Source organism: Chanodichthys erythropterus, chromosome 21, assembly GCF_024489055.1.
Source record: "Chanodichthys erythropterus isolate Z2021 chromosome 21, ASM2448905v1, whole genome shotgun sequence".
NCBI classification, from domain to species: domain Eukaryota; kingdom Metazoa; phylum Chordata; class Actinopteri; order Cypriniformes; family Xenocyprididae; genus Chanodichthys; species Chanodichthys erythropterus.
In genome coordinates this window covers 35,415,449-35,703,806 of record NC_090241.1, presented here as the reverse complement: position 1 = coordinate 35,703,806, position 288,358 = coordinate 35,415,449, and the positions used below count along the sequence as shown (strand labels likewise).

Here is a 288,358-nt window from a genome sequence, read left to right as displayed (position 1 = left end):
TGGCACACTGATAGAGGAGAGTTAAGCACTCCAATTTTGGATCTCCAATGCCTCTCCTCCTGGGCCGTTGTTTTCCGATTTTCACGAAAATTGAACTAGATCATCTTCAGACCATGTCGACAAAAAGTCGTGGAATTCAAGTTGATTTGTCAAACCGTTTTTTGAAAAATGTGTAAGCAAATTTTACATAGCACAACAGTTTGTTAAAAAATCATAGTGTTTTCTTAGATTTGGGGCATCATGCCAAGTCGAATTATATCCAAGTTTCCCATATCGACCATTTTGTGCTTCGGCCAATTTTGTAGTAAAATGCAGTATTTTATGAATGCATGGATGTATCATTACGAGACTTGGTATGGGTCAATGGCATGATGCCCTGAAGGAGTCTGAGAAGTTTCGGACCAGTGCCACCTAGTGGTGAAATTATTTACATCCTTAAATCTTTGGATGTGGTTGACTTATTTTCACAGGAGTCATCTCCTTGGATTCCTAAATCCAAAGTCCAAAGATACCAAACATGTTAGGTTTTGCCTTATGGCTCGTGCAAAGTTGTAATTTAGCAATCAAACAACATTTGCAAATATCTTAGAAATATAAATATAAGTCGTTGACCATAAACTAATGGCCAAATGTCAAAATTCTGATCGTGATTGCATTTTTTGCAGCTTACTATCAGAATTTTCACATTATCTCATTTCGTTTAGGAGTGATAGACATTTATATGTATGAACACATTAAAAAAAATTACCCGTTCATACATATAAATGTCTATCACTCCTAAACGAAATGAGATATTTTCACCAAATTTGACACGCTTATGTATGGGGCACTCTGAGGACACACAAAAAAGCGGTGGGTCTGAACCACTTGGTGGTGCTATAATTGAACAAAACATGAAATTGACTCTAACTACAGTACTGTTGGTCTGATGGACTTCAAAATTGGCATGCAGCATCTCAGTTGCTTTCATAGTCCATTATGACATTGTAGGTCTGCTGCTAGCTTCCTTGTATGCTTCTATTGGGTTTGGCCCCTTAATTGCTGCTTGCAGCTATATTTATTTATTATAATTAGCATGATATTTTATTTTATCTTATTATTTCCTAAATTTGTAATTTTTATGACAATCCCATGGTGCTATTTTAGTGTTTACCACATTTATTTACATGAGCTTTGTAGAGAATGACTGAACACAGCTGAACTGAAATATAAAACATCCTAACTTTGTTAAAGTCACTTTCCAGTCACCTCTAAAATACATCAGATAAAGACTACCATCTGAACCCCCATCACACATATAGATGGATTTCGGATTTAATTTTTCCCTTTGGTTACAGCAATCAACCCAAACGATTCCTACTCCAAATGAAAATGACATTTGAGAGAGACACATACGAGCCTCCCGTAATTGGTTCAGGCGGCTATTTTACAAGGCGCAGATTTAAATGACATAATTCTCCGTGTGATGATAAGAGCTGTGGGTTTAATTATGGCTTTATCTTACGAGGTACAGTGTCACGTCATCGCCTAGGTTTGTTTACTGCTGGTGATTTACTACTAAAGGTGGCCTGTTACGCGCTGATAAACCACTCATTACACACAAGGTCTCAAACATGGATGAACGATAACAACACCTGGAGTGGAAAAGGCGGCATCTTACTCAGCCTTTCAGCTCGGATCCGTCAGACGCTTATGGTTACGCAGCAATTTGTCTTTACTTAATTATTTATCCCTTGCATTTCTTTGCTTGGATTTTTGCAGACTTGTAGATGAAAGGCTCGCATACAAAGCTTGTGTTGTGACGTGTGGTGTCTGGAAACTCGAGCAGTATTGCGATTAGTTTCTGTTTGTTCTTGTCATGCTGATTGTTGTGATGTTGCTGAGATGCATGGGGTGGATGATCTCTGAAACAAATAAAAATGATGTTCTGAGGGGAACAGTCATTTAATTTAATTATTTAATCGTGGGGCGTGTAATGTCCCACTTATCATGGTGGGTCAACAGTCTTTCATGTTGAATGGACCGTCAGATGACGTTCTCTCTCTCGACCCTGAGCAGTGTTGGCGTTTAACTAACTAAGTAACTGACAGTGGCGCTACTAGCTGACATGAACAAAACAAAACATTCCAAACCTTCATGGTGAAGCTGCATTTTATAACTTTGTTATGGTATTTCTGTTTGTATTAGTTGTATTTATTGTTATTAGTTTAATGTTTATATATATATATATATATATATATATATATATATATATATATACACTATCATTCAAAAGTTTAGGGTTGGTATGATTTTTTTGTGTTTTTGAAAGAAGCCTTTTTGAAAGAAGCCTCATCTACTCACTGAGGCTACATTTATTTGATCAAGAACACAGAAAAATTGTGAAATATTATTACAATTTAAAATGGCTACAATTTTAAATATTTACATGTTAAAATGTAATTTATTTTGCTGCTCAAGAAACATTTATGATTATTATCAATGTTGAAAACAGCTTCATATTTTTGTGAAAACTGTGAATACATTTTATTTGAAATATAAATCTTTTGTAATATTGTAAATGTGTTTACTGTCAATTTAATATCTCCTTAATGAATAAAATAATTAATTTCTTTAAAAAAAAAACAAAACTTGACCTTAAACAAAAAAAAAAAAAAAAAAACACCGCCCCTCCCATTCATGTTATTGACTGTAATATAACTTGTGAGTACTGTAATATAAATTGTCAGTACCTTGTAATCCATGTATTTTCCCAACACTGCTTGGGGAATATTATATACCGGGCTGGATGTGGACATACCCTCCTGTCACCGGCCGTCATCCAGCCTCACAACAGGAGTGTGTGTCCAACAGGAGCACATGATAACACTGCTGGCAGCCCATGAGGAGCCGCACCTGGTGCGTATTGCATCTCGTCTGCGCTGCCATAAATCCACTATTGCGTCACTCCAGCGCTGAATCCGTTTCCCTAGTGCTGCACGAATCGTCCGTGTGCTCCTGGAACGCTACAACACTGCCAAACCGCCACGTAATTGATTTGAATCTGGCCTCATGCCTGTGGACACACCATGTCTTTGGTGACCACCAAAACCATTCATTGTTTCATTTGTATTTTCTTGTGCATAAAAGCTTCTCTGATACACTTCACTATTAATCCCACTGTTTCTGTTTGATTTCCTCTAGATTAAGACCTCTGACATCTAAAGGCAATAAAAAACCCACAGGTGTCTCCAGAAAAAGGTGTTTCTGAATAACATTTTCTTGATTCAACATGATGTTGATGTTGTTTTTACAAAATAATATGGACAGCTGTGGTTGCTAGAGTAATTCTGTAAAAAATACAGTAAAAATGCAAATATATTTACAGAACAACCTGTACATTTTACAATTTAAACTGTAATTAACAGAATAATAAATATATATAAATAAATAAACCAGTAAATCCAACAAACCTTTTCTGCTGAATTACAGAATTGCCTTTTGTCAAGTAATACATTATTAAAATATAATTTTTGTAAAATACACAGAATATATATATATATATATATATATATATATATATATATATATACACAGTCATGCTCAAAATTATTCATATCCTTAAACATAAATATGACCAAAGAAAGCTGTGAAAATAAATCTGCATCGTTAATACTTTTGATCTTTTACTTAAAAAATCTACAAAAATCCAATCCTTTCATTGGAGAATAATAATTTTAAATGGGGGGGAAATCTCCTGGATATCTTGTTCAGATACATGGCATCATGGATTCTATCAAATACCAACAGAAAAAAAATCAAAACCTGACTGTCCCTGTTAGAAGTCATATAATGGGCCGTGGTTGGATCTTCCATCAGGACAATGATCCAAAACAAACATCGAAACCAAACTTCTGCCATGGCCGTCCCAGTCCCCTGACCTGAACCCTAAAGAAAATGAGTGGAGTGAACTGAAGAGTAGAAGCACCAACATGGAGCTGGAATCTGAAGGATCTGGAGAGGTTCTGCATGAAGGAATGATCTCTGATCTCTTGTCAGGTGTTCTCCAAACTCATCAGGCATTATAGGAAAAGACTCAGAGCTGTTATCTTGGCAAAAGGAGGTTGCAAAAAATATTGAATAAAAGGATTAATTGTGAGCAGTGTGTATTAGAGAAAAACATTTCTCTCATAATGAGATTTTCCCCCCATTTAAAATTATTATCCTCCAATGAAAGGTTGGATTTTTGTAGATTTTTTTAAATAAAAGATCAAAAGTATTAACGATGCAGATTTATTTTCACAGCCTCCTTTGGTCATATTTACCAAGGGTATGAATAATTTTTACAGCACGACTATATATATATATATATATATATATATATATATATATATATATATATATATATATTTTTTTTTTTTTTTTTTTTTTTTTATTTATTTATTTATTACTAGTGGGTTCAGGACACTATAGTTCATTTATGTAAGTGAGGATAGCAAAATAAAGTAAACTGTGACATTATACTCAAAAATTATTCAAACAGTGTACTATTAGTAATTTTGATAAATATTTGGTACCAAAAATTATTCAGACACTTTGACCTGACCATGTTTTGCTTAAGTGTTATCTGACATAATTAAGATGATTTTTTTTTCCTGACACAGTTTAACTCTGAGATCTTGTCATATTTAATTACCATTTTTTTTAACTATAGTGAATAAACTGTATTAATGAATTAAATGTTCTAGGTGTCTGATTACATTTTGGTTTGACTGTGTGTGTATATATTATATTATATATATATTATAAACATTAAAATATAAATTATAAATTATTAAGAATGAATATTCTGTTAAATTATAAATTATTAAAAAATACATTTATATATAAATTAATTATATATATATATATATATATATATATATATATATATATATATATATATATATATATATATATATATATATATATATATATATATATATATATATATATATATATATTTTTTTTTTTTTTTTTTTTAAATATATTTTTACATTTTAATAGCCTAATTCAAATTTAAGAATATTCATTATTTTTTAGACACACACAATATATGCACACAAAATATTCTTAAATAAACCTGTTTAAGATGATATTTGGTGATTATAAAGAGTATAATTTTTGCAGTCTGCTGTTGCTCTCAGTAAATCTGTGTCCAGCTCGTTTTGGCGTCATTTGCAGCATGTTTTATTGATACCAATTTGTCACTGTGAAGGTGTTAAACAACCCACCTGCCCGTCTGGACTCGTCTAACTGCTCACTGTCTGCGCTTTACAGAGGGACCTTGTTTTGAGTACATTTTGAGACAGTCTTAGATCCCACGGATACCCGTAACACAAGAACAAAAGTACTGTGATCCGGCAAACCTTTATGACACATTCTGCTGTTAAACTGCTTGTAGTTTCATGTGCAGCAAATTACAAACCCCATGACATCAGAATTGGAGTTTTTTTGGCTTTAGCTTTGAGCTATATTCTGCAAGTGTGCTCCTAAACTTTGAGAACATAGCAAGTAGAAAATCATGGCTTTGGTTATGCTATTGCTCATACTTTATTTCCTTTCTCAAGCATCAATTGATTGAAGAGTGACTACAGTATATTTTATAAGTGTGTGTATTTTTTCCGTAGTACAAGCTGGCATGTGTGACATGTTTTGAAAGGTGTTCAATAGCCATTTCTATAGCAAATGCATCAACGCAGGAAAGGAAACTGTGTTCGTCAAGCTGATTCATGTTAGAGGAGTGAGGGAAGCTTTCATAGAATGTATTGTATAGTTTTTCTTATTGCAAAAGCATGAAATACTCTCAATGGGTTTGTTATGCCACTGCATTAATATTTTTAGCATAATTGCTGCCGCGGTTGGTCTGAGCAGGTTTTCTGAAGTCATACGGCCAATAGCGTTGTATATCTGAAGAGGTATTATTTCTTCATAAAGCAGAGAAAGAATGAAGTTTGGATATCACACCGCCTTAGGAGCGGATAAAACACAATCCCACTAATAAACTCTTAGAGCGCATCAATAATAAACAGACTAAAACTAGAGTGAAATGAGAGAAACAGAGCTGAATAAAGCTATTCAGTCAACATGAACACTTGAAAAACAAGCAATTTCTTAAAGCGTAATTGTTAACGTTTTGAGTTTTTCAATCTCATCAATAGTCTTGCAGTCCACAAGTTGCAAATGAAAAGACACTTGTTTTTCACAGGTTGCTTTTTCATAGTTTAGGAGTTCTCAGTTGTACTTTGTCTCAAATGTCTCATTTTGTGATTTTACTTCCCTTCTGGTTTGTATAAGAAAATAGATAAACTTCAGCTTCCATCATGCATGTGCTAAAGCAGATGCAGTTCTCTCCCTGATAAAGACGACAGTAATTCAAAAATATGTCGCTCCCAAATATCACTTTTGTACAAATGTTTTAACTCATCATTATTTGCTCTGAAATCCGCAGCAGAAGTGAGCAAATGAGCAGTGAGCTTTATAAGTCTTCTGAAAGTCTGGGAGTGCTGCCATGCGCCTGTGGATGTAAACTTGCTGCACATCCAGAACGCGTCCTCTTTTTTTTTTTCCCCAAACCGTTCCCTTGCTGCATCCTAAATGAATTCAGTGTCGGCGAGCGATAGCGTCTTCCTCTATGGCTCCTGTGAGAGCGGGGCATGGAGGAACTGCTAACAAGGACGGTCTGACCACAAAGAGCGCCACACTCATCACAGAGATCTCTGTGTGCTGGAGAAAGAGAGGCTTTGTTGTGCTGCTTTACACAGATAGGCGCCGTATTATAACTTGGGAAGCACACAATGCCACGGCTCGCTTCACTCTTTTTCTAGGGACTTTCCTGTTGGTGTTGTGTGTCATGGAATTTTCCACAGAGTATAATGAAATTTGTGTTATTTATTGTGTTCATCTATCTATCTATCTATCTATCTATCTATCTATCTATCTATCTATCTATCTATCTATCTATCTATCTATCTATCTATCTATCTATCTATCTATCTATCTATCTATCTATCTATCTATCTATCTATCTATCTATCTATCTATCTATCTATCTATCTATCTATCTATCCAAGTTTTGAATTGTATTATTCAGACAAATATCTATCTATCAATCATCTATCAATATCTATCAATCATCTATCAATCTATCAATCTATCTATCTATCAATCTATCTATCTATCTATCTATCTATCTATCTATCTATCTATCTATCTATCTATCTATCTATCTATCTATCTATCTATCTATCTATCTATCTATCTATCTATCTATCTATCTATCTATCTATCTATCTATCTATCTATCTATCTATCTATCTATCTATCTATCTATCTATCTATCTATCTAAAGTTTTCAAAATAAGTCTCTTATGCTCACCCAGTAAAAATGGTAATATTGTGAAATGTTACAATTTAAAATAACTGTTTTCTACTTTAATATATTTTAAAAATGTATTTTTTCCCATTTGATTCTCATCAAAGGATTCTTTGATGAATAGAAAGTTCAAACGAACAACATTTATTTAAAATAGAAATCTTTACTGTCACTTTTGATCAATTTAATGAATTCTTGCCAAATAAAAGTATTCATTTCTTAAAAAAAAACAACCTCAAACTTTTGAATGATTATATAGTCAATATCCTGCAAATAATGACTCAACTAATGACTTAATTTCCAGTAAACATTTCTTAAAAGAAGATACATTTACCAGAGAAGCAAGTCTTGTTTTCTTGTTTTTGCCAGTACAGTAAAATCATTTTAAAGATACTTTCTCTGACAGTAGTCTCAATTCTTGTTGCTTCTCAAGTAAATTGATTGTGTTCCAAGAATTTTTAGATATTTTAACTGGAAAATTAGACAAAAATGCTAAGATTTTCTGAAGTGTATCTGCTGTAGATGACAACAGACAGTCTTTTGTCAATGGAAATACAACATGATACGCCACCCCGCCGCTGATCTGGGCATTTGTGCATTTTTGCGAGGTTCTTACTAGTCTAAATAGCCTAGCCAGACTACTATTGGCTTCAAAGCCTTCTTTTGGCGGTCTGGTGCAACCGCTGGTGCTTGAAGTGCTGATCAAAGACGTCCCAAGGAAAGAAGCGCAGACACATTCAACTCCACCTGTTTTCACCCAGTAGTCTATTTGAACCAATTACACTGAAAGTTTTTATCCTGAACTGCCTGATGAGACACAATAGACACTTTTGAAGCCATCAAAACGTCTCCTCCGGTTTCTGTCTCTTTACCATCCACTCAGACCTTTGTCTCTGCTGAAAACAACCTGAATGCATGGGATGTTCTGTCTTAGTATGCAATTTCAGCCCAGTTAGCTAATGGCGTTTCCTGTCGAGTCGGCCAGCTCTATGAATCAGAGGCTGTTAATAGCCCATCGGTAATGCGGCTCACGCTGAGCTGGGCTGCGCTGGTCCCCGGGGGCTCCGGCTCTATGGCAGATCCATTATTCATGGTTCAACCTGGGCTGCTGGGAGCCAGTGACACCTGAAGCAGCACAATCACTCAGGGGTTTGAGGGAGATGCCCCTGCCAGTGCTGGAGGGCTGGAGGGCTGGAGGTCAATCCACCCCGAAGACCCGCAAACCACAGGTTGTGCCAAAGCTATTCCCACGACTCGATAGACAGGTAAGGGAACATGAAAGCGCAGATGCCCTGTGAGTTTGGGGGCAGGGCATGTGTTTATATACTGCTCAAATACCGACAGTGTTTAGGGTTCAGGCGCGTAGCAATCACTGTATTTACATTTCTACATTTGCCCTATTACTTCAGTTTTGCAGTTACAATATATATATTAAATGCTGGGCAAATGATTAATCGCAATTAATTGCATCCAAAATAAAATTTTGTGTTTACATAATATCTGTGTGTGTGCTTATTTTGTATATAAATATAACAAATATAATTTCTTAAATATACATAATATATATAAATAATAAACACACACACACACACACACACACACACACACACACACACACACACACACACACACACACACACACACACACACACACACACACACACACACACACACACACACACACAGGTGCAGGTCATATAATTAGAATATCATCAAAAAGTTGATTTATTTCACTAATTCCATTCAAAAAGTGAAACTTGTATATTATATTCATTCATTATACACAGAATGATATATGTCACATGTTTATTTCTTTTAATTTTGATGATTATAACTGAAAACTAAGGAAAATCCCAAATCTCAGAAAATTAGAATATTGTGAAAAGGTTCAATATTGGTGCCACACTCTAATCAGCAAATTAACTCAAAACACCTGCAAAGGCCTTTAAATGGTCTCTCAGTCTAGTTCTGTAGGCTACACAATCATGGGGAAGACTGCTGACTTGACAGTTGTCCAAAAGACGACCATTGACACCTTGCACAAGGAGGGCAAGACACAAAAGGTCATTGCAAAAGAGGCTGGCTGTTCACAGAGCTCTGTGTCTAAGCACATAATAGAGAGGCGAAGGGAAGGAAAAGATCTGGTAGAAAAAAGTGTACAAGCAATAGGGATAACTGCACCCTGGAGAGGATTGTGAAACAAAACTTCAGGGAGATTCACAAAGAGTGGACTGCAGCTGGAGTCAGTGCTTCAAAAACCACTACGCATAGACATATGCAAAACGTGGGTTTCAGCTGTCGCATTCCTTGTGTCAAGCCAGTCTTGAACAACAGACAGCATCAGAAGCGTCTAAAGACAAAAAGGACTGGACTGCTGCTGAGTGGTCCTAAGTTATGTTCTCTGATGAAAGTAAATGTTGCATTTCCTTTGGAAATCAGGGTCCCAGAGTCTGGAGGAAGAGAGGAGAGGCACACAATCCACGTTGCTTGAGGTCCAGTGTAAAGTTCCCACAGTCAGTGATGGTTTGGGGTGCCATGTCATCTGCTGGTTTTGGTCCACTGTGTTTTCTGAGGTCCAAGGTCAACGCAGCCGTATACCAGGAAGTTTTAGAGCACTTCATGCTTCCTGCTGCTGACCAACTTTATGGAGATGCAGATTTCATTTTCCAACAGGACTTGGCACCTGCACACAGTGCCAAAGCTTCCAGTTCCTGGTTTAAGGACCATGGTATCCCTGTTTTTAATTGGCCAGCAAACTCGCCTGACTTTAACCCCATAGAAAATCTATGGGGTATTGTGAAGAGGAAGATGCGATATGCCAGAGCCAACAATGCAGAAGAGCTGAAGGTCACTATCAGAGCAACCTGGGCTCTCATAACACCTGAGCAGTGCCACAGACTGATCGACTCCATGCCACGCCGCATTGCTGCAGTAATTCAGGCAAAAGGAGCCCCAACTAAGTATTGAGTGCTGTACATGCTCATACTTTTCATGTTCATACTTTTCAGTTGGCCAAGATTTCCAAAAATCCTTTCTTTGTATTGGTCTTAAGTAATATTCTAATTTTCTGAGATACTGAATTTGGGATTTTCCTTAGTTGTCAGTTATAATTATCAAAATTAAAAGAAATAAACATTTGAAATATATCAGTCTGTGTGTAATGAATGAATATAATATACAAGTTTCACTTCTTGAATGGAATTAGTGAAATAAATCAACTTTTTGATGATATTCTAATTATATGACCAGCACCTGTATATACATATATACATATTTTACCTGTGATGGGGTATTTGCAGATTTTCATCTTACGTGAATCACTATTAAATGTTGATTTCTAATATGCTGATTTGCTGCTCAAGGATCATAATCAGTGTTGATAAAAGATATGCTGCTTCATATTGTTGTGGAAAATGATACTTTTTATTTTTCAGGATTCTTTCAGTTTTAATTAATTGAATGTGTTCTTGCTGAATAATAGTATTATATATAAGCTATATAAGTATTATTGTATTACACGTGTACGTGAAACACCATTAAAAGTTGATTTGATCTGGTTTATTTGGCTGCAGTTTCTTCGGCCCACAGCGAGAGGTTATTATAGGACCCCTCATTTGTCACCACGATGCTGGAATTTGGGGCTGAATTTAATTTCTTTTAAGAGCTACATTTGTCAGCAAGGATGTTATTCATTAACAGCATCTGCAAGTTTCAAATTGGAGTACAATTATGTTGAAAGCATGCAAGACTTATGTGTAAGTGTTCCTTAAGGTATTTAATGAGTTTTGGCCAGGTCTTCACTCATGTAAATCTTAGTCTCACAGAGGAAAGGTTATTCTTTCTTAGCTCAGGAGACTTAATGGTGTTCTCGGTTATTTGTATTTGAAGTATTGACTTTGTCTCATGTGTTTAGACTAAAAATAAACTCAAATAAGTCAATGGTTGTCATACAGCAAGACTATTGAAAATGAATGTGCATAGCAGCTCAGATTATTTGATGTTAGAAGAACACGATGAGAAATGTTTGAGTTTATATTTGAGATCTCTGACTTTTGCAAGTTGTTGCAAGTCTGAGCACAGTTTGAGACTTTTTTGAGATTCTTTCTGAAACTCAGGTGAGACTGAGAAAATCTGAGATGCTCCATTCAATCTCTCTGCTAGTAGGAATAATAGATATTAGTGTGGGTTTAGGTGTGGATGTAATTTGGGATTTGAAATCATTCAGTTATACCTGCATTAAGAATCAATAAAACTCTTGAATTTGTGCTAACTAAACCAGAAATACAAGTCATGACACCAAATCAACATGATCATTGCATTTTTATCTCTACCCTGCTGACAAATCCAGCATAAACCAGCATGGATTCCATGCTGAGATATGAAAACCAAGAAAAATGCCTAATAAAAGCATAATCATAAGCACTGTGTTCAATAACAGGGGTTATGAGAAGATCTCAGTTAATAACTTGATAATGAAAGTTCAAAAATGAAAGTTGCTGTTTTTCAAGACTTTCGTACTTATTTGGGAATTCACAAAATCCAGCTGTCAGTCTCTGTTTCCAAAGATTGCACATAGTAAAAGGTCATTGTAGTCAGGAGCATGAAATATTGTTGACAATATTGATAGCGTGCACTTTCAACAGTTGCTGAAAGAGAATGAATTCAACCAAAGTCAATGGCCAAGTGAACACCGATCACCATAATAGTGACTTCAAACAGTCTTTAACAACATTTTGTACATGTACCATATGAAAAATGAAGCCAAACTGGTAAGCCAATATGGAAATGCAGTTTTTGGAGTTGTTTAATCATCCTCTGGAGAGATATTTTATTTGCTGTTGATTTCATCTAAGACTGTGTGGCTGTAAGTCAGTTGTAGCTCTTGTGTTTCTGCTCATCTTTTCTCTTTTTTCTGTTCTTGTTGTTCCTCTTATCTTCAGTGATTCTGCTTGTTAACGGCAGGTGTCATCACTAAAGCTTAATGATCACTTGTAGAGTGGATGTACTTTATTTCACTAACACTGTTTCAGTGTTACTTTTACTCTCTATAGATTGGGGCCATATAAAAACTGAGCAGTATTTGTTTAACACTGATAATTTTACTGTGTACCACTAAACATATAACCGGCAACATGCATTTTTCTATATGAAATAATTTATTAAATTAATTTGGAAAATTGTCATGGTCTGTAACAACGAACACACTAAGAAATGTGATATGTAACACAGAAACGCAAGTTTTGCTGTGGTCTTGCTGGCAAAACATACCTTATGCTGGTGACCAGCAATGCAGGATTTTTCTGCAGTGTTCTCATAATTAATTTGTTCTTTCCTGTCTGGAAGGCTTGCGTCATTTAATTTTCGCCTCTGCCTCCGTGACGTTAACAGCGCTAGCTGCAAGTATGTAATGGTTAATAATAGCAGCCCTTACAATTTTTCGTCTGGCATTGTATATTCAACAGGTTCTTCTGGGTTTTGCCGTATATAGATCCATGCATATTTCCCGGCTCCCACATTATTAATGCATCTCCAAGTGAAGTCATAACAAATAATAAATCACACTAGGGACCAACACCTTTCACATTAAGTTCATGTTCTGTTTCACTGAGCTGGAAAGAAGGCAAACGAAAGAAGAGAGAAATACACGAACAAACGTTCTCATATCTCTGAGATCAATCCGCTGCGGTGACTTTCACCCATCCTAGTCATTATCCTATTTATGGATATAATGGGCTGAGTAAGTGTGATTATTTTTGTGTGCGACCTTCCCGACACCAGCATCTTAACAAGCTTTTTTACACCCGCAGTATTCAAATGGGCGTCTGCAGTAAATGCTAGTTGTGTAAATGCAAATCTCTCTCCGTCTCCTGCTATTTCCCCTGTTATTGTTTTTTGGTTATTAATTCGTAAGAATGAGAATGCAAGATATGTGTGTTTGACAGTGTATTTAAGAACACCCCAGGGTTTGATTTAATGGCTGCTGTCTGACAACCAGAAAAGTTTGGGGTCGCTACGATTTTTTGTTTTTTAATGATTTTGAAAGAAGTTTCTTATGTTCGCCAAGGATTTTTTTGATCAAAAATACTGTAAAAAATGTGAAATATAATTACAATTTAAAATAGCTGTTTTCTATATGAATATATAGTAAAATGTAATTTATTCCTGTGATCAAAGCTGAATTTTCAGCATCATTACTCCAGTCTTCAGTGTCACATTATCCTTCAGAAATCATTCTAATATGCTGATTTGCTGCTCAAGAAACATTTCTTAGTACGTATTGAACTTCAGCACGATTTGAGCAATCATAGAGAATCACCCTGGCAACCATGCACAGGTCACAGGCCTTTGTTACATATTACATACTGACTATACTTGAATTTGAACATATTCTACATTGTTTAGTTGCATGGAATGGAGAAAATAATTAGCACATGCTCCATTTAGTACTGTATGCATATATAGTACAGGCCTAGCTAAGAAAAATATGTTCTAAAAAACATTTTGCTAACATTCCCATTAAGCTATAAAAAACATTATTTTTGAATGTTCTAAGCAGGTTCAAAACATTCAAGTTCAAGGGAACATTCCATTTTAGCATTTTGCAAACATTATTGGAATGTTACATTTGAATGTGCTCTAAACATTCTGAAACAAACAGTAACGTTTAAAAAACGTTAGACAAACGTCCAACTAAAACATTTCAGAAAAAAGTTGCATGAGCAATGTACAAATAATATTTTTGTGCAAAAGTTTTGAAAACATTTTTAAAGACATTTTTTATGTTTTATGGGGATTTTTATGATAAATCATAAACCTAGCATCACAGAAAACTTCCTGCATATTTACATTTTCAAAACATAATTTAGTATGATTTATATGCTGTTTTCCTTATGGTGACAAAAATGTCCCCACAAGGTATTACTATTCTTTTGGGGACCGTAACTTCTTTCCAGGACCACACACACACACACACACACACACACACACACACACGTATAACAATATTTTTCTGAGATCTTTATAAGCAAAGCCAGCAGACTATGAAATATCTCCAAGGAAACAGAAGTTGCATAAGATCATCAAAAGTTCATCAAATGGCACATTTGAAAACCCTGTTGTAAAACATCAGGGTTCATAGCCTACAGAAAACCACAGAGAAATCTTACACACCTGATCTGCTCATCTCGCTATCTTCATCTCAACGCTCTGCATTCCCATCTTCTTTGTTGTGTCAGTCTGCCAGCAAATTGCTCTGAGACTATTTGAGGGAGTTTTTTACTTGATGCTGTAAATTGCTTTAATAGCAGAAGCTGACATGCATAATTTGTTATTTTCCTCCCTTAATTCTTGGCAAAATGGAGTCTATCAGCATTAGACCCCGGAGACGCTGGATTCCTCACCCTTTCAGGCGAAATTAAGCTGAGAAGATATTGCTATATTTCTGCATACATTGAGATTAAGTTACAGCTCTGTATGTTTATAGAGAACAGCTCCATACGTCTAAGCGTCGCCACATGGATGTAGCTTTAATAGCAGGACTCAAATTGTAAAAGATGCGATGCTTGTGCCTTTTCTCATTTGTGCTTTATTAAAGCTTAAAATAGTGCTTTTTCCCATAGATTCCCAAAGCATTTCTCTGCCTGATGCCCTCGTTGCATAATGTTCGATTCTATGCATAAAATGTGTTAAAATGCATATCTTGGGAAGAGCTAAGTTCAGTGGCAGCTGCGATGGTGTCAGCGCTGAATAAAATGCCAGAACTAATATTAGTTAAGGACTAGTTCTGTGCGTTCAAAGTCGGAGGTGGCTGAATAAATGCTACTGTTTGCTTATGCAATGCTAGCATTTGTTCTGCAGGTGCATGAACATTTAACCATTTTGCTGAACATGTTCTTTTTTCATGCAATAAAGGAACATTGACTTATTGATGCAGTATGTGCTTAAAAGTGTCTTTTTTAATGTTAAAAGTGTCTAATGTGAGTTTGAATATCATTTTGTGTGTCTTTTATAGCTGTACTGAAAGCAACAGTGGACAATTCACCTCAGATTTTCAAAACAAATGAAAGGAAACAAGAATGTTCATTGTGAACAGACTGTACATAGGCATTAATTTTATATTTCAAGCATGTTGTTTGTGCACTTAATGTAATAAACATCATACAATAGTGAAATAGGTTAAAATTACTCAAGACATCATGATGACAACTTTTGATCAGGCATGACCGCCTGGGTCCTAAAGGAGACCCGTATTCCTGGGTGGACTCGATTTCTCACCGGGAGATTGCATGCGCTCTTCTGATTGGCTGTTATTTTTTATTGACACTATCACATCTCAAATTCCCGTTGCGTCCGGTGTGGACATACCAATTGTTTGTCGCTGGAATCTTATCACATGCCGTCTGGTTAGGACACGTGTAAAGCTGTGCAGCGATTGCACATTTCCATGAAGGAAATTCTGAAATGAAAATCCATGGTAGTTCAAGCTGGGCAGTGCTGCTTTGTTATAGGCTTTGGAGCTTGTTGACTAAGGCAATCTTGCTGGTTGAGCTAATTAAGAAGCTTGAAGGGGATGCTAGTATGGTGCTCAGCTATGTTAGTCTTTTCACGAGAGACGGCAAAAGAAGCCCAATTTGTTCCAAGCGAACTCTAACAAGTCGCTAAATAAGAACACAGTCCCAGGTTTATTTCTGCTTTAGTTCTCATTAATAATGCCTCATTACTGTGTTAGCTGGAGTTAGAGATGGTATGCATTCACTTAATTGCAGAGAGAAGTCTATAGTTTAGGGACGTGGGCTAATTTGTGTTAGATGACGCTGCCGGTTAAACGGCTTGTCGCTCATGAGCTTGTGGTGCACATCAATCAAGATAAAGGCTGCTTTGTTTGACCGACAAAATCACTTCTTGGCTATATTGTGTTCTTATATCACCTTCAACTTGTGCACTTGCTACTACTCTCGCCACAGATTAATGTGTTTGACAAGCCACTGAGCAAGAAAATGCATTAATTGCTACTCAAAGCAGAGAGCTATCTTGGGAGCTCTTGTTCAGAAAATTAAGCTTTTTTCCTTTTCTTTTTTTCCCCTCGAAGACACCATGTGCTGCTGAACACAGCCAGGGTTGGCAGTGCTGGATCAGAAAGCACGGTTTTTGGGGGGACTTTGCGGATCGGCGCACATGGCCTCTGCTCAGAAAGCAACAGCGATTTGATGAAGGCCTAATCAGCGAAATGGCATTGATGATTCAGCTTGCTGTGGCAGCCGTACAAAGCCGCTCTGCCTAAATCTGAAGTCTTGTTCCACATGATGAGCGTTCGCATTCGTTTTTATCCTCATTGCATTATGATCCTGGTGGTCTGGACTCATGTCGTTTACAATTTGCTTTCCAAGTTAAACAGGAAATCCTGATGTCTACAAAGAACAAGGGCTATTTTTTACAACGTGTAAATGTTGCAGCTCTTGATCCTGCATTGATTTGAGTCGACAGAACTGTTAAGAAAAACTCAATGAACCTTTTGATCTGCACTGTACTTCGCTCGTCGTGTAAATACCTGCTGCATACTCTCTGGGGAGCTTGAAGTTTTATGAAATTGCATTCATTTCTTTTATTGTTCTCCCTCTAAGTTAATGCAAAAGCTAGAAAGAAAGACAGACTTACTTAAATTCCAAGAAACATACTTCATGCAAAGCACCTGAATGCAAATGCTACTTGCTACGCTGGCTGAGTGTAGTTCATCATTGCATTATGAAATGTGTCAGAGCATAATTTCTAATGCAAACAAAAGTATGCATATCATTTTCAGCGCTGCCACTCTTTTTACGATCACTTTAATATTTCAGATAAATATGTCATAATTGAGAAACAGGATATCAGACGGTAATATTGGTACCATTATGTCATCATGGTAAATATGCAAAATATATGGTATTACAAAAATACATGTTGGTATTTTTGTTTTAGTGTGCCAATATTTTGGTTTTACTGTAACTGGTCATTTATTTTGGCTATTTAAAACTTAATTTAAAACATGAGCATGGCTTGCCCATCGAATAATTACATTATTGAGACATAGGTATTGATTATCAGTACCCAATACCAGCTTTAAATGTAGTTAAAGAGATAAACAGTACATCAAATGAAAGTCTCCTTGACGTTTCATTGTCATTTCTGCCTTTCAAAGTCTTTCTGAAGATGCATATCCATTTGGCCATGAGGGCAAATATCAATCTCTGAGTGTAATTACAAGGGGCAGAACCAATAGAGAAGGGGATTATGGGAGATGAATGGAAGAAGTCTATGATATTAACTCTACTTTGAGTTTGCCGTGCCAGGTAGGGGACATGCAATTTCTGCTTTTCTGATTGATAATTTAAAAAGCGGGCTCAAAGTAAACAGGCACAGTGATGGCGTCTGCCCTCCGTTCGTAGGTGTCGGGGGGGTGGCGGTGTTAATGAATGCATGGTCAGGTCTGGTTGTGTTAATTGCTGAGTGATGGGAAAGAGAGAGAGTCTATGGAGAGCGCGATCGATACGAACGAGGCCTGTTGTTACTGGTCTGTCAAGAGTGGATAACTGGGCAATTTCTCCGGCATGTTTAGGGAGAGTGTGTGTATGTGTGTGTTTGTGCAGGTGGGCACGTGCACTGCATGGACATTCCCTCGGTGGAAGTCAGTGTGCATACTGATCCATGTGTGCAGGAGAAAATGCACACAAGTGTCCGTCTATGTGCATAGAGTAAGATGTCTAAAGTACCTCTACTTTGGGACCAAGCTGATGCTCTGTTAATACTAAAAAAAAGATAGTAATGAGTACTGATTTGATTTTATAACCAAAAATATTGGTGCACGTTTGTGTGATAATCTCCAAGAAGCTCAAGAAGAGGCTGTTGACCGACAGATCTTGTATTCCAAACCTGTATAAATTTCTTTGTTCTGCTGAACACAAAGGAATATATTTTGAAGAATATTGGTAACCAAATAATTGACTTCCATTGTATTTCCCCGCCATACTATGGAAGTTAATGGGGTCCATCAACTGTTTGGTTACACACATTCTTCAAAATATCTTCCTTTGTGTTCAACAGAAGAAAGAAATGTATACAGGTTTGGAACAACATGAGGGTGAGTAAATGATGACAGAACTATCCCTTTAAAGCCTTTATCAAAGGTATTTATAATGTGCATTATAATGCATTATATATTTTAAAGTTAAAATGCATTATAATAATTGCAAATTCCTTGTTACATCTAAAATTGGTTGTTTGTCATGTGTACTTTCTAAAGGTGTATTTAATTAATAGATAAGTATTATAGTGCATTATAACTGTAGTTTTAATTATTCATGCATTATAAGTGGCATTGCAAGGCATAATTAATGCATTAAAATACTTTTATATTGCATTATATATAAAGGTTGCCTTTTTTCACTAGCATGTTAGTTTATTTTTTGATATTGTTATTGCTATTGTGAATGGAGAGATTTCAGCAGTATTGTTATCGACAGCCTCTTTTGCATCTGTTGTCTTCATGACGGGAGAGTTCAGGGTGGAGGCGAGATGACAGTACTTGAAAGGTGATTGCGTGTCGTGGTTTAAAGTGTGTATGTGATATGACGAGTGTGTGTTTGTTTGTATGTATGAACCCAAGACAGGTTGCAGCTGACAGCTAAAAACAAAACAGGTCACCTCTCACGGGAAACAAATCCTCCGTGGAGACACTTCAGCCCTGCGGTGTGCGAAACACGCTTTAATGAATTCATTCAAAATGTTTATAGTGAAACATCTGACGCCGTAAACTAGATCTCATTTCAGCCCGAAACAAACCAGTTTTGTCTGGGCTAACTTTCTAACGCTACTGCAATGAAAACACATCTCAGAGATCTAATTACTTTAAGAAATAACCTTTATTAATTCATCTCTTGTGCATTTGCCACGTTTCTCTTATATTGTACCATTTTAAAGTGGCAAAAGGCCACACGAATAACAGGCTAAAAATGTCATAGTGTCCTTGTAGATTTTCTTTACGATATCAGGTCGTGTCGCCATCTAACTCTGATGGATTGCTTTAGTAAATGCTGAAACCTGTGTGCACCTTATGTTTCCAAAAAGTGTTCAAAAGTATGATGTTATCATATATGTGCCACAGCCACATTGACAAAATGTAATGTTTATCATGATTAGATCTAAACTTAGTCTGTTTGCACGCTGCAGTGAATTCTGGCCAAGAACCACCGTCTGACCGCCATGTAAAGCCACCGTTACGTTGTTTTTCTTCATTCAAAGATTTGAAATGAACCTGGATAACTTTGTCAAGTGAAGTCACCTTTATTTTTGTAGTGCTTAACCCTCTGGAGTCTGAGGCTGATTTGGGGCCTGGAGAAGTTTTGACATGCCCTGACATTTGTGCTTTTTTCAGTTGTTCATGAACATATTAATGACAAAAGTGTCATTACACTGTATTCAGCACAAACTAGGCTACCATAATATGTGAGCAACATGTATGTACATGTTTTTGTTTTTGAAGGAATAATGTTTATGCATGTTTATTGAAAAAAAAAAAAAAAAAAAACTTAAGTCACTGAATTCCAAAAAAGGTATATTAAATCTGTATTGACAGGACTTCTGGGTATTGGAGGTTGTAGACTAGAGTTTTTGCTTCAGAATTATGTAAAAAATTACGTTGCCTACTCCTTCATATAAAACAATATATTGATTTAGTTTTTGTAAGACACTTTTTGTCAAGAAACACAGTATGCGTGGAGGCATGAATCATCATGAATAACGGGTCATTTACAACTGAGAAGACAAAAGAATTGCATAATAATGACCTGAAATGACTTGCATATTAATGAGGCCTTCCAGTCAGGTAGGCTGTGAAAAAAACCCTCTGTAATCATGTCTCAGCTCAATGTAAAATAATGGTATTTTATTATAATACCATGTATTTCTGTGATGCAAAGTGTCTGAACAATTATGTTAACTCTATGGCATTTCAAATAGGCTTTTAGCTTAAAATCATGCACATTTGGAAAAATATTGATGGATTCTTATATATTTATGTCAATTTTCTATACTGACGAGTAATATTTATTCTCATCACTATGAGTACTGTGTTTTCAATTCATACTTGCAAGCCAGAGGGCGCTCTCTGTACACCTTCAGGCCACAAATTCATATAAAGAAGAAAAGGAACCAGGAACTAATGGCATGTCTTCTAGAGATCGCTAACCATGGCTTTAACATCCAGATAAACACTTTTCAGGACAATAAATACACGATTGAGACAATGCATACAATTATTGCCTCTGAATTTGCGTCTGGCTCCGTGGGCGTGGCCGCATTAGCGGATAATGAGCTGAATCACGGACTTCTGACATGGCTCTCTTTTCATACAGATTACATAAACACAGAATGTTTGTTTTCGATTTGACTTACACGATTTAAAACCTGACATTTCAATGTTTCTCTAGACATAAGTGTAATTTTTTTTGTCATTAGTATTCATAAGTTACAGTTCATTTTCTGAGAACTATCAGATTGGACTTCGTTCAAAGGGAGATGAGAGATCACGCTTCATGTTAGTTTTCTTTATTTTACTAAAAAGACAACATAGTGTTTTTACTCTGAGTGTACACAAATAAAAGAAGATATTCTGTCGTTTCAATTGATATATTACTTTTTTCTCTATGACAAGAAATGACAGAGTATTTAAAGTCTGTTTTGCTGCAATGTGAAAAAAACCCCTGCAAAACGCGCTGACGCGTTAACAGACTCCAGAGAGTTAATATAACAAGTCAAATCAAGTCACTTTTAAAAAAGTCACACATCTTAATGATATGTCCCAAGTGAAAAGCAATGGTCCTAGTACTGAGCCTTGTTGTACTCCATACTGAATTTGTAACTATGATTTAAACTATGCCAATGCACTATCATCCGATAGCGTCAGTGCTGACAAATGAATGATATTACTTAGTAACTATATAATATGTCTCAGTAACTAGTTATTCCTCAGAAGAAGTGTTAATTTTTTTCAGTCCTTTGAGTTCTAAGCATTTTTTTCCAGCTGTACTAGAGGCCGAGGCGCAGTATTCAATGTAAAAACCAATAAGTCTCAGTCCTGCTGAGTTTTAGATCTTCACACTCTAGCCTAGAAACTTTCCATCTTGAAAGTTTGCTTTCAAGATCCAACATTTCTCCTCAACAGCGGTCGGCTAAATGGACAAAACCTGTCACCATCCCGGATTTCTTGTTTTTATAGATCTCGGAGTCTCATCTCGGCTAATGGCTGCTGTCGTCCGTTGCGTCTTAGTATGTACGATCGAATGACTCTTAAAAGGATCTAAAATAAATATATGTCCTGTTGATTTGTTGAAAGGCAAGAGACCCCCTTGATCTGGTGCCGTTTGTCTGTCAGGAGATGTTGAAGCACAGAAATGATGTCCTTGGATTGATTTGGGAGATAGAGTCAAAATATGTACAACGCAATCGAATTGATCTTTATAACAGGGTTTTAGAAAGTGGTGACTGCTGTCATTAGCTGAAAATGGATCCTGTGGCGTGCGGGGGTTTGCGACTCTGGCAGGTTGTAATTTGTGCGCATTTTCATATTCATTTTATTTTACTGTCATTTCCTGTTAAAATGCAGGAGTAAATAGATACAAGGTTGAAAGTTCTTGCATGAGGCATTGCAAAAAAACAAAAAACAAACACACCCCATATTCTAGGCGATGGAATAAAAATGTCACTTTCGAAAAGGCAAAATGAATCAAATGATCTCACCACACACCACCGACTGTCATCCGTAGCTTTTATTGGCTGCCGTCTCTGAAAAGCAAGTGGTAAACACTCCATCAGAGGAAGTGCACAATGAGAGGAGTGAAACATGATTAACAAATATCTCTCTCAACACTTGCTGCTGCAAAGAGAGATTTTGTCTCATAAGCCCTTCAATCATTTCCTAAAAAAAAGAATAATATTTGTTTCTCTCTTCGGCTGATTTCACCACTGTGCATAAGATGGAAAGAGCTTGTAATATTAGTGGCAGCAACCTCTCAGAGGAAACATTTCATTGCATAGAGTTTATTCTTTCATACCTCAGTAGACGTAATGTACCGTAGTTCTCAGTGATGCTTCATTTAAAACAAATCAACTTGTTTCTCTTAAAAGTCCACTGGAGGGGAGTTTTCAGCATGCTAATCAATAGTGATAAGCTCTTGCATGTTCATTTAGGTTTTTGTCATAACTAGCCAAGAATGAGCAATGAACATCAGGACATTTAGTTGGTCACTTAATTTCTTATTATATTGCGGTCACCTCATCACTATTGATGCACTTTCCAAAATGATCTGATTATAAGCCTTTCAAAATACGCACAAATGCATTTGATGTTGTTTTCTCTTACTTTTAAATGGTTTTTGAGGGTGAATGCATTCACTCGAATTTGGCTATTTCTGTCAAAATATACAGCATAAAACAGCTGAATAGGGTTTGAGGGTTTTTGAGGGTTTGTTTGGATGCACAACATCAGTATCAGTAAAAAAAAAAAATATATAGTAAGTGTTTTCTTCCTCTGAAAATATGATATTTATTTAGCTATTCTAGCTCACTCAAAAATAAAGGTTCTTTATTGGCATCGATGATTTCATGAAGAACCTTTAAAGGCCAATTCACACCGCACAGACAAACAAGTTTTCACCCGAGTGAACATGTTCAATCAACGTTTGTCTGAGTCTGTTAGGGCATTGTGAACATGAAAGTGATTTTTCATAAAATTCTAAATCCAACGGCCAATTTGTTTGTTGGTGTTTGTTGCCGTTTATCTGTGTGGTGTGAACTGGCCTTAAAGGGTTAGTTCACCCAAAAATGAAAATTCTGTCATTAATGACTCACCCTCATGTCGTTTCAAACCCGTAAGACCTCTGTTCATCTTCGGAACACAGTTTAAGATATTTTAGATTCAGTCCGAGAGATTTCTGTCCCTTCATTGAAAATGTGTGTACGGTATACTGTCCATGTCCAGAAAGGTAATAAAAACATCATCAAAGTAGTCCATGTGACATCAGTGGGTTAGTTAGAGTTTGTTGAAGCATCGAAAATACATTTTGGTCCAAAAATGACAAAAACTACGACTTTATTCAGCATTGTCTTCTCTTCCGGAATCCTTTCCATTGAATTGATTCCATTGAATTGATTCCACTAAATCCTTTCATCTGTCGGCGTTGGTAATGCACTTTTACATCGCCGTGGTTGTTTTTGGCGTTAGGACATCCACAACATTTTGAAACATCAAAAATACATTTTGGTCCAAAAAATAATAAAAACTACGACTTTATTCAGCATTGTATTTTCTTCCGGGTCTGTTGACAATGCGCGTTCACGACTCCGCTTCTTCTTCTTCTTCTTCTTCTTTCCTGTTTTACGGTGGTTGGCATCCAGCTTATTGGTGCATTACTGCCCCCTTCTGCTCCGGAGTGTGGTTCACGACTCCACAGTGACGCTGCTGACGTGTTATCCGGTGCGCCCGAGCTTCGTTTACAGTCTGAGGGAGACACACGCTGTATTCAAGCTATTCTACATTGTTTGTATTTTGGTATTGCTATATTTTTTAAAATGGTGTGTAAGTGTGCATGTTGCGGATGTCCTAATCACCAAAATCAACCACGGTGACGTAAAAGTGCATTACCAACGGCGACAGATGAAAGGATTCAATGGAATCAATTCAATGGAATCAATTCAATGGAAAGGATTCTGGAAGAGAAGACAATGCTGAATAAAGTCATAGTTTTTGTTATTTTCGATGCTTCAACAAACTCTAACTAACCCTCTGATGTCACATGGACTACTTTGATGATGTTTTTATTACCTTTCTGGACATGGACAGTATACCGTACACACATTTTCAATGGAGGGATAGAAAGCTCTCGGACTAAATCTAAAATATCTTAAAGGGTTAGTCCACCCAAAAATGAAAATTCTGTCATTTATTACTTACCCTCATGTCGTTTCACACCCGTAAGACCTTCGTTAATCTTCGGAATACAAATTAAGATATTTTAGTTGAAATGCGATGGCTCAGTGAGGCCTCCATAGGAAGCAATGTCACTTCCTCTGTCAAGATCCATAAAGGTACTAAAAACATATTTAAATCAGTTCATGTGAGTACAGTGGCTCAATATTAATTTTATAAAGCGACGAGAATACTTTTGGTGTGGCAAAAAAACAAAATAATGACTTATTTAGTGATGGCCGATTTCAAAACTCTGCTTCAGGAAGCATCGGAGCATTGTGAATCTGTGTGTTGAATCTGCAGTTCAGAGCGCCAAAGTCACGTGATTCCAGCAGTTTGACCCTCGATCAGATTCATGATTCGATACACTGATTCATTTATGCTCCGAATCATCCTGAAGCAGTGATTTGAAATCGGCCATCACTAAATAAGTCATTATTTTGTTTTTTTGCCACACCAAAAGTATTCTCGTCGCTTTATAAAATTAATATTGAGCCACTGTACTCACATGAACTGATTTAAATATGTTTTTAGTACCTTTATGGATCTTGAGAGAGGAAGTGACATTGCTTCCTATGGAGGCCTCACGGAGCCATCGCATTTCAACTAAAATATCTTAATTTGTATTCCGAAGATTAACAAAGGTCTTACGGGTGTGAAACGACATGAGGGTAAGTAATAAATGACAGAATTTTCATTTTGGGTGAACTAACCCTTTAAACTGTGTTCTGAAGATGAACGGATGTTTTACGGGTTTGGAACGACAGGAGGGTCATGATTTTTGGGTGAACTAACCCTTTAACATCCATTGCTGAACCAAAAATGGCTGTTCTATGGCATCACTGCTGCAAAAACCCTTTTGGAACCTTTATTTTTAAAGGCACAATATGTAATTTTCACCACTAGAGGTCGCTTATTCAAAAAGCCATTACTGAAAGCCGTTAGAGCAGAACGTGGCTGCTGAAGTGATTAATAATAAGAGATGAGCGTGACACATGTCTCGAGAGCAGCAGAACTTTTATTATTCCACAAACGAGCGCTTCCACTTCAAGCATATGTGGGGTAACGTTGCGCTGTTTATCATATTAGATACATTTGTGTGTTAAAATTTGTTATAACGTTACTCTTTGCGTTCGCTCAGCAGCGGCTATGAGACATTCGTTGCACGCTGCAGTAAACTAAATCGATATTAGGCATGGTAAAACATGGTACTCGCAGTAAATCAAGAAAACTAGATTTAAACAATAAGACTTACTGTGTTGAAATGATTTAGTTTTCTGTAAAAATGATTTAGTTTTCTGTCGATGAATGTATCCAAACATTTTCTCACTTGTTTAATAAAACACATAATATATTAAAGCATCTTTGTTGCTTTCATGGTTTCTACAAAATAAAACTGGAAATCAAGGGTAACGATGTAATTGAAAATAGCTTATTTCTCTGGATTTAAACATTCTTGGAAACATTTGGCATAATGTAAATTCACAAGTCAACAAAATAGATAACATTGTTCTAGTGGTTTTTGGATATTTTAATCCACAAATCTTACATACTGTAGTGTGCGTTTAAGTGTATGCATGATGATATAGTTAGTTTTTTATTTGTTTGTTTTTGTTTTTTCCCTGCATAAATGCATAGATGTGCATAATGTAAATGATCTCTGTGACTTGTCTAAATAGATTTGCGTCCTGTTCATTTTTGGGTTGTGACCCACTTGTTTAAAGGAAACATGTTAGAGACTGCTGGGGTATTTTGAGAAACATCTTAGATATTAAAGAGAGACTGCATCTGTGATTTTTCTTTCCTACAGAGTCTCGACTTCCTCAATGTTTTAAAAAAACTGCACTCAAAGCCTCGCTGATCAGGTCAGAGAGAACTCATGGTGTAATACAGAGAGCAGCTCTGTGAAACCTTCAGCTAGTGATGCAATGCAACTGTGGCGCTCTGTGTTAACTAGCACTGTGTGTTTGAGACAGAACAGGTAACTTATTGGCTATATTAGTTTATGCATTAATTAATTGTGATAATTAGTTTAAAAATAACACAATTAAACTGTATGCAATTATTCATGCCCACTGACAAGCACGTAGATAGGGAATTTTCCTAGAATGCAGTGAATTATTCAGTTATAGTTGTATAATTCAGTTTGGTGATGCTAGTGATGCAAAAAACATGTTTAAACATATTTAATTAAAGGGTAGTTCACCCAAATATGAAAATTCATGTTGTTTCAAACACGTTTATGTTGCGCAAAGGTGAATAAATGATGACAGAATTTTCATTTTTGGGTGAACTATCTCATTCATTTCACAAGTTAACTTCCACAGTTGTACATAAGACAAAGTATTATTTTCTCAATTGCATAAACCATCATATTTTCATTAAATAAGCAGCACAAACCAGAAAGCATACAAACACAGACGTCTGCTGTGAATCTGTGCACCAACCTTTATGCGCCATTGCTTTTTCCCATAATGACCAAATAGTCCACAAAGCACAGAAGAGCCTCACCAAATGAGAAATCAATAATGTCAATAAGAACGCATTAAGATGGGCAGCCGCTCTTGAGTGTCCAATCCTAGCCGTGGTCATTCCTCCATTTCTTATCCCAAAATGTTTTTTTAAAAATATGTCTGCACCATTAGTGCTATTTCTAGGGAGTGACTCTTGATGATTCCGTGTCAGGATCTCATCAAACATCGCTGCGATCTCTCAACAGCTCCGGCGTGTTTGTGCTGCAAACGTGGACGTCGAGCCTTTGTTGTGTTCTGCCTCATTTATTGCAGACCAGTGACAAAGATTCCCCATATCTGTGATCCACTTCAGCACAACACACACTAATAAACACAAACACACTGTTATTTTAGATCTAGCTATTGTTTCTGGAAAGATTAGTATGACCTAAGGGTTAGTTCATCCCAAAAAATGAAGGTTTTGTCATCATTTTCACATAATTTAATGTTACAATTGACTACGATTCACATTTTTGAACAGTGCAAAAGTAGTTAACGTACAATTTTCCAAGTCTTCAGACGTTTTTGTGTTAGGAACGGACCCGAATTTAAGTTAAGTTATGCTAAACAATCTCCTGTAGCCCTTAAATGTCAGTTATTTGTCCCTCACACAAATCTACAGTATAACTTCAGAAGACTTTTATGAAACTTTTATAGTGATATTTTGTTATTTTTTGAAGCTTGACAGCTCCTGGATGGATAGTATCCGTAAAATATGGATGGCCGGCACATCTATTATTAAGTTGACTTGTGTATGTGATATACAATATAAAAAATAAAAACAGTAAAAATAAGGAAAAACTGTAATATTGTGAAATATTATTACAATTTAAATTAGATGTTTTCTATGGAAGCTTGTTTACACCATGGAATAAAAAAAATCTAATCTCACAATTCTTAATTTTTTCTCAGAATTGCATGATATAAAGTCAGAATTGAGAGAAATAGTCAGAATTCTGCCATTTTTTTCTCGTAATTCTGACTTTATAACTCACAATTGTGAGAAAAAAATCTAAATTTTTGTCAGGAAAAAAAGTCAGAATTCAGACTGTTTTTTGCAATTGCGAGTTTATATCCCACAGTTCTGACTTTTTTTTATTGCAATTTGGACTTTATCTTGCAACACACACTAACAACACAAACACACTGTTGTTTTAGATCGAGCTATTGCTTCTGGAAAGATTAGTATGACCTAAGGGTTAGTTCATCCCCAAAAATGAAGTTTTTGTCATCATTTACCCATTGCTTAATGTTAATATTGACCGTGAATCATATTTTTGAACAGTGCAAAAGCAGTTATAATGACCAATTTTCCAAGTCTTCAGAAGTCACATGATGTCTTTGTGTTAGGAACGGACACAAATTTAAGTTGTTCTTAATTGCTAAAAATCTCCTGTAGCTCTTAAATGTCATTTATACCTCATATCCCTCACACAAATCTACTGTATAACTTCAGAAGACTTGGAATATAACACGGGTCGACTACTTTTATGAAACTTTTATTTTGCTATTTTGTTATTTTTGAAGCTTGACAGCTCCTGGATGGATAGTATCCATAAAATATGGATGGCCGGCACATCTATTAGTAAGTTGACTTGTGTATGTGATATACAATATATAAAAAAACAGTAAAAATAAGGAAAAACTGTAATATTATGAAATATTATGACAATTTAAATTAGATGTTTTCTATGGAAGCTTGTTTCCACCATGGAATAAAAAAAATCTAATCTCACAATTCTTAATTTTTTCTTAGAATTGCATGATATAAAGTCAGAATTGAGAGAACTAGTCAGAATTCTGCCATTTTTTCCTCGTAATTCTGACTTTATAACTCACAATTGTGAGAAAAATAATCTACATTTTGCGAGGGGAAAAAAAAGGTTAGAATTCAGACTATTTCTCGCAATTGCGAGTTTATATCCCACAATTCTGACTTTTTTTTTTATTGCAATTTGGACTTTATATCTTGCAACACACACTAACAAACACAAACACACTGTTGTTTTAGATCTAGCTATTGCTTCTGGAAAGATTAGTATGACCTAAGGGTTAGTTCATCCCAAAAAATGATCATGACAATGTCATCAAATTTAAGTTGTTCTTTGCTAAAAAAAAATCTCTTGTAGCTCTTAAATGTCATTTTTGCCTCATATCCCTCACACAAATCTACTGTATAACTTCAGAAGACTTGGAATATAACATGGGTCGACTACTTTTATGAAACTTTTATTTTGCTATTTTGTTATTTTTGAAGCTTGACAGCTCCTGGATGGATAGTATCCATAAAATAGGGATGGTCGGCACATCTATTAGTAAGTCGACTTCTCAAGTTTATGTGATGTGCAATACCGTCCGGTAAGATGATTTTGAAAGAAGCCTCTTCTGCTCACCAAAGCTGCATTTATTTTTAAATCCAATCCAGTAAAAATTGTGATATTGTGAAATATCATTACAATTTGAACAGGATGCATCAAAACTAACCTTCTTTTATGCTTCCATCTGTCCTTTTGTGCATGGAGTACATCAGAACCTGTATACTGTATCAGTGTAGACAGCATCAGTGATTATAATGGCTTCTGTTTGCTTTTGACACGATGCTCACAAATGTCAGCTGTTACACGACTAAACGCCAATGTGCGAAGCCTATGATGTGTAACTATTCGTCGAGGGAGGCATATGCACATGTATTTGCCCGTGTGACATCACAGATCCTGCAATATCCAAACGACCCATTTCTGGAGCTTGATTGAATAAAATCTGTTTATAATGAGTAGGATGTTTTAAGCTCTGAAACTTGAAGGTTGTTTTAATGGTACAAAAACAAGGCAAATATGATTTCTCATGCCATGATCCCTTTAAACACTAAACAAAAAAATTATGTGAAGACATGTTATGCAAAGAAAACAGTGAGTATATGAAGACCTTATCATCTCTTACTGAACTATTCCTTTCAATCTACATGTCGAACAAGCCTATTGGTTGTGGGAAACCAACATAAACACTGCCTGCACAAACTTTGCACTACTATAAGCTTTGTGAGAACTTGGGTGATAAATATTACCAACCAAACAGCATCTAATCAACTTAAACAAGTCTAAGTGAGCCTCGCAGCAGATATAAATTGCCAGGAGATGCGATGTTGAAAACACGCAGCGCAATTCACCGTCAATATGTGCCAAATTGTCAGCTTACTGATGTTTTCTGTGTGTAACAATATTCTACACACTCCTGCAGCCGCTATAACAGCTGTGTGATGGCATAAGACCTTGAGCTGTAAAAGCAAACTCAGCCAGCCCAGCTCAGAAATTCATTTGCAAATTTCACTGACAGTATGAAAGGGCGAGTCTTTTCAGTCTGACAAGGCAGGGAAAACGGCTGTAAAGAAGCGTGTCGTGTGTTCCGTTCGTGCAAACCAAACTTTTATTGACAAACCGGACAGCGTGCTATAGGTTTAACGAGTGCACTGGCAGACTCGGAGGAAAAAACTGATATCCACCCGAGGCCATTCAAAGGTCCAGGCGCTTTCGCACCAACAAAGTGAGATTGACGAATTTAATCGCTGACGCCAGAATGAGCCTTTCTAGTCACAAGACCTGCCTCTTATCATGAGACGGGACGCTGAGACATTTCTGCACCACTCGTGAGGCGTCACCAGACAACAATTAGCCTATTGGGGCTAAAGCTGGCTGCTGTTCTAGCGCTATTAGCATCAGCATGCATGGCTTGCCTCCTGGGATTGAAGCGTAAAAAAACACATATCCATAATCACATCTGCATAACTGCATCATTTATTCTGCTTGTGCTCGAACATTTCTGACTTATGGTTTCATGCATTTAAACAGAGTTTGAGTGAATTACCCAAGACAAGAGCATTAGCAAGTGTGTGTGTGCACAGAAGGTGTTCAATTAGCTGAAATGCTTAATGCAATGCCAACATTGCAGGTTTTATTCTTTTTCCTATCGAAAAAGCACCAGAAACTGCAGCTGTGAATGATATACATGAGATTTCAGACATTTACAGTGTAACAAATGCTGTTCTTTTGAACTGTCTGTTCATCAAAGAATCCTGAAACAAAATGTATTTCGGTTTCCACATCTGTTTTCAACATTGATAAAAATTAGAAATGTTTCCCGAACAGCAAATCATCACATTAGAATGATTTCTAAAGGATCATGTGACACTGAAGACTGGAGTAATGATGCTGAAAATTGAGCTTTGCATCACAGGAATAAATTACACTTTACTATATATTCACATAGAAAACAGTTATTTTAAATTGTAATAATATTTCACAATTTATACTGTATTTTTTGATCAAATAAATGCAGCTTTGGTAAGCAGAAGAGACTTCTGTCAAAAACAAAAAATCTAACCGACTCCAAGCGGTTGAAATATACTGTATATGAAAACACCTCTCATGCACAAAGAAAAGGACTGGCTTCTTTCAGCTCATCATTTTTGGGCATTTCGAAATTCATGAGAGAAGAGACAGAGTGAAGCAGTTTGTCATGGCAACCAGAGACATTGCAGCTACAATAAAAGTATCAGCAAATCTCTCAATAAAAAAGAATCTGGTTTCAGTCCAGCAAACCATAGCAGAGATGCAAACTAGAAGAGACGGACAATATTTAATTTCATTTGAATGGCATTGGGAAGGGGGTTGTACCTCTTGAGTGGATATTAACCCTGTAAAACCCAAATATAGAAAAAAAGAGCAAAACATTTTTTGACCACTCAGATATTGTTTTATGATGTAGAAATTAAAGATTTTTCTTTCTTTTTTTTTTTTTACTTTTTAGTAAGTTTTTAGGTAAACGTAATATTGCAACGTTGGGCCTAGTTAGGAGCAGAATTTCTGTATTTGTGCTAACTTTGTCTGAACAGATACACAGAGCATTTAAGTATTCATTTGCAGGGTTGATTGCTTACATAGCCCCATAACAGTATATATCATGAGTAATAATCACACAACAATCATATTTTTTATGAATAAGCATTTATTAATAAAAATATTGGAAAAAAAAATATTTATAAAACTTTTTCTTCTATCACTTTCAGTGTGGTTTGAATGAAGTCTATGTTTTGCATTTTTTAGTCCCTAATACAGTTATTTTCATCTGAGAAGCACATGCGAACATTGCACTTGCTACACAGTGTATTTGTGTATCCATTATTGCAGTGTCTACAGCGTCCTCTCTTCATCTTTACTGTGAAATGTGCAATCATGTATTTGCATACATCCAGTGGATTGTGGTCCGATGACATCTTGGCATTCTGAAATGGAAAAAGTAAAAAAATAAATAAGTGAATAATACATATGGGTCTTATATTGTAGATAAACTGAAAGAATAGAGAGGGTGGTAGATCATGTGTCGAGGGTAGAGATTTAAGTATTATCCATCAAAGTATTATAATTTCAATGCAAATGCTAATCAAAATTACACTACTACATTCAAACAATACTGTTTGGCTGGCCTATTATGCTCTCTACTTATCGTACTAAAGGAACACATACACCCCCCCAGAGCACTTACAGGTTCATGTTCAAGACCATTCACACCTGTCTCTAAACAATGCAACAGGTATCCCCCCAAAACATTCAGAGCTCCTAATGCTATAATCTATTACTACGGTAACACTCATAAAAAAATCTCAGGATCATTTAGAAGTTAAAAAACAAATAAACTACATAGATACAGGGAGTTTCAGATACTTCTCTGGATGATGGAGTTTCAAACCCCACATACAGTTTATTCCTGTGTTTAATTATGGTATAAGCTAAACTAAGTACACATTTAACAGAAAAGCACATTTAGAACTTAGTTACAATGAATCTAACAATTTAAATTTCAATTTGTGACCATGTGAGAAGTGCAGTGTCCTTATATAATGTGTAGGAGCACAGGCTGTTTTGACTACCACTCTGGCCCAACGTTGTAGAATTACAATATGGACTTAACAATCTCCAAAACAAATTTGATTAATGTTTTCCAAAATAACTAAATATATATGTGTTATAGACATTGTAATAAACACACAAACACACACACACAACAAAAAAAAAAAAATGTGTAATGAATTTTACTTACTTGAATCTTGACACATCCAGTCATGTAAAAAAAGGAAATGAGCTTGACACGAAGTTTGCAGGTAGAGTAACTTCATGGCCAGATGACCGGACCTATAAACAATTTTTATATCCAATAGCATTGTCAGGACAAACAATAGAACCCGTAACTATGTAAATGTGGTCTTGAGAGAAAAAAAAACAAAACATTTGCAAGCCTTTTTTTTTTAAATTGTTGAAAGTGATGTTGTAATTCTGCAACAGTGGGCTTTACAGGGTTAAGTGCCATTTTATGTATTTTAACCCGTAAGTTGGACCTCTGACATACTTTCAGTACGATCTGAATTTCTGCATTTTGAATTTGAAACACGGAATTTGAATTAAAACCCAATTTATGCATTTTGAATTTTAGAATATTGAATTTGATGTTTCGAATTTGTTCTTTTTTTGAAAACTTAAAGCTGTATTTTTAATGAGTGGATATTTGCAGTCTAAGAATCTAGAACAACAACAACAAAAAAGACACTGTTTGAAAATACATAAATTATGCCATGAAATGTTCAGTTTTGTTCAATATCAAATGACCAAGATTCAAGTAAAAAAAAAAAAAACCCCATATAAAATGGCACTTATTATTCAATTCAGGTAAATTACACTTTGTATTTCAAATGTACACAGTTCAAATTCAAATAGTTTTGTCATATTCCTAGCTCCATACAAATGCCATTGGTTCTCACATATGTGACAGTCCTAAAAATGTGTTGCAGGAATTAGAGATGAGATTTGTGAGCCAGTCACGTAGGCTTTTTAGTGAATAACAACTCGTATTCATAAACGTAAACATCTGTGCATTAGGCCTTGTGGTGTAAAAGCAACAAATACTATCAGCTCTCATCTCACGAATAATACGTAAACATTTGAAAGCTTTTTTAGCCTAGTTCATGTGATGCCGAGGCATCTGAGGACTAGGAAACTGTGTCAGCTCTCCAACGCAAAAGTGGCTCATCCAGCAATAGCCTTTCTTCACAACCATCCGGGTGCTATTGTCATGCTGGTGAAATATAACTTAAATCAAACCCTCAGAGAACACCTTTCATGTTTTTGCAGTAATGCCGGGCGATATCTCTTGTGACTCTAGTCACGTGTGGAAATACAACAGGCTTTCCTCAGACCAAAATGTTTTTGACACGAATGCAGTTTAGCTTGGCAAATGATAATTGCTCAGTACATAACCTTAGGGCCATTGATCGCTTTGGCTCATTATATCTAACGTTCTCAGAATAGTAAGTGCACCTCCTGTGCTCTGCTGCGCCTTTACGCTGCAGTATTGAATCATTTCATTAGTTTGGGAGGTAACAGTATGGAATTCTACCTCAACCGCTTGCCTAACAAATTAGATTTAATGAACAAATGTTCTGAAAAGAGCTCCTCAGAGAGTCCAGGCAAAGACTATCGCAGAATTCGCTGATTTTCATAAACTGCAAAATCACCATTGTATTAAGAAATGGTGTTATGCTGAGAGTCACAGAGGTTACACTTTATTTTGATGGTCCACTTCAGACATTCTACTAACTATAAGCAACTTTGCACCTACAGTACATGTCAACTAGCAGTCATTAGATTATTAGTAGACTAGTTGCAAAGTTACTTATGGTCAGTAGAATGTTTGTTGATGGAGCATCAAAATAAAGTGTTAGCAGATTATTAGTCTACAAATACTCTAATGCTGCGTTCACACCGAACGTGTCTGGGGCGTCAAATTCGCGCCAGACGCGTCTAGTTGGACGCTTGAACATTTTGAAGTCAGACGCTTCAGACGTGCGTAAAATTCGCTCAATTCGCGCGTCTAAACAAAGTGTGTTCAGACGCGAATTCGCGTCATGGGAGGGCTTTCATCTCTTTCTGCACAGATCCTCTGAATAAACACATAAGTCTAAAATCATGCAAAAAGTTTTACAACTAACCATATTGCCCGATTTCTTCGCTTATTCTCTTCTAGGCAAGGTCCTTTTTATTCCTGTCTCGATAAAAAATAAAATGACACATCATAGAGCTCAGGGTGGCCACACACAGCGACATCTTTGTTCTGGTCTCCGGCATCACTGATCACATCATAAACATGTTACTACTAAAGCAGAGTCCCTGATTGGTTAACGCGCCGCGAATTTACGCCAAAGTTCAGATTTTTCAACTCGGGCGTTTGGGCGTCAGACGCTCAATTCGCGTGTCAGCCGCGTGAACGCTCAATTCGCGCCGCGCCATTCGCGCGTCAACGGCCGATTCGCGCCGCGCTAGACGCATGATTCGCGCCGCAGGACCTCTAGACGCGCGTTTGCATTGACTTAACATGTAAAGGCCGGAACACACCAAGCCGACGGTCGGCCGTCGGGCAGTTTTTCTTCGTCGGCCGACTAAGTTTCCTCGGTGTGTTCTGCACCGTCGGCTGAAGTTGGTCCTCGTCGGCTTTGTTTCGGCCGATTCGAAATGTTGAATCGGCGTTGGACCTCGTCGGGCCGTCGGGCCATATGATCATTCTGATTGGCTGTTCAGCTAGCGAACCAGTGCATGAGAAAAGAAAAACGGAAGTGACGAAGCAAGTAAACGACGAAGTCAAGAGGGAACACACATTGTTTACCTTAGGTACGTGAAAGACATGGCTATCTGGAACGAGGCAAGTGAAGACGAATTGATCAACATGATCCAGGAAAGGCCGGGTTTGTATGACATTACGGAAAAATGTTATGTCAACCGTGTGCTGAAAGCTGAACTGTGGCGTGAGATCGAAAATAAACTCGTCATATCAGGTAAGATTTCCTTTTTGGCAATTGAGAAAGCTTGTTTGTAATTGTTCAATAGTCCATAGTAAAACTAATATAACCATTTTAGTGTTTTGTGTGTACCAAACTAAGTTTGTTTATGGAAACAGACAGTAATTAATATGTGCTGTGCTAGCATCTCATATTTCATAATAATATTAAAGTTAATCAAATTGTTAATAATATAATTAACAATACAGCAAAAAGTAACATTTGTTGGCATAACAAATACTCATTAAAGTGACAAAATAAGCAGCCATAACACTTAATGCTTACAAAATTTTACTTTGTCCCTCAGAAAAAGAGCTCAAGAAGCGGTGGGATTCATTGCGAACCCAATACATGCGTTATAAGAAACAAGGACCCTCAGGAAGTTCTGGAGCTCAGAAGACTGGCAGGCAGCAATGGATCCTGAACCGCCTGCAGTTTCTAGAGCCTCACACAAAAAGGAAGGAGAGCACTTCAAATCTAATGATCATGGTAAATAAACAAATATATTTATATTTATTTATTTATTGTTTAATTTCAGAATAAAATAAACATTTTGCTTTTTGTAAGATGGCAAGTGCTTCTTTAAAAGAGTCTATTCACAAGTAACTCCGCATATTAAGTCAAGCCATTACATTAACTTGTCACATTTGTATCTTATGTTTTTTAAGGAACCTGCGGCTGATAGTGATTCCTGTTCACCCTCAGATGGTACCAACAGTGACACCTGGACTGGCACCCATGAAGACCCCAGCTTCAGTGATGCTGACCTACGGTCAAGTACACCCTTGGCTGAATCCACCATCTGTGGAACTGAGTCCACAGCCATGAGAAAGGACCATTTGCAAAGCTCCAACATAAAACCAAAGCCTCCAGGGAAGCGCAGGAAGATGCAAGACGAATCCTCCAGCGAGGAATCCACAAACTTGATGCGCACCATCGGCAAAACTCTGGAAAAGTTGGCATCACAGGAAAACACCAATGATGCCATCTCAGCTTACTGCAAAAATCTTGAACACAGAATGCGGAATTTGCCACCACATCTACTGCCACATTTCCAGCATGAGGTTGATAATTGCATTTTCAAATATTCAGTGGGCCACAACCATGCACTGGATGCATCTTCCAATCAGTATACACACTTGTAATTTTTTATGTAGCAAAATTGTAAACAGATATTGTAGCATTTAGTAAATATGTCACGCTTAGTTGTACGTTATATTAGAGTACTTATGCAAAGTTTATATTTCTGTACATTTTATTTATTTTAAATACCAACTGTTGATATTTTTCTGTAAATTACCTTAATGCTATTTTTGCACATTTGAAAATAAAACACTGACTTTGTGTAAAAGGTACTTCACTGTTCTTTATGTAAAAAAAAAATCACAAAACACAATGATGTAAAAATATAAACTTTATTTTGCAAATTCACACCATTGTTATAAAACATAAACCAAGGTCAAGGGGGAAAGAAACAAGTTTGCTACATGCTTATATTTTGCCCCACTGAAAGGGCACTGCACCGGTGTCCGAATTAAAGTACTGGCACAGTTTATCCCTGAGCTGTTTGGCGTGTGTTGTACTGTTGGTTGTGCGTGGCAGAGAGGCCTGCTGTAGGCCAGGGTCTTCTCTCCATCTTCCAGGGACAGTGTCATGATCTTGTTCTTCCTGGTCGATTCCTGCCATGTACACTTCACAGCACTCTTTGCGCAGAAAGTTGTGCAGAGCACAGCAAGACAAAACAATGTCCTCCACTTTGGCAGTGCTTTGAATATTAATGGTGGTTAGTAGGACGCGAAAACGATTTGCCAGGATGCCAAATGCATTTTCAACCACCCTTCGAGCTCGCGAAAGTCTGTAATTGAATATGCGTTGCTCTACAGACAGCTTGCGGTTCGGGTATGGCTTCATGAGGTATTCCTTTAAGGGGAATGCCTCATCAGCCACAATGCAGTAAGGGGCCAGCTGGTCTGATTCAGGAAGTGGTGCAGGTGCAGGAATGTTGGATGTTCTTTTCTCCAAGGCATCCTGCAATGAGCATCCCCCAAACACTCCACCATCTGAAATGCGCCCGTTGCAGCCCACATCAACATACAGAAATCTGTAGTTGCTGTCTACCAGTGCCATAAGCACTATTGAGAATGTATGCTTGTAGTTGAAGAATTTAGATCCAGATCCTGGAGGGGGACGAATGTTAATGTGCTTTCCATCCAGAGCACCCAGGCAATTTGGGAAATGCCACTGATTCTGGAATCCAACGGCTACTTGCTGCCACTCTTCCACTGTGTCTGGGCACTAAAAAACAATATAATTAAAAGAAATTAGTTTAACTCGTCAGACCATTAATAACTCAGTGATTTTGACATTCTTGAATTAACCCTGCAAAGCCCACTTCTGCAGAATTACAACATCACTTTCAAAAATTTAAAAAAAAATGCCTGCAAATGTTTTTTTCTCTCAAGATCACATTTACATAGTTAATGGGTTCTATTGTTCGTCCTCACAATGCTATTGGGTTGAAGAAGTGTTTATAGGTCAGCATTAGGCTCTTTATGTTTTGGATTTTGGGGGGAGATGCCTGTTGCATTGTTCAGGGACAGGTATGAATGGTCTTGAATATGAACCTGTAAGTGCTCTGGGGGGATGAATGTGTTCTTTTAGTATGATAAGTAGAGAGCATAATAGGCCAGCCAGACTGTATTGTTTGAATGTAGTAGTGGAATTTTATTTGCATTGAAATTATAATTTGATGGATAATACTTAGATCTCTGCCCTCGACACATGGTCTACCATCCTGTCTATTCTTTCAGTTTATCTACTACAATATAAGACCCTAAAATTACCCTTATTAAAATGTAAAAAAACTGAAAAATCTTTAATTTCTACATCAGAGGCCTCCTAAAACAATATCTGAGAGATCAAAAAAATTGCTCATTTTTGGGCTAAAACAAAAAACATTAAACAGATACATGTATACCTTTAGGTATTTCTCTTTTAAGACTTGGTAGATTGCTGCACAGGTTTCAGGAACAAATTGCTGAATTGTGGACATTCCCACCCGGAATTGGTAAGAAAGGCTCTTGAAGCTTTCTCCTGCAAAGATTACAAACACATAACTCCACTATTAATTTTCCACACCTTTTACAGAGTCAAATCTAACACTTTTAATGCATTTGTACTACACTACATTAAAGCAAATATTTTTTTTATCAGTTATTAAAGACATTGTGCTACAAACAACCATAATAATGTTTTATACATTGTGTCTTTTTAAAGTAGGCTACAACTGGATACAAAATAATAAAATTCTTTTCACTTTTATAATGCTTCATAATACACCAAAATAAACACAACTGAAAAGGTGTTTTATTGAAATGTTCAAACAACGAATAACCTTACCTGTTGCCAAGAACCGTAGTGTAATCATCAGACGTTCCCCCACGGAGATACAATCCCGGTAGTTCGTGTTTGTTCTCTGTATGATTGGACTAATAAGTTCTTTTAACATGTGAAATTGAGTGGGAAAAAGCCGAGCGAAATTTTTAAAACCACAAGTTTCCTGTAACTCGAGCTCTCGACACAGGTTCGGGAAAGCACCTTGGGCCTGTCTCTGGAGTATCCATGGTTTCACCCATTTAGTGCGCTTTCTCCGTATTTTTCTCATCCGCTTCTTCTTTTCCTCTTCCACAAGCAAAAGACCAAGGGCTGACAAAGCCAGTGCCATTTGCAACGTGTCGGACATTTTTGAAATAACACGAATCCGTATGTGATGAGCGAGAACTGGTTTTTCATGCACCTTTGTTTATGTTTTGTATCCCTGTAGCTCTTCCGGTCTCCCTAGCAACGAACCATAGCAACGAACACAAACTACTGCCACCTGCTGGCATGGAAAGGCATTTCATCTCACGCAGGCGCAGAACGGACGTGCTATTTGGCCGTCGGCTGTCGAACGTCGGCTTGGTGTGTCAGGGCAACTTTGGACCCAGACGCTGCCGACGCCAGCCGACGCCAGCCGACCCCGCAGTCTGCTTTCGTCGCCACTAGTTCGTCGCCGTCGGCTTGGTGTGTTCCGGCCTTAAATCAGACGCCTCAGACGCCCCAGACACGTTCGGTGTGAACGCAGCATAATGACTGCTAGTTGACATGTAGCAAAGTTACTTAGTAGAATGTCTAAAGTGGACCAAGTGTTACTGTTACACTGTTTCTGAATGATCTATAAATTTAAGGTGGTGAAACACAGAAAAAGAGACAAAGCTACAGTTCTTTAAACAGGGATAATTTAAAGACTCAATGGTTGTATTGTGCAAATTGTCTCACAGCACCATCAGAATACACTGTGAGCAGGCTAATTAAAGTTTCCCCACTAAAATACAAAACTAAATAGTTAGGAATTTTTAGAAAATAAAAAAAAAATTGTTAGAAAATAAATTATTACTTTTATTCAGCAAAAATGTATTAGATTGATCAAAAGTGACAGCAGACATTTAAAATTTAAAATGTTGTTCAAATAAATGCTGATCACAGGAATACAAAATTCTTTTTACTAAATTTACTAAAGAAACGCAAAGGCGAAGACAGGGTTGCTTTTGCGGCTGAACTTATTGCATATGCATTTGTGGAGTTTCCCTGTCAGATGCAAAATTTATGAGATGATTTAAAAGAATCATGCAACGTGATTTTGGGCTCGTGAATTTACTGGTATTTGCGGCATTATTTGCCGCCCAAAACAAGCTCGTTTTAAAGGGATCCTTGATTATGATTTAACTTTTTTAACTTTAGATAGTGTCTAAAGCATCCCAACATGGCCCCGCCCCCTTTGTTGTGTGTTCTCGGGGGTGGGGCCATGTTGGGCTGCTTTAGAGAAGAGGAAGAGTTGTTGTAGTCAAGTGTTGTTGTCATGCCTTCATTTTACACCGGACTGCTTCACAAACGAGGATCAATTCAACACAAAAGATGAACATGACGGCACATGCTAGTGGATGAGTTGAATCAACTCCACAGCAACTACATCAATTTATCCACTAACCATTCAGAAACGTCTAAAAGTTGTAACTTCTTCCTGGGTCTCTCCATCAGTGTCGACTCCGGTTTGAACAATGTAAGGCTGAACACTTTCGTCATTTTGGCTGCGTAAGATTCTCCAGCTTTGTTGTTGTTGAGCTGTTAAAGCTCCGCCCTTTTCTGGAAAGGGGGCGGGAGCAGCAGCTCATTTGCATTTAAAGGGACACACATTGACAAGCTATAATAAATGATCTGTGGGGTATTTTGAGCTGAAACTTCACAGACACATTCTGGAGACACCAGAGACTTACATTACATCAGATAATTATATGTTTGTTCGGAGCATTTAACTGCAGATTGTTTTATTAGATTTAATGATGTATTTATTTAGTTATTTATCAATTCTTGTTTAATGCAATGCATGCATTTTTTCATTTAGCAGATGCTTTTATTCAAAGTGACTTAGAACATCAGGGGAACTTAGGGGAACATCACAAGCAGTTTACTATAAGAGTGAACAATATTTCTAATACACAGTGAATCAGTGAACTTGTTCGGCACATTTACAGCATATGGCTTTGAAAAGATATGAAGGAGAGTTTATTTCTTTATTTTTTTGGTGAACTATTCCTTTAATATGCAAAGCAGATATCTGATATAAAATATTACTTTGCACGTGAGCTGAAACATCCTTATTGCAGGTCCAAACTAGTAGAGAAAGATATTTTAAGAAAGATCTTCAAATCAGGCTTTCTCATTTAAATTTCATTTCTCCCCCTTGTTCCATGAGCTCCTATCTTCAAACCAATCTCCTTATGTAAATTGGATCTGATCTAATATATATAAAAAGAGAGACCAGCAGAGTACAGTACCCTCTCATTTATTGTTATTCTTACGGCACGGCTCTTCTCTGGAACGTTCTCTCTATGTCCATGTAGCCGCATTCATCTTTTACCCTTTGTCGTCTTTCTGCTCTTGCTCGATCCGCCGCCGCCACCTTCTTCTGAAAGGTATTCGGGGAATTTGTTTTCTTTTTACCCCACGTTTACCATTGCATTTCTTTCTTTTGGTAAATAATGCTATTTCATCCCGCCGACTGTATGAAAGCACTTCATAATAATCACACTATGTTTGAAGTTGGAAAGTTTGGATTCTCTTGGCCTTTCAGATCTCTTTGGTATTCTCTGCTAATATAGCGCACGCAAAATGTGTTTTTGCTGCTCGGGTTTCACGCTACAACACTCTGTGTGTTTTTGTAGTGTATTTCGCCTAAAGTGACATTGTGAAAGGACATGTATTGCTAAGTAAGAGCACTGAATAAAAGCTGATTGATAGGCTTTAGTTTTCAAAGCTGACTTTTGAAGTGCCATACACTGGAGAATGAATTTCTGGGGGTTTGAAGAAAAAGTATGGAGGTCTTTGTTGAAGGACTTCTGTGGAAGTCTCAGAAACATATCTATATATTTAATATTTTCTATTAAAGCTCTCAAAGTTAGAGGAGCTACTGTAATGTGCATTCAGTAGTCTTAATTTGACCAGCCTGTATGTTCAATTAAGACACTTAAATGTTATATAAAACTGCAACTGTTTAGGGAAAGGGATACTTAAATTAAAATATTCATGAATTAAACTTAAAGAGCCTGAAGAACAAACTCTCTAAGATTACTGTGATAAAGTAGATATTCCCCGCTGGGCACGCACGCACACACACACACGCACCTAAATACATACCCCATTCACGCTCCATTTCCCTCTCCTTACCTGCTGTTTCTGCCGTCGGCAAAGCGGGTGCACACGCCGGGCCGATGGCCCATGGACATTCCTCCACATCACATTTCCCTTTAACGCAGTTTCATGCCCGATCCTTATACACACACACATCGTCTTTGTCTTGTGTTTTGTCTTCATTCAATTGTTTGTTTGTCTGGGTTTAGTCTTTCGGTGGGTAAACGCTGTGTCGGCCAAACAGAGCACACGGAGGGCGCCTGTTTATGACGTAACGGATGGTCGCGCCGGCGCAGCGCAACCGGAAGCCGGCTAAACCATTGTCTTGTGTGGGGTAGGGAGATTATGTGTAAAATATGTGTTGAAAGATTACGTGTTTTTGTGTTATTGAGGACAATGAATATATTTATTTGAATTGCCCGTGAGAATTATTGTTTAAGGTTGATTTAGTGAGTCTTATGAAAGATTTAAAATGTCCAATGTATAATACTTACCCTTTTAATGAATTATGCCAAAAGGGGGTGGAGTCTGTCATATAAAAGGGGAGGCTAGACTCACATTCATCACTTGTTAACCAAGTTGGCGAGAGTGTTGTGGTGGAACCTCAAGCAAAACCCCAAAACCATTGTATATTGTGGATACAGTTTTCGTCTTTATTTTTTTTGTTTTATTGTTTTGGTACTTTTGGGTTTTTGTGTGCACCTGTACATAGACTTCACTGTGGACTGCTTTATTTCTGGCACTGTAAATAAAGTACACCCTGCACGGAAGTGCTGTGCGAGTAAGCCATCATTTATTTTTATTTTTTTATTTTTTTTATTTTTTTTTCCTCTCACGGACTCCCGTTACTTTTCCCCTCCCCCAAAGCGAGTATTGGCACTCGCTTCACTACATTTGGTGGCAGCGGTGGGATGGCTACTCGCAAAACAGCGCCAAAAGGCAAGAAACCCAGGGCTGGGTTGCGGTCACAGGTGAAGAAGGCGACGATGGAGGATGAGGCTTGGGATTCGGCGGAGACTACAGAGGAAGAGGAAGTGATGGCAGGGCTTCCTGGTACCTCGAGAAAGTCTAGCTCACCACAGACTGAGCCAGTCACTCCAGTCGCTGCAGCTGGTGAGGGAATGGTTTCCCTGATGCGTCAGTTCCTAGACGCACAGCAGGAGAGAGAGGAGAGATATCTGCAGGAGCTCCGGGGTCTACGTGAGTCCATCTTGCAGTCGACTCAACCTGCTGGGACTTTGTCTGACGGTGAGAGCCCGCGAATGGAGCTTCCAACACCAGCTACGCAGAGGATATCCACACAACGCAGAACAGCACACGACAGAGACTCCCCAAGTGTTCCTGTGCTCAGAGGGCCAATCCAGCGAGCTGAACCAAAGATGCCGATCTTCCAGCAGGGGGAGGATATAGAGAATTATCTGCGGCGGTTTGAGCGTCTGGCTAGGAGCTGGAGGTGGCCTGAGGAGGAATGGAGCTATCATCTGGTTCCTTTACTGACGGGGCAAGCGTTGGAAGCATACCTGGCGATGGATGAGGAACAGGCAGAGGTGTACGATGATCTGAAGGAGGCGTTGCTGGAAAAATTCAACATCTCGCCAGAAACCTACCGGCAAAGGTTCCGATCACCTACTGTTCCAGCTGGAGAATCACCATCTGAGACATACCATCGCCTAAAGAACCTGTATCAGCGATGGGTACGGCCAAGGGAGCACTCCAAGGAGGAGATAGGCGAGGCCATCATCCTTGAACAGTTACTACGGGTGCTTCCGTATGATGCTCGCACCTGGGTAAGGGAGCATGAGCCAACGTCTGGACTGGCGGCGGCTAAGCTGGCTCAGCAATACCAGAATGCTCATCGCGGAGGTCCACGCACTCAACCATCTAAAGGTACTGTTCGTACTCACTTTGGGACTGAGAGGGGTCGGGCTGAGCTGTCAGACAATACACAAAGCCCCAAGTCAACAGGGGGAAAAGAACTGATATGCTTTTACTGTCAGCAGCCGGGGCACAAAGCCGCAGTATGTCCTGCTCGTAAAGCTAAGCTGACAGGATTTTGTTATGTCCCTAGGGAAGAGGACAAAGATACTGACTTTAGAGGGGAGAGTCAAGTTTTGTGTGATGTAACTATTGATGGACATTTTGTGAAAGCACTGTTGGACACCGGTAGTTCCCTGTCCCTCCTAAAGCCATGTTATGTGTCAAATGTTGACTATGCCAGCACCGCAACTGTCCAGTGTGTGCATGGGGATGTGAGGCAGTACCCCAGAGCTGAAGTAGTTGTGTGTGCACAAGAACAGTCATTTCTGATGAATGTTGTTATAGTTGATGATCTGCCTGCTGATATGATTTTAGGAAGAGACTTACCCATACTTTATGAACTGCTACAAGCCTCCATGAACTCTGAGACTGTTGTTACTTCTGCCATTGTTTCTAAATCATGTCCTGCTCTTACCCGGGCTCAAGTTAGAGCAGGTTTGCAGCCACTGCCAGACTTGCACAGTAGTCTGTTGCAGGGCGGGACCAAGGGCCCAAGAAAAACACGTCGACAACGTCGGCTCGGAAAGTACCTGGGTTCTCCAGTCCCTGAGACCTCTGTGGAGGGCCTCAAAGCTGATGACTGGAGGATCCCAGAGAACATTGGGGAACTTCAAAGAAAGGATGAGTCGCTTAAGTCACTGTTTGAAAAAGCTGCCAGGGGGGAAAATTCAAACCTGTGTGATGAAAAGTATGTGATTTTGAATGATGTGTTGTACCTGCAAACTAATGATGTTACTCGTTTAATTGTTCCTAAATGTTGTAGACCACTTGTCTTGCACCTCGCACACACCATTCCATGGGCTGGTCACTTGGGACAGCAGAAAACATATACTCGCATCAGTTCACGTTTTCATTGGCCGTCACTTTACACTGACGTACAGACATACTGTAACACATGTGCAACATGTCAAAAGACCAGTGCTGTGTCACAGCGGGGCCGAGCACCTTTGTACCCTCTCCCTGTTATCTCTACTCCATTCAGGCGCATCGCCATGGATATTGTGGGGCCACTTGAGAGGAGCAGTGCGGGACACCAATACATCCTGGTGATATGTGACTACGCAACCAGATACCCTGAGGTCTTCCCACTCCGTTCCATTACCACCTCAAAGATCATTCAAGCCCTTGTACAGTTGTTCTCCAGGGTAGGAATCCCTGAGGAGATTCTGACAGACCAAGGGACAAACTTCACATCGCGGCTAATGGGGCAGCTTCACCGCCAGTTGGGCATCACAGCCATAAGGACCAGTGCCTATCATCCACAGACAGATGGCTTGGTGGAGCGGTTTAATCAGACGTTGAAAAATATGCTGCGGAAGTTTGTGTCAGACACGGGACGTGACTGGGATAAATGGCTTCCATTTCTACTGTTTGCTTATCGAGAGGTACCTCAAGCTTCAACCGGTTACTCCCCTTTCGAGCTGCTATACGGCTGGCAAGTTCAAGGACCCCTGGACCTGATACGGAAGAGCTGGGAAGATCCTGCTTGCAGAGAAGGGGAGAAGGGTGTTGTTCAGTATGTGTTGGAAATGAGGGACCGACTTGAGCGTTATCAAGAACAGGCAAGAGAGAACCTGAAAGAAGCACAAAGAGCTCAGAAAACGTGGTACGATCAGAACGCGAGACAGAGACAGTTACAGCCGGGGCAGAAGGTACTACTACTGTTACCAACCACAACCAACAAGCTGCTGGCCAGATGGCAAGGGCCATACACCGTGGTGAGGAAGATGGGACCGGTGACCTATGAAATACACCATCCCGATAAGGGGAAAGCCAAGCAGACGTATCACATCAACCTGCTCAAAGAATGGAAAGAGCCATCTGTGAAGCAAGGGACCGCAATGATGGTGAGAGAAGTGACTGAAGTGATGGATGAGGAACCAGAGCCAGAAGCCAGGGCACAGAGAGAACCAGCTGAGGTAAAATTGGAGCACGTGCAGGACCCCAACAGAGCTCAGCTGCAAAGCCTCCTGGAACAGTTCCCCACTTTGTTCTGCCAGCGGCCGGGGAGGACCAAGTTAATCCACCACACAATCCACCTCACTGACCCAACACCATCAAGACAGCGACCCTACAGAGTGCCCGAAAGGTTGGTGGGACCCTTGAAAGAGGAAGTGAAAACAATGTTGGAAATGGGAGTGATTGAGCCATCCAGAAGTGAGTGGAGCAGTCCTATAGTCATTGTTCCGAAGAAAGACGGAACCCTACGAGTCTGCATAGACTTCCGTAAGCTAAACGCACAGTCCCGTTTCGATGCTTACCCCATGCCGCGAATAGATGACTTGCTGGAGAGAATTGGAAAGGCCCGATTCATTACCACCCTGGACCTGTGCAAGGGGTATTGGCAGGTGCCCCTTGACAATGACTCCAGACAGTACACGGCCTTCAGGACACCGATTGGGCTGTACCATTTTACAGTTCTTCCCTTTGGCCTGCATGGGGCACCTGCCACATTTCAACGACTGATGGACCAAGTGCTTCAGGGATGTGAGGGGTGGGCAGCTGCCTACTTGGATGATGTGGTGATCTTCAGTAACTCCTGGGAGGAACATCTGAGACATTTAAAAGATACCCTAAGACGAATCCAGGAGGCAGGACTCACCCTCAACGTCGGGAAATGTGAGTGGGCAAGGCAGGAGACCAGTTACCTGGGTTATCACCTGGGCAATGGCAAACTGAGACCCCAAGTGGACAAAGTCGAAGCCATCCAAAGAAGCCCACGGCCTAAAACGAAGAAGGAGATGAGATCCTTTCTAGGCCTGGTGGGTTGGTATAGGAGATTCATTCCTGACTTTGCCACCATCGCTACGCCGCTTACTAACCTGCTGGCAAAAACGGCAAAGAGCCCGATTGAGTGGACCGAGGACTGTGAGCTAGCTTTTGGAACTCTCAAAGAGAGAATGTGTTCCAGTCCGGTCCTGCAAAGCCCTGACTTCAACCAGAGATTCCTGGTCCAGGTAGATGCCTCAGCCACAGGAGTTGGGGCTGTCCTGGCCCAGGGGGAGGTGGGAGCAGAAAAGCCAGTGGTCTACATCAGCAGGAAGCTGTTGCCCAGGGAGACCAGGTACTCGACTGTGGAGAAGGAATGTCTCGCTATCAAGTGGTCCCTTGAAAGTCTAAGATATTATCTCCTGGGGAGGGAGTTTGATCTGGTCACAGACCACAGAGCACTGACGTGGATTCAGACAATGAAAGACCACAACTCCAGAGTAATGAGGTGGTACCTAAGCCTCCAACCCTACAAATTCAGTGTGCGGCACAGACCAGGACGACAAAATGTGGTTGCCGACTACCTGTCGCGGTACCCTGGACAGTACGCGGCCGAGAGAAGGGGGAGGTGATGTGATAAAGTAGATATTCCCCGCTGGGCACGCACGCACACACACACACGCACCTAAATACATACCCCATTCACGCTCCATTTCCCTCTCCTTACCTGCTGTTTCTGCCGTCGGCAAAGCGGGTGCACACGCCGGGCCGATGGCCCATGGACATTCCTCCACATCACATTTCCCTTCAACGCAGTTTCATGCCCGATCCTTATACACACACACATCGTCTTTGTCTTGTGTTTTGTCTTCATTCAATTGTTTGTTTGTCTGGGTTTAGTCTTTCGGTGGGTAAACGCTGTGTCGGCCAAACAGAGCACACGGAGGGCGCCTGTTTATGACGTAACGGATGGTCGCGCCGGCGCAGCGCAACCGGAAGCCGGCTAAACCATTGTCTTGTGTGGGGTAGGGAGATTATGTGTAAAATATGTGTTGAAAGATTACGTGTTTTTGTGTTATTGAGGACAATGAATATATTTATTTGAATTGCCCGTGAGAATTATTGTTTAAGGTTGATTTAGTGAGTCTTATGAAAGATTTAAAATGTCCAATGTATAATACTTACCCTTTTAATGAATTATGCCAAAAGGGGGTGGAGTCTGTCATATAAAAGGGGAGGCTAGACTCACATTCATCACTTGTTAACCAAGTTGGCGAGAGTGTTGTGGTGGAACCTCAAGCAAAACCCCAAAACCATTGTATATTGTGGATACAGTTTTCGTCTTTATTTTTTTTGTTTTATTGTTTTGGTACTTTTGGGTTTTTGTGTGCACCTGTACATAGACTTCACTGTGGACTGCTTTATTTCTGGCACTGTAAATAAAGTACACCCTGCACGGAAGTGCTGTGCGAGTAAGCCATCATTTATTTTTATTTTTTTATTTTTTTTATTTTTTTTTCCTCTCACGGACTCCCGTTACTTTTCCCCTCCCCCAAAGCGAGTATTGGCACTCGCTTCACTACAATTACAAAACCATTATAAACATAAATTGAAACCCAAGTTCAATTGCCCAAATAAATTGGTTGTTTTGGAGGCGTTCGCAACGTTCTGTCTCTAAACAATTTAGCCTGTAATCTAAAACTGATTCGTTTTATCAGCAGCTTTTGCAGTATTGTGAATGTTTCTGTATCACTGGCACTATCAGACAAAACTAAAGAACGATACGTCACGAGAGCTGTATTTTACACTGATTTTACTGTACAAAAAGAATTGTTGGATTAACTTAAAAAAGGAAGTTACCTGGTTGCCTTAAAATTTTGAATTCATTTAAATTAAAAATTTGAGTTAATACAATGAAGGCGATTGGTTTAATCAACAAAAACTCAAAATATTATGTTATCTGAAACGTATTAATTATTGAAGTTGATTTGACAGTAGAAAAAATGTTGTGATAACAAATCATGAAAATACATTTTACAGTGTGACGCTTATCTTAGTGTCTCATTTATACATAAGAAAGTTAGTATATGCGTAATATTCTGTATAATATGCATGTGACTTATTATCTGCATTACTTTGCTAGAAGATTTATTTATTTAGAAATAATACTAATAATACTACTAATAATAAATTAAAATAATACTGCAATTCTTATATTTTCTTATTTTTTATACACATGCATATGGTTAATGAGCTGCATAACTTTGGCACAAGTTTGTTTGTCTGTTTATTTAATAATAATAATAATAATAATAATAGTAATAATGTTGATGACAATGATGATAATATCTAATTAATTATAATAATACTACAATTCTTATTTTTTTCTGTGTATACACATGCATATGCTTAATGATCTGCAAAACTTTGAAATTTTGTTTTTATTTATTATTATTAATAATAATAATAATAATATGCAATTCATATTCTTTTCTTATTTTTATACACATGCATATAATTAAGTTTATTTGTTTTTATATGAAATATAAATGATGATAGATAATTAATAATATTATTAATAATTAGCTATTATTAATTAATGATCTGCGTAACTTTGGCACATGTTTATTTATAATAATAATAATAATAATAATAACAATCATTAACAATCATCAATACATTTGACTTGACTTGAATCATTAATAATCATTAATAATCATTAATAATAATAATTTATTTTTTTAGACATGCAAATGGTTAATGGTCTGTATTACTTTGGCACAAATGTAGTTTAGTTTTTATTTATTTATTTAATAATAATAATAATAATAATAATAATTTATTTTTAAATATTTAAAAATAATTTAATTAAAACATTTTTTTATTTATAATAATTGTATTTTCTATTTTTTTTAATATATATATATATATATATATATATATATATATATATATATATATATATATATATATATATATATATATATATATATAATATATATATATATATAATGAACTGCTTTATTTTATAATCAATTTAAAAATAAGAATTTAAACTTTGTTGAACATTGGTCATTTAGCATATTTCTGTCATATTATTATGGTAAATCTGTGATAAAATCACTGTCTGTTTGTAAGGCCATGTTAATAGTTAAAGTCCAAAACAACTGAAGCGGCAAAACCATAGAGGCAACCAGAAAATAAGAACAAGGAATATTCAGGAGTCAGTTGCCATGAGCGACCCCTCCACCAGCCTTCAGAGACACAGACAGACTGAATGTGAAATGCAGGGACGATGGACGGCTAAAAAGAAGAGTCTTTGAGACGTAGAGAAGGGACTGGGAGTATTGTTGGGGTGTGTGTGTGTGAGTAAAGCTCAAGATGGCCTCGGCCGAAGGGCTGGATGGTGAGTGTTTATCCCTCGCTGCAGCCGCTTTCTGAAGCATCACCTCAGGAAGAGACATTAAAGCACTGCAACTCCACGCTGATCTCCTAATGCACATGCGCACACACACTCACACATGCACACACACCGCGGGGTCGGTGCACGGATGCTATCGTCTACGAGCAGACAATCCTGCCCTCCGGTTCTTCAGTTACAGCTCTGATTAAGAGATTAAATCACTTCTAAATCTGTGCTTTATTGTGCCAGAGCACATCTTTTTCAACCTCTCTAACGGTTGGCCAGGAGTTTGCCCTCTTTTCCTGAGCCGCCCTGATTTCTGCAGCTTTGCATAGAAAATCTGTTTACATGGTGCTGCTACACCACTTTTCTTTAATTTTGTCTGAGAATCAAAAAAGTTTGGTCTAAAAATTCTGGTATTCCAGATGCTGTCAGTTTGAATGATATAATAATGATGAAGCTCTGAAAACTACATCTGAAGCCATTAGATCCAAAGTACTGGGCGTCACATAGCTCTCAAATGTCATTCACAATCCTGGTATGATTCATTTGAAGAGGAAGGACCTGTAAATAATTAAAATATTATTTTCTGCATGGAGGCATAAGAAGTTAGAAGTAAATCCTTAGGCTCTTTGTGCGTCTGTACGCGTCTGTTAAACAGTCAGATGCTGCACTCTAAAAAATGCTGGGTTAAAACAACCCAAGTTGGGTTGAAAATGGACAAACCCAGCGGTTGGGTTAAATGTTTGCACAACGTACTGGTCAGTGTTATTTAACTCAACTATTGTTTAAAAATGACTATATGGCTGACTTAAAATGAACTCAAAATTAAAAATCAGACACATAATTACTAGAGGAAACAATAATAATCAAAAGGTGAACATTTATTAATAAGCAATTTAATAAATGTTTATTGTTTATTATTCAATAAACTTGTTCATAAATGTTCAGTTATTAAATATTAATAAATGTTAATTTCCAACAGACTTTGGGTTCATTTTAAGCAAGAAATAAAGTCATTTTTAAACAATAGCAAAAATTTAACATAACCGCTGGGTTAAAACAACCCAATTTCTGGGTTAAAACAACCCAATTTCTGGGTTAAAACAACCTGTTAGCTATGTTAAAGCAAACCATTCGCTATGTTAAAACAACCCAATTTCTGGGTTAACAACAACCCAATTGCTGTGTTAAAACAACCCATTAGCTGGGTTAAAACAACCTGTTAGCTATGTTAAAACAACCCAATTTCTGGGTTAAAGCAACCCATTCGCTGGGTTAAAACAACCTGTTAGCTATGTTAAAGCAACCCAATTTCTGGGTTAAAACAGCCCATTCACTATGTTAAAACAATGCAATTTCTGGGTTAAATACAACCCAATCGCTGAGTTAAAACAACCCATTAGCTGGGTTATAACAACCCATTAGCTGGGTTAAAACAACCTGTTAGCTATGTTAAAGCAACCCAATTTCTGGGTTAAAACAACCCATTCACTATGTTAAAACAACCTAATTTCTGGGTTAAAACAACCCATTCGCTGCGTTAAAACAACCTGTTAGCTATGTTAAAGCAACCCAATTTCTGGGTTAAAACAACCCATTCACTATGTTAAAACAACCTAATTTCTGGGTTATAACAACCCATTCGCTGCGTTAAAACAACCTGTTAGCTATGTTAAAGCAACCCAATTTCTGGGTTAAAACAACCCATTCACTATGTTAAAACAACCCAATTTCTGGTTTAAAAACAACCCAATCGCTGAGTTAAAACAACCCAATTTCTGGGTTAAAACAACCTGTTAGCTATGTTAAAGCAAACCATTCGCTATGTTAAAACAACCCAATTTCTGGGTTAACAACAACCCAATTGCTGTGTTAAAACAACCCATTAGCTGGGTTAAAACAACCTGTTAGCTATGTTAAAACAACCCAATTTCTGGGTTAAAGCAACCCATTCGCTGGGTTAAAACAACCTGTTAGCTATGTTAAAGCAACCCAATTTCTGGGTTAAAACAGCCCATTCACTATGTTAAAACAATGCAATTTCTGGGTTAAATACAACCCAATCGCTGAGTTAAAACAACCCAATTGCTGTGTTAAAACAACCCATTAGCTGGGTTAAAACAACCCGTTAGCTATGTTAAAGCAACCCAATTTCTGGGTTAAAAACAACCCAATCGCTGAGTTAAAACAACCCAATTGCTGTGTTAAAACAACCCATTAGCTGGGTTATAACAACCCATTAGCTGGGTTAAAACAACCTGTTAGCTATGTTAAAGCAACCCAATTTCTGGGTTAAAACAGCCCATTCACTATGTTAAAACAATGCAATTTCTGGGTTAAATACAACCCAATCGCTGGGTTAAAACAACCCAATTGCTGTGTTAAAACAACCCATTAGCTGGGTTAAAACAACCCGTTAGCTATGTTAAAGCAACCCAATTTCTGGGTTAAAAACAACCCAATCGCTGAGTTAAAACAACCCAATTGCTGTGTTAAAACAACCCATTAGCTGGGTTATAACAACCCATTAGCTGGGTTAAAACAACCTGTTAGCTATGTTAAAGCAACCCAATTTCTGGGTTAAAACAACCCATTCACTATGTTAAAACAACCTAATTTCTGGGTTAAAACAACCCATTAGCTGGGTTAAAGCAACCCAATTTCTGGGTTAAAACAACCCATTCACTATGTTAAAACAACCCAATTTCTGGGTTAAAACAACCCATTCGCAGGGTTAAAACAACCCGTTAGCTATGTTAAAGCAACCCAATTTCTGGGTTAAAAACAACCCACTCGCTGAGTTAAAACAACCCAATTGCTGTGTTAAAACAACCCATTAGCTGGGTTATAACAACCCATTAGCTGGGTTAAAACAACCTGTTAGCTATGTTAAAGCAACCCAATTTCTGGGTTAAAACAACCCATTCACTATGTTAAAACAACCCAATTTCTGGGTTAAAACAACCCGTTTGCTATGTTAAAGCAACCCAATTTCTGGGTTAAAAACAACCCAATCGCTGAGTTAAAACAACCCAATTGCTGTGTTAAAACAACCCATTAGCTGGGTTATAACAACCCATTAGCTGGGTTAAAACAACCTGTTAGCTATGTTAAAGCAACCCAATTTCTGGGTTAAAACAACCCATTCACTATGTTAAAACAACCTAATTTCTGGGTTAAAACAACCCATTCGCTGCGTTAAAACAACCTGTTAGCTATGTTAAAGCAACCCAATTTCTGGGTTAAAACAACCCATTCACTATGTTAAAACAACCCAATTTCTGGTTTAAAAACAACCCAATCGCTGAGTTAAAACAACCCAATTGCTGTGTTAAAACAACCCATTAGCTGGGTTAAAACAACCCAATGTCTGGGTTAAAACAACCCATTCGCTGGGTTAAAACAACCTGTTAGCTGGGTTAAAACAACCCATTAGCTGGGTTAAAACAACCCAATTTCTGGGTTAAAACAACCCATTAGCTGGGTTAAAACAACCCATTAGTTGGGTTAAAACAACCCAATCACTGGGTTAAGACAACCCATTAGCTGGGTTAAAACAATCCATCAGCTGGGTTAAAACTACCCATTAGTTGGGTTAAACAACCCATTAGCTGGGTTAAAACAACCCAATTTCTGGGTTATTTTTAACCCAGTATTTTTTACAGTATCTGAATGCTCGCACTTTTGCCTACGAAGTAGATGCTTTTATCAAAAGAAACTCAATGCTGCCTCCAAGCATCCATGTTAAAACACTTTCTAACACACGTTTGCTGAGGTTTTTTACCTCCTCATTAAATCCACCACATAAAGTTGTTCACTGATCACAATCCAAGCTATAATGTGTAAAAAATGCATTAAATGTGCTTCATACTTTTGGTTTGCTGCAAACCAAACCCACTGCCTTTACTTGTGTACACTGGAAAGTTACGTAAAACTACTCTGTTTTATTTGGTGCTTATTAGAATAAGTAACAGCACAGATATGAAACTCTCTCATTCTCTAATGCTGAGCGTTTTGGGAAAATCTCTAGTGAATCTTGTCTGTAGTCTGTTACTGATGTCTCTGAAATGGAACGGGATGCTAAGTCAGCAAAGAGGAGGCTTGCAGCACAATACTTACTGACACTTACCTGTAGAAAAGCTTGCAAATCACTTTCAAAGCACACAGACACACATTTGTATGATCTGTGTCCATTTGGATAAGAACAAACTGTGTGAAACAGCCCTAGAAACTCATTTCACCTCCATAAATGTGATGCATTTGTAGAGTGAAATGAGTAATAATATTAGGCAAGACTTTATTATAATCATTGGAAATTGATTTGAAAGTGAAAATTGGCCGTTCTACTTCAAAATAGAGACCTGAATGTTATTTGCTGTTTGGCTATTGCTTGTTATTGTGCAATGGACCGAATAAAGGTCTAGGTTATGTCAGGGGAAAAGGAAAGAGGTAGAGCATGTTATTTATATCTTAAAGAAACATTATTAACACATTTCATTTTCTTTATAATAGCATGCAGTGATGAATCATTCACAATAAGAGCAGAAATGCACTTTTGAAGTAAATAGGGTCATTAATGATTTCATGTTGACTCGCTGACAGTGAATGTTGTTCCTCACTTTTTTATTGTCTTTGTCATTTCACAAGTGTGTCCTTTTCACAGATTTCTGGTTTCTTCACTCCAGTGACGTGTTGCTCATGTAAATAGCTGGCATTACATGCATCAGAAGGTTATTTGTTTCCCTTTCTGAATGCCAGATATATGCATGGAATTGAGAAACTCACGCACGGCACAGAATGCTGATTCCTTTCTTTCCCAAATAATCAGACCTCATAAGTGATGCACATTTCCTTTTCTGTAGCTCTTTAAACGACTCACAGCTTACAAAACATGCAATAACTAATATTAAATGCCCCTTTTATGCTTTTTTGTGAATGTAAAAGGTCTGCAAAATAGTGCAGTGTAGAGTACACCAATCACAACAGACTGGGCCATCTGACAAATCAGAGCAGAGCAGGCTCTCAGAAAGGCGGGGTTTAGAGCAACATGTTCTCCAACCAATACGCCTATATAGGTCGTTTCCCTGAAATACGACCCATAGGAGCGTTTACTAAAGTGGCGCCCCATTTTAATGCATTGTTCCCTTTTATCTGCATCACATTTCAGGTTTTGCGTAGCTCAACTGACAGAGCATTGCAATAACAACATGCAATCATGTGATCATGCGATCGTGGGTTCGATCCCAGGGAACACATGTGCTCATAAAGTGCAAATGCACTATAAATCACTAAGATTAGGTGTAGGGGTGGGGTGGGTGTAGTCGTTAATAAAAAAATTAGTTTTGCTAAATGGAAATAGATGAAATGGTATAAAAAGTCCACACATTTTGGCATTTTGATTGGTAACGACAGTCATACTTCATTTTATGACGACGGATGTAACACGACACTGTCATTATTTTTACGCCCACTAGAGGGCGCATGACTTCAAAACGTAAATATAGGTCGTAATAAGGGGCTTGAAAAACGACCTATAGGGTTGTTTTTTTTTTGGGTCTTGTTAAGTATACTAAATCCTTGATTGATCTGTGTCAGACACTGAGAGAAAAGAGATGATGCTGAAATGTAAATTATGATAAAATTGAAGTGTTTTCGCCTGTAAACATACTGTAGGAGACTCCAAAACAAATTAATGAGCCTTTAACTCCCTGAGGTCCGAAAACGCGCCGGTGCGTTTTGCAGGATTTTTTTCACATTGCAGCAAAGCAGACTTAAATTACTCCGTCATTTATTGTCATAGAGACATAAGTAATATATCAATTGAAACTATTGAATGTCTTTTTTTATTTGTGTACACTCAGAGTAAAAACACAATGTTGTGCTTTTTGTAAAATAAAGAAAACTAACATGATGCGTGATCTCTCGTCTCCCTCTGAACGAAGTTCAATCTGATAGTTCTCAGAAAATGAACTGTAACTTAGTGAATACTAATGACAAAAAAAATGACACTTATGTCTAAAGAAACGTTGAAATGTCTGTTGTTGAAAAACAAATTCTGTGTTTATGTAATCTGTATGAAAAGAGAGCCATGTCAGAAGTCTGTGATTCAGCTCATTATCCGCTAATGCGGCCACGCCCACGGAGCCAGCGCTATTCAGACGCAAATTCTGAGGCAATACATGCATTCATCGTCTCAATCATGTATTTATTGTCTTGAAAAGTGTTTATTTGGATGTAAAAGTCATGGTTAGCGATCTCTAGAAGATATACCGTTAGTTCCTAGTTCCTTTTCTTCTTTATATGAATTTGTGGCCTAAAGGTGTACAGAGCGCCCTCCGGCTGCAAGTATGAATTAAAAACACAGTATCCAGCACTCATAGTGATGACAATAAATATTACTTCTCAGTATAGAAAATTGACATAAATATATAAGAATCCATCAATATTTCTCCAAATGTGCATGCTTTTAAGCTAAAAGCCTATATGAAATGCCACAGAGGTAACATAATTGTTCAGACACTTTGCATCACAGAAATACATTATATTTTAAAGAATATAATAGAATACCATTATTTTAAATTGTAATAATATTTTACAGTATTGCTGTTTATGATGAGCTGAGACATGATTACAGAGGGGTTTTTTTCACAGCCTACCTGACTGAAAGGCCTCATTAATATGCAAGTCATTTCAGGTCATTATTATGTGATTCTTTTGTCTTTTCAGGGAGAATCACCCATTATTCATGGTGATTCACACCTCCACGCATACTGTGTTTCTTGACAAAAAGTGTCTTACAAAAACTAAATCAATATATTGTTTTATATGAAGGAGTAGGCAGCATAATTTTTACATAATTCTGAAGCAAAAACTCTTTAAAAAAAAGATTTAATATACTTTTTTGGCCTTATTTCAGAGACTTAAGTTTTTTGTTTTTTCAATAACCACGCATAAACATTATTCCTTCAAAAACACAAAAATGTACATACATGTTCCTCACATATTATTGTAGCCTAGTTTGTGCTGAATACAGTGTAATGACACTTTTGTCATTTATATGTTTATGAACAACTGAAAAAAGCACAAATGTCAGGGCATGTCAAAACTACTCCAAGCCCCAAATCAGCCTCAGACTCCAGAGGGTTAAAACAGCATAATAGGGGCACTTTAGCTAACAGTATTTTGTTACAGTATTTATTAATCATTGTTAACATTAATGAATGAAAATACAACTGCTCATTGTGTATCATTGTGCATGGTAAATGTTGGAATTAACATCAACTGAGATTGATAAATGATAAAAGTATTGTTAGCTCATACTTAACTAATGACACATTACTATAAAGTATTGTACACAACCTGTTGTAATTCTAGTAGTATTTCTATAAAAAGCATAAATATACATCCCAGTCAGAAGTATCTGTTTCATACAAGTGCAAGTGCAAATTAATTTCAGGTAGTTGCAAATCTCATCTGACTTGCAAACTTGACTGGGTTTGCTCGTTTGCTGCACAACTGCACAAAATGGTAGTTCCGTTACAGTTTTACAGTGACACGAGTTCACACAAAGTTAGATGTAATGGGAGAAATGTGTGGGAGAGGCCGTATCTCTGGGCTTTTTCTCAGACTTTACTGGCTCTCGGTATTTTAGCAGAGCGCCGGCACCTCTGTCTCCATGACGACTTTGCGGAAGGCACTTGCTGGATCTGGCCTTGCTATTACAGCTAACACAATAGCCCATTAGAGAGCGACTGATCGTGTGTGTGTGTGTGTGTGTGTGTGACTGCTCTAGCAGCAGGGATCGCTGATATTTATTCAGGATGGATAGCAGGTTGGGCGTGGCTATTTTCATAAATGCTTTGTTAGTTAAATACCAGCTGGAACTAGATTTGCATTTCTTGTAGGAAGTAGCAGTGCATTCAAGGCAACAAAAGGAAAGTTTTAGGTAAGTCGAGGCTTTACATCAGACTCCTGATCTTTTTACGTCGATTATTGATGAATAATTGCTTAGATTTCAGTCTCACACAAGCCTTGGAATATAGTGCAAAACAAAAGTTATGATACTTTATGGTTATTTGTTTTTATATTTTTCAACCTTGGTTACTAAATCCTTGTTGTTCAGAAAATATCAGCGAGAACATTGTTCTGTGTTTGATAGAAGAAAGTAAGTCATACAGGTTTAGAGTGACATGAGGGGAGTAAATGACGACAATACGTTTGAATAGAGTCTGTTTGTACAGAATATTCAGTTGTTCAGGCAGAAACTTCTGCAGAAGAAGAATAGAATATTTGGATAGCAGCTTTATTTGCTGCTTCTGGTGTTTGTTTAGGTATTACAGCATCTGTATAGTGTTTCCTCCATATCACTTACACTGTTACTGTGAACTTAATAGTTGTTGTTGATGTGTAAATGTGGGCGGACTTATGTTAATTTGCTCACCTAGGATTGTCATATTTTACTTACCACTTTGTGGTTGGTAAAATGTTTAAAGGGGACCTATAATGCCCTTTTTTCTAGATGTTATATAGGTCTCTGGTGTCTCCAAAATGTGTGTGTGAAGTTTCAGCTCAAAATACCTCACAGATCATTTATTATAGCTTGTCAAATTTGCCACTATTTGGGTGTGAGCAAAAACACGCCGATTTAAATGCAAATGAGCTGGTGCTCCCGCCCCCTTTCCAGAAGTGGGCGGAGCTTTAACAGCTCAACAACAACAAAGCTGGAGAATCTCATACAGCCAAAATGAGGATTGTCAGTGTTGGTGTCCAGCCTTACATTGTTCAAACCGGAGTCGACACTGATGGAGAGACTCAGGAAGAAGTTACAACTTTTAGAATGAAACTGGACGTTTCTGAATGGTTAGTGGATAAATTGATGTAGTTGCTGTGGAGTTGATTCAACTCATCCACTAGCATGTGCCGTCATGTTCATCTTTTGTGTTGAATTGATCCTCGTTTGTGAAGAAAACGTAAAATGACGGCATGGCAACTCTTCCTCTTCTCTAAAGCAGCCCAACATGGCCCTGCCCTCTTTGTTGCATGTTCTCAGGATCGGGGTTTATGTAAATTTTAGGGTTTGTGATGTCACCAGCCCAGGAAGAAGCTCATTGTAGCCCCAACCAGCCATTTGTTTTTGTCCTTAAAAAACCTTATTTGATCAAAAATACAGTAAAAATGAATTTTTTTACAGTAAAGCTGAATTTTCCAGTCTTCAGTGTCACATGATCCTTCAGATATTATTCTAATATGCTTATCAATGTTGAAAACAGTTGTGCTGCTTCGTATTTTAGTGGAAAACGTGACAGATTTTATTTTTCAGGATTCTATGATGATTAGAAAAGCTCAAAAGAACAGCATTTATTACTTTTGGTCAATTTAATGCCATGTACAAGATTTAATTTCTTTTCACTGAGCCCAAATCTTTGGTATGGTAAAGCATGTTATTGAGCAAACTCATTAATTGAAAAAGTTCAATTTTCATTAATTAAACATGGCCTTTTTTCATGGCCTATTTCTCAATGAGTAAACATCGCTTCAGGTTTTTAAAATAATTAAGTAAAGAATTACTCCCAAAGAACAACTAAACAGATTAAAAGCAGTGAGTGATTTTCTCTTTTGTTTGGCACTATTGTTGTTTAAGCACATAATAGACAGCATCACGCTGTTGACATCACAGTGACATCACAAAGATTTCAGAATGATTCTTAGTATGTTTTCGTAGTACATCAATCTCTTGTGTTTCAGAAGGCTATGGAAAATGAGCTTGTTCATGATGTCAGTGACTCCTCTAGCTGCGCTGGTTTATATATTCAGGACGGTTAAGAGGTTGGGCGGGGGATATTTTTGTAAGTGCTTCGTCAGGACAAAGTTAGCGTGATTAGGCTGTAGTTAAAACATAATTAAAAGCGCTTAAACAGAGGCAGAACGGTCCCAGAGGAGGCGGAGAGGACCTCAGGGGGAACAGCGAGATAGTGATTAAATGAAGTCTGTGGGTTATCGAATCCGCCGGGGTGAACAAAGCGATACAGCTTCTCTTCTAGTCTGTCTCTCTCTCGCTCTTTGCTTCGCTCTGACAGCAAAATATATGTAATGACTGTGTTTTTTTAACCCACTTTAGTTCCCCCCGATTCTCTTCAAAAGACTGACATGGGTGTGCGAGGAGATTTCTGTCATTTATCAGTGTGAGGGAGTGAGCGAGAGAGGCCAGCCTGCCATTTTCTCTCCCTTCCATTAACAAATTACCTCCCCTCCCTACGCTGCGATTAGATGTACATCCCGAAAATTAATTTGCCTCTTAGTAAGAAAACAATTAAGTAGACTCTATTGTGAGACCCTGAATGTGTGTGTGTGTGTGTGTGTGTGTGTGTGTTTTCCAGGGCCTTAGAGGATGAGAAATAGGAGTGAGTCACTCTGGAGTCTGATGAATGTAGGATGTGTTTGCTTGTGAAGGAAGTAAGAAGAATGGCCTTTCGCACGGATAACGCATGTAGTGCATGTGAATGATCTTATACGACAGAGCGGCGAGAACGACACTCATTTCACAGCTAATTAGGCCCATTTTGGTACATATGTATGAAAATGTAGATGCGTTATTCTTGTATTGTGATAACGCTTATCATGTATCATGCTAACTGAACGAATACCTGTATTTTGTTTCGGGGTGGATATTTTTGGCTCTAAAAATCAGATTGAAGCTGCTTTAAACAGTGTTGGGTGACTTTGAGATACTTTTAAACTTTACAGTTTTTTTGCTACTCATAATTTATATAATCATTTGATTGAATCAGTGAATCGGATGATTGAATTGGTGAATCAGATGATTGAATCAACGAATTAGATGATTTAATTGGTGAATCAAATGATTGAATCAATGAATCATTTAATCGTTAGAATCTAATTATTTGGCTCTAAATTATTTGCTTAAATTAATTTAACTTTTTAACTCATCCATTGACAGTATATGTTTTTTTTTTCAGAGAGTTGTCAATTAGTTTAATTAACTAATTAAACTAATTTACTAACTGAAACTAAATCATAAAAATATATATTTAAAAAAATATTTAAAAAATATAAAAAATATAAAAAAAAATCTATATAGACTTCATACAAAAAATCATACAAAATGACAAAACACAACAAAATTGCTAAAGCTGTAACTAAAATTAACAGAAAAATTTAAATAAAAATATAATAATAGTAAAAAAACCTAATATTTATAAGCATCTTAACTAAAATAAAATTGGTACTACACAAGTCTGTTTTGGTGTACATTTGCATCCACAACACACAAAAAACAGCAACATAGCTGGTTTATAAATAGCTGAATTTTTGTCAGCGGGTAGTAAAGTGCTGCTGCTTGGAATTAATTCCTCCCCAATTGCTTGTAAAATAGAAAATGATGATCAAATAATGTGTAAAAGTGTTATGTTTAGGCATATATCCAGATGTGTGCTGTATTCAGGTGTCTGGATTGCAGGGAAAGTCTTCAGATCGTAGTTCATAAGCGACCTGCAGGGATTTGGACGGGGAATTGCGCTGTGCGAATTACATGTAGGACAGATTGTGTGAGTGAATTTGTGCCATCGTTTTATTTCCATAATTCCTTTAGCGATTGGGGTGGTAAAACAACACACTGCGCGTGCAAATAAACTGCACTATCGACGAACTCAATCCCTCCTCAAGTGGGCAGCTGCTATTCAGAGGTGGATTGTGGGGGAAGGAGAAGATTACCGCTCCGAAATCCCATCGCCGGTGCCAAATGAAGTCAAGGGTTTGCCACACAGCAAATTTTGCTGACTCTTAGGGATTACAGACTTTAGCAGGTCCTAATGCGTCTGCTGGTGAGACGCGGCCCACCCAACGCTCGCAGGCGATGTGTGTGTTCATTTGCTTTCACCATCTGTCAGTTTGTTGTAATTGATGGGCAATCATAATCTGATGCATGAAAGGTATTTATCTAACGTTTATTAATTTGTGCTCAGCTAATGTAACCTAATCAGGTGGTGCAGGACGGCACGTACATGATGAGGAAAGTATGTTGGTGTGGGAATGAAGTGGATGTATTCAGCTTTTTATTTATAGGCCATTGGTGTATCAAACATGTTACTTACAGTGATTTCTCAGACCTGGATCAGCGTTCTTATCAGATATTAGGGTTAAGCTTCTGGCTGAGGTTGGGAGCTTAAAAAACGTTGTTATCATTACTCTTTGATTTTAAGAGTAGTAAGTGATTAGGAATTGATTGCAATGGTTAGATTTATGGTTCTTTGACAGTTGTTGTTATAAGTGATTTTGGTAAGTTGTCTTAGTTCACTTCAGAATTCAAATTTCCTGATAATTTACTCACCCCCATGCCATCCAAGATGTTTATGTCTTTCTTTCTTCAGTCGAAAAGAAATGAAGGTTTTTGAGGAAAAAAGGTTTTTTTCTCCATATAGTGGACTTCACTGGGGTTCAACGGGTTGAAGGTCCAAATGTCAGTTTCAGTGCAGCTTCAAAGAGCTCTACATGATCCCAGACGAGGAATAAGAGTCTTATCTAGAGAAACCATCGGCCATTTATTAAAAAAAAATATATACTTTTTAACCACAAATGCTCGTCTTGCACTGCGATAGGTAATCATGTCGGAAAGGTCTATGTCATGCGAGACCTTTCCAACGTGATTATGTAATGCGTGGAGCATCACAGAGCAGTGCAAGACGAGCATTTGTTGTTAAAAAGTATATACATTTTACATTTTTTTAAAGAAAATGAGCGATGGTTTCTCTAGATAAGACTCTTATTCCTCGTCTGGGATCGTGTAGCGCTCTTTGAAGCTGCACTGAAACTGACATTTGGACCTTCAACCTGTTTAACCCCAGTGAATTTGACAGTTTTCACAGTCAGATTTGAAACTTTCCATGCATGCACCATGCAGGTCTAACAAAAGTCTTTGCATCATACTTTCATTTATAGTTGGCTAGTTATTGAATGGACAGTGCATTCGGATTCTGCAATCGGATTTAATTTAATTCGAACAGCTAGAGCTGCACAAACATACAGGTTAGAGATCCATGTGCTTCCATGCAATATGCAAATAGAGAAGTTCATTTAAAAGGAACAAGTGAGATTTATTTGTGAAAGTAATCTTTTATCAATTAATTGAATAAGAAAATAAAATGTATTCCTAAGTAATTGCAAAGACACTTTAAACACAACAGCACTTTAAACACAATTCAGAATGTCTGAATGCAATCAAAGTTGTTACTACAGTATGTCTCACTGTTAATTAAATGCACACAAACTCATAATATACATTCTGTTTTTTTAGTTTTTCTCGGGGTTCTGCTACACTTCCTTCTCTGCATGTGATTATGGTGAACATACCCGCTTGATTTCGGCTTGACATGCAAATTGCATGTAAATTTCTTTGTTGTAATCATCATGCAGTGGAATTGAAAAACATGCAGTACTCTGTTCATTCCCTGCTTCTGTATTCCAAACATGTACGTCTATGCTCTATAGAATTAGAATGCTGTCAAAGTCTATTAACTCATGTGTAATTGTACCTTTAGGCCTCACAAAAATACCTTTTACATTAATGGGAGATTTCGTCCACACAGCAATCTTTTTCTTGTACTGTGGAGCCCACGGGTTTCAACAGCATTGCTATTTTTACCACAGTCTCAGTGGTGTGTGTTATTGTTTGTATATGTTTAATTATATAAAGATTCCCTCATTTATTGGCTTATAACGATTTAGCAATTCAAAAGTAGCATGAGAGTGAGTTAAAGGATACAAGATTTGTTGCATCAGCAAAAACTCATCAGTGATGCCAAAAGTAACTTAAATAACACTTAAAAATGAATGAAATGTCTAAAATGTCATTGCATCAGATGATAAAATATGTCATTTCTGGTAAAGAATCCACTAAAAATCACCACTTGATTGATGACATTGAGCAAAAATGCTAAAGAAAAGCAAAGCTCGCAGAGATAAAAAATCCTGCAGCGTTTGTTTGATATTCTGTTATCGAATTCAATGACATTCATACATTTTTAAGTGTGTCTTAAGTGTCCAAGTGCATTTGGGGCTGCTGTACCTCATATGATGAACATTTGTAAGCAGGAACTATGTTGGTAAACTTAAGTTCAGCCTAGAAGCTAAGTGGCTTTTAGTTTGATACTTATAGAGAGTCTTTAGTGTGTTACGTGTTGCGGTTGCTGATTTAGATCTTTTCACATCAGCAATGGAATTTACCACTATAATTACACCATCTAAAGCTTTTTGACAAGATGCCCAGAAATAAAAATCTGCACAGTGCAATAAAACAAGAAGTGTGCAGTAGTTTCCCATTCAAGCATGATTTTTAAGGAGGAGTCCTGACAACTGAAGGACCCCTATATAGTCCACTCGAGAATCCAATCGCAGGGCTAACTGGGGCAGAATGCTTGTAAAGTGGTTTTGAAAAACTGCCGCTCAGTGCCTGTCGTACAAAGAAAAACAATGCAGAGATTCTGGATTCAATATTAGATATATAACAGAGTGATTTGTAATATGAAAGTCACATATTCTGCATCAAATCAGGTTTGATTACAGTAGTTAGTTGTACCTTTTTTCATGTAATGTGAAACATTGCATTTTAAAGTCCCCCTGCAGTCAATAATTTTATCCCTTAAAACTCATCTTTGATAATCAAAATGGCATATTACAATCTTTATTTTTTCCTGTGAAAATAATTTCTTCATGCCTTAAAATAGCTTGAATGTAATTTGACACCCTTACTTCATTTAGCATATGCGATACCATGGATATGCAAATTAGTCCCCGCCTCCACTCAATCACACCAGCTCGGATTACCTGATCCACTCACTCAACTGTAGTAAATGCCACACAATGGCCTTCTTTTTTTCCTTCCTTCCTTCCTTCCTTCCTTCCTTCCTTCCTTCCTTCCTTCCTTCCTTCCTTCCTTCCTTCCTTCCTTCCTTCCTTCCTTCCTTCCTTCCTTCCTTCCTTCCTTCCTTCCTTCCATTGAATAAAAAGAAGGTAATTGCAACTTTTTATCTCAATTCTGACGTTTTTCACACAATTGAGACTTTACATCTCGCAATTCTGACTTTTTTCTCAGAATTGCATGAAATAAACAAAATTTTGAGTTATAAATTCAGAATTGTGTGATAAAAACTAACAATTGCGTGTTATAAAGTCAGAATTGTGATAAATAAAATCACAAATGCGTTATGAAAAGTCAGAATTGTGTGATATAAAGTCGGAATCGTGTGATATAAAGTCACAATTGCGTTATGAAGTCGGAATCGTGTGATATAAAGTCACAATTGCGTTATAAAATCAGAATTGCGTGAAATAAAGTCGCAATTGCGTTATAAAGTCAGAATTGCGTTATAAAGTCAGAATTGTGTGATATAGTTGCAATTGCGTTATAAAGTCAGAATTGTGTGAAATAAAGTTGCTATTGTGTTATAAAGTCAGAATTGCATGAAATAAAGTCACACTTGCGTTATAAAGTCAGAATTGCATGAAATAAAGTCGCAAATGCGTTATGAAGTCGGAATTGTGTGATAAAGTTAAAATTGCGTTACAAAGTCAGAATTGTGTGAAATAAAGTTGCTATTGTGTTATAAAGTCAGAATTGCATGAAATAAAGTCACACTTGCGTTATAAAGTCAGAATTGTGTGATATAAAGTTGCAATTGCGTTATAAAGTCAGAATTGTGTAATATAAAGTCAGAATTGTCTGATATAAATTCACAATTGCGTTATAAAGTCAGAATTGTGTGATATAAAGTCAGAATTGTGTGATATAAAGTCAGAATTGCGTGAAATAAAGTCACACTTGCGTTATAAAGTCAGAATTGTGTGATATAAAGTTGCAATTGCGTTATAAAGTCAGAATTGTCTGATATAAATTCACAATTGGGTTATAAAGTCAGAATTGCGTGAAATAAAGTCACACTTGCGTTATAAAGTCAGAATTGTGTGATATAAAGTTGCAATTGCGTTATAAAGTCAGAATTGTGTAATATAAAGTTGCAATTGCGTTATAAAATCAGAATTGTGTAATATAAAGTCAGAATTGTCTGATATAAATTCACAATTGCATTATAAAGTCAGAATTGTGTCATATAAAGTCAGAATTGCGTGAAATAAAGTCACACTTGCGTTATAAATTCAGAATTGTGTGATATAAAGTTGCAATTGTGTTATAAAGTCAGAATTGTGTGATATAAAGTCAGAATTGTCTGATATAAATTCACAATTAAAGTCAGAATTGCAAGTTATAAAGTCAGAATTGCGAGTTAAAAAGTCAGAATTGTGCGATGTAAATTCAAAATTGCGTGTAATGAAGTCAGAATTGTGAGTTAAATTCAAAACTTGATTTTCACCACAGGGGGACTTTAAAGTATCTTAATGTAGCCACATTTTTCAAACTCCACAAAAAATCTGTATTAATCATGTGCTATTTTTAAGTATACTATAATCTTCAGAAGACTTTGAAATATAGTGCACAAGTCATTTATGTACCACTTTTACTATGTATAATTCTATAGTGTTTTTTTCTTATTTCTGTTTTTGTTTTCTTTTTTAAGATTGACTGTAAACCATCATTGTATGGAGAAGAGCTGCATGAAGATTCTGCAACGTTCTACTGAAAAACAGCCTGAGGGTGAGTAAATACTGATAGAATTACAGTTATGTTCAAAATAATAGCAGTGTTTAAAAAAACTGAGTAAAGCTCAAAATCCATATAATAACCTTTATTTCAACACACACAAATGCATTGGGAACACTGCACATTATATTCTAAATCAAAACATGAAGAAAAAAATTATCAAATTTGTTATTACTTTTCAGAAAGTGAAGGAAAAGGAATATTAGGCTGTTCAAAAAAATAGCAGTGTCTGCATTTTTCTTTACAAAGTCACATATTTACTGTATAAACTGAAAAATGCTTAAAGATTTTGCTTTCTTGTGAATCACTGAACTAATATTTAGTTGTATAACCACGGTTTCTGAGAACTGCTTCACATCTGTGTTGCATGGAGTCGACCAACTTCTGGCACCTGTGAACAGGTATTCCAGCCCAGGACGATTGCACTACACACCACAATTCCTCTGCATTTCTTGGTTTTGCCTCAGAAACAGCATTTTTGATGTCACCCCACAAGTTTTCTATTGGATTAAGGTCTGGGGATTGGGCTGGCCACTCCATAACGTTAATCTTGTTGGTCTGGAACCAAGATGCTGCTCGTTTACTGGTGTGTTTGGGGTCGTTGTCTTGTTGAAACACCCATTTTAAGGGCATTTCCTCTTCGGCATAAGGCAACATGACCTCTTCAAGTATTTTGATGTACTCAAACTGATCCATGATCCCTGGAATCCGATAAATAGGCCCAACACCATAGTACGAGAAACATCCCCATATCATGATGCTTGCGCCACCATGCTTCACTGTCTTGACAGTGTACTGTGGCTTGAATTCAGTGTTTGGGGGTCGCCTGACAAACTGTCTGCGGCCCCTAGACCCAAAAAGAACAATCTTGCTTTCATCAGTCCACAAAATATTGCGCCATTTCTCTTTAGGCCAGTCAATGTGTTCTTTGGCAAACTGTAACCTCTTCAGCACGTGTCGTTTTTTCAACAATGGGACTTTGCGAGGGCTTCTTGCTGATAGCTTGGCTTCACATAGGCGTCTTCTAATTGTTACAGTACTCACAGGTAATTTTAGACTTTCTTTGATCTCCCTGGAGCTGATCATTGGCTGAGTCTTTGCCATTTTGGCTATTCTGCGGTCCATTCGAATGGTAGTTTTCCGTTTTCTTCCACGTCTTTCTGATTTTAGTTGCCATTTTAAAGCATTAGATATCATTTTAGCTGAGCAGCCTATCATTTTCTGCACTTCTTTATATGTTTTCCCCTCTCTAATCAACTTTTTAATCAAAGTACGTTGTTCTTCTGAACAATGTCTGGAACGACCCATTTTACTCCGATTTTCAGAGAGAAATGCACAGTACAACATTTGCTGCCTTCATCCTTAAATAAGGACCATTTGTTTGACATCAGTTTTTACACAGAATTAATTGAAATTGATTAATCTCTAATTGAACTCTACACTGCTATTATTTTGAACACACCCATTTCAATTAATGATTCAATTACACATAATCAGCAGCATGCATGTCATGACTATTGTGTCTGTTGGTTTTCTATTACTCTACTACATCTATTAGTAAAATATTTGCCATGTAGAAATATAATTTCTATCAAAAACAATGATTGATCTGGTTAGTGATGTTGGACTGCTATTATTTTGAACACAACTGTACATTACAATACCTTTCGCATTGGCAGATTCATAAAGGGGGCAGCAGATTGAGATGCTGTTTGTGAATGTGCCAGTGTGGGAGTTTGTTTGTCTTTGTAGCTGCATTGAGACTTCTGTCTTAGTAAAAAGACACCGCAAGGTGAGAAGCTCTATAGATCGCCTTGATGTGAGTTGCAGTGCGCAGTGGAAGCCTTGTCACTCTTTTTCCCACCATGAATACTTTGTTTTGCACGCCCTCTAACTCGAGGACATCAGCACGAGTGTGACTCTCATGCGCTCTGAGAGTGATTGCAGCGTTGTTGCAATGTTTATATACTTAATTTTCCTCATGGAGCATATAATGTTCCACATTCACATTTTACAAACAAATACTCTACACAGTATGTCATTGAACAGTGTTGTCAGTCCATACGGATAATGTAATTTCATTTATAGTCCTGAAGCCTGCCTTCCTTCCTTCAAACGTGGAAAGACATCAGTACACACCATTTTTCAAGTTCAAGTCCACCGAGGTTAATCTTCTAACTCCTGACTGCTTTGTCGGAAAAAATGGCGGATTCCGCATTATGATTGGTTAGATCGAACAATTGAGTTATTAAGTCAGAATTGTGTGATATAAAGTCGCAATCGCATTATAAAGTCAAAATTGTGTGATATGAAGTTGCAATTGAGTTATAAAGTCATAATTGTGTGATATAAAGTCGCAATTGCTTGTTACAAAGTCAGAATTATGTGTTGTAAAGTCAGAATTGCGTTATAAAATCAGAATTGTGTGATATAAAGTCACAATTGCGGTATAAAGTCACAATTGCGGTATGAAGTCACAATTGCGTTATAAAGTCAGAATTGTGTGATATAAAGTCGCAATTGCGTTATGAAGTCACAATTGTGGAGTAAAGTAAGAATTGCATTATAAAGTCAGAATTGTGTAATATAAAGTCTCAATTGCGGTATAAAGTCAGAATTGCATTATAAAGTCAGAATTGTGTGATATAAAGTTGCAATTGCGTTATGAAGTCACAATTGTGGTATAAAATCACAATTGCAGTATAAAGTCACAATTGCGGTATAAAGTCAGACTTGTGTGATATAAAGTTGCAATTGCGGTATAAAGTCTCAATTGCGGTATAAAGTCAGAATTGTGTGATATAAAGTTGCAATTGCGTTATGAAGTCACAATTGTGGTATAAAATCACAATTGCAGTATAAAGTCACAATTGCGGTATAAAGTCAGACTTGTGTGATATAAAGTTGCAATTGCGGTATAAAGTCTCAATTGCGTTATGAAGTCAGAATTGCGGTATAAAGTCAGAATTGCGTTATAAAGTCAGAATTGTGTAATATAAAGTCGCAATTGCGGTATAAAGTCTCAATTGCGGTATAAAGTCAGAATTGCAGTATAAAGTCAGAATTGCGTTATAAAGTCGAAATTGTGTGATATAAAGTCGCAATTGCGTTATGAAGTCACAATTGCGGTATAAAGTCACAATTGCGGTATAAAGTCAGAATTGCGTTGTAAAGTCAGAATTGTGTGATATAAAGTCGCAATTGCGTTATGAAGTCAGAATTGTGTGATATAAAGTTAAAATTGTGGTATAAAGTCAGAATTGCGTTATAAAGTCAGAATTGAAATTGAAATAAAGATGCAGTTAAATGTTATAAAGTCAGAACTCACAATTCTGACTTCATAACTCACAATTGTGTGCGACTAAATAAAAAATAAATCTCAATTCTGATGATAAAAAGTTGCAATTACCTTTTTTAATTTTTTATTTAGTGATGGAAACAAGCTTCCATACACATCTCATGTTGTAAACAGTGAGAAATATTAGTTAAGAATAAAAAAAAAAAACATAATTATTCTAATATATTTTTATCACTCTAAACTATGGTTAATGGTGTATAAAGGCCTTTTCATAGTTTCTATAACTACTGGCGGAAGACCCCGCTTTTTGGCACCACAGGAACTGGGAGCAGTTTTAGCTATAGGTCCACCTTTTGAGGGAACTAAATCAGCTCTTCAGAGTAGGGTCTAAACCAGAACATTAGGAACTACCAGTGATGTAAGTGTACATTAACTGGCCGAATGCATGCCGTATACGAAACACCTGCACCCGCCATGTTTAAAAAGCCTTTTAAACACACAGTTTACATATACTTACTCCACAATCTAAGTCCACACATATAGAAAACAGCGATAGATGGGCCGAAGTCTAGGCACTTCTCAAACCTTTACACTGCAGAGTTATTGACTTTGTTGAATGCCAGGAAATGCAACCAGGAAAATGGCTCTAGTTCCTATAAACTACCAGATCCAAAGGCCCCTATAGTTTGCTTTTGGAGGATTCAAAGGAACATTTTGACTGAATCCCAGTTGGCATTACCCACATGACTCGGTTATCTGTTCTTACAGTATGTGAGATTAGGATTAGTCTGTCCCAAATCTGAGCATGTTGAAGATGCCTGGACTAGTGGATTTTTGAGGTAAAATCCATGCAAGCTTTTTGGGTTACTTTTGCAATTACCCACAATGCTTTGTGCTACAGAATAGGGGTAGTTTGTGTTGGTTTATAGCTATATCAAATAAAAGGGGTTGCTTATACAGTAGATACAGTTTTATGATGGAATATGCAATACCTTACTGTTGTACATACCCAAACAATGTGCTTTCCCATCATCAGTAAAGTATGTATTTTTTAGTGCATAGTAAAATGGATGATTTCAGGACATATTTTCCATTGAATCCATCATGATGTAATATCTGGCTCTGGAAGCCGCTCTGCTCTTGAGTATTGATTTTCTAACACATTCACAGTCTTTTGTTTTCTCTCACCTTTCTGATATTGATGGCCGTGGCTGTGTCTATATTTCAAGAGGTTTCAAATGGCCACGTGAGAAAATGCTGAAAAAAACAAACATTTTTGCAGGATTTATTTGCCAGTGTTTGGAGAGAAATACAGACGTCCGATTTGGGAAAACCTCAAGGTGAAAGTAAGTTAGCGTTCATGATTACTCTGCACTTGTTTATGAGTGCTGGAAAACACTGTTGCTGTGGAGTATTTCCCAGCCGATTTCCTTTCAAGCCGCTTTGTCTTGCCCAGTTGCAGCTGTGAATTACATTTCAGACAGTGTTAATTCTTGCAGTCACCTTTTCAGAGCATTGAAATTTGCCAGGGATCTGGAGACAGCAAAGGGACTTTTAATGAACAGCTTTTATTGATCAGTGGACAAAACAGATGTTAATTACACCAGAGCAGGCGATTCATTGCCGCTATGAAATAGGGCCATCATGTGCCTGTCTAATACCTTCTGAAAAATGGAGCAGGGTTGATGGAGTTTTTGAGAATTGGCTTTGAATTCCAAGATTTGGAATTTGAATTGAATTGCCGGTCAGGATGTTGAGATGGAATGAAGGAAGGTCAGTTAAATCAGCAGTTTTCAGACAAGTTTGCTTTCAAGGTTTTGCTTTCAAGTTTTCAAGTTTGCTCTATCTATCTATCTATCTATCTATCTATCTATCTATCTATCTATCTATCTATCTATCTATCTATCTATCTATCTATCTATCTATCTATCTATCTATCTATCTATCTATCTATCTATCTATCTATCTATCTATCTATCTATCTATCTATCTATCTATCTATCTATCTATCTATCTAATATGGCTGTCAAGCGATTAAAAATTTTACATGATGTGGTGATTAATTAGTCTAATTTATCACAAATTAATTGCACATTAAATTTGGCTGAGAAATTACTCCCAAAAGATAGTCAATATTGTGTAAAGCATCAAATAGCATCAAATCAAACTTTTTTTATATTTATTTAATTATTGTATTATGAAACATACATTAAAATACATATAAATTAAATATACATTTGTGTACACCAAAAAAAACAACAACAAATATTTCTTAATTGGTATCTAATTTTGTCTTGTTTTCCAGTAAAATATCATAAAAAGCCTTAAAACAAAATAAATTACTGTATTTAAGAATTCTTAGAATATATAGAATATAATATATCTTTAAGAATAGAATATATCTCTAATAGAAATTAATAAAAAGAAAAACTGAATAAAAAAGTTTTGTGAGATTCATTCTTAAAATAATAATAAAAAAATGTATAAAAGTTTGAATACCCAGTTTTAATGCTTGAGTAAAAACTGTATATGTTGTTTTGAAGATGTTTAGATTTATTAATTTTTTTTTAACTGAAAAACAAGAATATTAAAATCATCTACATTTTTTTAGCACAATACCGCATTCGCATATGCCTTGCATTTGATAAAGTTTATGAGTTATTTATACTGAAAATAAAATGTAGTACGTGTAACTAGTTACAGCAGCTCTACATGACTTCTTTTTCAATCCAGTTGAATTCTACTTCCTTAAATGTAAATATCTGCTTCCTGTTTTCTATTTCAATTCAAATTCAGGAACTGAACTAGAATTTAGAAGAACTGAATGGAGCGTAACTCTTTGTCTTCTATTTCCCGTGTTGCTTCCTCATTTTCTTTTTTCCTGTCTTTTTTTCGTGTGACTTGTTGGTTTTGTGACACATCATGTGACACAAGGCGATGAATGTTGCTAACGAGCCGCGGGTCTGGCGGAACACACTGACCGCAGCAGGGGGTCTGCGGCACATCTGGAGACGCAGCGCTCTGATTTATGTTATCTGGTGTTTGCCTTTAATTTGTGATTGTCATTCATCTGTCTGCGGAGCGGCTTACGGCCTCCACAGCTGACTCAGTGGGGATGAATCTGTCTCTCTCACACGCCAGCAGACAGACAGGCATTTCTCTTTATTTACTTTTGATGCTTCACACTTCCAGACCGTCAGTGCGCCGCAGTTGAGAGGACGATAACAGTGATTAAATGTAATCAAAATGGCACTTGAATGCTGAGTCGGTTCCTTTCGGACATCTGTAAACTCACAGGGATCTTGATGGAAGTGCAAGGATGATTTGAAGCTTGAACTGCCGGCCGTATTAATCTCACATGCACGAGAATGATGGAAACAGCCAATATGCAATATGCGCTGCGTCATCTGCCGTGCAGCTAAAATTTATATTCATCCCAAACTCGCCTGTTCTGAAAAGTCTCTAGCGTTTGTTGCGTAACGGATCAAACCCTACTGAGTGTTAATGGCCCGGAAGATTATTGGTTTTTACACTTTTATGCGGCGCGTCAAGCGAATTGTACATCACTGTGCTGAAATTTATATCAACAATAAAGAGGAGATGTGTGCCTAACAAATGATAGAAGCCACTCTTGAGGAGATTTGTGTGAAATGCCTCAGGGCAGCTGTCGTCTCCAAATGGAGCAAAGTTCTTTAGACGTGATATGTGATGAACATCTCAGATCTAGTCATTTTACTGATTTATGGAGGGCATAATCGTCTGTTTTGTGTGATTTTGTAGATGCATTTATTTAGTTTTGTATGATTTGATCATATCACTGTCACAGTGGAAGGATGAATCTATCAAAACTGATGTGAAAGTGATTTGAGATCATAATCATATTCTCATGTCTATGCAGGCTAATCAGGAAAAATCATTCTGGAAAATCATTTTCCCATGCACCTTATACTGTACGTTGATCCTTCACAGTAGTATCCAAGGATAACCAAGGTTTTGTGAAAACTATAAGCAAAAATCAACCAATTATTGTTGGTGGTGCCCTGGACAACAGCACTATGGTGAAGATTTTGAGATCTCTGATGGATAGTGTTGGCACTGTTTTCAAGCAAGGACTAAAGTAAGGCAGAGGCTATTTGCAGTAGGTGAAAATAGCAGTATTTTCTTTGTACTAAGTATAAATAGTTGTTAGATGCTATTTATGCTTGGTGCAAATAGTGGCATACTATTTGCCAGGTATTATTTACTCCTCAGTGTGTTGTAGTATAAAACAGTATGCAACAACAACAACAACATATTGAGTGTAAATGATTAGAACTATATTTATTAAAATCAGTAAATGGATGGTGCCTTAATAAAGCTATCCCTACACCTACTCCTAACACCACTGGCTGGCTTAAAATGAACCTAAAATAGGTTGGAAATTAAAAGTCAGACACATAATTCCTAGAGGCAACAATAATAATCAAAAGGTGAACATTTATTAATAATCAATTTAATAAATGTTTATATTTTATTATTATTTAAGCAAACATTTAAAAATAAACATATCAATACATGTTAATTTCCAAAATATTTTGAGATTGTTTTAAGCAAGCAATACAGTAATTTTTAAAGGTACCCAAGAATGCTTTTTCACAAGATGTAATATAAGTCTAAGGTGTCTCCTGAATGTGTCTGTGAAGTTTCAGCTTAAAATACCCCATAGATTTTTTTAAATAAATTTTTTTAACTGCTTATTTTGGGGCATCATTAACTATATACTGATTTTGGCAGCGCGCCGCCCCTTTAATTCGCCTGCTCCCTGCCATAAGAGCTCTCGACTATATTACAGTGCATTTACAAAGTTCACACAGCTAATATAACCCTCAAATGGATCTTTACAAGATGTTTGTCATGCATGCTGTATGCATGCTTCGAATTATGTGAGTAAAGTATTTATTTTGATGTTTACGTTTGATTCTGTATGAGTTTGAGGCTATGCTCTGTGGCTAACGGCTAATGCTACACTGTTGGAGAGAGATTTATAAAGAATGAAGTTGTGTTTATGAATTATACAGACTGCAAGTGTTTAAAAATGAAAATAGAAATGATGGTAACTTTAACCACATTTAACAGTACATTAGCAACATGCTAACGAAACATTTATAAAGACAATTTACAAATATAACTAAAATATCATGCTATCATGGATCATGTCAGTTATTATTGCTCCATCTGCCATTTTTCACGGTTGTTCTTGCTAGCTTACCTAGTCTGTGCACAGATCCAGACGTTAATACTGCCTTTCCTTGTCTAATGCCTTGAACATGGGCTGGCATATGCAAATATTGGGGTCATACATATTAATGATTCCGACTGTTGCGTAACAGTCAGTGTTATGTTGAGATCCGCGTGTTTTCCGGAAATCTTTTAAACAAATGAGATTTATATAAGAAGGAGGAAACAATGGAGTTTGAAACTAAATGTATGTCTTTTCCATGTACTGAACTCTTATTATTCAACAATGCCAATATAAATAAAATTTCTAGGGCACCTTTAAACAAATAGTTGGGTTAAATAAAACTACCCAGCAGATTGGGCAAACATTTAAACTGACTACTGGGTCAAATCAACCCAATCACTGGTTTTGTCCATTTTCAACCCAACTTGGGTTGTTTTTAACCCAGCTTTTTTTAGAGTGTACTATTAACTCTTTCCCCACCATTGATAGAATTTTCCAGCAATCCATGTTTTCACTGTTATGTGGTAGGGGGCGCTATTATGCATCTTCTGAAAATACTATAGAATCTCCGGATGAAAAAAACAAACAAAAAAAACAAGCAGAAACATATGCACTTGCAACACAATCATCAGACATTTAACAGCATATAAATCAAAACAGAATTACAGAATGAAATGGTGAGGACTGTGAATCTACTCTGTTTTAATCATTGTTCTGAATACGATCTAAATGTAGTCTTTTATGTTGCTTTTTTATGAAACTTACTTACATTCAAGTGTTGATAAAAAAGAATGCATGAAGCTAGAATAAATAGAGGCTCTGTTCTTTCTTTTGATATATTGCATGTTCAGATATTCATTCAACAATACATTCTGGGGGCTATGAAAGTTTTGTGAAAATGATCAAAAATGCTGCCGCTGGCAACTTTCCGTGGAGGTGAAAGAGTTAAATAAATGTTAGACACTTTATTTCCACTTTTTTCATATATTTTCTTCCTTTTTATTTACAATAAACGCCTTTCCGATCTGATATGCGTTGGGAAATGCGAGAAGAATTAGTTGGGAAAAGGGTGGATTCAAACTCGGGTTGATCGCATCAAAAGTAACCGCACCTGCCTCACTTTCCATATCACTGTTCCTGTTATCAGTGGGATTTCTTTAGTAATTTTGTCTGGTCGAATCAGACATTGACAACCTCTTAAATAGTGTAAATATCCTTTGTCAACAAAGCAGCCTAATTGCACTTATAGTGTAAATAGACATGCTGATAAAGTTACTAAGCTAGTTTACATCATATTATCCCAGTTGCTTTTTTAAACAAGAAATGTGCTCTTTTCTATTTATTTATTTGCTAACCAGTGCAACTAATATATGCATGTGTGTAAAGTCCACAAGCATTACAGGAGTTGTAGTATGTGTAGACCTTGTGTGCGCATGAGAATTAAATGCAAATCTATGGCTAGATTCATATTACATTCAGTCAGTGTTGACTTATCTGACATTCCAGTCATTGCATCACACGTGTTAGCTTTCTTACAATGATAAAATGCATGTTGCATTATGTATGTTAGAGAGTAAAGTACGAGTGCGCTGAGTAAACAGCAATCAAGCAAGCCGCTTCTGTATTCTGCATCTTTCAAACACATGATAACATCCGCAATAACTGAGGAGTTTTGCAGTGCTCAGAAATGAGTTTAAAAAGCCCACTGAGACGCTTTATATTTTATTGGTGCACTGAAAAATGTTGCTAGTGTGGCGTTTCCCAACATGCTCCTTCATCAAACGACACAGCAACAGTAATATAGTCAAGACAGCGTTTGTCTAATGCTTTTGTCAATTACACGATTTCATCCTGGAAAGCTTGTTCTTCTGACTGTGCACTAATGAAAATAATCTGTCAAGCTTTCCTCCTAAAGGTTAGATTTGGGACTAACCCCAGGTGCTGCGGCTAAAATGATCCCAATTCTTCATCCTGTGTTACTATCTAATCTGAGGAAGGCCTCATTAGCCGCCTCATGTTTACCCTCACATTTCAGGAATCAGAAGACATTAGCAGAGACAGTCCCTGTGCTAAGAGTAATTACCAGGCCTATAACACACACCTGTAATTCCTGTCATCTGCTGCCAAGTGCCTTTTGTGTATTCACATCACATCTCTTACAATCTGCCAGACTCGCCTTCGCAGCAGAAATATGCCAGGACTAAACTGTATCCATTTAAAATGTACCAGAACTATCGTGCTGCTTTAGCCTGAGGGATTATTCTAGGACTTTCTAAGCAACACACCAGAGAAGGGGACAGAATAGGGTCTGTTTTTCCTTTCAGCATGTGATCAGAGGAAGGACGTGCTTAACCTTCAGAAAAAATCTGGAGGTCAAGTTGGAAACCGTATGAACAGTTTTATTTTACATGTATGTTATCCACCTTATTTTTAATTCTTTCCCCACTAGCATTTAAAACAAATTGTAAGCCAGTACCAGTATTTTTGATAATTTTCACCAAATTTTCATGGCCCCATTATTTTATTTTATTTTATTTTATTTTATTTTATTTTATTTTATTTTATTTTATTTTATTTTATTTTATTTTATCTTATCTTATCTTATCTTATCTTATCTTATCTTATCTTATCTTATCTTATCTTATCATCTTATCTTATCTTATTTTATTTTATTTTATTTTATTTTATTTTATTTTATTTTATTTTATTTTATTCAAGCTTCATGCATTATTTTTTATATTGAACAAAAAGCTGAGAAAATCGTTTTTTGTCAATTTGTGATTGACAAAAAACGATTATTATGATTTGATTCAGAACGATGGTCAAAACATAGACCGTGTGGAACGATTCCATCAACACCCCCAAAGTTTCATGAAGGCGTCACCTTCATATGTTTTACGATGTTTAATGATTGCATTAACTAACATTTGCATAAGCAATGCTTCTATCGCTTCTATCATTGTTTCTGCTTCTTCACCTTCTTTTGGATCTACAGATTCTGTACTTTTTCAGAAGATGCTTAATAGCGCCCCCTACTGTCCCCTTCAGAAGATATGTGATAGTGCCCCCTACATCCCCTTCAGTAGATGCGTAATAGCGCCCCCTACAATCCCCTTCAGAAGATGCATAATATCGCCCCCTACTGTCCCCTTCAGAAGATGCTTAATAGCACCCCCTACCACCCCCTTCAGAAGATATGTGATAGTGCCCCCTACATCCCCTTCAGTAGATGCGTAATAGTGCCCCCCTACAATCCCCTTCAGAAGATGTGTAATAGCGCCCCTACTGTCCCCTTCAGAAGATGTGTAATAGCGCCCCCTACCGCCCCCTTCAGAAGATATGTGAAAGCGCCCCCTACATCCCCTTACAGAAGATGTGTAACAGCGCTCCTACATCCCTTTCAGAAGATGCGTAATAGCGCTCCCTACTGCCCCCTTCAGAAGATATGTGATAGTGCCCCCTACATCCCCTTCAGTAGATGCATAATAGCGCCCCCTACAATCCCCTTCAGAAGATGCGTAATAGCGCTCCCTACCGCCCCCTTCAGAAGATATGTGATAGTGCCCCCTACATCCCCTTCAGTAGATGCATAATAGCGCCCCCTACAATCCCCTTCAGAAGATGCGTAATAGCGCTCCCTACCGCCCCCTTCAGAAGATATGTGATAGTGCCCCCTACATCCCCTTCAGTAGATGCATAATAGCGCCCCCTACAATCCCTTTCAGAAGATGCGTAATAGCGCCCCTACCGTCCCCTTCAGAAGATACATGATAGTGCCCCTACGTCCCCTTACAGAAGATACGTAATAGCGCCCCCTATTGTCCCCTTCAGAAGATGCGTAATAGCGCCCCTACTGTCCCCTTCAGAAGATGCTTAATAGCACCCCCTACCACCCCCTTCAGAAGATATGTGATAGTGCCCCCTACATCCCCTTCAGTAGATGCGTAATAGCGCCCCCTACAATCCCCTTCAGCAGATGCATAATAGCGCCCCTACTGTCCCCTTCAGAAGATGCTTAATAGCACACCCTACCACCCCCTTCAGAAGATATGTGATAGTGCCCCCTACATCCCCTTCAGTAGATGCATAATAGCGCCCCCTACAATCCCTTTCAGAAGATGTGTAATAGCGCCCCCTACCGCCCCCTTCAGAAGATACGTGAAAGCGCCCCTACCGTCCCCTTCAGAAGATACATGATAGTGCCCCTACGTCCCCTTACAGAAGATACGTAATAGCGCCCCCTATTGTCCCCTTCAGAAGATACGTAATAGCGCCCCTACTGTCCACTTCCGAAAATGCATAATAGCCCTCCCTACCATTCCCTTACAGAAGATGCGTAATAGCGCCCCTATTGTCCCCTTCCGAAGATGCATAATAGCGCCCCCTACCATCCCCTTCAGAAGATACGTGATAGCGCCCCCTACAATCCCCTTCAGAAGATACGTGATAGCGCCCCCTACAATCCCCTTCAGAAGATGCGCAATGCGTGATTGAATACATGTTAAGACCCTGAATTGTGGTATTTTATTTTGTAACAGTAGACTTAAAAATAAGAATAAAAACTGAGAAACAAAATTCATCAAATTAAAAAATAAGTACGGGTTTGTAGAATAAGTTGACATGTAGTTGCAAAATTACTTAGTTTGTTGAATGTCTCAAGTGGACCATATATATATATATATATATATATATATATATATATATATATATATATATATAAAGTGTTACTTCATTAATTTATTTAACAAACAAACAAATTAATTTAAAAAATCATTAAGTATGTAATGGGACATTTCTATTTCTCTCTCACAGAAACATAAAAATTCAGTTTAGGTAAATTACAGTTACAGCTATGAAAGAAAAAAAGAAACATTTAAGTGATACTGTTTTGAGAAAGGTGTTTAGGTCATGTTAATTTGACCTGCAGTAAGAGCATTTTAATAATGTGCCAGGTAAAACACTAGATAAACTCTATGAGAGGCATAATGTCATTTTACACAACAAAACATTTAGACTCTCACCTAAAACAAAAAATAGCTAAAATGTGGAGTTGGTATTATTGTGAGAGCACTTGTGAATTCCCCCTTAAAGCATGTTTGAGCTGTAAAGCTATTTGAGCTGTAAAGGTGTTTGGAAGTACTGTAGGTGGATGAACTGCTGGTTAAATGTCATTCCTGCAGGTGGATTTTTCTGCATGCAGAAAGCAGTTCTCTTGTATTCTAATGCATATTATGCAAAAGTTACAGTGTTTATTGCCTTTCCATGGTCACGACAGGAGTTCAAGTACTGAAAGTTGCACAGACAAGGTCAGTAAATGACTTATAATACTAGTCTCACCTTAACATCTAAAAGTCATTGTGTATCATAATGTTTATATTTCTTTCATAATGTTAATATTTGATTAACAGCCGTCAATGTCAAAATGATGGCCAATCAGATCAAAGAAGGCGGGGCTTACTATTCACTGAAGATGAGTGTAAATTCCAATGCGACTCTTTTAATTTTTACAGTGAACGAGTGTGCGCGTGGTAAAATATAAGTAGCTAAACATTTAATATTTGACAAATGTCTTATGATGGATATGTTTTATGACCCACAGTAACATAAAATGATGCAAACTACTCAAATTTTTTTATCATTTAAATGGTCAAGATACAAGAGGCATTTTTTTTTTTTACATTTTTGATATATTAGACATACAAACAAGAGTGAATGTGTGCATATTTTAAATAAAATGTGATTTGCAAAGAGTTTAAATTGACTACCTCACAACTATAGGCTATAATTGGACATCATGCATATTACTAGACTATTGGCTGTTTATTAGTACTTATAAAGCACATATTAATGCCTTATTTTGCATGGCCTTTTCTACATCCCTTAATCCGACCAATACCTAAACTTAACAACTACCTTACTAACTATTAATAAGCAGTAAATTTGAGGAAAAAGTCATAGTTAAAAGTGAATACATGTTCCCTATACTAAAGTCTTACCACTTGATTTGTGTTCAACACAGAAGAAAGTTTTTGGAACGACATGAGGATGAGTAAATGATAACAGAACAATCTTCTTTGGAAAAGTTATTCTTTTAAAAAGAGATGTTGTTTGCAGCCTAGCTAAAGGGATTTTTAACACACTTTAAAGCATGTGGCCATTATAAATAAGACATGAAAAGAGGGACTTTTTTAATTTAAAGGACTAAGGAAGTCTTGTTTGCTTTGGTGTGTAAGTTCAGTGGCGCTCGGGCAGGCGCTCTAATGAGAGCAGCAGTCGAGAACACACTGCTCTCATTGCGGCATGATAAATGGTCAGCGCTGCAGTGCTGTGTATGTGAGCGCATGTAAACCAATATCCTCCTCTCTCTCTCTCTGCCTCCCCAGTGGGGACTCTGCTGCAGGTTTGGACACATCATTACAAACAATGATTTGTTTTATTTTGCAGCGTGTGATCTAGTGCTGCCTTGCATCTGGCGCCGTGTGTATCCACATCGGCATGCTCAGATCTATGGAATATTCACTCTGGAACAAACAGGAGCCACAGAACTGGGCAATATTGCACTATTATTGCTAGCGACAGCACCGCATGACACTATTATTTGAGCATATAACATAAACATTTTATGTTACAATGCAGAAATCATCAGTGCTTCTCAACTGGGTTTGCTTCAACACAGTGCCAAAAGTATTTACTTAAGTAAACAATAACATCCTTAAAATCTGAATATTACTTTTTTTTTTATTATTATTGTTGTTTATGAATTACAGTGAAGTTCCTTTGGACACCATTGACATCAACTACTAAAGATATGGCTCAGTATGTGTTTTCCTTCAGTAAAACTTTAGTTTAGGGTCCAATTCTCACTATTAACTAGTTGCTTATTAGCATGCATATACTAGAATATTGGCTGTTTATTAGTAATTATAAAGCACATATTAATGCCTTATTCTGCATGACCATATTCTACATCCCTTAATCCTAAACTTAACAACTACCTTATTAACTATTAATAAGCAATAATTAGGAGTTTATTGAGGCAAAAGTAGAGTTAATATTTAGTTAATAATGAAAATTGGACCCTAAAGTGTGACCATGTTTCTTTTTTTTTTGCTATATTAACTATGCATAATTATTTGATTAGTTGCATTCATTGTTATTTTAGTATTACTTAATAGTATTATTAACATTTAAATGAGTGTTTATTTTATATTTCCAGTTTTAATTTTCATTTTAGAATAAGGTTTAATAATTAATAATTTTTGATGTGCTTTTGTGTTATTTATTTGTTTGTTTATTTATTTATTTATGGTTTAGTATGGAGTGCTTTTGTGTAAAATTTGTGTTTTTCCAGTTAATTTTCAAAGCAACATTTATTTAGTTTTCAATTTTTAGTTTTTTTTTTTCTCCTTTAAATTTTTATCATATATATATATATATATATATATATATATATATAGTTTAGTATGTAAAATAATGCATTAAATGCAATATTGCAATTCATAAAAGCAATTTTTAACTTTTAGTGCATTTAACTTTGGATCACAACCCACTAGTTGAGCAGTTGAGAACAATGACTATAAATGACATAAATCATTAAAGCTGCAGGTTTACATGAACATAACGGCTGCTTTGTTGACAAGACTAAAGTGTTTCCCAGAGTCTGTAGTCATGTCGGGTTGGGTTATTGGTAGGGTTGATTTTGTGTTGTTAAGATATTCAAACTTGACAAGAAGCAATTCCCTGCTGAAACATCCCGTGTATGATGATAGCTGAGTTTTGGATCATGTTAAGTTGGGTCGGGCTACTAGATGATCTTGATCTACTAGTTCTGTTACTGTTTTGGAATATAAAATGGCCATGAGAAGCTAGTATGTTCCAAAAACCAATTTGACCGCCTTAAGCACAAAAGTTACTGTTTCAAGATGGTCTAACAAGCTGGATTTTCCAGTAGGGATCATATTCTAGTCTTTCATCTGGTGTTGTGTTGCTATTCTGCTAAAATATTCAAGGCACAGCGGCGTTATCATGAATCAACGTCTTATGTTTTCTTAAAGCCAAGAATGAGATATGAAAAGAGACTTTCAATCTTTGAACCTGTAGTTTTTATTAACCGTGATTTCTAGCTGGGGAAATAGAACTATTAGCATTCATGAAATGATAAGAAATGAAATAACCATGCTGCATAAAAGTAACGCTGAATGCATAGACATGTCCACTTGCATTATTTCAGCATCATTCAAAGTTTATGCACAGATTTCCTCAGCGGTTGTTAAACAAAACTGACGTCCGTGCAGAAGAAAAGGTGAGTGTAGACATTGCTAATCTGTAGCTTTTAGTGCCCACCACGTTATCTTTAAGGCCCTGTTAATTGTTTGTGCTCGGCAATCTAACACACTCGTTAATGCGATCAGATGCGAGATTGTAATACGCTGCTGAGCGCTTGTCGGTACGTGCCCGTGAAAGCGCGGTGAGACCGGCCAGCGTAAATTAAATTAGGCCCCTTGCGAAATTTCCGAGCGTGCTCATTGGCCGTGGCTTTTGTTGTGTTGTGTCTGACCTTGACCTAGCGAAGATTAATGTAACAAGACAGGGTGACGGTAACAGCGGCTTGTTCTCATGCGGCACACAGACTGTGTACACACACAAATCAGTGTGTAATGGACAAGGCAGAGGCGTCATAGCTGTGGAAAAGCACCAATCGGCCGGCTGTTAGTGCATGTGGGGTTTATGGGCCTTGACTAGCCATTGAAACTAGTCAATGGCTAGTGGACCAACACATATACAGCCAAACAGTAAAGCTTTATAGCTTAAAGCTTTGCTGATTTTGGCCATATGCTTTAGAGTCTTGAAACTTTGAGGGCTGGTAGTACTTACACCATCTACAACGTCACCAATGCTTGCCACGATCGGCCTGAATATTTCCGGGGATTTTTTGAAGAATGTACTTTTGCAAACTAGCCCTAGGTTTTTGGCCCGATTGGAACCACACCAGTGCAGAGAGATTATCTGGTGTCTGATTGTCAATAATTATTTTAAAAAAGTTGAAATTTTGATTCATGGTCTCTAAGGGTACTAATAAACCAATGTTCGATGTGGGTGGAGCCACTTTTAATAAAATGGCTATAACTCGTGAACGGAATGAGATATTTTCACTAAACTTGGCACACTTGTGTAAGAGCTCATTCTGTGGTCGTGTGAAAAAGGACGCAACGACTGGCCACTTGGTGGCGCTATAACAGGGAAAAAAAACATGAAAATTGCTCAAACTACTTTACCGTTAGTCTGATCGACTTGAAAATTGGCATGCAGTGTCTTCGTCCGAAGTGCCATATGACTGTCTATGAGGACATTGATGTATCTAAACAAACATGTCCTCTGTCGGCCAATGAATTTTGAGCAGCTATCAGACAAGGTTAACGGAGGCTGATCGGAACAAAACTTGCTGGGCCTGTTTGACTCACGGCCCTAGAGACCTGTGAGAAATTCAAAAGAAACCAGACACTGGGGGGCGCCTTCACGTATTTCATGTGTGTAATGGATTGTCTATCATGTGATTTTTCGCGCACACCAATGACATTCATTTCACATGGTAGAACTCCCCATTCTGAGCAACTTTGCCTCTAGGACCGCCGCCATCAAATTGTTCATTAAATATTGGAGATTATTTAAAAAAACAACTTACAAAACTAGTTTTTGCCTCAACCTTGATAACTTTTTTATTGTTATTGTCTTAATGGTCTTAATTCTTTGGTTTGAGGATGAAATATGTCCCTAAAATTCTCTCTTTATATTTTTTAGTTTTATATTTTATTTTTACAATAAATAACTTAACTTTCTTTCTTTCTTTCTTTCTTTCTTTCTTTCTTTCTTTCTTTCTTTCTTTCTTTCTTTCTTTCTTTCTTTCTTTCTTTCTTTCTTTCTTTCTTTCTTTCTTTCTTTCTTTCTTTCTTTCTTTCTTTCTTTCTTTCTTTCTTTCTTTCTTTCGAATGGTTTGAATGGTCCTTTAAATATAATCCAATATGACCTGGTCATGTTTTGATGGGTTTTGTGACATTCATGTGTTTTTAAACTGGTTTAAAGCAGCTAATAAAAAAAAAAAAAAAAGGGGGGGGGGGGGGGGTGTGTAATGCTATTTCATGCATTCTGACTTATTTACACTGTTAAAGAGTTGGATTCTCATGCTAAACATGGCCAAAGTTTCAAAATATGAGATGGACGTATGACAGAGTATTTCTGTGCCAAAAATACTGTTCTAAATCCTCACGGACTTTGGGGGCTTTTTTTGAGTATGTGCCTGTGTGACATCAGAATGTTCAGAATTCCTTGTACGGGCATTTCTCCCGGAAGAGCGGGCGCGCACATGTCGACCAGATGAGAGAGCAAGAGCATGCCCGTCAACACACTTCGTTCGGCTTTATGAAAGTCATCATCAACGCTGCACAGGACTAATTTGTCACTATGTTTTTTAGACCACAAAATCAACAATGTCACCAAAGAAGTGTGTTTTTGGTTGTAAGGGAAAGATAACCTTGCTTCCCAAAGAACCCAGTGGATCTGAGAGTTTTGTGTTCATGCATTACATTGATGCACTCTCGATATTTGTTATTAAAGGTGCCCTAGAATCAAAAATTGAATTTACCTTGGCATAGTTGAATAAGTACAAGTACATGGAAAAGACATACATTGAGTTTCAAACTCCATTGCTTCCTCCTTCTTATGTAAATCTCATTTGTTTAAAAGACCTCCGAAAAACAGGCGAATCTCAACATAACACCGATTGTTACGTAACAGTCGGGATCATTAATATGTATGACCCCAATATTTGCATATGCCAGCCCATGTTCAAGGCATTAGACAAGGAAAAGCAGTATTAACGTCTGGATCTGTGCACAGCTGAATCATCAGACTAGGTAAGCAAGCAAGAACAACAGCGAAAAATGGCAGATGGAGCAATAATAACTGACATGATCCATGATATCATGATATTTTTAGTGATATTTGTGAATTGTCTTTATAAATGTTTCGTTAGCATGTTGCTACTGTTAAATGTAGTTAAAGTTACCATTGTTTATTGCTGTATTCACGGAGACAAGAGCCGTTGCTATTTTCATTATTAAACACTTGCAGTCTGTATAATTCATAAACACAACTTCACTCTTTATAAATCTCTCCAACAGTGTAGCATTAGCCGTTAGCCACAGAGCATAGCCTCAAACTCATACAGAATCAAACGTAAACATCCAAATAAATACTATACTTACATGATCCGAAGCATGCATACAGCATGCATGACGAGCATCTTGTAAAGATCCATTTGAGGGTTATATTAGCTGTGTGAACTTTGTAAATGCACTGTATTATAGTCGAGAGCTCGGGGGTAGACAGGGAGCTCGAGATTTAAAGGGGCCGCAGCCTGAATCGGTGCATAGTTAATGATACCCCAAAATAGGCAGTTAAAAAAATTAATAATAAAAAAAAAATCTATGGGGTATTTTGAGCTGAAACTTCACAGACACATTCAGGAGACACCTTAGACTTATATTACATCTTGTCAAAACTGGTTCTAGGGCACCTTTAAAATAACTACAAACTGATAGTTTCAATCACTTTTTTATTGGTTAAAATGAATGTAGAATATCTTGTGTTTTCTGTGGCTGTTCGAGCCCTCAGTATTGTCGCTTATGGTTTTATAAACAAGGCCCAGTTCCACACTTGATTTACAGATCATTTGAAACTAAAAGATGGAGCGGTTACAGCGGGAATGATCCCGGTCATGAGTCGGAACCGCAGGTGCTTCAAATGTCTGTTTTGCTGGCAATAGGTGCCTAAGTGCATATAATGTAAACAACACGAACGTAGTGAATTCATAAATTCATTATTCATCATTCACTATACGCTATATTCATTATAGTGATTCAAAAGTTATCCAGGGATAATGCGATGGTCTAGTGTGTGTGTTTAAATACAATTGTTCAGCTGACTATTGATAGCTTGCAGCTGATCTCTACCCAAAAGCTGCGCATGCTCGTCATGCTCCGCTCACACGGCACGTCTCCAGGCGCTCGGCTGTTTTCGGAAAGACTCGGTACAGCATATGTATCTTTTATAAATGTGATAGAACTAAAGACTTTTCGGCGATATGAAGGATGCTATACTACTCTATAGGTACCTAAGATTAACATGAGATTGGCAGAAACTGTGTGTGACCCCCCCCCCCCCCCCCCTTTAAAGAGTTCTGTCTGAATGCGAGAGAGTTTGCTTGTCAATCATGAATCAGTTTCTATCCATTACAAAAAGTACTGTGCCTCTGTCATATTTGCATGGGTATATATTTGGTATTTGTTAGTTGCCATTATGAAAGCAGCTTTGCTTTGCTGAGACATCTTGATAAGCCTTTTCTTCATCTAACAATAAGTGTTTGAATAGCAGTGGTACAGTAGCTTTCATGGCTTTTCCAGTCTTATTTTTATTTTCCATTGTCTCTATTTCAACCTCTCCTGAGTTACAATTACAGCATCTGCTCTAGTTCCAGTTTTGCCTGATGCTTCTCCCCAAACTTGGGGAGGATGAGGCTTTCTCAGTTATTTCCATGGCATCCTGTAAGGGCCCTTCATAGCCTGTCCTTTCCTTCAGCCCTCCAGTGACCCCCATCAGTTCCCTGCTTTCTCATATTCGTGCTTCTAGACTCTGCCGGTTTGATTGACGTCTATACAAGCCCAGATGGAAAGACAGTTGCTTAGTTGGGAGAAATTTGAAGATTTTTGGACAGTTGTGAGCAAACGAAGCAGGTAGTAAATGGTGGTTTAAAAGGTGGTCGTGTACAGTTTATTAAACTGTTGTGTGTCAGGCTAGTCTGCTTGAGTCTACTTGAGTCTACTAGTCTATTTGTCTACTTTTCTATTTTTGTCGACTTACATTGCATTTAAGAAATGCATTTTATCAGTTCATGCATTCCCTGGGAATCAAAACCATGACCTTGTCTTTGGTAATGCCATGCTTTTTGAGCTATTGTCATTATATTGTCCCTTGCGCTCTAGATCACTACAATGCCAATTGATTTTGCAGTAAAATCAGAGAATGAGATCAAATCAGGAAGTTTATTTTGTTGTTGGTAGGAATTCCCTCTCTCTGCATTCAGGCTTCAGTCTCAGTCTTGCTCTTTCCAGTCTCTCTGTAGGTCTACTACACACTCTCTCTGGAAATAATTTGTTATATTTTCACAGCTGCTATATCCCTCCATCTTCTCTCTGACATCACTAACTGCTCAACAAAGGACCTAATGAAGCAGAGGAGAAGGAATATTCGCCTAGTAATTAAGAAGAATGAAAAGAGGCGACACGGAGGTTGTCACGTGCCCTATAATTGTCCTTTACTCTATGAGGTCCACTTTAAAGTTCTTTTCTCCTTTTCACCCACTTCTTGCCCCATTACTTCATGCATGTAATTAATGTGAGCCTCAGGGACGAGCGCTGCTGTGAATGCCGAGTCGCTGCTGTGGCCACTCTTTTTGCTGTCAAAGATAAGAGTGTTTGTTAGCACTTTTCGTAAACGCCTTTCCACAGGCTTTGCAACAAACTACAATAGCTGCCATTTTAAAGGAATTTGTTGCATGTTTGTTTGGGTTGAGCGACAGATGAAAGGTTCACTAGTGACAAAGGGACGTGTGGCCCTTCGTATTAAATTAATTATTTTTAGAAGAGCCTATTCAGAGTGTGATTCCATCAGATAGCTGTTGAGATGTTGAGAAATATCGCTCTATTCAAATGGCAACGAATTACTTTGTTTTGGACAACAATGCCCTGTATTTTTTTTTTTCCCAAAAGAGAAGCTGTTTTTAATGGTTTCCAAAGAAAGGCAAGCCTTTGTGGGCTTGTGATCATTATTTGCTTTCGGTCTCCAAAAAATTTCTTTTTCATGCTTTCAGTTTGTACATCCAAATGTCAGCATGAAATTGACCCTTTTAATGTTCCTTTTGGTGTGTCATTGTTATTCCAAATTAAAAAGGTATTTTTGTCTTAATAATCTTTCATCAATAATTAATAATTGCTTCTGCCTCTGAAACTATTGTTCTTTCTAAGTTGTGGTAGTTCTGGTATGTACATCAATTCCTGATTGATAAAATCAAGCAATACATGATTTTTTCATTTAATATCATGTTCTCTTTTGGAAAAACGTAAAATGTGCTTCAAATATTGATTCAGATTGACTTTAATTAATAGTTACTATTTACAGACACATCCACACCAGTGTTATTTTAGTATCATTGAGATTCTATTATTTTTAATTTGTTTTTATTTGTTTGCTATGTTTAAAATAGTTAACGTTTTAGTAAGTTGTATACTATTGTGGAAGTTAGAGATCCATGTGTGTTAGATATAAATATATATATAATGTAAAAATGATTGGAGAAACATTAATGCATTTAAGGGTTAAAACAATGAAAATACCTTATTAATGTACTAACATGAACAAACAATGAACATTTGCAATTTTATTAACTAACATTAACAAATGTGAATTGTACAAATGTATTGGTCATAGTTAGTTCATGTTAACTAATGCATTAACTAGTTTTAACAACGAGAACTTATTGTAAAGTGTTCCCAAAATACTAAATAATTCTATGAACCTTTTAGAATGACTCAAATGAATCAGACAGCTTGAACTGATTCATAGAAATGATTCAAACTCTAACATGATTTTTTCAACTGAAGTTTAAATCTGAAACTCAAACTTTACTTTTGAAAGACTCAGAAGTAATCTCATTACATGCTCTAAAGGAAAATTATTGGCCAAATTATAAATACAAATAGTTTTAAACTCATTGCAGTACTGATGGCTAAAATCATATAATCTGTCAGCAAAATCATCACAGATATATTGTGAATATTGTTGATGTATCACTCTTTCCCGTTCATTCTAGCAAAGCAAGTCTCTTGTGACCTCTGAAAGCGAACAGGATCCAATGCTCTGCAGAATCACAAACACAGACACATGAACGCATCTCATGCGGCAGCACTCCATCTCAGCATGTAGTTCACACACACACACAGCGACACACAAACTGCACTACACACTTCAGCTCTCCAAATCACAGTCCTGAACATTGAGAGCCACACGACCCGCTGCTACAATGACAGAGTAATCTCCGCACACAGTAGCACCTCCGCGTCGAGTGCGCTGGGCTGCTATTACTTTGACCACTGTCATTAGACCTTTACGGTACTATTATTACCTTCATAAACAGCATTAAAGCCACACAGGCATCATTAGGCCACCCTCTGTGCGCTCGAATGGCCCCTCCAGAGCAGAAGATTTGAATTCTGCCAGAGCCTGATATAGTGAGCGATGTGCTGTTGGGAAATCACGTTAGCGGCTTGCGTCGGGTCGCGATGTGCTTTCATTTGCAAGAAAATGACAATGAAATGAAATGCATGTTGCTCACTACATTACTGAAACGCTGGATACTGTGTCACGTTTGCATCGTGCTTGGTTGTTCTGATCCGGGATCAACTGATAAACTTATGTTAAGAAATGCAACTTTTAGTGATGTATTAGTAAATGTACAAATTAACATTCACCAAGATTAATAAATGCTGTAGAAGTATTGTTCATAGATCACGATAACTAATGAAACCTTACCTTTTTTATTATTATTTTCAAATATACAGCTCATTATTAAAGTTGTGATTAAACTGATCGTTTCTTCCATACCATGGCAAACATCAAAGTGAAATGGATTATCGGAAAAAATAAAATAAATAAATAAATAAAGGGCGGGGGTTTGCAACAGATTTGCATAATGCCAGCCTAAGGTTTTCGTTGGCTGCCCGTGGACAACTACTACTATCTACTTTGCCCCGCCCTCAAACACTGAAATTGTAGCTGGTTCATGTTTTCGTCAAGATGCTGTTTTTGGTAAATTGCTGTTTTTGTTGATATGGTAAATCACATTCCTAACACTGTGTATAAGTGCTGAGGAAGCTCCGGAGCTGAAATTAAGATATGGTAATGGACATTTTGTTTTCCGACATGCGCTGTATGTGTGCATGCTGCTCGTGCATTTTGTTGGTCAATGGCGCTGTCATTTTCAGTTGCCTCAAAATAGCAACACGCCAACAATGCACCTGCCCACACCTTGTTTTCAGACCAGCACGCCCATGGGTGAATAGATGGCCGCGAGTGCGTTTGCTATTTAAACAAAGTGGCGCTGGATGTGAAAATAAACTACGTCAGGTTAAAATTAGCAAAAAACACTTAGTCGCATTGCGCCGGGTGTATGATAGGGTCCTTTATCTTCAAACGAATTGTTTTCAGACACTGAGAAATGAGCTCATGCTGCAATGCATATTATGAGAAAATGAGTGTTTTTTGACCTTGGACACATCAAATCTTATTGTAGGAGACCTGCAAAATAAGATTAGAAACCTTTAAAATAGCATAATAAGGCACTTTAAGATCTATAACATGCATTTTTTAAAATATAAAAAGTAGTAAAAATGCGCCATTGAAAATGCAACTTGAATGTCAAATGGTAAATTGTAGGTAAATAGGTAAGATAAATATGTGTGCATATGAATTAAATCAGTTTTTATATACATTTAGTGCAAATTGTGTTTTTTTTTCTTTTACTCTATTTTATATATTGCATTAATCTAATTGGCATTAATCATGTTGCTTTTACTTCCATCCACTTTGGTGGTGTAAACGTTGCTATTGTGACGGATCTCTTGTGAGATGGTTGCAGATGTTGCCGGTCTGTCTTTATGTGTTTGGTGGGCACACGGGTCAATAAGACATCTAGTCTGTTCTTCTTCACTGGTGTTGCAGGTCAGATGGGACGGCCGCCCGGTAATGGTAGATTTCTCCTCTCGCCGTAATCTACACAGCAGGGACCATGAGCTTAACAGAGTCTCACTCTCCCATCCTATATTTCAATTCAGCTGCCGTATTTCACAGTGTTATTCACATGAACAAATATTGCCATGCCAAGTGTTCGGCGATGTCAGATACCTCACATGTACAAGATCGCAGGATCTGCATGTTATGTTACGTTTCTATGCATATGTAATGCATTAAATGAATATCTGATCGCTATACCCTGGTACTAGTGACTAGTTTAAAGTTTCCAAAAACAAAGCTCCTAAAGCAACCGGATAGTGTGACATTAGCATTCTGTGTGGACGAGGTTTTAGTTCTTCTGGGTAGAATAGAGCGAGGACTCATTGTGTATTCAGGACAGAGTTAGTCTTTTATAGTGCTGTAGAATATGCTGAAATTTGCCCCATATTTTCTGTTTGTTGGGGGTGTTTTTGAATGGGTGGTTTTGCTCGTAAATTTGCTTTAGAGATATTTATCAGCTCCGCTCCTAATTTATGGGATTGTTTGCGCAGTCATAGCCTGCTGAGAAAGTCAGCAAGGATAAAAAGGCGGCTGTGTGTGTTATTTAGACGAATAGATTGTGTATCTAGAGCAAGACACACATAGAAATCACATTCATTTGTATTCAAAACTGAAAAACGACCATCAATTATTCGTTATGCATAATGTATTGTAGTGCATTTGTTGTGTTGTCGAGCACGATGCGATGGTCTTGCCTATCTGTTGTGTTTTCTGTTATTTTATGCCACCCAGTTTTTCTCTCTTATCATAATTTCTTTTGCCGCGGTGCTGTTGTTAAATAGTTGACGAAAAATACCTTTGGGAAGTTGACATCCTGCTGTTTGACATCTTTAAACAGCATTTTGCTAGTGCTTTTATAATTATTATGCATGCAACTCATTTTACAGTAAATAAAAAGCTGCATGGAACATTTCCGAAATTCATTTCTCACACCACAGGACCATTTAAAATGAGTGTGAAGGCAAAAGGGTGATTAAAGAAAAGATGATTTTATGCATTCAACCTTAAATCTTGCTGTTGATAAAATAAATGTCCATGAGTGTATTATGCATCAACTAGATTTAGTTGTAGTGCAGCATGATGTGTTGTCAGAATATTTGATTCGTATTTCAGTTAAGATGCAGATGTTTGCACAACTGTGTCATCATTCAGTTGCACTATTTTCATTAATAAGCATACGCAGCCCCATCAAACAGGCTGTTTGCACATTATGCATGAACAATTTTATGAAAAATAAATAAGGGAATGTTGCTTGTCTTTTGATGATGGGTCAAGGGGTCTTGCTCTTACAGCAATTTCCACAAGCTCTCAAATAGGACCCCAAACGCAAATTTTCCCCCTTCTCCGGCCGATGTCCTTGTTACATATTTATTAATTTTTCTCTGTCAATAGGCTACATATTTCGCACCTGGGGCGAAGAAAACCTCTGACTAGATTTATTAGCCAATATTGTAATGACGACAAGAGTAATGGGCATGTCAGTCATCGCCGGAGAATAAAGTGCTTTTCATTCAGACGAAATATTCAGGCTACATGTGAGCGGATATGACGTTTAGAGGTCAGTTAGTCAGTAGAGGATCACAAACAAAACCAAAAACTCAAAAAACATGTCTGTCACATTTCACTCACAAATAGAAAATGTGTATGTATTAATCAGCATAAATGACAGACAGTAACAAATGTATATATTAATTGGTTTGAGTAGAGTAAACTTAAATAAATTAGTTCAATCAAATTAACTTTCTATTACATTTGACTTTACAAAACTGTCATATTTTAAGTCATCTTAACTGTTTCATTGTTTTAAGTTGTATGAACTTGTTTATTTTAATTTAGACAAACTTAAATTTCACTGGAACAGGGCTGAGATTTCTATTTCCCAGCATGCTTTGTCATGACACTTGAAAGGGAGAGTAAATGTGTTATATAATGTGTGTGTGTGTGTGTGTGTGTGTGTGTGTGTGTGTGTGTGCAAGATTAATGTTACGTGGAGATTAATAGTGTTTAATGTTTTGCTATGCTAATTTAAAAGAGTTTCTGTTATGTGGATTATTTTTGTGCCAAATTTCCATTACTAAACAAATATTTAAGTTGAGATTACGATATTTTAAGTAAAATGTATGAACTCAAATATTTCAAGTTACAAAAATACAAAATTACAAAAATAATGTATGAGCCAGTTCTGCTATATATAATATAAAATATATACAATATATATATATATTATATATATATATATATATATATATATATATATATATATATATATATATATATATATATATATATATATATATATATATATATATATATATATATATATATATATATATATATATATATATATAATATTGTGAAATTGCTGTGATTACTATAATTTAAAATAAATGTTTTCTATGTGAAAATATAGTAAAATGTAATTTATTCTTGTGAATGTTCAGCATCATTACTCCAGTTTTCAGTGTCACATGATCAAGTCATTCTAATATTCTGATTTGCTTTTCATTTCCTATTATTATCAATGTTGAAAACATTGATATTTTTTTTTTTTTTAAACCATGATACATTGTGTTCAGGATTATTTAATGAATAGAAGAACAGCATTTATTTGAAATCGAAATCTTTTGTAACATTATTAATGTCTTTACTATCACTTTTGATCATTTTAATGCATCCTTGTTGAATAAAAGTATTCATTTTTCTAAAAAAAAATAAAATCTTGCTGACCCTAAACTTTTGAATGGGTAGTGTTTGAATATTGTATTATGGTAATGAGAATAGGCTCGGGATGTGCTTAACAATCATGCAATAAATGTCACAATGTCAAAAATCTCCTTAATATGATCCTTAATATAGGCTTTTTACTTTGCAGTGAAGTATGACTGGCATATTAGTTTTCAAGAGATTCACCCAAGCACACCACGGCCATGTTTTAGATTTGTCATCGCATTGAAAGGTCATGAAAATGACAAATGCACAATTGGCCAGATGTTTGGCGTGCACTCGAATGATGCTGCCTTTTATAGTGTAGAAGATGCGTTTGGCTCCCCTGCCATCTGCACTGTTTTTTTTCCAATTTCAGCAGGCAGCCCTGGAGACGTGGAAGCTAAAGACTCCAATCTACATGATGTTTCCCATTACTCTGCGGCGCTAAAAGTCAGAGTAGGCTGACATTGTGCCCTGAGTGCTTGCTTGAGATGAAGGTGTGATAATGACTTTTCTGAGATTTTTGGACTAGTATAATATAATATCTGAACATTTTTTGCTGCTCTCCTGTTCCTCAAGGGATTGTGTTGGGTTTCAGAGGTTGCCACTTATCTCTGTGTATTCCCAGAAGCCTTGTGAGAGATGGGCCTGGCATGTCAAAATATGTTTAGTGTCTGATAGTGTTTGATGGGAACTAAATATCACCTAGGGACTCTTTAGGGCTCACTAGCTGTTGATTTGTATAACGACAAGTGTGGTGAACAGAGAGAAATGCTTTGGAGAGACTGTCATGTGACTTTTCAGGAGGGGAGTGGTTCATAATAATAGCAACTTTTCACTATTCAGTCAAGTCCAGATGCATTAAATCATGTCCCGCCTGATTCAATATATTTATATCTCTGACACTGTTAACTATCAAACAGAAAGACTTTTTTGTTTGAACACACATATTTCAGAAGCTTTTGTGTTCGTCACTGTATTGTTGCCCAGGGTTGTGCATCATTCAGAATTATCTGAGAAAATGTTCATTTTTGTATTTGAATTGAATTTGAATTAAGGTAACTTAGCTTATTTTGACTAGATAACAACTTAAAAGTTTGTTTAAGCTTAGGTTTATATGTATAGCATACAGTATGTCCCAATTACTGAAAACTGAACAATACATCTTCCTATGTGCCGATTTTGTTTACGTTTTCTAAGTTTAAAACATAAGCATCATTATTCCAGTCTTCAGTGTCCTTCAGAAATCATTCTAATATGATGATCTGCTGCTCAAGAAACATTTAATGTGTACAATTGAACAAAATATTTGTGTACAATATTTTTTTTCAGGATTCTTTGATGAATAGAAAGTTCAAAAGAACAGTATTTATCTGAAATCTAATCTTTTGTAACATTATAAATGTCTTTACTGCCACTTTTGATTGATTTAATGCATCCTTGCTGAATAAAAGTATTCATTTCTTTAATTTCTTTTAAAAAAAATAAAAATAAAAATTCTTACTGACCCCAAACTTTTGAACGGTAGGGTATAATGCTACAGAAGCTTTGTATTTCAGATAAATGCTGTTCTTTTGAACTTTCTATTCATCAAGGAATCCTGAAAAAAAAAGTACACAACTGTTTCAACATTGATAATAATCATAAATGTTTATTGAGCAGCAAATCATCATATTAGAATGATTTCTGAAGGATCATGTGACACTGAAGACTGGAGGAACGATGCTGAAAATGCAGCTTTAATCACGGGAATAAATTACTTTGTCAAATATATTTAAATAGTACACAGTTATTTTAAATTGTAATAATATTTCACAATATTACTGTTTTTTACTGTATTTCTAATTAAATAAATGTAGCCTTGGTGAGCAGACCAAACTTCTTTTAAAAACATTAAAAATCTTAGTGTTTTCAAACTTTTGGACTGTTATGTGTGTGTATATATATATATATATATATATATATATATATATATATATATATAGTTTTTGTCTTAAATAAAAAAAAAAAACAATACATTTGCATGCATGTTTGAAAATGTTGGAAAATTTTATTTGAATATGTCTGTTCCAGCGCAAGAAGACATGAAAGAGAGCTCAATACATTATTGCATGCTATCTGAATACGTGGATTTTTTGGGCATTCGAAAGTTTGCGCACAGAAAACTTCCTAGTAATGTATCGAGTTCCCTTAGTGTGTTCATTTTAGGCCTTATATATATATATATATATATAAAAATATATATATATATATAAATATATATATATATATATGCACAAAACCTTGTCGATGGCAATACTTTACAGTCCTTATCCAGATGATCTTTTCATTTTTTTTTTTTTTTTAACTGGCCACATCAGTCGTCATGCATGCAGCTCTTGAAGTCACAGGGCAGTGGATTTCCACTGTTTGCCGGGGCATTTCTTTGCCTGTCTGACTTATTTTCCCCAGTGTGTGGAAAACAAGTCAACCTGCATCCCTGAGCCCCTAATTTAAGCCAGGTGCGTTTGTCCGGTCCGAGGCTATTTTCCCCCTACCTGGCCCAGATGCAGTCAGTTGATCAGCTAAAGGTGAGTGGAGTCAGACTAAGAGCTCAGGCCTCGCTGACCGCAGCTTGGCCTAATGGGAATCTTATGGCTGGCTGCTCCTCTCAGCAGGGATACACAGGTCCACAATGAGATGTTCCAGCTGTGCGGCTGACATGTAGAAAATGAACTGCATTGTGGAAGAGATGCGGTCTCGCCCTCTCCAAAGACTGGCACATGGAGATTGATGATGAAGTGGTCAAATAAGGTGTCGCATTCCCTCTCTCCTCAGCGTCGCGTGTGTTGACAGTAGCTCACGACTGGATTGTTTATGCACAATGCAGCCTGTGCATTTTGAATAGCTCAGATTTAGCCGCTGTAAAGGATCAACACAATAGGCTTTCGCTGGCTTATTTTTCCGCTACAAAAGGTCCTGTTTCGCTGAATAAGTTTCTGCTTTATCAAGCCTGCAGTTTTCATTTGGACACTTTCGGGACACTATACATCACAGCGAAATCTCATTCAGCGCTGCAACTTTGGAATTCAATCAATACTCGAAACGCGCTGATTTGAGCATGCAATTCTCTTTAGGGTTTGAAATTTTAACGCATTAACAAAGTCCTAAACTTTGTGGCATTCATGCTGATGCATCAACATGACAACAGCGTCTTAACGATTCCCTAGAAGTGTGCTAGTCAATCTAAATTTTGCATTTTCCTTCAGTCAATATTCAAGTCAATCACTAGACATGCTTCACATTTGTTCTGAGTGTATTGGGAACAGCTGGAGATGTATATGAAGTGGCTGAGTGTGTTTCAAACCAAATTAAATTGCATTCTTCTTGTCTGTGCGCTCTTATCAGATTTTCTTTTGATATGTCAGAGACACGCGGTTAAGCGTTCCAAAACAAGCTGACAGTAAAGCACAGAGGGGACGGAAACACCCTGTCAAGGGCAGAGTGAGATCCTAGCACTAACTGTGAATGCTAGCATTGACACTGTGATCTGTTGGTGGACATCTCGTCTGATGGTATAAGCCCCTTTTTTCATTTGAAATGTCCTTTAAATTTAGTTAATATTTCACCATCTCATATATTCTTTCATTTATTTGTTTTATCTTTCACCTTTTTGTTTTTAAATTGGTGCCTTTGCCTTGATTTCCAGGTAAAATATCTTAAGAAAGAAAGAAAGAAAAAAAAAAAAAAACGAAACAAGATAAATTTAAATTGCAAAGCCAACACTGCATAAGATATTTGGAGGTTTTTGCATAGATTCTGTCTTTAAAGTTGGAGGAAGTACATTTTCAAAAACACTGTTTGGAAGTTAGTCGGCCGACACCAACAACAAACGTGTAACCAATCAGCATTAGGTCGAGGAGAGGGAACGAGCAAGCGGGAGATTTGAAGAAAAACTGCAGGAAGAGAGATGAGACACAATACAAAAGAGCTTAAAAGAATATCACTGGAATGAAGGTTTATGACTGGGCAAGCGCTTTAGGACCCACGTTAATATCACAAAAGCTTTCCAACGCTGGAGAGAGCTAAGCGGGAAGGCCTGAAAACAGATGTGGAGGCTGCTTTGATTCTGCTTAATATGTGAGTAACACTAGATTTTGATTGACAGTAAAAATGAACACTTTGTATTTACTCTTGTGTACTGTATGTTCATTTTTTGTGCTTCCTTGTCATTCATTCATCAACTGCGATTTATTTTTCATTAAGCATTTTGTTGCGCGTCAGCCGTGATACAGTAAACAGACATCCACTCGCATTGCGTGTGTAACAGTGACCAGATACTGAGAGTTATGCAAACCACTGCGCACTGACGGCCGCTAGAAAATGCGGTGTTTAACATCATCGAGATTGATTCGTAGCAGGATGGTTAGGAAAAGGTTGGAGTGTGAGTTTTGCAGATGGATAAATGAAGAGAGGGGTGTGTTTGTTTGGGTTGATTTCAAATATCAACAATGTTTAATAGCATTTTTGAAAATGTACTTATCCCACCTTTAATGCAAGTGCATTTGTTCATACTGGTAGCTGTTTAAGTGAAATTTAAGTCAAAACAAGCCATAAAAATTCTGTCCATTAAAACAAAATGCACTTATAGTAAAGGTACAGTCTGTAAAAGTCTTAATATATTATGCATCGTTGCTGTCCAACTCCTCAAAGATATTTTAACTGGAAAGCAAGACAGAAATACTCATGAAGGATACAATTCTTTGCAGTGTGAGAACCAGAGCTCGTGAAATAATGACATATAATGAGTACTTTATGCTGAAGTATTTTATGTTTATGTTAAGATTAATTTCAGTATTTCAGCATGTGTTTGAGTTAGCAAAAGCAAAGAGATTTAGTTTAGGTCTTTCAGCTCATATTATGGTATATTATAAACTTATTTTTCTTCCTTTGAAAACATTTTCAGTACATTGTTATATCATGCAATGCTACTTTTTTCTTGTTGCTTTTTCCTTCAACAGTGTTTTTTAGTTAAAACATTTTTTCAATACAATGCATACGTGTTTTCCTCTTGTCTCTGTTGTCATTGACAAAATTAAAAAAAGTGCTTATTTAGTAATTTTGTTGATATTATCACCGGTTGCATGTGATTTCGGGTGCCACTGAGATGAATGTCATCGCATTGTATAGCGCTTTTCACAATGCACATTTTTTTCAAAGCAGCTATACAGAATAGTAATGTTAATTATTATAATATCTTAATATCTTCATGCCTTATAGTCATATTTAGAAGATCTGGTAATATAGTTTACATTTTGCATTGATACAAACAATCAAGGAGTTGAGATTTGCTAAACTGCATGCATGCGGATAACGTTGGATATAATATATATTCAACTTTATATACGGAGCTTTGCAATAATAACATTTACATTTTGCCATGATAGGATATTTTCCGACCCGACTGGCAGATATATTGTTCTTGTTTTTAAGTATTAACTCAATATTTTTTCTGTGATATAACAATCAAGCAGTTGAGATTTGCTACATATATTGCTCTGCAAGTATTCTAGACATCCTTCTTCTGAGCAACATGTGATCTGGTGTAGTTACGTCATGTTAACTGCTGAAGGAGTTAACTGCTGAAGCCAACCAACCAAACTCTGACCCTTGTTTGGCACTTGCAAAGCCGAGGCCCCTGCCCCCGGTGAGGGCCCCATGGAGCTGGTGGACTGCTGTCAGCTGGCTGACAACCTCCTCATGCCTTTGCCAGAGGCTTCCATTTCGTCCTCTCTCTGCCCACCCTCCACCGATGATCATTGGTCAGCGCCAGGGCTTCCACTCCTGCCAGTCACCCGTGAGACGAGCGACTGAGTAATTGTGCAGCTGGCAGGGTGAAAAGCCTGCAGAGAGAGACGGACAGACATGGAGAAAATAATAGGGTGAAAGAGATGCAGACAGAATAGAAGAATCTAAATTGAGTACACTCTTAACAAAAGGTTCCAAAATGGAGTTTTCACAGCAATTTCGTATAAAGGCCCATTCACACCAAGGATGATAACTAAGGATAACTATAAAGTTTTAATATTCATATTAATTCTATGAGAACAGGGAAGTCCAAACTACAGTTATAAAGACAACTGATGAACGATGAAAACATTGACAGCCAATCAGAATCTACCTGACTTTAGAAAAGTTGAGCATTTAAAGGGGTTGTTGATTATGATTTAAATTTTTTGACTTTAGTTAGTGTGTAATGTTGCTGTTTGAGCATAAACAACATCTGCAAAGTTATGTCGCTCAAAGTTCAATGCAAAGGAAGATATTTACTTTTACAGAAATTGCTTTTTAAGGACTACAACAAACAGCTGGTAGGGACTACAACGAGCTTCTTCCCAGGTTGGTGACATCACAAAACCCAAAATGTACATAATACCCACCCCCGAAGACACACAACAAAGGGGGCGGGGCTGTGTTGGGCTGCTTTAGAGAAGAGGAAGAGTTGTTGTAGTCGAGTGTTGTTGCCTCATTTTACGCCGGACTGCTTCACAAACGAGGATCAATTCAACACTGGATTTGCACAAAAGATGAACATGACGGCACATGCTAGTGGATGAGTTGAATCAACTCCACAGCAACTACATCAATTTATCCACTAACCATTCAGAAACATCCAGTTTCATTCTAAAAGTTAACTTCTTCCTGAGTCTCTCCATCAGTGTCGACTCCGGTTTGAACAATGTAAGGCTGAACACTTTTGTAATTTTGGCTGCGTGAGATTCTCCAGCTTTGTTGTTGTTGAGCTGTTAAAGCTCCGCCCTCTTCTGGAGCAGCAGCTCATTTGCATTTAAAGGGACACACACAAAAACAGCATGTTTTTGCTCACAGCCAAATTGGGGCAAATTTAACAAGCTATAATAAATGATCTGTGGGGTATTTTGAGCTGAAACTTCACACACACATTCTGGAGACACCAGAGACTTATATTACATCTTGTGAAAAGGGAAGTAAAAGGTCCCCTTTAAGAACCATTAGGAAATCTTTCAGTAAACAGTTCTTAAAAGAACCCTTTTTTCTTAGGGTACAATCTACAACAATCCAGATACATTTGAAAATGATGTTTTTATCTCACAATGTTCTCCATCCACACTACTGCTCTTAAGCATTCTCCAAAAGTTTCTCGTCCACACAGATACGCCGGAAAGCATTTAAATCATCGCACAGTGCACATGTAAAACATAAAAAAGCTCACTGAGATGATATCGAGAGACCATGCATAATACATTTCTCACAGTATTCTTCAGGCATGATAATTTTATTAGCAAAATATCTCACCACTTACTGGATTTAATGGCCTCAAATGCAATTTCCATCATGTTTTGTGCACAACATCAATTTTAGGTCATCTTTGCAGGAATGTAATATGAAGATTTTAAAAAGTAACATTTATTTTAACAACACTAAAAGGGGGCACAACAATGCTGGTCTAACAATAGATACAGTATGCGTCACAAAGCTAAACATGCATCATCATTTACAAATACCTAGTTTTCACAATACAAATTTATCCACTTGGGAGAATGTCTTCAAAAAGCTCTATTATTGTAGAATTCAGCCATCACAACATTTTTGGTTCCCCAAAATAACTTTTTAGTAAATTATAATCTAAAGAACCTTTTGTGCAATGGACAGGTTCCATGAATGTTCTTCATGTAACTATAGATGTCAATAAAGAACCTTTATTTTGTTTATAGAGTGTAAGAACCAATTTTGGTTCCCCAAATAAATTTTCAGTAAACAGTTCTTAAAATAAAGTAGTTTCATGAACATTTTAATAATCTTTTCCACCACAAAGAACCTGGAATGGTTTCATGGGCGTTAAAGGTTGTTCATGTGGACGAACCAGTCAAATGAATCATTCAGATGATTCTTTCAAAACATAATTCTAATTCAGAATTGAGGTTCCGGCTCCTTCCCATCTGCAGATGAAGCCAGGCTGATTACTTTTACGACACATGCTTCCTGATAGCAGAAGCGACATACCAAAGGGTCACCCTAGAAGACAAAGTTTCTTTGATCATCAGAGCAAAGAAACAGAGAGACAATGCAGACCCTTTTGTTTCCTTACTTCACAGGAAAGCCAAAGAGACTGTTGAACAAATAAAACTGCTTCAAAATTGTTCCAACAATTTTAATGGACTTATCAAACATCTTTTAACTACATACATTTTGCATTATGTGTCCACAAGTACTACCTGTAAACAGTTAGGCTTTAGAACACTCACAATTCATGTAAATGTGTTAACTCTTGACTGAGGGTGTTTTCACACCTATGGATCGCTTGTTTTGTTCCGAAACAGGGACTAAATTTGTTACAATGTTGCTTTTTTTTCTTGGTTCGGTTCGCTTTCACATGGCAAAATTTCAAAGCGTACCAAAATGCGTTAAGGTAAGTCACATGGGAGTAAAACTGTCCTCTTATTGGTCAGAATTTTCTCTGCGTCATCCATCAAAATAATGATTGACAAGTTCGCTTCATGAGTTTATTGTGGCTTTATTTGTAACTGTCGAGACACACACTAACACTTTATAAATGTAGCCGTCTCTCCCGCAGTTAATTCATATTTGCTGCGGCAAATTCAAACCCGCGCTCTTTCTCTCTCTCTCTCCATCTCTGGATGTCCAGCGCTGTCTAGTAGGCGACCTGTTGTCCGTGTGTCTGTCGAGAGAGACCTTTTGAATTTTATAATGAAGCAGAGCGGGAATTGAGACTTCGTCGGGACAGCATTCTCGCACGGAGAAGTGTAATTACACACCAGAGGCGATCGTCGGCTTTCAGATATTGTAAATAATGTGCTCACTCACAGAATCAGACATTACTGATTTTTATATCATATTTTCCGTCATGAAAATGATATAATTTGGTTCGTTGGTCCGTTAACTGGGTCGATTGCTTTCACATCTCAAGCGAACCGCTCCAGAGTTCGTTTGAAAGCGTACCGAGACCACCTCTTCAAGCAGGTTTTAGCATGCCTTATTTGGACTTAATTTGATTCTTTCCCCCTTTCCTATATCCTGACTTGAATTAAATCTGTTTAAAATGTATTGTATTCCATTTAATAGAAATTATGTTAAAATGGCACTCTCTACTGAAGCAGAAACAGGATGTAACACTTATCTTTTATTGGGAGCAGAGGAAGGCCCTCTTGAAACAGGACAATGTCTGATTGGCCAAGACTCCTCAGAGGTGTGACAAACAACTAAGTTAAAACGATCATAGTGCAAGATAGTGAACTAGGAGTTGGTTAGTAAACGAGGAAGGAGTTGGTTAGTTCTGGTCAAGGAAAACAGAGCAACAGAAGAAAGAACCGGTCAGCCATGACCAGAGTACCAAGAACAATGAAGTAACAAGAAGAACAGACCAGCCGCTCATTCAAGCCATCCAACCTTCACTCACTTTTCTTTTCTTTTACTTAATTCTCCTTTACCGCTGAAAGTCTCATGTTCTAAGTTTCGCCGCAAAGTTCAACCAACGACTTTTACCGCTTCAACTCCAGCGACAAAGAGACTTCCCTTTAATTTTTCAGCAAACTCAAACGTGACTGGGTTCTACCGAACACAACACGGACCTTGAATACCCTGCGACAACTCATCGACTTGGAAAACTCTTCTCTACACGCCAACGAGGGATATTCACATTCAAAGTCGACGCAAGCAAGTACCTCCAGATTAAAACTGAACTGGTGCATTTAATGATTAATGGTTCGTTCAGGTCAGATCTTCTGAAAAGCATAACTTTGCTAGGAATTCATCATATCTCTCTCTCTCTCTCTCTCCTAAACTCTTCCTTTCTTACTTCCTGTCTTACTGCAACGCGTATGAATGAATGTATGTATGTGTGTGTGTTCATGGTAGATTAGCTTGTGTTAGAATAAATAAAATCTCTTGTAGATTTTAAAAGAAAGTGTCTTCTATTATGTGCTTTATGATTTAATGTCTTAAACTGTGATCAAGCTACCTGCGCTTTAGTCAGGGTTTTCACGATTGTTGGATATTTATATCCGTTACCAGAGCTTAATTACGGCTTGAGCAAATGAACGCTGGACGAATCAGTTGCTCGGTCGTAATCTAAACAACTCTTTATAATTCCCTATAAATATTTCATTTGAGCTAATTTTACTTCCTAGGGTGTTTTCCCTACAATGGAACCACTGATGCCAATAAAGCATCTTTATTTTTATGAGTTTGTGAAGAGTCTGTAGGTAATAGTTGTACAGGGAGGGAGGGAAATAAAGATGATGTGGGAGGAGGCAGAAACTACAATTAATGTAATTAGCCATGTGGCTTTTCTAAGGCTGTGACAATATATGTCTCCTCTCATTACTTCCTGTAAGCAAACGCGCTTAATGAGAGGCAGCATACGGTACGGCACCATTTACTCTTGATGCTCAATCCATTACAACTGCCGTGGTCTGCCAATCGAGTCCACTTTCACCCCCTCCGCTCCGGCCCTCGAACACGCTCCACTCCACTTTGCCAAGAAAACCGCGTGTCTTGGACAGGGCTACTTCTAACCGGATCTCCATTCCAGGGCATAATAGCTGGTCTCTAGAGCTCAGAGTCACAGCCAAATGGAAGAGTGAAGCGACACTAGAGGTATTGAGGCTTGTCCAGGTGTTTGTGAGTGCTGCTAATTGATGCCGCATTCCCAAATATTTGGGTTTATGTGCGTTGCATGATTAACTCACATGCGCCGCTAATACCGAGTCATTTTTTGGGAACACTGGGAATTTATGTATACATCTTTTAATGTAAACATACAGTACATAATCATTTATATACATAGCTGCCAGCCTTCATGTTAGTTGCCATGTTTTGTTGTTGTTGTTTAACAGGTCATTAAAACTAATCATGTTTAATTTACGAACAAATACCCTGTGCAATATTTTGTAATTATTTAAAATGTATTAAATTATTCTTAATTTTAATTTAATTTGGTGTAACTATTTAGCAAAATAGCATGTTTAATGATATGGTAAGTGACTTTATAATAAATTATACTTTATCATTTGAATTGTAATTTATAATAATATAATATAATATAATATAATATAATATAATATAATATAATATAATATAATATAATATAATATAATATAATATAATATAATATAATATAATATAATATAATATAATTAATTCATATATACATACACACACAAGTATAATTATATAAAATAGTATAATAATAATACTTATTATTAAACTATTGTATATAATTATATTGGTTTAAATATTATAAATATATATTCAACTAATTATAGTATTAAATAATTATTACAATTATTTAACTTAAAATAGTGAAAAACTGTGGTGTAAATGTATATATAAAGCATGTTTAATTCTGATGAATGCATTATTATTATTTTTTTACTGTTGTTAACAACAACATCAATACTAATAATACTTATTTAGCGCAATAAAATAATTTTGTTAAAAATTCTAAAAATAATAATATTTATTTGAATTGATAAACTTTAACTTTAAGTTTCATAAAGAGTAATAAACTGTTGTGCAAATATTAGTTCACTCCAAAATAATGTTTAATGCTGAGTGAACGTATGACAAACCATCTGAGCAAGTGCTGGTCATGCGTTAATGTTAACCAAAAGTCGAATATCTCTATTTACTCATTGTTATAGGATGTTGTTGATGGCGATTTTAAAGGGCACCTATTATGCAAAATTCACTTTTACATGGTGTTTGACCATAAATGTGTGTTGGCAGTGTGTGAGCAAAACCACTCTAGAATGAGAAAAATCCACCCAGTGTTTTTTTTTTACAATCTCAATAATTCATAAGCACTGTCTCAGAACGCCCTGTTCTAAGATTGCTCTCACTGTGACGTAGAATTGCGCTAAGCCCCACCCACGTGGTTTGATTGACAATCTGGTTTTGGCATAGACCCCGCCGTTGGTGATCTGTCAACCATCCTCCATTGTTTCAACGACAGCCGGTAATGTCTCCTAAGAAACATAAGTGTTCTGTTGTGGGATGCAATAATGAACATAGTAGTTTTCACTTACTTCCGACATCAGAGCCACTGAAAACGCAGTGGATGGATTTTATTTACGAAGGAAAGGCGCCACTCAAAATCTCAAAATACATTTATGTTTGCGCGAATAATTTTTTGACTGACTGTTTTGAGAACGAGGGTCAATTCAAAGCAGGTCTTGCTTCAAAGTTAATCCTCAAGTGTGGATCGTTGCCTACTGTTTGCGATCCAACGTCACCTCCAGAAGAAGTAAGTGTATTTAATGTTTTTTGAGCAAATAGTCATTTCAGTCGATGTCAGCCAATTCAATAACAAATGCGTCTAAAGTTGTTGTCGTCGTCGTAGAATGTCTGTGTATATAATTTAAACCTTGTTTGTATAGTGTGTATCTAACATACTTAGCAAACGTTATCACAGTATTTGTGTTTGTAGTTTCAAAAAATTGCGCAAACGTTATCACAGTGTGTGTGTGTGTGTTGCACATCCATAATTGCAAAGGGGACGCGATTAAAACTCTATAAGTACATAAATGTATCAAATAACCATTCAGAGACGTCCTGCTCCATTCTCAATTGTGTTTCTTCTGCCGGAGTCTCTTCATCATCTGGGTCTGATTCCGGTTCAAACATGTACGGCTGAATGCCATACAAAACAGCGGGTCTCTCATTCTCAGCCATTCTGCTTCTACCGACTGTTTATTGCCATAGGTATGCAAGTTACGGCCTCATCCAAAGGCAGGGCGGGGATATGCAGCTCATTTATATTTAAGGTGGTACACACCAAAACAGCTCTTTTTAAAACAGGCCCCAAAAATGACATTTTCAAATGGCTATTATAAATTAACTGTGGGGTATTTTGTGCTGAAACTTCACAAATACATTCTGGGGACACCCAAGACCAATATTACATCTTGTAAAAAGGGGCATAATAGGTGCCCTGTAAAATCATGTCACTACGTAGCTCTGTTTTACTTAGAAGCACATCATATTACTGAAGTGTAGTACTGAATGCCAATTTGTTGTTGACTTTAAAGCCTGTGATTTTAAAGCCCGTCATTATTATATGTCAAATATATGTCATTTCTACATGATTTTCAGTGAGTAAATGTCGGATTGCAATAGTCAAGGTGTGGGGATTTGACTCCGGCTGCTGGGTTCATTTAAATGACCACAGTCATTAGAAGTCCATGTGGTTTGGCTTTGATGAGAGCTTTCATGCATTGATACATGCTTGGGGGAGTGCTTGGCAAACGTATAATCGGATGACACATCAAAACATCGCACAGCCGGAGAAGAGGGCCAGCTCAGCTTATTAACCCCAGGCTATTAGTTTCCAAATACTGTTTTTCTTTTTAAAATCCTCCCAGATTTTAATCAGTCTGATGTTTTGGATCTTTTCTCATTTGAACCGTTTTGACAAAGACGGTCCAAAGATGGAAGCAAAACATATATAAGAGTGCCTTTAACCCCTCTCCTCACAAGCGCTGTGGTTGTTTGTGCAGGAGTGGCTAATAGGCAGTCAGCAACTCCCATTAAAGGGATGGATGTCGTGCAGGTGAAAAGGAGATTGTCGGAAGAGCGAGGGAGAGCGTCTTTTTCTTGCGCTCTGGCCTGAAGCCCATCACTCGGCGGTGATCGGTCTCCTCTCTGGCTCCGGTTGCCGGCTGTCACGACCTCTGCTCTCTGGTTGGCGTCTGATGAGAAGTAGCAGCCATGTTTTATAATCAATCCATGACCTAATAGGTCACGAATGAGCGCGCCCGGCTTGCCAATAGCGTTTTGGGTGGTAGTGGAGGCATTACGACTGTATCAGAAAGGCCTGTTTTGCTGGGCTTTGCACAACCAGCCTTTCCACAGAAACTTGCTAATTGACATTTTTCTACTTAGCCAAGAGAATGGCCGACCCCAAAGAGCCAGATCCTTTTAGTCAATTCATTTATGCTCCATACCACATCTTAATAAGGGCCAAATCATCATGAAAATTTCAAGAGTGCGCAATGAGTGGCTAACTAGGATGGTTTGAGGGAAAATTTAACTAGCTTTTGCTTTTTTCCCCGCTGTTAACTGCCAAAGGGTTGAGCAAAACTACTTCAGAGGAGTGCATGCACCCAGAGAAAATATTTGATACAAATGGTTTATAATTTATCATATGTACTTGGTTCGGGCCTTTCTGCAGGAAACTCTAGATAGACAAAAATGAACTAATCTTGACTTGCCCTAAATAGTTTTTCTTTGAGGCAAAAGGAAATAAACAACATTACTTTGAAGTTTCCTCTTAAGAACATTTCACACTAATTTGAAACAAACAAAAAAAAATAATATTGCATTTGATCAATGCAATGTAAAAGCAGGCTGTTTGATGCTTTTGATTGACTGGTTCTTTTGATTGGCATATTTGTGGGCTTGTGGTTTGAAGTCATAATAATAGAGTTTTTTTAGGGGCTTTCTGATGTTTTCTATTTCTAATCAGCCAAACATGCTCAAAACAGTGTACATATTTTAAGGATCAGTTGTTTTTACTGAACTTCATTTTTCTTCATCCTGTGCGTTTAGATGCAAAGTGTGACCCGAATCAACGCTTGACCTGAGATGCTAGTTGAAGCGTAGCTAAATGTCACACATGTCACAGCCCCTTAGCATCAAAAAAAAAAAAAAAAAAAAAAAAAAAACTAACAGTAAGTGCAGAAAACCTTTGTCAACTCTTGCTTTGGTAAATAAATATATCCTCATTAAAAAAGCTAAATTGCATAAGCTAAAAAATCAAGCATGAGTCCGTACTGCAGGTGGCTAATCAGCTCAGTAAGCTACCCTGGTGAAAACGGCCTGTGTTTATCTTTAGGAAATGCATCAAAGCAAAAGTCTGGGGTTTTACTATTTACCATCTGCTAAAATGCTAGTGTGGGTACTGTGCAATGAGATTGCAATAGTTTGGATCCTATTACCGTGTAAATTGCACATGGTATTTTTAGAGTAATAAATGGTTTCTGGACATGGTCTCTGTCAATACTCTCGGTTTGCACTAAAAGAAGATCACCAGGCCTAACTGTCTTCCTAAAGGCTGATAATGAGGTGATTTTATCACTCATAAAAACATACAGCATGTGCTTATTTTAGCAGGTTCTCAAGACATCTTTGTGTTTATGTCCTGTTTTTCACCATTTATGTTCAAAGTGTTAATGCATGTTGCATGCAAATCTTTGTTCAAACTGCGTGTTTATCATTTAGGAAATGCACCAGGTATGATTAAAGCAAAAGTCGGGGTTTCACTATTTACCATCTGCTAAAATGCTGCTGTAGGTACTGTGCAACAAAATTACAATAGGTTACTTTGTCCTATTACTGTGTAAATTGCACATGGTATTTTTAGCGTAATAAATGGTTTCTGGAAATTCTCCGCTTTGCCTGTCTCTCTCGATACTTTTGGTTTGCACTAACAAAAAGATCACCAGGCCTAAAGGCTGATAATTTGGTGATTTTATCACTCAGGCATAAAAACATACAGTATGTGATACTTTTATGAGGTTCTCAAGACAACTTAGGGCCCTATTTTAATGATCTAAGCTCATGGTCTGAAGCTCATGGTGCACTTAGGGCTGAATCCACTTTAACGATGGAAAAAATGGTTGGCGCGCCAGGTGCATGGTCCAAAAGGGTTGAGTCATGGGTGTGTTTTGGGCGTAACGTGCAATAAACCAATCAGAGTGTCATCTCCCATTCCTTTTAAAAGCCAGGTGCGCTTGCAACATGGTGGATTGCTTTTTACATGGAGGAATATAGACACATTCAACCTGACGAATCAGTTTAAAAACATGTGTGTATTGCCACGATTGGTCAAATAATTAGCCAATTTCATTCATCATTACTGCACATACGTAATTCTGATACATGCAATGACTAGCCATTATGACAAGTAGCATGTTTGTCTTCATGTACACAATAATAATACATACATTGTAATCCTTTTATTTTTAATATTTGGCATGTTTGTGTGCTGCTGTGCATCCCTGTGAGTGTAACAAGAGTGTGCGTGCGTTGTACACCCGCCTATAGGCATATATAACTAACGTGCCCTTTAAAAAACAAAAAATAAATAAATAAACAAATAAAATAATGCACCATTGACTTTAGAGCAGGTTTTTGTTGGTCAATGGCACAGTCGTTTTCAGCTGTCTCAAAATAGCAACATGCCAACAATGCATCTAAACACACCTCGTTTTTAGAAAAGCACGCCCATGGGCGAACAGATGGGCGCGAGTGCATTTGCTATTTAAACAACATAGGTGCTGGATGTGAAAATTATAACTGCGTCGTATGATAGAGTCCTAAGTCCTGTTTTTCACCATTTATAATCACAGTGTTAATGCATGGTGTCAGTTGTTCATGCAAAGCTTTATTCAAACCTGTGTTTATCTTTAGGAAATGCACTAGGCATGATCAAAGCAAAAGTCGAGGTTTCACTATTTACCATCTGCTAAAATGCTGGTGTGGGCACTGTGCAATAAGATTGCAATAGATTGGATCCTATTAGTGTGAAAGTTGCATGTGGTGTTTTTAGCATGATAATGAAGGCATTCAAATGGTTTGTGGACATTCACGCTTTGCTTGTCTCTCTCGATACTCTCGGTTTGCACTAAAAGAAGATCACCAGGCCTAACTGTCTTCCTAAAGGCTGAAAATGAGGTGATTGTATCACTCAGACATAAAAAAAAAATGCTGTACAGTACATGTACTAATTTTAGCAGGTTCTCAAGACATCTTTGTGTTTATGTCCTGTTTTTTTATCATTTAAGTTCTCAGTGTTAATGCATATTGCTGTCAGTTTTTTCTTGCAATTCCTAATTCCCTTTTCCTGACCGCTAGTGTTTAATTTTTCACCCTCTTTAGAAGGTCGTTTCTGTTTCAAGATGTTTCACTAAGGATGTCTTAGCTAGACGACGCAAACTGCACGTTGGCCTTCCTCCAGACGTGAACCAGCGGCAACCGTCTGCCAAAGGTTAAACTACCAATATCCTGAAGGGCCTTTCTTGGCCCACGCTCGTCCGCAGGAGTTGTAATCTTTTAGCCTTGAGGTTGTGACATTTCAGCCATGCTAAATGTTGTTGTTTTTCTCTTATTCTGAAAGCCTCGAAGACCATTAATCATTTCCTCTGCCCAACGGCGTTTTGGCTGATGCACAAAAGGGCCATAGCTTATCTTCACCTTCCTGACCAGTGTTTGTTTTAAGCATTAGGGTTGCCGCTCTAATGGATTGAATTAATTGATTAATACTTTTATCCAATTAGTGCTCCCTCATGCAATTAATCAGATAGCCCCCAGTGTAAGCCGCCTGCCATGGGCCGCAACTCGGCAGACAGATGCTTTGAGCTCAAGTTCATGATATATAAACCTCCCTTTTTCCTTTTCCAACCACACCTGGCTCTCTAACACAGAAGACATTGCTCTTGGGCTTAACACATTATCTGGATTCTTGCTGAGTACAAAGTTTCTGCTTTCAGAAATGCTTTTCAGGTAGATCACCTAAATGAAGGTCTGTTTTCTTGCTGCAGTTGTATGGAATCCGATAGAAAGTCAAAGAGTTTAGATGTGCAACCACTTTAAAGTCATTTTGTGTGTCAGAGAGGACTGCAAATTCACTGTGGCATGTATTGAATTATGTATTTGTTTAACAAGAATGAGAACGCCATAACAAGGAGCCAAGAATCGATACAGTTTGTTTCACTATTGATTATTGCAACTGGGAAAAGCTGTATAGCCATTTAAATGTGCTTTTTTGCTTCTCTAATCATTTATCTTTGCTCTGTTACAGGTGATCAGTTGCTGAGGTCGACATGAATGCATCAATGTCAGACTCTCAAACCTGCGACCCCTGGATCTTGGCATCTAGGTTGTGATAATAATGCCTTCGACTTTGAGTAACGTCTTGCACCATGACATTTGAGGATTGCTTTTTTGTCTTTTTTGGATGTGAAGTGTTCATACATGGAAATGAAAAGGTATAGAGGTAATTGTTGGATTACACCCTTTTTGTTAATGCCACTAGCCTGGAGTGTTAATTAATTTCTGGACTCACAATGGGATTGCCAAGACTGAACCAGAGAATCTTTTTTTTTGACATGCCCATATTGATGTTTGCAGTTTTGACCTGTAGCTGTTCAGCTGTTCAACAGAAATAAGACTTCAATGGCTTTGTGATTGGTATCCCGTCATTGAGAAACCCAACACAGATTTCGAATCGGAGGAGCTATAGCTGTGTATCACTGAGACTGCCTCATCTTCTCAAGAAAGAGTCCTCTTAAATGCCCTCTCTGGGACCTAGTGGCCTCTCCGATTGGAAAAAAATGACCAAAAACCTATTGGATTTATAGTTTCACTGAGCAGCGGCGAACTCTCGTTTACCTTCCTCAACTCCAGAGTCAAGGAGCTTTTCTCAAGCAATCAGGCAGTTGAGAAGAAAAGAACGATTTTCTAACTTTTGCCCCATGTAGAGACAAGAACGTTTTCAAGCATGGCTCCCCACTGGAGAGGAGGAGCTCAGGTTTTGGCAGTGACTCTGGGAATTTTGCAGTGCTGTGGATGGCTGTCCGGTCAGACTGTAAGGACTAGTGTTGGGATGATGGAAAGAGGTTCTGATCAATGGTCGATGTCTCATGAAAGGGTGAAGAGGGGATGGGTTTGGAATCAGTTCTTCGTTGTGGAGGAATACACCGGGACGGAGCCACTTTATGTCGGAAAGGTAGGACTGCCGTATGTTTGTCACGTACATGTTTTTGTTTGCTCTCTTCCTGCTTATTTTTCTATGCAAGGGAAAATCTATTGCAAGCCAAGAGAGATGCATGCACTGTGCATTTAAATGTGGCAATTCACAAATGCTTTAAGTGTGCGGATAGCGTCAGGCTAGTTGACTAGGACAGATCAAGCACAAGTTTGGCTGTAAAGCTTGAATTTCTTATAGATCTATGTGGGCCAAACTAAAACAGGTTCTCTTAAGATCTTATTATCAGCTCGGTGGAATACGCCTGTGATAGAAATGCTTAATAGGAATCTCTAACAACAACGAAAAAGTTGTTTGGTGTGCAAATTTTTTGGGAGTTTCTTTTTTGAAGTGGTGCACGGCTGGGCAATATATATTATACACAATATATTTGTATTAATTAACATGTTTTATCTGATAATGATTAGTTTTGTAATAGCTTGAGAGTGTCAAGATGCAAACTTCAGTAGCAAAAAATGCAGTCCTTTGAAGTGAATCAATAACGTTGCAAATTCATCACTTGAAAATGTTGACTGCATTCTCTGTGTACCATTTTTTATATTAAGATAATTAAAAATGGATTGGTAAGTTAGTGTGTGTGTATATATATATATATATATATATATATATATATATATATATATATATATATATATATATATATATATATATATATATATATATATATATATATATATATATATACAGGTGCTGGTCATATAATTAGAATATCATCAAAAAGTTGATTTATTTCACTAATTCCATTCAAAAAGTGAAACTTTTCTATTATATATTTATTCATTACACACAGACTGATATATTTCAAATGTTTATTTCTTTTAATTTTGATGATTATAACTGACAACTAAGGAAAAATCCAAATTCAGTATCTCAGAAAATTAGAATATTGTGAAAAGGTTCAATATTGGTGCCACACTCTAATCAGCTAATTAACTCAAAACACCTGCAAAGGCCTTTAAATGGTCTCTCAGTCTAGTTCTGTAGGCTACACAATCATGGGGAAGACTGCTGACTTAACATTTGTCCAAAAGACGACCATTGACACCTTGCACAAGGAGGGCAAGACACAAAAGGTCATTGCAAAAGAGGCTGGCTGTTCACAGAGCTCTGTGTCCAAGCACATTAATAGAGAGGCGAAGGGAAGGAAAAGATCTGGTAGAAAAAAGTGTAAAAGCAATGGGGATAACCGCACCCTGGAGAGGATTGTGAAACAAAACCTATTCAAAAATGTGGGGGAGATTCACAAAGAGTGGACTGCAGCTGGGGTCAGTGCTTCAAGAACCACTACGCACAGACGTTTCAGCTGTCGCATTCCTTGTGTCAAGCCACTCTTGAACAACGTACTGCATCAGAAGCGTCTCGCCTGGGTTAAAGACAAAAAGGACTGGACTGCTGCTGAGTGGTCCTAAGTTATGTTCTCTGATGAAAGTAAATGTTGCATTTCCTTTGGAAATCAGGGTCCCAGAGTCTGGAGGAAGAGAGGAGAGGCACACAATCCACGTTGCTTGAGGTCCAGTGTAAAGTTTCCACAGTCAGTGATGGTTTGGGGTGCCATGTCATAAGCCAAAGCTAATAGTAACTGGTTTAAGGACCATGGTATCCCTGTTTTTAATTGGCCAGCAAACTCGCCTGACCTTAACCCCATGGAAAATCTATGGGGTATTGTGAAGAGGAAGATGTGATATGCCAGACCCAACAATGCAGAAGAGCTGAAGGCCACTATCAGAGCAACTTGGGCTCTCATTGGCCAAGATTTCTAAAAATCCTTTCTTTGTATTGGTCTTAAGTAATATTCTAATTTTCTGAGATTTGGAATTTGGGATTTTCCTTAGTTGTCAGTTATAATCATCAAAATTAAAAGAAATAAACCTTTGAAATATATCAGTCTGTGTGTAATGAATGAATATAATATACAAGTTTCACTTCTTGAATGGAATGAGTGAAATAAATCAACTTTTTGATGACATTCTAATTATATGACCAGCACACACACACACACACACACACACACACACACCTACACACACACACACACACACACACACACACACACACACACACACACACACACACACACACACACACACACACACACACACACACATATATATATATTAGCTGTATTGCCATCCCATAGTGTGGTGTAGAGATATAGGCGACTTGTGCAGCAGTAATTAAGAGATTGTGAGTGTGTGCCAGGAAAAGAGGAGCTGATGTCTAAATGGGAGCCATAAAGGATGATATGGGAAATGGAAGGGGTATTCTGGAGAGAGATGATTTTATTAATAAAATTACCCAGAGTTACTGCTCCCTGTGAAGTCAGGCCATGAGCCGAGGCTATTAATAGGGGCTGCTGGTGTTGTCTGTCTATTGCTCACCGTATCAAAGACTTTAATTAGGGTGATATAGAATTAAATATGACCAATGTGCCTTTTATCGTAACGGTCATTTAAAACAATCCCTTTCGCACTGCCCTATGATTAATCTGCTAATGATCATTTTTTTAAATTTTTGGCCCCTGCATTGGCAGCTCTCTTCAATACATTTTTAAATTGTAAAATTATGTGTCTGTGGCAAAACTGCAAATATCTGTATGCCACATAATGTGCGTTGAGTCTGCAGTCTAATAACATTTAATGAACTGTGGTGTGAAAAAATCTTCGCTACAAATCTTTTGAACAATACTGCACATTCATATGGACCTATTCACATTTTTTCCCATTGTGTAGTGTAATTGGCACATCACACACAAAAACTCACTTGGAAATGTCACATTATGGGTTTCCGTTTCATGTTGAACATCGTCAAAAAGTTTGAACATTAGTGACTTTTTGAAAATGAGTCCTGCCAAAGTGACCTGTTAGATGAATAGAGATATTTTTCCTCAATATCTTTGTCTTTTATCACATGTATTTTTCATAAGGTGCTAAACCTTTGTTCCTGCTAAAGTGGATTTGGAATGACTTTCATTCTTTTAATTCAATAACATTAATTGCAGCCATTAACTTTAAGCCCAATAATGCTTCATTATGACGCCAGTCTTTTCTTCAGCAGATGTCTTGTGTTTTATTGTAAGAATGTCTTCAGAAGTGTTCCAGGAATACTGCACTTGAATTCACAAAAGCCTCCGGTGACCTTATGCTATTTACATTAGAATTTCAAACCGCATTGACTCAAAAGGCCTGTCGGAGAAACACGAACATTGTGAAGGTTAATTCTACGCATCAGTCCCTTTTCTGCAAAGAGCTCTAAGAGAGAGTGAAAGTTGCAATATTTCGTGTCGAAAAGGCCACTGCACCATTTCCCCCCTCCAATGCTAAGCCCTGAAGTCCAGACGTATGTAAACCTCGAGTCGATAAATATTAGAAGTCTCTTTGCAGGAAAAGGCAGCAGGGCAGCAAAAATGAACAGTGGAAAGAGAGTTTTTACACGGCGAACGCCGACAAGAACATCCCGCCATATGGGCAGCGCAGCAAAGTGGAAAGATTTCCACTGCGCTTTGAAAGTCTGCCAGCCTCTTCCTTCAGACAAGCGGCGAACATTGATTGATAGGATTTGAACGTGTAGCACTGAGACTCTGAACAGACGGCGGCGTTCGTAACGTGCATGCCAAGGATGTCTGAACGTGTTCAAATAATTTCCTGCAGGCTTGAGCGAACCGTTCAAACCTTCATGCAGGATTGCTTTTTGTCTTTTGAGTTTGAAAGGAAGGTGGAATGTATTTATTTAAAAACAATTAACAATTAAGTTTGGGAATCGGTTTATTTCAGCATTGAATTTTCCCTCCACTTTAAAGTTCAATTTAAAGTTCATTCCATGCATCGCTTATTGAATGAGAATATCAGGTTAAAGCTGCGTCCTACTTTGAATGTTTTATTTTTGTAGTCTCCATTTCATATCCTTTCTTCCTCTTATTAGTTCACTTCACAATTAAAATTTCCTGATCATTTACTCACCCCATGTCATCCAAGATGTTTATGTCTTTCTTTCTTCAGTCAAAAAGAAATGAATATTTTGGAGGAAAACATTCCAGGACATTTAAAATAAATAAATAAATAAATAAAATAATAATATAGTCTTTTTTTTTTTTTTTACCACAAATGCTCTTCTTGCACTGCTCTGTGATGCGCCACGCATTACGTAATCAGGCTGGAAAGTTCATTTTATATGTATTATTATATATTATATGGAACCACTAAGATTTTTAATGTTTTTAAAAGAAGTTTTGTCTGCTCACCAAGGCTACATTTATTTAATTAAAAATACAGTAAAAAACAGTAATATTATTACAAATTAAAATAACTGTGTACTATTTAAATATATTTGACAAAGTAATTTATTCCTGTGATGCAAAGCTGAATTTTCAGCATCGTTACTCCAGTCTTCAGTGTCACATGATCCTTCAGAAATCATTCTAATATGCTGATTTGCTGCTCAAGAAACATTTATGATTATTTTCAATGTTGAAAACAGTTGTGTACTTTTTTTTTTTTTTTTCAGGATTCCTTGATGAATAGAAAGTTCAAAAGAACAGCATTTATCTGAAATTCAAAGCTTCTGTAGCATTATACACTACCGTTCAAAAGTTTGGGGTCAGTAAGAATTTTTATTTTTATTTTTTTTGAAAAGAAATTAAAGAAATTAATACTTTTATTCAGCAAGGATGCATTAAATCAATCAAAAGTGGCAGTAAAGACATTTATAATGTTACAAAAGATTAGATTTCAGATAAACACTGTTCTTTTGAACTTTCTATTCATCAAATAATCCTGAAAAAAAATATTGTACACAAATATTTTGTACAATTGTACACATTAAATGTTTCTTGAGCAGCAGATCAGCATATTAGAATGATTTCTGAAGGATCATGTGACACTGAAGACTGGAGTAACGATGCTGAAAATTCAGCTTTGATCACAGGAAAAAATTACTTTGTCTAATATATTTAAATAGTACACAGTTATTTTAAATTGTAATAATATTTCACAATATTACTGTTGTAACTGTATTTTTAATTAAATAAATGTAGCCTTGGTGAGCAGACGAAACTTCTTTTAAAAACATTAAAAATCTCCGTGGTTCCAAACTTTTGGACTGTACTATATATATATATATATATATATATATATATATATATATATATATATATATATATAGTACAGTCCAAAAGTACTATATATATATAAAAATATATATATAAAAAAATATATAAAAAAGTGTATATATATATATATATATATATATATATATATATATATATATATATATATATATATATATATATATATATATATATATATACACTTTTTTTTTTTTTTAATGACCAATGGTTTCTCTAGATAAGACACTTATTCCTTGTCTGGGATCATGTAGAGCTCTTTGAAGCTGCAATAAAACTGACATTTGGACCTTCAACCCGTTGAACCCCAGTGAAGTCCACTATATGGAGAAAAATCCTGGAATGTTTTCCTCAAAAACCTTCATTTCTTTTCAACTGAAGAAAGAAAGACATGAACATCTTGGATGACATGGGGGTGACTGAATTATCAGGAAAGTTTAATTCTGAAGTGAACTAATCCTTTAAGCGTCTCTGTCTGACAGGCCCAAACTCCTGTATCACAATGTTCATGCAAAATCTCTTTATCAGTGAAACGTAATAGTTTAAATGTCAGGGATGTTCGCAGAATGTGCATGTTGATTGTAGACTGAAGCTTTATGAATCCATTATTAATGTTTTGATCTTTTGCTTGAGAATGAGTGTGGTGTAGCTAATGAATTTCAACAATACAAAGGGCCTGTGTTTGCTGATGAGGTTTGTGCTGTCTTGACCCAATGTGCAGATGTCTAGGCTGAAGTCTCCGTTGAGAGTGTCACATGGTTTTGTTTTGCGTTTCAAGCTGAAATGAAAATTGTCAAATTATCCAGCACTTAAACAAATACATTCATCAAAAGCTGCATTGGAAGTTCTCAGTGATTGGTATAAAAATGCGGCATTGATAACATAGTCACTTCTTTCCACAAATAAAATGTGTAGAGCTCATTGCAACCCAGGATGCATTAAAAACATATTTCAGCGCAATAATAGTCCTAGTTTGACTTTCTGACCCATGTGCCTCATTTATTCACACTTCTGGCGTGTCGCTTTTGTCACAATCCGTGTGCACTGCAGTAGTTTTTCTTGCCTCGGCGCTCATCAGAGGTGAGATATTTGGAGTGTCGGCTAGCCTCCTTCACTGCAACTAGCAGCTAACAGGTTTTCTTTGTTAGTGTTCTGACCCGAGAGGTGGCAGGTCGCCATAGCCTGGAGCTCAACTGCTCCGTCAGCCACTTCATGGAAGTGACACCACTAAAATACCAATTCAGTCTCTTAGCTGTTTGTCCATGGTAGTCTTTTAGATGGATGTTTTTTTTTTCAGTCTTTTCCCGGTCTAAATTCTTTACCCAGTTCAAATTGCCAGTGTCTTATTGGTGGTTATTGGTGGCGCAAAGCAAAGCCAGGCGCGTCATAAGTGTTTTTTGCTAGTTTCAGCCCGACGCAGTTATCATTTTCACGTCCAGCGCCCTATAGGCGGCTGCACAACATGCGTACACTCTGCTTGTTACACACAGCAGCACACAAACCTGCCAGATATTAAAAATAAAAGTATTACAGTGTAAAAGATTATTATTGTGTACATAAAGATAAAAATACTTACTTGTCATAATGGATAATCATTGCATGTTTCAGAATTACCTATTTGGAGTAATGATGAATGAAATTGGCTAATTAGTTGACCAATCATGGCAATGCACACATGTATTTAAACTGACTTGTCAGATTGAATGTGTCTATATTTTGCCATGTAAATAGCGAATTTTAAAGGGAATGGGAGATGAGACTCTGGTTGGTTTCTTGCACGTTATACCCAAAACACAACCATGACTCATTAAGAGACTAGGTACAACCCTTGTGGACCATGCGCCTGGTGCGCTCAGACTGTCCTCAAAAAAAAAAAAAAACAACAACAACAACAAAAATATATATATATTTTGCAATATATTGCAATTCTCTGCCAATTGAGCTACGCGAAACCCGAAATATGACGCAGATAAAAGGGAACAATGCATTAAAATGAAAGTGTCCCGTTGTCGATAGGGGTGCAACTTCAGTAAACGCTTGGGTCGTATTTCAGGGAAGTGACAAACAACCTATATAGCAGTGGCAAGCGGTGACTTTTTTAACCGGGTATGCTGTGTGGTGCGTCATGTAAATAAATGTGGCCAATGCAGTTATGTTGAATGGGTTTATAGCTAATATGCGAGACGCTCACGTTCTCTCTAGACATTGTTAGTTAACTCATTTGCTTGCTCATGACAAATAGCAACACAGCAAAAAGTATTTCTAATATGTTGGAACTTTTATTGAGAGTAGTCCATATTTACCTGTTGAGACGTAACTTCACAAGCACCTGTGACGTTTGAGTCGACGGAGGCGCAACATGCGAAAGGTGTTTGCAAAATATGCTGTATTTTTGTAATCCGCTAGGTGCCGCTAGTGTCACAGAAATGACATACTTCTATCAGTTTAGGACGGATCTAAATCAGACACGACAAATAAAAAACACCATGGCGTCAATTTTAATGTATGCCAGAAGTACCTTTTAAATTAATAATTAAAAAAAAAAGTATAACAATTAGTATTAGCAGCCAATTATAAATACAAAAATAAATAAAATGTAATTATAATAAATATAAGTAGGCTATAATAAATAAAAATATTAGTAGGCTATTCTTTAAAAAAAGTTGAAATTATGCAAACACAAAAATGATATCGATTAACATCCTTAAACTATTTATACGTTTTCATAAAGAAAATGAAATACTATGAAAATAGTTTTAGTTATGATTGTTTTCCCCCATTTGGCTAGTCTAGTTAGTTTTGTATCAAATACATGTGATTTTCGGTTATCGAGATCTGGCAGCAGCTATTTTTTCCTCTTGGGCGAGTGGTCCGCTCATAGCTTATCCTGCCCATGTAAACTAGCATAGACCAGCAAACCAATGAGAACGCGCGACAGTGATGACGTTCCATAACAAAAGCGCGACGGCGCAAAAGCTGCTGCAGATCAGCTTACCCGGAAGTCTCTGTAACTGGCAGATTTAGGGAAAATTACCGTCGTTTGGCAAATAAATTAATTACGGACAGTTACATATGCATTACCAATCATGTAGGCTTTATGGTACACATCAAACAAGGGATTTAATAGTAATTTATCATGTTAATATTAGTTGCCGAGTCCACGAATGGCTTGGGTATGCAGAGCATTCGCAGCTTATATGAACCGCACGCCACTACTATATAGGCGTATCGGTTGGAGAACATGTTGGGCGCGCTGACCATTTTTTCCATCATTAAACTAGCAAAAATGGATTTGGACATGCCCTAAGTGCACCTGTGGCATGCAGACCATTAGCTTAGATCATTAAAATAGGGTCGTTAAAAGGGTTGGTTCACCCAAAAATGAAATCTCTATCATTAATTACTCACTCTTGTGTCATTCCACACCTGTAAGACCTTCTTTTTTTTTACAAAATCCGAGAGGTTTCTGTCCCTCCATAGAGATCCAACACAACTACTACTTTCAAGGTCCAGAAAGGTAGTTTAGGTAGTTTGACTCCAGTGGTTTAACCTCAATTTTATAAAGTGACGTGAATGCTTTGTTTGCGCATAAAACTTAATTTACCACTTTATTTACAAAATAATGTTATCCAAAGCATGTTCATGCAACATTGTCAGCACTCACATGAACATGCATTGCAGATCAGTATTTTCATAAAAATAAATTGTGGTAAATTATGTTTTTTTTTGTGCAAACAAAGCACTGGACCACTGGAGTCACATGGAGTACTTTAATGATGTCTTTCTGGATCTTGAAAGTGTTAGTTGCTTTGGACAGAAACTTCTCAGATTTCAGAAATGTCTTAATTTGTGTTCTGAAGATGAACAAAGGTCTTATAGATGTGGAACGACATGAGTGTGAGTAATTAATGACAGAAGTTTCATTTTTGGGTGAACTAACCCTTTAAGCCTACTGTATCATATTTAATACACAAGTTTCTAAGGCCTCTGAAAGATCGACATGATCAAAACTGCTGCAAAACCTGTTGCACACAATCTACTACAGTCCTTCTCTTGATAGTTTTGACTTTTTTTAATATAATTGTACAAACGTCCACCTTCAGCTCGTGCTTCACATGTCTTTTTGCTGTCAAATCTTTACTGATTTTAAAAAAGTAAATGCAATTATATTGTTAGTAATATTTTAAGATGAAGATTTACTGGTCTGAATCAACTTAGGTTTATTTAACCATCCAAACATAATTATTTTGGATAAATCATGTTTAAATGTTAGTCTCAAATATGATCACCAGGCTTTTTAGGAAGGATCTCTCAATCATCATCATCATATGTTTTAAAACTACAGAGCTTTGATCATAAAAACGAAGCATTTAAATATAATTTAAGCAAGACATTATTGGAAGATGTAGAGCGACGACTGATATTAAAATGCAATTTATGTACAGTAAGTACTCTTGTAAAGATCATTGAATTACAATACAAGCTTACAAGCTCAGAATTTAATACTTTTTGTCTCTATATAATATCATTTGCACCAAATTGCATATTTTCTGCTCAGTTTGTGCCTTTGAATAAAATTGAGCTGATTTTCCTCCTCAAGTTATTCTATCATACTATATGAGCCATAAAAACTGGATGTATCAAATATAATACTCAAAAAAATACACTTTATGTCAGACTTTGCAGCGTTAATATGCATGTGTTAATTTTTATGTTTTCTAGAGCAACATTAGTTCAACAACATTCTAATCACAAACTCTTTTGGAATCAATATGAGTCAGTGTAGAATCTCAAGTCGACTTAGTGCTAACTGTGAGTTGTTCTCTATGTAGTGCACTTATCTGAGTAAGAAAGTGTAGACAGTCGACAGCAAAGAAGCTCAACAGTGTTTTTATCCTAAGCTATCTAAAAAGTTCCTTAGATGTTCATCCCACTTGGCGGAGTAAATGAAGTCAGATTAATCAAATATTGTGAATTGCCATGGATAAAAGAGTTGATAGAGACCAGAAAGGATAAGACCTCTGCATGACCTTTGATTTGACATCTCTTGCCCCGGTCGCACCATTAACGGCGGTGTGATGTGAACGTACAGTACTTTGTCGCCCCGGGGCAAGGAGACAGTCAGTCTGAGAACCGCTTCACGTCTGCCATCAGCCAATAACGTCGTTTGTCAGGTAAAAGATGCATTTCACTCTTGCTGTGGCATGTTTATTCTGCTTTCTCATTTCATTAGGCAAAGCAGCAGAGTCAGAGAAAATCCCAGACACTCAGCAGTTCTGTCTTTTAAATGCTTATTATTTTTCTGTTCATAATTGGGGGAACAGATGTGATGTTGATCATATGATCTCCATATGCGCTAATGTGCACAAAAGACTCCAGGAGCGTCGTTGTGTTTCTGTTCTTTGATCAAACACTCCCTGTGAACAGACAGGGAGAAATATTTTTTTTATCCTCCAGCTCTCGAGATATTGCCCAGCTTTCTTTGTCTTCCTGTTAGAGAGGTTTTTTTTATTACTGCTGAAATATTGATATGCCAAAAAAGAGGATCGTTTCAATGAGGGAGGATTTGAAATGAGGAAAGAGGGTCGAAAAGAATGCAATATTGTAGGCCCGCTTGCGTTATTCCCATGTTTTACGACAAATACCTAATGAAAATCCCCACGGGGGTGATAGAAGCTGCTATTTAATTAAGACTTTATAAAATATTTAACAGGCCGATGATGGAGAGGGTGATTTCGCTCTGTCCACTGCTGTTTAGAGGATTTTGCCAGGCTACAGAGGCACATTATAATGGGAAACAGGCAGAGACTGAAGCTAAAGAAAACCCGAAATGATCCGGTCGACGGAGCATTACTACACTGCAGCAGAGCTGCTACTTCTGCATCTCAATAGATCGCCGCAAACTTTTAGCATCAATCTCCATACTGAAAAATACAGCGTAATCTACTACATGCCTTATGTCATCTGATTTATATATTATACTTTTTAGCAGGTAATTAAGCCTTTTAGTATAATTGAACAAACGTCCTCCTTCAGCTTCACGTGTCTTTTTGCTGCAAATATTTACTGATTTTTATCAAGTAAACATAAGAATAACTTTTATGTTGTTAGCCATATTTCAAGATACGGCAGAGGATTAGGGCCAAGCAATAATAAAAAAATAAAACCATCTCGAGATTAAAGTTGTCAAATTTTGAGAAAAAAACTCTTTAAATTTCGAGAAAAAAGTTGAAATAAAATGTTGAGAATAAACTCGTTAAATTACGAGAAAAAAGTCAAGATAAAATGTTGAGAATAAACTCATTAAATTATGAGAAAAAACTCGTTAAATTTCAAGAAAAAAGTCTAGATAAAATGTTGAGAATAAAGTCATTAAATTACGAGTTTATTGTCAACATTTTATCTTGACTTTTTTCTCAAAATTTAATGACATTTTTCTCATAATTTAACGACTTTTTTCTCGTAATTTAACGACATTTTTCTCATAATTTAACAAATTTGTTCTTGAAATTTAACGACTTTTTTCTTGAAATTTAATGACTTTTTTCTCATAATTTAACGACTTTTTTCTCGCAGTTTAATGAGTTTATTCTCAACATTTTATCTTGACTTTTTTCTCGAAATTTAACGACATTTTTCTCATAATTTAACGAATTTGTTCTTGAAATTTAACGACTTTTTTCTTGAAATTTAATGACTTTTTTCTCGCAGTTTAATGAGTTTATTCTCAACATTTTATCTTGACTTTTTTCTTGAAATTTAACGACATTTTTCTCATAATTTAACGAATTTGTTCTTGTAATTTAACAACTTTTTTCTCGTAATTTGTTGAGTTTATTCTCAACATTTTATTTGGACTTTTTTCTCGAAATTTAACAAGTTTTTTTCTCGACTTATACTAGCTGTATAATACTAACTTTAATCTCGAGATGGTTTTCATTTTTTATTATTGCTTGGCCCTAATCCTCTTCCGTACAAGATGAACACTTACTAGACTGAAGCAAAAATCACAAGTATCAAATATGATCATCGGGCTTTTGAGGAAGGTTTATTTGTTCTTCTCTCAATCTTCATTGTATTACTTTGAATTATGCAATAATTCATCTTACTTAATATGTCATCTTACTATGACATATTACTGGCAGATATTGATATTTATATGCATTTTATGTAAGTAGTTTGCTATACTATTATAAAGACCTCACTGATTTACATTACAAACATCAGAGTTTCATCTTACTTTTTGGCTGTATGTATACCATCGGTCACCGTGATTTTGCCAAGTAAGACATATTTTATTGATCCGGGAACAACATTCCTGTTTGAAAATTTAGTCTTAACCCTATTCCTACCCCTAAACCTAATCCTACCCATAACTTATCCCTAAAATCAGAGGGGAAAGATAGGTGAATAACACTGATGTAGAAGCACCTAACCCTGGCTGCAAGCCTAAACTTGACATAAACGTTAAACTTGTCCCTCAAATCTGATTGGTTGATTGGAATTTTGTTCCAGATGTTGATCCAGGAATCTCGTACTTGGTGAAATCACATTCACCGAATATCATCATCTGCACTAATGAGACATGAGACCAGCCTGAGATTTTTGCTGGGTTGATCTGGATTAGCAGGTCTGACCAGTTGGCAAGTGCACAAAACCTCTATGTAGAAGAAATGCAGAAGTGATTTCTTGTTTCTCTGTTTTGTTTGTTGAACCCCATAATGGCTTCAAACTGCACTTCCAGGCCGGAGTTTAGAAATACGTCTCCCTTTAAATATAATGAGCCTCCGGCTGGCTGTATCTCTAAAAAGTGCCTCCTCCCCAAAGCAGCGATTCTTCAACTGACTGCCATCATTACTGATCCATAGATGAATGGAAAAGATTGTTTGAGTCCCCAGAAAGTCATTGCTTGGATAAAATACGTTTAAGCAACTCCAAACAAACTTAGATGGCATTAGACCGTAAACTGAACCACAAAATTAGCCAGTTAAAGTGGTGTTCACAAGCCATTTCACTTCTGTAATGTGCTGTATTTTAGTGTGAAATAAGATGTTTAATAGGGAAAAAATGCAAGGACAGACTTTTTGCATCACAAGTTTGCTTATCTTGTTGTCTTTTCAGACAAGTTCAACATTTACCTTAACAAACTTTGCTTTTCTATTTAAAAATTACAGTATATAATTATATTATTTAATTATATTTTGCTACATATAAAGGTATTTTAAAGATATTGAAGTGTCAAAAGGTCATTCTGTTTAACCATCCAAAGGCCAATACAGCCATTTCATTTGTGATTAAAATATCTGAAAATGTAATAAATGTATATATTTTTTATTCTGGTATGATTTTATAACATCATATATCAACATAGTGCAAAATGGTATTAAAATTATATGTAGAAGTCGTTGCTTTGTTATGAGAAAGAATGTCCGGAAAATGAATTTCATTGATGTCATTCGGAGTAACCAATATAAAGGGACCATTTTGGATCAAGTCATGTGGTCAATATCATGTGACAGGATGTGACATCATTCAGACACCTGCAAAGGACCACATGGTCATGAAGTAAAGTAACTAACTCTCTCTTAACTATTTGAAATATTCATATTTTCACTTGATCATACGCATGTCCCCAAACATCAGGTCATTCGGTACAACCGCTATAAAACATGGAAAATGTTGTAATATTTAAAAAAAAAAAAATAAAAAATTTTACTAAATATTAAATGTTTGATTGTCCTTATGTTAGCTAGCTAGATATCAGCCTGTTAGCATTGTTTGAAAATACTGTCATTCAGTAAAACTGAAATTTTGGTTAAACCCAATGACTTTTTTGGAAATTTTGTCCATCTTGTATAAAATAACAAAAGCAGTGTTAATTAATTATAAAAACCACATAATCATATTGTTAACACTTAATTAAACTTAAAAATGTTCACCCATTTTTGGGTGAACTATCCCTTTAAGAACATTATTCATCAATGACCCATATATAATTAGAAATGAATGTCATTCTCATTGGGTTCTGAATGCTGCACAACCCTGATGCACTCTGATGAATCACCAGGAACACACTGTAAGACATGCAGGAACATGCATTAAGTAAATAAGGGTATTTGTTTTGTTTTTTTGTTTGTTTTTTTAATTTTTAAGATTTTTTTTTAGGACTATCTGTCCCCAGATTATTTTGTAGATGATGAAATGCATTTGGTCAGACCTTGTAGTCAATATCTGGTATGTCTCCCGTACTTCGGTTGCCATAGTAATGACTCAATGCGATGCCAAGAGGCTTCTACAGCAACAAGAGGAGCTGTAAGTGTGGAAAGAGATGATGGAAAACTGGGAATTTTGCCTTTTAACATGGCAACTCGCCATATTGCTGAACTCATGAGGCAGATCAGACAACGTTAGTGATGATAAATAACTGTATTTTACACATGGATATGCTGTGTTCTCAAACCATTCAGTCATTCACTTAGCATTTTAAAGGTGCCCTAGAACCCTTTTTCACAAGATGTAATATAAGTCTAAGGTGTCCCCAGAATGTATGTGAAGTTTCAGCTCAAAGTACCGCATAATTTTTTTTTATTATTCAATTTTTTAACTGTCTATTTTAGGGCATAATTAAAAATGCGCCATTTCAGCATGTGTCCCCTTTAAATGCTCGCACTCCCCGCCCCCAAACTCACATCTCTATAATACATTGATTAAACAAAGTTCACACAGCTAGTATAAACCTCAAAATGGATCGGATTATGTAAGTATAGTATTTATTTGGATGTTTACATTTGATTCTGAATGCTCCTTGGCTAAAGCTAACATTACACACTGTTGGAGAGATTTATAAAGAATGAAGTTGTGTTTATGAATTATACAGACTGCAAGTGTTTAAAAATGAAAATAGCGACGGCTCTTGTCTCCGTGAAGAAACAATGGTAACTTTAACCACATTTAACAGTACATTAGCAACATGCTAACGAAACATTTAGAAAGACAATTCACAAATATCACTAAAAATAGTGTTCTTGCTTGCTTACCTAGTCTGATGATTCGGTTGTGCACAGATCCATATGTTAATACTGGCTGCCCTTGTGTAATGCCTTGAACATGGGCTGGCATATGCAAATATTGGGGTCATACATATTAATGATCCCGACTGTTACGTCACAGTCGGTGTTATGTTGAGATTCACCTGTTCTTGGGAGGTCTTTTACACAAATCAAATTTACATAAGGAGGAGGAAACAATGGTGTTTGAGACTCACTGTATGTCATTTCCGTGTACAGAACATAAATTATTTAACTATGCCGAGGTAAATTCAATTTTCAATTCTGGGGCACCTTTAAATTTTATTTCAATCTACATGGAAATGTGTTTTATACAGAATTCCTGTCTGCACAGCACAGTTGAGACGTTCAGAATTCCTGAATTTTGAATTGAATTTGCCAATTGAAATGCCATTTCAGCATAGCAGATAGTTACCTTGAACAACACCACTCCAAACTCAGTGTGTGTCCTCTGTGCTTTAATCGACAGATCCATTCAGACTCTGATGAAGGGGACGGATCTATTAAGTACACTATCTCTGGAGAGGGAGCAGGGACTATATTCATCATAGACGAGGTCACCGGTGACATTCACGCCACAGAGAGATTAGACCGTGAGGAGAAGACCTTCTACACCTTGAGAGCTCAAGCACGAGACCGTCTGACTGACGCGCCGCTTGAACCCGAGTCAGAGTTTGTCATCAAAGTCCAGGACATCAACGACAGCGAGCCCAAGTTTCTAGAAGGTCCCTACATCGGGAGTGTGGCAGAACTCTCTCCTATTGGTAAGATGCATTTCACACTGTATTTATATACTGAACTGATGCCTACTGGTATTTGTATATTTTAAATACTGGTTGTGTACACTGTTGGTCAAACATAATGGTTTTTAAATGTCTCTTCAGCTCACAGAGGCTGAATTTATTTGATAAAAATACAGTAAAAAGTGTGAAATATTATTAGAGTTGAAAATAGCTGTTTTCTATGTGAATACATAGTCAAGTGTAATTTATTCCTGTGATCAAAGCTGAATTTTCAGGATCATTACTCCAGTCTTCAGTGTCACATGATCCTTCAGAAATCATTCTAATATGTTGATTTGCTGCTCAAGAAACATTTATGATTATTATCAATGCTGAAAACAGTTGTGCTGCTTCATATTTTTGTGGAAACTGTGATATATTTTATTTTTCAGGATTCTTTGATGAATAGAAGGTTCAAAAGAACAGCATTTATTTAAAATGGAAATCTTGTGTAACATTATTAAAGTCTTTACTGTCACTTTAGATCAATTTAATGCATGCTTATTGAATGAAGGTATATGTATTTATAAACATCTTGCTTACCCCAAACTTTTGAACTGAAGTGCATCATAGTTTCCAAAAAAATTATTAAGCTGCACAACTGTTGACGATAATAATTAAATGTTTCTTCTTTTAGAAACATTTAATTCTTTTAAACTTTTTACCACTAGTAAATATTTGTATATTGTGTGTTCGATCAGATCAGTGTTAGTTTTGTATCATTGATATATTCTTATAGTTTTTGGTGATATTTTGAATTATATTTTAATTCCTAAGTTAAAGTTTTATTAATTTTGTTATGTGTTTCTGTCATGTTTTTACATATTTCTGTATAGTTTTTATGTTTTAGTTTTTAGTTAGTTTAGTTTTTTTAGTAAAATGTAAAATTTACTTACATTTTTAATTTTTAATTTTTAGTAAAATTTACTTTAAATGAAAATGAGAAATGATTCCTTGTTAACTATAGCTGAAATTATTATTATTATTTTTTTTAAATATATTTTATTCAGATCATTTCATAGTTCAGATCACAATTTATAATGCAGTTTTGTAATGTTTTGCATCTTCAGTGTTGTTGCTCGAGGCCCAATAGAGAGCAGTTTTCTCTTTCAGCTCAATTACTGTCACAGCGGAGCAACAATTTGAACAGACTCTTGCTGTGTGATTTAGTTGACATGATCATTAATGATAGTCAATTCTTGCTTTTGCAATGTGGGTATCCTAGCTTACTGTACCAAAAAGTACCATGGTAGTACCAATGGAAGAACCATATAAATGTAAATGTACAGTACAGGTCAAAGTAGCATGGTATTGCCAGAATCCGCCGTACATGATCTGGCACAGTATGTTGTGTTTTTCCAGTGTGTTGGTGTGTTTTTTGTCAGCTGCACCTCAACCAAAACCCTTGTGTGTGTGTTTACGGATATAAAAGATTTTTAAATGCAGGTTACAATAATGTAATCACTGCAGCGCTGCACGGCTGTGAACTTCCTGATTGAAATTAATTCCTGCTTCCTCAGCACATCGGTGGCTGCGACTCGCTGCTTATTGACAAAGAAGAGAGAGAGAGAGAGAGAGAGAGAGAGAGAGAGAAATATGAGAGAGTCCTTCATTCCCTGTAGGGTTCTCCACCTTTCAGTCAAATTATACATTAAAGAAGTGTGGACTTCATGTTTTATACATTGAACAGCAGCGAGTGTAATGAAATAACAGCTCTGCTTAGTCAAGCATTTCCTGTTTGTTTTCTGCTTATGTTTGTGGTCCTGTACAGAACTGCCACTAATGGGCTTATTGTTAGAGCCTCCGGAATAAAGGCAGTGTTACTCGGACAAACTAGACAGCCCATTTTCATTGAGGTGCATGAAAAAAAATTGTTCATAATAAGTTAAAAAGAGTTTATTTATTGCACTTACAAATATGCTCACATATTTCAAAGCTATATGCCAAACAATATAAAATAGATAAATACAGAGTTACCTTGCTTGTTAGTAAAATAAGGGTTATTGTCATTTAATTTATTTTATATATGAGTTATAAAAATTAATATGTACTCTGTGCATGCATGTGTGTATGAGTGTGTGTGTGCACCAGTGAAAACTTTATTAAGATAATTATTAAGATAATTAAGATTTATGATGTTTTTGAAAGAAGCCTCTTCTGCTCACCAAGGCTGAATTTATATGTTCAATAATACAGTAAAAAGAGTAATATTGTGAAAAAAGTATATAAGTATATATACAGTATATAAAATGACTCATTCATAATAAAAAATATTAAATTATAATTTTATATATATATATATATATATATATATATATATATATATATATATATATATATATATATATATATATATATATATATATATATATATATATATACCTACACACACACACACACACACACACACATTTATAGATACTGTAGTAATAATAATAATGTATATAACAATCTCATTAATAAAATATTGTAAATAATATACATAGTATATAAAAAGTAAATACATAAATAAATTGATTATATATATATATATATATATATATATATATATATATATATATATATATATATATATATATATATATATATTTATATATATATATAAATAAATAATATCACGATGATAATAATAATAATAACACACACACACACACACACACACACACACACACATATATATATATATATATATATATATATATATATATATATATATATATATATATATAATGCATATATAATATCACAATGATAATAATAATAATAATGTATATAAAAATATCTCATCCATGATAAACAAATAAATACAATACAGTAATGTTATACATACTGTACTCTATCCAAAATTTGCCCACAAAACTAATTTCAAAATTGTTAATCAGACAAGCAAGTGTGTGCAAACTTTGAATTAGTTGACTGCATGTTCATTAACAGCATGTATTGTATTGTGTGATTGTTAGGCCTGGCTCATGGTTCATAATAAACTCCACTGCTCCCCTTGATCTGACATGAAGGGCTTCGGTAATTTTCCAGCCACAAAGCTTTAAGTGACCAGCTAACGGGTGGTCATAAGTAATGGGGCTAATTGTCACGCAGCAGACAGAGCTAATTTAACGTAGATGTGTGAACAACTGATCTAATAAGCTCGAGTGTGATCACTGTGCTGTCTTACCACTCAGAGAGAATTCTTACGGCAGAGAGAATTCAGCAATAATCATAAAAAAAGTAATCACGGACAAGCCCCGGGCATATTCATTCTCACTTACCGCCTTTGTCATTTTCTGCCTCTCTTTCTTCCTCTCTTTCTCTCTCCAGTGGCTTCACTGATATGCATGGCCTTTAGCGTGCTGTCGAAGCCAAGTCGCATTTGTTTGCATATTATTCACACACTATAGATGCTTCGTGTTGGCTAACCCAGTGATGAGCCGGTAGAGAGGGACAAAACGCTCTCTCTCTCTCTCTGCCTGCTAATCACATTAGCCTCGAATCACTAGAGGTTGTTGATCTTTTGTCTGTGTTTGTTTGTTTTTCCAAAAACAAATTCTACAATGGTTTATTTTGCACTCATGTTTGCTTAAAGGATGCTTTTTCTCTGCTTAAAAGGATCATATTGCTTAAATGTTATTCATTCATGATTTCTACTAATAAAACATCACTACTGATATTACACATACTTAAGATGTGTCATCATGTACAGACCAGAATATCACAGAGACTTATACAAAACAATATAGTGTTATATGTATTAAAGGGGTCATGAATTGAGAAATCAACTTTTCCTTGAGCTTTTAAGAGGTCATACTATAAGAATATGCTGTACGTTTCAAAAGTTTCTTGATAGTCCAATAAAAGCTTTTATTGACACCAGGCCCGGTGAACGAGTTGTCCTGCAATGTGCCTATAGGTGAAACTCCGCCTCCGCAGAAGAAATCAACACCTACTTCATCGTTGCAACATTAGCCCCGCCCACTGGTGTGTTAGTGAGATGATGAGGAGAGAAGAGCGATACAGGACTAAAAATAACATTACCTTTCAAAGGATCCTAATGCAAGAAATATGTGGAGTCTTTGGTAAATCAATCGCATTTTGATGCAGGCTTTGCAAACAGACTTTCATGATATGGATTCAACAGTAATGCAACAACATTAATTCTAATGCCGAATCTGATATGTAATGATTCATGTACAGTCACATGTTCTTTGTCTGTGTGTCAGTAAATCAAACCAGTGACTAAACGCTCAACGTCATGTTGTTTCTCTTAGTAGGATGAAAAGATCTGTTATTTAAAAGGTGATTAAATTATATATAGAAAGCGATCAAAGAACGCTCCCTTTGCAATCACTGGAGCTGTCAATCAAACAGCACAAGTTTATCAGTGAAACTCCCATTTTATTCAACAGATCTCTTAGTTATAATGTGTTTGCACCATTAGTTATTATGAAAGCATTCGTTAGTATGCAGAAATTGACAAGATCGCTGCTTTCATGCGCTCAACAACATGTCTGTGATCGGCTACAATGTTCATCACTGCAACCTTTCTCGCCACGATCTAAATATAATGCCATAGATCTAAATGTAACACTATAATCAACATTTTTAACGTTAATCTTCAGAGCTGTAATAGTAAAAACGTGCTAAACGTTTTCGAGAGAGTAATACTTAACTATTTCAAATGGAAAGATGTCATCCAATCACAGCAGTGGGTGTTTTCACTGAAGTCTCACAGTAGACACGCCCCTTAAAACAGAGCGTTCAGATCAGAGGGCTGAAATCAGGGTAGGAAAAATGCCTTTTATTTCTGGATTATGACCATTTTTGATGTAAAAAGCGTACTAACATTATAAGTGCACCATTATAAAACAATAAAACAAGTTCATGACCTCTTTAGAAATTATAATAATCATAAATGTTTCTTGAGCAGCAAATCATCATATTAGAATGATTTCTGAAGGATCATGTGACACTGAAGACTGGAGTAATGATGCTGAAAATTCAGCTTTAATCACGGGAATAAATTCAATTTTACAATATATTCACATAGAAGACAGATATTTTAAATTGTAATAAAATTTATTGAATATATTAAAAATCACCCTTGGTGAGCAGAATAGACTTTTTTCAAAAATATTCAAAAACATCTTTAAATTCTATCCCAAACTCAACAAGACAATATTTAGTTTTTTAAGCAGCTCACGATGTCTGTCTTTTTGCAAAGTCTGACTCTTGTTTGTTTTGAGTAAAGCTAACTGTGAATAATTAAACCAAATGCATCTCTTCCCTTTCTCGAGCCAAAGTAACGCTTTAAATATTTAAGCTTCAGCAATGCTTTGCCCACAGTTTCAAAACTCCTCAGATGCATGCAAAAATAATATGATGCTTGTACGGTTTGTGCAACAGATGTCTTACTATAGTTTTAGAGGGAATGTTCAAAACCCCTTTGAATGATTCACCAATATGGTTTCTGCCAGTGTCAGATAATAGACACACAAAGCTGGCGGCACCATCATATTCAAAAGAGATTTGCATTTCCAGAGGGAAATAACAGCAGTCGCAAGGCAGCAGAAGAACAGTGTCAAAGTTTTGGGGAACTTTTAGGCTTTAGTTCTGCATCAGTGCTGCTTTGTAATTATCCCGAATGACATGAAAATCCTTACCTGTGATTGAAGGAACATGTGTGCGACATATAGTCTTGTTGTACCGTGACAGGCTGCCCAATCTCTGGGTAAAATGCCTCCATGTGACAAAAGTGCTGCGTGATGGATGGTTGTGGTGGAAAGATTTGATTGATGCGCTGGACCACTGTTGGAAAGGTTATGTCACTGGGTTTGAACTGCAGCATTTTGACGTCCGAGCTGATTTGATCTGCGTTGACTGACACTGCTCATCATCTCTAGAGGAGCCACAGCATCGAATGCACAAAAACACATGGAGGTATTCTAAAATGCATTACGAAGGGGATAGTTTTTGCATAATTTTGCAATGCATCATGAGAGGAGTAGTTGATTTCAAATTAAAGTCATGGTTTGTGATCCATCTGAGAGCTGGTTTGATTTTGGATGAAGGTTTTGAATTCTTTAATGATGAATCCCTATGGAGAAAATGAATGGGAAATTAGTTCCAGAACCAAGGCCGCTGTAAATGTGGACGCTCAACTTTTTATTAAAGTGCTAGAGACTAGGAAAAAAAAAAGGATAGCTTATGTAAAGGACTCGCTGATGGATATCAGAAGAAGATATGCCAGATATTAGGTATTTCGTGGCTGCAAGCGCTTTATGCACATTGTCACATTCAGAGAAGGAGATATGGGGCGTTCTGGTCTATTTTAAACAGATTGATTTTAAATATTCAAAATGAAAATGATTCTGCTTTTACTCAGTGTTAAATTGAATAAAATGGGATTAATATCTAATCCCCCTCTGCTCATGTTTAGTGTGCTAAGATTTTGAGATTTGCTGCGGTCGGATGATTTCAGCACTGCCTCAGTCCATCTGCAGTCTGGTGGCTTTTGATGTCATAAACTTCTGCTTTTTGATGTAGGGAAAGTTCAGTCAAAAATTAATATTCTGTCAGCATTTACTCACCCTCGAGTTGTTCCAAACCTGTACGAGTTTCTTTCTTTTGTTGGACACAAAAGAAGATATGAAGAGTTTGGTTCCAAAACGGAAAAAAACTCAATTTTGATTATTTTGAGTAAAAAGGTGTTTTTTTTACCAAGAAAGTGGCAAGATGAAAACCCCTATTTTCTGTTTCAAACTTTCACATAGCATCTTTTGGATATAAAAACATTAAAAATTCAAACCTACATTTTGATTTTAAAAAGTTTATTATATTTTTTTTCCCCAAAATGCAATAAATCCATGACACTTTTTTTTTTTTTTTCAAAATGCAATTAATCCATCAATATAAAAGTTATTTTTTCAAATTGAAAATACACAACAAAGTAAGTTGATTCACATATATGACAGAGTCTAAACTGTGCCAATATTTATCTTATATTCAGGCATTTTACCAAAAACACATTCAGCTGTCATCTTGTTAAAGGAACACTCCACTTTTTTTGAAAATAGGCTCATTGTCCAACTCCCCTAGAGTTAAACAGTTGAGTTTTACCGTTTTCGAATCCATTCAGCCGATCTCCGGTTCTGGCGGTACCACTTTTAGCATAGCTTAGCATAGTTCATTGAATCTGATTAGACCGTTAGCATCGCGCTTAAAAATGACCAAAGATTTTTGATATTTTTCCTATTTAAAACTGGACTCTTCTGTAGTTAAATCATGTTTTAAGACCGACGGAAAATAAAAAGTTGCGATTTTCTGGGCTGATATGGCTAGGAACTATACTCTCATTGCGCCTGCTGCAGCCATGATACGGCAGCAAAGTTCCTTGATTATTACACCTGAATGAGAGTATAGTTCCTAGCCATATCAGCCTAGAAAATCACAACTTTTCATTTTCTGTCGGTCTTGGTACACGATTTAACTACAGAAGAGTCAAGTTTTAAATAGGAAAAATATCAAAACTCTTTGGTCATTTTTAAGCGCGATGCTAACGGTCTAATCAGATTCAATGAACTATGCTAAGCTATGCTAAAAGTGGTACTGCCAGAACCGGAGATCGGCTGAATGGAACTCTAGGGGAGTTGGGAAATGAGCCTATTTTCAAAAAAAAGTGGAGTGTTCCTTTAATGTTATAAATTATTTGTCATTACCGATTAAAGAGTATCTGGCGCCACCGCGCGGTTAAATAAACACATTTTCCGAGTACACTGGTATTAAAAATGGCTTTTAAAAAAGCCTTTAAAGTTTACAGTGTGCGGAATGGTGTGCTGTGATTGGTTGAGAGCGGATATATCACATTCTGCAGAAAAAGGAGACTTGAAAAAGGAGTTTTGGGAAGAAAGGGAGAAAAGATGACAGAATAACACGACGGATATTGTAGTTTGTGCAAATTTAATAAATTACTTTTCAATACCGACCAGATACAATACTGATTTTGGCGGAAACTCAATTTTTTGAAAATGGCGTTTATTGCATTTTGGAATCAAACTATTCATATTTTGAAGAATGTTGGTAACCAAACAGCTGACGGTAGCCATTGACTTGTCTAAAAAATGTCTATATGGAAGTCAATAGCTACTGTCAACTGTCTGATGACAGAATTCATTTTTTATTTTTTTTCGGGAGAACTATCCCTTTAAAGGGGTGGTTACATGCGATTTGACTTTTTTAACTTTAGTTAGTGTGTAATGTTGCTGCTTGAGCATAAATAGTATCTGCAAAGTTAAAGCTCTGAACGTTTAATGCAAACTGAGATATTGTCTTTTAAAGTTATGGCAGTTTATTGCCTACAAAAACGGACGGTTTGGACTACAACGAGCTTCGTCCCGGGTTGGTGACATCATAAACCCTTGCTATTAACATAAACACTGCCCCCGGGAACACGCAACAAAGTGGGCGAGGCCATGTGGTGCAGTATAATGGAAGCGGAAGAGTTGTTTACACCGAACGTGAGCTGTGCGACGCGACGCGTCAAAAGATATAGAACCCATTATAATCTGTGATATTTTCTACACTGGATGCGGCGCTGAAGACAGCTTCCAGAATCTACATGAGTTCAATGCTGGATTTTCACAAAAGCTATTACTTAAACATGAAGCAGTTCCTACTTTAAAAACAGAACCTGCTGTTTATTGGCTTCAAACTGTAAGTACATTTTATTGTTTATGTATTTTAAATGTAATGTTATAGTTCTGTTGCTATTTTTAATGCATCAAGGCATATACAAAGAGCAACTCGTTTTTGCTTGCCAGTTAGCTAAGTTCTAGTGCAACAAACACCAACAAACGTCTGTTAGACAACAGTTAATAAATTAAACGTTACCTTTACAAAAATGCGACTACTCAGTCATGTATTCTGCTACAGTAAAGCTTTAATCAGGATAAAACTGTATATTGAAAGCTAACAAACAGCAGTGACAGCATATCTAAACACAAATACTAAATAAAATACCATTCATAAACGTCCTTTAAAAGCCATGATTGCAGAGGTTCTGCTTTACCCTCTTCATCTTGGTCTGATTCGGTTCAATTTGATACAGCAATATAGACGCCATTATTTACATTTCCAGCTTATCGCGTAATTAAGAATGGTAAGGGGCGTGGCGTTTCCGGATGCTTCAGCGAATCACGATACACTGGGCCAGCTACCAACCTGCCAAACAATCTGAGCTCATTGCATATTTCGGAGGGAGTGGCTTCATAGAAGCAGGAAGTCAAACGAGCCGTTCATATGAGAGTGGAAACAGAGGTGTAGTATACTGTAAACGTAAAATATATGAAAAATAGAGCGGTTTCAAAAAAACGAAGCATTAAGACATGTTAAACTGTGCCCCCAAAACACAATCAAGCCTAGACAAAAACACTGAACCACCCCTTTAAAGGACTTCTGTCATTCATTCATTTACATAATATTTAGCAGAATGTTCAGGGGTGAATATCTTAAAGGGGACCTATTATGCCCCTTCTTAATGTAAGATGGTGTCTCCAGAATGTGTCTGTGAAGTTTCAGCTCAAAATACCCCACAGATCATTTATTATAGCTTGTCAAATTTGCCCCTATTTGGGTGTGAGCCAAAAAAACATTGTTGCTTATAAAAAAACAAAATGGTGGTGCATGGGTGGAAGCATGCAGATTAAGGGGCGGTAATATTGTAATAAGATCCCCTTCATACGTCACTAGGGGAGTGTTACTGTTTTGGGTTACTGGGTTGTCCTTTTTCATATATTCTGGGATGGTAGATGCACCGGGGACTCGATTATAGCATTTAAACATGGAAAAAGTCTGATTTTCATGATACGTCCCCTTAACCCATTAGTTAATTATTTTACATATGCCATATTTTTTGTACTTTAATTTTAAAAAGTTGTATCTTGCACTCACTCTTACGGCAGCATTTGCTGAATAAAATGCTCTGAATGCAAGTCTGGAGCATGACAGCAATAATGATAGTTGCAAGAATATGCATATAAAACATCCTGGATGGGGACTGTTTAAGTACGTCTTTGTCAAAGTGGATGAAAAATATCCCATGTAAATCCTTACGGGACTTCCTTGAGGATCACAGTTGCGGGCCATTGACTTTTATGGCACAACATTACCCACCTCCTTCTATTTTTTCAGCCTTTAGTCAAATTTAGGCTCGTGTTCTTTATTTTTAGTTGGGCGAATGAAAGTGTTGAGATGTTGAGAGGAATAACTTTTCATGTGAAAACACTTTGGCTTTTATGGGAGCACTAAACGATTCATAATGCGGAGTGATTTGGGGGCGTTGGGTGCGAACGACTCTGACAGGGTTAAATAGAGGAGAAAGTGAGCGTGCCGGGCCGACTGCTTTAGCGCCGCAGCACAAATCTCCTTTACGACCGCAGCTCTTAAATAGCTGTCAGTCTCTCGTCTTGCATGAGCTAACCTCTTCTGGCCATCTGCTCCGTACGGCAGCCGTCTTCTTCACCCGGGTGCCGCGGCTGGCAGCTTCAAACAGACTTTGTTGACACCGTTAAGTGGGTCATTCCTGTTATGCAGTGCCTTTTGAACTCTGTAGCATTAATGAATTTGTGTGTGTTGTAATTTAAGGAAGCATTTCTATAAAAACTCCCTGGTCATGCACGGAAACTTCAACTTTACTAATTATAACTTTGTTAATTACTCACACGATGACAAGCGCTTAAGATAGGCATTGCTCAGTAAGGGATCGAGAGTTAGGTCACATGAGGATGTCAAGTTGAATTTAATAGTTTATTAATGAAGTATTATACTGATTTTTATCATTTTATCAAACAGGATGAAAGGTTTTAGAAAGACACAAAGCAACTAATCAATCAAATCCATTGATTCTTTCTAATGTTTGTGCTGTTGACTTCTCACAGGAATTATGTCACTTCCTGGAGGATGATGATTGCATCAATTAACTGGCTAAAAGGATTTTACAAAAGTAATTAAAAACAGATTTATATATATATATATATATATATATATATATATATATATATATATATATATATATATATATATATATATATATATATATATATATATATATATATATATATATATATATATATATATATATATATATATATATATATATATATTTTTTTTTTTTTTTTTTTTTTTAATTTATGTAAAATCACTGCAGTGCACAGCCTTGCATGACTTATTGCTTATTTTCTTTATTGAAATAGTCATGGAAAACATGACAATCATTTTTAATAAAAACCAAATTATTAATACATACTGATTAAATAATCTATTGACAATTGGGTGATTCATGTGCTTAACTGAAAATGCACTCATGAAAATAATGGAAATTAGGAAATTAAGACTATTAAGATTGTTTTGCGTCATGCAATATATTTTACTTTTGGAGCACAATATTACCCAGACTTTATTGACAAAAAATAATGGAATAATTTTAATTGCAAACTAAATAACATGGGTTTAATATTTTATCCAACATATTAATATATATATATGACTGGTACATGTACATAGCATCCCTGTACATTTATGCATAAATCTTTCCGGCAGCGAGGGACGAGGAGGCAGTAGCCCTAAAAATGCATTCTTCCATAAGGCCGGGTGCATTAAATTTAATTTTACTTTAGAGGTTCATGTCCTTTCATATCTTTGCGTATGCATTTTTCATTGGCTATTTACAGTGCTTTTGGTATGGCAGAGCACTCATGCTTTTAATCTAAACAGCTTCCTTTGGCTCTTCTATGAACAGCTCTTCATCTCAAACCTTCGGGGTTGTAGATTTTCTACCAGATGACATCTGATCACAGATCACCTAGCGCGTTAATCTCACACCAACCCTGAGATAAGTCTCTCGACCAGAGGCGTCCAGTCTGGGTGTCATATGGAGAGCTTCCACATCAGCTTATTGTTTGATCTATATTTTATGATTGTGCCAATCTAGGCTTGTGTGTGTGGAGACACTACCAGAGGAAAACAAACCGGCCCGGCCTGCCCTACACAAGCCCTGCTTAATCCACATACACACACCCCGTGTCGCTCTGCAAATATTGGCAAGAGGTGCAGGGTGCTGGGGGTGAAGGGGCACGTCTGCTGAACTCTGGTGCTGTATGTGTGATTACCTCCTAGGGCTGCGCGCTTTTCTTCCCATAGAAACACTCATCTGGTCAAGGAGTGAATCATGCTGGGAAATGTCTGGGTCAGATTTCACTGCAATGCTTCATGTAAAGTCACTGCAATGCACAGATTCTCGTGGCTTATTGCTTCATCTTCCGTATTTTAATACAGTCGCAACAAACATCCGGCCCAGTCTCAGTGTTTTGTTTGTTGTTTTTAATTAAAACCAGCATACTAATTAAATCAGCTACTGACAATTGACTGATTAAGTTGCTTAAATGTCATGAAAATGTCACAAAAGCAAAGCTTCTTTTTAATATAAATATATATATATATATATATATATATATATATATATATATATATATATATATATATATATATATATATATATATATATATATATATATATATATATATATATATATATATATATATATATATATATATTTTGCATTTTGCAACATATAACATCACATTTTTATTTACATTTTAAAGCAAAATAAATAATTTCTCGACAGCTTTCACTCATATTTTATGTTTCATTTTTTTTTTATTTTACTGTATATGTAGATATTGCATTTTTGGCAGTAGAGAGCTGTAAATATTCATGACTATATAACTGTTTTAGTTCAGCATATAATAACTATATTTTGGACACAGACACACCACAGGAATTAGTTAAACACTAATTGTTAATAAAACTTAATAACATTTCTTTATGAATACAGCTATATCAGATATAGTTGTATTCATAAAGAAATGCTTAAAAGAATATTGCTTATCATTGCCAGATGATCTCTTGTGTCAAGTTATTTTTCTTCTGAGCAAAGAAAGAGCAACCTTTGAGTCTTCATCTGTGATGTTATCGCATCTGTAAACTCATCGCAAAGCATAATCTGTTGCTAAAACTCTACAGCTTTTTGCATGTATTTTTAATTTTTTTTCTCTCACATTTGTTTGGCTATTTTAGAAGAACAGTATAAAAAGAAACCAAAATAAATAATAAATAAACGTTGCACATATTGAATTCCCAGCCCACTCTTGCAGGATGCTGCAGCTATAGTGTGTGTGTGTGTGTGTGTGTGTCAGATACGGGTTATAACTGTGAAGAGCTGGATCAAGGCCTGCAAACATGCACTTCCCCCCCCTCCCATCTACTTCTAGAGCAATATTTGCACTTGGTAGAATACACAGAGAACTCAAACACACTACTATTACACTCCAGATCAGCCTTTTTCTTATCTCAGAGTCAGGTCTGAACCCTTTAATGTTTTGGAAATAAACCCTTACAAAAAAGTGCAGTACCATGGTATTGGATGGCAATGCTATTCTTTATACAATGTCATAGAATAACTAGTTCCCTTTCAGTCGGTCACGTTCGACGTACGTCAGTAGTGACCCACAAATTGGGATATCGCTAGAGAGCCCCTATCAGCTTCCAGAGAAATAAAACAAGCCAATGAACGTTGGCGTGCGATATTTGCATAATGTGCACATCCGGGGGATATAAATAGGAAGCAGATGCAACCGCACTCTGTCTTTCGCTTCGGAGCCATACTGTTGGTGTCCTGCAGCTACTGAGAAGACTCAAGCCTCTGAAGAAGATTCAGTGTTTGTACACTGCAGCGAGGTCGCGAGCCGGGCAGTAACTTCTGCTGTTGAAAGCGTTCCGCTGTAATTCCCCCTTTGTGTGGGTGTGCGATTTGGGCCGGTTTCCGTGTGTTTACACACTCGTGACACTCCCTGTGTGTCTCGACACAGAAAGAGCTGAGATTTCCCCTTCTAAAAGAGACTTCACAGATGAACCCTGTATCTTTCTAAGATGTCATTTTGTCTGTGCGCTACTGGATGTGGTCGTTCCCAATCGCTGCATCACATGTTTGGGTGTTCAGCACACTGAAGCAGTGTTTGTAGATGGTTTATGTTCTCATTGTGGGAACATGACTAACGCTGTGCTGAGATCGTGACTCTCGTTCCTTGGTTCTCCCCTCCCCTATGCCCCGTGCGGCCGTTTTTTCTGGCTCCGGCCAGAATGACGGTTTACCGGCGTGTAGGCAGGGTGATTTGAGGATTACGGTAAGGGCTTCCCCGCCGAGCGCTGCTCAGCAGGCCCTGACCGCCTCGTCAGCACCGCAGCCTGTGGTGTTCCCACCGTGCCGTGCCGGGCCCTCGTCAGAGCGTCCAGTACTGTCCTTTGGTGCACCTGCGGAGGATCAGATGTCGATTACGGCATCGGAAGGTGAGCAAGAGTCTTCGGGAGAGGATGACTTGGCCGCGTTGCCGCCCCACGGGGCTGCAGCCTTTGCCGAGTCAGATCCTGAGTTGACGGCTGTGCTTTCCTGGGCGGCCAAGAAGGTCGGGCTCGCTTGGAATCCTCCTCCGTGTCCCGGCCTTTCTCGGCTCGACGATTGGTACCTCGGGACGCATCACGCTGGTCCTCAGCGTCCCGCCCCGTTTTAGTTGGGATCCCAATTCATCGGTCACTACTGACGTACGTCGAACGTGACCGACTGAAAGGGGACGTCTCGGTTACGTATGTAACCCTCGTACGTCCCGTCGCCACAGTTTCTGTACCCTCACTGTACCCTCGGACACCAGTATGTCTCCTCAGCGGAAAACAGAGTGCAGTTGCATCTGCTTCCTATTTATATCCCCCGGATGTGGGCGGTGCGCATTATGCAAATATCGCACGCCAATGTTCATTGGCTTGTTTTAGTTCTCTCGAAGCTGATAGGGGCTCTCTAGTGATATCCCAATTCGTCGGTCACTACTGACGTACGTCTCCGTTCCCTCCTTCAGGGAACGAGGGTTACATACGTAACCGAGACGTTTTGGTTCCCTAAAGAACCTTTGGTGACACTTCACTTAAAGCATCTATGTAAAATGCATTATAAAGGTATTCATAATGTACATTATAATGCATTACATCTTTTCATAAGTAATTGTAACCAAAGTTAAAATGCATTACAATACAGTAGTCAACATTTGAAGTGGATTAAAAAAAGTTAATCAAAGTTGTCCTAAGAAGAAGGTTTTAGGACAATTTTGATGAAAGGTTTTGATCCACTTTAAATGTTGACTACTATGTTTATGGAAGCTTGTTTCCGCCACTGAAAAAAAAAGAAAAAAGATAATTGCAACTTTTCATCTTTTCTTGCAATTGTGAGTTTCTGTCTTGAAAATCTGACTTTTTAACACTTACTTGTGACTTTGTCACACAATTCTGACTTTATTTCTCACAATTGCGAGTTTGTATCACACAATTGCGCTAAAGTCATGATTGTGAGATTAAAAAGTCATTATTTTTTATTTATTTATTTATGATATTTTATAACCGCCCCCGTTTCCTTCCATCAAAAACATGTGACAAATCCCATCAGTGAGAGGGCGGGGCTTTTCTCCACTGACTTTCTACGAAAGCGTATATGATTTATGATTCAAAACATTTCTAAAGATGAGGCTTAAGCTAGTCCCAGACTAAAATGCATGTTTGAGCTGTTTTAACTTAAAGCAATCTACACTGATATATCTTAAAATATGTCACTGTCATTGTTTTGTCTCAACATGCACACCGGTAATGTTTTTTTGTTTTGTTTTGTTTTGTTTTTGTTGTTTTGTTTTTTTTTCTAAGGAACATTTATAAAAGCTACTTAAATGCCCTAATTGAACTAAGGTCTATTCCTGGCTTAATCAGAATGCACCAAATCAGTCTATGATATTAGTATCAAACATATATGGCTGAATTAAACCAATATTTCCACTTGGCATTATGTCGCTTTTACTACAGTTGAGCGAGTTGAGCAGGTAATCCGAGCTGGTGTGATTGAGTGGAGGCGGAGACTAATTTGCATATCCATCTATCCTCATATACTAAATGAACCAAGGGTGTGGAGTTACATTCAATCTATTCTAAGGCATGAAGAAATTATTTTCACAGGGGAAAAAAAAACAAAATGTTTAAATATGTTACTGTGATGATCAAAGATTTAAGGGACTATAAGGGGATTTACTAAAGGTTCTTCATGGGACCATAAATGCCATTAAAGAACCTTTTTATTTTTAGAGTTCATATTAAACACCATATCATACACACTTTTGTTAATGCATCAAGGTTGACTGGTTTTTTCTTTTTTTCTCCAACTGATGGTGGTAAACAGTTTCCAGTTCATGTTAAGCCTAATTGTGTATGTCTCAAACTTCTCAAGTGTGTTTTTCTTTTATGCATTCCCAGGAGCCACTGCAGGATGCATAAACCAAGATCTAATGACCTCTTAGTGAATCTGAGGCTGTGCATTAATAAGAGACTATGCTAGTGCCTCCTTTTCCTGTTTGAGTGTAAACACAATAAAATAACATTTGCATTTATATAGTTTTTCACTAGTGGCATTACTAGACTCAGGGAGGGCCGTCGGACAGCTTCATGCTGATTATTACCTGTGGAAAATTAAGATAAGTAAGTAATCCCATGAAAGGAAATGGCCTCTGCATCTCAACTCCCAGTTAACAAGAGAAATGCTATCTTATAGTTACATTTTTTAATGCAATGCAGACAGTTTTCAAAGTTATCCTAGAGCAGAGTAGGCGTCCGTGATCTTTTGAAGATCACCATGAAAGCATGTTTTTTTTCTGAAAATGGTTGGCAGTTATTTGTTGTTCTGAATGGCGATATGCAAAGTCTGTTTTCTTGATATACCAGCAAATCTTCCTTTGCCTCCACAGCCCCATTAGGCAAAATAGAGCACTATAAACAAAACTAAACTTGAAAGAGTGGCCGCACACAGAAAATGCCAAATGTATAAGAATACCCTGCAAGGTTTTTTTTGTTTGTTTTTTTTTTCTCCCAAGCGTTTGATGTTCACTTCTGTTCACACCACAGCTCAGACCACGAAACCGATGGAAGGTTAGAGAAAGTGTAAAGCAATCAGACAGATACCGATCGGGGTGTTTGGCTTTGGCAAAAGTGGTTAGCTTTAATGATAAAACATTGTCCTTTTCTGTAAGCCCTCATGGGAGGCAGTTTTGTGACTGAATACAAACAAGATTCTGACACTTCCCGTTAATTAACCTAATTAGCATAGCCCTATTATGTGGCCGGACAGTATCGTGACAGGCCTCTGTGAGAGACTGCAACGATGACCTTTTGCGGACACCGCCAGCTGTCACCAATTACCTGCAGACCGATCGGCCTGAATAAAAGCACTGGAGTTGTCCTTGAGCGCCATTTCTTCGCTACATATGCAGTCACCGTGTCTCTTAAAGGAATAATTCAAAAGAAAATGTACATGCTGTCATCATTTACTCTCCTTGATGTTTCAGGACCTGTGTGTTGCAACCAGTATATAAAGCATCTTAAAGGGCTCGTGACATGAGAATTAAAGTTTGACATATAAGAGATCTTTAAAGGGGTCCTTGATTGTGATTTCAATTATTTAACTTTAGTTAGTGTGTAATGTTGCTGTTTGAGCATAAACAACATCTGCAAAGTTATGACGCTCAAAGTTCAATGCAAAGAGAGATATTTTCTTTTACAGAAATTGCTTTTTGAGGACTACAACAAACGGCTGGTATGGACTACAACAAGCTTCTTCCTGGGTTAGCGACTTCACAAACCCCAACATTTACATAAACCCCGCCCCTGAGAACACGCAACAAAGGGGGCGGAGCCATGTTGGGCTGCTTTAGAGAAGAGGAAGAGTTGTTGTAGTAGAGTGTTGTTCTATTTAACAAACGAGGGTCAATTCAACACAAAAGATAAACATGACGGCACATGCTAGTGGATGAGTTGAATCAACTCCACAGCAACTACATCAATTTATCCACTAACCATTCAGAAACGTCCAGTTTCTAAAGTCAATGGCGCAATATTTTTTCTGTTAGAGCGCGTCGGTAGAAACTGCACCTCTGGGCGCGTCCACAGTGCGAGTTGACTTTGCTTATTACACACAGGGATACGCATCACACAAACATGCCAAATATTAAAAACAAAAGGATTACCGTGTAAAAGAATATTATTGTGTAGGCTACATAAATATAAAAATGTAATGATGAATAGTCATTGTGTGTATTAGAATTAGGATACCTATTTTCAGTTCAGCCTATTACTACTTATAATGATGAACGAAATTGGCTAATTAATTGAACAATCGTGCCAATACACACACATATATATTAACTGACTCATCGCGCGGAGCTATTTGAAAGCCCGCTTTAACTTTGCGCACGAGCAGATCAGTTTCTTCGCTTGAAAAGCTTTTCCGCCAACAAATTCCGCCATGTAAATAGCAATCCGCCATGGCGCGAGTGCATCTCGCTCTTAAAGGGAATGGGAGATGACCCTCTGATTGTTTTATTGAACGTTACACCCATTACTCATTAAGAGAATAGGGACAACCCATTTCAAAAACGGACCCAGCAAAAGTGGATTTGGACACGCCCTGAGTACACCTGTGCCATGCACTTTACACTTTGCGTTTAGATCATTAAAATAGGGCACATTAAGGCTGAACACTGTTACTGACGATCCTCATTTTGGCTGCGTGAGATTCTCCAGCTTTGTTGTTGTTGAGCAAACCGAAGTGTTAAAGCTCCGCCCTCTTCTGGAAAGGGGGCAGGAACAGCAGCTCATTTGCATTTAAAGGTACACACACACACAAAAAAAAACATCCAGTTTAAAGAGCTCTTCATTTTTTTTAAAGTCATTATTCACTGATGATGTTCCTCTCTATGAAACTCTGATTTCATCCAAATCTTATTTTTGTCCACATTCAGATTTTATCAGGGAATACCAACCAGATTTCAGTCTGTTCCGCACACACAGGTATCAGAAGACTTCCATGATACTTTTATGTATTTTTTGGAGCTCAACAGACTTGGTCACTATGAGCTATTGTTGTTTCCTCCAAAATTCTCCTTCTGTCTTCCACTGAAGAGAGAGAAATGTACAGGTATGGAACAACATCAGGCTGAAAACTCCTCTTTTAGACTCTGTGTGCCTTATCTTTTCCCGTCTTCATTCACCAGGCTTTTCGTGCGAGAAGCTTGCATTCCCCCCTCAGGAATAAGGTCCATTAAACTTTATAGGCTGCAGGCTTTGCTTTAGTTAAAATGTGTGACTAAATGTAAATATGTGCTTTGTATTGGGAGCCAGAGGGCTGTTGAGATGCACACAATTGACTCAGAAAATGCATTGAAAATAACATCTCAATGCTCTGGAAACACTTACAACTTGATGTCTACTGTATATGAAATGTTGTCAGTGTAAGTCTCAATCTAATGTAAAACAATTGATGTGTTGAATACAGGTACGTCAGTGATGAAGGTTATGGCCTCAGACGCTGATGACCCGACCTATGGAAGCAGCGCTCGGATAGTTTACAGCGTTCTGGACGGAGAGAGATTCTTTACTGTTGACCGACAAACCGGTAAGCACAAATTAGTTCTCTACATGATCATTTCTTATTGAAAGAGCATATATAATAATGTCGAAAGCCTTTTGCATGTTATCCGCAAATCGGATGCTACTTTTAATTGGCACATTTGCATGCAAACATCGAGTTTTACATGATGACTTCTTCTCACTTTGTTTTTAAAATACAACTTTTCAGTTGACAATTTTTTCGAGTCATTGTAGTGATTTAGCCGTTGATTTTAAGCCACCAGACTCCAGTCATTCTAGTAGAAATAGTTTACTGGTGCTTGTTTCTTTTTATAGACTGCACTGTAATTTAGTGTTGGTTATTTTCCAAGATGTTTGTAAGTGCACCAGCACTGAGCTTTACTACAAAGAGTGCTGTTCTTGGAGTGAAATTTTGTGGTTAATACAGAGTGCAACACTTGGGTTCTGAAAGTAAAAATCCCATTTTAGAGAGATTGATTTTTAGCATTGATGTATTAAATGAGTGTCATCTGCAAGTCAGTTTGTTTTTTTTATATATGTTAAAAACTGACGAATAGCTAAAATTCTTGCGAAGAACTACTACAATCTGGAAGAGAGATCCAAGTCTTTATTCAAGAATTGCCTTAATCATTTTGTAAAAAACAGAAGAAAAAAGAAAAGAAAAAAACAGCTGAATTATTAAAATAACCCCATTCAAAAGTTTGTGAACCACTGATTCTCAATACTGTGTGTGGTTACCTGGATGATCTACAACTGTTTTTGTGTTTTGTGATGGTTGTTCATGAGTCTCTTGTTTGTCCTGAGCAGTTAAACTGAGCTCTTTTCTTCAGAAAAATCCTCCAGGTCCTCCAGATTCTTCTGTTTTCAAGCATTTTCTTTTTCTATTTTTCAACTCTTTCCAGCAGTGACTGTATGATTTTGAGATTTTCACACAATCCCAATCTTTTCACACTGAGGACAATTGATGGACTCAAACACAGCTATTAAAAAAGGTTCAAAGATTCAGAAAATATGATGCATTGAGAGTCGGGGGGTGAAAACTTTTTTGAATTTGAAGATCAAGGCAAGCCAAGCCAATTTAATTTGTATTGTACATTTCAGTGCTTTACATAAAGAGGAAACAAATAAAAATGGAATGCATAAGAAATTAAAATAACAGTAAAAACAGAGAAGATAAATTGAACTTAATTTGTCTTCCGGTAATCATGCAAGTATCTTCTGTTGCTTCCGAAGGGCAGTACTAAATTAAAAAAAAAAAAAAAAAAAAAAAAATATTATATATATATATATATATATATATATATATATATATATATATATATATATATATATATATATATATATTAGGGGTGTAACGATACGCGTATTCGTATCGAACCATTCGGTACGAGGCTTTCGGTTCGGTACGCGGTACGCATTATGTACCGAACGGTTCGTTGGACTGATTAATTACATTTGGAAAATAAAAACGTTTGTGAAATATAATGTTACGCGTTCAACAAGGTAGCCCAATAACCCAAACGACGTAACAGGCAACGCCCCTGACACCCCCGAAGAAAAAAAAACACCAACTTATAAGTTTATGTTATGCTGCGTTCAAACCGAACGCGTCTGGGGCATCTGGAGCATCTGATTTAACGTTACATGTGGCTACTCAGGCAGGCGCTCGCTCACTCAGTACGCGCTGAAGGCTTTTTGCAAAATGGCTAATGTGTTTAACTCATAGACTGTAATTTTTAACAGACCAGAAATAGCCGCCATTTTAGTTTGCGCTGCAGTTCACAGAGTCCTGTCAGTCGGATTTACAGCAGGTGAATTCATCATTTTCTCCCGAAATATATGCAAGTAAGTGGCTGGTGAACTGGAAGAATAATAGAGTAAACTTTATAGTTACTTAGGCCCATTATGTGTGTCTGATATGAATAAATATCGGCAAATTGTACATGAATGGATTGTTATTGCTCCTTCCACTGATGTCTGTCATCAGTGTGCATTTTATAAACTCTAAATATATTGTTTTAATGGTGCTTATGCGTATATAAATGTCTGAAATATTAAAAGAATGAACGTTAAAGAACGTTATGTGGCTGAAAACACTGCATAGTTGTGATAAAACGTACCGAACCGTACCGAACCGAACCGTGACACCAGTGTATCGAACCGAACCGTGAATTTTGTGAACCGTTACACCCCTAATATATATATATATATATATATAATTTTTTTTTCAACAAAATAAGAAAAATTGTGACATCTTCATCCTGTTCAAAAGTTTTCACCCCCCGACTCTTAATGCATCATGTTTCCTCCTGGAGCATCAGTGAATGTTTGAACCTTTTTTAATAGTTGTGTTTGAGTCTCTCAGTTGTCCTCAGTGTGAAAAGATGGATCTCAAAAGCATTCAGTCACTGCTGGAAAGAGTTTAGAAATGCAAAAACTGAAGAATCTGCAGGAGCTGGAGGATTTTTCTGAAGAACAGAGCTCAGTTTAACTGCTCAGGACAAACAAGAGACTCATGAACAACCATCACAAAACACAAAAACAGTCGTGGATCATCAGGTAATCACACACAGTATTGAGAATCAGTGGTTCACAAACTTTTGAATGGGGTCATTTTAATAAATTCAGCTTTTTTGTCTTGTGGACTATATGTAAACATCTTTTGTGTAAAATATCTTACTCAGGACAGTACTAAACAAAAAAAATAACATGCATTTTGAATGATCTCACTTATTTTGTTAAAATTGTTCCTATACTTTTTCATGCAACTGTACACTACTGTTCAAAAGTTTAGAGTCAATAAGATTTTTTAATGTTTTTGAAAGAGTCTCTTATGCTCGCCTACATTTATTTGATCAAAAATACAGTAAAAAATATTCATATTTTGAAATATTACATTTTACTGTTTTCTATATTTTGAAATGTAATTTATTCATCTGATACAAAGTTGCATCATTACTTCAGTCTTCAGTGTCATAAAAATAAACAATATAGTTCTAAAAATCATTCTAAATATAAAAGAATAGTCCGGCACAGAGAAACAATATCAGTGGAATAACTTTCAGAACATTTTTTTTTCCAGCTGATGAACGATAAAAACACTGACAACCAATCAGAATCCAACTTGTTTTGTAGTTATCATTAGAGTTATTGTTAGAGTTATCATTATAGTTATCGTTCGTGTGAATGGACTTTATTTGTAAATGAGTGTGTTTTGAATGCTTTGCACTGCAGTATTGAATAATTGAAAAATAAGAGTATATCATCAGAATGTTGTTCTGCTGGCATGAGGTTTTAGTTTAGCTCTGCAGCAGTGTAAGTAAACATGAACTGGCCGCCTTCATACGGAAGCGTCATCACTGGAATCTCCCGGGAATATCTCAGCTTTTATTGCCCGCGCACATCCCCCAGGGAACTAGCACTAAACTTTTAATGATTTCTTTTTCGGGCCGGCGGGCACGAGACCTGAGAGCACCGGATGATAAATGGCTTTGCTTGTGCCACGTTAGCCGCTGGACTTTTTGCACGCTCCTTCCTTCTGATCTGAGAAGAGCTAGATGAGCTGGAAGTAGATGAGCTGCGTGTTTTGCTCGTGACCCCGTTTGTTTCTCTGAACCTCCAATAAAACAGCATTAATCCCTGGACAGGGCTTTTCTTTCACACGGGATAAATAAAAAGGCTTGTTGAGGAGTTTGATATTAATATCATTTTATTAGATCCAGTGTGTTAGTGGTTTGTGTTTGAACTAAGGGTTCTCATCTCATGTTCTCCAAACCGTTTGATGATATTCTCATTTGCTTCTGCAATTTTCTCAAAGGAGAGGAGCTTTTCAACCTCTTGCTGCACTGAAATGACTAGAGTATGGAAAAGATTCCTACACTAAGGATTTAGTTTGAGCAATTTTCACTCGGAAATCACTAGGAAATTGTGCAAATAATAACAAAGAAATTGCATGAAACGCATTGAATTAAAAGTAGAAAGACTGATATATATATTTAGAGAAAGAAAGAGTCGAGATATTAAGCTGATCTCATTTGTGTTCATCCCGCTCGAAGTCTGACCGTAATCTACTCAGGAACTCCATGTTTCCAGGTGGAGTGCTTTGAATCGGCACAACTTCAGACTGTACTTGTAATGGATCTGACCTCAGGTCAGCAGCTTTCTGTGGTTGAAGAGAGAGAGAGAGGGTGAATTGTGGCTTCCTCTGTGCTCTGGACGCTTAAAAGCAGCACACGTATCTTTAGCAGTGAGCTCTTTGCACAGATGTATTCTGCCACACAAACATTGCCGATGGCTACCGGTTCCTCACTGGGAATGCAGAGTTTCACCGCGGTGTGACTACAGAAGAGAGAGCAAAAGAAATGCAGATAGAAACAAAGAACAGAAAGAAACTGACATCGACAGCCAGGCGAGCGATTGTTTGCTGCACAAACCCAAAAGGAATGCCATGGTTTATGGTTTTGTTTTTTCCCCAAGTAGGTTTTTGACTACAGAAGCACGGTGCATTTTATTATTTTATGTTCAGAATGTTTGAGAATAGTGCTGTTTGGAGCGTGAAAACATGTTCAGGTCATATTTCATCCCACAGTATCATTTTTGTCTTATTGTGACATTATTTTCTAGAAAATTCAGGCACATTTTATCCCAAATTCACATTATTGTAATGTGTCTGAAAAAATAAAAAATATAAACAATAATAAATAAATAAATAAATATATATAATAATATATATATATATATATATATATATATATATATATATATATATATATATATATATATATATATATTATATTATGCAATGTGTATATATATTATATTATGCAATGTATATATATATATTGCATTTAAAAAAACATATAATATAATATAATATAATATAATATAATATTACCATTATGTATAAATAACATTTATATGTAGATTATATTTAATTATATCATTGTTATAATAATAATATTATTGTTGTTGTTGTTGTTGTTTAGTTTGTTGAAAATTATTTGGCTTAATTAATGATGAAAATAATGTCACAGTGCAAAAAACATAAAACAAACAAACATAAAAAAATCCCTAATGTTTTTTTTTTGTTTGTTTGTTTTGCATTGACAGTTGACAGTTTGTAGAGAAATAATTGGCTTAATTGTGATGGAAAGAAAATCACAGTCAGTGCACACACACACACACACACACACACACACACACACACTTTGGGTCTCATTCATGAAACACGAGCGGAACGAATTTTTGTGTAAATTGTGTGTAAAGTGGTTCTGGCGTAAATTTTCGGATTCATTAAAATGTTCGTATTTTCCAAATGTTAGTTGGTATGAAAGAAATCTACACCTGCTCCCAGCCACGCGTAAATAGTGCGTTTAACATCCAAACGTTTTGCTCATTAATAAGGCTGCATTTTAATTCACCTTAATAAGTTACATATTTACACAGCATTTTGAAAAAAAATATTATATATAGTAATTACATACGTTTTTTTCTTTTTACTTTTATTGTGAGAGCCAGTAATAGCATCTGCAAACGGAGCACTTTAATCAAATAATTAATTGATTGATTTCAATAGGGCTGGGCAAACTAATGGTCCCAAATGGCCAAAATCCTTCGTTTGGTGTCATAATATGATGCCCATATATAGTTGTCATTCAGATTTAATGGGCGGGATTTATGGTAATTGAGAATGAACGTGCACGCGTGTCCCATTTACGACTGATTGGAATTCATTAACACACACACACATTTCACTATCACTTCTGACGTTTATGAAGTATTTGTGAATCAGGAGAAGAGTTTTCGGGAAGGTCTCTTTACGCGCAAATCACTCACATACAGGGACGTGCACAGGGGGGTTGCTCAGGTTGCCCGGGCAACTGCCCATATGCCCTTCTCGACTCACGTTGCCCTTCCGAGGTGGAAAAAAAAAATTAAAAAAAAAATCGTACAATGGATGCATAATTTCACGTAGGCCTAGATTTAAAAAAAAAAAAAAATAAATAAAAAAATCGCAAAGCCTCATTCACTTCCATATTTGGGCACCCGTACGAAAGTGAAAGTCAGTAGGGGAAGGGCAAACTCTGTTTACGTGGCTGCAGCGCTGCACGCGACCGGCACCTGAGCTGAGCCTGCATGAGCGGCACTAGAAGGAGATTGTCGCGGTTGTCGGGTGAGACGACTTAACGTTGTCGGAAAGGTGAGTAAGGTTATAATCGTTAACGAAAACGAATGAAAAAACGAAAACTAGGTGGGAAAAAACATCATCGTTAACTGAAATAAAAATAAAACTAGGCATTACAACGATAACTAACCAAAACTGTAATGTGTGTTTGGCAAAACTAACTAAAACAAAATAAAATTATAGACTAAATGTCCTTAGTTTTCCTCTTTGTCAATGTTTTTCATAGAGCAAACGTTCAGCTTCATTTCATTTCCCTGCGTCTCTCACTCACGCGTCTCTCTCACATACTCGCGCACGCACAGCCCCTCCCCTCCGTGCACACCGCGCCTCCATGAGAACGAGTGTTGGAAGCAAGTTCGCGAAAGGTTGGTATCTCGTGAAAACCTTTACACAATCACACATTAAAAAGTGGTATAAAAATATTTTTAATTCTGAATATAATTTTGTCAGTGTGTTAATGTCGACCCGAGAAGCGATTGCTACTTTAGAAAGTTAACTAGAAGCAAGTTTGAGGTAAAATGCACTTGGGGGGGGGGGGAAGTGCCCTTTTTTTAGGTCAGAGCAACTGCCCCTCAAAATTCCTGTGCACGTCCCTGCTCACATATTTACTCGTATGTTTACGAATGTTTCATGAATGAGACCCAATGGTCGTAAAAATACACTTTATTCTATATATAGATTATATATATATATATATATATATATATATATATATATATATATATATATATATATATATATATATATATATATATATATATATAATTTTTTTATATTGCATATACATTTTTTTTAATTGCAAAATATACTGTAATATAATATGTGGTTTATTATATTATATTATATTATATTATATTATATTATATTATATTATATTATATTATATTATATTATATTATATTATATTATATTATATTATATTATATTATATTATCGAACCAGATGATCTTTACAGGTTTTGTGAGAGTTGCTCGTTTAGGTATCACATTGATGAATGCTTTCAAATGAAAAACAAAAAACAAGATGTTTTCAAAGCCGTATATCATTCAAAGTCTCTTTTTCACTTTCTTTTTCTTTCCACTGGTCCTGGATTCAAGATATTTTGGGATTGAAATAAAGACAATGGCACTGTGTTACTCTGAAGGACTGCAATTATCCTTTGTTGCCATGGCACTGGTTAGACACAGGCATGGAAATTATGAGAATGGTAAAGGACACACGCCAGCCTGACACTCCTGCTGTGTTGGCCGTTTATTTATTTCAGATCGTAGAAAAATCAAATTTCGCCTTTTTTTTACCCAAAGAATGGTGGAAAAAGATAAGCACAATCATCACAACCTGTTGCGTATAACCTTTCCCTGCGTTCTCTCTTCTGTCCTGATGTCACGGGAGCGCCACTGGATGCAGCCGATTTGACACGAAATGTGACAAGCCACTAAAAATCACTGTCACTCAAACCACAGGATACAGTTGCAGATGTTACAGTAGCGATGAGTGAAAGATTTCGTCAGCCAGTATCTTACATCTACATTAGAGACTGATGAAATCACGATCAAAGCTTTGTGATTTTTTTTCCATGTCTGTCATGTCAGAGCTGACAAAATGAATGAATGTAACTGTTGATAAGAGTAGCTTGTTATATCTGCACTAATCTATAATCATTTCTACACAGAAACACCAGCTTCATGCTGGTTAGAAATGCAGTCCGATGACCATTATGTTTTGTTGTTGTTGTTTTTTGGTTACTATTGTTTTTATTTATTTATTTTAACACTTCATATTGTCAGACAGTTGACTCTTTATAGGATATTTTTAATCTAATTTAGCTAAAAAATATTATTTATTACTAGCATTTATTATTGGCTTTTTATATTTTAAGTTTGCATTTTATTTTTTGTTTGTTTTAGAAATTTTGTTATGTCCTTTTGTCATTTTTTTATTAGATTTTTAAATACATTTCTATCTAGTTTTATTTTTATTTCAGTTGTTTTAGTCATTTTAGTACTTTAAGCCTATTTTATTTCAGGTAGTGTTAATGCAACTTTTTTAATTTGTTATTTTAGTGTTATTTTCATTAGCCTACTATTATAGCATTTATTAATATTTTGAATTATATTTTTATATTTTCATTTTTTCATTTTAATTTTGTTTCAGCTTTAGTAATTTAATGCACTTCTGTCATTTTTTGAGTTTTTGAACATTTCTATTTAGCTTTAATTTATTTTTATTTCAATTTTAGTTATTTTTGTACTTTAAATTGTTTTATTTAAGTTAGTCACAAAGGCTACATTTCTAATGTTCACTATTTAAAAGTAGTATTTATTATTTACTAGTATTTACTATTTATTCATACTTTATTTTATTTCAGCTTTATTTCACTTATCAAATACTATTTTATTATTTTTATTATGATTTGCAGATGAATTAGCACTATATATATATATATATACATACACACACACACACACACACACACACACATACACACACACATATATATATATATACATATACATATATATAATATATATATATATATACACACATATATATGTGTATGTATATATATATATATATATATATATATGTATGTATATATATATATATATATATATATATATATATATATATATATATATATATATATATATATATATATATATATATAGTTTAATAAATTACCATTATTAATAAGTTCAATTAATAATAATCAAATAATAAATATTTATTAATTTGATTATTAATAAATGTTCACTTTTTCATTATTATATATATATATATATATATATATATATATATATATATATATATATATATATATATATATATATATATATATATATATATATATTATTATTATTATTATTATTATTATTATTATTATTATTATTATTATTATTATATAACTAGTAATTATGTGTCTGATTTTTAATTTCCAACATATTTTGGGTTCATTTTAAGCCAGCCATATAGTCATTTTTAAACAATAGTTGGGTTAAATAAAACTACCCAGCAGGTTGGTCAAAACATTTAACCCAGCATTTTTTTTTGTATACTGATCAGAACTTGACAGCACTTTAATTGCATTATAGTTTCATTAAAAGCATTAGAAGAGCTATAGTCACTTAGGGTTAGTTCACCCAAAAATGAAATTTCTGTCATTAATTACTCACCCTCGTGTTGTTCCTGACCTGTAAGACCTTCGTTCATCTTCAAGATATTTTTGATGAAATCTGAGAGGTATATGACTCGTCCACAGACAGCAATATAATCACCACTTTCAAGGTCCAGAAAGGCACTAAAGACTTTGTTAAAACAGTCATGTGACTGCAGTGGTTCAACCTTAATGTTATGAAGCCACGAGAATACTTTTTGTGCTCAAAAACAAAACAAAAATAACAACTTTACTCAACAATCTCTTCTATTCTGTGTCATTCTCATACGTTGTTTACGTCCAGCACCTCCAGGATCTACGTCAGAACGGTGGCTCATTATTGGCCGGCTCCTGCGTCAGCATCACACGCATGCGTCGTGCTGATCACGTGATCAGCTTTGGCCAATACTTAGCCGGCATTCAGATGTAAACACGGAAGCCTTCGCTGTGCTCACTGCGTCAGCTGTGTAAGGATAATGACACAGAAGAGATTGTTGAATAAAGTCGTTATTTTTGTTTTGTTTTTGCACACATAAAGTATTCTCGTCTCTTCATAACATTAAGGTTGAACCACTGCAGTCACATGACTGTTTTAACGATGTCTTTAGTACCTTTCTGGACCTTGAAAGTGGTGATTATATTGCTGTCTGTGGACGAGTCATATATTTCATCAAAAATATCTTAATTTGTGCTCCAAAGATAAACGAAGGTCTTACGGGTGTGACACATTAGGCTGAGAATTTTCATTTTTGGGTGAACTAACCCTTTAAGCATGTAATATTGCTTGTGTGACCTTTTAACACGCATCAATCCTCCCTCTATCTCTCTCTCTTCTTCTTTCCTCTGGCTTCAGGAGTGATCCGGACAGCCGTGGCGGATCTCGATCGGGAGACGCAAGACCGTTATGAGCTGGTTGTCAAGGCAACGGATATGGCAGGCCAAATGGGTGGTCTCTCTGGTTCGACCACGGTGACCATAGTGATCACGGATGTTAATGACAACCCTCCACGATTCCCTCAAAGTGAGTGTGCATTATGTCACAGGTCAGTCAACCACATGCCGTCAGCCGTGTCCTTTGGGTTGAGTTTGTCTCTCAGAACAGCCGTCTATCAGATTTGATGATGGCTGTGCGGAAAATGGCCTTGGAAATTTAAAATTGTGATTTCCAGGCCTTCAAAAAAAAGATATAAAAGTTGATAAAATGAGTAAAACTTTACAAGGTCTTATTTGTTAACATCAGTTAATGTATTAGCGAACAGAAACTAACAATGAACAACATTTATTCATCTTTTGTTAACTAATGCATAAACTAGCTTTTGATTTTAAAAATGCATTATGGAATGTTTTGACAAACATTTGTTTTTTCATCTTAAGCATTTAATCTTAAAACATTTTATTTATTTATTTAACCCATCAGACTTAGCATGAGTGTCAGTTTATCCATAAATCTGTTGCACACATTGTGTGGAAGAAAAGTAGAGTTCTGATACAGCAACCTTGATTAAATTCTTGTAATTATTCATAGTCTAAATGATTTGTTTAAGTGTTTTGGATAGCTCAAAAGATTGTAAATTCCAGATGGTCAAATATGTATATTTTGCATTGACATTCGGTAGTGCTGAAACAGCACATCATCTCTGCTCGCTTTGGCTCACTTCAGGACGACTGATGCAGTGGAATCATTTGAACAGCTTCAACTATAAACTAATAAAGCACAGATTGCGTCCCTGCGAAGAGAGAATGCAGCATGTGCGCCAGACACAAATTGAAAATCTAAACAATTGAAACAAACGAAAAGACTTTAATAGTGCAGAAGTGATGCAGGGTGTGAGATGAATGTTGCTGCACAGCTAACAGGGATCATTCTCAGAACTTTGGCAAACGTTTTAAAGTTATGAACAAACCTTCTTCCAGTAACGTTGGTACACTCTAAAAAATGCTGGTTTAAAAACAACCAAATTTGGGTTGAAAATGGATAAACCCAGAGATTGGGTTGTTTTAACCTAGTGGTTGGGTTAAATGTTTGCTCAACCTGCTGGTCAGTTTTATTTAACTCGACTATTGTTTAAAAATGACTGTATGGCTGGATTAAAATGAACCCAAAATAGGTTGGAAATTAAAAATCAGACACATAATTACTAGAGGCAACAATAATAATCAAAAGGTGAACATTTATTAATAAGCATTTTAATATATGTTTATTGTTTAATTATTATTCATTAAAAATATTTATAAATGTTAATTTCCAGCATACTTTGGGTTCATTTTAAGCAACAATACAGTAATTGTTTAACAATAGTTACCCAGCAGGTTGGGCAAACATTTAACTCAACCGCTGGGTTTTGTCCCTTTTGAACCCAACTTGGGGTGTTTTTAACCCAGCATTTTTTAGAGTCTAAAATGTTTGTTTAAAGTTAAGTACGACGTTACCAGGTGCTGTCCATGGCGTTGGTGCTGAATTGGTTGATATCGATGGCTCGAGAATCGATAATTCACTCTATACAGGGGCTGCTTCACTGGATTATGTGAGAAATCAGTGTTCTTTATAAAAAGAAGCACTTGAGAAGTAGAAATTGCATTTATCAGGACTCATGGGAGGTTATAAAAGTAATCCAAACTGCAAACTAGATCTATATTGTAATTTATCTATATTCTGGGGGCGCGGAGTGAGTTTAAGGCGACTGTTATTTAGAACAAAGTTTTAATTCCTTGGAGATGTGTCATGCAGCTGACAGACATGTAGGTATCGCGTTTATATCATTGTTTTTTTTATTTTTTTTATTTTATAAATATTCACAAACTTGTTAACTATATCATGAATTTTATGATATATTCCGATAGTAAAATATGTGTAAGTGAATGTGTTTTGTTGTGTGATGAGATTGCACGGCAGTTAGAGCTGTCGGATATACGAAATCTTCCCCGAAATACATAAAAATATGTGGCCGGTGAACTGGGAGAAGAATAGAGTAAGTTATTGTTTCATAAACAATGTGTATCTGATATGAATAAAACACTTTGTCAAATTATAATTGAAAGGGTTATTGTTGCAGCTTCCGTAGGCATCAGTGTAATTTGAATTTAACAAACTATAAATGTCTTTTTTTATGCAGTAGCCTACTTAATTCAAATGTGTATTTAAATGTTAAATGAAACCTAAAATAAAGCGCGATGGGGTTAAAAACAGTGAATAGTTGTGATAACGTTACATCCAACGTCGATCTCTGGATCAGCGCTAAAGCACATTTGAATTTAGCAGTGAGTTGTTTGCATTTTATTCTTTGCCATAATCCTAATCGAACACTGGGTGTATTACAGCTTCAGAATTATATTCGTATTGACTGTCAACAGTGATAAGGTATAGCTAGTGCTCCAGACCAACCTTACGAAAGTATGACTTACAGAAGGTATACTTAACTAAGAACGTTTCGGGAAACACGTATGAACGTTAAGGTACAGCTTAAGGTATAATTCAAGAACGACGTAGAGTTAAGAAGGTTTCGGGAAACCCAACCCTGGTCTTTAATAACATTCCAAAAATTAGTATTTTTATTTTTAAACATTAACATTTTTTCCTGAAAAGTTTTACTTGGATGTTTATGTAACGTTTTTTTACTACTTGTTTCAAAACTTTAAACATTTAAAAAGTAACGTTCCTATAATGTTTGTAAAATTATAATATGGAACGATTGCTTAAAGTTAATGTTAGTGTTCTGCAACTTTTGCATAAACGAAAAAAACATTTTCAAAACATTTTCAAACCATTTAAATTTAATGTAATGCTAATATTCTTTATAGATAAGTCTGATGTATATGTAGGATAATTCAGGGCTACCTATGCATGAAACAATTTTAATGCACAACGTGGAGGTGAAGAACCACCCTTCGCAAATTAAGAGTGAATTCAAATAATTTAATGCACAGCTAGCCAGGGATTGTCCTGCTTATACCATGAACATTTGACAGCATTGACATTTTAAAGCTGTTATTGACATTTGCAGCGCAATTTTTGACCAGAAGTGTAAAAATGCTGGTTATTTTCATCAGTTACGGCTCATTAGATGCAGCATTCTGCCCGCTTTGAATCAGACACAGGAATAAAGTAGTGCGTACGATTACATGTATTTGAATTATCTATCGAGAGAAAGAGATGAGTGATGCATTTGTGAATCACCTGCATCTGTTCAGCATATCTCTCTCTTAAAAATGAAGCTGTGAGTTTAATTACTTCAAAACCAGCAATGTTAATGCCTCATTGATTATTTTATTAATAAAAGTGGTGGGACAGCATTGATAACATGTTTCTGTGCTCCTAAATGTCTCTAAATGTGTGTAGCGTGATCTCCAATCTCTGTGTCAAGTGACGTGTGTGTGTGTGTGTGTGTGCTTCAATGAAAACAGCGTATTAATAAACTCTAGAATGGTGATTAAACTTACTTGGAACTACCTGTGCATTAAACAGTTTTATTGCACATCTTCCAGCCAATCAGATTTGAGAATTCAGACTATGGTATAAGTGGCTTTAAAGGAGTTGTTCACCCTAGAATGAAGGTTCTGTCATCATTTGCTCTCCCTCATGCTCTATGACTTTATTTCTTCAGGCAACAAAGATGCTGGCCATGTTTTTCCGGGCAATTACAATGAATAACACAGGGAGCTTTGAAGCTTTGAAACAAGAGCACTATAAAAGTATCATAAATATATATACATAAAAGTTGTCCATATGACTGACCCGTTATTGATTGATAATCTTCCTCTCTAATGAACTGATTCATTGAGTCAGTGAGATGAAAATAGAATTGGATCAGTCTGAATCATCATGAACAAATCATTTAGGCTAGTTATGTGAACTGGATCTATTGATTCAAAAATGACTCAAATTAATGATTTGTTCACAATCAGACATGAACGTGTGAAGACTAGCTACGGCAATGAAAAACACACAAGGCAAGACTTGAAATATAGTGTATTATTGTGCTGTTTTGACAGTTTGGAGATGACAGTCCCACTTCCTAAATTGAAAAGAGTCGCCAAGAGCATCTTTGTGTCGATAAATGAACAACAACAGAAGTTTTGAAGTTATTATTCCTTCAAATGACCAACTCTGATTGAAAACGAATGGCTTCTTTGTTGCTGCAAATGGCTGTCAGTGTGAACGCCACTAAAGCTCTGCTGTCATTTCTGCAGGTCTATCAAACGTCCCGTCAGTCAGAGCTTGTCAGTCGTATGTGTTCGGTCATAACCATTCAAGCCCAAGTTGAAATCTTGCACCCTTGGAGCCTGAAATGATTCCACTGGCTGAAAGAACTTTTTTTGGCAGGGATTTTCTATTGATTAGAAATATAGCTTGTTGATTTTAGGTAGATCTTATCTGTGTGCTGTACTATCTAGGCTGTTATATTTTAAAATATATTTAAAACTGAATATACACTACCATTCAAAAGTTTGGGGTTGGTAATTTTTTTTAATTTATTTTTTTATGTTTTTGAAATAAGTCTGTTCTGCTTACAAAGGCTGCATTTATTTGATAAAATATACAGTAAAACAATAATATTGTGAAATATTATTATAATTGAAAACAGCTGTTTTCTATGTGAATATATAGTAAATTATCATTTATTCCTGTGATCAAAGCTGAATTTTCAGCATCATTACTGCAGTCTTCAGTGTCACATGATCAGAAATCATTCTAATATACTGATTTCATGCATTTCTTATTATCATCAATGTTGAAAAACATTTTTTGCATGTTATTATTATTAGATTTATTATTATTTTCAGAATTCTTTGATGAATAGAAATCTTTTCTAATATCATAAATGTCTGTAGTGTCACTTTAGATCAGTTTAATGCATCTTAGCTGAATAAAAGTATTCATTTCATTACAAAAATTGCTTGCTTTTTAGTTAGGCTAAATCTAATGCAGAATTTCGTGCTCCCAGTGTTGCATCATCACAATGCCTGACTTTCTTGAATTATAAAAAATAATGAATGACATTATATGAGTAGTGTTACATTCTCAAAGGATATATATATATATATATATAATGTGTGTGTGTGTGTGTGTGTGTGTGTGTAACATATATATAAGGCATAACAATTGACAGATACTATGTTCTAGTCGATGTTGTATACTGTATGTTGTGTGGCTCTGAATAGAGCGGACTGTAATATACATCAGAGGCTCAGACAAATAAAAAGCACTTTGACTCATTGCTCACATCAGAGCCGACCATTTGGGCAACGCTTTAATACATTTCATGTCTGGAAGCGAGACTGTACGTGTGTGTGTGTGTTTGCAGCCACAGCGTATAAAGAGCGATGAAACACATTCGGGTATTATTTCCCCTTTTCTGCTGTTCTTCCGCTCTCCCTTTCCATTTCCTCCAGAGGAAAAGCAGCATTAGCTTTATTACAGCAAAGAGACTCGCTGTAATGCTGTCTCACATGCCCTGATGTCTGTTTTTCTCCATATCTCGATGACTCTCGCCTCTTTTTTCCCCTCTCATTCTCCACAAAAGCCTCATTTATGCCAGTTTTGCTGTAGCGTCTAATTCATTAAGCTGCTTTTTGTATTGTGGGGAAAACTGAAATCTTTATACTCTGCTGTGACACATACTGCACTCAAACATATTACTGTACATTATGTAAAGCCAGGATGCTTATTATAGTGAGGTTTGACATTGTGTTGTGTTCTTGGAAACAGTTTCAGAGTAAATACAGTCGGATTCAGGATGTGAACAGAACATTAATTTACTCCATAGAGAAAACGATTCCTAATGATTGCATATACATCTTTGTAGACGGATGTAGCGGATGATAAAAGATTTATATCTCAAGTAAATGCTATTCTTTTGAAGTTTCTATTGATCAGCGTATCCTGAAACAAAAATATCACCGTTTAAAAATATGAAGCAGCACAACTGTTTTCAACATTGATGTTTCTTGAGCATCAAATCATCATATTAGAATGATTTCTGAAGGATCATGTGATACTGAAGACTGGAGTAATGATGCTGAAAATTCAGCTTTGATCACAGGAATAAATTACACTTTACTATATATTACAATAGAGAACAGTTATTTTGAATTATAATAATATTTCACAATATTACAATATGTTTGATCAAATAAATGCATTCTTGATGAGCAGAAGAGTTATTTTATTGGTGCATATGAAATGGAAATTATTAAATATACTTTTTTTTTTTTTTTTGTTCTGTTCATTTAGTGAAAAATGGCCCAAAAAACATGAACTATATTTTGACTGTGGCTGAAGAAATTAATTCAGATCAAATACATACATATTTAGAAATTGAATTATGTTGAAATATATTAAGTATAGCTGTCAGGTAATTAAAAAAATTTAACCTAATTATTTTCATCATGAGGCGATTAATTATTCGCAAATTTAAAAAAAAATAATTAATCAAATTTGGCTTAGAAATTACCCCCAAAAGATAATTTAAAGTCATTATTGTGTTAAATAAGAAAAACTTCAAATAGACATTACAAAAAAGTAGCTTTAAAACATATATTTTATTAGGGTAAAATATACTTTTAATGTTTTTTTTTTTTTTTTTTTTTTTTTAATATGTAAATATGCAAATATGACTTTTTTTTTTTTAAATTAAATGATACTCTAAGTAAGAAACTAAGTATGCCAGTAGGTGGCATCAAAGGTAATTGAGTAATTCATTTGATTCCTTCAAACAGCTGATTGATTCAGAAATGAAGTAAATGGCTCTCTGAATGAATGGGTCATTGAATCATTGTTTCATATTGGACTCATACAGAAACAAAACACTGCTGTGTTTTTCTTGGTGATGCACAATGAACATAATTATGCATAATTAAATGATGCATAATTAAATGAACACATTAAATCAACAGCCCTAATATTAAGTATTTTTATTATTATATTTTATTATTTGAATATCATCAAAAGTTTTTTTTTTTTTTTTTTTTTTTTTTTTTTCTGTAATTCCCACCCCTGATATGCATACATTCTCCCCCTGAATGGAACATATATGCAAATTATGCCCTCTCTTTCCCTCACAGAGATGTATCAGTTTTCGGTCTCTGAGGGTGCAGCCGTTGGGACGCCGATTGGCCGGGTGATCGCGACAGATGCAGACATGGGCGAGAATACGGATATGAGTTACCTGATCAAAGACGAGGAGGGGGGAGAGCTGTTCAGAGTCTCGACTGACGGAGACACACAAGAGGCTGTCATCACCATCAAAAAGGTAGATGGAAGACCTCTCAGTCCTGCCATTTCACGCTCTGAAGGTCGTCCTGCCCTTCACATGTGCCCATATTGTGTGTGTGTGTGTGTGTGTGTGTGTGTGGCTTCTGCTGCTGTTCAGTGCAACTAGTGTTTTATAACATCAAGCGCTGACTCAACTCAGCACCAGAATTGTTTACTGTACTTGATATATTACTAACGATATCAGTTATTCTTAAGTTTAAAAATAAAAATTTACAGCAGAAAGACATGTGAAGCATGAGCTAAAGGTAGAAGGCTTTTTACTTGCTAACAATCTGACAACAGAAAGAACAACAGGTTGTTCATCCTTTCTAGAGGAGTTTCTAATTGTCTCTTTCTTTTCAGCCTCTAGACTTTGAGAACAAACACACACATAATGTGGTCGTAGAGGCTGTTAACAAACACGTGGACCCTCGTTTCGTGGATCTCGGGTCTTTCCGGGACCAAACCATCGTGAGGGTCAGTGTGTCGGATGTGGACGAGCCTCCCATCTTCATCCCTCTGACTGGCACCACCATGGAAGTTCAGGAAGATGCTCGGTTGGGTGCGCTGGTTGGAATTGTGACTGCAAAAGATCCGGATATGGATAACGTCCCTGTCAGGTACAGTGTGACCCATAAATAAACCCTACATCTGAATTTACACATTTAGGGTAAGGTTTCTTTCGGAAATATGTCACGTTAAGGAATTAAAATGTGTTGCGAATGCTTTATGTTGACTTTAACACTGTGATTGTGATGGGGATGTTGTTTATTAACGTATAAATCACATTAAGAAACACTGCAGAACTTTAAGCCTGAAATATTTAGTAGTAATTTGCCCAGACGTTTTTAGAAAAATTGTTGCATGGGCAAAACTTTGTTGCACAACTCCGCAGCTATAGATCTTACAGGGGTTTTGAATTTAAATACATCATTAAGCTTGGCAGCCACAATGCTTTATCAGCTATTTTATCACAATGCACAACTTCAGTGACTGTGAGCCTCAATGAGATAAAGTGAAATGGCAAAACAGTTTGTTTATGTGTGTTTGTGTGTGTGTGTTTACACCCTGGCTACAGTCCACTTCTTCTTAGTTTAGACAAGGATCAATTTCCTTCATTGAGGAGCCTATTACTAGAGATATACCGAGTCATGGAAGCGTAACAAAGTGTGGCTCTTGGAATGTGCTGGCCGGAGGCTTTTCCCATTATGCTATGGGCACCTTGGCACGCACAGTTATCAACCTGCCATTCTTCTTTACAAACACACATGCACGGTCCAGAAAAGCTTCTTTACCTCGAGGCCTTGGAAAGCATGTCACATGTCTGCTCAATTACAAAAACTTTCAGTTGGCTGTTGTGTAGTCTTGTGTTTCCAGACCTATGACTCGAGGCATAAAGTCTGGTCCACACTGCAAATTATCCTGGCTGAGAACCACACACTTATGCAGGAAAAGACAGTGTGACTGGCGTGTGATTGGCCAAAGTTTGTTTGTTTTTAAATGCCTTTAAGGGGCAGGTTTAACTGGAATCTTGAATGAAAAAAAAAACAAAAAAAAAACAACAACTACTTTTTAGAAATTGAGTATAGAAAAATTGTGAAAAATAGGGATACATAATGATTTGTTTTCATATTGGATATCAGACAATTGTTATTGAATATATATACGGAGCCCCCCCATGACATGCAGGGAAAAAAAAGTAGGCTACATCGTGCGCACGATTTACTGATTTGTTTCCTCGATTTGCTAAATTGTGTGCACGATTTATCAAATTGAGGGAATTAAATAGTAAATCGTGAGCAGAATTTAGCAAATCGAGGGAATTAAATAGTAAATTGTACGCACGATTTAGCAAATCGAGGGAACGAAATAGTAAATCGAGAGCACGATTTAGCAAATCGAGGGAACAAAATAGTAAATTGTGAGCACGATTTAGCAAATCAAGGCAATTAAATAGTAAATCGTGAGCACGATTTAGCAAATCAAGGCAATTAAATAGTAAATCATGAGCACAATTTAGCAAATCAAGGCAATTAAATAGTAAATCGTGAGCACGATTTAGCAAATCAAGGCAATTAAATAGTAAATCGTGAGCACAATTTAGCAAATCAAGGCAATTAAATAGTAAATCGTGAGCACAATTTAGCAAATCAAGGCAATTAGTAAATCATGTGCACAATTTATCAAATCGAGGGAACGAAATAGTAAATCGTGAGCACAATTTAGTAAATCGAGGGAACGAAATAGTAAATCGTGAGCACAATTTAGCAAATCAAGGCAATTAAATAGTAAATCGTGAGCACGATTTAGCAAATCGAGGGAACGAAATAGTAAATCGTGAGCACGATTTAGCAAATCGAGGGAACAAAATAGTAAATCATGAGCACAATTTAGCAAATCAAGGCAATTAAATAGTAAATCGTGAGCACGATTTATCAAATCGAGGGAACGAAATATTAAATCTCGAGCACGATTTAGCAAATCGAGGGAACAAAATAGTAAATCTTGAGCATGATTTAGCAAATCGAGGCAATTAAATAGTAAATCGTGAGCACAATTTAGCAAATCGAGGCTATTAAATAGTAAATCATGAGCACGATTTAGCAAATCGAGAGAACAAAATAGTAAATTGTGAGCACGATTTAGCAAATCGAGAGAACAAAATAGTAAATTGTGAGCATGATTTAGCAAATCGAGGCAATTAAATAGTAAATCGTGAGCACGATTTAGCAAATAGAGGCTATTAAATAGTAAATCGTGAGCACGATTTAGCAAATCGAGGCTATTAAATAGTAAATCGTGAGCACAATTTAGCAAATCAAGGCAATTAAATAGTAAATCGTGAGCACGATTTAGCAAATCGAGAGAACAAAATAGTAAATTGTGAGCACGATTTAGCAAATCGAGGGAACGAAATAGTAAATCGTGAGCATGATTTAGCAAATCGAGGGAACGAAATAGTAAATCTTGAGCACGATTTAGCAAATCAAGGCAATTAAATAGTAAATCGTGAGCACGATTTAGCAAATCGAGGGAACGAAATAGTAAATCGTGAGCACAATTTAGCAAATCAAGGCAATTAAATAGTAAATCGTGAGCACGATTTAGCAAATCGAGGGAACGAAATAGTAAATCGTGAGCACGATTTAGCAAATCGAGGGAACAAAATAGTAAATCGTGAGCACAATTTAGCAAATCAAGGCAATTAAATAGTAAATCGTGAGCACGATTTATCAAATCGAGGGAACGAAATATTAAATCTCGAGCACGATTTAGCAAATCGAGGCAATTAAATAGTAAATCGTGAGCACAATTTAGCAAATCGAGGCAATTAAATAGTAAATCGTGAGCACGATTTAGCAAATCGAGGCTATTAAATAGTAAATCGTGAGCACAATTTAGCAAATCAAGGCAATTAAATAGTAAATCGTGAGCACGATTTAGCAAATCAAGGCAATTAAATAGTAAATCGTGAGCACAATTTAGCAAATCAAGGCAATTAAATAGTAAATCGTGAGCACAATTTAGCAAATCAAGGCAATTAGTAAATCATGTGCACAATTTATCAAATCGAAGGAACGAAATAGTAAATCGTGAGCACCATTTAGCAAATCGAGGGAACGAAATAGTAAATCGTGAGCACAATTTAGCAAATCAAGGCAATTAAATAGTAAATCGTGAGCACGATTTAGCAAATCGAGGTAACAAAATAGTAAATCGTGAGCACGATTTAGCAAATCGAGGGAACAAAATAGTAAATCGTGAGCACAATTTAGCAAATCAAGGCAATTAAAATATTAAATAGTGAGCACGATTTATCAAATCGAGGGAACGAAATATTAAATCTCGAGCACGATTTAGCAAATCGAGGGAACGAAATAGTAAATCTTGAGCATGATTTAGCAAATCGAGGCAATTAAATAGTAAATCGTGAGCACAATTTAGCAAATCGAGGCTATTAAATAGTAAATCATGAGCACGATTTAGCAAATCGAGAGAAGAAAATAGTAAATTGTGAGCACGATTTAGCAAATCGAGAGAACAAAATAGTAAATTGTGAGCATGATTTAGCAAATCGAGGCAATTAAATAGTAAATCATGAGCACGATTTAGCAAATCGAGGCTATTAAATAGTAAATCGTGAGCACGATTTAGCAAATCGAGAGAACAAAATAGTAAATTGTGAGCACGATTTAGCAAATCGAGGGAACGAAATAGTAAATCGTGAGCACAATTTAGCAAATCGAGGCAATTAAATAGTAAATCGTGAGCACAATTTAGCAAATTGAGGGAATGAAATAGTAAATTGTCGCACAATTTAGCAAATCAAGGGAACAAAATAGTAAATCGTGCGCACTATTTAGCAAATCGAGGGAACTAAATAGTAAATTGTCGCACGATTTATCAAATCCAGGGAACTAAATAGTTAATCGTGAGCACAATTTAGCAAATCGAGGCAATTAAATAGTAAATTGTCGCACGATTTATCAAATCCAGGGAACTAAATAGTAAATTGTGCGTATGGTTTAGCAAATCATGAGAACGAAATAGTAAATTGTGTGCACGTTTTTTTTTTTTTTTTTACATTACAATTACATTAGGAATTACAATTTCTACATTTTTAAGTTTACACTTTTTAAAATAGTATTTTATATTAGCTTTATTTCAAATAACAAAAGCTGTTTTGAATAGTTTGTTAAGAATAACAACATTGTTTTAAATGTACAGGTCACACAATTTAATAATCTACAGGTCAATCATTTTCACGGTGGATCCTCTGAAATAGATGTCTGATCCAATTGCTTGATCCGTCTTTTCCAGCACAAATTCTGGAACTTACATAAAACCATTCAATCAAATTTCAAAGTTCATTTCTATTTTTGTATATCCATCAGATGGTCAGTGAATGCACTGCAGGTGGTCAGTAGGCATGCCATCTGAATTGCTATTATCAAAGATGCCCGCCCTGCATTTTGGTCATGCAATTGGACATCCTGATGGAGCTCTTTATTCTCCAGAGCCATCAGCCCACAGAAATATGATTTACTCATTGCTGCAGCTCAAAGGTGATGCACAAGGGAAGTAAAAGGCTTTGGCTGGCCGTATAGTCTCTCTGGCACACATACACATAGCCTTTGCAAATTACCTCCATTAAAAATGCATGAGGCTGCGCTCAAAGTGCTCCAGGTGTTATAAAGCAGAGCGCAGTGGCAAGCAACTCGGCTGGTTGGCTGGCACACATCTGTGTATGGCATGGAGCCCATGCCCATCGGTACCACTTTAATCATCTCCATTGGACTTGGCTACCAAACAGGGGCTTTGCCCAGAGCCCCATCACTCTCCCTTGTGCCCGAACCACCCAGTACCAGCGGGATGCGGGGTGGGCGAGCCCTCAGAGAGCTCTATACCTGCTGGAAAAACACACTCCTGCTATTTGGACAGGAAATATTTGTTTGTTTTCCTTCGACTGTGGCTTTTTATGAGCTCCAAGAGAGACATTGGTATTTCACTGCAAAAAAAAAAAATATATATATATATATATATTCTTACTTAGTATTTTCATTTTGTTTCCTAGTAAAAATATCTAAGCATTCTTAAATCAAGATACTTGTGAGTTTATGCTTAAAACAAGAAAAAATCCTTATTTTGGCTTCCTCATTTTTGTCTTGTTTTACAGTACAAATATCTAAACATTCTTAAATCAAGATACATTTAAACAAAATTACTTAAGATATGAAGTCTTGTTTTCTCAAAAATGTATCCAATTAAGTGACTTTATGCTTAAAGCAAGAAAAAAATATCTGCTTATTGGGGTCAGAAAAATAAAATAATTCAACTTAATTTAAAGGGAAAACAAGATAATTTTTCAGACCCCATTGGCAGATTTTTTTTTTCTTGTTTGACACCGCATACTAACCAGATGTGACGCAAAGCCGCAACACGTGATAAAAGGTATATTTTCCATGTTGATCAGAGTTTTGTTTGTGAATGAATATTCATGATTTTAAATTTATATGTAATATTTATGAAATCATCAAATTTGTTGCGAATCCAGTGTGCTTGCAGTGAGACGCCGCCCACACGCTCTTCTGATTGGCTGTGATTTTGGATTGATTTGGATGCGAGTGCAGTGCGCTCACAGTGAGACTCCGCCCACATGCTCTTCTGATTGGCTGTGATTTTGGATTGATTTGGATGCGAGTGCAGTGCGCTCACAGAGAGACTCCGCCCACATGCTCTTCTGATTGGCTGTGATTTGTGATTGATTTTGTTGCGTCTCTTATTGGCGTCTCATCTGGTGTGGACAGACAAATTGTTTGTCACTGAAATCTTATCACATCGCATCTGGTTAGGACAATGTGTTAAGAGTAAGGTCGCTTAAATTTGAAAATTTTTTCAGAAAACAAGACAATATCTTAAGTCAAATCTCGATTTAAGGATGTTTAGATATTTGTACTGGAAAACAAGACAAAAATACTGAAGAAGAAATTCAGTTTTTTGCAGTGTTTCAACATTTTTGGGTGACACTGATTTTGAGGACAAGGTGTGCTATTAGTTTTCAAACAGACATATTATTTCCATGCTGGCAGGAATGTCAGACTAAATAATGTTTCAGTAAGCATTTGTTTTTGCTTATTTGTATGCAGCCGTACATGAATGTATGCATAAGTTGAACAACTCAAGGACTTTTTTAAAATCAACCAGCACTGGAATGGTGTTTCCATGACAATTAAAAGTCAATAAGAATAATTTAGTTGAAAAATCATTTCCAGTGACTAAATTCAGACTCTTCTCCACCTCGACTTTAATAGGTTCTTTTCTGCCATCTCCCTTTGGGCACTTTAACTTTTTCCAAAGAGCCGCCTTAACCTATTGGCACAGAGTAATAAGCACAAGGTAAAATAAGAAGTGAATTAATTTGTATAAATTTGTATTCCATATAAAGTCTAAAACTGCAGAAGCTGACATTAAACCCTCAAGGGTCTTAAAAATGAAGTGAGTACAAGAGAAAAATTACAAAAACCTCATTGAGTTCTGTCGCCTTATCGTTCTGTCAGTGGTGTTTGTATTCTGGATGGAATGAAAATATGGGATGGTTTATCAAAGCACTGTAGGAAATATTAATCATTTGTTCGGAGGGGGCAATTGAAGTACTGAATCTAGTTTGTCCTCACAATTCATAAGTAGAAGTTAACACAATTGGTGTCATCTTCTAAATTATGATGAATACATTTTTATCTTGAATTAAGTTTGTGCACTCATAGAGAATAAGCCAGACGCTCTGTCAGTTGATGTATTTGTCACAGGGTCATGCAAATTTCAGAATTAAAGAATCCATCCATCCATCCATCCATCCATCCATCCGTCCATCTGTCTACTATCCATCCATCCATCCATCCATCCATCCATTTATGCATCTGTCTGTCTACAGTACTATCCATCCATCCATCCTCCCATCTGTCCTTCTACTATCTATCATCCATCTCTCCGTCCATCCATCCATCCATCCATCCATCCATCCATCCATCCATCCATCCATCCATCCATCCATATGTCTACTATCCATCCATGCATGCATCTGTCTGTCTACAGTACTATCCATCCATCCATCCTCCCATCTGTCCTTCTACTATCTATCATCCATCTCTCCGTCCATCCATCCATCCATCCATCCATCCATCCATCCATCCATCCATCCATCCATCCATCCATCCATCCATATGTTTACTATCCATCCATGCATGCATCTGTCTGACTACAGTACTATACATCCATCCATCCATCCATCCTTCCATCTGTCCATCTACTATCCATCCACTATCCATCCATCCATCTCTCCCTCCCTCCATCCATCCATCCGCCTGTCTACTATCCATCCATCCATTCATCCGTCCTCCCATCTGTCCTTCTACTATCTATCATCCATCTCTCCATCCATCCATCCATCCATCCATCCATCCATCCATCCATCCATCCATCCATCCATCCATCCATCCATCCATCCATCCATCCATATGTCTACTATCCATCCATGCATGCATCTGTCTGACTACAGTACTATCCATCCATCCATCCATCCATCCATCCATCCATCCATCCATCCATCCATCCATCCATCCATCCATCCATCCATCCATCCATCCATCCATCTGTCTGTCCTCCCATCTGTCCTTCTACTATCTGGGTTATTATTGATAACTACAACTAAAAACATAAGAAAAAAAATATTACTTGAAATAAAATAATCATTAACTGAAATAAAATAACTTATATCTATGTAAAGTTATTTTGAAACATAATGAAAAACTATATAGACATTTAAAAAAAAAAATTATTGAATTTAATTTTTCTTTAATTTTATCTATGTAATAAAAAATAACAATCATATGACCTCCATACAGTTGCAATTATGCATCCTGTGTGCCATATCAGTTCAAATTCACTTTAAATTCTGAAACTGAATTGGAATCTAAAACACATTATTAATAATGTTGAGTCATACTCCAACACAAGTTCATTCTCTGTGTTGTCACAAAAGTGAACCATTAGCACTAGCTGTCTTTTTTGATCAATATTCTCTTTCAGGTACACTATTTTGGCAGAGCAACAGTTTGAAGAGTATCTTGCTATGCAAGTTCCAGTTAAACTGTTGACATTTTTATAGCAGCTTCCTGAAAAATAACACATTTGGTTAAATGGCATTTGAACATTTGGAGAGAAGTGTGTGGGTGACATGGTTCAAGGACCTGTTTTGTAACATCTTTTAATTGCAGTATGTAATTATGTATGATGTAAAAGCGAACGGTGACAGTTTCTGTCAGGTATCAAAGGACATAAAAGCAAAGTATCCAAATAGACCTTTACACTATTAAGCACTCACAAACATGACACTTGTGTGCAATTTCCTCTTTTCCCTTTCATTCTTCTTCTATGTTGTTGAGTTTAATGCATTTTTAGCCGTATGCCAACAAATTTCTCTGCTGCATTGGGGTGGAAGTCCAGAATTTCAGCTTAAAGTTTGGTCTGTACAATTTCATGACCTTTCTAGTGCTTGACAGCCCCAGTCCATTTTGATTGGATGATAGAATTTTCTCTTTAAACCTGTATTTGTCCTTTATGTATGCCCAGGTTCTCTATAGACCGGAGCACAGACCAGGAGCAGATCTTTAACATCGATCCTGTAACAGGTGCTATCACTCTGGGAAAGATCCTGGACCGCGAGACTGCCGGCTGGCACAACATCACGGTTAAAGCGGTGGAAGCAGGTACTTCACTTCATCAATCACAAATTACTTTCAGCCCTCTATGAAGTGGCCTAAATTCTGTTTACCTCATTCAGAGAAATAATTCCCTTTAGAGTCAAAACAGAGGGATGGCTTTTAGTCTAATCTAACCATTGAGCAATGGTGTTTGCTCAATATGGTCCCGGCTAACAGGGGACATTCTCAGAACTTTAGCTAACGTTCTGGCAAGGTTCTCTCAAAGTTATAAACAAACATTCTTTCAGTAACTTTAGTAGAATGTTCGTTCAAATTTCAATCTGGTCTGTTAATAATGTTCTGAAAACGTTAGCACAAATACAGAATGCTTTATTTAGACATTCATCTGACATTTTTTTAAATGTTACTATTTGTTTCAGAATGTTCGTGCTCAACATTCAAAATGTAACATTCCTATAATGTTTGAAGAATGATAACATGGAATGTTCCGAGAACATTTTCATAACTTAATGGGAACATTAGCTACACGTTCTTAGAACATATTATGGGATGCTGTAACAATGCAGAGATAAAGAAAGTAAATTAAAAAAATAAGAAAGTAAAACGATCTCAGTAATACACTACTAAAATACCACAAAGCTGGATTTGGTGAGCAGCACTTGACATCAAGGGCAAAATTAAGTTGGTTTTTCTCACATCATTGGCAACTTGTGTTAAGCATGAAACTTTAATAATAATCGTGTAATCGTATTGCTTCACAATTCATATTCATAACAGTTCATAACAAAAAATAACCCCAGTGATTCGCTTTGTTTTTGCATGACAGACTGATGTAGAAATCAACTTTAAGAAACTACAATGGTTTATTGTCTGATGGTCTGAATGTCGCTGCATTAGATAACATGCAATCAGATAAAATATAACATAATGCAAAGTGTCATTTATTTTAAATAACGATGCACAAATGCACTTTTAAGCACAAATACAGACACTTGATATAATGCAATGGCATTTACATATTTGTAAGTGTGCAAATAAGTTTTGGGGCTGCTATATATGTCTTACTCAAAACGTCAGATCTGTTAGCTGAGCTGGGGTTATGTGTCCCGGGCCTCTTTTCTGAACATAAACCCTAATATTTTAACATTTAGATCCCATTTTTTGAGTCTTGAACAATTTGTTTGTCTCAAGACATATGGTTGCCCTGTCAGTTGCATCACATCTTGGGCTTTAGTCAAAATTTGTCACAATAAAATTGAGAGAAAGCTCTTCAGTTCCAATCTTAGACACAAATACCAGGGTTTTGCTGCTAAATAAAATCCTTTTATGCAGAAAAAAGCACCATTATCGAAGTCAACAGCTTAATCAAAATTCCCAGCGAATTTCAGCCTGTGCTTGTTCACTGCAAAATACATGGAATCAGAGTCAGTGGGCAATGAGGCATTGAGTGGCCAGTTTGGAAACGCTTTTTATAATTCCCTCGTACGTTCGTATTTTAAAATTTCACACTCCACTCAAGAATGTAATGAGTGTTCATTGAAGAGTTACGTTTGCAGATCGATGTGTGGAGAGTGTTTCATGCGCCATTGCTGGAGATATTAGTAAATATGATATTTCAGACAAAATCTGGGAAGACCTTGCGGCTCTGTCATGCGCAGAAACGGCAGTTCAATATGCCTCAGTTGGCTGGGAATAAATACAATTTCAATCTTTTCAAGGCCGTCGGTTTAGTCCTACTAAAGCAGGCGTAACAAATGCAGCTGCCTGCCAAGCGAACACACGTGCACCGCGCTTACGCGGTAAAAGTTGACTTGAGGAGATGAAATTTTCTTTCCTGTCCAGAGGGAGTTATCAGGTCCTTTTCTTTCCGAAGTCTTGGCACGATGCTTCCAGACTGGAGTTTTACTGTCAGAAAGTCTGGCAGACCGCTCGCTCGCCACAGAATCCTATCTGCTGGAGAAGAGTGACATATAATTTCTGTGCGTTTGATAGGGTGTATGATATCAAACTGCAGACAGGGTTTCTCTCTCTCTCTCTTACTCTCTTCGTCTTTTTCAGGTGATAAATAGAGGAAAAACCATCATGTCTTGCCCTTAGGGTAAAGAGATACTATGAACACTGTTGTGTCTTTATCTCGACAGAAAGGACATTTGGTGTGGAGAGTGAAAAATAACTGCACTGCACTCTCCCTGGATTTTTAACAATTTCAGTGCTCCTGTTCTCAAAGTTGCCCTTTTCGACCATTAGAAATACAGAGAGGTTTATTTGTAACTAAAAATGACACTTCTGTAATCACAGCCAACCTCTTTGCTTTCATTTTCAGTGCATCCACCACAGCACACAGCAGTAGCTTCAGTTGAGTTCACTGCTTCTGAAGTGGCTTTGCTTCAGATTTTGCATTGGACATCAGTGGCAGTATACAGTACAAACATAATTGTTGATTTTCGGTTTTAATGCGCTCACGATCGCAGTAATACACTACTAAAATACCACAAAGCTGGATTTGGTGAGCAGCATTTGACATCAAGGGCAAAATTAAGTTTGTTTTTCTCGCATCATTGGCAACTTGTGTTAAGCATGAAACTTTAATAATAATCGTGTAATCGTATTGCTTCACAAATGAGGGTCAATTCAGTGCTGGATTTGCACAAAATATCAACATGACGGCACATGCAAGTCGATGATTTGAATCAACTCCACAGCAACTACATAAATTTATCCACTAACCATTCAGAAACGTCCAGTTTCATTCTAAAAGTTGTAACTTCTTCCTGAGTCTCTCCATCAGTGTCGACTCCGGTTTGAACAATGTAAGGCTGAACACCAACACTGACAATCCGCATTTTGGCTGCGTGAGATTCTCCAGCTTTGTTGTTGTTGAGCTGTTAAAGCTCTGCACTCTTCACGCAAAATTGACGTATTTTTGCTCACACCCAAATAGGGGCAAATTTGACAAGCTATATTAAATGATCTGTGGGGGATTTTCAGATGAAACTCAAAATACAGAAAATCTTACTTTTTGAACAATTCATCTCAAATTTTTAATATAAAAGCTTTTCTGCTTTCAATATACAGTGCATTCAGGTTTAATGTGTACAATTCTTGTAAAGAAAGAAACTGGCGAGGATTGTTTTATTATTGAGGAGTCAGATGAAGTTCAGCAACATGGTTCACGCATTTCATCTGCAGCGATGACCTGAGTTCAGAGATGTTTATTGCATCTGACATCCATTGTCTGAAAGGCCATGACGCACTGAAAATAAAGCAGCCGTGATTTTACTATTAAAGTTAAATTTAGCCACTATTTTAAATGTCTCAAGCTCATCCAGACTAAAAATTCACTCATTGCTTTTATGCCAAATTGTTGCTCTTGGATGTGCCTCTCATGTCTTCTGGCGTGGGTTGAGGACAGAGATATTGTTTTGTCAATTTGCACAACATTTGAAGCTCATTAGGCACAGTTAGTGCAACCGGGAGAGCTGATAAAACCAGACGAGCTTAATTTCATATTTAGGCCATAGGTCTGCAGACTTTGTCAGTTATACTAATTCAGTGCCAACTAACACGCAGGGAAGGTTGCATCTGCTGCGATTCGACTCCCGCTGGAGCAGATATGAGTCAGAAATGCACCAAAGGCAATGTGAACTTTTTTCTCTATTTTCTTCTGTTTCTTTGTTTGTTTTTTAAGAGACAAACATTTGACTGGATATGAATCATGAAAAAGATTGTTTAGACTTGCTTTAAATATTTTTTTCTTATGATGTAGGATCTTGTTCACACAGTGCCATTTTGAACATGTAATTCAAAAAAATAAATAAATATGAATTTGCTCTCATTTCAATCGGCTGTTATGAAAGATTAAGAGGATGGAGAGTTTTCATTCAGTTTAGTGTTTTATCTATTACTTTATATTTAGACCTATGCACAATAACCCTTCATGCTACCAAGTTAAAAAGGATCTATTATGCCTCAAGTTTTGTTTTTTGTTTTTGGGCTCTTTTTGAGCAGGTTTTCATGGTTCTCTTTTCCCAGTCTGTCAGTAACGCTCTGTTTAGTTCCTGTCTCTATGAAGCCCCTCCTTCTGAAAAACACACTGTGCTCTGATTGGTTGGCTGGAGCAGTGTGTTTTGATTGGTCAGCCTCTTCAATCATGTTTGGGAAATGTCCCGCCCCTTACCATAACCACGAGTTTCAACACACTACTAACTAACTCAACCAGGCCCCGCCCCTTTATTTTGCATATGCCTGGGCGGTAATTATTTAAATGAGTAACATTGTGTCATGTTCGTTCCTGGAAGGAAACAGTGCATTAACACAGAAATTAATCAACAAATAAATGCTGTGCATCTTTATCTGATATTAAAAATATATAATCATGTTGTTGTTTGTGATTTGCTGTTACTGACAATCAGTGTTTATTGTCGTGCCATCTATGTGTTTGAGACAAAGATTGCTAAGATGGAAATTCATGATCTCCCTCCTGTCCTTTTGGATTTACCGTACTCCCATACCCCATAAGACTTCATTTCTTTGTAACTCGCATGCTGAGCTCTGTCTGCATGCTTTCACACAGGATTGAGGAGCAGGTTTTGTAATATAGTGCCTGACTGGTAATATGTCATGAAGATATGTGGCCGTCCAACATCTGCTGGGCCGGAAGCAGAAGCCCTGCATCTTGTAATCTGCTCAAATCCCTTCTCGTCATATCTCAGACACACATCGGTAGCTCAATTTAGATATGATGTGTGCTCTATAAGCACAGAGAAAGTATTGCTAGATTTAGGAGAATAAAACACTTGAACTTGACTCTCGTGAAAATATGTCCAGTTCTAACCCAAAATCAAAAATGTTTTACAATAAAATGACTGAAAATTACGGAGCCCTGCACATGATATGCAGGAAAAAAAAAATAGTAGGCTAAATTGTGCACAAGATTTACTAATTCGCTCCCTCGATTTACTAAATCGTGCGGACGATTCAGCAAACTGCAGGAGCGAAATAGTAAATCGTAAAGCATGATTTAGCAAATCAAGGGAACAAAATAGTGAACCGTGTGCACGATTTAGTAAATCGAGGGAACTAATTAGTAAATCTTGTGCACAATTTACTTTTTTTTTCTTGCATGTCATGTGCAGGGCTCCGTAAAATTACTGTTTTTACTTCTCTTTTTATTTAAAGGTGCTGTAGAACGTCTTTTCAAAAGATGTAATATAATTCTAAGGTGTCCCCTGAATGTGTCTGTGAAGTTTCAGCTCAAAATACACCATAGATTTGTTTTTTAATTAATTTTTTTAACTGCCTATTTTGGGGCATCATTAACTATGCACCGATTCAGGCTGCGGCCCCTTTAAATCTCGAGCTCCCTGCCCTCCCGAGCTCTCGACTGTAAGTGCAGTTATACAGTGCATAAACGAAGTTCACACAGCTAATATAACCCTCAAATGGATCTTTACAAGATGTTCGTCATTCATGCTGCATGCATGCATCGATTCCTGTGAGTATAGTATTTATTTGGATGTTCACATTTGATTCTGAATGAGTTTGAGGCTGTGCTCTGTGGCTAACGGCTAATGCTACACTGTTGGAGAGATTTACAAAGAATGAAGTTGTGTTTATGAATTATACAGACTGCAAGTGTTTAAAAATGAAAATAGCAACAGCTCTCTTGTCTCCGTGAATACAGTAATAAACAATGGTAACTTTAAGCACATTTAACAGTACATTAGCAACACGCTAACAAAACATTTAGAAAGACAATTCACAAATATCACTAAAAATATCATGTAATCATGGATCATGTCAGTTATTATTGCTTCAGCTGTTTTCCTGGCTTGCTTACCTAGTCTGATGATTCAGCTGTGCACATGCAGACGTTAATACTGGCTGTCCTTGTCTAATGCCTTGAACATGGATTGGCATATGCAAATAATGGGGTCATACATATTAATGATCCCGACTGTTCAGTGTTATGTTGAGATTCGCCTGTTTTCCGGAGGTCTTTTATACAAATGAGATTTATATAAGAAGGAGGAAACAATGGAGTTTGAGACTCACTGTATGTCATTTCCATGTACTGAACTCTTGTTATTCAACTATGCCGAGGTATATTAAATTTTTGATTCTAGGGCACCTTTAAATCAGCGAAATGTCAGGCAGTATAGTAAATACCACCAGAATGAATACTTTTCAGTTTACATAGTTGAATTATTCATTAGTTCATTCATTCATTCATTCATTCATTTTTTATTTGTTTGTATTTTATGCATTATTTTTACTTGATTTTTTATTTAAATCACCAAAATATCAGGCAATATAATAAATACTATATCACAATGCATTCTTTGCAATTTACATAGTTAAATTATTTGTTTGTTTGTTCGTTCATTTATTCATGTTATTTTTTGATAATTTGTTTGTTTTTTCCTGCTTTAGGTGTACTGTATAATATTATTTTTTATAAAATAACTTCTCTTTTCTTTCTTTTGATTTTGAGGTGAATTTACAGACTTCCAAAACTGTATTTGATTTACAAATGCGTTCATGTTTTATAATGCATAGGCAAAGCTTGGAAAAACAAGACAATGAAACAGCATATTTAAATTAGCATAGACCTAATTTACATTTGCTAAATAACACAACATGTGTGGGCTACTGTACATCCCCATAAATAAACACAAGCATTACAGCGGTGTTAATTAAAAAAGGTAATTATGTCTCGTTACAATGAAAACTGTGGCCCTCTCCATGGCCTGCTGTGTTGGCGAGAAGCGTCTCTTATGGAAATTAAAACATTTCTAATGAAATAATGAAGCATAGAAATTAGCTAAGGATCAGTCGCCCTCAACACAGAGAGCTTTTTTTAATTACTAGATAATTTAACTTATATGAACTAATTATGTACACATTTGCCAATAATATTTCCATTTTATTGTACCTTAATAAGGCCATGATCAAAATGATATTGCAGCCCGATATTGAGTCCATTTATCTGTGTTTATATCATTATGCTAGCCCCAAACGGTGTTCTCTTATCATTAAAATCTTCTGCGTATGGTGTCTTTCGTCTTCATTTTGAAATTGACTTGCTAATTGAAAAGTTTCTCAAAATGTTGCAGAAGAATTAGCTTCCTGATGAATTCACTGCTGGCAGAGTATCATTACTGTAGAAGTGCCTTCAGACACAAACTGTGATGGCAGTACAGTAGTTTGCTATACTTCAGTGCTATTTTTTATATATATATTTGCCTGTGTTACAGACTTAATAACCCTGCATAATTTTCACTCTGTGTGTTGTCCTGGTCAGTGACATACAGATTATGACTTTTAGTTTTACTTTCCTTAAAAAATGAATTCAAACTACTTCTCTAGTGTTTCAGTTTTTTACAGAATTTGGGTGTTATTTTAGAGCAGTGGTGGTTGTTCTTTGTTCGGGCTCTCACAGATCTGGCCATTGTAAACTCTGCTATTGTCATGACAACTGGTTCATGTGTCTCAAATGTAACCTTCTGTGTGTGATACACTGTTGCCTGTAAATGTGATTCCATTGTAACTGATGCCACATTTGTTTCTCGGGGATGTTATTGGGTAATTATTATTATTATTATTATTATTATTATTATTATTATTATTATTTTATTAAAAGGAAGAACACAAAAATAGTCCCAGGTCTATTGTAGTTATTAATAAATTTAGACTATTTACAAATAATTAAAAAATACATATATACTTAAAAATAATCTTATTTGTATGTCTAATAAGTGAAAAACACAAAACTTTTCTTGTCTTGCCACATTCAGTTATGTATTATAATAATCATATCATATTAATCAAATAATAGCATGTTTTCAATTCAAAATGTTGAGTAGTTCACATCATTAGATATTACTATCGGTGGATGAATCATAATAAAGTCGTCATATATTAAATGTTTAGCTACTTACTCATTACATACTCTTTTACTGCTAAAACTAAAGCATTGTGTTGGAATTCGCACTCATCTACCTGTGAACAGTAAGCCCCACCTTCTTTGATTTGATTGGCCAGCTCACTCATTCTGACAGTGATGAGGGCTGAGGCAGACCAGCCTAAAAATGCAACTTTTAAAACTTGTTTTTGTCATCCTAACAACAAACAGTGGAAAATATAAATATTGGGACTTGTCCTCCTCAATGTCTATGGTGGTTACGGCCCTGATAGAACCTTTTAGGGTTTGCCATCATGGGATCATTTTATGGATTTAGATTCAATTGATTCATTTTGTTTTCATTCATTTTTCATTTGAATTCAATTTTATGAATTATGCAGCTCATAAACATACCTTAAACAAGAAAAACAAGTATTATGCAATCATTTAAGACATTTGTCAACCTTTTGGCATAAAGGGTTCTTTAACATTGAGTTCAGAACCCAATTAAACTTTTCTAAGAGTGTAGCTTAAATGTTAGTGTACCCAGACTATAGTACACTGGGAGGGTAAACACTTGTCCATACAGGGATAAAACCTGACAAATGTGAAAATGTGTTGGAAAATATAGTGTATATATAGGGGAGAGCGGGTTAAGTTGTCACACTCTTCATAACTCCAAAACTAGAGGCTCTATCTCAAAAATAGAGATAGATAGATTCTTCTTGCATAGTCAACTTCCTGTTCACATGTGGTCAAGATCACTCTAATCTGAGGTTAGCACAATTTTCTTATTTTTGGCTTAAAAAGTAAAAAAAATTGCACTTTAAATTTTATGCAATACAACTTTGTTAGATATGAATGTTAAAAAATATTATTTTGCACAACATAGGGGAGACAATAACGTGTCTCTTGATACTTTAGCTGATGTGCTATGTTGAGCTCACCTTGAGATTTAGCCAACATTAGCACACATGTCAGTTTGGGGCAACTTGCCTCAATGACTTTGGGGCAAGTCGTCACATGAGACAACTTGCCCCAGTACAAATAAACACATAGAACATGCTCAAAAAAGTCAGTTATGTTCAGAGATTAAACATGTTAAGTTAAGCGAGTTATCTGCAGTATTCCATTCAGTTATCATGGATCTATGTGCAAGCCAGAGAAAGTTTGAGTTTAAAGTTCAAAGTAAAGCGATCTTGCCATTTAATGTGTTTTGATTAAAATGTGTATTGTTTGGATTGAAATATTTTTTTTTTCTATTCTCTAGGCATGATTGTTTATATTTCCAGTTCCGGTTTGAATTTAAAAATTAAAATCAATAATAACAATGAAGTAGTTGTGTTCTTATTTTTTAGATAATCTAGTGTGACTACTTACCCGCTGATGGGGCAAATTGTCACAAATGCACATTCTCTATTCAACAGTCTACAACTCTGTAATGAGATAAGATATGAAAATGTAATGAATACAATATATGTGCCCAAGACTTCCTACTTTCATTTGGTATGACACTTATACCATTGTGATGTATGGTGCTCAGTAAATGTTAGACAGTGTGACAACTTACCCCGCTCTCCCCTACAGTGTGTGTGTGCGATCCCTTATTTGTGATATATGTTAACATATATTTATTAATATATTTTTTAATTTATATAGTTTATGCTTTTGACAGATGCTTTTATCTTTTAGTGACTTTTTCAGACTGTAAGCATGTTTCCTAGAAACTGAACCTGTCATCACGTCATTCTAGTTGACCTACGTGAATGTAATATAGTGACATGTTACTTTTAGAGCTGCATATGACTTCTGGTCCATTATGATGACTGTTTAATCTCTGTCTCCCTTCAGATAACCAGTCCATGGCATCTCAAACGGCAGTGAGCATCCGCATCCTGGACGTGAACGACAACCCTCCCGAACTCGCAACTCCTTACGAGGCTTCAATCTGCGAGGATGCCAAACCTGGCCAGGTGAGATAACGTCTCTATATTTTGCACATAGTGAAGTTGCATCAGTCTAATCAGAAATCACGTTCGGCAGACCCGCCTCGCTACGATCGCATCAGCGCTTGAAACGACATCCATTGTTCCGCACATAAAAATCAGTATTGCGCATACGCTGTCGATTTACTCGGGATGATATCTGCGGTCAGAAGACACTGACTTAGTTGTTCCCAATGGCTTCTTGTGTTGATAAAGCTGTCAGCTGAGATTGGTACCTGGAAGGAATTTGTCATTTCCATGAAAAGCACATGTAATCTGACATCGGACATATCACGCAGCTCCTCTCAGACAGCTGGGCTCGCCGTTAATATTTATATCAATAGCGGAGTGCTTCGGGAACATCAGGTGTGCGGCATGATGAAGTGGTGAGATTCTAATTGCATTGTGGGAATGCCGCTCTCAGCATGGCCTCCCTGATTCTGTTTGACGGCAGTTTACAACGACTAACAAGATTTGTTTTTCTGAAGCTCAATATCTTGTCTGATCTCACTGGGCTAATGCAGTTTGGCTCAACTCGCCAATCTCTCCTAAAAAGTGAAGCATCTGAGAGATGCCGCATGAACTCCGCTGACCTCACAAGACCTCCGATCCTGGACAGAAACATTGGAGTCATGGCAGAACAATCAGTGAGTGTCAGATTTAGTACGGAGCCAATCGCTTTCCCGTTTTTGTCAAAATAGTTTCATTATTGCTTTGCTCCTACTTTGGACCTTTTTCAATTGGAAAGAATGATCCGTGTGACATTTCGTCCCAAAGGCAATTTATAAACTAGTTGTGAAAAAAGTGCGCGATGTCAAGCCAGCGGTGCAGCAAACTCACCTGCAGCGCTGTGTGCGACTTGTTGCTTTTGTTTACACATGGAATAAAAGAACACATGTTCAGCCCAAAAATGAAACTTCTGCCATCGTTTATTTACCTTCATGCTGTTTCAGACCCACATGACTTACTGTCTTTTGTGGAGAACAAAAAGTGAATTACTGCAGAATAAAAAAGCTCTGTTCCCAAAGCTGCTTTACCACCAAAAATTGGCAGCTAAATTTTAAGACAAATCTTAAACTTGGCGATGTTTGTTTCACCATTTATAAAATGTACAACATTAAACACTGTTATTTTCCTGTTTATCACTGTGAAGCTGCTTTGAATCCACATTGTATAAAGTGCTATATAAATAAAGCTGATTTGACTGCTCTGAAGAAGACAGAATAGGTATTTTGCTTTATGCTGCCACTATGAAAACAGTCCTCTGCAAGTCTTTATCTTTGAGCTACAACACTACTATTAATCATTAGCAGAATAATCCAGGTACTTGACATTGTGCAGGTGCTGCATTTGACTGTAGTTTACGGCACATATTTTATATATTAATTTATGATGAGACAGTTAGCATTTGCTTTTCAATGGCGTTAGTCACAATATGAGCTAACTGATATATACGCAAAGCAGAATCAAGCTATAGAATGCAAGAAAATTAATTAAATGGGAAAGAGGGCTGAACTATATATATATATATATAGTTCAGTCATGAAACTCTAGAGGGCGACTTTTTATCTCACAATTCTGACTTTTTAATTTTTTTTTCTCATGATTGCGAGTTTCACAAATGAAAGAAGATATTCCACAGATAAAAATGGTGTATAACTCTTAATTGTATGTGCAACATTGACGGAGTATTTTCAGTCTCTTTCACACTGATAAGAAAAAAAACACGGTGGTAACGCCGGCAATACCATCAGACCTCAGAGTGTTAAAGTTAGAATTAAGTTATATATAAAGTCAGAATTGTGAAATATAAACATTGCAATTATAAGAAAAAAAAAAAAAATTCCCCTCATAATTGAAAATTATAACATGCAATTGCGAGTTTATATGATGCAATTCTGACTTTATAACTCACAATTCTGACTTTATAACGTGCAATTCTGACTTTATATCTCGCAATTCTGACTTTATAACTCACAATTCTGACTTTATAACGTGCAATTCTGACTTTATATCTCGCAATTCTGACTTTATATCTCACAATTCTGACTTTATATCTCACAATTCTGACTTTATAACTCACAATTCTGACTTTATATCTCACAATTCTGACTTTATATCTCACAATTCTGACTTTATATCTCACAATTCTGACTTTATGTCTCGCAATTCCGACTTTATATCACTCAATTCTGACTTTATATCTCACAATTCTGACTTTATATCTCACAATTCTGACTTTATTTCTCACAATTCTGACTTTATAACACTCAATTCTGACTTTATATCTCGCAATTCTGACTTTATTTCTCACAATTCTGACTTTATAACACTCAATTCTGACTTTATATCTCGCAATTCTGACTTTCTAACACTCAATTCTGACTTTATATCTCGCAATTCTGACTTTATATCTTGCAATTCTGACTTTATAACTCGCAATTCTGACTTTATATCTCACAATTCTGACTTTATATCTCACAATTCTGACTTTATATCTCACAATTCTGACTTTATAACACTCAATTCTGACTTTATATCTCACAATTCTGACTTTATATCTTGCAATTCTGACTTTATAACTCACAATTCTGACTTTATATCTCACAATTCTGACTTTATTTCTCACAATTCTGACTTTATAACACTCAATTCTGACTTTATATCTCGCAATTCTGACTTTATATCTTGCAATTCTGACTTTATAACTCACAATTCTGACTTTATATCTCACAATTCTGACTTTATTTCTCACAATTCTGACTTTATAACACTCAATTCTGACTTTATATCTCGCAATTCTGACTTTCTAACACTCAATTCTGACTTTATATCTCGCAATTCTGACTTTATATCTTGCAATTCTGACTTTATAACTCACAATTCTGACTTTATATCTCACAATTCTGACTTTATATCTCACAATTCTGACTTTATAACTCACAATTCTGACTTTATATCTCACAATTCTGACTTTATATCTCACAATTCTGACTTTATAACTCACAATTCTGACTTTATATCTCACAATTCTGACTTTATGTCTCGCAATTCCGACTTTATATCACTCAATTCTGACTTTATATCTCACAATTCTGACTTTATAACTCGCAATTCTGACTTTATAACTCACAATTCTGACTTTATAACTCACAATTCTGACTTTATAACTCACAATTCTGACTTTATAACTCACAATTCTGACTTTATTTCTCACAATTCTGACTTTATAACTCACAATTCTGACTTTATATCTCACAATTCTGACTTTATAACTCGCAATTCTGACTTTATAACTCGCAATTCTGACTTTATATCTCACAATTCTGACTTTATATCTCACAATTCTGACTTTATAACACTCAATTCTGACTTTATATCTCGCAATTCTGACTTTATATCTCACAATTCTGACTTTATATCTCACAATTCTGACTTTATAACACTCAATTCTGACTTTATATCTCACAATTCTGAGTTTATAACTCGCAATTCTGACTTTATATCTTGCAATTCTGACTTTATAACTCACAATTCTGACTTTATATCTTGCAATTCTGACTTTATAACTCACAATTCTGACTTTATATCTCACAATTCTGACTTTATATCTCACAATTCTGACTTTATAACTCACAATTCTGACTTTATAACTCACAATTCTGACTTTATAACACTCAATTCTGACTTTATATCTCGCAATTCTGACTTTATATCTCACAATTCTGACTTTATAACTCACAATTCTGACTTTATATCTTGCAATTCTGACTTTATAACTCACAATTCTGACTTTATATCTCTCAATTCTGACTTTATATCTCACAATTCTGACTTTATAACACTCAATTCTGACTTTATATCTCACAATTCTGACTTTATAACACTCAATTCTGACTTTATATCTCACAATTCTGACTTTATAACTCGCAATTCTGACTTTATATCTCACAATTCTGACTTTATATCTCGCAATTCCGACTTTATAACTCACAATTCTGACTTTATATCTCTCAATTCTGACTTTATATCTCACAATTCTGACTTTATAACACTCAATTCTGACTTTATATCTCACAATTCTGACTTTATAACTCACAATTCTGACTTTATATCTTGCAATTCTGACTTTATAACTCACAATTCTGACTTTATATCTCTCAATTCTGACTTTATATCTCACAATTCTGACTTTATAACACTCAATTCTGACTTTATATCTCACAATTCTGACTTTATAACTCACAATTCTGACTTTATATCTTGCAATTCTGACTTTATAACTCACAATTCTGACTTTATATCTCTCAATTCTGACTTTATATCTCACAATTCTGACTTTATAACACTCAATTCTGACTTTATATCTCACAATTCTGACTTTATAACTCGCAATTCTGACTTTATATCTCACAATTCTGACTTTATATCTCACAATTCTGACTTTATAACTCGCAATTCTGACTTTATATCTCACAATTCTGACTTTATATCTCACAATTCTGACTTTATAACACTCAATTCTGACTTTATATCTCACAATTCTGACTTTATAACACTCAATTCTGACTTTATATCTCACAATTCTGACTTTATAACTCGCAATTCTGACTTTATATCTCACAATTCTGACTTTATAACTCACAATTCTGACTTTATAACACTCAATTCTGACTTTATATCTCACAATTCTGACTTTATAACTCGCAATTCTGACTTTATATCTCACAATTCTGACTTTATATCTCACAATTCTGACTTTATAACTCACAATTCTGACTTTATATCTCTCAATTCTGACTTTATATCTCACAATTCTGACTTTATAACACTCAATTCTGACTTTATAACTCACAATTCTGACTTTATATCTCTCAATTCTGACTTTATATCTCACAATTCTGACTTTATAACTCACAATTCTGACTTTATATCTCACAATTCTGACTTTATAACTCACAATTCTGACTTTATATCTCACAATTCTGACTTTATATCTCGCAATTCCGACTTTTTAACTCGCAATTTTGACTTTATATCTCGCAATTCTGACTTTATATCTCGCAATTCTGACTTTATATCTTGCAATTCTGACTTTATAACTCACAATTCTGACTTTATAACATGTAATTCTGACTTTTTAACTCGCAATTTGGACTTTATAACACTCAATTCTGACTTAATAACTTGCAATTCAGACTTTATATCTCGCAATTCTGACTTTATAACTCGCAATTGTGAGTTTTTATCTTGCAATTCTGAGAAGTTGTGAGATAAAAAGTCGCAAATACTTTTATTATTTAATGGCGGAAATAAGTTGTCGTGAATAATTCATTTTATATTCTGTATTTATTTGGATTGGGTTTTTTCTTAAATCATGACATCATTGTCCTGACAGTCATGTGCTTTGTCGCTCCAATTCTCATTTCTCAAGGTCAAGTCAGTTGCTGGTCGCCACATGTGCAGCGCCCCCTTTCTGAGCGGAATTATTTGAATTTGTCTTTAAGTTGATGTTTGTCCTGAAAGCTCTGTTTATTTGTTGATCCAGTGTGATTGAACATTACCCCCTCAACCCCCACCGCACCCCTTCCCACCCCCCTTTTGAGCATCTGTGAAATGTACAGAACAACAAAAGGTTGTTTGCTTTGGAGATGTCATGGGAAATTGTGTGCACTCCTTCTGTCTGCGTGGCTCTACTTGACAGCTTCGCTCGACAATAGAGCGGCTGAACGAGGGCTGTTATTGTGGGATTAAGGATTCTTAGAGATTTTTTGTTGTTGTAAAGAACTAGTAACCTTTGCATAACATGTTTTGGATGTGTGTAAGAAAGGCCTTTGTAGTCTACCGTTTTCATCCTTGCAAAAAGAAAGGAATGAATGTTCCTTTCTTTTTTTTAATTTAAGTTATTTATTTAACCGTTAAAATATATTTTATTTTATTCTCAGGTGTGCAGAAGTGCTGTTTTTTTATTTATTTTTTTAACTTTCTCTCTTAGTTAAATTTTGAAGTACCTTTTTACATTTCATTTTGTGCGATTATTTTAAGCATTAATACTTAATTTTAATTATTTCAATTAAAATAAATTTTATGTAGGTAAAGAATCTTAAGCAATGGAAATGTGCTGCTTACAAGCATTCGGTCCTTGTGATACACAGATAAAAAAAGAAAAATAGTTGTTCCAACAAGTACATAATTGTGATTAATTAAATTCTCCAATGCATCATTATATTAACTACTTTTTTTTTTTTTTTTTTTTTTTTGCATAAAACCCCAGAGAAAAGGTTCATTTATTCATGTGAATATGAATGACAGCTGTGAAAATGAAGACTAAAGAGCCTTTCAAAGACATAAAAGTACAACTACACAGTGACACTACACATTTTTAACCCCTTACGTACATATATACATGTTTTTATACTTGTATTTATGTTTGTTTGTTTGTTTATTTATTTGAATAACATAAATCAATCATGCACAATCATGCCATATTTTACTTGCTCTCATGTTGTTCCGAAACCAAATGAGTTTATTTATTTTGCAGAGCACAAAAGATGATATTTTGAGGGATGTTGCAGTGTTTTTGTCCATACAATGAAAGTCAATGGTTTTTGAATAGTTGAAACATCCTTCAAAATATGTTCTTTTGTGTTCCACATAAAGACAGTCAAACAGGTTTAAAATGACATGAGGGTAAATAAATGATGACAGAATTTTCATTTTAGGGTGAACTATCCCTTTAAGAAAGAAAGTCCAGTTGATTTTGGATGTCATGTTGACTTTATATGGAAACTACATCAAATCACACATCTAGAAATTGTTCTTGGAAAGCACTAGAACTAGATGTAAATTGTGAGAGAAGCTGCATTGTAAGCAGCTTTTTAAGGTAAAGTAAAAATTGTACCTGGAAATAGGGTGGCACAAAAGAACGTGTTTTTTGTTGTCAGAAGAGCTAGAAGTAGAGGTATTTTAGTGATAACTCAAAGCGATGTGGGTGGTGCCTATATCTTAACAATCACCATGCGTTCTGTGATATAGCATCATGCTGTGGAGCTGCTTTTCATCTGGGCAACTCAGTGGACAGAACAAAGACTGAGCGCTACACAATACCAGTATATACAGAGTCGAGTAGAAAAAGCGCATAACAGCTCGGGAGACATTTCATCTTTCAGCAGGACAATTTCAAACCGAAGGGCCATGATACCCGCTGTTTCTGAAGCGCATTTAAGGTGAAAAATCGCAAGCATCTCCTTCCCCCAAATACAGCAGTAAAATGCAATCCGGTGATGGCTTAACATAATACATTTCTCTCATTAAGCGCAGGACTCTTTGGAAGCCCCCTGCTGTAGCTTCAGCAATGCAGCTTTTGTAATAGCTTTACGATAACCTGTAGCATGTTTACGTGATTTGTAGCCCATCACCCCGGGGTCCCCCATTGCGTTGTGTCGAATAAATTGGCTTAGGTGAGTAAGAGACGCCCGCAGAGCAAGACGCTGAGGTTTGTGCGTTCAAACTTTGCACACGCTCTCGCTCTGTGATTAATCACTTTGGTGATTGGGGTGGAAATTAGTCCTGTGGAGGAACACGCAATTAGAGTCATTTATCTCTCACCTGCGATTGGCGCTTTGCAGAAGATACACAGACCTCGGCCTACATGTAAACACTGTCGCGATGTGATGTGATGTTTTTACATGCATCATTTTTACACACGCCAGAGTCACAAAAGGGAACTTCTTTATGTTCTTGCATAACCCAGTTAACCCAGTGATTGGGTTGTTTTAACCCAGCAATTTAACCCAGAGATTAGGCTGTTTTAACCCAGTGATCAGGTTGTTTAAACCTAGCGATTTAACCCAGCAATTGGGTTCTTTTAAAACAGAGATTGGGTTGTTTTAACCTAGCGATTTAACCCAGTGATTGGGTTGTTTTAACCCAGCGATTTAACCCAGAGATTAGGCTGTTTTAACCCAGCGATTGGGTTGTTTTAACCTAGCCATTTAACCCAGCAATTGGGTTGTTTTAACCCAGAGATTGGGTTGTTTTAACCTAGCGATTTAACCCAGTGATTTGGGCTGTTTTAACCCAGAGATTAGGCTGTTTTAACCCAGTGATTGGGTTGTTTTAACCCAGCGATTTAACCCAGAGATTAGGCTGTTTTATCCCAGCGATTGGGTTGTTTTAACCTAGCGATTTAACCCAGCAATTGGGTTCTTTTAAACCAGAGATTGGGTTCTTTTAACCTAGCGATTTAACCCAGCAATTGGGTTCTTTTAAAACAGAGATTGGGTTGTTTTAACCTAGCGATTTAACCCAGTGATTGGGCTGTTTTAACCCAGCAATTTAACCCAGAGATTAGGCTGTTTTAACCCAGTGATCGGGTTGTTTTAACCCAGCAATTTAACCAGGCTGTTTTAACTCAGCGATCAGGTTGTTTAAACCTAGCGATTTCACCCAGCAATTGGGTTCTTTTAAAACAGAGATTGGGTTGTTTTAACCTAGCGATTTAACCCAGCAATTGGGTTCTTTTAAAACAGAGATTGGGTTGTTTAAACCTAGCGATTTAACCCAGTGATTGGGTTGTTTTAACCCAGCGATTTAACCCAAAGATTAGGCTGTTTTAACCCAGCGATTGGGTTGTTTTAACTTCGCCATTGAACCCATCAATTGGGTTGTTTTAACCCAGAGATTGGGTTGTTTTAACCTAGCGATTTAACCCAGTGATTGGGCTGTTTTAACCCAGAGATTAGGCTGTTTTAACCCAGTGATTGGGTTGTTTTAACCCAGAGATTGGGCTGTTTTATCCCAGCGATTGGGTTGCTTTAACCTAGCGATTTAACCCAGCAATTGGGTTCTTTTAAACCATAGATTGGGTTGTTTTAACCCAGCAATTTATCCCAGAGATTAGGCTGTTTTAACCCAGCAATTGGGTTGTTTTAACCTAGCGATTTAACCCAGCGATTGGGTTGTTTTAACCCAGCAATTTATCCCAGAGATTAGGCTGTTTTAACCCAGCAATTGGGTTGTTTTAACCTAGCGATTTAACCCAGCAATTGGGTTGTTTTAACCCAGCGATTGGGTTGTTTTAACCCAGAGATTGGGTTGTTTTAACCCAGAGATTAGGCTGTTTTAACCCAGCGATTGGGTTGTTTTAACCTAGCGATTTAACCCAGCAATTGGGCTGTTTTAACCCAGAGATTAGGCTGTTTAAACCCAGCGATTGGGTTGATTTAACCTAGCGATTTAACCCAGCAATTGGGTTGTTTTAACCCAGAGATTGGGTTGTTTTAACCTAGCGATTTAACCCAGCAATTGGGTTGTTTTAACCCAGAGATTGGGTTGTTTTAACCCAGAGATTAGGCTGTTTTAACCCAGCGATTGGGTTGTTTTAACCTAGCGATTTAACCCAGCAATTGGGCTGTTTTAACCCAGAGATTAGGCTGTTTAAACCCAGCGATTGGATTGATTTAACCTAGCGATTTAACCCAGCAATTGGGTTTTTTTAACCCAGAGATTGGGTTGTTTTAACATAGTGATTTAACCCAGTGATTGGGCTGTTTTAACCCAGAGATTAGGCTGTTTTACCCAAATTATTGGGTTAAATGTTTGCCCAACGTGCTGGGTAGTTTTATTTAACCCAACTATCATTTAAAAATAATTATATTTTTGGCTTAAAATGAACCCAAAATAGGTTGGAAATTAAAAATCACATAATTATAATCATAATGTGTTTATAATCATAAACACATAATTATGCTAATATATTATAACAATAATAAATGTGAACATTTATTAATAAGAAATTTAATACATGTTTATTTTTTAACTAACATTAAAAAAAAAAAAATACTTGATGTGATTAATTGGTGTTAATTTCAACATTTACTAACACATTATAAATATCAAAAGTTGTATCTGTTAATATTATTTAATGGACCTGAGCAAACATGAACTAACAATCAACAGTATTTTAATAACTAACGTTAACAAAGATTAATAAGCACTGTAACGAATGTACTGATCATTGTGAGTTAATATTAGCTCATGCATGAGCCAATGTTAAATAACAGAAACTTATTGTAAAGTTTTGCAGAGAAAAGTAATAATAAAATAAGTATCTATACATTTCACCATTATAGCATACAACTTTTTTACTCTTAAAGATAGTTGATATTTGATTAACTATGTTATGCACAAGACAAACTTCAGTAGATTGTGCTTTGAAAATCACCTACTGTATAGAAATTACTTACAAAACAAAAGTCTTTGTGCAATTTGCAAACCGGATCATATTCATATCCCCTCTTGTGCGATTCAGAAACTTCAGATTTTACATGATGTTGTGCTCTATTGCTAGCCCAATTATCAAGCTTTGTTCGTGTGCCATACCAGCGTCACCATTTTCCCTGCTCTAGCCCTCGCTAGCGTCACCACTTGCGTTTCTGATAGAACAACAGTGAAATCAGATTAGCTTAAGCCGCTAAATGCATGGAGTTTGATCCCATTTGAAGGATGACAACACAGCGAATTTGTTTGTGTGTAAAAGGTGAATAAATCAGACAGAGGGAGAGAAAGAGGGCTAGAGACATGAAAAAGGACTTAGCCGTTCGCTCATAAGCAGCTTTGGCTCAGAGGGCACGACTCCCTTCCAGCGATGTGACACCGTTGTTAGACATGGAAGGAGAAAGTGTTTATGAGCTCACACGGATTTAAGTGTCAGGTAGATGTGTCGGACCGCGGTGTCCAAAAGAAGCTCGCGCTAAAAAAAAAAAAAAAAAAAAAAAAACACACTTTAGCATTGCTATGGCATTGTCCAGAAATGCATGATATGACCATTGTACCATATCTAAAATATCAGTAAAACTTTGTAATAATGTAATAATAATTTGTTACCATTAGTTAATGCATTATACCATGTACTATGGTGTATTTTTTGGGCATATACCATGGTACTATGGTGTATTTTTAAGACATTTAATATGGTACTATGGTGTATTTTTAGGGCATATACCATGGTACTATGGTGTATTTTTAGGGCATATACCATGGTACTATGGTGTATTTTTAGTGCATGTACCATGGTACTATGGTGTATTTTTAGGGCATATACCATGGTACTATGGTGTATTTTTAGTGCATGTACCATGGTACTATGGTGTATTTTTAGGGCATATACCATGGTACTATGCTGTATTTTTAGGACATTTAATATGGTACTATGGTGTATTTTTAGAGCATGTACCATGGTACTTCTATGCTATATTTTTAGGGCATATACCATGGGACTTTGGTGTATTTTTAGGGCATGCACCATGGTACTTCTATGCTATATTTTTAGGGCATATACCATGATACTATGGTGTATTTTTAGGGCATATACCATGGTACTATGGTGTATTTTTAGGGCATATACCATGGTACTATGGTGTATTTTTAGGGCATATACCATGGTACTATGGTGTATTTTTAGGGCATATACCATGGTACTATGGTATATTTTTGGGCATATACCATGGTACTATGGTGTATTTTTAGGGCATATACCATGGTACTATGGTATATTTTTGGGCATATACCATGGTACTATGGTGTATTTTTAGGGCATATACCATGGTACTATGGTATATTTTTGGGCATATACCATGGTACTATGGTGTATTTTTAGGGCATATACCATGGTACTATGGTGTATTTTTGGGCATATACCATGGTACTATGGTATATTTTTGGGCATATACCATGGTACTATGGTGTATTTTTGGGCATATACCATGGTACTATGGTATATTTTTGGGCATATACCATGGTACTATGGTGTATTTTTAGGGCATATACCATGGTACTATGGTGTATTTTTGGGCATATACCATGGTACTATGGTATATTTTTGGGCATATACCATGGTACTATGGTGTATTTTTGGGCATATACCATGGTACTATGGTGTATTTTTAGGGCATATACCATGGTACTATGGTGTATTTTTGGGCATATACCATGGTACTATGGTATATTTTTGGGCATATACCATGGTACTATGGTATATTTTTAGGGCATATACCATGGTACTATGGTATATTTTTGGGCATATACCATGGTACTATGGTGTATTTTTAGGGCATATACCATGATACTATGGTGTATTTTTAGGGCATATACCATGGTACTATGGTATATTTTTGGGCATATACCATGGTACTATGGTGTATTTTTAGGGCATATACCATGGTACTATGGTGTATTTTTAGGGCATATACCATGGTACTATGGTATATTTTTAGGGCATATACCATGGTACTATGGTGTATTTTTAGGGCATATACCATGATACTATGGTGTATTTTTAGGGCATATACCATGGTACTATGGTGTATTTTTAGGGCATATACCATGGTACTATGGTGTATTTTTAGGGCATATACCATGGTACTATGGTGTATTTTTAGGGCATATACCATGGTACTATGGTATATTTTTGGGCATATACCATGGTACTATGCTATATTTTTAGGGCATATACCATGGTACTATGGTGTATTTTTAGGGCATATACCATGGTACTATGGTGTATTTTTAGGGCATATACCATGATACTATGGTGTATTTTTAGGGCATATACCATGGTACTATGGTGTATTTTTAGGGCATATACCATGGTACTATGGAGTATTTTTAGGGCATATACCATGGTACTATGCTATATTTTTAGGGCATATACCATGGTACTATGGTGTATTTTTAGGACATTTAATATGGTACTATGGTGTATTTTTAGAGCATGTACCATGGTACTATGGTGTATTTTTAGGGCATATACCATGGTACTATGCTATATTTTTAGGGCATATACCATGGTACTATGGTGTATTTTTAGGGCATATACCATGGTACTATGCTATATTTTTAGGGCATATACCATGGTACTATGGTGTATTTTTAGGGCATATACCATGGTACTATGGTGTATTTTTAGGACATTTAATATGGTACTATGGTGTATTTTTAGAGCATGTACCATGGTACTATGGTGTATTTTTAGGGCATATACCATGATACTATGGTGTATTTTTAGGGCATATACCATGGTACTATGGTGTATTTTTAGGGCATATACCATGGTACTATGGAGTATTTTTAGGGCATATACCATGGTACTATGCTATATTTTTAGGGCATATACCATGGTACTATGGTGTATTTTTAGGACATTTAATATGGTACTATGGTGTATTTTTAGAGCATGTACCATGGTACTATGGTGTATTTTTAGGGCATATACCATGGTACTATGCTATATTTTTAGGGCATATACCATGGTACTATGGTGTATTTTTAGGGCATATACCATGGTACTATGGTATATTTTTAGGGCATATACCATGGTACTATGGTGTATTTTTAGGGCATATACCATGGTACTATGCTATATTTTTAGGGCATATACCATGGTACTATGGTGTATTTTTAGGGCATATACCATGATACTATGGTGTATTTTTAGGGCATATACCATGGTACTATGGTGTATTTTCAGGGCATATACCATGGTACTATGGTGTATTTTTAGGGCATATACCATGGTACTATGCTATATTTTTAGGGCATATACCATGGTACTATGGTGTATTTTTGGGGCATATACCATGGTACTATGGTGTATTTTTAGGGCATATACCATGGTACTATGGTGTATTTTTAGGGCATATACCATGGTACTATGGTGTATTTTTAGGGCATATACCATGGTACTATGGTATATTTTTGGGCATATACCATGGTACTATGGTGTATTTTTAGGGCATATACCATGGTACTATGGTGTATTTTTAGGGCATATACCATGGTACTATGGTGTATTTTTAGGGCATATACCATGGTACTATGGTGTATTTTTGGGCATATACCATGGTACTATGGTGTATTTTTAGGGCATATACCATGGTACTATGGTATATTTTTGGGCATATACCATGGTACTATGGTGTATTTTTAGGGCATATACCATGGTACTATGGTGTATTTTTAGGGCATATACCATGGTACTATGGTGTATTTTTAGGGCATATACCATGGTACTATGCTATATTTTTAGGGCATATACCATGGTACTATGGTGTATTTTTAGGGCATATACCATGGTACTATGGTGTATTTTTAGGGCATATACCATGATACTATGGTGTATTTTTAGGGCATATACCATGGTACTATGGAGTATTTTTAGGGCATATACCATGGTACTATGCTATATTTTTAGGGCATATACCATGGTACTATGGAGTATTTTTAGGGCATATACCATGATACTATGGTGTATTTTTAGGGCATATACCATGGTACTATGGAGTATTTTTAGGGCATATACCATGGTACTATGCTATATTTTTAGGGCATATACCATGGTACTATGGTGTATTTTTAGGGCATATACCATGATACTATGGTGTATTTTTAGGGCATATACCATGGTACTATGGAGTATTTTTAGGGCATATACCATGGTACTATGCTATATTTTTAGGGCATATACCATGGGACTTTGGTGTATTTTTAGGGCATGTACCATGGTACTTCTATGCTATATTTTTAGGGCATAATATATTATACCATGGGACTATGGTGTATTTTTGGGCATATACCATGGTACTATGCTGTACTTTTAGGACATTTAATATGGTACTATGGTGTGTTTTTAGGGCATGTACCATGGTACTTGTATGCTATATTTTTAGGGCATATTCCATGGTACTATGGTGTAATTTTAAGACATGTGCCATGGTACTATGGTGTATTTTTAGGGCATTTAATAAGGTACTATCGTGTATTGTTAGGGCATGTACCATGGTACTATGCTGTATTTTTAGGGCATGTACCATAATATATGTTTAGAGCATGTACAGCTGTATTTTTTATTAAGCAATCTTAACAAAGATGAATAAATTCTGCATTGCTCATTGTTAGTTAATGCATTGGATTATTGTAAACTGTTACCATTTTTTTTCTACCTAAATTCACATTTCTGCCACAATAAGTGATGTGTTTACCCACAATTACCTTAGATGGATTTACAAAAGACACAAATGAACAAAGAGACGTTTGAAGTTCCCTTCTCGAGGTCTCTGATTCACGGCGTGTCCCATTCATGATCTGGTTCATTATCTTACATCATCTACATGCCTGAGCCTTGTTCAGATTGACATGTGAAGCAGTCTGAGCGTGTGGCATTCCACTCGTAACCCTGTGGTATTTGAGCGTGCGGGCCTGATCGGATGAGAAGAGACAGATATCATATAGTGTCGCATGTGCAGGGAAAGGCCGGGTGGAAAGGCAAATACTAAGAACGGCCCGGGGACGAGAGGCCTGTCAACTCCACACAAGACATCAAACGGCAGCGAGCGGCTCTCCGTGACAGATCACAAGGGTCTGGTCCTCCCTCGGGACAGTCCCAGCTAGATGACTAATGTTTGAGGGGAAAAGTACACTCGCGCTCTCATGCACACGCATGCACACGCAGACGGCTGTGGAGATGGATTGGATCCCGCTCATATGGTGACACATACACTGTATAGTGTTCAGTCCACTCCTACAGCCAAGAATGAAAATGTTCCCATCCTCATTTCATTAAAAATACATACAGTAGTGGCCAAAAGTGATGTCCGGAGGTGATATTGGGTTTTAATGACCCTACAAGTTCGATTGAACCATCAAAATATGAGGAAAGCGTTTTATAGATTTTAAATATGAGGGAAGAACAAAACACTAAACTTGGTTTAGGTATTTATCTGACAAAATTATTGATCAATTTCTAACTATTTATCAGTAACTAACAAAACTTTGCCACTTTTAAAAACAAAATACATTTTCAATGTAATATTTAAATAAATCATATTTTAAATTCACATATAAATAGATATACAAACCTGATCCCAAAAATGTTAGGACACTGTACAAAATGTGAATAAAAAAGGAATACAATATTTTTCAATATTTTATATTTTACTCACAATAGAATATAGATAACATATCAAATGTTTAAAATGAGACATTTTGAAATATCATGCCAATTATTGGCTCATTTTGGATTTCATGAGAGCTACACATTTCAAAAAAGTTGAGACAGGTAGCAATAAGAGAACAGAAAAGTTAAATGTACATATAAGGAACAGCTGGAGGACCAATTTGCAACTTATTAGGTCAATTGGCAACATGATTGGGTATAAAAAGAGCCTCTCAGTGTGGCAGTGTCTCTCCGAAGTCAAGATGGGCAGAGGATCACCAATTCCCCCAATGCTGCGGCCAAAAGTTGTGGAGCAATATCAGAAAGGAGTTACTCAGAGAAAAATTGCAAAAAGTTTGAAGTTAACACAATCCACCGTGCCATTCGCCGTTGTCGGCTAAAACTCTATAGGTCAAAAAAGAAGCCATATCTAAACATGATCCAGAAGTGCAGGTGTTTTCTCTGGGCCAAGGCTCATTTAAAATGGACTGTGGCAAAGTGGAAAACTGTTCTGTGGTCAGACGAATCAAAATTTGAAGTTCTTTTCGGAAAACTGGGATGCCATGTCATCCGGACTAAAGAGGACAAGGACAACCCAAGTTGTTATCAGCGCTCAGTTCAGAAGCCTGCATCTCTGATGGTATGGGGTTGCATGAGTGCATGTGGCATGGGCAGCTTACACATCTGGAAAGGCACCATCAATGCTGAAAGGTATATCCAAGTTCTAGACCAACATATGCTCCCATCCAGACGTCGTCTCTTTCAGGGAAGACCTTGCATTTTCCAACATGACAATGCCAGACCACATACTGCATCAATTACAACATCATGGCTGCGTAGAAGAAGGATCCGGGTTCTGAAATGGCCAGCCTGCAGTCCAGATCTTTCACCCATAGAAAACATTTGGCGCATCATAAAGAGGAAGATGCGACAAAGAAGACCTAAGACAGTTGAGCAACTAGAAGCCTGTATTAGACAAGAATGGGACAACATTCCTATTCCTAAACTTGAGCAACTTGTCTCCTTAGTCCCCAGACGTTTGCAGACTGTTATAAAAAGAAGAGGGGATGCCACACAGTGGTAAACATGTCCCAACTTTTTTGAGATGTGTTGGTGCCATGAAATTTAAAATCAACTTATTTTTCCCTTAACATTTTCTCAGTTTAAACATTTGATATGTCATCTATGTTGTATTCTGAATAAAATATTGAAATTTGAAACTTCCACATCATTGCATTCTGTTTTTATTCACAATTTGTACAGTGTCCCAACGTTTTTGGAATCGGGTTTGTATTTGCAGTGTCCTCTGAGGAGGCTGACATATGAAGTGTGAATTGAAGAGTATCTGAAAGGTCAGCTGTGATAATGAGGGATAGTAATGCGTGAAGGAGGCAAATTACACTTATTCTCCTTTTTGCATTTTGGATGGTAGTAAATGGTGCATTGTCATTAAAATATCAATTTTGATTTACTAGTAATGAGAGGAGTCTGTGTGCGGTAAGCCTGTTCTGGCATTTATGTAGTGAATCCACATCAGAGTTGTGTCCATTAGGAAATGGAAGAGTATTTAATTTTTATTGCTTTAGTTAATGTTTTTTTATTTATTTATTTTTTGTTTTTTTATATATATATTTATATATATTTTTTTAGGCTTACCCTCTCTTGCCTCCTCAAAGGAACTGCTGCTGATAATGTTTAATTGTTTGTTTAATTTTAATGTCTATAAATGTAGTTAAGCATAACAATAAAATAATTTTAAATGCAACTTTTATAGGATTTGTATTGCATAGCTCTTTTATTGCATTTTTAGGATGCATTTGTTAATTTTTTACTGAATTGATAATTGATTTAATTTTGTTTTTAAGTGGCACTGAGGGACTCAAATCTTTTTTTTTTTTTTTTTTTTTTTTTTATCACTTTAATGGAATGAATCATGTGAATGAACTGATTCTCTAAAATGAATCAGATTTCCCAACACTAGAAACGAGAGCATGTTTATATGGAAGCTTGTTTCTGCCACTATATAAAAAAAATAAAAAGGTAATTGCACAAATCGCAAATTGTGACATTTAAGCTCGCTATAGTTATAAAGTCAGATTTGCATTATATAAAGTCAGAATTGCATCTGCAGACTTGCATCTTATAAAGTCAATATTGCAACTTAGAATTGTTTATATCTTGCAAGTCTGACGTTATAACATGCAATTGTGAGTTTATATCATGCAATTCTGACTTTATAACTTGCATATCTGAGAAAAATAGTCTGAATCGTGAGATAAAAAATTGCAATTACTTTTTTTTTTTTTTTTCATGGCGGAAACATGTTTGACACTTTTTGATCAGTGATTTTCCATGCTATCATTTATGATGACATGGATTTTTACTGGAAATTATTTTACACTGATTGCACTCATTAAGATCAATTTCTAGCCAATTAAATATTTTGAAGCAGAGCACACAGTAATTAGAGGATTCTTTATTTACACTGTATTTGTCCACGAGTTGTTAAATATTTTATTCATTTCTTTGACTTTGCTTGGCCTGGAAATCACAGCTTAATATTTCCAGGTTTTCCAAGCACTATGTAAACCCAGGTTTAATTATTGCCTCCACTAACTACTTACAATTAGCTACCCTCCTGCTGGTGGATATTTCACGCACATTTAAACTTACGGAATTAAAACTCTTGAACTTCTCTGTTCCATTTCGGAGGTCAACATCCTCCTCCTCTGTGTGAAGGAGGAAGACTTTCGCAGAGGGCCTTTGGTCCTGCAAGACTCTGGAGAATGTGCAAGACTTTTGGGAGACTCTTGGCTTCTCACTTTCCAAGCCTCGTGCAGCTTAAGAGGTCATGAGGGGGCTGTTGGATGGAAATCTAATTAGATGATTTTGCTTGAGGGAGCTGTGTTTGCCACTCAATAAACTCCCACACAGTGGTTCTCTCTTACAATCTTTCCCTCCTTCACATTATTTTTCTCTCCGTCTATCTTTCTCAGAAGTCCCTGTTTCTTTCTCCGTTTTCCCATCCCACCCCTTTCCCTCCAGAAACCCCCTCAGGCATTAATTTTGCCCTCAAAATTGGAAATATCATATATGACCTTTTGTTGTTTCTGTCCTTGGCATCACAATTAACGTTTGTTAAGAAAACAGTGTTCAGTGCATTCATTTATTCTTCTTCATGGAGTTTCTCATTTAACCTTGTTTACTTCATTTTTTTTTTTTTTTTTTTTTTTTTTTACAAGCCCAACAATAGCTCATTAAACAAATGAGGGTCACAAAATAGGAGGAATGGGATTGTTCCAATTAACAACTCTGGTGCCTTAAAGCCAACATGAAGAATTGACCCTGTTTAATTTCTTAAAGGAATAGTTTACCCAAAAATGAAAATGTTGTCATCATTTACTAACCTTCACATTGTTCCAGTGAGTTTCTTTTCTTCTGTTGAACACAAAAGAAGATATTTTGAAGAAAGTTGACGGCAGCCATTGACTATTTTTTTTTTTTTTTACTACTATGGAAGTTAATGTCTGCCGTCAACTGTCTGGTTACTAACAATCTTCTTTTGTGTTTAGCAGAAGAAAGAATCTCCTACAGGTTTGCAGCAACATAAGGGTGAGTAAATGATGAACTATCAGTGAACTATCCCTTTAAAGCATATTCCTGTTAATGTCAATGATTAATCAGCGCGCGATATTCTAAAGAAAAAAAAGAAAAACATTTCTTCAACATATATGTCAAACTTGCACTGCTCTGAAATTGCTTTCCTTTTCAGCTTCCCACTTATTTTTCATCCACCAGACCGTCCTATATTTTTGAATCAATTAATGATGCTTTTTGAAATTATGAGGAAACAAGACGACTCCAGTGACTGTTTCAGCGAGTAATTTGTTACGCTCTCTTAAGTATGAAACCAATTTCTGAATATATGTACAATTAGCCACTTTGCATTTCGATCGTTCAAATGACTACTATAAAGATTAATTAATGTATGTTATATTTATATTCATTTTGTTTTTACCCATCTTGGAAGACATTTAAACTGGATCTTTTTATGATCAAATATCTATCTGATAAAAAATTGTTAAAAAAATTTAAAAAAGTAAAAAATGCATGAATTTTGCATGAATGTAAATATTTTAAATATTAAATATTCTATTTTCTCAGATTCTTAGAAAAGACTCGGTTCCTAAGAGTCACTTGTTCAGTAGTGGTGCATCAGTGAAGTAATATGGTTTAAGAAGTGTTAACACATCCAAACACCATGAAAATAATGAAAGCAACGCTTCCCAGTTCCCAACCTTAAAGTTGTGGGCAGCATTTCATCCACAGCACTAGCTTAATCCGATGCAGTAGATGAGGGATGTTTGGAAGGCACTCAGCGGGAATTCAGCAAAACTTCTCTTTCAAGCTGGGAAGAGACCAATAAACAAACATCTTAAAAATATAACATCTGTTTCGTTTACTCCCCCTCTTCAGTCATGTTGCTGGAGTTTGTGTAACGCTCTTTATGCAGTTTTTCTATACCCCAGAAAAAGTCACTGGAGTACGGCATGTTGATTAAAGGGTCTTAAACGCGACCTGCCATTGCCGTAGCGTATGCATTATCAACTGCAGACAGAAGTGGAGCGTTGCGAATAATGATGGGGAGAATAGGCTAGAGTTTAGTTTAAAGCTGCTGTGGATGGAATCAACATAAACATTATCAGCTGCAAGTACTCCCAGAGTTATATTTGGAGTTTCAACACCTGGAGTTTTACTCTAATATCAAGAAGTCCTGGTCGTTTAATTATGTTCCAAATGAATGTCTATGCTGGTCACAGCTGATTAGTTTTGATGTTGGACCACTATACTTCAATTGTTCATTTGTCCCTCCATGAAAGTTAGTTATTTTATCATTGGCAACACTTTACAATAAGGGTGAAGATGTTGCAGTGGTGAAATGCATTAGCTATCATCGACAACAGAAGTAATGTTATATAGCTTTTACTGTTAAAAAAGGGAATTAATATATGTGGACATTATTTTTAATCAAGATTGATGCATGCTGTAAAAGTGTTTTTCATTCACTTTCATTCAACTTTTTTTTTCTAACTTAAATTCACTGATGTTGTTCAGCTAACATATTATTGTAAGTTTCTATTGATTAAATTAATCTCTTTTTTTCAAAATTTTCAAATTTGTTCAAACTTGTGGATCAAAATTTTGAAGCATCCAGGTTTCTTTGAAGTTAAAAGTGAAAAAAATGTAAAATTATGATATATTGTGTATATATATATATGGATGGATGGATGGATGGATGGATGGATGGATGGATGGATGGATGGATGGATGGATGGATGGATGGATGGATGGATGGATGGATGGATGGATGGATGGATGGATGGATGGATGGGTGGATGGATGGATGGATGGATGGATGGATGTACGGATGGATGGTTGGATGGATGGGTGGATGGATGGATGGATGGATGTACGGATGGATGGATGGATGGATGGATGGATGGATGGATGGATGGATGGATGGGTGGATGGGTGGATGGATGGTTGGATGGATGGGTGGATGGATGGATGGATGGATGGATGGATGGATGGATGGATGGATGGATGGATGGTTGGATGGATGGGTGGATGGATGTACAGATGGATGGATGGATGGATGGATGGATGGATGGATGGATGGATGTCTGGATGGATGGATGGATGTACGGATGGATGGTTGGATGGATGGGTGGATGGATGGATGGATGGATGTACGGATGGATGGATGGATGGATGGATGGATGGATGGATGGATGGATGGATGGATGGATGGATGGGTGGATGGATGGATGGATGGATGGATGGATGGTTGGATGGATGGGTGGATGGATGGATGGATGGTTGGATGGATGGGTGGATGGATGTACAGATGGATGGATGGATGGATGGATGGATGGATGGATGGATGGATGGATGGATGGATGGATGGATGGATGGATTGATGTACGGATGGATGTACGGATGGATGGGTGGATGGATTGCATCTAGACATGACCCAGACTGGACTCCTAAGCATGCAGTAAGTTCACACTGCCACTGTTTTGACAGAAAATACATTTTTAAGATATAGCTGAAGGTTACATGTGTTTAGCACAAAGGAACAAGAAGTAAGATTTCACACAAGGCTTCTTTACCTTAACTTACCCTCGTAATGATTGGCAAGACTGCCTGCAGCTCACAGCCTGCGATAACAGCACTGAGTGCACAGCCGTGAATGAATGTTAACACTGAGGTCTGTTTCTGTGCCAGAATATGTTTCCATGTGAGCGTGACTGACAGTCAGTGGGCTTCAAACCAGCATGAGTAAATGTGCCGTCCAGCTCTAACATTAGATGGATATCAGCACCTCAGGGCAGTAACATACTGTAAATAACATTAAAAGTGTGTACGTTGGTTACCGCAGTGGTAAATAACATCATTATGTGATAGTTTCCCTTCAAATCTGTGATTTTTAAAATGACATGTGGAAGCTGTTATTTATAATTATTAATTTATTATTATATATTTATTTATAGCTTGACGGCAATGCAAATCGCTTTGGATAAACGTATCTGCCAAATGTGTAAAAGTCATGATTTCAAAAATGCAGAATTAAGACTTAAATTTCATAAATTATCATGTGACTTTGTAAGACATGGAATATAGTGCACAAGTGCTTTTTGGAGCCTGAAAGCTATGGTAAGTATGAAAAAATGTTGCACAAAAAATAACATAGCATACAGGTTTGAAATGAAAAATGAGTGAGCGAATAATGACAGAATGTTCAGTTTTAGGTGAAATATTTCTTTAAAATCCCAGTGAATTGTTGGTTTCTCGTCCCCAGGAGCGCTGCACGCTGACTGCGTCCTCGAGGATTGAGGCTTAAAGACAAGCACTTTGCCACTCTCGGAAACTCCAGCTTTAATCATTTTGAAGGGAAAACATCAGTGTTCGTGTGTGGTCTCCTTTGAGTATACTACAAGCATTTGTCCTTGCTTTCACTTTCCGTGTGTGTGTGTGTGTGTGTGTGTGTGTGTGTGTGTGTGTTTCCTTTTCATTTTCCAATCCGAGGAAGCGTGAGTGTTCCTCTCTGACTTCATTTGTACTTTAGGGAGCAGGGAAAGACTTTGCAAAAAGAATTTTAATTTACTTTTTTTTTTTTCCTCTCTCCTCTAATTACACTTTTGGATTTCCTATCACCCTCCCTAAAAATTGACACAAATGCCGTGCGAGCCTTTTGATGACCGTGTAATGAGAAATGAGCAACGAGAGAACATGGGAATTTTAGCGGGATTGTCTGAAGTGCCGCCCACTCCCTCTCTTTCCTGTGCTTCTGTTTCTCCCACCCTCCTAAACGCTTCCATCTGTTGTCTCACAAACCGGCTAATGTAGTAACTGGGCCCGATGCCTCTCACAAGTACACCCACTCTCACTGCGACAACTTCTTCTTCGACTTGCACTTCAGATTTATCACAGAACCTGTAATTCGAAAGCCTAGAAGCCCAGAGATCTCAGTGTAGTTTTAGCAAAATATGACAAAAAGGGCATTTTTGTTGTTACATTTTTTTGGAAGAAAAGATGTCTGCAGCTCCTGCACAGTACATTGTACTTACTATGCAAGCACATAGTAGTTAAGCCCGCGTAATATAAAGTAGGTCCCAAACTTCCCTTCAAATTGCCATAAGCAAGTGCAACATGACTTGTGTTTGCACCGTTTGTGACAACACCAGCTGCATGAACCTGGCGATGTAGATGTGCAGACTTTTGTTTGTCACCGGTATCATCTCAACATGTGGATGTACTCTAGACTAACACAGCATTGGACTTGCCAGAAACAGCAAAGACTGCTGAAACCGCACGGTGTGCAGTGAGTCATCTACATCATGTATATATTGACTTGTCGGCTACTTTTCTGGAGGAGTAGTCGACTAGTAAATATGAGTAGACATGCAATCTCATCTACGTTCCTTCAAGGTGCATCTGTGGGGTTTTATGATCCAGCAGGTGAAAATGCTTCATCTAATCACTTAGTAAAGTAACAACACATGTGATTTGAGGACCATGCATGTACGCTCTTGGACGACGCACACACTGAGGTTTATTAAAATCTCTTTCTGTCTCTCTGCAGCTCATTCACACCATCAGCGTGGTGGACAGGGATGAACCGCAGTCTGGACATCGATTCTACTTCACTCTGGCACCTGAGGCCTCCAACAACCGCCACTTTACGCTATGGGACATCAAGGGTGAGAGACTGGATCTTTACCTTCTTATTATACATTTTGGATGCTTTGGAAAGTTTTCTTTTACATGCATGAATACTGATTTTATCTATTGCATTTACATTAAAGTTTGGAATAATTACTGCAGTCTTCAGTGTCACGTGATCTTTAAGAAATCATGCTGATTTGATGATTATTAATAATGGTCATTATTATCAGTGATGAAAACTGATTTGTCAGGATTTTTTTGATGTCTTTGATGAAATTGTTTATTTGAAATAGAATCTTTTGTAACTTAAATATAAATAGATATCTTTACTGTCACATTCATTCAATTTAATACATCCTTGCTGTTTCAAAGTAATAATTTATTACCCCAAACTTCCACCAAAATATGAAGCAGCACAACTGTTTTCAACATTGATAATAATCATAACTGTTTCTTGAGCAGCAAATCATCATATTAGAATGATTTCTGAAGGGTCATGTGATACTGAAGACTGGAGTAAGGATGCTGAAAATTCTGCTTTGATCAACAAAATAAATTGCATTTTACTATATATTCGTATAGAAAAAAATTCTCAATTTTGACTGTTTTTTTTTATCAAATAAAAGCAGCTTTGGTACATGAGCACAAGAGAACGCTTTTAAAAACATTTAAAAAATCTTAATGAAACCAAACGTTTGATCAGAGGTGTATCTATTATCTATTGCATTTATCTATTCACATTTACAGATAAAATCAGAAAAGGTGCAAGTTAATGCATACATATATATATGTATATGTATATGTATATATATGTTTTTCACATATATACGTATTTCACATATATGAAATTCATAATGTTAAACAAATTTTTTTCAGACATATTTGATATTTTTTTTACTAGTGGGTACAGGACACTATAGTTAATTTATGTAAGTGAGGATAGCCAAATAAAGTAAACTGTGACATATTATACCCAAAAATTATTCATACAGTGGACTATCAGTAATTTTAATAAAAATTTGGAACCAAAGATTATTCAGACACTTTGACCTGACCATGTTTTGCTTAAGTGTTATCTGACATAATTAAGATCATTTTTTTCTGACACAGTTTAACTCTGAGATCTTGTCATATTTTATTACCATTTATGTAAACTATAGTGAATAATGAAATGTTCAAGGTGTCTGAATAAATTTTGGTTTGACTGTATATATATTAGAGATGCACCGATATATCGGCCAATAATCGATAACCGATAAACCGATAAAAAAAGATGATAGTCAGGGCCGATATATCCTGTCAATCAAAAGAGAGCTGGAAAAAGCACTGAATTTGTGATTTGTGTAAAGAAAATGTTAAGAAACCAGTTTGATTTTCACTATAAATAGTAATTATATGAATTAATAACATTCAGAAAGTTAAGAAATATTAATTTAATCTTCAGAATTTAGGTAATGTGTGTTAATATTAATTTGAGTGACGTGATTGTTTATAACTGATACCAGTTACTCTGAAACAAGTTGATGATGGAGTACAGAATATAATTTTTATTTGCATTTCTTTCAAAATATAATGATTAATTATTAATTATAATGAAATTATCATTAATTTAAAAGAAGGTATAAAAGGCAGAACCCACAAACTATCAGTATCGTTATCGGCAGATATCACTCTGGATAATCAGTATCAGCGGAGAAATTTAGTATCGTGCATCTCTAATATATATATATACTGTACTATCTTTGGCTCAGTTATGAGTATTGAAGCAGAATTTTAACTATGGTCCCTGTTGGGTTTTGCACAGACATTTCACCTTTGACTCCTGTGTGGCATGATGACCACAGTCTCCTGCAAAGGAGAAATCAATACGAGTGAAACAGTCTTCCCCTTAATCCTTTCGTGTTGGACAGTCTTGAACCGTCTGTCCATCTTTAGGCGAAACAGAAACATCAGATCTGTTTGTTGAGTCTGACGTTCTGTTAGAAAGGAACTTCAAAAAACCATCCGACCAGTGAGTGAGTTTCTACAAAGCATTTTCACACGATCTTAGAGCAAACTTCCCCAAGTGGACACCTTATCTTTGACTCTGCGCTCATGGATAATCAGATGGATGCAGTTCCTCCAGGCTGTTTCGGTGTATGACACTCCCTTGACAGGACGCTCGGCTATCTCTGACCCGCATGAGGTGTCATAAAAGTACAAGCCAAGTTTTCCGCTCTCCCGAAAAGACCAATATGAGCAGAAAAAAAAACCTTTTGGTGTAAGTCTGACTTGACAAATGCAATCTTTCATGAACGCTCCCGAGAGGTAGGCCGCATTGTCACTTTTATGACATCACCTTCTGTTGTAGCATCTGGTGTTTGTGTTCGGAAACAGAGAATGAGGGGTATTTAATATTTCTGTCCAATTCATATGCATGGGTTTTCTGCTATGTTCTGGGAATTCTTTTGTTTTGATTATTTTGACTTTAAGAATTATTATTTATAGACCCAAAATTGGAGCTAAAGTTGACAAATGTTTAGCAAATAAACATTGAAAATCCTAATTAAATTGCACATAAAATTATAGACAGATAGATAGATAGATAGATAGATAGATAGATAGATAGATAGATAGATAGATAGATAGATAGATAGATAGATAGATAGATAGATAGATAGATAGATAGATAGATAGATAGATAGATAGATAGATAGATAGATAGATAGATAGATAGATAGATAGATAGATAGATAGAGCTCTCAAAATGTATATTTTTCATTTCATTTTTCTCCGTCAGGCCGAGCGGGATTGTGTTATTGCCGGCCTCTTTAGAGATGTGTGTAAGTTGATGTGACGCTTGGGCAAATCCAGACTGATCTGACAGGATGGAAATGTCAGCTGTGGAGAGCCAGGGAAATGTCAGCGGAGCACGTGAGGGTGGCTGAGGGCCGAACAAACACAAACACATACATGCACGCTTGAGCGGAGAGCCCTGCGCGGGACACGCTCTGTGATACGAACACTCACACTGAGACACACAAACGAACTATAGCTGTTAGAAATGCTCTTGTTTACTAAAGCACTGTGAGAATACAAACTGTGCAACTGCGCATTGATATTAAAAGAGTGTATCTCATGAAGAAACCTCCAGGTCATATTTCAACCCAAAGTCAAGAAAACAGACCAGAAGTGTAATTTATGGAAGATAAGATCAAGCACAAACAGTAGTAGAATAAGACAAAATGAGAAATAAAAAAATTTACAAGGCAGTATGCAAATCATTGTGAGCGATAGCATATTAACAATTGCTGAATTAATTGTATTAATAAGTAATATTTATATATTTGTGAATGTATATATATTATAGTATTTACATTTGAGTTTCATTAAATGACCATCCCTACAGTATAAATTCCGGGTATCTCTTGTTCTTTGAAACCACACTAATGGGGAAGACATCTGACTTGGCAATGGTCCAGGAGACAATCATTGACACCCTCCACAAAGAGAGTAAGTCACAGATGGTCATTACTGAATGTGGTGGCTGTTTACAGAGTGATGTATCAAAGCATATTAAATGCAAAGTTGACTAGAAGGAAGAAATTGGGTAGGCAAAGGTGCACAAGCAACAGGGATGACCACAAGCTTGAGAATACTGTCAAGTAAAGCCAATTCAAACACTTGGGAGAACTTCACAATGAGTCAAATGAAGCCAGAGTCAGTGCATCAAGAGCCACCACACTCAGACCTCTTCAGGAAAAGGACTACCAAGCCACTTCTGAAACAGAAACAACATCAGAAGCATCTTACCTAAGGAGAAAAAGAACTGGACAGAGAACAGAGGTCGAAAGTCCTCTTTTCAGATAAAAGTAAATTTTTCATTTCATGTTGAAATCATGGTCCCAGAGTCTGAAGGAAGACTGGAGAGGCACAGAATCCAAGCTGCTTGAAGTATAGTGGGAAGTTTCTGAAGTTGTTGATGATTTGGGGGGCCGTGACATCTGCTGGTGTTGGTCCATTGTGTTTTATCAAGTACAAAGTCAATGAGATTTTGGAGCACTTTATGCTTCCATCTGCTGACAAGCTTTATGGAGATGCTGATTTCCTGTTCCAGCAGGACTTTAGCACCTGCCCACAGTGCAAAAACCACTTCCAAGTGGTTTGCTGACCATGATATTACTGTGCTTTATTGGCCAGCCAACATGCCTGACTCCTGAATCTATGGGATATTTTCAAGAGAAAGATGAGAAACAGTCGATCCAACAATATACAGATGATCTGAAGGCTCAATAGTGCCTCAGCAGTGCCACAGGCTGATCACTTCCATGCCACACTTCACTGATGCTGTAATCTGTGCTAGGAGCAAGTCATTTGCTGTAATATGTGCTGCCAACCAAGTATTGAGTGCACAAATGAACATACTTTAAAGAACTTGAACTTTTCTGTTCCATTTTTTGATTGATCTTAGGAAATATTCTAATATTTTGAGATACTGGATTTTGGACTTTCATGAGCTGTATGCTCTAATCATCAAAAAAAAAAAAAAAAAAAAAAAAAAAAAAAAAAAATTTTGTAATGTTTTATTTTACATGTAGGGAATCTAGAATATATAAAAGTTTCATTTTTAAAAATAATTTACAATAAAAAAATGAACTTTTTCATGATATTCTAATTATATGACCAGCACCTGTGTGTATGTGTATATATATGTATATATTAAAAGTATAAATAATATTTAATAATATTAAGTAATAATAACACTTAATATTAAAACAATTAAATGTCATTGTTAATGAATCATTACAAATAATAGTAATATTAAATAATATTAATGCATAATTCTCTATAATTAACAAAATTATATGTGTGTATCTATGTGATTTATCATGTAAAAATATTAATATTATTTAATATTGAAATGATTAAATATTATTAATATTAAATACAATAGTAATTAATAATACTTGATTAACAATAAAATAAATAAAATATTTTTTATAATATTTATACATTTTATAGTATTTTTATGATTGTTATTACTATTATTTGTTTCTATAATGGTAATGGTATTTTTTGGGGAAAATGTACTTAATTTTCAAAAAAAAGGTGAAGTGTGTGACTTCTGTACTACCAATGGCACCAAACGGATTTGCAGTCTGTTTAAGTGGTATAACAGAGCATAACAGCATTTCTCTCATTTGAATTCGGGATGAAATATGACCCAGAAACTCTCCTAAAACGACACCTACACAGGTTTCCCCTCTCAAGCACACTCAAAAGAACACACTTTGTATCCTCCCACGTCCCATATCCCCATACTTCTGTTTTCATGGACACATTTGTCAACCTGTCAAATTGAATCTGTCACTTTTTCTTCGACACCGCAGCGCTGCGTTACCTTCTCCCTCTGTGATCCGACACAAGGACAAACTGTTTTTTTAGTATGTCAAACTTTTTAGCTATATGTGCTATTGATTCAACTGTCCTTTCACCATAATATTAAATTCATCTGTTACTCTGTGCTTTGAATAGCCACATCCGAGTCCTTCCAGAGAGAGAGAGAGCTGTTTGGCACATTGGGAATTTGATTGACGACTCCAAACAAAACATCTTTTGTTTTTTTCATTTTGGACAGCTCGTCTGGAGCCAGTCAGGCTGTTTTCTCTCACCAGTATTTGATTTGTCTTTCCCTCGTATGCTACTAACATTTTCTGTGTCCGTTTGCTCCCCAGTTGCCTGTTGGCGTGCTTTTAGTCGAAACAGAACATATAGCGCAGGCAGAGGGCATTGTTCGTTGTTACTCAGTTTGTTTGGGGATTTTTTTGGCATCAGCGGGAAGTTTTGTTCTGGTTTGATTTCATTGTTCTCTTTCCATATTCTGTATTCAAAGGAGTTTGACTGTTCTGCCCTCAGTCGGCTGATCCTGTGAAACAGAAACGTTACAATATGTTTCCATCTGGCAAATACTGATGCCCAAAACAAGTGTTTGGACTCGTATAAATGTGTGAATGTGATTCATCAGATCAAGTGTGTGTATCTGTGTCTTAAGTGGATTTTCTAATGCTGTGACATTCGTGGTTATTTTGGCTCAAGTGTCCATCCACTTTTTAGGAATGTATTTTATTAGATTATACACTACAGGTCAGAAGTTTTTGAACCAAAAATTAATTTTGAGAGTTTTTGAAAGAAGTCTATTTTGCTCACCAAGGCTGGATTTATTTGATTAAAAATACAGTGAAAACAGAAAAATTTTGAAAAAATATTACAATTTAAAATGTGTTTTATATTGTAATATATGTTAAAATGTAATTTATTCCTGTGATGCAAAGCTCAATTTTCAGCAGCTATTACTCCAGCCTTCAGTGTCACATGATCGTGAAAATTCAGCTTTACCAACACAAAAATAAAGTATGTTTTAAAAATATATTCAAATAGACAATCACCTATTTAAATTGTAATAATATTTCACAATATTACTGTATTTGCTATATTTTAGATCAAATAAATGTAGCCTTTGTGAGCTGCAAAAACACCTAAAAAAAAAAGCATAATAATTGCAAACTTTTTGTTCGGTAGTGTATATATATCATATTAGTTCAACTCTGCATGGAAATTTAGAGATGATATATATTGTATTTGGCAAAATCACATCAATAGGATTTTGTTTACATGTTTTCCATTTCCAGATGGACATGATGGATTTGAATAAAATCCCAAAGCTCTTTTCTACAATATTTCATCAGCTAGTTATTGTTCAGTCATTATGTACAGTAAAACCTGCTCGATTTGTGAGCGATTTTTTTTCTGTGTGTCACAGAAAATGATTTTTAAAATGATTCAGTTCGCAAACAAGTCATTCAGAACCTGTTTGCGAATTGAATCATTTTAAAAATCTGTATCCAACGTCTGGAAAGGTCATAGCAATTCATCGGTCAAAAAGTGCAGAAAACCTTATAAACGTAAGCACTAAATTTGATTCAGAGCTTTTGATGACTCGAAATCAATTATGAAGCTAATCTGAATGCTGATACGAGGTGCTGAACTCAATCAATGGTTTCCTTCTGCGTCCTCTTTTTGTCATTTAGGTGTTTGCCAGAAAGACGTGTCCCAACTAGATTAATATTGAAAGGTCACGGCTCTGTGCTCTTTAATAAATGATTGGTTGATAGATTTGACATAACCCAATCAATGACTGTGTCTCCGTCACATTTTAAAATGCATCTCAGGATTTACTTCAGCTCATTGCAGGGCAAACAACTCAGCTGTTGTCCGGTTATGTTTTTAGACTTTAGAAAGGGAAATGGATTTGTTGCCTTTCTTGATGGAGTTTGCTATATTTATGAGAATGAGAATGCCTTTGAGAGAAGATTTACTGATCCAGTCAAGTCACAATGTCACAGTGCTTTTACTCAGCAAAAATTCCCCATCTCTCTCTAACGGATCCTGTAACGCATGCTGTATTTATCAGTAAGTCGTGCTCTAGCGGTGTAGGTGACAGTGATGTATGTCCTCCGTGAAGGATGGCTGGTGTGCCTGTGTGCAAGTCCATTAGTTGAGTTGTTGCTGTAGTTTTTTCACAGTATTTTGCTGTTTGTCAGTGTTAGTCACATTTATACATCTGGCGTTTCAGCAGCTGGCTGTAAAAGCTTTTGGGCAGTTTTGGAGAACTTTAGACTTGCTGTTTCTTTCTAAATAAAGTTTGCAATGAGTTAAGTTTATGATAGAAAAAAATGATTGACTTTAACGCATTACAAGTAACGCATTACAACTTGAGTTATGTAATCAGATTACTTTTCTTAAGTAACTAATAAAGTAACGCATTACTTTTTCAATTTACAACAAAATATCTACGTTACTTTTTAAAATAAGTTACTTTTTTACATTTATTGACTGCCAGCGCTCCTTTTCCTGGTGTTGTGTACGCTGTGTGAGAGTGATGGCTATTGTTGTTTTAGACTAAATGTGAACATGCATTTACTCATCTCACTTGCACAAAAACATTCAGTATTCCTCAAAATGAATAAAAACTGTGAAAAAATGAAATGAAATCCCAGAATTTTATGCAAACCTGTAATAATTAACAATATTAAATTACACAAATATACTTTATGTATTTAATCTCACTTTATTAACCAACAACCAATTATCTAATTAAACCATACTAATAAGCAAAAATGACTTTAAATGAGACTTAGAAATAAAAGTGTTGAACTTATTTTGCCTGTAACCTATTATTCTTTAATCCAGAATAGCAAAAGTAACGTAATGCATTACTTTTCATTACTTCGAGTAACACTTTTTTAGGGAGTAATGCAATATTGTAATGCATTACTTATAAAAGTTTACTATTTAAAATAAGTGCTTTCTATTGTAATATATGTTAAAATGTAATTTATTCCTGTGATGCAAAGCTCAGTTTTCAGCAGCTATTACTCCAGCCTTCAGTGTCCCATGATCGTGAAAATTCAACTTTATCAACACAAAAATAAAGTATGTTTTAAAAATATATTCAAATAGACAATCACCTATTTAAATTGTAATAATATTTCACAATATTACTGTATTTGCTATATTTTTGATCAAATAAATGTAGCCTTTGTGAGCTGCAAAAACATTAAAAGACATACATTTTTTTAAAAATCTTTAACAATTTTTTAATAACATTTGAATAAAGGGTGAAGATGTCAATTTTCAAAGGCCGGACATATATTTTTACCACTACTATATACAGTATGTACTTATATGTAGGTTTATTATTATATATAAGTCTCTTCTGCTCACCAAGTCTGCAATTTTTAAACACAGTAAAAACAGTAATATTGTGAAATATGATTAGTATTTTAAAATATATATATATATATATATATATTTTATTATTTTATTTTTTTTATTTTCATTTTTTATATATATTTATATAAAAATAATAAGTTTAAAAAAGCAGCATTTATTTGAAAAAAAAAAAAGTTCTTGTGACAATATAGACGTCTTTACTGACATATATGATCAACTTAATGTGTCCTTGCTGAAAAGTATTTCTTTCTTTCTTTTCTTTTTTTTTAATGTTTTTTCTTTTTTTTTTTTTTACTTCTGGACTTCTAAATATACAAAAAAAATTTAATTATATTGCTTTTTATTATGTCTCTTTACCATGGTAAAGTGATGGTATAGTGCAAAATGTTTTTTGCATTTTTTCACTTATTTTCAATAATAATAAAATAATGCAGATTTTGAATAAAACGTATGAATAAGTTCTGTTCTCTCCTCTCACTGACTCTGTAGACAACACAGCCGGCATAAGGACGCAGCGCTCTGGATTCAACCGTCAGGAGCAGAACGTGTACCTGTTGCCTATTCTGGTGGTGGACAGCGGCCCTCCGGCCCTCAGCAGCACGGGCACACTCACCATCCACGTGTGCGGCTGTGACACGGATGGAGCCATTCAGTCCTGCAACGCCACAGCCTACGTCATGTCCGCTGCGCTCAGCCCCGGCGCTCTCATCGCACTGCTGGTGTGCATCCTCATTCTCATAGGTAAAACCTTTCACTTGAGGAACTTTTTAATTTATTTACAACTTAATGTCAGTGTCTGTGAGAATGCAGTTCAATGCATTCCTCCGTTTCTTAAAGAGGACCTATAATGCTTTTCTGTTACGTGTTCATGGCGTCATCATAGGGAGAAGCCCCTCCTATAACCGGTGACGATCTTCCCTATTAGCATAGACACAGCCCTGAGTGAGTCCGCTATTTCTGTATCCTCGCTGTAGCAGCTGGAGTTTTACAATGTCTTTTCACCAAATTGCAATACAGCATGTAACAAATGCAATAGCATGTCATAAAAGCAAGATGACAACATAAGTTGTAACTGTAATTAAACTAGACTATAACTGTTCTGTCTCCATGCAGCATCTATTCTCTGGCTCTGTAGGCATTTTACAACAGTCCCCACACAGCACCTGTACAGCGATTTATAGATTATCATGACAGAACATGCTAAATGATGACTTGGAAGAAAGTTAACTCCACATCAACTACACAAATTCATCAATTAACCATTCAGAAATATCTTGCTGCATTATACATGTTGTCACTTCTTCTTGAGTCTCTCGACTCTGATTAGAACCTATGAGGCTGAACACCGCTACTGACAGTTTCTGACATTTTCAGTGCGTGAGATTGTCCTGTTTTGTTGTTGCCAGTATGCTGGAGCATGAGCTCTTGAAGCTCCGCCCTCTTCTTGAAAGGGGGCCAGAAGCACTGGCTCATTTGCATTTAAAGGGACACAAACAAAAATGGTGTGTTTTTCATCACCCCCAAAAAATTTAACATAAAAAATGATCTGTGGTGTATTTTGAGCTAAAACATCAGATACACACTCTGGGGACATCAGAGACATTTTAACATCTTGTAAAAAGAGGCATAATAGGTCTCCTTTAAGTAAAGCATGTATTTTAGTGTTGCACAGATTGTCCTTTTGAGCTTGAACTACTTTTCTAGGTACTTTTTACGCAATTCTTCTGGGTGGAGTTTGTTGATTGTAAACACTGTGTTACAGATAGTTACATCACATCCTCACTTGGATACCACACAAATTACATTTTTTTTTTTTGTTTGTTTGTTTGTTTTTTGCTGGTTGCGAGATGAATAACTTTTACAGACCGAGTTGATATGTGATTCTATCACACCAGACTCATGCTGTATGCATGTAATATTATGTTACGGTTATAGCTTTGATACAGTGTGACAGATTTGACAGCGTATTGAGTACCAACATCATGTAGCTTGACTGGTAGAACATCGCAGAGGTCATGGGTTTGAATCCTTTTGAAAAATGTATATCTTGAATTCACTGTTCGCTTTAGATAAAAATCATCTGCCAAATGAATAAATGCAACAAGTCAAAAGTTTTACACACTTTATTGACATTTATCGAAATATTTACACACTCCTGCATTTATTATTTGTAGTATGCTGTCTTTAGATATTAAGTAGTAGATATCCCAGAAGATTTCTTGAGCATTTATATAAAGCGTGTATATCATATATACTGTATGTGGGTCAGTGATGTGAATGAATGAAAGGTTCACTCGTCAATATCATTTCACTTTTAATAAAACACAGATCACCAGGTGGCTGGTGGATCTTGAAGATGCAAGTACATCCACTTGACAATGCGTATTTGAGCATTAATATCTGCATTTATGGAGCAATTGATAAAACCTTTCATCAGTAGTGTGCATTGAGACCAGCAGACTATAGAGTCGAGCAAGCGCTGAACATTTGAACGGCCTTTGCACACACACACACATATCATATTTACCTCCACGACCGCTGTAACTCTTTTAATGGCCCATCATCATTCTTTAAAACCTTGTTCTTTGGTCTAAATGTGGCAGGAGGCAAAAAACAAAACTAGAATGACATGAAAGCTGATCAATATTTCATTCAGCATCCTTTGCTCACTGACTGCAGTTGTGCATCCTCTATGAGGCAGAGTATGAAAGCTTTTGTTCACACAGAGCAAACACACACACATACACACAATATAGGCCTATGTGAATGACATCCAGCCTCTCTAGCAGAGGACGGGTGAGTTAAGGGAAGCTTGGGACGGATACAGCCCTCGCTCGCAAAAGAGCAGCATCAGCACCGCTGTCCCCGCGGATCGCTGAGCTCTTTAAATAGAGCAGCCTTTCCAGACATCCACGGCACTCCAGTTCCCATGTAGAAGAGCCGTTGGACTGCGGTTCTGTTGTCATTGCTGAAAGTTTTATGACTTTCTTCTGGCCTCAGTATATCTGTCTTTATTTCTTTCCTCGCCACTTAGAGCTTTTTCCATCTCTCTTTCTCTCTCTCTCTGTGTTCTGCAGTCGCTCATCATGGGAAAGTATGCGACATGAATTGTTCTCAGTCAGCTGAGCATTTTTTTCCTCCCTGTTGCTCATCTTTCCTGCTGTAAATCATTTATAAGTTGTGTGTGGGTCATCAGAAGCCTATCCTTTCTGTTTAATTAGCCATGTTTGTTCAGTCAAGCAGTACTATCATTATTGCTCATACTTTTAGTTAGGGATTTTGAATGAATAAATTAATTGATTCAAACTTGTTTCAAAAGGTAGTCAAAAGTTGGGGGATGTGCTGAAAGGTAGGAAGTGTGTGGAAAGGTAGGGGCGTGATGAAATGTAGGAAGTGTGCCGAAAAGTAGAGGTTGTGCCAAAAAGTAGGGGGCGTGTCGAAAGGTAGGGGGTGTGCTGAAAGGTAGGGGGCGTGATGAAATGTAGGAAGTGTGCCGAAAAGTAGAGGTTGTGCCAAAAAGTAGGGGGCGTGTCGAAAGGTAGGGGGTGTGCTGAAAGGTAGGGGGCGTGATGAAATGTAGGAAGTGTGCCGAAAAGTAGAGGTTGTGCCAAAAAGTAGGGGGCGTGTCGAAAGGTAGGGGGTGTGCTGAAAGGTAGGGGGCGTGATGAAATGTAGGAAGTGTGCCGAAAAGTAGAGGTTGTGCTAAAAGGTAGGGGGTGTGTCAAAAGGTAGGGGTTGTGCTCAAAGGTAAGAGTTGTGACGAAAGGTAGGTGGCGTGTCAAAATGTAGCAGCCGTGCTGAAAGGTAGTGGTTGTGCCAAAAGGTAGGGGGTGTGATGAAAGGTAGGGGGTGTGTCAAAATGTATGGGGTGTGTCAAAAGGTAGGGGCATGATGTAAGGTAGGGGTGTATCAAAAGGTAGGGGGTGTGATGAAAGGTAGGGGGTGTGTCAAAAGGTAGGGGTTGTGCTCAAAGGTAAGAGTTGTGACGAAAGGTAGGTGGTGTGTCAAAATGTAGCAGCCGTGCTGAAAGGTAGTGGTTGTGCCAAAAGGTAGGAGGTGTGATGAAAGGTAGGGGGTGTGTCAAAATGTATGGGGTGTGTCAAAAGGTAGGGGCATGATGAAAGGTAGGGGGTGTATCAAAAGGTAGGGGGTGTGATGAAAGGTAGGGGGTGTGTCAAAAGGTAAGGGGTGTGATGAAAGGTAGGGGGAGTGCTGAAAGGTAGGGGGTGTTTCAAAAGGTAGGGGGTGTGATGAAAGGTAGGGGGAGTGCTGAAAGGTAGGGGGTGTTTCAAAAGGTAGGGGGTGTGATGAAAGGTAGTGGTTGTGCCAAAAGGTAGGGGGTGTGATGAAAGGTAGGGGGTGTGTCAAAATGTATGGGGTGTGTCAAAAGGTAGGGGCATGATGAAAGGTAGGGGGTGTATCAAAAGGTAGGGGGTGTGATGAAAGGTAGGGGGTGTGTCAAAAGGTAAGGGGTGTGATGAAAGGTAGGGGGAGTGCTGAAAGGTAGGGGGTGTTTCAAAAGGTAGGGGGTGTGATGAAAGGTAGTGGTTGTGCCAAAAGGTAGGGGGTGTGATGAAAGGTAGGGGGTGTGTCAAAATGTATGGGGTGTGTCAAAAGGTAGGGGCATGATGAAAGGTAGGGGGTGTATCAAAAGGTAGGGGGTGTGATGAAAGGTAGGGGGTGTGTCAAAAGGTAAGGGGTGTGATGAAAGGTAGGGGGTGTGTCAAAAGGTAAGGGGTGTGATGAAAGGTAGGGGGTGTGTCAAAAGGTAAGGGGTGTGATGAAAGGTAGGGGGAGTGCTGAAAGGTAGGGGGTGTTTCAAAACGTAGGGGGCGTGATGAAAGGTAGTGGTTGTGCCAAAAGGTAGGGGGTGTGTCAAAAGGTAGGGGGCGTGATGAAAGGTAGGGGGTGTGTCAAAAGGTAGGGGCATGATGAAAGGTAGGGGGTGTATCAAAAGGTAGGGGGTGTGATGAAAGGTAGGGGGTGTGTCAAAAGGTAAGGGGTGTGATGAAAGGTAGGGGGAGTGCTGAAAGGTAGGGGGTGTTTCAAAAGGTAGGGGGAGTGCTGAAAGGTAGGGGGTGTTTCAAAAGGTAGGGTGCGTGATGAAAAGTAGGGGTGTGTCAAAACGTAGGGGGCGTGATGAAAGGTAGGGGGTGTGTCAAAAGGTAGGGGGCGTGATGAAAGGTAGGGGGTGTGTCAAAAGGTAAGGGGTTGTGCAGAAAGGTATAGGGTGTGATGAAAGGTAGGGGGCGTGTCAAAATGTAGGGGTCTGCTGAAAGGTAGGGGGTGTGTCAAAAGGTAAGGGGTTGTGCAGAAAGGTATAGGGTGTGATGAAAGGTAGGGGGCGTGTCAAAATGTAGGGGTCTGCTGAAAGGTAGGGGGTTTGTCAAAAGGTTGGGGGGCGTGCTGAAAGCTAGGGGGTGTGTCAAAAGGTAGGGGGCATGATGAAAGGTAGGGGGTGTGTCAAAAGGCAAGGGGTGTGCTAAAAGTTAGGGGGTGTGTCAAAAGGTAGGGGGTGTGTCAAAATGTAGGGGGTGTGTTGAAAGGTAGGGGGTGTGTCAAAATCCAAGGTGCGTGTCAAAATGTAGGGGGCATGTTGAAAGATAGCAAGCATGCTGAAAGTTAGGGGGCATGCCAAAAGGCAGGGGGCGGATAGTAATTTAGGGGCGTGCCAAAAAGTAGGGGGCGTGTTGAACGGTCATCTTGTCATAAGTTTCAATGTGTGAGCGAAGCACCTCAAAATTGATCTCTAATAAATAATTCAATTTAATTGTCATCCCAAAGGATATGATCCTCTTCTGAAATGAGCATCAATTAAAACTGAAGCAGCACAGTGAAGCTGAAAGGCAGAAACGGATGAAAGTTTAATGCTAGTTGTTCAAAACCTTAGATGTTTGAAAGCATAGTTTCTGGCTTCTGATTACATTCAATTTGCACAGCCTCTCTTTTCTCTTTTTTTTAATTTTATTTCATTTATGGAATCGGAAATTCAATTCATAGTGGGCTTATGGTTTAAGAGACTCTATTCTATTGTAGTCTAGTCCAGTCATTTCTACTCTAGTGAGAATGTCTCCTCTTGTTCCGAGTGCACAGATCGGATAGATCTCATGACGTTGAAGGGAAGAGGGTGTCCCTCCTGATCACAGCCTTCCCTGAACACCGCACCCTTCCTGTTAGATCAATTTGTGGCATGATAAGGAGGGAATGAAAACAAATTTCTGCCTAATTACCTTCAAACAAACAACCCCTCCATCAGTTCATTCTGAGGGTGACGTGATAAATCCATTTGGGCGCAGCAAGGCATCTGCACACATCCGTCCCAATTACGGCCCATCTGCCATGATGGGAGTCCTGGCCACCCGCCGCCCAAGGGTAAATTAGCCGTCTTGTCAGGTCCGCTTAACCGAACATCTGCACGGCAAGGAGCCGCAACATGTTTCACAAGGGCAGGTACATAATATGGTTCTTCACCCCATACCTTCAGTACAACTGTGAGAGCGTAGGCCACGATGGGGGTCTGGATTTGTAGCTCATTCCAGATGGAGCAAGTATGGTAAAAAAAAAAAGAAGTGCTGTGACCTTTTAGTGATTCAATTCTTGTTCATTCTAAACCAGCCTATGTAATCGATGCATGTAATCCCCTAATGTGTCTAAAGACTAGTATGTATGCATGCATCTCGTGTAGTCTTCGCAGGAATTACCACTTTAATGCTGAGTGTCATTTAGTATGCATCATACACTGCAAATGCAGTCTGTGTAACTCAATTCACTTTACCTGGCTCTTGGCCATTTAGAGTCCTTGATCATGCCAGAATCGAAGAATAACATGAAGGGAGAGCTTGGTCAAAGACTTATCTCTCCTAGACTTAGGGGAAAATACTGAATCAAAGAGCCAGGGAGCTGTGCGCTTCTGTGAGGAGTCGCACCGGCGTTATTCGCTCTTTTTAGCCATTTGTTGGTCAGTAAACAACTGCAGACCGGCCTATTGCGAGGCAGTTATGCAGATTAATATACCTGCCATCTTTTCTCCTCTGAACATGTTTAGGGTAGATGAACACTGACAGAAAGTGCTGGCTGAAAATAAATAAACAGTAGTAAGTAATAATAATACTTCTCACCGGTCTGTCCTGTGAAATGTGAAAGGGAAGTTATGAAACTCCAGGTGTGGCTACGGCTTGTGAATTGGAAATTACCGTATTAGATTCATTTGTCATTTCCAGAAAGGGGCAGAGTGTGTTGTTCGTTTTCTGCCTTGTTTGTATGCCGCTTTGTCAGTTTTCATATGGTTGGAGCTGCTTGCAAAGCTCAGCGTTAGACGGATGGTTCACGGCAAGCAAAATTAGCTTCAACTTCACAGCTAGAGCCTTCATAATGCGCTCATACTTTAATACACTTGTGTGTTCCCTTCTAACAGAAAAGCCATCCATAAAACAAGCTTCCAAGTGCGCAGTCTGCACTCTATATATATATATATATATATATATATATATATATATATATATATATATATATATATATATTATTATTTTTTATTTTTTGTCCTTAAATGCATTTTTTGCTTATGTACACTGTAAAAAATTACCGTGATTTTAACAGTAAAAGACTGTAAAAATGCTGCAGTGAAAAACTGTTAATTGGTTTACAGAAAGTTTCCGTACTATATACGGTGAATAACTGTAATAGATCTAATGGTACATTTAATGTAATTTTACGGTAAAATACCGTTAAATTCGCAGTTTTTGAAAGTGAAAAATAACAATTCATTGTAAAATTTACAGTGAAAAAACCTAAATTGACATTCCCACAATTCCCTGCGTGACACTTCACATTTGATATATTTTTGTTGAAATAACTGTTTCTTCTTAGTTTTTCTCATTTTTTTCTAATCAGTTATGTACATTAGGGTTTTATTTTACATCTAATGTTGTTAAATTAATGTTTATTGCATTTTTAAAATTTCATGCATGTTACCATGATGGTGTTTAGTGTGTGTGTGAATGACACTGTGTGCACCTCTATATATATTAGTATTGTCCTCCTCAGCTTGTGGAAAAGCTGCTTGTGATGAACTTTGATTCATCATGTGACTCCTATCACCACTGTGTTTGGTGACTGTCAGTGTATTATAAAGATACAAAACAGATATTAGTACTTCATTAGGTTGGTAAATTAACATTATATCAGTTAATGAAATATGTTATTTTACCGTAAATTTTACTGGGATTTTTTTTTTTTTACAGTGTACTGAAATCCAATGTTAAATATACATATTTAAAATGTAAAATTCACATGTAACTCCGTAAGTATGTTTACGGTTTGAGGTCATTTTTACAGTATTGTTCTGGTAACCACAGCTGCCGGTATTTTTCCGTAGAAACAACGGGATTTTTTTTACAGTGTAACTCTCCCCTGTACCAATCTATCGTTTGTTCATTCATTCATTCATTCATTCATTCATTCATTCATTCATTCATTCATTCATTCATTCATTCATTCATTCATTCATTCATTCATTCATTCGCTCATTCATTCTGTTGTGTTACCTATCTATCTATCTATCTATCTATCTATCTATCTATCTATCTATCTATCTATCTATCTATCTATCTATCTATCTATCTATCTATCTATCTATCTACCATTCGTTCGTTCTGTTGTTTTATCTATCTGTCATACTATCTATTGTTCTATCGTTCTATCTTCTTTTCTGTGTTTTGTGTGTGTGTGTGTGTGTATGTGTGTGTGTGTGTGTAAATGCCCTGGTTTAAAATGCACACTTTATTTTCCCTTAAAATAAGGGCGTATTTTACTGATCTGACTGATTTTCATCCACAGACTCACAGAAACTCGAGCCAGAAGATCACAGAGACTTGAGGATGGACTCTTTTGACTTGCACCATTAAATAACTTCCTAGAACACCATAGCAACCGCATAGCAACATATATAGCAGCACCCAGGCATCATGGCAGGGAATTTTTAATCTTACAAACATCCAATATCCTAGTAATACGCATGCTAATAAGCAGCTAGTTAATAGTTAGTAGTGTTCCCTAATCTAAAGTGTTACTATTTTTGGAATATATTTAGAAAAAAAAGTCTTGTGTTAATTAGAGCAAGAGCTTTTCAAACTCAAAAAGAACATTTAAAAGGAACATTAAAGCCTGCATTGAAATGAATGCAAATCTGAGAAATGTTGCATGATTTTTTTGAGCACTTTCAAGAACTTTGTTGCAGTTTTAACTCAAAATGGCTGTCTGAGAGCTTTCATCCTTGTCATTCGTCCTCAAAAGGAAAGATGAAAGAAATCCTTCCCTGACCCCAAACGTTTTGCTCTCAAGATTAGAACGCCAGCCAAGACAATGGCTCTCTTATAACATTAATAATTATGTAAAATGAATAGCCTTTGATCAGACATGTGCCTCCAGAGAAAACATGCTTAATGAAATATTCAGATGATCACTTACTGAATGTGAACTTTGCGCCACAGACATTACATCGAGCTTATGCTTCATGATAGTTTGTATCGTTGCAGCTTTTAAATTGAAACTGTAGTTTTGCGACTTTTAGTAACCAACGGGACTGTGATGTAAACTAAACGCTTTTCAAGGTGCAGTTTCCGCACGTTATTAGTACAGTATTTAAAGATTAAACAATGAAAATGCATGTTCACTGTTTATATTATGTGAGCTGTGTGATGGAGAGCCAAACGATGACAGAAGACTTAATTAAATGTCGATGTACTGTCCAGCAAAAAGCAGACAACAAAATTGAACAGCGCACGCTTCATTCCACATCATCATAAAACACAGTGATGTTGTGAACATGACACTGCATTAAAACTACAGCATAGCACAGTGCACACGAACTTAAGAACATAGTAATAAACATAAATGGATAAATAATAATTATTCCATAATTTTTGTTTGTAAACATTTTACATTGAGTGTTAGAAAACCTGTTGCTACAATGTTATGGTGTTGTAGCTGATTGTTTGGATGTTGCTATGTGGTTGCTAGGGTGTTGCTAGGTGGTTTATTACTGAAATGTCTCTATATTTCTAATCTCTACAGTTTATTCTGGTCTGTTGGACCATAAAATCATCTGATTGCTTAGAAAATGAACATGATTTGAGGTATAAGTTATGTACACTCTAAAAATTGCTGGGTTAAAAACAACCCAAGTTGGGTTGAAAATGGACAAACCCAGCGATTGGGTTGTTTTAACCCAGCAGTTGGGTTAAATGTTTGCCCAACCTGCTGGGTAGTTTTATTTACAACTATTATTTGAAAATGATTATATGGCTGACTTAAAATGAAATGAAATTAAAATGTTCATTTATTAAACATATTAATAAATATTCATTTTCAAGATATTTTGGGTTCATTTTAGGTAAGTAATACTGTAATTTTTAAACAATAGTTGAGTTACATTTAACCCAACTGCTAGGTTAAAACAACCCAATCGCTGGGTTTGTCCATTTTCAACCCAACTTGGGTTGTTTTTAACCCAGCATTTTTTAGAGTGTATGCATGAAGTTTTTAAAGGGGTCATGAACTGCATTGTTTTATTGTTTTATAATGTTTAATGTTATAATGTTAGTATGCCTTTTACATCAAAAAAGTCATAATTTCGAAATAATAAAATGTCATAATTTAGAAATAAAAGGCATTTTTCCTACCTGATTTTAGCCCCTTTATTTGAACGCTCTGTTTTAAGGGGCATGTCTGCTGTGAGACTTCAGTGTAACATAGCTAAGTATAACATGATTAACTCTCTCGAAAACTTTTAGCACGTTTTTACTATTAAAGCTCTCAAGGTTAACTAATCATGAAAAGTGTTGATTATATTTAGATCGTGGCATGAAAGGTTGCAGTGATGTACATTGAAGCCGATCACAGACATGTTGTTGAGCCCATGAAAGCAGGGATCTTGTCATTGCAACTCGATTTCTGCAAACTAACGAATTCTTTCATCATAACTAACAGAGTAAACGCGATGTAACTAAGAGATTTGTTGTGCATGCAAGCTACTTTTGAACAGTCAATCTCAAAACCTCCACAAGCGTAGTAACCTACATTGCTAAATCGCTGCTTTTGTCTCCACTTTTAGGAGACTTAAAACAGATGCATAGATGGAATTAGGTCAGACATTTTCTTTCCAAACATGATATCCAAATCAAATGCATCAGTGTTCCCCAAATTGTAATTGGTTGGACTTTTCTATGACCTCAAAGAGCCAGCCATATCTGTGAATGCTGCAGTGAGTTTTCCTCCGGTTCTGTGTTTATTTAAACAGCACTGACAGATCAAATGTACGAAAGACAGTATGCAATCACAAACGCAGACGCTAATTAACATAATTCAGCTCAGATTAAGGATTCATTGGTTTATTGAGAGAGATGCCGCTTTTGTTTTCCGACTCATTAATTTATTAAATGATCCATCTCAATTGTTTGCCTTTTCAGTTCATGTTTAATTCCTCATTCATATCTGCACTCCACCTCGCGGCAAAGCTTTGTGAAAGTCTCATTTATTTGTAATCCTTTCTACACGTCTCCTCTCAATCATGTATTGTTAGTAAATGAAGACATTGGGATGGCAGATATATCACTTAATAGCAGGCTCAAATGCTAATGAATAATGCAATCGATTGATCCTTCACAAACTCCGCCTTAGAATGTTATTGACCAATCCTGTCTTAGCAGCTGTTGCTGTGTGCAGTATTCTAATCTAATGGGCGGAGCTTAGCAAAGGGTCAGTTGTAATAGAAATTGCTGTGAGATTATTTTTTTCAAGTGTTGTTCTTGTGATGCACTAGTTGAAATGCTACAGAAAGGACAAGTCTCTCATTAAAATTAAGATGTGGTTTGTAATAAGTTCCCTAGCTGCGATGCGGTGCCAGGATCTGTTTGTTAATATCCTCCTCGTGTTGTGGTGTGATCCACTGAGAGAAGTCGACTTCTGCTGTACAAGCGGCTCAGTTGTTTACTGAAGAGTCAATTTGAGGTTAATGGATTTTCCTTTTCCTGTTTGAGACAATTTGGTTTTCTAATAAGCAATTTTCTTGGAAACTGCGATGCTTGACACATGTGTAGGCTTTGCGCATGTTAAATAAACTGTATTAATGTGTTATAATTTATCATGAAAAGTGATGTTGAGACATGTTAACAAAGCTCACCTCTAATGTTATGATTTTTAAATGAGAGTCAAAGGTTCATTTAGTTAAGTTTCCTCACTGCTGTGGACAAGATTTGCATTGTGAGGTTAATGTCATGAAGTGATTTTTGCAAACCATGTTATTTCCACAATGTTTCTTCCTTTTATGTTGTTTTTAAAAGAAGTCTAAAACAAGGCTGCATTCATTTGATCAAAAATACAGTAAAAATTGTGAAATATTATTACAATTTAAAACAGCTGTTTTTCATGTGAATATATATAATAAAAAGTAATTTATTTCTGTGATCAAAGCTGAATTTTCAGCATCATTACTCCAGTCTTCAGTGTCACATGATCCTTCAGAAATCATGCTAATATGCTGATTTGCGTCTCAAGAAACATTTATGGTTATTATGTTGAAAACAGTTGTGCTGCTTCATATGAATATGGTAATACATTTTTTTCAGGATTCTTTGATGAATAGAAAGTTAATTTATTTAAAATTTGAAATGTTATGTAAAATTAAAAATCTATTTACTGCTATTTTTGATCAATTTAATTTTTTCCAAACCTTTGAACAATAATATATATATATATATATATATATATATATATATATATATATATATATATATATATATATATATATATATATATATATATATATATATATATATTTTTTTTTTTTTAAAAATTAATTACTCCTCATTACTTCTGAAAGTTCACTATGTTTTCGAAGGTAAATTCCAATAAATTATCTTTTTCAACTTTAATAGTACAAAGATACGGAAGAAGATTAGGGCCAAGCAATAATAAAAAAATAAAACCATCTCGAGATTAAAGTTGTTAAATTTCGAGAAAAAACGTTAAATTTCAAGAAAAAAGTCGAGATAAAATGTTGAGAATAAACTCGTTAAATTACGAAAAAAAACTCGTAAAATTTCGAGAAAAAAGTCAATATAAAATGTTGAGAATAAAGTCACTAAATTACGACAAAAAAGTCATTAAATTACGAGAACAAATTTGTTAAATTATGAGAAAAATGTTGTTAAATTTTGAGAAAAAAAATCAAGATAAAATGTTGAGAATAAAGTCATTAAATTCCGAGAAAAAGTCGTTAAATTATGAGAACAAATTCGTTAAATTATGAGAAAAATGTCGTTAAATTTTGAGAAAATGTCGAGATAAAATTTTGAGAATAAACTCATTAAATTATGAGAATAAAGTTATTAAATTACGAGAAAAATGTCGTTAAATTTTGAGAAAAAAGTCGAGATAAAATATTGAGATTAAAGTCATTAAATTATGAGAATAAAGTCATTAAATTATGAGAAAAATCTTGTTAAATTTCGAGGAAAAAGTCGAGATAAAATGTTGAGAATAAAGTCATTTAATTACAAGGAAAAAGTTGTTAAATTACGAGAACAAATTTTTTAAATTATGAGAAAAATGTCATTAAATTTTGAGAAAAAAATCGAGATAAAATGTTGAGAATAAACTCATTAAATTATGAGAATAAAGTCATTAAATTACGAGAAAAAAGTCATTAAATTATGAGAACAAATTTGTGAAATTATGAGAAAAATGTCGTTAAATTTTGAGAAAAAAATCGAGCTAAAATGTTGAGAATAAACTCATTAAATTATGAGAATAAAGTCATTAAATTATGAGTAAAAAGTTGTTAAATTATGAGAACAAATTTGTTAAATTATGAGAAAAATGTTAAATTTTGAGAAAAAAGTCGAGATAAAATGTAGAGAATAAAGTCATGAAATTATAAGAATAAAGACATTAAATTACAAGAAAAAAGTCATTAAATTATCAAGAACAAATTTGTAATTTAATGAATTTGTTCTCATAATTTAATGACTTTATTCTCAACATTTTATCTCGACTTTTTTCTCGAAATTTAATTAGTTTTTTCTCGAAATTTAACAACTTTAACCTCGAGATTGTTTTATTTTTTTTTTTATTATTGCTTGGCCCTAATCCTCTTCCGTACAAAGAACTTTTATATTTCAAAAGTTTTTCAAAAATCTTCTGATTTTTCATAACACGAGGTCCATTCTAATCTCATGTTATCATCTGTCAAATAAAGTGTCTCTCTTGTTTGTCTCTCATTGTTCCTTTAGTCCTGGTGCTGCTGATCTTGACCCTCAAGCGTCACAGGAAGGGCCAGCGCATGTCCGAAGACGAGGAGGACATGCGCGACAACGTCATCAAATACAACGACGAGGGCGGCGGCGAGCAAGACACCCAGGCGTACGACATGAGCGCCCTGCGCAGCCTCTACGACTTTCCAGAGGTCAAAAGCTCGGATTCAGGTCCGGACCTGCGCTCCGTCCCTCAGTGGATCCAAAACAGAGTGGTAGGAGACGGCGGGCCGGCCGACTTCTCGGTTTTCAAAGGCTACATTCGCAAGAAGGTTGAGCAGGCGGACGCGGACTTATCGGTGCCGCCTTACGACTCGTTCCAGACTTACGCTTTCGAGGGCAGCAGCTCGCCGGCTCTCTCGCTAAGCTCCATCCGCACGTTGTCCACCACCTCAGAGCAGGACTTTTCGTACCTCAGCGATTGGGGACCGCGCTTCAGGCAGCTGGCTGGATACTACGCCCCAGCTCAAGCTGAAGAAGAGGGGTCCTAGCACGCTCTCGGAGGCCCTTACAGCCCGGTCGTTTTTTCTCCCTGCCGCTTTTCCGCCCACAGTTCCGCAGTGGCGCTTTTTTTGGTTCCCAGTCAGTCCGGAGAGTTTTAATGTCACCCATTACACTTTGCAAAGTGACTTCTTGTCTTGTGGAAAAGTTCAGGACAAATATTGGAGAAGAGCTGTAGGCCGGGTGCTGGGCAAACCTCCAACATCTTCTCACCTGTCAGCGAGAGCAAGAAGAAGTAGGGCCGTGCCATATGCACTACACAAGACACTCATTCTTGCAGTTTTTTTGTGATTTCTTTGCCCATCTGTGGAAATACGGACTTTAACTCACTGGGATCTGGACGAAGACAATGGAAAAGTCTTTTTAACTACCAACATTTAAAAAACCTTAAATAAATATGTATTTATTTAAAGAAAAATGAACAAACAAAAAAAGTAAAACAATATTTATGTATTTATTGCTTTCTATTTATTTATTTATTCATCCTGGCAATGGACTGAAATACAAAAAATGGACATCATTTTTGAAGAATATTGAAGTTGTCAGGATGACGGACAAAGACTGAATAACCTGTGGGTAAAAAAACAAGGTTGACTGAAAAAAAAAGAGTTGGGGTGGGATTGTTGAAGGGAGTTTGCAAACTATCAGCGACAGTAAATCAGTCTTGAAAATATTTGTATTTATTTTTTAGAAACTCTTTTTGTAAAATATGAACCGTTTCAGGTGGAGAAAAGTAACGGCTGTGATGGGGTGAATCTCACGAAAACATGTCAAGGTCATGCTTCATCTAAATCAAGAGAATAAAATAAGAAAATACATTTTGCATGAAGATAATGAAGTCTGTTTTGAGGATTTGAGGTTTGTGACATTGTTTTTATGGAAATCAAATCATCTGTATGGAAATCACTCATCTGTACTTTTCAATTTACACACTTTAAAAGAGAATTGTTGGTTTAACTTAAAGTGTTACCTGGTTGCCTTCAAATTTTGAGTTCATTGACATTAAAAATTTGAGTTAATACAATGAAGGCGATTGGTTTATTCAACAGAAAATAAAAATATTATGTTATCTGAACCACATTAATTGATTTGACAAAAGAAAAAAATGTGATAAATCATGAGAGTTTATTGCATTAATGAGAATTTGAGGAAAATGTGCTTAATTGTCATAAAAATAATGTCACTATATAAATAGGCTTAATTTACTTTCTGCAAAATATAACTAAATATTTCTTTCTTTGATTCTGAAGTGAAATAATTCCTTGACAGGTTTCGTGAGCATTGGTTTTGTCTTGTCATACATTTTGTGTGTTGTGTTGCTTTTTGACTAATTATCCAGTTCCCTTGTTGTGGAAGTTACGTTGAGCATTGAGTCTTTCCTGTGGAGGCAGTTTTCAAGTGGAAATTTCAAAGACAACATGGCACAATACACAACAAGAAACAAAACAGGCAATCCAACAGGTTCTTTATCAGTTATTTTTCAGATATCCCAAGATATACATGTTCATCGATGATTTGTGCGTGTGCCAACAAGACGTTTCCAGATTGCTTTCCTTGGGTGATTTGATTGGTTTGCTCATTCAGTGTTGGGTTGAGGCTGATGAACTAGAGCGATTGCATCGAGTTGGGGTGCAGCGGTCGTGTTTTTCCCCTAACCAGCACCCTTAAATGTCCACCCAGAAATGCAGATGTATGGCTAAAAATACAACTGAAATCATCAATAAATATTTACGGTTTTTCAAGACTTTCCGACTGGTGACTTTTTGGGCAACAAAAGAGTGAATATTGTACAGACAAGACAGTGTGTGTGTTAATTACATTATATTATATATAACAATAATAATCAAAAGGTGAACGGTTTTTAATAAGCAGCAATTTCATAAATGTTTATGGTTTAATTACTATTCAGTAAACTTATTAATAAATGTTCATTTATTAAATATATTAATAAATGTTAATTTCCAACATATTTTAGGTTCATTTTAAGCAATACAGTAATTTTAAACAAAAGTTGAGTTAAATACAATACCCAGCAGATACTATATGTACTAAATTCAAAATATTAATAAATACTATATTAATATATACAGCAAATAATACTAGAATAACACTGGTATAAAATATCAGCTATAAAATTAAAATGATTATATATATATATATATATATATATATATATATATATATATATATATATATATATATATATATATATATATATATATATATATATATATATATATGGTGTTATATTTGCATACATGGAGGGCATCATAACAAATACCGCTGTGATGTATAAATAATTTAAATAATATGTCTTTTTTTTATTTTCATGAATATATTGTTACTTTTATATCAATGCGAAACAGATCTTAAAAAATTGTTGTCATTTTTTGATGCAAATTTAATTTATTTTCTCCTCTGATTTTGGAAGGAAATATGACCTGGAAGAGGTTTCGTCAGGAAAAGGAAGTGCAGCACGGCCGATAAACCCACAAACCGATGCTGATGTTGAATACAGGGATGTCACTTTAACACACAATGTAGCAGCAGATGTTCTCATTTTACTTGAGCTTGTTTTTGCTTTCAGCCGTGGCTGCGTTTGATGGATGAGCTCTTATGGCAGTGTATAAACCTACACACGTCAGCGGCCACCCAGAGCAAGTCTAGACAGACGTTTCAAAACACAGTGTTCGTACAGAATCAGAATAGTTCAAACACATCAAAACAGCCCAAAATTATAGAAAAAGCACAAGGCTAATGCAGGCCGAAGATGGAATCGTACCGTAGATGATTCATCCAATCTTCTCATGTTTTATTAAAAGGTAACAGGGAAATGACAGAATGAAATTACGTGTTCTTTGACCCTGATCTTCATTGACAGTCGTCCATGCGGGATCATTACGCTGTTAAAGGAATGCTGAAGCCCCAGAGCCATAATGAAATCCTCATCAAGCAAATGTCACGGAGAGGCAGCCGCTGACTAATGCAATGACAGACGCGCAAAAGAACAAGAGTGTGTATCGCTCGGAGGCAACGTGTGTGTGTGTGTGTTTGTCCCCGTTTTGTCCTCATTTTTAATTTAAAAGCACACAGAGACTCATTCCTCTGTCAACATTCCTTGGAGAACATTCCAACAAGTATTGTATACCATCATATTTTGAATGAATAAACTCCTCATGTTAATTTGATGCAGTCATTGTAGTGATATCAATTTGGCAATAATCATTTTCATTTCATAGCTGATATTTTATATCAGTGTTATTCTAGTATTATTTGCTGTATAGTATTTATTCATATTTTCAATATGGTACTTACAGTATATACACTCTAAAAACTGCTGGGTTAAAAACAACCCAAGTTGGGTTGAAAATGGACAAACCCCACAACTGGATTGTTTTAACCCAGCGGTTGGGTTAAATGTTTAATAACATATTAATAAATGTTGATTTCCAACATATTCAGTTCATTTTAAGCAACAATACAGTAATTTTTAAACAATAGCTGAGTTAAATAAAACTACCCAGCAGGTTTGGCAAACATTTAACCCAACTACTGGGTTAAAACAACCCAATTGCTGAGTATTTCCATTTTCAACCTAACTTGATTTGTTTTAACCCAGCATTTTTAAGAGTGTTTACTCAGGAAAAAAAGTGGATATTATTATTTTACACATTATTGATTATTGAATAAAAGTTCAGAAAAAAACATTATAAAAATATTAGTTTTTACAACAGAATTTCTCAAATAAATATATATAGAGGTGAACATATATATATATATATATATATATATATATATATATATATATATATATATATATATATATATATATATATATATATATATACACTCTAAAAAATGCAAATTTGGGTCAAATATGGACAAACCCAACCGTTGGGTTAAAAAATGCATTTAAAAATTTAACCCAATGGTTGGGTTTGTCCATTTTTGACCCAAACTTGGGTTGAAACAACCCAGCATTTTTTAGAGTATATATATATATATATATATATATATATATATATATATATACACACACTAACACACACACACACACACGATCTGTGGTGTAAACCTGTAACGAACTGTACACTCTAAAAAATGTCGGGTTAAAAACAACCTAAGTTGGGTTGAAAATGGAAATACAGTGATTGGGTTGTTTTGACCCAGCGGTTGGGTTAAATGTTTGCCAAAGCTGCTGGGTAGTTTTATTTAACTCAACTATTGTTTAAAAATTTTATTGTTGCCTTAAAATGAACCCAAAATTAGTTGGAAATTAACATTCATTAATATGTTTAATAATAAACATGTATTAATATGTTTAATGAATAAGAATTAAACAATACACATTTATTAAATAGCTTATTATTAAATGTTCACCTTTTGATTATTATTGTTACCTCTAGTAATTATGTGTCTGACTTTTAATTTCCAACCTATTTTGGGTTCATTTTAAGCCAGACATATAGACATTTTTAAACAATAGTTGAGTTAAATAAAACTGCCCAGCACGTTGGGCAAACATTAACCCAACCACTGGTTTAAAACAACCCAACCACTGCACTCTAAAAAATGCTGGGTTGTTTCAACCCAAATTTGGATGAAAAATGGACAAACCCAACCATTGGGTTACATTTTTGAATGCACTTTTTAACCCAACGGTTGGGTTTGTCCGTATTTGACCCAAATTTGGGTTGAAACAACCCAGCATTTTTTAGAGTGTGGGTTTATCCATTTTTAACCCAACTTGGGTTGTGATTAACCCAGCATGTTTTAGAGTGTACACTGTGCAAGACTTGTGATGATTAACATCACTGAACCCCCTGATAAAATCAACCAGACAGATTCCTATAATCGATTGTGCATTGAGACACAAATCGAATCTATCTGCAAATATTGACTTTAACGTGACAAAGTAGAACAACACTCAGTGAGAACAAACCGGAATGATTGTCTCTGGAACAAACGCTGCTATCTGTGTTTCAGATCAAGAATACCAATATGATCTGGAGTAGAAACCACCGTTCTGTGTTTTCATTCTTCATGAGAGAAACTCTCAGCATTTGTTTACTCGATCAGGATTTGTTTGCAAACAATTATCAGCTTACATAGTTGTTGCGTCTCTCTGATGGAAGAACGCAGGATTCTGTTGACATGGACAACGTTGGACTTCAGTACTGTTGGACTTCAATAAGAAAGAGATGTCTGGTCTAAATTTACATACTCATTTCAATATTCACGGGTAACCTGTAATTTCATAGGTCTTATGATTCAAGTGTAAAATCTGATTCTTTGACGATAGATGATATTCACAGACTTTTATATTAAAGTTGCATATAAATCAGTAGCTACTGTATGAACTACATAATTTGGCAGAATAGTTGTTTAGTGTGATTATTATTGTTGAATAGATTGTTTCCTCACCCTCATGTCCTTCAGACTTTCTTGTGGTAAACACTGTAAAAAGTAATAACTATAAAAAAATAAATAAATAAAATAAAATTGTGGCTACAGATTACAAGCAATATTATTAATTAAATTCAATTGAGTTTGAATTAATCTAATTAATTCCTTAAAAGTCAGCCATTTAAAATGTGTAAAATTATCAAACACCATTACAAAAACCACAAACTGACATAAAAAGCAAAGAGTCAAACTGAACAACTAAACGAAACACTGATCACCATAATGGAGACCAAACAATACAATCATCATCTAAACCTCTGTTAATTCATGTGTTTCTCTTTCCTTCAATGTTGGAAATAAAAAATAAAGAGTTCTTAATTCATCTTTGACGTCTGTCTGTTATTCAGATATTTTGTTTAAATTTGACTTAAATTTGACTTGTTTTAAATGGTTGACATTTAAGGAATTAATTTGATTAGTTCTAACTCAATTCTTTTTGTTGAATTTAATTAATAATATTTCTTGTAATCTGTTTCCAAGATTTTATGGAGTAGATATAGCATATTATTTTTACAGTGCAAAAGAAAACATTTTTTAGCATGTGTACAGTGCTGTTTTTGCAATTGAAATATACAGTGAATAAATATTGATAATTGTTTTCACTATTTATTGTCGCTATCAGGTCTCGTTTAATGGCAAACACAATTGGTTCCCCTGTGTCACATGACTAACAATGGCGTGATAAGTTTGGATATATACCATTCAAAAGTTTGAGATCAGTTTTTTATGTTTTGGAAAGTTTTATGTTTTTGCTCACCAAGGCTGCATTTATTAGATCAAAAATATAGTAAAAATATTTAAATATTTTTACAATTTAAATAACTGTTTTCTATTTGAATATATTGTAAACTGTAATTTATTCCTGTGATCAAAGCTGAATTTTCAGCATCATTACTCCAGTCTTCAGTGTCACATGATCCTTCAGATATCATTCTAATATGATGATTTGCTGCTCAAGAAACATTTTCTAGTTGTTATCAATGTTAAAAACAGCTGTGCTGCTTCAGATTGGTGTGGAAACCAAGATATCTTTTTTTTTTCAGAATTCTTTGATGAATAAAAAAGAACAGCATTTTTTCAAGTTTGGTGTTACAAATCATCATTCACGTTCAGAAAACAGTAAATTGGACATTATGCTAAACATCTCATTTTGTGTTCCATGGTAGAAAGTAAGTCAGACAGGTTTTGAATGACATGAGGATGAGTAAATGATCTTTTTTTTTTTTTTTTTTGAACTATCCCCATTTATTTAGCATTATTGACTGTTATCATAATGATGTTGTCACTGTTTCATTGAAGCAGCAAACTTCAGACTTATCTCTTTAATATCATGCTCCAATCATCTTTAGTAATGTACAGTAGATAAGCAGTTAGTTGGTTCAAAAGTTGGAGTAGTTGACTGACCCTCAAGCACTGACGTTTCTTCAGCATTCAGTGAACGGCCTCTGTGCTGATGGTCCACGCTCTCATGACAATGCTCTGGACATTTCCAGCACTAATTAACTGTGGCAACATCCACTTTGCAGTTAGATGAAAGAACACAGCAGCCAATTTACACCCTTTACACCCACAGCCAGACGCCTGCAGGAATCACATCACAGCGCAGGCATCATGCACACTAATAAGGGCACAGAAGTTTGTGGCACTTCAATTAACTCTCTACATTTCACTATCAATAATGGCGTTTTCAGTTCGGTCATATGGCGGGGTTTAATGCAGGACGAACGTTAAAGGAATGTTCCGGGTTCAGTACAAGTTCAATGCTTACAGCCAAATGACAGTCGGCCTGATAGTCAGCGCTCTTCTGATATTGCTTAAATATTTCATTATGTTACAGTAAATGTTTTACCATTAATAGATTCTTTCTGGGGGTTCTTAGAGTGTGAAATGAACATGTTTTTTTCTGTCTGCTGCCTTTGACATCACAGCTCAGGGCTAATGAAGGGCGTGAGACACTGGCTGAATTATATAACATACTAATCACTATTTACTTGCATATCTGTATAGATATTGTTATGGAAGCTTGTTTCCGCCATGAAATTAATATAAAAAAGGCAATTGCAAATGTTTATCTCACAATTCTGACCTTTTTTGCGCAATTGCGAGTTCATATCTCACAATTCAGACTTTTTTTTCTCAGAATTGCGTGAAATAAAGTCAGAATTGTGAGATATAAAGTCAGAATTGCGAGATATAAAGTCATAATAGTGAGAAAAAAATCAGAATTGTGAGTTATAAAGTCAGAATTGCAAGTTATAAAGTCATGACTATCTCTCAATTCTGACTTTATAACATGCAATTGTGCGTTTGTCTTACAATTCTGAGAAAGAAAGTCAGAATTGTGGGATAAAAAGTCTCAATTACCTTTTTATTTTTATTTTTTATTTAGTGGCATAAACAAGTTTCCGTATATTTTAGATATGCACAGCAAAATCTCCAGAGTTAAATCAACTCTGCTCAAAGTACATATGGTCCCTCTCTAAATAGTGTTAAAATAACACTGAAGCAGAGTTAAAGTTAATGAGATAATTAAGCAATTAATTAAGTGATGATTGAACATTAATGATTAACACCTGCTGTTAACAAGCAGAATCACTGAAGAAAAGAGAAACACAAGAACTGCAACTGACTTCAGCCACAGCTTTATTAATTGCTTAATTATTTCATTGACTTTAACTCTGCTTCAGTGTTACTTTAACACTATTTAGAGAGAGAGTATATGTACTCTGAGCAGAGTTGATTTATGTATGTTATTTCAAATTGAGCATGTGTGTGTTCTTGCTGTCATTAGCCAATGCCATTTTTCTGCAGATGTGATTAGTCACATGACATTTATGGTGCAGGTGATTGGTTCTGTCACTTCTGTGGTTCCATGTTACTATACAACAACAAAAAAATCCAAGTGTTAATAAATGAAAACTCATTATAAAGTGCCCAAGCAACATTTCTCATTGTAATTTAGTTTAACTTGATGTAATAAAATTATTAAAACTAATAAAAATGTGATGTGCCTCTCATTGCGACGAATGGGAATGCTAATGGATCTCTTTCCCTTAGGAATTACTCTCATTCCATCTTTCAGTCTGTCAGATTGTGCGATAATGTTTCCAAACGGAATGGATGAGGAAGTTCGACAGTCTCTGCTGTAAGTAGTAATCTGCAATGGAAATGCATTTGGTGCATATTTGTATCCCTGCTGCGTGTGTGTAAAGTGTATTATTTACATCATGCTGGGCTTATTTCATAGTTCATCATGTTTGCCAATGTGAGAGTTCCAGGGAAAGCGCCAGACATAAAAATCCAACTGTCAGTCGCTTCATTCCTGGAATTCAAAAAGGGATGGTTTTACCAAAAGATTCTGGGTCTGAACGTGTCTGTTTGCCACAGCAACAGAAGTGAGGAGCTGGCTTTTATGAAGACAGAACAAAAAGAGCCGGCAAACACGCTTCCCTTTTCCTGTAGACTAGAGGAAAGGAACTCAATAAAGCAGCGCTGTCTGTGAACGAGCCACATTACAAAAACACATCAGTTATGTATCAGTGGGTTAAGTCATCATGAAATGCTGTTCCCAACCCATTTAACTTCAGTAATGTGACATATTTCTGGGTCAAAGAAGATATTCAATCATGTAGATGTAGTGCAGGATTTGATTTTATCCATTAGGAATTGATTGGATGGGGAAAAGTGTCTGTCTGACAGGTGATAAGAGACATTTTGTCATTTATTTGATCAAAAATACAGTAAAATCAGTAATATTGTGAAATATTATTATAATTTAAAATAGCTGTTTTCTATGTAAATATAATGTAAAATGTAATTTATTCCTGTGAATTTTCAGCATCATTACTCCAGTTTTCAGCGTCACATGATCCTTTAGAAATCATTCTAATATGCTGATTTGATGCTCAAGGCAGATTTATTATTATTATTATTATTATTATCAATGTTGAAAACAGCTGTGCTTCTGTGCTTCAGCTGTACTGACCCCAAACTTCTGAATTTAAAACGTCGCAAAGTACATTCATATTGTTTTTTTGTAGGAGAGCACCAGTGCATTTATATGTGCATTACTTCAGATCCAAATGATGTCTTTATATTTATGCATTTTTGTTGTGAATCACTGTGTTAATTGTGATCTAAATACCCCGTACACAAACAAGCAGTTATGATCCTCTGTGTACACACACCTGTTGTTCTTCCAGTTTACCCACAATGACCCACTCTCAATGTAATCTGCTTTCTAAATGTTTACTGACAGATTGGAGTCTTGGAGGTTTGTTTTGCATCAAGGCCTTCCCTGTGATATCCTCACTGCTACAGGGAATTCATACAAAGCCTGCTGGGAGCATCACACATTGTCTGCCCATTGGCCAAGAACCTAGTGGTGCGTTAGTGATGATGGGTAAGTGAGAGAGATGTATATGCTATGCATATTCTTTTCTGACCCCTGTACTAGACTGTTTTTACATTTGGTTTTAATTTCTCTGTCCAAATTTTGAATTTTTGCATGCACCATTCCTTAAAATTGGTTCCAGCAACATGTTTACATGTCAAAACTACCTCAATGACCTGTCCATCCCTCCCGAGAGCTGTATTTTTATGCAGACTGTGCCATCACACAGACTCAGGTCAGCAGCGAAAGTTTAATTGTGAGAATGCCATAAGTCAGTTGGCGATGGACATAGTTTGATGATGGCAGAAGCAGAAAGTGTCCAGCCAGCACTCTGAAATTCAGGTTCCCATCCACAATGAACGCCCTCAAGATTTATTGTCGAATTAATGGAATTCCCTACACACCAAACCTCGGTGGGTGGAGGGATGTAAGCACATCTGTGGCTGGAAGTGCAGACGCTGCAAAATCATAAAACTAAATGTTTCATCGCCAACAGAGACACGTGTACATTTCTTCACAGTCGTGCATCAGTGAAAAATCAGAGCAACCCAGATCGATACGGCATCGTCTGCGCTGTAGCATTATATCTGATGTATAGCTCAGTGTTTTTAGTATTCAGCAAGTGTAAAATTAGCAAATTACTGTGAGACTGTGATTATATATATATATATATGGACTACTTACCCTGGCCATTTATACTGGAAAAGGCGCATTTTACCCCTGATATTAGGCAAATGCAAAAAGAACATACTCATTTTGTGTGGTTTGAAAGGAGCAAATAGTAACGTTTGCTGTAAATGTATAGCATGTTTAGATTGAGCATGTTTTGCTTTAGCAGAAGGAAGTGCTTATCTTAATCAGGAATTCCAGTCACTCAAGACGGACACCTCTTGAACAATAGCCATATCTGAGTGAGTGGAGTGGGATAATGTTGACTCCTCGCTAGAAAATTCATGTATTCTTAAATCAGAGTGAATTCCCCCTAATCCAGCTCATCTGCACTCAACTGCTGAGACCGTATCCATGTCCAATACCTGGAAACAGAGTCTACACTTGTCCTTTTTTAATTAAAATAAACAGTATATAATAGCTTTTTCTGCTTTAGTGGATGCAATGGAGATATGGTTAAGTGTGGCATTGCGATGGGTGCACACATGGAAATGAGGAGATGCAGGCAGAATCAGAGAGAACGATCCAGGCCTGTGATGCTGAAGTCTCTCAATACACTTTAGTCTGAGTAAATTTGATTTCAATTTTAAGTATTATGTATATACTCTTATAGTACTTATTAATATTTTGAATTAGCTTTTATTTTTATTGTAACTCATCAAAATAATTGAATGTAATACGAGATTCAATTAAGATTAAAAAAAAAAAAATATATATATATATATATATATATATATATATATATATATATATATATATATATATATATATATATACACACACACAGGTTGTAAATTATTTTTAAAAATGAAACTTTCATATATTCTAGATTCCCTACATGTAAAGTAAAATATTTCAAATGTTTTTTTGTTTGTTTTTGTTTTTTCATGATTAGAGCGTACAGCTAATGAAAGTCCAAAATCCAGTATCTCAAAATATTAGAATATTTCCTAAGATCAATCAAAAAATGGATTTTCAAAACAGAAAAGTTCAAGTTCTTTAAAGTATGTTCATTTGTGCACTCAATACTTGGTTGGCAGCACATATTACAGCAAATGACTTGCTCCTAGCACAGATTACAGCATCAGTGAAGTGTGGCATGGAAGTGATCAGCCTGTGGCACTGCTGAGGCACTATTGAGCCTTCAGATCATCTGTATATTGTTGGATCGACTGTTTCTCATCTTTCTCTTGAAAATATCCCATAGATTCAGGGGTCAGGCATGTTGGCTGGCCAATAAAGCACATTAATATCATGGTCAGCAAACCACTTGGAAGTGTTTTTTTGCACTGTGGGCAGGTGCTAAAGTCCTGCTGGAAAAGGAAATCAGCATCTCCATAAAGCTTGTCAGCAGATGGAAGCATAAAGTGCTCCAAAATCTCCTGGAAGATGGCTGCATTGACTTTGCACTTGATAAAACACAATGGACCAACACCAGCATGTCACAACCCCCCAAATCATCAACTACTTCTGAAACTTCCCACTAGACTTCAAGCAGCTTGGATTCTGTGCCTCTCCAGTCTTCCTTCAGACTCTGGGACCATGATTTCAACATGAAATGAAAAATTTACTTTTATCTGAAAAGAGGGCTTTCGACCACTGTTCTCTGTCCAGTTCTTTTTCTCCTTAGGTAAGATGCTTCTGACGTTGTTTCTGTTTCAGAAGTGGCTTGGTAGTCCTTTTCCTGAAGATGTCTGAGTGTGGTGGCTCTTGATGCGCTGACTCCGGCTTCATTTGACTCATTGTGAAGTTCTCCCAAGTGTTTGAATTGGCTTTACTTGACAGTATTCTCAAGCTTGTGGTCATCCCTGTTGCTTGTGCACCTTTGCCTACCCAATTTCTTCCTTCTAGTCAACTTTGCATTTAATATGCTTTGATACATCACTTTGTAAACAGCCACCACATTCAGTAATGACCTTCTGTGACTTACTCTCTTTGTGGAGGGTGTCAGTGATTGTCTCCTGGACCATTGCCAAGTCAGCTGTCTTCCCCATTAGTGTGGTTTCAAAGAACAAGAGATACCCGGAATTTATACTGTAGGGATGGTCATTTAATGAAACAAATGTAAATATTCTAATATTTTGAGATACTGGATTTTGGACTTTAATTAGCTGTACACTCTAATCAAAAAAAAAAAAAAAAAAAAAAAAAAAACTTTTTAAATGTTTTACTTTACCTGTAGGGAATCTGGAATAAATTAAAGTTTTCCATTGAAACAGTAACATACCATAAAAACAATGCATTCTGGGTAATATTATTTGTCATTTTCGAGACAGTAACCTATATTTCTCGAAAATGACAATACCCAGAATGCATTGTTTTTTTACAGTATATTACCTCTGTATATTACAATGCATCATGCATATGTTGAATTAGGTAAAAAAAAAAAAAAAAAAAAAAAGAAGTTTGTTTTAGTAATTTTGTTGTGCTTTTGTCATTTTTATTAGCTTTATTATATTTCTATTTACCTTTAATTTTATTTTTATTTCAGTTTTAGCTTTAGTAATTTTAGTTCTTCAACTTCAACTTATTTTATTTCAGTTTCCAAGTTTGTTTTTCATCAAATATTTATAATTTATTGTATTAAGAAAATAATTTTTAAATTGTTTTATTTTTTTATTTTTTAGTTGACGATAACAACACTGATTTAAAATATATGTTTATTTATTTATTATTATTTTTTTTTGTTATTGACATTGTATGTCCATATTGAGATAATTATATAATAATTATTTATTTAAGCAACATTTCTAATTTTTGGTGTTTAAGTTTCTCATCTAAAATTTATATTTTATTTTATTCAGCTTTATGGCAATTGAAAAAGACATTTTATAGTTTTAGTTTGTTTTAGCTAACAATAACAACACTGAATGGAAACTATCTTTTATTGACAACGTGATATATGGCCATATTGAGGTAAAAATTTGTGGCAAATCATTATGCATTTTTATGCATCTAAGCAAGTATTTGTTTACTATAATTATAACCCTCACAGCCTCTTTTTATGTGCCAACTATTGGCTCATAGAGATGTGGCATTAGGAATGTGCATCCATATCTGTCCGTGTAAAGAGAAAGGGCTCAGAGAGCCTGTATGTGTGACAAAGTGTTTTGTTCACACTTACTTCCTTTTCACCCCTGGCATTTGTCAAGAGGAGTGACAGCACGAGAGCCTCATACATTATTGAAGAGCAGAGCCATCACAACCTCTCTTTCATTATCTGAGAGGATGCGTCCTCTCAAAGACTGGATGGGGGAAACACACAGCGGTCTCTGTTTGTGAGTTATGTGGATTTTCCTATAGGGGATCATCAGCTGATAAATCAATTTCACAAGATCAAATGAATATGTTTGTATTGCATTATAGGATGAATTTCTATAAAAGTGTAAATGGAATGTTCAGAAATGTTCTCTGGTCAAAATCAGACATATAGAATGTTATTACATTACATTACATTACATTATTATAACTTGATTATTCTCACAACGGTGAGAGAGAAAGAGAGAGTTCATAATACTTACTGATAATTGTTGACTTCCTTTTTTTTTTTTTTTGTCATCCGAACCTTAAATACTGGCTATGATTTTAAGTTAATATATATCAATAATTTATCAACACATTCATAAGTTCCTGGTTTTCTGTTAGTTGTTAATGGTCACATGACATGCATGTAAACATTTCATTATATTTAGTAAGAATTTTATCTTGATTGTTTTTACTTATTTACAGCTATTTGTTTTATATTTTTATCATTTAAATAATTATTAGCTTTTCATCCACTCACGAACACTTGTTTGGGAAATCCTGCAATAAATGATGTCAGTGGATGATGTCATTAATGCTGGAGAATATTTTTTCCTCAGTAGTTTTGTCTATCTAAACATTCTTAAATCAACATACATTTAGTTGACAAGCAATATTAAGTCTCTACTGGGAACAAAAAGTATTCAAAAAATATATTTTATGCGTAAGTTTATGCTTAGAACAAGAACAAAATCTGCCTGTGGGGCCATAAAAAAAAAAAAAAAAAAAAAAAAAAAAAACTATTTAAAAATATATTTGACAAAGTAATTTATTCCTGTGATGGCAAAGCTGAATTTTCAGCATCGTTACTCCAGTCTTCAGTGTCACATGATCCTTCAGAAATCATTCTAATATGATGATTTGCTGCTCAATAAACATTTATGATTATTTTCAATGTTGAAAACAGTTGTGTATTTTTTTTTTTCAGGATTCCTTGATGAATAGAAAGTTCAAAAGAACAGCATTTATCTGAAATGCAAAGCTTCTGTAGCATTATACACTACCGTTCAAAAGTTTGGGGTCAGTAAGAATTTTTATTTTTACTTTTTTGAAAAGAAATTAAAGAAATTAATACTTTTATTCAGCAAAGATGCATTAAATCAATCAAAAGTGGCAGTAAAGACATTTATAATGTTACAAAAGATTAACAGATAAACACTGTTCTTTTGAACTTTCTATTCATCAAATAATCCTGAAAAAAAAATATTGTACACAAATATTTTGTACAATTGTACACATTAAATGTTTCTTGAGCAGCAGATCAGCATATTAGAATGATTTCTGAAGGATCATGTGACACTGAAGACTGGAGTACTGATGCTGAAAATTCAGCTTTGATCACAGGAATAAATTACTTTGTGAAATATATTAAAATAGAAAACAGTTATTTTAAATTGTAATAATATTTCACAATATTACTGTTTTACTAGCCTTGGTGAGCAGACGAAACTTCTTTTAAAAACATTAAAAATCTTAGTGGTTCCAAACTTTTGGTTTGTACTGAATATATATATATATATATATATATATATATATATATATATATATATATATATATATATATATATATATATATATATATATATATATATATATATATATATATATATATATATATTATTATTATTATTATTATTATTATTATTATTATTATTATTATTATTATTATTTTGTGCAGTGAAAGAGTGTGTCATTTCATGAGTCAGCAATTGCACTTTTCGAGGAAATCAACCTACGAATGGCTTACTTATAGCTGAATGTATTATTTAACATTGAAGCGGTTCACCTTTAACACCAAGACCAGTTTTAGATCTTGTGCACGCTTTTATCCGCCATTGATTTTTCTACTCTAAAATTCCTCACCCTTTGCTGTGAAGAACCAACAGTCGAATGTCCTCCGGGACAAACCGTACAAGATAATATTCAGCCTTTGAAAAGCCTCAACCAAAGCAGACTGGTTAAAGAGCTTTGACACAATCCTCAGTACAGTGTCTGAAAGTCATTTCCATCTCAATGACACACATCTCAGCCCTGCTTTAACATTCCTCTAACAGAGATATAACAAATAACAGAATAATTAGACGTGATTCCGTGTTGAGGACCCCATATTAGCATGATAATGAGAAAGTAATTAGTTGTACCTCCACAAGAGGGAGAGATCGGCGGGCTTAGCAAAGTCAGCTATATTGTTATATCGCTATTCCAACAATTCTGATTGAAAGAATTGTCATGTCGTAAAACTCATCGACGCCTCGGAGGAGCCTTTGTGGCCTTCCTGAAATGAAATAACATGCTCCCGCAAGCTGGGTATTTGGGCGAGTAGGAATTACAGGGCGAGGGGAGTAATTACATTTTATTGTTTCCCGTGTTCACCTCTGTTCTCCACCCGTAGTTCGTCACGCTCCTCGCCATCAGCCTCCCTCTGAGAACATCCTTTATTATGACACTTTCCTCCCCCCATACAGTAAATCTGATCCCCTTTCATTATGCAAATCAATTTCATTTTGGGTGAACTAGCAGGGAGTTGGTGAACAAAGACAGATGAAAAGGACACAGAGGGGGGGAAAAAAAGTAGGAATGGGGTCCTTGATGATTTTTTTCTGCTGTAAATCAAATCTGTGGTTACTTGTCTTCAGTTTTATTTTCCACATGCATTTTTGAAGACATTTTTCCTTGTAAAATTTAGCAAGGTTGTTCAAAACTCTCATTAAAGTAAAACATCCGAGTCAGAATATGAGTCTTCAGAATTATAAATATAATATATTTAGTTGGAAGAGGAACAGAACTGCAAGCCAAAAGTGTTTTGGGTTGATTTACAAGTCCCATGAGAAAGAAAAATCAATTTAACATCTCAATTGTTCCTCCTAGACGGCAGTGGAAATATGTGAGAGCAAGTTAAGTGTTTTCTGCTTCCCAGGTGTTTCTCCTGAGGAAAAGACTCCTGTAATCTCACATCTGCTCTCAGAAGAGATGTCAATGGCTCAAACTATGCTCACGATCCTCGTAAAGGTTTGGTTATAATCATTTATGTACATGCACTTACTTTTGTAGGTAATGTGAGTTAGTGCCTGATTAGGCTGAAGTGAATCTGCAACAGTAAAGGTCAAGTTCACCCCTGGTTTGAGGTCAAGTTAACAAAATCAGTGATTAAAGTGGAACCAATTTTAATCAATTGCAAATGCAATTTTAGTTAATGACAAATAAAGTACTGTCATTTTAATAGATGGACGGACGGACAGACAGACAGATAATATATACATTACAATATGCAGTATACAAAGTGTATGGAAAGTGTATTTTTATTTAAGCATTATTTAGATAAAAGTGTTCAAAATAATTATTTGTTTGCATGATAAAATTCAAAACTTGAATAGATAGATAGATAGATAGATAGATAGATAGATAGATAGATAGATAGATAGATAGATAGATAGATAGATAGATAGATAGATAGATAGATAGATAGATAGATAGATAGATAGATAGATAGATAGATAGATCTATCTATCTGGATCATGTTTAGATATGGCTTCTTTTTTGACCTATAGAGTTTTAGCCGGCAACAACGAATGGTACGGTGGATTGTGTTCACCGACAATGTTTTCTGGAAGTATTCCCGAGCCCATGTTGTGATTTCCATTACAGTAGCATTCCTGTATGTGATGCAGTGCCGTCTAAGGGCCCGAAGATCACGGCATCCAGTATGGTTTTCTGGCCTTGACCCTTACGCACAGAGATTGTTCCAGATTCTCTGAATCTTTGGATGATATTATGCACTGTAGATGATGATAACTTCAAACTCTTTGCAATTTTTCTCTGAGAAACTCCTTTCTGATATTGCTCCACTATTTTTGGCCGCAGCATTGGGGGAATTGGTGATCCTCTGCCCATCTTGACTTCTGAGAGACACTGCCACACTGAGAGGCTCTTTTTATACCCAATCATGTTGCCAATTGACCTAATAAGTTGCAAATTGGTCCTCCAGCTGTTCCTTATATGTACATTTAACTTTTCTGGCCTCTTACTGCTACCTGTCCCAACTTTTTTGGAATGTGTAGCTCTCATGAAATCCAAAATGAGCCAATTATTGGCATGACATTTCAAAATGTCTCACTTTCAACATTTGATATGTTATCTATATTCTATTGTGAATAAAATATAAGTTTATGAGATTTGTAAATTATTGCATTCCTTTTTTATGGACAATTTGTACAGTGTCCTAACATTTTTGGAATCGGGTTTGTAGATAGATAGATTAAATGATTGATTGATTGATTGATTGATATATTGCTTGATTGATTGATGGATTGATTGATTGATTGATTGATTGATTGATTGATTGATTGATTGATTGATTGATTGATTGATTGATTGATTGATTGATTGATTGATTGATTGATTGATTGATTGATTGATTGATTGATTGATTGATTGATTGATTGATTGATTGATTGATTGATTGATTGATTGACTAATTGATTGACTAACCCCTGATCACCTTCCAATCAAGGAGTAAGCCGACACAATCTGGACACTGGATGAAACAAATATGAGTATTTCTTTAGTAATAATTCTCTAACATCAGCACTATGCCCTTGACCGGGTCACATTATCCTGGAGTTGCTCCTCAGGGACTGCACATGCAATCAGTCTTGTGTAAGACTCTCTGGATAAAAGTCTCTACTAAATACTATTGCCACGTTGAATTCGGTCATTCAGCACAGTTATAAAGAATACATAAATCTGCATGATGTTCCCCTTCATGCCTTTCACTGACAGAATAATTTATTTCAGAGGATCCAATGTCTCTCTCACTGCATTTCCCAATCAAGTTAATTGAATTGTTGCTGGATAGAGGAAGCCAAAATTATCGTGCGACTTACAGATTGATCAAAGTAAGGCTTCCTCCAAGCAGGGTCGCGACCTCTCTCCACATGCACTGCTGACTGACGCCGAGCTGTCTCAGCATGCCTGCTGATGCCAATGGCACACACACACACACACACACACACACAACAGAGTCGCCACTGGCAAGGTTAGCATCCTCCCCACTCTCTTGTCTTTGATTGAAAATAATGAGGATGTCACTTTGCACTAGAGAAGTCCTAGAGAAGCAAGAGTTTTAACATGCAAACAAATATTTAAAAAAAAAATAAATTAGATTTGCTTAGAGTAACAGAATGCTGCATTTTGACCAAGACATTTTCAGTTTAAAATCTTCTGAGTTTTGAGTTTCAAAAGCTTCACATTTCCATTTGCATTAAGATGCATGCATGAGCACAAGAGAGCTGCATTCACATTCAAGGCCTCAGTCAGTGTTATTTTTTATATTGTCAGCGCCGCCATAACCTGTGCTTTTCTTAAGCCTATTGTATTTTTATAAACAACCGAGCATTGCAAAGGAGGCAGAGAGGAGACTCGGTCATATACGTCAGGCCAGGAAATGCGACAGCATCATTTATCTTTCTGTTGGTACCTCAGAAGGCTTGCAAAGTTTCACCAGGGACATCTGATACTGTACAGTCTTCCTCTTCACAAAACTAAAATAATCACACGACCTTGTTTCAGTCCCAGAGAAATTGGCAGCGATTTAAGATCCCAGAGGTCAAACAGGAACGTATTCCAATGAGATCCAAACCGCAATATGTAAAACTATTTAGAGATCTGAAAAGTAGCTGAAAGTAGCAATGCTACAAATCAAACAGTGCTTTTAGATGGATCACGTCCAGTTTGGCATGGATGATGCTGAACAGGAAAAAACAATATACTCTAAAAAATGCTGGGTTGTTTCAACCCAAATTTGGGTCAAATATGGACAAACCCAACCGTTGGGTTAAAAAATGCATTTAAAAATTTAACCCAATGGTTGGGTTTGTCCATTTTTGACCCAAACTTGGGTTGAAACAACCCAGCATTTTTTAGAGTGTAATGATATTAGATGTAATTGACATTCAACTAGAAATGTTCAGTGTCTAAAGTGTCTAAAGAGTTATCGAAGGCTCTAGCACCATTTTATGGTGTTTTTTTCTCTCCCGTTTGCAGCTTGACAGTTGTGGTCGCTATAAATTGTTGCTGTATGTACAAGAGTTGCATCTCCTTTTGTGGTCCTCAGAAGCAATTAAGTCTGACAGGCTTGGAGTGTCATGAGGGTGAATAAATAATAATAGAATTTTCATTTTAATGTTTACTTTGAAAATGTTTTTCTGTAGTGTGGCAGTAGCTTTTCAGCTAACACAGAGGCAGAGTGCTGCATCACTGTCTTCTGTCATGCTGGACCGCAGCTGATAATCAAACACTCCTTAAATGTCCACTCTCTCATATGTAATGTTGGGAATAAAATTAATTTTAGTGATTCAACTCAGGCGCTGATGTGTATCAGTATTCATTCATTAGGGGACATGCACTGAAGGTGCATAGGCACCTATTGTATCTGTTGGTGTTCTTATTCTTCTTCCGGTTTGGAAGTCTATGGCAGCCAAAAGAATCATTTGGGAAAGTTATGAAATTTTGTACACAGATAGAGGACAGTCTGAACTGTCACCATAGCAAATTTTAACATAGTCTTTAACTTAATCCCTCTAGCGCCACCAGTTGTCCAAAATTGCAGTCACATTTATGCTAATAACCTTTGAACCGTAAGAGCTAGAATTCTCTGCATCATTTTCCGTCATGAAAACCAACTTTTTCAAACTCCTCCTAGGCCGTTATTCTGATTTTCACGAAAATTGAACCAGATCATCTTTAGACCATGCTGACAAGTTGTGGAATTCAAGTCGATTTGTCAAACCGTCATGCTGCATTTCGGCGCAGCACCACCTACTGGTCTTGAGATATGAAAAATGCCCTTTTTGCTTATAACTTCAGAACAGTTTGCCCAAACATCGTAAGGCCTTTTTAGATTTGGGGCATCATTTTTTGATTGATATATATTGATTTCTGATCATATATATATTACACTTGAGCAATAGCAGGCTTTCTTAAACCTAAATGTAATGGAAAAGGACTGGAAGGACAAGGAAACGGTTCAGAATTTGATGAGAAGTTTCTCAGAGTTTCTTTTTTGAGAAAATGGAAGAAGTCCAGGAGGTCACACTGATTTTTGCTTAAAGAAACCATTTTGTTTCAATGTTTTATTTTTATTTTTTTGTACATATTTTCTTGATTTTCCTTTTGTATCGTAATAAAGAGACTGAAAAATAAAAAAAGACTGAAAAAATAAATATGGATGGTCATTAAAACTGCTAAAGCAACAAAGCTGGTGGTGACCTAAGACTTACATCCGTACACACACACACATATATATATATATATATATATATATATATATATATATATATATATATATATATATATACACACACTTCTGATTTGAGGACACTGTTGTATATTTTCAGTTCATGTCAACCTTACACCTTACCTTAGACAGGTGAATCAGAGGTTAGCCAGTTAAATATTTTACTATACTCGAACCAATATCCATCAAACACAACATTGCACAGAAGAAACACCATACATTTATCAACTTAAATGGTGTCAGGTTTGTCCTCTGGTGCTTGACTCTTGTGAGAAGCGCATCAGGCTAATAGATCGGCTCCATTTTCAGCTAATGCCTGTGAGTCAGTACTCTCCTAAGAAGATGCCAAGCTCTGAAAAGTGATGGTTATTACATGGATGCCCATTTAAAGTGCTATTGCTGTTTTACAGCAGGTGTTCTGCAGTTTTTTCTCTCCTGTCAAGCAGTTTAGCATACTCATGAAAATGATCACAATAGCATTCTTTAGCGTAGAGTTATGGGATAAATCTCGACAGCTGCAGCGGCCAGATTTCAGTCCATAAACACATCAGCCTCTCCCTGACATCATTTATTTGGACTGAACACTGCTGTTTATAAGATCTATGGATTCACTGTACATCTACATTGTGTATATATACATATGGTTTCTATGCTTCTCTTTTACATTATGTAATATTTGTCAGATTACATTATCAGCATTAAAATTCATTTTATTTCTTCTCGATTGGCGACCTATGCGGAATCTGAATTCTTTCTTTTTCATTTTATGCCATAACCTTTTCTGTGTTTTCATTCTTTATATCCCCAAAACTGTGATTATTTCAAGGTTTTAAAGTATTTAAATGAAACCTATTTTTAGTGTGTTCTCAGGCATCTTAATTGCACTATATGCATATATATTATTTTTGCTGAATAAGTGAGCTTGAAATTGAAAGATATGTGACAATTAATTATGAGTGTTTTTACATCATTAGTTTTATTAATGTCATATGCAAATGAGAAAGGCAGCGATTTGCTTGCGGTCTCCTAGATGTGGGTAAACAGATCATTACACTTATGCTTTTCGAGAGAAAGTTCAAAAGGGTTCTCACTGTAACTCGGGATCACTAACAAATAGGAAGTAAACCCATGGACAGAGACAAATGCTACAGATTAATTTTGATTGGAGTGAAACCACTAGTTGAATGGTCAACACTGACATTTGACCAGAGCAGAGTGGATTCACTATGTGAAATCAATACCATAATGCAGTAATTCCGAGCGTGGGTGATTATGACAATTCAGTCCATGTCTCATTAGCCTTTGCCGAAACTCATATTAAGAGAATCTTTTCATGTGCATTTCTTGTCATTTTTATTGCAGGTATGTCCTTGTGGTTTCAAGCACCATTCTGTATGTAGCAAAACTGCATTTTGCTGCCATGAACCATAGATTTACTCATTTTAAGCTACTCCTATATTTACATACTTTCTTGCACACTTGAGATATTTATTTAACATATCACATCTGTGATGAGCAAAACATTTCATTACAGTCTTTAAGCTGATAAAAGAGGGTAATTAAAAAGAACCTGCACAATTACACAGCTTTGTGTCAACCACCCCCTTTAAATAAAGCTGCTTTTGTTCCTACTTGTATCCAGGCACATTATTAATTGCCATTATATTCACAATTAACAAGACATAGTAATTACCCCCTCTCTCTTTCCTAATGGCATCCCCATGTCGAATGGATGGGAGTAAGATTAGTATCTCGGAAGGGGAAGACAGCTGAAATAAATAATGGTCATTAGAGGGTGTTCACCAATGTGTCTCGAAGGCAACTTTCTCGTATCCTGTCTATTAGTGCTGCTCGGATGCGCTAGAGCTTTTTCAGAAAACCACATTTACAATGGAGTTAAAAATAGGTGTGATGATAATTTGATTAATTGGACCCAAAGCTTGTTGTCAAGGTCTCGCAAGTTACAAACACTAAGGACGTCTATGTTGCATGGCACATGACATATGTTTGTTTTTGGTTAATTTGAGCCAATACAACTTCAATTTCCCCTTGGATTCATAAAAATCCATTATAGACATATTTAACCAAACTGACTTGAAATAGAACCATTATTTTAACTTCTTTCTTTCTTTCTTTCTTTCTTTCTTTCTTTCTTTCTTTCTTTCTTTCTTTCTTTCTTTCTTTCTTTCTTTCTTTCTTTCTTTCTTTCTTTCTTATTATTATTATTTTTGCATTTAGCAATATTTTGCAAGCAAGTCAGCACTACACTTTTTGGACTGTAAATCCACAATGGTACTAATCATTACACCATGCAATATACACTCAAATTTGCAACTACAGCCAATTATGCCAACCCCCTCAAAACCAGTTTCACACTCTTTTGTAGTTCTACAGTGTAATTAGATCAAATACACTCTGATTTAACCCCTGCCACGAAAGCATGCTGGGTAACCAGCAGTGACACTATTACACATAACTTTAGTGCATTTCAGATTTAAAAATGTAAAGTATCACCCAGCCTATTAGGCTCACAACACCAGCGAATTAAGAAAACCTCTTTATCAGTTTGACAACACTCACAATGCAACCAAATACAGAAATGTGCGGCAAATACTTACAATGCAAAGTGCAACCAAATACAGATTGTGTCGCAAATACTCGTACATACATCATCCTGTTTTTGTTGTAAAGAAAGTTTATGTCCCAGCCAGGTTTGTCATTTGTTGGGGTGCCCTTAAAATATATCCATTATGGTCTGTACTATTTGAAGAGAGTTTCTGTATTTGGTTGCGTTGTGAGTATTGATGAATGATGATGTTTTTTTTGTTTTTTGTTTTTAGCATGTGTTTTCTTCATTTCGTGCTGAGCTCTCTTGGCCACTGTGTGTGTGTATATATAATATGGGTAAAGCAGGAATTTGGTTTCTTGGTGGCAAATGAATTGGCAATGTATTGAAAAACACAACGTACAGTATGCAATGCACTAAAATGGATCTTGCTTTTCAGTACATGACTCATATTTTGATTCAGTGAGTGTTTGTCAAACGAACCGTCCTGAAGGATTTGTGTGTTATTTATTTATTTTTTTTCAGTAAGGGATTCGTCAGATGCAAGCAACGCTTTTATCAAAAATGAATTCAGGATGACTTAAGTATGAGAACAGTAAAAGAAACACTTGTGTTTAGCAATGCAGTTGGTCACACCAGCACTGCAGTGTGATTCTGAGTCTGCACCATCCATAAGTCTTTCGATTAGGATGCATGCCCACTTTATAAATACCGTATTGATCGCTGTTCATGGCAGAGGGCAGTTAGTTTATCGAGAGCGAGGACATACTGCTGAGATAATTGCTGCTTCAGTTTTGATGGATTTTTCAAGTTCATAAACTGTGCAAATAGTATGATCACACTAACACACAGAATATTAATCTTGTGCAATGACCTCACCCTGCTTGCATTATATGTAGCAGGACATGAATATGCAGCTTCTAAAGGTAAAAGATGAATGCATTAAATATGCCACCCATCAATCTATTTTCCAAACTGCTTGTCTTACTGGTCATAGTCAAGCTTTTTAATTTTATTTTACTTTAGCCTGTCTGTAAACACAACGAGCTGGAGATAGCATGATAATGCTGTAAGGCCTACAATCTGTTACCCTGTGCAGTGAATGTTGTGTTGAGATCCTTAGTATTCACGCTTCATTCACTGACAGCGCTGGTATTGTTTAGTCTTGGATTATTGCTGATTCTATTACAGAGACGTGAAGGACAAACTGCAACAAAAAAAAAAACAAAAAAACAAAACAAAAAAACTCAATACCCAACACAGTTGGTCTGATAGTGAGTTCAACCCAGTAGAGAGACCTTGGAATAAATCACTTCTACAAACATCACACAAAAGTCACTGCACACAGGAGACGTTTTTTTAGGGGACTATATAAGACCCTGAGATGAAAATAAATTCAGTAAATTAATTGAAAATGAAAACAAGGGAAGAAAGATATATGTGGTTCCCATGAGATAGTGCTGAATGAAGGAAAGAAGAGCAAAACTAATTTTCTCACAATAATAATGGTCTCTTTGTTATTTTATACTTTTTAGTATGAGCCGAACTATAACAGAGATCATGATTCTGAAGAAAAATGTTTATTTCAGTTTATTTTACAAAACTTCAAGATTGTGCTACTAAAGAAAATACTGGTTCTGGTTCTGAGAAAATGTGCAATATATGAAATGTGCTAAAAAAAAAAATAGGAAGTATGTGAATCGTAATATAGAAATATATATATCAAAAATATAAATTAAAATGGTTGTGAACCAGTCTCTAATTGAATTGGTCTTGTTCCTTGACGGAATTGTTCTTGAATGAATCGTTTCACTGAATGATTTGATGACTCACTTAAAGAGAGTCACTTGTCGCCACTTACTGGTGTAATGATCTGGGGCCACGGCAGCTGCGTCTGAAATCACATACTCTCAAGTAGGTACTTATTTTGAATAAATAATTACTTCACGACCATAAAAAAAGTTCCATATAGTATAAATGTAATCCATACATATTGCATCTGCTATATTATCATTATCATGTGACTTACAAGCGTCAGTTGCATCGTTTCACCGACGTTCACAAATCCTCTCCCGTGGCCTCATGAGATAGTAAAGTGTCCATCGGATGCACACTTCAGAATCTTGGCAGAAGTAGTAGGGTTTTTTTGCATGAATTTGGACATACTACTTTTGTTACATGTCACATACTTTCGCCTACTATACATGCGATTTCAGATGCAGCCACTGATTTGATTCAATCACCAGTGTGAGCTGAATCATCATTTAGGAAGAGACCTTAGTCAGGGTAGATGTCATGTTGAATTTTATTCAGTCATTGTGACTGACAGATAGACTCAGTCTTTACAACACTCTTAAAAATGCTGGGTTAAAAACAACCCAAGTTGGGTTGAAAATGGACAAACTCAGCAGTTGGTTTAAATGTTTGCCCAACCTCCTGGGTAATTTTATTGAACTCAACTATTGTTTAAAAATGGCTGTATTGCTTGCTTAAAATTAACCCAAAACATGTTGGAAATTAACATTTATTAATAAGTTTAATTAATAATATTTAAACAATAAACATGTATTCACTATGCACTATTTTATGGAGTTACTATTACTGATTTTTTTTTTTTTTTTTTTTTTTTTTAGAGAGAGATGTTGTTAAAAAACAGCACAATCCATTGAATCCATCATTCCTGTTAAAAATTAAATGAAACTACCTTGAATAAGGCTTTTTAAACCAAGATTGCAAACTCTAAATGTTTAACTGATAGTCTGAGTATAAATTAATGTCGATGTTTTCAATACCTCATGACAAAATTGGTAAATTGGTATTGGTAAGTCTATCCTATAAAAGAATGTGCAATATACTACTATTACATTCTCCATCCTGTTTTATTCAGTCAAATTTTCAAAAAACATCCAAATAGGAACATGCACTCATTATATTTAACTGAATTCAAATATTCCCCCTCCTCATCCTATATAGCCTGCATTGCCAATTTAGCTTGGACTGATGATGGGGTGGACAGCAAGCGTGTACTTGGATAGTCATTTTCTTTCTTGTTTACGAACTGCCACCACTTATGCATCCCTCTCTCTCCCCTTATCTTTCATTTTACACTTGACCAAGCATCTGAAATGAACCTTGAGGAAGCAAACACCAGGCACTGGCGATTATAATTTTTCAATCATTTGGAGAGGTGGTGTATTAGTGGAAATAGGTATCTCGGTGACTTGTTGTCGCTGTGATAAGAGGGCAGCATGGCTCTCATTAGCTACACGCAGGATTAAGGGGCTAGAAGAGGTTATTTTGACCAGCGAGTGAATGCATTGTAATGAGACTCCAATGTAGAAACATAAACACACTTCGACATGCACTTTAATCAGAAAGGAGGAGTCCTTTCTGCCACTCTTTTGCTCTAGATGGAAGGAGGGATTTGCAAATTTTGAATGTGCTGATGACATTTAATCTGTGTGGAGGATGAACTCTCATATTTCAAGTTGTGACTGACATGGCTGGTTGCATGCGAGGAATATGGATAAAGAGGCAGAACATCAAAACAAAGGACAGAATACAAATTTCACCCTCTCAAAAACATTTGATGCCTCAACATGCAAACTAAACTAATATATTTTACAAATGTCTATGAATGTTACAGGTGCAAATATTTAAATATCGGTTATGCAAAGTAAATGTGGGAACACTTTATTTCGATGGTCTGGTTTAGACATAACTTATAAGTAACTTTGCAACTACTCGTCAACTAGCAGACATTAGAGTGTTAGTAGACTGTCTGTTTAATATCTGTTAACACTTTATTTTAATGCTCCACCAATAGACATTCTACTGACAACAAGTAACTTTGCAACTACATGTCAACTTATTCTACTAAACCCTAACAGTCTACTAATACTCTAATGACAGTTAGTAAACATGTAGTTGCAAATTAATGGGTTAGTTGGCATGTAGTTGCTAGCTAATAGAATGTCTGAAGTCGACAATCAAAATAAAGTGTAACCTAAATGTATAGTAAAGTATAAAAATTTCATTTTCTAAAATGTAATCGAAAACTAAGAGCTCACTTATGGAGCTCTATCCAGTTTTATGATAAAAGTTAATGCTCCAGTAACAGCATTAGAAACTCAGTACATGAATTGACACAAACATCATAGATGTGTGAATTTATCAATGATGCCCATCATAACAGATGTACTGCATTTTGACAGTAAGCAGTAGCATAAGTAGAACTAGATTTTTACATTTTCTGAAATCAATGTGAGTGGTGTTTGCACTTTAAAAAATCCCCAGTGCTGCATCCAAAATCGAATACTTCTCTACTATATAGTATGGTAGTATGGTACATAGTATTCGAAAAACAGTAGGCAAAAGTACCTGGATGACTTACTTCTGAAGTGCACGTCGAGGGAGGAGATTTATTAATGACAGTGAACCGACGCAACTGATGCTTGTAGGTCATGTGACAGTAACAACATGGCAGATGTAGTACATCCAGATTTCATTCATACTGCCCATATTCATACTATATAGAACATACAGTTGCAAAGTTCAAAATCAAATGTAGCACCAACACAATTTTGGATGCAGCACATCACAATTTTAATCATGTTTCAGTGTGTTTGCTATAGTGGTTTCTTACTGTCTCAAGTCACTGAATCATATCTGTAGCACAAAGACCAATGCCATTTTGAATTTTAATCTTAATTTTGAACTTTGAGTCTGATTTTTTTATATATATATATATATATATATTACTCATATCATATCATGCATATCATATTTGCCTCTAGTGTCATGAATGGCAAAAGCTGTTTATCCAGTGATAGGATTAAACGTAAGCTTTTTCACAAATAATTATTGTTGACTCAAACTGCATAGATGAGTGAATAAATACATGCACAGATAGTTATCATAACAAACGTGCTGCTGTATTTGACTGTAAAGTAGAATAGCATGCATAGATGTTAATATCACATTACTTTTGATTTATGATATACTGAATGTTCAATATCCATCTCAGATGGTTGACATTTTACCATGTACAGTATATGCATGCATTATATGTGATATCACGTTAGATTGCTGTGATGCATTATAATGCAATAAGAAGATTCATTCCACAAAATCATATCTTATTTTTGAAAAGCATGGAATACTGGCTTCAGAAACATGCAATATGCATGGCACGTAACATTTGCAATAAGAAAAAAGAATTATTATAATAACATATCATATTGTGGCTTTTTGAAAAACAGGGTTTGTTCTTTCTTTTTTTCTTATGCAGTCATATGTCATATCTTACTGTAAGCTAACATTTTCCTGACCTGAATTTGAATCTGGGATAGGATTTTCTCTTCTGCTGGGTTTGAGTCAAAGGTTCAGACTAGCAGGGGTCGCGTTTGAAACCGAGGTGAATCTTTTTGAAGACCTGCGACGAGCTTTTATTGTGATTGAAGATTTGTTGCAGGCCAGAAATACCCGCTGACTGATGGAGGAATATGAAATGTTTCTCTCTCGCATCTCTTCGGCTCTGCCTCTCAACTCTCGATCTTCTTCTCTCGCACCGACGGATAGTTAATCCACATTGTGGGGCTGCATCCGGACGGGCCCTCGGGCCATATTTCAGAGGACAGATCCATCATGTGTGATGTGGGTGATGTTCCTATAACTCCAGTCTCACTGGGGTAATGTTTGCTGGCATAATTCAGCACTCTATAAATACAAGAGCTTGAAAGAAATACGGTGCTTTTATTAAAACTGTAAATCGACAGTCTCTCCTACAAAAAAACAGAGAAAAAAAGACACGTCGGCTTTCCCTGACCTCGAGGTATGCGTTATTATATTGCTCATGCCATCTGATGATGACAGAGGAAATGCCATACAGAAATAACAGCGGGAAGCAAATTTATTGAAATAGGTCAACATGTCACATGAGAGTTTTATTTTATTTTTTACATATATTCCCATGATTCTGAGCTTCTGTATTTACAATCGCTACAAAACAATGATATAAAATGATATATTTGCATCAAATTCTGTGTAAATCTAATCAGAAAACATTTTAATAATGAAACATGCAAATGTGCAAACAAACTAACCAGGATCTTAAGGTAAGTATTGTACTACTACACTGTTAAAAAGAATTGTTGGTTTAACTTAAAAAAGTAAGTTAAAATTTTGAGTTCAAAATTTGAATTAATACAATGAAGGCAAATTGCTTTAATCAACAGAAACTCTATATTATATTATCTGAACCAGATTAATTATATAAGTTGATTTGACAAAAGAAAAAATGTTGTGATAACAAATGTAGAAAACCAGAGAATGGTAAAAAGATGAAAATACTTTTTACAGTGTACTAATAATAACAATTACAATAATTTAATTGATTACATTTTATTAATTGTAATGAATGTTGTAATTTTATTATCATGATAGAAGAAAATTTGTTTCTCATTTTTGTGTGTGAAGACCATGGATAGTCCACCAGCTTTAACACAAGAAAACAAAGCCTCAAAAGAAAAGCAATATAAAAGGATTGACCGCTATGTCACACATCAGACTCCAGTTCTGATTAATTAGCGGATAATATTGAGAGATTTTCAGAATCAGTCACACATGCTTGCTGACACATCCTCTCTACGCTTAATTAATCACTATGCTAATGTGATGAACAGTTTACCCAGTTTATTTATTCACATATTTTTATGTTAATCGAAAGAAGCACCTGATATGTTTAAACATGACCTTTTTAAATTCCTGCGTGATGCTGAACTCTTTTTGGTTTGGTCAGATGGATGTAGTCAAACGTCTTTTGTCGTTTGCTGTTATCTGAAACCGTCATCATCTGAACAACATTTGTCAAGAGATAGCATTGAACAACATTGGCTATTTAATTACTGCATATTCATATTGCAATTATAAATGTGGGTGGCAGCAGCTTACAGTGTTTACTGAGTGACTTTACTGAGATAAATACTGTCGGCATCTTTTAATGAGTGATCGTTCCGCCATAAACAAAGACTGACTGACATGCAGGGAAAATTACTGTAATTGAGAAAGTCATTTTTTGGCTTTTTACCTTTAAAGTATGTAGTTTCTACAGCACTCCTGAAACCTAGCCGACTTTGACCTTGTTTAATCTTTAAAGGTTGGCTTGCACTCCTGAACATGAAGCTGAATGTCTTGTCCCATGTAGATCATCAGTCATGAGGCCCTATCATACACCAGGCACAACGCAAGTGTTTTTTGCTAGTTTCAGCCGGACGCAGCATTTTTACGTCCAAATATCAAATGCACTCGCACACATCTGTTCACCCATGGGCGTGCTGGTGTAGAAACGAGGTGTAGTCAGGTGCATTGTTGGCGTGTTGCTATTTTGAGACAACTGAAGACAACAGCGCCATTGACCAACAAAAACCTGCTCTAAAGCCCACATGGAAAGAACCTATATGTGGATATATGCGCATGTATGAAACCTATATGCAGTGTATATGCACATATATGCTGCATATATGCACATATATGATAATATATATGCTGCATATATGTGTATATATGCCACATATAGACAAAATTGAGGTGCATATATGTGCATATACAGGAAATATAGGTCTCCTGTATTGCTTCTTCATATCCATATATAAGCCCTATACATACAAGATATGTCTTCTATATAGCTAATGGCAGGATCTGGTCATTTTGTAGCTCATATCTCATGTTTGACTGCCATACATGATGCCTAGCTCATATTTTCTATTATCAAGGCAAAAACTAAGAATTAACGAAAAAAATTATGCAAGAACTTATGTATGTGCGAACATGTGAAATTGGTCCCACATGGAAAAAACCTATATAAACATATATGTTTCAATATAGGTTTTGATATAGGTTTTTAATATATGTGACCTATATAAAATTGGCCATTTTCCTATATTATATGTATATATATATATATATATATATATATATATATATATATATATATATATATATATATATATATATATATATATGTACATATATGTGTACACATATATGTGTACACATATATGTACATATATATATATATATATTATATAATATATATATAATATAGGAAAACGGCCAATTTTATATATGTCACATATATTAAAAACCTATATCAATGTGGGAGTCAATGGTGCAGTATTTTTTGTTATTTAAAGGGCTTGTTAGTAATATGTGCCTATAGGCCGGTGCTCAACGCACATACACTTGGCTTGTTACACACAGGGACACGCAGCAGCACACAAACATGCCAAATATTAACAATAAATGTTTTACAGTGTAAGATTATTATTTTGTCCATAAAGATAAAAATGCTTTCATGGCATAATGGATAATCATTGCATGTATCAGAATTACATATTTGTAGTAATGATGAATGAAATTGGCTAATTAGTTGACCAATTGTGGCAATGCACACATGTATTTAAACTGACTTGTCAGGTTGAGGCTGTCTATATTCCGCCATGTAAATAGCAATCCGTCATGGTGCAAGAGCACCTGGCTTTTAAAGGGAATGGGAGATGAGACTCTGATTTCTTTATTGCATGTTATGCCCAAAACACACCCATGACTCATTAAAAGACTAGGTACAACCCTTTTGGACCATGCTCCTGTCGCATTGACCAATTTTTTCCTGTCGTTAAACAAGTAAAAGTGGATTCGGACATGCCCTAAGTGCACTTGCGCCATGTGCTTCAGACCATTGTTAAAATAGGGCCCACTAGCTAAACACCCTCTGGCTCCGCCTGCTACAGTAGCCAAGCCCCAAACTCACGCTATAGGTTGAGCTGGAAAGAGATTGACAGATCTAAGCAGGCAGTTCTCAATGTTTAGATGGTGCCTGAGAGGCTCAATGTTCATACTTTTGGAGAAAATAAACCCATGTATGGCAAATTAACATTAGTCAATGAACAAAAACTGGAACATCATACTTCACCTTTAAGAAAGAAGACATCTGGAATTGAACCTGCGATGCATTCATCTCAGTGGCTTGGATTGTGCAATTCAGTGTTGCAAACATAGCGTTGTCTAAACAGAAACTAAAATACAGTATGTGAGCACGGATTAGGAGAGAAAACAGATGTAAAGTGTCAACAGATGGCGCATTTAGCAATTTTTTGAGAAGGCTTTAGCTACTTTCCATTGAAAATAGCTAGCAACACTGCTGCAATTACAGGATCTACCAGCAGAGGCTGTCTGCCAAATCTTGATCCTCTGGTGTTGATGACATATTGTCTATTGAATGAGGAAGTTAGAATGGGACATGTCAAAGGGTCTTTAGAGTGTCACAGTTCAGCAAAACCACTTCATATCAGTTGGTGACACATGCATTTATCTGCTAAAGGGTCATTTTTTCCATTTTTAATAGTATACTGGCAGATGTTAGCATCAGTGCAAACAAACATGGACTACAAGCCACAAAACTCACTCAACTCCAATTTGGAATCAGTCTTTTAATTCATCCGACATATGACACGAGAGATAGAGGTGAGTGAAGTTTTAACAAAAACAAACTCTGTTTCCTACATGCTCATTCTGACTTGATGTGTAGCTTTATAAATTGCTTTCTAATAATTTACATAATGCAAGATTTAATTAACACTCATCCGTCAGTGCTTTTCACAGGCAGGATGTGCACAAGTCTTTGACATGGTTACCAGTGCCACATCACTTTGCATCAAGCAGCTTTAATGATGTTGACAAAGTGAAATATGAACTGGAGAAATGGTGAAAGTAATTAGGAGATTCAAATTCACTGTCTATGAATGCATGTGAATATGTCCAACAGTTTATGAGTGCCAAGCTTACTGAGCCTTTAGCTGAGAGAATAACTAACTTTCTGCTCAGAATCAAATATTAATCTGGGCTGCAGGCAATTTAAAATTGGGCGCAGAGTTTCATTTTCACAATTTTGAACATTTGTTTCAGTTGCTGTTACATTGCATTTTCCTCAAATGTCCAAACATATGTCATGTGCAATCTCCAAAACAACCATTTAAGAACAAGGGGGGCAAGGGCCATGGCCTCTGAATGTCACCAAAGGCCTTGTGCACCGATGAGCCAATCCCTCATGGGCTTTTCTCTCAACTATAGCCTCATAATTTTCTACATGTATCCCCGAACCAGAGTACAGTGCCGTAAATGCCAAGGGCAGGCGAATGTCATGAAGCGTTAGATTATCCAAGCAAACACATCCTAATTGGAGAAAAGCTTGAAGTTCTCATTCTCTGACTTTTTGCTGGCTTATTATGGATCAGGGAGCAGTGTTGTATCTTGTGCCCTCAGCGGTGCCATGAGCAAATGAGACATTCTCTCATTAGCAGGATAAATGCAACAGTATGTTTCCTGTCTTTGCCTTGAATCGCAGGAAAGGCAAAGCAACAAGGCTCGTATTTGCATTTCTTGTGCTCTGCAAGAACAAACATGCCAAGCTCATACACAAGTGTGGTTTCATCAACGCATATACATAGCACAGATATGACATTATTTTCCTCTGATGTAGCGTGATGACAGCAAAGCCAATCAATTTCTCCTTGGAAGCCCAAGGGTGCAAATGGGGCATGTCTCGAGAGAACTTTCTCTGGTTACAGTGTGTGTTTTCTGCAATCGTAGGCAAAAGTTCAGAGAACAGCAGAAAGTGGGCTGGTGACCAGGATTGGGTGTATTGAGTCTATTATGGATGCAGCTGTAAGTGCCAAAGCGGCACATCATCTCAGAATATTCACCAAAAAAATGGGCCAATCAGCTGTAAACTTCTGGAATTATGAATCCAACTATATAATATTTAAATCATTATACTAATAAATAATGTTAGTTTATAAATGTAATGCTCTGAAATGTTTTATATATATATATATATATATATATATATATATATATATATATATATATAAATTATATGTAAAATATATAAATTAAATATATAAATATATATACACGTTGAAAAAGGTAAGATGTTTAGAATATTTAAGAGTTTTTCATGTTTTTAACGTTTTTTAAGGAGTCTCTTATGCTCACCAAAGCTATAAAATAATTATACAATCCAAAATAACTGTTTTCTTTTGAAATATATTTTAAAATGAAATTTATTCCTGTGCTGCCAAAGTTGATTTTGTTTTTTTGTTTTGTTGATTCTTTATACTTGATCACTGTGTATATGCATGAATATAAATATGCGTAGGTTAGGGTTGTATATATATATATATATATATATATATATATATATATATATATATATATATATATATATATTTTTTTTTTTTTTTTTTTACTAGTGGGTGCAGGAAACTATAGTTCATTTATGTAAGTGAGGATTGTCAAAAAAAAAAAAAAAAAAAAAATATATATATATATATATATATATATATATATATATATATATATATATATATCCAACAGATTGGGGGAAACAAAGTGGTATCTAAACATCCTTTAAACATAATGAATTTACTCAAGATGCAAAATTGCTTGTATTCAAAGAATAGTTTCTATTTTCTTATTCCATTGGCAGATAGTTTTTTCTTGTTTAAGTATAAATCACACAAAGCGGTTTGTGCTTAAAACCAGATTTCTTTGTCTTCAGCTACTTATCAAAACATAAGGACACTTTAATTTCAGGCAGAGACACAACAATAGCTTTGCTTTCACTGTAAAGATGTTTAACCCCAATGCAACATGTTTCTTCCCCAACACTGCTGGAGACTTCCTCCGTTGTCGGTGTTAGTGTGTGTCTGCTTCATTGTAGGAGGTGCCCGTTTAGGTCACAGCGCTGAGCGTTTCCAGCTCTGACAAGAGTAATTAGCACAACAGTGCTGCAGGGTTAACTTTGAGTGAAAGCACACCAGCACTGCCACCACCGATACTCCTGAGAGACGGAGAATGAGAGACACCTGAAAGTGACTGGAGGTCGGTAGGGCCCAACAAACTCTTGGGGTTTGGGTCTGTTTTTCATGTATAATGGACCCTATGCACTTCAACTGCCTATGTATTTTTGCTTAAAAAAAAGTCTTAGTAGCAAACTCTTTCTGTTGTACTAACTGTCTATCATAAGTAAGTATGTTATATTTTATAAAATTGTACGCAGTATTACACTTCTTCCAGTACAAATATCAAAACATTCTTAAAGGAAGATACATTTACTTTAGCATTAAAATGAATTAAGATATTAAAATATCATTCTTTTAACTGGCCTGAGTACTTTTTTTGCAGTGTAACTAGTAATGAGTTTCACAGTTTGTAAATACCTTTAACACAAAGGTGGGTCATAAAAATGTCTTTGTCCTGTTGAGTGACTGTTCCTCAAGATTTAAATTTGTGCTTAATTTTATCATAATTTCCATACACAGGACGTTGCAGTGGACACTGAGGCTAAATGTGGACGTGATCATGCACAGAGTCTATTTTTGGCCAGACGAATGAACACGGTGTGGTTATGATTCTGGACTGCTTCAACAGGTCAGATTGTAGATTGGTATCATTCAGAATATTTCATCCAGTTCCTTCTCCTTGAAGATTGGGATACATCACGCCGGCATATGGCGGGGAGGAGTCGGAGCTGGCCATAGGGTCTGTCTGGTTCTCTTTACTGGGGATCTGTGCCTTCACTCTTTGTAGTGGTGGTGTAAGTGGGTAAGCTCTTAGATCGGAGTGGCTGCTCTACAGATGGAGGAGAGGGGTGTGGGATTGTAGGGCGAGCTGTGTGGGATGTGAGAAACAAGCTGGTTTTGTACATCATGCCTGTTAACTGAGTCCTGATATGGATGTGATTCCATGGTGTTGATGTTTTCTCACCTACTTACTTTAAAATTAAACATAGTTTTAAAGTGCCACACAAAAAAGGGTGCTTAATGAAACACACAAAACAATATGAAGCAAATGGAGAGAGGACAAAAAAAAGTACTTCGTACAGTTCAAAGCCAAAGATATCAAACATGTTTTAATTGTGTGTTTAAAAATGGATTTAGTTTTCCTGTGAAGGTTAAGTTTTGTGTGTGTGTGTCTAAATACTTGCAATACTTTTCTAAATCAGTTTGTGCTAAAAATATTAATCACGACAGCAAGAGTTAGAGCTTCAGTGAAACAACACTATTAATATATTTTCAAATGTAATTTATTCCTGTGATCAAAGCATCAGTGTCACATGATCCTTTAGAAATCATTCTAATATGCTGATTTCTGAAACATTTCTGATTATTATCAATGTTGAAATTCTGACTGACCCCAAACTTTTGAATGGTAGTTTATGTCGGTCGGTTCTCCCATAAGGCATTCAAGAATTCTCTCACACTATTCCTACATTTTACTTCTTATCTATATGAATATTTTGCAATAAATTTTAAATACATTGCTTTTTTTTTTACTTCAAGTAATTGATAAGTTTACAGTTTTATGTTCTACCATTTCTGATTTGATTACATGCTGTGATTCACAAAGCAGGATCAAAATATCAAAGTTTAAGTTTTTATGCTTTGTCCAATATTACCTTTCATGCAGTGTGTAGGGATGCAAAGGGGTGAAAAATGTACGGTAAATTTCCAGAAAACTTCCAGAATTTCCTGATTTGGAAAGTTTCTGGAAATTTTCCTCCCTGCATCCCTAGCAGTTTGTAATATAGCTGTTTGTGATAAGTTTTAAATATCAAAGTGCACAACAAATAAAGTTATTGTCTTCTAAAAGAAAGAATCGGTTCTGAACCGTCTGGAATGAGTCGTCAACAGTTCCAACAAATTTGCATAATGCAAGCCTATGGTCTTCATTGGCTGTCCTCGAACAATGTCTACTTTGCCCCGCCCACACTGCAGTTGTAGCTGAGACTGGAAGAGTTTGGTTTGTGTCATCATCATGTCGAGAAGATGCTGTTTTCTGCGCAGCAAATACACTTTGCATGAGGACTTGGGCTCAAATTGCTATCAGTACTGTTTGTATCACTGTGTATGAGTGCTGAGGAAGATCCTGAGCTGAAATTCAGATATATTAATGGACGTTTGGTTTCCAACCTGTGCTGTAAGCTGTTGACTAATCATAATAGACTGGGCCGTCTGACCAATCAGAGCAGAGCAGGCTCTCAGAAAGGCGGGGTTTAGAGAGACTGAATCTTCAAACGAACTGTTTTCAGACTCTGAGAATTGAGGTGATGCTGCAATGTATATTATGAGAAAATGAAAGTGTGTTTTGACCTTGGATGCCTGTAAATCTATTGTAGGAAACTCCAAAACAAAATTAAAAACCTTTCAAAGCATAATAAAGTCAACTTCTAACCTTCTAGTTGCAGCAAGAGAGTTTCCAAAATTAAGTCCCTCGTGTTGCATGAAGGCAGATGTTTGTCCTGAAAGTCACTGATGTCCAGCAATCGCCCCGGCAAGGAGGCAGTTCCTCTGAGCTCATTTAGCCACGGGTTTGTCTGGATCAAAAGCTATTACTACTGCCAGCCTTACTGACCATTACTGCTAAAGCAAAGTGACAACAATGTCCCCAGGGAAGGGTGACCATGGAGGGCAAAAAGAGGCGTGCAGGGTTATCCAGCCAATGAGGCTACAAAAAGACTCTCATTTTCTCGGCTCTCTCCCTTAGTGCAATATAACCAGAGAAAGATAATTGCTAAATTTAACTGCTTCCCTTATTGCGCGCCGGAGAGCTGCTTCTCCCGGCAGTATTGGGGAGATGGTAGACAGGGGTAAATGGGAAATCTGTTCAGCTTATTAACTTTAAACCCCAACTTTTACAGAGCACTTGTTCTTGTTAGTTGAACAGAAAAAGGAAGCAAAAAGATCATTATTCTTTTAGGATATTGAGTGTTTCATGCTGTAAACGGTCAAACGCAGGTGAAGAGATGGATCTCAAATGATTTTTTCAAACTGCTTTTTGGGGAAATGTGTATATGATGTGATGTATCTATTTTCTGTGGTTGTCATTTTGTTTAAAGTTACAGTGTTGAGTAATACATGTATGAACGCACTAATTTACTAATAATTTACAATAAACATTTTAATTACTATAAGCATAACAATTAAACTGTATATTTTTATTGACAATTTGGGAATTTCTTTGGATTCATGTTTCATGATTTGTGAATGTTTCAAGAACATCTTTAGCTTAAATAGAAGAAGAAAATGTAATTGATGGAAGAAAATGATTAATGACAATTGTAACACCTCACTCAATTTAGTAGACGCAAAGTCTGCGTATGGACCAGTTAAATCAGAAGGCTAAATTCGTCTGCAGAGAATAAGGATGTCACAACAATAATAAACCACTCATTCAACAAGTAAGGTTTAACTCGATGTATTTTTCAAGCTTCAAATTTTAAATTATTGGAATGCGTAATATGGAGGAAAAAAAAAAAAAAAAAATTAATAATATAATAAAACAAAATACACACACAAAAAAATATATTAAATGAAATAAAATACAATGTATATTTCCCAAACAAATAAAATGAAAATGTCTTTAAACCCCAATTAAATTCTTTCTAGTATCCTTAACTCTGTTCTCTCTTATGTCCCTTACAGGATTCAAGACTCAATGGTGCTCAAAGGACTCAAAAGGTAAGTGTAATCACCAAAAGAAAAAAAAAAAATGTAAAAAAAAATAATTTTTATAAATCAATGAAATTAACTTCTCATTTGTTCCCTTCTAGGTTTCACTATTGTCTCTTTCAGTTTTCCTTTTCTGAATTAATCAATTTAACCCAGTTAATGATGAATTCACCTTATGAATGAAAATTTAAATATCGAAAATGAGGAAAATAAAATTGAAATCCCCCCTTTTTTTTGTATGTGTCTATTCCTAGCTTCAAATTAATAAAACACCAGAGAAATAAAAGAAAGAAAAATAAATAAATATATAAAAGCAATTACATTTGATCAAGCAAAAAAAAAAAAAACAATAATAAATTCACATTTAATTCCCTTCACAGATTTAAACCTCAGTTTTCAAAATGTGTTCAGTAACTCAGTCTCTCAAATGATTCACAACTTTGTGAACATGGATTGAACGTGCATTTCTCAGTCTATCCTCCATAATCGAATCCTTTTGAAAGAACAGTGAATCAGGTGCAAGTGCTGTTAGTTCAATCCTACCGTCCAAATCGGCAACAACAAGATCAGTATCACAAAATCACGCTCGCTGTTTGGTCCGTGTGGCTCGCCAGTCCCACTCCCTCCGTGAACACGGGAGTTAGAACGAAATCCCGGAACCCATAAACTCCACTCCGTTAAGCATCGATCGTGTTGCAGCAACTCAGCATTGCACTCGACAGGATAAAGATTCACTCAAACCAGGAAAAATAGACAAGAAACAGAAGAGAAGAAGGAGAAAAAAAAAACCTGACCTTGAATACAAGGTCATAAAATCATCATTAGTATTTTTTTCCCGCAACATACAGATTCTACATCCATTACCACAGTTTAACACAGCATCAAAATGGCGATCGCATATTTACATATGAATGTGCAACACTCGTTCACCACATGTGGTCTTGTATCATACAGATCAAAATTTAAAGGAAACTAAAATACATCCTTCTCTTTTTCCTTACATTTCACTAATATGAACATTTCAGGAATATTTTACCCAGATTAATACATGACATAAGAATTTTAACTCACCAAAACACAATGAACTTGAACACTCAATCTTTTAGGTCTGTAGAATTCTTAAAACTTGACTTTCCGCTCATCCAGCTCTCAAAAATAAATGAACTCTCAGTTTTCCTTATAAAACATCTTTTTTTTTTCAACGCACTATGCGTTACGAGGCTTCTTCTCAGTAGCTGCGTCACATAGGCCTATTATAGATCTCAAATCTTTTTTTTTTTTACATGAACTTTACTTCTTCACAGTATAAATCGTCTCTGATTATATATAACTTTGATTAAAATCACATATTTCTATTTGATTGATCAAATTTGTTACTTTCTTTGGAGAAACTCGAATCACGTCTGCTCTTCTGATCAGCCGAATGAGAGAGAAAGCGCGAGCTCCAGCCGCGTGCGAATTCAGGAAAACAAAAAAAAAAAATGCGCTACACAACATCCTTGATCCTCATTGGTCAGTTCTCACAAACACAGAATAATTCAATTGGATGTCCCAATACTCATGAAAATAAATGATAAATTGAAAAGAAAAAAAAAAAATGTCCTGACTCATTTAATTCAATCATGTATTTTTGGTAACCTGGGTTACACCCTCCCCCTTTGATCTCATGCACGTCCTCGAGCATGCATATGGCTGTGTTGTCAGTACTGACAAGGGGTCACCCGGTACCATGACACATTTATTCCAGAACAATTCTGAATTCTCTTCAGACTGAGCAAAAGCAGTACTTAGTCCTTGCAATAAGGACTGAACCACTGAAATTAAAGGATTCCCTAAATTAGGATAGTGAAATTTCTTTGGGGGTTTGATTTGCCTTGTGGAACGTCTAACACCCTCAGACTGTGAGTTTCCTTCCTCTGGCATCCCTTCACTTGAAAAATCTTCTTCAGTAACCATCTCAGGTATAGGATAATTTTCCTCATCCTGAACAACCCTCAGTTCTTCAACTGGATTCTGCTCTACATCCTCTAGTGATTGAGAAGACTCATTCACTAACTCACAGTTGTTACAATTCTCCTTCTCAGACACTATCGCAGTGTCATCTGCTCTACACTCTCCCGGATCACCTTCCACATTCTTGGGTTCCACTCCATCACTCACAGGTAAGTTTTTATTCACTTCGCACACTTGTTTGTTTACCTCACTAACCTCAAGCTGTTTTTCTTTCAGGGAATCAACATTTGTCTGGCTGGTACCTGCCACTTCAACCTCTACTGAGTCTGGGATTGGGAGACTACCCATATGATGAGGAGAACTCTCAGGTGGGATGTAACGAGTAACCACTTCTACTGATTCTCTGGGTACAAAACAGTAAGGAGACTCACTCTCAGAATTTTCATCATCGTTTGAATTTCCTGCTTCATCAGCATTTTCCATACCCAACTGAGGCCTTGCTCGACATCTTTGACGCACCCTGGGTAAGATGGCCTTGTCCGCTTCCACACCAGGTAAGAACCCACAAGGTAAGAGCAGGTCTCGGTGCAGAGTACGGACAGGACCCTCTTTCCCTTCAGGACAAACAGTATACACAGGAACATCTTGTGCTTTCTTTAACACAATGTACACATCTGATTCCCATTTGTCTGCCAGTTTCTGTTTGCCTCTCAACCTGACATTCCTAACTAAAACCCTATCACCCACTTCCAAACTGGAAACCACTACATTTCTGTCAAACCTCTTTTTATTCCGTTCTGCTACTTTCATGCTATTTCCTAAGGCCAACTTGTAGCTCTCTTCTAGCCTACTCTTTAGAGAGGTTACATACTTTGAGTGGGATTGACAAGGTTCATCGTTCAGGATGCCAAAAGCAATGTCCAGCGGCAACCGAGGTTTCCTTCCAAACATGAGCTCATAAGGTGAGTAGCCCGTAACGTCGTTTCTGGTGCAATTGTACGCGTGCACCAGCGGTTTGACATACTCTTTCCAATGAGCTTTCTGTTTGTTTTCTAGGGTACCTAGCATCTGCAACAGTGTTCTATTAAACCGCTCTACTGGGTTTCCCCTAGGGTGGTATGGCGTTGTTCTTACTTTACGAATGCCAGCAATTTTACACAATTCCCGGATTGTATGGGACTCAAAATCTGGCCCTTGATCGCTGTGTAGCTTCTCTGGGAAACCATAATGCACTAAAAAATGGTCCCAGAGGCACTTAGCAACTGTCTGAGCTTTTTGATTTCGAGTGGGAATAGCGATAGCGTACTTCGTAAAGTGGTCAGTGATGACCAAAATGTCTTTCGTGTTGCTGCTGTCGGGTTCTACTGATAGGAAGTCCATACATACCAACTCTAATGGCCTGCTGGTCTGTATGTTTACCAATGGAGCAGCCTTCTGCACAGGAGACTTTCTTCTAACACAACGCTCGCAAGTTCTTATCTTTCTTTCCACAGCACTGGCCATTCGTGGCCAATAAAACCGGGAACGAAGAAGATCAAGGGTCCTCTCCACACCTAGGTGGCCCATATCATTGTGCAAACAGGTAAGTACCATCTCTCTGAGATGTTTAGGCAACGCTAGCTGTCTGTGTACTTTTCCTTGATCCAGACGCTTCCGATACAACAACCCATTTCTCATTTCAAACTTATTCCATTCCTTAAGCCACAACCCCATGTCCAGTGACTTCCCTTTCCCACTAGGTGGTCTTTTGTGAGACTCTAGACATTCAATGATCTCCCTTATCTCAGTGTCTTCCCTCTGTCTATGCATCAAATCATCCCCAGACAATCTCGGAATGGCAGGTAGGCCATGGTCACGCTCATCCATAAATGCTTGGGGTAATGCATCTGCAGTCACGACTAAGGACTCAACCAAGGCTACAGAAGAAGGTTGGCAAATCTGGTTTCGCTCACATATTGCTTTCACGACCTCAGGAAACATAACCTGCTGTTCGGCCTCACCCAAATGGTTTAACGTGAACTGCTTTATGCGCTCTAGTTCTTTCTGGGTTTCCAAATCATCCCTAAGCTGATCATTTGGACGTCGAGACAATCCGTCTGCATCCTGATTCTGGGTACCCGCTCGATACTGGATTTTAAAATTGAAAGTGGACAGACTGGACAACCACCGGTAGCTTGTGGCATCGAGTTTCGCTGAAGTTAGGACATATGTTAAGGGATTACTATCGGTTACTACTGTGAATTCACTCCCATACAAGTAGTCGCTAAACTTAACTGTCACCGCCCACTTAAGTGCTAAAAACTCCAGCTTATGAGCTGGATACTTAGCCTCACTGCGAGTCAAACCCCGACTGGCATATGCAATGACCCTTAACTGTCCTTCCTGCTCTTGATACAAAGCAGCACCGAGCCCGGTAGTGCTGGCATCGGTATGCAACAAGTAAGGCAGTTTAGGATCAGCATAGCCCAGAATTGGAGCAGTTGTCAGTTTGTCGACAATGGTTTCAAACGCTCTTTGGCATTCTGCAGTCCATCTATCCATAAATGGCTCTTTTGGGTTGAAGTAGGGCCGATTTACTTCCTTGCACTTAGTTCTCTTCCTAACAAGGGGATACCCTGCTGTGAGATCGTTCAAAGGTCTAACAATTTTGGAAAAATCCTGTACAAATCTCCGGTAATACCCGGCGAATCCTAAAAAGGATTTCAACTCTTTAAGATTTTGTGGTCTCGGCCAGGTTTTTACAGCTTCTATTTTGCTTGGGTCAGTACTCACACCCTGTTGAGACACGACATGCCCCAGATACCGCACAGACGTCTGAAAGAATTTACACTTGTCGGGAGAAAGTTTTAAGCCATACTCTTTCAACCGGTTAAGGACCTGCAGTAAACGGCGCTCGTGCTCCTCAAGGGTTTCGGAGAACACAATTAGATCGTCGATGAAGACCAGAACCTCACTCCGGTTCAGGCTCCCCATGCAACGCTCCATGAGCCGCTGAAAAGTACTTGGGGCATTGGTTATCCCCTGCGGCATCCGATTAAATTCCCAGAAACCCATGGGACACACAAAGGCCGTCTTTTCCTTATCCTGCTCGTCCATTTCAATCTGATAGTATCCTGATTTCAGGTCGAGAACGGAGAACCATTTGGAGCCCGTAAGCACAGAAAATGCCTCTTCAAGATTTGGAAGGGCATAGGCGTCCTTAATGGTCTGCGCGTTCAGCTTCCTGAAATCGATACAAAGCCGAACAGAATTATCTTTTTTTCTCACCACAACAATGGGAGAAGCAAAAGGAGATTCTGACTCCCTAATCACTCCAGCATCCAACAACTCCTGCAAGTGTTTCCTAACTGCACTGATATCTTGGGGATGAATCGGTCTGGGTCTATGTTTGAACGGGGTCTCATCGCTAAGCCTAATGCGATGTTTCACCTTGTCGGTATGGCCATAATCCATATCATGCAAGGCGAAAACTTCAGGCATTGCATTCAGTAAAGCAGAGATACGACTCTTCCATCCGGTCGGCAAAGGAGAGTCACCGAAATCAATGTGTATATGCGTTTCAGGTGATTTCTCTTGGGCTTGTGAGGAGTCACTTCCCTGGGAAGGCTCCATCACTTGCTGAACAGAATACATTTCAGCTAACACCGTCTTTGGAGGAATCACAAAGTCGGCATGGGTTTCATTTCTAACCAACACAGGCACATGAAAAGAACGTTTGCTGGGCAAAGTGTGCAAACCATTGGCAATGACTAAACCACCTGGTAAGTTAGACAATTCAGAAGGCCCAATGACTGCTAAGTTCTCTGGGAAGCAGCCATTCAGATAAACATAACCATCAAACACTGCAATACCACCCGCAGGCACTGTTTCAACATCATCTCCACCCAAGGTTACACACCCCAAAGTCTCTGCACTTCTCTGCTTATGCCTGGCACTCAAAATCTTAAGCACAGCTCGGTACCCATTGAAAGCTGGGTTGAGCTCAACATCTCCTTGAGCATGGGTATCGTACAAGGCATCCAAGGAGTTTGTCCCAACTAGAATCTGTTGCACTCTCACCAAGTCAGGAACCACTAAGGCTAGAGTATCAATTTCCGCTTCTGACCCCAAGAATTCTTTAGGAAAAGTTAACGTTACTTCCACATACCCCAAATAGGGTACAGAGTGCCCATTGGCCCCTTCTACCTCCAACAAGGCATCTAAAGACTTCACTGGATGATCTGCTAAATGTGCTTTGTGGAAAGAAGACGGAATCGTGGTCACTTGGGACCCAGTGTCCAATAAACAATTCACCTGTATTCCATCAATGCACAACCGGGCAGTACACTTTGTCCCAATTAACCCTTTTGGCAACCTTCCTGACATTCTACCACTTGAACCAGTGTCAAAAACATTTCTGCTCTTTTTAGGGCAATGAAACTCAGTCCCGTTCTCTGCATGCCCTACTGCAGAGACGGCCTGGAGTTTACCTGCTGTGATTTCATCTGGTTCTGCAAGTCCCATTGGGCTTGTTTCTCCCTCAGCAAACAGCGTTTTCTAGCCACTTTGGAAGGGTCTGGGTCATTTTCACAGTGGGTGACAATGTGTCCGTCTTCGCCGCAGCGAAAACAGTACCCAGGACGAGGTCGGGGCATGCCTGTCCCACTCATCTGAGACTGCTTAACCTCATTCGACTCAAACTGTCTAGGCCACGCCTTTTCAAAATTTCGATGGGAACCTAGCGGTTTTTGAGTTTGACTTTTCTGTGCTTCTAATGTGACCACTTGAGTTTTTAACTCAGCTACTTGCTTTCTTAACTCTGCAAGTTCTGAAAAACTTGAGTCAGTGTACAATGTTTTTTTCGGCACAACTGACTCCATAGCCTGGACTTGTGCTCTCAACTCATTTACTTCTCCTCTTAATTTCAAAAACTCCACAGATTCCTGGCAATCAACCTGCCCCTTCTTAGAACCTGACATTTTCTGAGAAGCTATCTGCATGTGACTACTCGACATCGTTCTTTTCGGATCTGTCTCAACAGTTGTTTCACCCCCTACCTCAGCAACATGAGTGGAAAGCTGATGTGTGATGGCCTTTGACTTAAAAGGGTGTAAACTGGGTTTGTTCATTCCTAAATGACTTCGCATGCGCTCCTCTTTGGAAGCTAGCTTGTCCTCTTCAGCCCTAACCGACACTACTAACTCAGCAAATGAAGGGGGGTTGGTCTTTCTTTCTTCAAGGTGCAAATTTGCAAGCAACCGGTTATCCCAACACCCTCTACAAAACTGCTTTAATAAGCTTCGGTCACGTTCGGCTTCTGGAATGCCTCCCCTCCGCACCGCCGCACTCAGCATGACTTGCAGCCGATGCAGGTAGCTAGAGGGTTTCTCCCCCTGGTTTTGCAGCAGAGTCATAAATCTTGCCAATAACTCGTCGCCATCGTCAACTGACCCATAGACAGACTCTAACAGCTCTAAATATACCAACGGAGATGCTTGAGGACCGATATGCTTTACAACATCAGCCGCTGGCGGCAAAAGGCTATCCAGTATTTTCCTGGTGCGAGACAAGTCAGAAATGGATGGGTCATCAAGCAAAAAATCAACGCTCGCCCTCCAGCTTTCAAAGTCAGGTTCATTTGCTGGTCTCGGAACTTTCCCCGAAAACGACCTCAAATGCACAGGGATGTACTGAGTTGATACAGCATCAGTAGCTCGCACAATATGTTCGACTACTACGCGTTGTACGCTAGGGGGGCTTAGTACATTCATAGGCAGAGCAGTACATGTGGGCACCGCATTTTCATCATCGGTCTTGGTCAGGTTTTGATATTTGCTTTGTTGGCTACTTGACAAAGATGCTCTATCTGACAATTGCGGAGCGGTTATCTCTTCGACTACTCTTTGAGACTGAGCTGATAACCGACGGGTTTGAGAATCGGCCACAATTGGACAATCAGTGGCATCACTCGACGTGGGTGACGGTTCAACGAGAGAGCTAGCAGCATTAAGCTTCTTTAGCTCTTCTTGAATCACAACTTGAAAGGGTTTTCCGCTAATTCTAGCAATTTCTTGCAGTTCCTCTAGATAATCTCTAGTGACATCACACCCAGTCGTCTGCGAGTAAACACTGCTCAAGGCACGTACATTAAAGCAGGTGTCTGCATTAGAAGTGCTTACGATTCGTAACGGCAACAAGAGTCGCAGCACATCCATAGCAGAGCTACATTGGAACTCTATGATAGCTTGCCTATGAAATTCTGAGGCTGGACTATCAATGAGCAAGGTTCGCTTTATACTACCATAACGCATCAGCCATGACTCAAGCTCTTGATCGGATTCAGATAACGTTATACCGCTCACTAGAACAGCATCAGAAACACTCACTTTCTCACGTCTCACAATATCCATAGTTCACAACTACACTGTATACGCTGCTTTCACACACACATGAGAAGTCACTATTGTTTTATGACACTCCAAATTCTCCTGGCTGGCTCGCCAACTTTGTAACACCTCACTCAATTTAGTAGACGCAAAGTCTGCGTATGGACCAGTTAAATCAGAAGGCTAAATTCGTCTGCAGAGAATAAGGATGTCACAACAATAATAAACCACTCATTCAACAAGTAAGGTTTAACTCGATGTATTTTTCAAGCTTCAAATTTTAAATTATTGGAATGCGTAATATGGAGGAAAAAAAAAAAAAAAAAATTAATAATATAATAAAACAAAATACACACACAAAAAAATATATTAAATGAAATAAAATACAATGTATATTTCCCAAACAAATAAAATGAAAATGTCTTTAAACCCCAATTAAATTCTTTCTAGTATCCTTAACTCTGTTCTCTCTTATGTCCCTTACAGGATTCAAGACTCAATGGTGCTCAAAGGACTCAAAAGGTAAGTGTAATCACCAAAAGAAAAAAAAAAAATGTAAAAAAAAATAATTTTTATAAATCAATGAAATTAACTTCTCATTTGTTCCCTTCTAGGTTTCACTATTGTCTCTTTCAGTTTTCCTTTTCTGAATTAATCAATTTAACCCAGTTAATGATGAATTCACCTTATGAATGAAAATTTAAATATCGAAAATGAGGAAAATAAAATTGAAATCCCCCCTTTTTTTTGTATGTGTCTATTCCTAGCTTCAAATTAATAAAACACCAGAGAAATAAAAGAAAGAAAAATAAATAAATATATAAAAGCAATTACATTTGATCAAGCAAAAAAAAAAAAAACAATAATAAATTCACATTTAATTCCCTTCACAGATTTAAACCTCAGTTTTCAAAATGTGTTCAGTAACTCAGTCTCTCAAATGATTCACAACTTTGTGAACATGGATTGAACGTGCATTTCTCAGTCTATCCTCCATAATCGAATCCTTTTGAAAGAACAGTGAATCAGGTGCAAGTGCTGTTAGTTCAATCCTACCGTCCAAATCGGCAACAACAAGATCAGTATCACAAAATCACGCTCGCTGTTTGGTCCGTGTGGCTCGCCAGTCCCACTCCCTCCGTGAACACGGGAGTTAGAACGAAATCCCGGAACCCATAAACTCCACTCCGTTAAGCATCGATCGTGTTGCAGCAACTCAGCATTGCACTCGACAGGATAAAGATTCACTCAAACCAGGAAAAATAGACAAGAAACAGAAGAGAAGAAGGAGAAAAAAAAAACCTGACCTTGAATACAAGGTCATAAAATCATCATTAGTATTTTTTTCCCGCAACATACAGATTCTACATCCATTACCACAGTTTAACACAGCATCAAAATGGCGATCGCATATTTACATATGAATGTGCAACACTCGTTCACCACATGTGGTCTTGTATCATACAGATCAAAATTTAAAGGAAACTAAAATACATCCTTCTCTTTTTCCTTACATTTCACTAATATGAACATTTCAGGAATATTTTACCCAGATTAATACATGACATAAGAATTTTAACTCACCAAAACACAATGAACTTGAACACTCAATCTTTTAGGTCTGTAGAATTCTTAAAACTTGACTTTCCGCTCATCCAGCTCTCAAAAATAAATGAACTCTCAGTTTTCCTTATAAAACATCTTTTTTTTTCAACGCACTATGCGTTACGAGGCTTCTTCTCAGTAGCTGCGTCACATAGGCCTATTATAGATCTCAAATCTTTTTTTTTTTTACATGAACTTTACTTCTTCACAGTATAAATCGTCTCTGATTATATATAACTTTGATTAAAATCACATATTTCTATTTGATTGATCAAATTTGTTACTTTCTTTGGAGAAACTCGAATCACGTCTGCTCTTCTGATCAGCCGAATGAGAGAGAAAGCGCGAGCTCCAGCCGCGTGCGAATTCAGGAAAACAAAAAAAAAAAATGCGCTACACAACATCCTTGATCCTCATTGGTCAGTTCTCACAAACACAGAATAATTCAATTGGATGTCCCAATACTCATGAAAATAAATGATAAATTGAAAAGAAAAAAAAAAAATGTCCTGACTCATTTAATTCAATCATGTATTTTTGGTAACCTGGGTTACACCATCCTTCCATTTTTAACTGTTTTTGGTTTAAATTTTACATCATAATTTAATATTGACTGTTGTATTAGTGTGTTTGTGTTGTCTTATTGTGTTGTGTATACAGCTTTGTTTGTTTTTTTTGTTTTTTCTTTTTTCTTTTCTTTTCTTTTCTTTTCTTTTCTTTTCTTTTCTTTTCTTTTCTTTTCTTTTCTTTTCTTTTCTTTTCTTTTCTTTCTTTTTATGTGTAACATCAACCTGCCTGGGGGTCTGCAGATGGAAATTAGACTAAGGCTATAATCTGGCATATTTACATTTGTTTTAATGTTCATTAATATGCATTGTTCCCCCCGTTCTTCTCCAAAAAAAAAAAAAAAAAAAATCAATATAATGATTTATATATAATATTTGTTTAATTCTATGTAATACTTTATTTATTATGTAATAAAAGATGTGGAAAACTGTTAAGGGATAAAAAAAATACTACATATTTTGTATTTATGTTGATATTTTGTATTAATATTTCCAAGAATATCAGCAAATATTTTTATCTTTGATTTTCTTGTTGAAAACTCATATTGTCTAGAGCATGTCTGTTGTGATTTACCTTATTTTAGCAGATGTTTAATTTTCTTTTGAATTGTTTTTGCAGTGTTGATACAGTTGATACATCTGTTTTATTTTTGCTACACTGAAAAAAGAAGATTGGTGTAGGTTTATTTTCACTTTCACCAATAATTACAAAGATACGGCAAGTAACACATTGAATTGAACATGAAATTGAACATTGAACATTAAATTTTTAATTATTTTTGTAATCCTTGACTCATTTTGTTGTATTTTATCTCTACAAGGACTTAAAAGCATCATGAAAAGGAAATAAGCAACTTTTGACAAAACAAGTACAGTATGTAGTGTGGAAGTCTAGCCTTTTCCAATAAAGATTCTACACTATATATTGTGAATTGACATCTCTAGAACTACAGATCGCCCATTTCTCTGGTTCGTGATTGCGGTGCATTGAAAACACTGGCCAGTTGCTGCTTCCGAAGGCTGGCCAACACCAAAACTCCAATCCAAAAAATGCAATGTCATAAACCCAACCCCAAAGAACAATTTAAAGGTCAAAAGTGTTTAGGGGATGGCAGAGTTAGTGTTCTCTGGCCTGACATTTTGTCTGGGTGGTGTCCTCACAGTCTGTGCTGGATCAACAAAGTTTTAATGAGTTTTTGCTAAAGGCTTCGCTGGCCTGAGGAAACATGACTGCGGTTCACAGTGAACAGAATGTGAGAGTGAAAAACTATGGCTGGTTGTCAAGGTGTTGCTACATGGTTGCAGATGTGTTCCAAATGTTTCGATTGTGCTGCTTTGCTGTTCTGTGAAGTTGTCAGGTGGTTGCTCACAGGTCCAATCAGAAGTAAGGGCCGGTTCACACACAATGCATTTTTGCTGTTAAAACAACAAAAATGTTCAAGGTCTAGAGACGTGTTTTTTAAACATTTAACTACTTTTGATTTGAGCGCCACATTACTAGAATGCTATGTCATGCACGAAACGTGAATGCAATGTTCAAACACATTCGTCTAGCATTGAAAATCAATGGAAAAGTAGTGCAGTGGAATGGAAAAATGCTTTCTGTGTGAACGACTCCTAAGATTTTCTGCATTCCAGGAGAGAATCATAAGTTTGATTGCTTACAAATGTAATAGCATCTCTACTAAATAAGGTGCATGGCCTTGTCTGTTCTTCAGTTTATTATTCTTTTTCACTTATATTGGTAAGAAAGTACATTGATACCTGCTTCTGTACATGAGAAAACCATAATGCATTGCTGTTTTCTTTAGCAGAAGATCCGCATTCATATATCTGTAGTTGGTTTGTTGTGTTCTTGGCAGTCATGGAGAACGGCTGAATAAATTGTATGGTGATTTTTTTTCTCCCTCCCCCTAAGACAAGCACTAAAATCATTGCATAATGCTCATAAAGCAAAGCTCCCTGTAAAACACTTACATAAAACCCAGGCACCAGCAGCTTGCTGTCACAGAGCTTGTTATTACTTTTATGCCCAAGTTTTAAGAGTTTGGCACAGGCAAAACAGAAAGAGAAAAAAATCCATTTTCAGTGTTTGACATTTGTGTTGTGTTCTTCTTGGTTCATGGTGTTGGAGCGAGTCTCAGCAGACGACCTGTTTAATTAAGCTCTTTTAACTGGAGAGCCCCAGTGGTATATCTCTATTAGAACACTAACTTTTTTCTCTCTCTCTCTCTCTTTTGACAGTAGAATCCCAAAGGGAAATTAAATCAATAGCTTATGAAACCTTTCTGAAAGCCAACACTTGTGTATACTTTTGCCTTTCATCTCAGGAGAAATCTTTGTGACTTAATACAAGTTTTGTCAAAAAATAGGTCATTTTGAGTAACTCTCAACTGTACTTGAAAGATAAAAAATAAGAACCTACAGCACTTTAGAGAATAGCTATCATAAATGGAGCTGGTCAGAATGAAAGATTCTCTTTAATTGGCAAAATGCACCACAAACATCTTTTTAAACTTTTAGCTTATTCAAATCTGTAGCTTGCCAAACTAAAAGCTACTCTGATCCGGCCCACATCTGGTACATGTGGATTACACACGGACCAGATGTGGTGCTGTCAGGGAGTGTGATATTGCATTTATACAGCAGTTTGACGGCATGAGTGTGTAAATAAATAATAAATAACAACGGAGTGTCTTTAAAACCCTCTTTTGTGCAGAACTACTTAATTCAAATCTCAAGTTGACAGTTTGACCAAGGCTCTGTTACTAATACTAAAGCATCACTTTAGAACTAGTAACGAAAGAATGTTGAGTCCCTCCATTGAAACTCATTGTATATTGTACAGTATTATCGAGAGAGAGAGAGAGACAGAAAGATCGCCTGAGCGAGCATTACCTGTGTCTGAAATTGCATTCATTCTTTAAGTCGATATCCATAATATTATATCCATTATAATAATGTTTGAATGTCCGCTGACGAAAGCGATCTTTATATTTGTCATTTTTACATTTTTAACAACATCCTTTGTTTACAAAAGTCCTTTTCAATTTAAAAGTCTCTTGCGACTGACTCATTCACTCATAAAGTTTGCCGCCATCCAATGGCGTATTAATGTAACTTTCACTCAATCCATATAATGCACTAATGGACCCTTTCTCAATACCAAATATAACATATTATTTATATAAAATAATATTTATTGAACAACAATATTTAAATGAACAACAATAGCCATTATAAATGACTATAGGGAATAAACACAATTGTACAATTCAATCAAACGTACAAAAGCAGCACTCTACAGGATGCAAGTTAAATACAGCATTTAATATTCAATTATTAAATTTAACATTGCCCAATTTGATTTACTTAAAAAAGCAATAGATTGATAAGACCAAAGACTGCCCATTTTATGTAGCCAAAACGTCTCGGTTACGTAATGTAACCCTCGTTCCCTGAAGGAGGGAACGGAGACGTACGTCAGTAGTGACCGACGAATTGGGATATCGCTTAGAGAGCCCTATCATCTTCGTGTAAACTAAAACAAGCCAATGGAATTGGCGTGCGATATTTGCATAATGCGCACCGCCCCCGTCATGTGTATATAAATAGGAAGCAGATGCAATCGCACTCTGTTTTTCGCTGAGGAGACAACTGGTGTCCGCGCTACAGCGAGGGTACAGAAACTGTGGCGACGGGACGTACGTCTCCGTTTCCCTCCTTCAGGGAACGAGGGTTACATACGTAACCGAGACGTTCCCTTTCAGTCGGTCACGTTCGACGTACGTCAGTAGTGACCAACGAATTGGGATCCCAACTAAACCGCCACAGTTACGAAACCCCTTCCAGTGCCCAGCGCAAGCTCAGCCGCTCATAGCACCGGCTGGCGGTGAAGGGGGCGAGCTTACACCGAGAGAGTCTACTGCTGTCTAACCACTACCCACTAAGTAAACTAGACACACTGGGGAAGTGAACCCGTAAGGGACGCTGCGGAGACCACTACCTACCCAATGGGGGAGGAGTTTACGTGGGAATACACATATGGACTGGCCCGGGGGGCAGTACGCATATGGAGTCCCTGGGATGGCTCCACCTGGTAGGGGGAGACTCATCTGACAGGTGACAGCAGAGCTGGCTCTGCTAAGGGAAAGACACGGACTCGGCCCGTAGGGAGTTTTAAACCGTGGATAATTACACATATGGGACCGCTCACGTAGAGGGGTCACGACATATGGGCCCCAGCCAACAGACAGCATCAGCGACGGATGTAGGCCTGGCATCAGACACTCCACAATGTCCGAGCCGAAGGGGGAGGCGGAGGAAATCG

The 288,358-nt window shown here is 36.4% G+C and overlaps 1 protein-coding gene and 2 long non-coding RNA genes across 3 annotated transcripts; all 3 read left to right on the top strand.

Moving 5' to 3' along the window:
- Nucleotides 1–113,995: 113,995 nt before the first annotated feature.
- Nucleotides 113,996–234,269, top strand: LOC137010751 (cadherin-22-like). The gene is made up of 11 exons (XM_067373035.1): nt 113,996–114,223; nt 129,918–130,212; nt 149,685–149,804; nt 159,971–160,138; nt 167,179–167,366; nt 167,732–167,988; nt 176,498–176,634; nt 186,344–186,465; nt 210,615–210,732; nt 219,959–220,210; nt 233,758–234,269. The coding sequence occupies exons 1-11, from the start codon at nt 113,996–113,998 to the stop codon at nt 234,267–234,269; spliced, it is 2,397 nt and encodes a 798-aa protein (XP_067229136.1).
- A 39,239-nt stretch (nt 234,270–273,508) lies between these two features.
- LOC137010913 (uncharacterized) lies at nt 273,509–282,571 on the top strand. The gene is made up of 3 exons (XR_010893426.1): nt 273,509–273,548; nt 282,344–282,379; nt 282,472–282,571. It is a non-coding gene; the product is annotated as an uncharacterized lncRNA (long non-coding RNA).
- On the top strand, nt 275,362–275,823 carry LOC137011716 (uncharacterized). The gene is made up of 3 exons (XR_010893511.1): nt 275,362–275,500; nt 275,624–275,701; nt 275,769–275,823. It is a non-coding gene; the product is annotated as an uncharacterized lncRNA (long non-coding RNA).
- Nucleotides 282,572–288,358: the final 5,787 nt, after the last annotated feature.

Bases quoted from the DNA above. Each gene is read 5' to 3' on its own strand.
- LOC137010751 (XM_067373035.1), top strand. From the start codon at position 113,996: ATGGCTCCCCACTGGAGAGGAGGAGCTCAGGTTTTGGCAGTGACTCTG. The intron at 160,139-167,178 runs GTGAGTGTGCAT...TTTCCCTCACAG, and splicing joins CCCTCCACGATTCCCTCAAA to AGATGTATCAGTTTTCGGTC. The intron at 176,635-186,343 runs GTACTTCACTTC...GTCTCCCTTCAG, and splicing joins GGTTAAAGCGGTGGAAGCAG to ATAACCAGTCCATGGCATCT.